A 288,358-nucleotide genomic window follows, 5' to 3' on the forward strand; every position below is an offset into this window, starting at 1 on the left:
ATCAGAAAGAGGGGCTTCCAGTGACCTCAGCAACCGTAGGATTTATGCATGTTAACTCTGCCAGACCCAGTGAGCATTGAATTTTTTTTTTTTTTTTTTTTGTCTTTTTGCTATTTCTTTGGGCCGCTCCTGCGGCATATGGGGAGGTTCCCGGGCTAGGGGTCGAATCGGAGCTGTAGCCACCGGCCTGCGCCAGAGCCACAGCAACTCGGGATCCGAGCCGCGTCTGCAACCTACACCACAGCTCACGGCAACGCCGCATCGTTAACCCACTGAGCAAGGGCAGGGACCGAACCCGCAACCTCATGGTTCCTAGTCGGATTCGTTAACCACTGTGCCACGACGGAAACTCCAGCATCGAATTTTTAAAAGTCAGTTCTGAGAAAATTGGAGAATTTAAAAAAAAAAATTAAGAACTATTTCTCATGGAGGCATTCCTATCTACATTCAGTACAACCAATTTAAAATTTATATTGGTTTTCCATCCATTGCTGAGGGCTTTCACACAGCGACCTGCCAGAGGCCATTAGCACACAGCCCTCACAAACGGAGAGGCAGCAGCATTTTGACTCCGTGGGAGCCAGACTGGCATTTGCACTCACTCAAATCACTTGGTGATTGACAAGCCTCTCTGCACTATGAATTGTGGTCACTTCTCCTCAAGATAGGATCTAGGGAACAATCTGAAGGGACATCTTTCTTCATGATATAAAGAAAGATTATGCTTTGATGTTGGGTGGGATTATGCAAATAAGAATGAGAATAGGGTGCTTTAGTGCTGTCAGAGTGTGCTGCGTTTTATTTGGGAAATGAGACAAAATCTTCCTATGATCAGCCACTCCATGTGACATCCCAACCCACACTCTGCTACTGACATTTCATCTCCCACTGAACAGCCCGGCTGTTGTAACATTTTCAGGATTCTTAATTTATGTCTTGCAGGATCTAAAATCAGATGGCAGGAACTTTAAGAAAATAACCAGTGTTGACAGGCACCTTTATACTTCAAGAAGCTGTTACACCTTAGTTCTGCTGAAAGTTAGGGAATGTTCTCTAATTTTTTCTTCCAAAATATGTCTAGAAAACAGTGGGGGTAGAGATAGGGAGCTGTCCTAAATCATTTAATTTCTCTTTTCAATCTAAACTCTGTGAAGGACCTTTTTCTACACAACATAAGCTCATTCTCCTTTCTTGGTGGGAATGATTCCAGCACTTAATTAATTAAATTTAGAGTAATCAAGAAAAGCTAACCAGGATTCTTACGTATAGCCAAGACTCATGGAAAAGCGAAATGACTGGAAGGTAAGATCAGCAACATACCATGTGTGTAAGCTTTATAACCTACTGAACTGTTGATTCTCATAACACTAGTGAGGGAAGATATGATGATGATTCCTGCCTGACAGAAGACGAATCGAGGCTCAGAAAAATGTAAATGACTAGCTGTAAATCACTCAGCCTTAAAGAAATTGCAACTCAAAACCAAATCACACATTCTTTCTATTATGTTGCAATGCTGCTTTGTAAAAGTAGTGACTTTGGATTGGTTGATCATATGAATAAAATGATCAAATATAAAATCTTTTCAGAGTCTTCTCAGTGCTGAACCCTTAGGGCTCTTGGGCTTATACCTGTCAAAGCTGGGATGTTGGTGTATACCCTTGCTCTGGAATACTCAGTCTTCATCGTCCTCAGAGTGGATTTATATCTACTTATCTATTATGTAGTGCTTAATTAAGAGTGCAGACCCTTGAGCCTGATGACTGCCTCTGCCACTAATATCTGACCTTTTCAAGTTACTTAGCTTTTCTGGGCCTCATTTTCCTGTACAGTAAGATGGAGATAACAGCACCTATCTCATATGATGGTTATAAAGATTGAATGTTTATTTGTGGAAAATGCTATATACAGATTAGTATCACCCATCGGTTTGCCACATGCTTTCATAAATGCACTATGCATGCACCTGTAATATGCTTGTGAAGACCTCTGGTTAGATGATAAATTCAAGAAAAGCTTTGCTCCATTCCTGGAGGGAGGAAACTAGTATACATACACCTTTTACACAGTGCCTTGTACAGACTGGAGGGTCTAAAAACAGTTTTAAATAAAACTTAAGTGGATATTACCAAAACTGAAACTGGTAGTCCTGATCTTTCAGGCTCAAGGTTCAGGTTTTTCCAGCTAATCCACCTTCCCTACACTCCCCACCTCATTTATCTGGAAGGGCAGAAGCCAGGAAAAGGATGATTTTTATGATTCCCAAAAAACTTAGATAAGACTAAAAATCAGTTTTGAGAACTGTGCAAAATTTATGTCCCTGTGCCTCAGGTTCATAGGTCACGATGTATTTCCTCTACACAAAGCCTAGGAGGCTATCTTTATATATTATTGGGGTGAAACCCCTAACAGCCCTTAGAACTAAACAGCTTGCAGCAAGTGTTTCCAAATTTTATTTTTATTTTATTTGCTCCCCCCATTCCTAGATTGCCAGAGAGGCCTAGCCAACCCGCTTCAAGAGGCGACCTAGGAAGGGGAACAGTTAAGTTGGTAAAGGAGGAGAAACCCTCAAACTGAGCACAGGCTCCCTCCCCGCAGGAAGTAAGAGTATTCACCCAACCTAGCCCAGCTCTAGGCCCCGCCCACCAAGGGCCCGCCCACCAAGGCCCCGCCCCGAGGCCGCTCCCTCGACTGCAGCAAGCCCCTAAGCCTACGGCTTGATCCGTGGGGCGCTTGCGCAATTCTTAAGGCGTCTTGGTACTGCCTGAATCTGAACGTGGGTGCGGAAGAGGAACTTTCATATTTCCTATACACCGCGCAACGGCTTCTTTCCGCGCTCTTCTAGAGTCGCTTTTGCCTTCTCTGTCCCTGAGAACCTGGCTTCTCGTTCCCTTAAGTGGCTTAAGAGGGCATGTTTTAAATTAGGCGATCTCTGGGCACCCCGGCTCTTGGCGCAGGGTCCTTTAGTCGAGCCTTGGGGCGACAGCGGGGAAGGCGGGGTCCTTTTCTAGGGCGGTCGCGCAGGCAGCGGCTGCGGGAAGTCGGACACTGGGCATCATGTATTACAAGTTTAGTGGCTTTACGCAGAAGTTGACGGGAGCATGGGCTTCCGACGCGTATAGCCCTCAGGTACGGGTGGCGAGAAGGGGAGAAGGGACGGCCCGAGTTTCTGCTCCTGGTAGTCTTGGCTCTGGAGCCAGGCGAGGCTTCTGCCTGCTGTTCGTTTAGTTCGCCCCGCGCCTCTTCTCACCCCCTTGCCGCGGCCGTGGAGGTGCCGAGTTCCGCAGGTGCTCCCCCGGCTACGCTGGCCGGGTGTGAAGCTGGGCCTGGTACTTAGTAGGGGTCAAGGTGACCCCCGGGTTGTTGGTTGTGGATCGTGGGGTGTCTCATGGGGTCTGCGGGGCACAGAATATGACCCGTCCTAGTCCGAAGTTTGGCCCCATCCTTTTTAGGGAGGTCCAACTTCCAGTCTCCTCAGTGCCTCATTGTCATACTACTGCCACGGCCCAAAAGACAGCCTCATTCAAACACCAGATTTGAGAGCTGGGATGATGGCACCGACGGAAGCCATTGGGACGGGAGCGGTTTTATGATCAAAATTAGGATATTTAGCTAATTCAAATATTTGGGTGAGCCTGTGCAGTTACGTGCAGAGAGCTGACGTTTTCGCCTACTGTAAAATGGTTGACAGTTGCTCTTATTCGAGTGGTCTGAAAAGTATTGCAGTTTCACTCAGATTTTGCCAATTGGAGTATCAGTTTCCGGCGTGTAGGTCAGAGATGAGGGACTGTAAAGTCCCACCCTCTTAATCTGGGCTTAGATCCTGGCTTAGCTGATTTAATTTTATGACCCTGACTAAGTCATTTAATTTATTGTGAACTCAATTTCCCCTAGGTCATCTGTAGTTTAGATTAAATGAGGTGTGTTAAGTGACTAGGTCAGGTGGCTGTTACTAGATAAGGGGTGGCTATTCTCTGGAAGCTAAGTCATAGATACCATGATATTCATTCCTTATCCTCAGAGTAATGTGGGAAGAGTTGATGAGTTTTGCAGTTGGAAAACTGGGATAGTAAGGCCCCAGGTGAGGCCTAAGGAATGCTCCTGCTTCATTGTTGTTACAGCCTTTTTTTTCCCTATGGAACTCTGTAACTTGCTCAAGGGGGAGGATGATTAAGAATGATTTCAATCTGGAATCCCCGCCGTGCTGCAGTGGGTTTAAGATCCAGCGTTGACACAGCTGCAGCTCGGATTTGATCCCCGGCTCGGGAACTTCCATATGCAGCAGCTGCCCCCCCATAAAAGAAAAAGAATGATTTCAATCTAAGATTGGATTTGTTGTTAAAACTAGGATAGGGAGGAGTTCCCATCGTGGCTCAGTGGTAAGGAACCTGCTAGTATGCATGAGGACTCGGGTTCCATCCCTGGTCTTGCTCAGTGGGTTAGGGATCCTGCGTTGCCGTGAGCTGTGAGCTGTGGTGTTTGTGCAGATGGGGCTCAGATATGGGTTGTTGTGGCTGTGGTCTAGGTCAGCAGCTGTAGCTCCTATTCAACCCCTAGCCTGGGAACTTCCATATGCCCTGAGCGCTCTTAAAAAGCAAAACAAAAACTAGGATAGGGAGGGCAAGAAAAAGGGCAGGTTTTTGGGAGGTGTGGGATTGGAGAGGAAGGGTCCAGGTTTATAAATATTGAGTTTGCGATATGTCATGTTTGGTTGCAGCTGGATTTATCAATATGGAGTTTAATAGTTCCAGGTGTCTTCAGCCCATTGGTGGTAGTAGAAATTGTGGTAGGGGGAATCATCCAGGGAGTGTATAGGGAAGAAAGGTGGAGTTATGATTACAGAGAAATGAAGAGAGAGTGGAGGGGGAAGATTTATTTAAAGAACAACCCAGGATTAGAAGGGAAAACAACGTGGTGTTACTGAAACAAAATTGGTAGTGAGCTCTAAAGAAGGAATTGATGACAGTGATTTGACAGATTATAAGAAATAAACATTTTTCGATCATATTTGCTTCTATAAAGAAAGTATATTTTTTAGCTCATGGATCTTACATGTTACAATTTGAGTTTTGACCAACACATATACTCTGTAACTCTTATATAGAAGAGTACATCACCCATAGGAAGTTCCTTCTTAATCTCACCTTGTCAGATCCCTGTCCACTTTCCTGTTCTGATTTTTATTGCTATAAATAGATAGTTTTGCCAATTTTTGAATTTAGTATAAGTGGAACCACACAGTGCTCTTTTGAAAAGGCTTCTATTTTCCATATTTTTGAGGTTCATTCATGTTACATGTATTAGTAGTTGGTTCCTTTTATTGCAGTAAAGGATATCATTTTTGAATATATCATAATTTAGCCCATTGGTATTTTTAGAATTTCTTTTGAGTTTTAACAATCTTTTTTTTCCATTAATTTATTAATTTTTATTGGGGTATAGTTGACTTACCAAGTTTCGTGTGTTTCAAGTGTACAACAAAGTAAATTGGTTATACATATTCCCATTCCTTTTCAGATTCTTTTCCCATGTAGGTTATCACATAGTGTTTATTTTCTTTTTTGCTTTTTAGGGCCGCACCCTCGGCATATGGAGGTTCCCAGGTTAGGTGTTGAATCAGAGCTACAGCTGCTGGCCTATGTGACAGCCATAGCAACACAGGATCCAAGCCATGTCTGCAACCTATACCACAGTTTACAGCAACGCTGGATGCTTAACCCAGTAATTGAGGCCAGGAATCAAACCTGAAACCTCATGGTTCCTAGTTGGATTTGTTTCCACTGTGCCATGATGGAACTCCATTACATAGTATTGAGTAGGTTACCCTGTGCTATACAGTAGGTCTTCGTTACCTATCCATTTTACATATAGTAGTGTGCATATGTCAATCCCAATGCTAATTTATCTCCTCCCTCCTGTGGTAACCATAAATTTGGTTTCAGAATCTTTGAGTCTTTTTCTGCTTTGCAAGTTCTTTTGTATCATTTTTCATTAGATTCCACAGATTACTGATCTCATATGATATTTGTCTTTCTGTGGCCTACTTCATCAAGTATGATAATTTCTAGGCCCATCCATGTTGTTGCAAATGGCATTTCAGTCTTTTTTATGGCCAAGTAATATTCCATTGTGTATATATATATATATATATATATATATATATATACCACATTTTCTCTATCCAATTCTTTTTTTTTTTTCTTTCAGTTTTTTAATTTTTTGTCTTTTTTAGGTCCACACCCTCGGCATATGGAAGTTCCCAGGCTAGGGGTCTAATCGGAGCTGTAGCCACCTCATGTCACAGGTGACATGAGGTGAGGGTGCAAGTCATGTAGATACCTGCATCCTAGGCAGAGGGAACATGACTAGTGCCTGGGAGGTGTAAGGGGCTAGTCTACAGGCTGGGAGAGAGAAAGAGGGGATGTAAAAGGGTGGAGTGAGGCATGCAACTCATATGGTTCTGAAAGCCATCGTAAGTACATTGAGTTTTGCTCGGTGGGATAGTAGGGCTTTGGGAAAGTTTGAGCTGAGTCATAACACCTGTTTTCACACTATTACTGGTTGCTGTATTAAGAGCAGACTGCAGGACAGCAAGAGTGGAGTGGAAGCAGGTTAGGAGGCTGTTGTAAAAATCCAAGAGTTTCCAGATATTATCACAACCTTGTAAATCAACTCTACTTCAGTAAAACTTAAAACCAGAGTGTGGATTGGTGAAGATAGGTGAGAAGTGGTCAGATTCTAAATATAATTTGAAGGTAGAGCCAAAAAGCGTTTTCAAATGTGTGAGAGGAATTAAGAACAGTTTCAAGGAGTTCCCGTCATGGCTCAGTGGAAACGAATCTGACTAGGAACCCTGATGTTGCCGGTTCTATCCCTGGCCTTGCTCAGTGGGCTAAGGATCTGGCGTTGCTGTGAGCTGTGGTGTAGGTGGCAGTTGCAGCTCCATCTGGTGTGTAGGCCAGCGTCTACTGCTCTGATTGGACCCCTAGCCTGGGAACCTCTATATGCCACAGGTGCTGCCCTAAAAAGGAAAAAAAAAAAGGTTTCAAGTTAAAAAAATTTTTTTTTTCTTTTACTGTGCCTGCGGCATGTGGAAGTTCTTGTGCCAGGGATCGAACCTGTGCCACAGCAGCAACCTGAGCTGCTGCAGTGACAATGCTGTATTCTTAACCTGCTGTGTCGCAGGGGAACTCCTAGTTTCAAGATTTTTGACCCAAGTACCTGGAAGAGTGGCATTGTCATTTATTGAGATAGGGAGAGGCATATTTGAGGCTCATAATTCTTCTAGGTCAGGGCAGCCACACTCCTGGAAGAGGTATAGGTGAAGGTATTTTTCTCTAGATCCCTTCTGTACACACAGGTTCCTGGTCTACCCTTAAAAACACTAGTGCTAGTGTTATCTAGCTGCCTTGAAACCCTGAAAACATTGACTGCTCTTAAATTGTTAGGGGGTTTAATGATGGGTGGGGTAAAGTACCCTTCCATCATTTTCATTCTTTTTACCTGTGGGGCCAGGAAAGCTGAATTATTGATAGTATGGTATAAAACATAGGAGGGTTTGAATCCCATCTTACTAATGGCACTTCTTTTTTTTTTTTTTTTTTTGGCTCTTTGTCTTTTTATTTTTTTTATTTTTTTTATTACTCAAATGAATTTATCACATCTGTAGTTGTATAATGATCATAACAATCCGATTTCACAGGATTTCCATCCCACAGCCCAAGCACATCCCCCCACCCCCCAAACTGTCTCCTTTGGAGACCATAAGTTTTTCAGTGTCTATGAGTCAGCATCTGTTCTGCAAAGAAGTTCCCTCTGTCCTTTTTTCAGATTCCACATGTCAGTGAAAGCATTTGATGTTGGTGTCTCATTGTATGGCTGACTTCACTTAGCATGATAGTTTCTAGGTCCATCCATGTTGCAAAAAATGCTGGTATTTGATTAGGTCCCATTTGTTTATTTTTGTTTTTGTTGTCAATACTCTGATAGGTGGATCTGAGAAGATGTTGCTGTCATTTATGTCAGAGAGCGTTTGGCCTATGTTTTCTTCTAGGAGTTTTATAGTGTCTGGTCTTATATCTAGGTCTTTAATCCATTTTGAGTTTATTTTTGTGTATGGTGTTAGGGAGTGTTCTAATTTCATTCTTTTCCATGTGGCTGTCCAGTTTTCCCAGCACCACTTATTGAACAAGCTGTCATTTCTCTATTGTATATTTTTGCCTCCTTTGTCATAGATTCATTGGCTGTAGGTGTGTGGGTTTAATTCTGGGCTTTCTATCCTGTTCCACGGATCTATATTTCTGTCTTTGTGCCAGTACCATGCGGTTTTGATAATTGTTGCTTTGTAGTATAGTCTGAAGTCTGGGAGCCTGATTCCTCCAGCTCCATTTTTCTTTTTCAGGAGGTCTTTGGCTATTCTGGGTCTTTTGTACTTCCAAACAAACTTTGAAATATTTTGTTCGAGTTCTGTGAAAAATGTCCTTGGTAATTTGATAGGGATTGCATTGAATCTGTAGATTGCCTTAGGTAGTATAGTCATTTCGATAATGTTAACTCTTCCAATCCATGAGCATGTGTCATCTCTTTGTGTCATCTTTGATTTCTTTCATCAGTGTCTTATAGTTTTCAGAGTACAGGTCTTTTGTTTCTTTAGGTAGGCTTACTCCTAGGTATTTTATTCTTTTGGGAATTGCTTCCCTAATTTCTTTCTATTCTTTCATTGTTACTGTATAGAAATGCTGTCAATTTCTGTGTATTGATTTTGTATCCTGTGACTTTGCCAAATTCGTGGATGAGCTCCAACAGTTTTCTGGTAGAGTCTTTAGGATTCTCTAGGTATAGTATCATGTCATCCGCAAATAGGGATAGTTTTACTTCTTCCTTTCCAATTTGGATTCCTTTTATTTCTTTTACTTCTCTGATTGCTGTGGCTAGGACTTCCAGAACTATGTTGAAGAGTAGTGGCGAGAGCAGACATCCTTGTCTTGTTCCTGATCTCAGTGGGAATTCTTTCAGCTTTTCACCATTGAGAATGATGTTTGCTGTGAGTTTGTCGTGTATGGCCTTTATCATGTTGAGGTAGGTTCCCATTATGCCCACTTTCTGAAGGGTTTTTTTTTTTTATCAGAAATGGGTGTTGGATTTTGTCAAAGGCCTTTTCCGCATCTATTGAGAGGATCATATGGTTTTTATTCTTCAGTTTGTTAATGTGGTGTATCACACTGATGGATTTGCGGATATTGAAGAACCCTTGCATCCCTGGGATGAATCCCACTTGATCATGGTGTACTATCCTTTTAATGTATTCTTGGATTCAGTTTGCTAGTATTTTGTTGAGGATTTTTGCATCGATGTTCATTAGTGAAATTGGCCTGTAGTTTTCTTTTTTTTTTTTGTGGAATCTTTGTCTGGTTTTGGTACCAGGGTGATGGTGGCCTCATAGAATGAGTTTGGGAGTATCCCTTCCTTTGCAATTTTTTGAAATAGTTTCAGAAGGAGAGGTGTTAGCTCTTCTCTAAATGTTTGATAGAATTCCCCTGTGAAGCCATCTGGTCCTGGACTTTTGTTTGTTGGAAGTTTTTTAATCACAGTTTCAATTTCAGTTCTTGTGATGGGTCCATTCATCTTTTCTATTTCATCTTGGTTTAGTCTTGGAAGATTGTACTTTTCTAAGAATTTGTCCATTTCATCTAGGTTTTCCATTTTATTGGCATATAGTTGCATATAGTAGTCTCTTGTGATCCTTTGTATTTCTGTGATGTCTGTTGTTACTTCTCCTTTTTCATTTCTAATTTTATTGATTTGAGTCCTCTCTCTTTTTTGCTTGATAAGTCTGGCTAGGGGTTTATCAATTTTGTTGATCTTTTCGAAGAGCCAGCTTTTCGTTTCATTGATCTTTTCTATGGATTTCTTTATTTCTATTGCATTGATTTCTGCTCTGATCTTTATGATTTCTTTCCTTCTACTAACTTTAGGTCTTGTCCTTCTCTCTTGAGCTGCTTTAGATGTAAAATTTGCTTGTTTATTTGGGCTTTTTCTTGTTTCCTGAGGTGGGCTTGTATTGCTATAAACTTTCCTCTCAGAACGGCTTTTGCTGCATCCCATAGGTTTTGGAGTGTCGTATCTTCGTTGTCATTTGCTGCCAGGTATTTTTTAATTTCCTCTTTGATTTCTTCAGTGATCCATTGGTTGTTTAGTACCATGTTTAGTCTCCATGTGTTTGTGTTTTTTGCAGTTTTTTTCTTGTTGATTTCCAGTCGTATAGCATTGTGGTCGGAAAAGATGCTTGATATGATTTCAAATTTCTTAAAGTTACTGAGGTTGGATTTGTAGCCCAGGATATGGTCAATCTTAGAGAATGTTCCATGTGCACTTGAGAAGAATGTGTATTCTGTTGCTTTTGGATGAAGTGTCCTATAAATATCTATTAAGTCCATCTGGTTTAATGCTTCATTCAGGGCCTGTGTTTTCTTATTGATTTTCTGTCTGGTTGATCTGTCCATTGCTGTAAGTGGGGTGTTAAAGTCCCCCACTATGATTGTGTTATTGTCGATTTGTCCTTTTAAGGTTGTTAGCAGTTGCCTTATATATTGTGGTGAACCTGTGTTGGGTGCGTAGATATTTAAAATTGTTATATCATCTTTTTGGATTGATCCTTTGATCATTATGTAATGTCTTTTTTTTTTTTTTTTTTTTGTCTTTTTGCTATTTCTTTGGGCCGCTCCCACGGCATATGGAGGTTCCCAGGCTAGGGGTCGAACCGGAGCTGTAGCCCCTGGCCTATGCCAGAGCCACAGCAAAGCGGGATCCAAGCCACATCTGCAACCTATACCACAGCTCACGGCAACGCCGGATCCTTAACCCACTAGCAAGGCCAGGGACCAAACCCACAATCTCATGGTTCCTAGTCAGATTCGTTAACCACTGCGCCACGACGGGAACTCCGTAATGTCCTTCTTTCTCCCTTAAAATATTCTTCTTCATTTCATTTTAAGGTCTATTTTGTCTGATATGAGTATTGCTACTCCAGCTTTCTTTTGATTCCCGTTTGCATGAAATATTTTCTTCCATCCTCTCACTTTCAATTTGTATGTGTCCCTAGAAGTGAAGTGGGTCTCTTGAAGACATATATATGGGTCTTGTTTTCGTATCCATTCAGCAAGTCTGTGTCTTTTGGGGCATTTAGTCCATGAACATTTAAGGTAATTATTGATATGTATGTTCTTATTGCCATTTTATTAATTACTTTGGATTTGTTTTTGCTGCTCTTTTTCCTTTCCTTCTTCTCTTGTTCTTTTCTGCCTAGAGAAGTTCCTTTAGTATTTGTTGTAAGGCTGGTTTAGTGTTGCTGAATTCTCTCAGCTTTAGCTTATCTGTGAAGGTTTTGATTTCTCCTTCAAATCTGAATGAGAGCCTTGCTGGGTAGAGTAATCTTGGTTGGAGGTTTTCTCCTTTCATCACATTAAGTATATCATGCCACTCCCTTCTGGCCTGCAGAGTTTCTCTTGAAAAATCTGCCGATAACCGTATTGGGGTTCCCTTGTATGTTATTTGTTTCTTTTCCCTAGCTGCTTTCAAGATTTTGTCTTTAATTTTGGTCAGTTTGATTACTATGTGTCTTGGGGTGTTCCTCCTTGGGTTTATTTTATATGGTACTCGTTGTGCTTCCTGGATTTGAGTGAGTGATTCCTTTCCCATGTTAGGGAAGTTTTTGGCTATTATCTCTTGGAGTATTTTTTCTGTCTCCTCTCTCTCTCTTCTCCTTCTGGCACCCCTATAATACGGATGTTGGTGCGTTTAACGTTGTCCCAGAGTTCTCTGAGACTCTCTTCATTTGTTTTCAGTCTTTTTTCTCTTTTCTGTTCTGCATCCGTAATTTCCACTAATCTGTCCTCCACCTCACTTATTCATTCTTCTGCCTCCTGTATTCTGCTGTTAGCTGCTTCTAGTGAATGTTTTATTTCAGTTATTGTATTTTGCATCTCTTCTTGTTTAAGTTTTATATCTTGTATCTCTTTGGTCAGTGTTTCCTGTAAGTTATCCATCTTTGCCTCCAGTTTATTTCCAGTGTCTTGCATCATCTTCAGCATCAACAGTCTAAAGTCTTTTTCCTGGAGGCTAAGAATCTCCTCCTTGCTTAGCTGTTTTTCTGGGTTTTTTCCTTTCTCCCTCATCTGAGTTATAGTTATCTGTCTTTTCATTTTTATAGGTTTTTGGTGTGATGACCTTCTTACAGATAAGAGTTGTAGGCTCTCTTACTTCTGATGTCTGCCCCCCTGTGGCTGAAGTCAGTGTGGGGGCTTGCTGTAGGTTTCCTGATGGGAGGGGCTGATGCCTGCTCCCTGGTAGGTGGAGCCGATTCTAATCCCTCTGGTGGGTGGGGCTTAGCCCCTGGATGGGATTAGAGGAGGCTGTGTGCCTGAGGGGGTCTTTAGGTAGCCTGTTTACTGAGGGGCGGGGCTGTGATCCCACCTGGGTTGTTGTTTGCCCTGGGGCTTCTCAGCAGCTGAATGATGGGTGGGGCCAGGTTTTCCCAAAATGGCCACCTCCAAAGAAAGGCATGGCTGCTGAATATTCCCTAGAGCTTTGCTTTCAATGTCCTTCCCTCACAACAAGCCACGTTCATCCCTGTTTTCCCAGGATGTCCTCCAAGAACTGCGGTCAGATTTGACCAGATTCCCACGGAGACTTTGCTTTGTCCTGGGACCCAGTGCACGTGAAAGTCTGTGTGTGCCTTTTAAGAATGGGGTCTCCGTTTCCCCCAGTCCCATGGAGCTCCTGCACACAAGCCCCACTGGCCTTCAATGCTAGGTGCTCCAGGGGCTCTTTCTCCCAGTGCCAGATCCCCACACGTGAGAGTTTGATGTGTGGTTCAGAACTCTCACTCCTGTAGGTGAGTCTCTGTGAACCAGTTAGTTTCCAGTCTGTGGAACTTCCCACCTGGAAGGTATGGGGTTGTTTATATCGCGAAACCACCCCTCCTACCTCTTGATGTGTTCTTCTCTTTTTCTTCTGGAGTAGGATATCTTTTTTAAGGTTTCCAGTCCATTTGGGTGAAGAGTGCTTAGTCTTTAGTTGTGAATTTTGTTGTTTTTAGGAGAGAAGTTGAGGTCCAGTCCTTCTATTCCGTCATCTTAATTCCCGGAACTTAATGGCACTTCTGAGCTTTGTTTTAAGCATCAGTAGCATGGGCTGATCATACTTAATTTGCAGGCTTGATGTGAAGAGTAGATTTAATTTTAAAGATTGTGTAGGAACCTGAAAAAAATTCCAATTATAAATGAAGAAAGCAGAATGTGGGGTTTTGTACTGTGACTGTAAAGATATTCAAGTATGCTTATGAAAAAAGATTGGAGGAGAATATACAATTCATAATAACTGATGGGATAAGATATTGGGATTGTGGGTAACTTTAAATTTCTGTGTCCTAAACTTTTTATAATATTATAAATGGAAATATGGAATTATTTAAAATGTTAAGTTGATTGATACTCCTGTTTTCAGATGATCTTGTTCAAAAACTTTGCTATAGTTTTGAATCACTTGACAGGTGAACAAACACAAAGCATTAGATATAATCCCATCTAAAAATGCTCTCACATTAGTCCTGTCAAAACATGAATTTAATTTCAAACCATTTTTAGAGTTGCTAGGTAGGAAGTGTTTTTAAAATTTTTGCATTCAAGGGGAAATGATCATTGGGAGAAAATACAAAATACAGAATGATAAGGGCATGTTTAAAATTCTCCAGTTTAAAGAAAGATCTTTTTTATAGCTTTGCTGTATCTCTGTAGTTAGAGCCCCTGTTCCTGTCTTTGACTTCTAAGTGTCTGAGTGTGTTATGTTCCAAATGTAGAATAACAGCTTACTAAGCAAACTTTCTCTTAGGTGGATTTGTTTGTTTGGCTTCACTTGTGGCATGCAGAAGTTCCTGGGCCAGGGATTGAACTCAAGTCATTGCAGTGACCGGACCCACAGCAGTGACGATGCTGAATCTCCAGCTGCTGGGCGACCAGGGAAGTCCCATATGGATTGTTGTTTTTGAGCAATAGTTGAGAGGAGGTAGCAGGGGCAAGTAGGTACTTAAATGCCAGGGCTCTGGACTTTTAGAGAATCTTGAGTTTCCACACTTGGCTCTGGTTTTTTTTTTTTTTAAAGTGATTGCAAGCAAGTTACCCTCTCTGCTCCAGTTTTCCCCTCTGTAAAAAGGGAGTAGTAACATCTCCCTAGGGAGAGCTGTCAAGATGAAATGTAGTGATGCACATGAAATGCTTATTAATATGATGTGGGCACATAACAATGGCTTAACTGCTATTATTCCATAATGATAATATCCATAAAGGCGGAGATTGTATAAGTCTTATTCATTATGTATTTTCAGTATAGAAAGTGCTCAGTAAGTATGTTGAATGAGTGAAAGGAGGACAGAAAAAAAGGCCATGATTCATTCTCTCTTATGGGTCTCTGTTGGAAGAAATAAAAGCCAAGTTTATTTATTGAGGTATAGTTGATTTACAGTGTTGTGTTAATTTCTGCTCTACAGCAAAGTGACTTGTTATAGATATATACATATCCATTCTTTTTAGGATTCTTTTCCCATACAGGTTTTCACAGAATATTGAAGAGTTCCCTCTGCAGGTCCTCATTGACCATCCATTCCATATATAATAGTGTGATTATGTCAGTCCCAAACTCCCAGTCTATCCCTTCCTCCAGCCTTTTCCTTTTGGTAACCACAGATTTGTTTTCAAAGTCAGTGAGTCTCTTTCTGTTTTGTAAATAAGTTCATTTGTCTCCTTTTTTTAGATTACACATGTAAGTGATATGATATGTCTTTCTCTGACTTACTTCACTTAGTGTGATAATCTCTGGTTGCATCCATGTTGCTGCAAATGGCATTATTTCATTCTTTTTTATGGCTGAGTAGTATACCACTGTGTATACGTAGCACATCTTTATTCATTCCTCTGTTGATGGACATTTAGGTTGCTTCCATGTCTTGGACATTGTAAATAGTGCTGCAACGAACATTGAGGTGCATGTATCTTTTTGAATTACGGTTTTCTCTGGATAGATGCCCAGAGTGGGAATGCTGGCTCATATGGTAGTTCTGTTTTTAGTTTTCTAAGGAACCATTCTCCATAGTGGCTGTACCAGTTTACATTCTTGTCAAAAGTGTAGGAGGGTTCCCTTTTGTCCACACACTGTCCAGCATTAATTGTTTGTATGTACATATTTTTTCTTTACGACCGCACCTGCGGCATATGGAAATTCCTAAGCTAGGGGTCAAATCAGAGCTGCACCTGAGCCCTGTACCACAGCCACGGCAACTACTGGATCCTAGCTGCATCTTTGACCCACATTGCAGCTTGTGGCAATGCTGGATCCTTAACCCACTGAACGAGTCCAGGAATTGAACACATGTCCTCACAGAGATAGCATCAGGTTCTTAATCCACTGAGCCACGATGGGAACTTGTATTTTTGTAGACTTTGTGATGATGGCCATTCCAACCAGTGTGAGATGATACCTTATTGTAGTTTTGATTTGCACTTCACTAAAAATAAGTGATATCGAGCCATATTTTCATGTGTTTTTTGGCTGGCTGTATGTCTTCTTTGAAAAATGTCTATTTAAATATGCCAGTTTTTTTGATTAGATTGTTTGTTTATGATACTGAGCTGCGTGAGCTGTTTGTATTTTATTTTATTTATTTTGCTTTTTGGGGCCGCAGCTGCGGCATATGGAGGTTCCCAGGCTAGGGGTCCCTTTGGAGCTGTAGCTGCCAGTCTATGCCAGAGCCATAGCAACGCCAGATCTACACCACAGCTCACAGCAATGCTGGATCTTTAACCCACTGAGTGAGGCCAGGGATCGAACCCACAACTTGGTGGTTCCTAGTCGGATTCGTTTCTGCTGTGCCACCACGGGAACTCCATGTTTATATATTTTGGAGGTTAATTGCCTTTTGGTTGCTCTGTTTGCAGATGTTTTCTCCTGTGGGTTGTGTTTTTGTTTTGTTTATGGTTTCCTTTGTTGTGCAAAAGCTTTTAATTAGGTCTCATTTATTTTTGTTCTAATTTTCATTACGTTAGGAGGTGTATCCAAAAATATATTGCTGTAATTTATGTCAAAGAGTGTTCTGCCTGTTTTCCTCTAAGAATTTTATAGTATATGGTCTTAAATTTAGGTCTTTAATCCATTTAGAGTTTATTTTTGTAAGAGAATCTCATTCTTTTACATGCAGCTGTCCAGTTTTCCCAGCACTTATTATTGAAGAGATTCTTTTCTCCATTATATGTCCTTGCCTCTTTAGTTATAGATTAATTGACCGCAGGTGCATGGGTGTATTTCTTTTATTTCTGGACTTTCTGTCCTGTTCCATTGAGCTGTACTTCTTTTTTTGTACCAGTACCATACTGTTTTGATGACCATAGCTTTGTAGTATAGTCTCAAGTCAGGGCGTCTGATTCCTCCAGCTCTGTTTTTCTTTCTCAGAATTGCTTTGGCTATTTGGAATCCTTTGTGTTTCCATACAAATTTGGAGTTCCCTTGTGGCATAGTGGGTTAAGGATCCAGTCTAGTTGCTGCAGTGGCATGGGTCACTTCTATGGTGTGGGTTTGATCCCTGACCTAGGAACTTTTGTATGCTGCTGGTACAGCCAAAAAAGGGTCACTTCTATGGTGTGGGTTTGATCCCTGACCTAGGAACTTTTGTATGCTGCTGGTACAGCCAAAAAAGAAAAAAAAAATTTTTTTTTTCTAGTTCTGAGAAAAATGTCATTGGTTTTTTTGATAGGCATTGCATTGAATCTATAGATTGCTTTGGGCAGTATAGTCATTTTGACAGTATTGTTTCCTCCAATCCAAGAACATGGTATATCTTTCTATCTCTTTGTGTCATCTTCATTTTCTTTTATCAACTTCTTACAGTCTTCACAGTACAGGTCTTTTGTCTCTTTAGGTAGGTTTATTCCTAGGTATTTTATTCTTTTGGTATCCCATGGTAAATGGAATTGTTTCCTTAATTTCTCTTTCTGTTCTTTCATTGTTAATGTATAGAAATGCCAGAGATTTCTGTGTATTTTGTGTCTTGCAGCTTTACTGAATTCATTGTTGAGCTCTAGTAGTTTTCTGGTAGCATCTTTAGGATTTTCTGTGTATAGTGTGTCATCTGCAAATAGCTATAGTTTTATTTCTTTTCTAATTTGGATTACTTTTATTTATTTTATTTTTATTATTCATATATTTATTTATTTTGCTGCACCTGCAGCATGCTGACATTCCTGGGCCAGGGATTGAATCCATGCCATAGTGGTTACCCACAGCAATGAAATGCCAGATCCTTAACCTGCTGATCCACCAGGGAACTCTTTTTTTAAATTATTATTTTTTTTGTTAGAGTATAGTTGATTTACAGTGTTGTGCCAATTTCTTCTCTACAGCGAGGTAACCCAGTCATACATGTATATACATTCCCTTTCTTATATTACTTTCCATTATGGTCTATTCCAAGAGACTAGATACAGTTCCCTGTGCTGTACAGTAGAATCTCATTGCTTATCCATTCTAAATCTAAGAGTTTGCATCTACTAACCCCAAACTCCCAGTCCATCCCACTCCCTCCCCTCTCTGCCTTGGCAGCTACAAGTCTGTTCTTTATGTCTGTGAGTCTGTTATCTGTTTTGTAGATAGGTTTATCTGTGCCATATTTTAGATTCCACATATAAGTGATATCATGTGGTATTTGTCTTTTTCTCACTTCACTTGGTATGATCTAGTTGCATCCATGTTGCTGCAAATGGCATTATTCATTCTTTTTTATGACTGCGTGGTATTTCATTGTGTATATGTATCTTATTTAACATCTTTGTTAAAAAATTTTTGTTAAAGTATAGTTGATTTACAGTGTTGTGTCAATTTCTGGTCAACAGCAAAGTGACCCAGTCGCACACACATACATGCATACACACATTCTTTTTTCTCATATTCCATCACATTTTTATCACAAGATATTGGATATAGTTTCCTGTGCTATAATAGTAGGAACTCACTGCTTCTCCATTCTAAATGTAATAGCTTGCATCTACTAACCACAAATACCCAGTTCATCCCACTCCCTCCCCCTCCCCCTTTGGCAACTTCAAGTCTTTTCTCCATGTCTGTGAATCTGTTTCTGTTCTCTTGATAGGTTCATTTGTACCACATTCATCTGTCAATGGACATTTAGGTTGTTTCCATGTCATGACTATTGTGAATATTGCTGTTGTGAACATCTGGGTGCATGTATCTTTTTAAATTATAGTTTTGTCTAGATATATGCCCAGGAATGGGATTGCTGGATCATATGGTATTTCTAGATTTAGTTTTTTTTTTTTTTTTTTTTTTTGTCTTTTTGTCTTTTTTAGGGCCACACCCACAGCATATGGAGGTCCCCAGGCTAGGGGTCTAATCTAAGCTGTAGCTGCTGTCCTACACCACAGCTCACAGCAATGCCAGATCCTTAACCCACTGAGGGAGGCCAGGGATCGAACCCGCAACCTCATGGTTCCTAGTCGGATTTGTTTCCTCTGTGCCATGACAGGAATTCCTCTAGATTTAGTTTTCTGAAGAACCTCCGTACTGCTTCCCAGAATTGTTGTATCACTTTACATTCCCACCAATAGTGTAGGAGGGTTCCCTTTTCTCCACACCCTCTCCATCATTTGTTATTTGTAGACTTATGAATGATGGGCATTCTGACCAGTGTGAGGTGGTACCTTGTTATAGTTTTGATTTGCATTTCTCTAATAATTAGTGATGTTGAGCATTTTTTCATGTGCCCCTTGGCCATCTGTATGTCTCTTGGAGAAAAGTCTATTTAGGTCTTCTGCTCATTTTTCAATCACATTGTTTGCTTTTTTGTTGTTGAGTTGTATGTGTTATTTGCATATTTTGGAGATTAAGCCTTTTTTGGTTGTGTCATTTGCAACTATTTTCTCCCCTTCTGTAGATTGTTTGTTCTTTTTCTTTTCTTTTTTAATGGTTTCCTTTGCTCTGCAAAACTTGTGAGTTTAAGTCCCATTTGTTTATTTTTGTTTTTTATTTCAGTTGTTTTGGGAGAGTGACCTAAGGAAACATTTGTGTGGTTTATGTCAAAGCACCACTTGCTGAAGAGACTGTCTTTTCCCCATTTTATATTCTTGCCTCCCTTGTTGGTGATTAATTGATCATAGGTTATCTGGGTTTATTTCTGGACTCTATTCCATTGATCCATAAATGGCTTTTCTTATGTTGAGATCTGTTACCTCTGTCCAGTTTGGTAAGAGTTTTTATCATGGATGGTTGTTGGATTTTGTCAGATGCTTTTTCTAGATCTATTTAAATGGTCATGTGGTTTTTGACTTTTGTTAATGTGATGTATTACATTGATTTTTGTATGTTGAACCATCCTTGTGAACTTGGGCTGAATCCCACTCAGTTGTGGTGTATGATCTTTTTTATGTGCTGTTAGATTTGGTTGGCTAAAATTTTGTTGAGAATTTTTGCATCAGTATTCATCAAATATATTGGCATATATATGCATATATTTGGCATATATATGTACATATATATATATATGTTTGGTAGTATTTTTGTCTGGTTTTGGTATTAGGGTGATGGCGGCTTCATAGAATGTCTTTAGGTATTCCCCTTCTTCCTCAGTCTTTTGGAAAAATTTAAGAAGGATGGGTATAAGTTCTTCATTGTATGTTTGTTAGAATTCACCCGTGAAGCCATCAGGTCCTGGACTTTTGTTTGTAGGGAGTGTTTTTATTACATACTCCATTTCGTTTCTAGGGTTTGAACTGTTCAATTGATCTGTTTTTCTTGATACAGTTTTGGTGGGCTGTATATCTCTAGAAAGTTGTCCATTTCTTCTAGTTTGTCAGATTTGTTGGTATATAATTGTTCATAGTATTCTCTTGTGGTTTTTTGTGTTTCTGCAGTATCTGTTGAGATTTCTCCTTTTTCATTTCTTATTTTATTTAAGTTTTCTCTCAGAGTTTTGTCAGTTTGTTTTTACCCTTTCAAAGTATGAACTCTTGGTTTTGGTGATTTTTTTTTCCTGTTTTTTTTTTTTTTTTTTTTTTTTTTTTTTTTTTTTTTTGCTTTTTAAGGCCATACTCATGGCATATGGAGGTTTTCAGGCTAGGGGTCAAATCAGAGCTACAGCCCCAGCCTGGGCCACAGTCACAGCAATGCCAGATCTGAGCTGTGTCTGCAGCCTACACCACAGCTCACGGCAACACTGGATCCCCAGCCCACTGAGTGAGCCCAGGGATCAAACCCACAACCTCATGGTTTTCAGTTGGATTCGTTTCCACTGAGCCATGATAGGAACTCCTTTTTTCTGTTAAAATGTCTTATTTATTGATATCTTTTTTGATCCTTTGATTTCCTTCTTTCTGCTAACTTTAGGTTTTGTTTGTTCTTTTTCTGATTCTTTTAGGTGGTAGGTTAGGTTGTTGATTTGAGGTTTTTCTTGTTCTTTGAGGGAGGTCTTATATCCCTCTAAACTTCTCTGTAAGAACTGCTTTTGAGGCATCCCACAGATTTTATATGGTTGTGTTTTCAATGTCATTTGCTTCAAGGTATTTTTTAATTTCCTTGTTGATCCATTGTTTTTTTAGTAGCATGTTATTCAGTCTCCATATAGTCAGTTTTTTCTCATTTTTTTTTCCTGTGGTTGATTTCTTGTTTCATGTCATTTGTGGTCAGAGAGATGCTTGAAGTAATTTCTGTACTCTTAGATTTGTTGAGATTAGTTTTGTGCCCCAGTTATGTAGTCAGTTTTAGAGAAAGTTCCATGTGTACTTGAAAAGAATGTATATTGTTTTTTTTTGGATGTAATGTCCTGAAAACATCAGTTAAAGTCTAATTGTTCTGTTGTATCATTTAGGATTTTTGTTGCCTTATAGATTTTTTTATCTAGAAGATCTGTCCATTGATGTGAGTGGGGTGTTTAATTCTCCTACTTTTATTGTATTCCCATGAATTTCTCCTGTTATGTCTGTTAGAATTTGTTTTATGTATACGGGTGCTCCTATAGTAGGGGCATATGTGTTATTGAGTGTAATGTCCTCTTCTTGAATTGATTCTTTTATTGTTAAGTAGTGTCCTTCTTTAACTTTTTTTATGGCCTTTGTTTTAAAGTCTATTTTGTCTGATATGAGTATTCCAACTACTGCTTTCCTGTCATTTCCATTCGCATGACACATCGTTTTCTGTTGCCTCACTTTCAGTTTATGTGTATCTTTTGCCCTAAGGTTGGGTCTCTTGTAGGCAGCATATTGTAGGCTTTTTTTTTTTTTTTTTTTGTCTTTTTGCCATTTATTGGGCTGCTCTCGTGGCATATGGAGTTCCCAAGCTAGGCGTCTAATTGGAACTGTAGCTGCCGGCCTACGCCAGAGCCACAGCAACGCAGGATCCGAGCCGCGTCTGCCACCTACACCACAGCTCAGAGCAACGCCGGATCCTCAACCCACTGAGCAAGGCCAGGGATCGAACCTGCAACTCCATGGTTCCTAGTCGAATTCGTTAACCACTGTGCCACGACGGGAACTCCTAGGCTTTTGTTTTTTTATTTCAGCCTGCCACTGTATGTCTTTTGATTCTAGCATTCAGTCCATTGACATTTAAAGTAATTACTGATGAATATTATGTATTACCATTTTAAACCTTGTTTTCCACTTGATTCTCTGTTCCTCCTTTGTTCTTTTTCTTTTTTTTGATTGGATGATTTCCTATTTTATGCTGTGTCTTTTTTTTTTTTTTTTTTTTTTTTTTTGTGAATGTATTGTTTGTTTTTCATTTGTGGTTGCCCTGTTTTTCAAGTGTGTTAACCTGTTCCTACATCTGCTTGCTTTAGATCAATGATCATATAGGCTCAAACACATTCTAAAAAAAGTTTAACTTTTCTTACTTTCTTTCCCCACATTTTATGATTTTGATGTCTTGTTTACATCTTTATGTTTATCCTTTTGCTGTTATTTGTGTTTTTCATTACTCTCACAAGTAGGTTTTTTTTTTCCTTTATTGATCTGTACACTGGCATATTTAAGTATTTACTTTCCCATTGTGATGTCTTCCATCCTATATTTTCTTCTTTTCTATTTGGAGGAGACTGTTCAATATTTCTTTTAGAATGGGTTTAGTATTGCTGTATTCTTTTAGTTTTTGTTTGAAAAATTCTTTATTTCTCCTTCTGTTTTATTTATTTATTTATTTATTTATTTATTTATTTTTGTCTTTTTAGCTATTTTTTGGGCCGCTCCCGTGGCATATGGAGGTTCCCAGGCTAGAGATCGAATTGGAGCTGTAGCCACCGGCCTATGCCAGAGCCACAGCAACATGGGATCCAAGCCGTGTCCACAACCTACACCACAGCTCACGGCAACGCCGGATCATTAACCCACTGAGCAAGGGCAGGGACCGAACCTGCAACCTTATGGTTCCTAGTCAGATTTGTTAACCACTGCGCCACTACGGGAACTCCTCTCCTTCTATTTTAAATGATGATCTTGTTGGGTATTCTAGTTTGCAGATTTTTCCCTTTTAGAACTTTGAATATATCTTGCCACCTCTTCTGGCTATAGTGTTTCTGTAGGGAAATCACCTGATAGTCTTATGGGGGTTTCCTTATAATTAGTACTTTGTTTTTCTCTTGCTGCCTTTGGAATCCTTCCCTTGTCTTTAACTTTTGTCATTTTTATTATAGTATGTCTTGCTGTAGGTCTGTTTGGGTTCATCTTGTTTGGGGCCTTCTGTGCTTCCTGTGTCTCCATATCTGTTTCCTTCTTTAGATTTGGAAAGTTTTCAACCATAATTTCTTCAAATATATTTTCAATCTCCTTTTCTTTTTCTTCTCCTTCTGGAATCCTTATTATGCACAGATTGGCATGCTTTGTATTACCCCATGGATCTCTTATACTGCTTACATTTTTTTTTTTTTTATTTTGCTCTCTCTTTGCTGTCCCTATTGGGTGAATTTCATTATTTTATCTTCCAAGTCACTTACTCGTTTCTCTGCATCATTCACTCTGCTGTTCAATACCTTTAACTCAGCTTTTGTCTCTGCAAATGATTTTCTAATTTTTCTTGACCCCACCTTGTAGTTCCTAGTTTCTTTTTAAAGTAATCAGCATTATTGTCAATATCTAGTCTTAATTCCTTCAGTCTTTTCATTACTTCCTTTTTGAATTTAGCATCTGTTAGATTGCAGAGGTCTTTTTCATTGTTTACTCTTTCAGGGGAATTCTCCTGTTCTTTTAAATGGGAATAGTTCCTGTGCTTCTTTATTTTTGTTATACCTCTCTTACTCTGAGAACTTAGGGGAAACAATTATCTACTATAGTCTTGGAGGGCTATTTATATGTGGGAATGGCCCTGGGTAGTTGTGAGGGCTTACAGTTGTTTTTGTTTGTTTTTTGCTTTTGGCATGAGGGTTGCTTTTGGTTTGGATGCTTGCTGTCTGTTAATCCCCTTGATAGGGAGGGTGAAGGTGTATGGCCTGCCCGTGCTTCCAGGGAGGTGGGTGCAATGGGCAGTGCCTTCAGGTGGCACCTGGTTGCAGGGCCCTCGGCATGGGCAGTGACCCTCAGGGAAGCCCTTGGCAGCGGCAACAGCAGGGCATGTACATTCCCTGGGAGGTGAGGGAAATATATGGTAGACTGTTGCAGGGCCCTCCCTGGCAGTGACCCCTGAGGTGATTAGGACCACTGGTAGTACCTCTTCACAGGACCCTGAGTGGTGGTGAGCTGTACCCACCTCTGGAATCTGAGATGGCTCAGTGGTTTACACCTGACCTGTAGCTCGTGCAGAAGGTGCCCTGCCACCTGAGAGCCTATGCATGTGCAGAGAAAGAAGTTCCTGTGGTGGCCTCACCCCTCCTCCTCTTGCCCTCCCCACCAATGGCACCTTGCTTTTCTTGCAGGCCCAGGCCTTCCCCTGTTCACCTGAGCCCACGGCTCACCACCCAGGCTGCTGCTTCTCCCTGGAACTGACCTCCATAGCTTGAGTCTTGGCACCCAGGCCCTGCCTGAATGTCTCGGGCCATCGCGTGCCAAGTGGTGGTACCAATCGTCTGCGTGGCTCTCTGATTTGCCCTCCCCTGACTGGCTGCTGTGTTTTTCTTTGAGGCTCCTCTTCTGTCTTAGCTGATCTCCCCTTCAGTTAGGTGGGCTCCCAAGGAGTGGATTCCTTTCTCTCTCACAACTCCCTTTTAGGAGTGCTGTTCCTGTCCTGATTTCTTTATTTTTCTCTTTTTCCCTTTTGTTTTGTCCAGTTATGTGGAGGGTTTTTTGCTTCTTTCGGAAATCTGAGGTCTTCTGCCAACATTCGGTAGATGTTCTTTGTGAGTCGTTCTTCATGTAGATGTGTTTTTTTGACATGTTTGTGGGAGAAACTGAGTGCCACATCTTAGTCCTCTGCCATCTTGATCCTGCTCTCTCTCTCTCTTTTTTTTAATTTTTATTTTGGCAGTGCCTGCAGCATGCAAATGTCCCTAGGCTAGGAATGTTCCATAGCAGCAACCCAAGCTACAGCACTAACAGTGCTGGATCCTTAACCTGCTGAGCTACCAGGGAACTCATGGCTTCCGTTTATTGCTTTTTCTTCCCTGATTGCTGTAACTAGGATTTTCGAAATTATGTTGAATGGAAGTGGCAATAGTGGATATCCTTGTCTTGTTCCTTATCTTAGAAGAAATGCTTTCAGCTTTTCACCATTGAATATGATGTTAGCTATGGGTTTGTCATATGTGGCCTTCATTATGTTGAGGTAGGTTTCTTCTATGCCTACTTTCTGGAGGGTTTTTATTATAAGTGGGTGTTGAATTTTGTGAAAAGCTTTTTCTTCATCTATTGAGAGAATCATGTGGTTTTTTTTTTTTTTTTTTTTTTTTGTCTTTTGTCTTTTTGTTGTTGTTGTTGTTGCTGTTGCTATTGCTATTTCTTGGGCCGCTCCCGCGGCATATGGAGGTTCCCAGGCTAGGGGTCGAATCGGAGCTGTAGCCACCGGCCTACGCCAGAGCCACAGCATCGCGGGATCCAAGCCGAGTCTGCAACCTACACCACAGCTCACGGCAACGCCAGATCGTTAACCCACTGAGCAAGGGCAGGGACCGAACCCCCAACCTCATGGTTCCCAGTCGGATTCGTTAACCACTGCGCCACGACGGGAACTCCAATCATGTGGTTTTTATTCTTCAGTTTGTTAATTTGGTGTATCACACTGATTGATTTGTAGGTATTGAAAAGTCCTTGCATCCCTGGGGTAAATCCCACCTCATCATGGTGTATGATCCTTTTAATGTATTGTTGGATTCATTTTGCTAGTATTTTGTTGAGGATTTTAGCATCTATGTTCATGAGTAATATTGGCCTGTAATTTTCTTTTCTTTTTTGTGGTATTTTTGTCTGGTTTTGATATCAGGGTAATGGTGGCCTAATAGATGATGCAGTTTCTTCCTCTGTAGTTTTTTTTTTTTTTTTAATAACTTCAGAAGGATAGATGTTAACTGTTTTCTAAATGTTAAGATACAATTTGCCTGTGAAGCCATCCAGTCTTGGACTTTTTTTGTTGGCTGCTGCTGCTGCTGCTTTTTTTTTTTTGTATGCAGAAGTTCCAGGCTAGGGATCAAACTAGATGCTGGATCCTTAACCTGCTGAGCCAACAGGGGACTCCTTTTGGAAGTTTTAAAGTCACAGTTTCAGTATCAGTACTTGCAGTTGCTCTAGTCATATTTTCTATCTCTTCCTGGTTTTGTCTTGGAAGTTGTACCTTTCTGGGAATTTGTCCATTTCTTTTAGGTTGTACATTTTATTGGCATGTAGTTGCTTGTAGTAGTCTCTTAAAATCCTTTGTATTTTTGCGGCGTTGGTTGTACCTTCTTTTTCACTTCTAATTTTATTGATCTGAGTCCCTCTTCCTTTTTTTCTTGATGAATCTGTCTAAGGGTTTATCAATTTTGTTTACTTTTTCAAAGAACCAGGTTTTAGTTTTATTGATTTTTTTTTTTTTTTTGGTCTTTTTGCCTTTTCTTTTTTTTTTTTTTTTTTGTCTTTTTTGTTGTTGTTGTTGTTGTTGTTGCTATTTCTTGGGCCGCTTCTGCAGCATATGGAGGTTCCCAGGCTAGGGGTCGAATTGGAGCTGTAGCCACCAGCCTACGCCAGAGCCACAGCAACGCGGGATCCGAGCCGCATCTGCAACCTACACCACAGCTCACAGCAACGCTGGATCGTTAACCCACTGAGCAAGGGCAGGGATTGAACCCGCAACCTCATGGTTCCTAGTCGGATTCATTAACCACTGCGCCACGACAGGAACTCCTGTCTTTTTGCCTTTTCTAGGGCCGCTCTCGTGGCATATGGAGATTCCCAGGCTAGGGATCCAGTCGGAGCTGTAGCTGCCAACCTACCCCAGAGCCACAGCAACACAGGTGGGATCTGAGCCACAGCTCCGCTCATGGCAACACGGGATCCTTGACCATCTGAGTGTGGCCAGGGATCGAACCTGCAACCTCATGGTTCCTAATAGGATTTATTAACCACTGAGCCATGAGGGGAACTCCCTGGTTTTCTTGTTGATTTCTTCAGTGATCCACTGGTTATTTAGTAACATTGTTTAGCCTCCATGTATTTGTGTATTTTACATTTTTTTATTCCTTTGAGTTGATTTCTGATCTTGTAGAGCTGTGGCTGGAAAAAAAATGCTTGATATGACTTCAGTTTTCTTAAATTTACCAAGGGTTGCTTTGTGGCCCAGCTTGTGATCTGCCCTGGTGAATGTTCCATGTGCATTTCAGAAGAATGTATATTCAGCTGCTTTTGGATGGAATGTTCTATAAATATCAGTTAAGTCCATCTGATCTAGTCTGTCATTTAAAGTCCATGTTTACTTGTTGATTTTCTGTCTGAATGATCTGTCCATTTTTGTAAGTGGGATGTTAAAAGTTGTCTTGCTGTTGATTTCTCTGTTTATGGCTGTTAGCTTTTGCTATATATATATCAAGGTGCTCCTTTGTTGGGCACGTAGATATTTACAATTGTCATATCTTCTTAGATTGATCTGTTCATAATTATGTCTTTTGTAACAATCTTTCATTGTCTCTTGTAACAGTCTTTATTTTAAAGTGTATTTTGTCTGATATGAGTATTGCTCCTCCAGCTTTCTTTTGATTTCCATTTGTATAGAATACCTTTTTCCATCCTGTCACTTTCAGTCTATATGTGTCCCTAGATCTGAAGTGGTTCTCTTTGTAGACAGCATATATATGGGTCTTATTTTTGTATCCATTCAGCCAGTCTATGTCTTTTGTTTGGAGCATTTAATCCATTTACATTATCGATATGTATTTTCTTACCGCCATTTTGTTGGTTGTTTTAGATTGTTTTTGTTGGTCATTTTTCTTTTTCTTTTTTTGCTTTTTAGGGCTGTCCCTGCAGCATATGGAAGTTCCCAGGCTAGGGGTCGAATCAGAGCTACAGCTGCCGGCCTATAACACAGGCACAGCAACATGGGACCCGAGCTGTGTCTGTGACCTACACCACAGCTCATGGCAATGCTGGATCCCTGATCCACTGAGCAAGGCCAAAGATCAAAGCTATATCCTCGTGGATACTAGACAGATTTGTTTCCACTGCACCACTATGGGAGCTTGGTCTTTTTTCTTTCTTCTTTTGTTCCCTTGTGATTTGATGTCATCTTCTTTTTTTCCCTGTCTTTTTAGGGCCACACCCATGGCATATGGAAGTTCCCAGGCCAGTGGTCGAATTGGAGCTGTAGCTGCTGGCCTACACCACAGCCACAGCAACACCAGATCTGAGGCATATCTGTGACTTAGACCATAGCTCATAGCAATGCCAGACCCTTAACCCACAGAGTGAGGCCAGAGTTTGAACTTGTGTCCTCATGGGTACTAGTTGGGTTTGTTACCACTGAGCCACAATGAAACTCCCTTGATGTCTTTTTAGTGTTGTGTTTGGCTTTTTTTTTTTTTTTTTTTTTAACTGTATGTGTATTTATTGTAGATTTTTGGTTTGATTTCCATGGGATTTTGATATAGGAGTCTATGTACACACACAAATACACACATACAAAATTGTTTTAAGTTGCTGGTCTCTTAATTCCAAGTGCATCTCCAATATCCTGCATTTGCAGTCTCCTCTTTCCACTGTTGCTGGTTTTGATACCATATTTGTAGATGTGTAGATGTTTTTGTAAACACACGTAGAATGTTTTTCTACAAATAGAGATGTTTTTACTGTATGTTTGCCCTTACCAGTGAGCTTTCCCATTCATAATTTTCTTGCTTCTAGTTGTGTCCTTTTCTTTTTCATTTAAGAGAAGATCCTTTAGCTGTTTTGGTGATGCCAAATACTTTTATTTTTTGCTTGTCTGTAAAGCTTTTGCTTTCTCTGTTAAATCTGAATGAGAGCTTTGCTGGGTAGACTATTCTTGATTGTAGGTTTTTTTCCCCCCTTTGATCACTAAATATATTGTGCCATTCCCTTCTGGCACAGTTTTTCTCCTTTAAAATCAGTTGATAACCTTATGGAGGTTCTCTTGTATGTTATTTGTTGCCTTTCCCTTGTTGCTTTTAATATTTTCTCTGTCTTTAATTTTTGTCAATTCGATTAATATATGCCTTGGTGTGTTCTTCCTTGAATTTATCTGGTTAGGAGTCTCTGCACTTCCTGAACTTGAGTGTTTCCTTTCCTTTTCCATGTTAAAGATCTTTTCAACTATTATCTCTTCAAATATTTGCTCAGGCCCATTCTCTCTCCCTCCGTATCCTGGGACCCTTATAATACAAATGTTGGTGTGTTAAATGTTGTCCAAGAGGCCTCTTAGACTGTCCTCATGTCTTCTCATCTTCTTGTTTTGTGCCAGTGATTTCCACCAGTCTGTCTTCCAGCTGCCTTATTTGTTCTTTTGTCTCATTTATTTTGCTATTGATTCCTTACAGTGTATTTTATATTTCAGTTATTACATTGTTCATCTCCATTTGTTCTTTAAATCTTTCAGCTCTCTGTTAAACATTTCTTGTATCTTTTCAGTTCATGCCTCTATCCTTTTTTTGAGACCTTGGATCATATTTACTATCTTGATCTGAATTCTTTTTTAGATAGGTGGCCTATCTCCACTTCACTTAGTTGTTCTTCAGCTTTTTTTTTTTCCCCTTGTTCTTTCATCTAGTACATATTTTGCTGTCATCTCATTTTCTCTAACTTCCTGTTTCTGTGTTCTCTATTCCTCAGGCTGCAGTATCATGCTTCCACTTGCTTCTGGTGTGTGCTCCCTGGTGGGTGAGGTTAATCTTTGATCTTGTGCAGGCTTCCTGGTGGGAGGGACTGGTGCCTGCCCACTGGTGGGTGGAGCTGAGTCTTTTCTCTCTTGTGGCAATGCTGTGTCAAGTGGTGTGTTTAGAGGCAGCTGTGAGCTCAGGAGGACTTTACACAGCTTGTCTGCTGATGGGTGGAGCTGCGTTCCTACTCTATTGGTCATTTGGAATGAGGCATCCCAGCACTGGAGCCTGCAGGCTGTTGGGGAGCTCGTTCTGAGGATTTGTCACTACGGCTTTGCCACGTGTGTCCTTGCTGCCACAGTCAGCTACTGCTGATCCCTACCTTTCTAGGAGACCCTCAAAGGCCCACAGGCAGGTCTGACCCAGGCTCCTGTGGAGTCAAAAACTGCTTTGCCTTGGGTCCCAGTGCACATGGGATCTTATATATTCCCTCTGAGAATGGAGTCTCTGTTTCCCTCAGTCCTGTGGAGCTCTTTCACTTGAGCCCCCTTCAAAGCCAGGTGCTCTGGGGGCTCCTTGAGGCCAGAACCCTAGGCTGGGGAACTTGATGTGGGGCTCAGAACTTTCACTCCTGTAGGAAGACCTCTGTGATATAATTATTTTCCAGTTTGTGGGTTGCCCACCCCATGAGTATGGAATTTGATTGTATCATGAAAGAGTCCCTCCTGTCATTTCATTGTGGTTGCTTCTTTGTTTTTGAGCGTACAATATTCCTTTTGTTAGGTTTTGGTCTTTTTTGTTGATGGTTGTTTAGCGGTTATTTGTGACTTTGTGTTTTCGTGAAAGGAGGTGAACTCAAGTCCTTCTGCTCTGCCATCTTGTTGTCTTCCTCCTCTCATTTTCCCATATAGTTAAAAGTTATCCTTATATACCTTCTTTTTAGATAGGAAAGTAATCATTTAAGAGTAATGGGTTTTCTAAAGAACTTTGGTAATCTGAACTGTAGTACAGTAGTATCTACATGAACAAAATATTTTTAAGATTTCTACTTGCTTCAGTATGATGTCGATGGGATCAGCCTCAGGCAAGACTGACTCAGTTCATTTTTACATGTGGAAACCATACAAAGATAAATGTTTAATAAAGGTGTTAAAATCTGCTTCATATCACTGAGAAGCCACTCTAAGCTCTACTTTTCTGTTGCAGCATCCTATTGTTTTGTGTCCTTGCACTGCCCACAAAAATTGGTTGGGGGGAGAAAAATCATCAAAGCTGTGGTGTGTCCAATGAAATCCTTAAACTTTGATATGTTGAAAGCTTGGGACTACTTGAAAACAGCAGGTAAACATGGAACATCTTCCTAGAATACCAACTTTAAACATGTAACATTAAAACAAAAAGCAAATGAATGCATAATTTATATTCATTTTTAATAGATGAGATGTTCCTCCAGTTCCTGCAGCCATTTAATGGTTTCATTGGACTTTGAAAAGCTCTACATTAGAACGTGTTACTTTTGTCATAAAAGCAACTCTGATTTTTTTTTTAAACGACCACCTCTCACAGAGTCAGTGTTGGGTCCTTAACCTGTTGAGCCACCAGGGAAACTCCTAATTCTTTCTTTTTTTTTTTTTTTTTTTTTGGCTGTGCTTGCAGCATGTAGAAGTTCCTGGGGGCAGTGACAATACCAGATCCTTAACCTGCTGTGCCACCAGGCAACTCCTGGAATGCCTAATTCTTAAGAAACGTATTTGAAATATCTAAACCACATACCACTTATATTCTGACAGGTCATATAAATCTCAAACAGGCTCTTCCCTTGGTGACACTACCTATGCCAAAAGGCAGGTGTGGGGTAGGTATTATTTTAGCACTTACAATACTCTTGACCTGTCATTTTGTTTGTCCAAAATCATCCAAATGTACAGAAAATTAGAATTTAACCTAATAGACTTCAAATTTAGTGGTAATAGCAAAGGCAATTCAAATAGTAACACGGCACAATTTTCCCTGCTAGTAGTTTGGGTTTTTTGTTTGTTTGTTTGTTTAGCTTCGCCTGTGGTATGTGGAAATTTCCAGGTCAAGGATTAAATCTGTGTCACAGCAGCAACCCAAGCCACTGCAGTGACCACACCACATCCTTAACCTGCTGCGCTGCAGGGGAATCCCTCCCTGTTAATGGTTTTAAAGTGCTCATTTAAACAAGGAATGGAACAAGGAATTTGTTTACCTGCTTACATATTTGAAATACAGCTTTATTTGGATTCTAAGTAAAAAGAATGGGAATGACAGTAACAAACAAGATTTTTAGCACTGAATATTGTGATGTGACTATAATGTTCTTACATTTGAAACTCAAGAAGGAAAAGAATCTGTGTTCCTAAACAGCTAAATATGCAGCCAAAAAATGAAAGTTTTTTTCTTTTCTTTTCTTTTTTTTTTTAACACATTCACTTTGAAGGCCATTCATCTCCTTCAGCATCCCAAAGATTAAGCACATGTTCTGCTTAGCTATAATAATACCACTGACATCACAGGACAGTTGCCTATAAGATTAGACTTCTGATGCTGGTCTCCCGCTTCATTTTCTCATGGTCATCATCTTTATCTGGAAAAGCAGGTGTCTAAGTTACCTCTAGATTTTGCTCATATTGCCCTGCCAAGTCTAGATCCATGACCACCTCTGGCAGCGGGGAAGCAGGTAGGGCGATAAACTCCAGGTTAGGGTCTCTGATCAGTTTTCTAGTAAGCCAGGGGAAGGGCTTTTCACAGTTGTACTTGCTTTTGGCAGAAATAGTACTGAAGGTTCTTTTGGTAGAAGACGATTGACTTTGCCTTAACCTTTCTGTCCTTAATATCTGTACACTTTGTTGCCACACAACAGGATGGGGATGTTTTCACATACTTGTACAAATCACTGTGCCAGTCAGGCATATTCTTGTAAGTAACACTCAACGTTAGATGTTACATCAAACATTATAATGGCACATTGAGCTTGGATATAATAGCCATCTCTCAGGACACCAGAGTCCTCCTGACCAGCTGTATCCCATACACTGAACTGAATAGATCCTCTTTTGGTATGCAGCACAAGGGGATGGACCTCAACACCCAAGGTAGCTGTGTACTTGTCAGATTCACCAGTCAGATAACATTTCATGAATGTGGTTTTTCCTGTACCACCATCACCAGCCAATACAAATTTGAACTGGATTGGTTCTCCTTGGGCAGCCATTGTGATGTGACTTCCAGAAATATCTCTGTACCCATATGACTGAGCAGCAGGAGAGCTCTTGACTGGGTTTGCTCTGGGAATGTGGGCTAGGGTGTTTGGTTGAACATTTAAGGACTTTAAACTTAAATGTTTGGTAATGCAGAGTTGGAGAAACTTTCCTTTTTGTGTGTGTTGGAATGATTACCTCCATTATTCCAGACTACTTGCTCCTGGAAAGGTTTGTTTAGATGCCCAGACATACTTTCAACTTGACCTTTTCCTTTTTTCTTCAGGGATTAAGGCCTCTGGTTTCCACAGAAGCACCACCTATCATATTTGCCACACCAACTAAACTGAGTTCCAGTTCTACTGCATATGATTATGCCGGGAAAAACAAAGTTCCAGAGCTGCAAAAGTTTTTCCAGGTGAGAGAAGAAACTCTAGAATAGTGAAGGCTGTGAAGTAAATAGGCTTGAAAAAACCCTATGGGAGTACCCTGGTGGCCTGGTGGTCAAGGACTTGGCGTTGTCACTGCTATGGCAGGTGCAGCCAAAAACAAACAAACAAAACCAGCAACAAAACAATAGGAACAACAACAACCAAAACTATGAAACTGTGTCTTAATCTAGTTTGTCACCCACTTCCCTCTTTCTCTTTAAAAAGAATTCTTCTGATTTTAGTTTGAGCCATGCACTTGTAGAACTTAATGTAGGCAGAAACTGATGAAGAAGGTAGAGTGATTAACTTCCTCATCAGTGTTTAAGGATATGCAGGTTTTCAAATTGCATATGTAGTTGTTGATCATCCATTGGGTGGCGGAAGCAGTAGCATGTATAATGTATACTAACACTTACAGTCCAGTATATATTTGGCTTTGGGACACAAGCAGTAACTTTGGGCAATGAGTTTTCTTGTAATTGTTTTTTGTTTGCTTGATATTAAAATTCATGTTACTAGAAGTGGAGGAGGCTTTCTTGGGTTTGCTGATCAGCAGAGAGAAACCAGAATTGGACTTTAAAATATTATTAATGTTAATCTGCATACAGATAATTGAGAGGTCAGTGATCCGACTACATCTCAGGCGTCGTGGGAGTAGCAATAGCTCGTACTGCTGTTGCTGGAAGGTAGCTTCCCCCTCTTCAGAAATATGTCCAGATTCAGGACCGGCTTGAGGACTTTTGATCAATTTAATCTCTTTTTGTCTGATAAGTAAGACTTGAGTGGGCATTTGGGGTTTTGAGTTGCAGTGGGGAGGGATTTTGGAGACTGCAAAATAATGGATTAAAAATTTTATGGAGTCTCATTATTAATAGGGGTTTAGCAGCTTAACAGAAAGAAGGTAGTTGTATATAAAATGGACTTAAAACCTATTAATTGACCTGGTGTGCTCAGACTTCATCCACTGATGATCAGAAGTTGGACTAACTGTAGAGCATTTCTTGTGCCTACAGGTCTTTGATTAGCTTCTGATTACCTTTAAAGAAAATTCACCAATGCTCCTTTTGTAATTAAGCAATATATGATGAATTCCTTAGAATTTTGGAATTTGTTGTGTGCATGTCCTGAGGCTGCATTTTGGAGAATGACTTTGGACTTAGAGACTGTAGCTACATTTGTAAGAAAATATACCAGTATTTCAGTTAGCATTCTAGTGGATTAGGGCTTTTTCCATTGTGGTGGGTTGATGGATTAGTTGTAAAGTAGAGGCATTTGTTCTACATTAGCCTAAATTGTGAAATCTTTTTCTTATCCACCATGTCCTTGATAATTCTTTCTTTCAAGAGAACCGACGGTGTGCCCATCCACCTGAAACGAGGCCTGCCTGACCAAATGCTTTACCGGACCACCATGGCGCTGACAGTGGGAGGGACCATCTACTGCCTGATTGCCCTCTACATGGCATCACAGCCCAGAAACAAATGAGTTAGCCTGCAGAGGACTCGTTTGCTTTTTGGCAGTAAATCCTTTGAATTTTTATTTTTCATTATTTCTGTACAATTGTTTCCTTGTTTTTTTTTTTTTTTACATGAATGGCCTATTTAACATCTTTAAAAAAAAACAAAGATATTAAGACAATATTTTGGTTTGTTTATTAAATGCACTTAGCCTATGAGAGCTCATTCAAAAGTTAAAAAACTGTTGTTTAAAGAAATGCTGCTGCTCTCCGATTTTGGGCTTCTGATTTCCCTGGAGGTTCTGAATGAAGGTTGCACACAGGCTCATTAACAGCAGTCTGTGCTAAGGTCCTTAGGGACTTATGGTGGAGTTTTGAGCGTGGGGTGCAGAAGCCTTTCTGGATTTGGATGTGACTGAGGAAGGAAGACAGAAGCCAAGGCCAGGCTCATGAAATGAGAATTAGTGGTCACCTTAGGGATTTTTCCATCTTGCTGTAAAATGTTAATAGAAATTATTTGCAGCCCGCCTCTGTTCATTGGGCAGTTCGTTTAAAAGGGTTATTTGCACCATCTCAGATCTTTAGTGAAATTTTATGTGTGATTTTTATGTATTTATTCCGCCATGGGAACAGAGAACACCTGTTTAGTGTTGCGCTTTAGACCAGTGTCTGTCCTATTAATTCAGCTCCGACACAGATTCTCCTTTACCTTTTAAAAATGTTATGGCTTTAAATTATGATTTATTTTAATTGTGGAATAAATACATGAATGAAAAAAAAATCTCAAGTTTGAAGTCTTTTTGAACAAGCTTTCAAAATAATTTTAGAACACAACAGAGGAATCTTAAACGTGAATCTAATTTCTTTCTTTTTAATTAGACAAGAGATAATCTTTATAAACTGTTTTCTTAGAGTCAAGTAGTAGGAAGCGAATGGCATCTTCATGATTACCATATAGTTCCTTATAAGAAACTGGCTTGCCCCTCAGTGAAATGTGCCTGTAACACACAGTTCATTTAGACAGTAATTTCCTGAGTTGTCACAATTGGTAGACGTCACATACCCCATGTTAATGCTGAAAAAAGGTAGAATTTTATTACATAATTGGTGGTTTGTATCTTGCCATAGCAATTAACAGAAGCCTCTTATCCTTAAGAGGATAAAATGTGGTGTGTTTTTTAAAATACTCAGTAGCATTCTCACAGGCTAGGAAGCCCTTACTTGTCTGTACAGTTCTAAACTTTATTCTTTCCTGTTATTTCCCCCAAGTTTTTATTTTGAGAAATTTTAGACTACAGAAAGATTGTAAAAATTTTCCAATATGTACCTGTATGTTCTTCACTTAGATTACCAGTTTTCAGTATTTTTGCTCCTCTTTGCTTTTTCTTGCTCTCTCCCAAACACAGGCACACAGTGAATGTGTATACACACACATGCCTGGTTTCTCCTGGATTGTTTAAGATTAAGCTATGGAATTATGGTAATTCAACCATAAATACACTAGCCACTATCTCCTAAGAACAGGGACGTTTTCCTTCATAGTCATGATACAGTTATTGTGCTCAATTTAATACTGATAACAATACTGCTCTCTAATAAATAGTCTATCACAATAATTATATCCCAGGTATCCCAGTATGTCCTTTATAGTTGGGTTTTTGAAAATAACTGGCACCTGCAGCATGTGGAAATTCCTGGGCCAGGAATAAACCCGTGCTGCAGTTGCAGCCTGTGCCACAGCTGAGGCGACACTGAATACTTAACCTGCTGTAGCACAAGGGAACATCCTAAAAATAACAGCTTTATTGGGATATAATCCACATACCAACATTCAGCTACTTATTTTTTATTTTTCTTTTTACAGCCACAAGAGTGGCACATGGACATTCCCATGCTAGAAGTCAGTTTGGAGGTGCAGGTGCAGTCCTGTGTCACAGCCACAGCAACACTGGATCCAAACCAGATCCTTAACCCACCAAGTGAGGTCAGGGATTGAACCTGCATCCTCACAGAGGCAGTGTTGGGTTCTTAACCTGCTGAGCCACAATGGGAACTCCAATTCACTTATGCAAAGTGTACAAGTCAGTGATTTTTTTTTTTTTAACCATTGAAAGAAGTTGTGCAGCCATTGCCACACTCAGTTTAAAACATTTTCATGGGGAGTTCCCGTCGTGGCGCAGTGGTTAACGAATCCGACTAGGAACCATGAGGTTGCGGGTTCTATCCCTGCCCTTGCTCAGTGGGTTAACGATCCGGCGTTGCCGTGAGCTGTGGTGTAGGTCGCAGACGCGGCTCGGATCCCGCGTTGCTGTGGCTCTGGCGTAGGCTGGTGGCTACAGCTCCGATTCAACCCCTAGCCTGGGAACCTCCATATGCCGCGGGAGCGGCCCAAGAAATAGCAACAACAGCAACAACAACAACAGACAAAAAGACAAAAGACAAAAAAAAAAAATTTTTTTTCATGACCCTAAAAGGAAACTCTGCCCATTAGCAGTCATCTTCCTTCTCTCCCCCCACTACCTAGCCCTAGGTAACCACTAATCTGTTTTCTTTTTTGGACATTTTGTATAAATACAGTCATATCATATGTGATCTTCTGTGTTGAACTTCTCTCAGTGTGATGACTTCCAGGTTCATCCATTTGTAGTATATATTAATACTTCTTTCCTTTTTATGGCTAAATAATATTCCATTGTGTAGATATACTACATTTTGTTTGTCCATTCATCAGTTAATGGATATTTGGGGTATTCCCAACTTTTGACTTAAACGCTATTATGCTTCTTTCACATTGGTGTACAAGTTTTTGTATGGACATATGTTTCCATTTCTCTTGGATATATACCTAGGATTGAAATTGCTGGGTCATATGGTAACTCCATGCCAGACTTTTTGAGGAACTGGCAAACTGTTTGCAGATCGTCTCTTCCAGTTTTTACATTCCCACCAGAAATTACAGGTGGTTTTTGCTTTTGTTTTGGGTGCATGATCCACTCAGGGGTCACACACTGCATTAATTCGTCACATCCCTTTAGTCTCCTTCTATCCAGAACCGTCTGCAGTGTTCTTTGTGACACTGCCCTATTTGCCACGCAGGGCAGGGTGTTGTAAAATGTTCTTCACCTTGGAACTATCTCCTCATGGCAGGATTCAGGTTAAGCATTTTTGTCAGGAATTCTTCAACATAGTATGTTGTATCCTTATTTTGTCAGGCAGCTCTTGATACCAGTTTGTCCCGTTATTAGAGGTTTGAAGTTGGTTAATTAATGTTGTCTACCAGGTTTCTCCCTTAGAAAGATACCCTTTCCCCTTTGTAATTAGTAAGCAGTCTGTGGGGTCATGTTTAGATTGGGACTGTTGTGTCCTCAGTAGTTTGGCAGTCAGTGAAGTGTTCATTGGTGATTCTTGACTGAAGCATTTATTACTACAGTGGTTGTAAAAAAGTGATTGTCTCTCATTCCTCCTACATTGTTGACATATTTCAGTAAAGGGTACTCCCCTTTTAAGGGGTTTTAGTGTAATTTTCTCATTCAGTGTAATGAACAGCTGTGTCATTATTCATGCTGATTCTCAAATTCGGCTGAAATTTGGCTTCTGTGTCTTGCTGATGTGCCCCTATCAGTCTTTGAGCATTACTTTTATTTTAGAGCCTTACCCTCAGCATATGGAGGTTCCCAGGCTAGGGGTTGAATTGGAGCTGCAGCCGCTGGCCTACACCACAGCCACAGCCACGTCAGATCCAAACTGCACTGGCAACCTACACCACAGCTCACAGCAATTCTGGATCCTTAACCCACTGAGCGAGGCCAGGGATTGAACCTACATTCTTATGGATATTAGTTAGATTCGTCTTTGCTGAGCCATGATGGGAATTCCTGGGCATTACTTTCTGACATAGGATGATTTCCATGTTTACCTTGTATTTTCTCCATTCCAGTTTCTTCTGCTGACTTTCAGGTATGTTCCATTCGTTTATATATAGATGCATTTTCCTTCTCTGAACATTTTATTTTTGCCTAGCTGGTACTATACATTCCTACTTCTCAAATAGTTGGGAGATTATTCTCGATCTCATTTTTCTGAATTGTGTTTCATTTTATGAATACATTATAGTTTCTTTAGTCTCCTTTTGGTGATTTAAATTTTTTGCTTCTGTAAACATTGCCTTAAATGTATAACCTTCTTTATACATCATGTTACATATTGCTCAGTATTTGTAGAATAATTTCTAGAGGTGAGACTTTTAAAGCAAAGAGAATGTGCATCTCCAACTTTGATAGCTGTTCCTCATTACAAGAGATGATGCTGACGTAAGTTGTGTTTAGCCATGATGAGGGTGCCCGTTCGTCCTCTGCCGAGACCAGCTCAGCAGGATGGGGCTGAAGAATGGGTGCTGTGGAACTTAAGGAAAAAAAAGGTAACATAAAACAAGACACAGAGACATTTATCTTAAGTAAAGGTGGGCACCTTTGGGGGACTCAAGGTCTCAGGGACCAAAGAGCCCTGCCTCAAGAAACCACACTGCTTTTATTGTGCTCTTTAGATGAGATCAAGTGAGGAGTGGCCATGGGTGGATGATACAGGGTTTATTTATTATATAAGTTCTTTTACTATTTAAAAAGCCACTTAGGTGGTAAAAGGTTAAGCTCTTACTCTGACCTCTAGGCACATAACAGTTCTTAAGCTTAAGTCACTTATGCCTTTAGATCTTTGTTCTTAAGCTTAAGTCATTTACCAGCACAGTGATTGTTTTTCCAAGCAGGAAGATGGGATAAAGTAGGACAAGAAGATGGGATAAAGTAAAGAAGGACTAGACGGAGTTTTCAAAGAAACATGTCTTGCAACAGTCCTCCCTTTTGTCAGTCTGTTAAGTGATAAGATTTCTTTGGTTTAAATTGCTTTTCCAATGTACTTAGTGATGTTGAATATCTTTCTTTAATTTAAAATTTATATTTAAAATATTTTAAATCTTTTCATTTTTAAAGGTAAGTTATATTTCCTTTTTGTGAACTATCTAATCATATTCTTGCCCTATTTAAACCCAGGTGCTTTTTGATAATGCTGTAAATGTTATTCGTCCATCAGGCTGACTTCCTCAGAAACAGGTTCTACTGATTCCTGTTTGAGCCCAACATCTTCTGATTGCAAATCTCTAGAAATTTATTAAAACCAGCCAGTGAAGAAAGGGGGCCTTTCTGGAATCTTAATAGAGCTGGGCCTCACAAGGCCTATCTTTGGGACCAAGGTGACTGTCCTTTCTGTCCTTCTCTTGGCTGTGCAGCTGTTGAAGCTGGTCCACAGAAACAGAGTTAATCTCTGGAAATGGTTGTCTAGCCACCAAAACCAGGAGAGAGACTATCATTGGCCCCTTTTGGGTCAGGTGTCCCCCACTGGGCCAATCGCCTGTTTGGTGCCAGCCTGTGTGGGGAGATGCAGTGAAGGAGAGCAAACCCTCACCCATTCAGGTCATATGGAGGTGGCATATGGAGGTTCCCAGGCTAGGGATCGAATCGGAGCTGTAGCCACCAGCCTATGCCAGAGCCACAGCAACGCGGGATCCGAGCCTTGTCTGCAACCTATACCACAGCTCATGGCAACACCGGATCCTTAACCCACTGAGCAAGGCCAGGGATCAAACCGGCAACCTCATGGTTCCAAGTCGGATTCATTAACCACTGAGCCACGACGGGAACTCCTGCTTTATTTTTAAAAATTTTTTGGTCTTTTTGCCTTTTTTAGGGCTGCTCCTGCAGCATATGGAGGTTCCCAGGCTAGGGGTCTAATCGGAGCTGTAACCACTGGCCTATGCCACAGCCACAGCAACATGGGATTCAAGCTGCATTTGCAACCTACACCACAGCTCACGGCAACACCAGGTCCTTAACCCACAGAGCAGGGCAGGGATCGAACCTACAACCTCATGGTTCCTAGTCTGATTCGTTAACCACTGCACCACAATGGGAATGCCTCCTGCTTAGTTTTTGTTTCTCAGGATTACTTTGACAATTCTAGATCTTTTACGGTTCCATATAAATTTTTGTTTGTTTGTTCTAGTTCTGTGAAAAATGTGGTAATTTGATAAGGGTAATTTGATAGGGATTGCATTGAATCTGTTGATTGTTTTGGGCAATGTGGCCATTTTAACAATGTTAATTCTTCCAATCCAGGAGCATGGACTATTTTTCCATTTCTTTGAATCCTCTTTAATTTCCTTAATTAATGTTTTATAATTCTCAGCATATAAGTCACCTCCTTGGTCAGGTTTATTCCTAGGTATTTAATTTTTGGGGCTGTGATTTTAAAAGGTATTGTATTTTTATATTCCTTTTCTAATATTTCATTGTTAGTATACAGAAATGCAACCAATTTCTGAATGTTAATCTTGTATCCTGCTACTTTTCTGAATTCATTGATCAGTTCAAGTAGTTTTTGTGTGGAGTCCTTAGGGTTTTCTGTATGTAGTATCATGTCATCAGCATAGAATGACAGTTTCACCTCTTCTCTTCCAATTTGGATACTTTTTATTTCTTTTGTTTGTCTGATTGCTGTGGCTAGGACTTCCAAAACTATGTTGAATAAAAGTGGTGAGAGTGGGCATCCTTGTCTTGTTCCAGATTTTAGTGGGAAGGCTTTCAGCTTTTCTCTATTGAGTATTATATTGGCTGTGGGTTTCTCATAAATGGCTTTTATTACATTAAGATATGTTCCCTCTATACCCACTTTGGTGAGAGTTTTATCATGAATGGATGTTGGATTTTGTCAGATGATTTTTCTGCATCTATTGAGATCATGTGGTTTTCGACTTTTTTTTTTGTATGACTTTGATTTGCATTTGTTGAACTAAACTTATGAACCTGGGATGAATCCCACTTGGTCATGGTGTACGATCTTTTTTATGTGTTGTTGGATTCAGTTGGCTGAATTTTTTTTGAGAATTTCTGTGTCTGTAGTCATCAAAGATATTGGCCTATAATTTTCTTTTTTGGTAGTATCCTTGTCTGGTTTTGGTATTACGGTGATGGTGGCTTCATGGAAAGTCTTTGGGAGTGTTCCTTTTTCTTCAACCATTTGAAGAAGTTTAAGAAGGATGGGTATGAGTTCTTTGTATGTTTTTTAGAATTCACCTGTGAAGCAGTCTGGTCCTGGACTTTTGTTTGTAGGGAGTGATTCTATTACATATTTAATTTTGTTTCTAGTGATCAGTCTGTTTATTTGATCTATCTCTTCTTGGTTCAGTTTTGGTGGGCTGTATGTCTCTAGAAAGTTTTCCATTTCTTCTAGGTTGTCAGGTTTATTGGTATGTAATTGTTCATGGTATCCTCTTATGGTTTTTTTGTATTTCTGAGTTATCTGTTGAGATTTTTCCATTTTCATTTCTTATTTTGTTTGCATTCTTTCTCTCTTCTTGATGAGTCTGGCCAAAGTTTTGTCAATTTTGTTTACCCTTTCGAAGAACCATCTCTTGGTTTCATTGAATTTTTTTTCTTTTCTTTTCTGAATCTCTATTTTAATGATTTGCTCTCTGATCTTTATGATTTTCTTGCTTCTGACTTCAGGTTTTGTTTGCTCTTCTTTTTCTGATTCTTTTAGGTGGTGGGTTAAGTTTTTGATTTGAGATTTTTCTTCTTTTTTTGAGAAAGAGCCTGTATTGCTATGAACTTCCCTCTAAAAGCAGTGCTTTTGTGGCATCCCATAGATTTTGAATGGTTGTGTTTTCATTATCATTTGTCTTGAGGTATTTTTTAATTTCCTTTTGATTTCCTTCTTGACCCATTGGTTTTTTTTAATAGCATGTTTAGTCTCCATGTAGTCAGTTTTTTCTCATTTCTTGCCCTATGGTTGATTTCTAGTTTCATGCCATTGTGGTCAGAGAAGATACTTGAAATAATTTCTATACTCTTAAATTTGTTGAGCTTAGTTTTGTGCCCCAGTATGTTGTCAGTCGTTGAGAATGTTCACGTGCACTTGAAAAGAATGTATGTTCTGAATTTTTTGGGATATAATTCTTGAAAATATCAGTTAAGCTTAATTTTTCTTCCTATTATGTCATTTAGGATTTCTGTTGCCTTTTTGGGTTTCTTTCTAGAGGATCTGTCCAAATATGTGAGTGGGGTGTTAAAGTCTCCTACTATTTTTGTATTCCCATCAATTTCTCCTTTTATGTCTGTTAGTATTTTTTTTTTAATGTATTTGTGTGCTTTTATATTGGGGCATCTATATTGATGAGTGTAATATCCTCTTCTTGAATGGATCTTTTATCATTAAACAATGGATCCTTTTTGTCTTTTTGGCCTTTGTTTTAAAGCCTGAGATGAGTATTGCAACTCCTGCTTTCCTGTCTTTTCCATTTGCAGGAAATATCTTTTTCCATCCCATCACTTTCAGTTTATATGTGTTCTTTGCCTCTTGTAGGCAGCATATGTAGGCTCCTGTTTTTTTTTAATCTACTCTGCCAGTCTATTTTTTTTTTTTTTTTTGGCCACTCAGTCCATTGACGTTTAAGGTAATTATTTATTTATTTATTTATTTTTTTGGTCTTCTTGCCATTTCTTGGGGCGCTCCTGCAGCATATGGAGGTTCCCAGGCTAGGGGTCTAATCGGAGCTGTAGCCGCCAGCCTATGTCAGGGCCATAGCAACGCGGGATCTGAGCCGCATCTGCAACCTATACCACAGCTTATGGCATCGCTGGATCCTTAACCCACTGAGCAAGTCCAGGGATCGAATCTGCAACCTCATGGTTCCTAGTCAGATTCGTTAACCATTGAGCCACGACAGAAACTCCCATTTAAGGTAATTATTGATAAATATATATTAAACCTTGTTTTCCAGTTATTTTATGTTTTTCCTTTCTCTTTTTTTGGTTGGATGATTTCCTTTTATTTTATGCTTGTGTCTTTGTCTTTATAATTTTTGTGACTGTATTGTTTGGTTTTGATTTGTGGTAGTTTTGTTTTTCAAGTATGTTAACCTGTTTCTGCTTGCTTTAGCCTGATAATCGTATACACTCAAACATGTCCTCTTTTTTTTTTTTTCCTTCATAGGGCCACATTTGTGGCATATGGAGGTTCCCAGGTAAGGGGTCCAGTTGGAGCTACAGTTGCTGGCCGCAGTCACAGCCACAGCCACGCAGGATCTGAGCTGCATCTGCAACCTATACTACAGCTCATGGCAACACCAGATCCTTAACCCACTGAGTAAGGCCAGGGATTGAACCTGCAACCTCATGGTTCCTAGTCGGATTCATTTCCACTGCATCATGACAGGAACTCCAACTCAAACATATTCTTAAAAAAAAAAAAAAAAGATTTTCTTACTTTCCTTTCCCATACTTTTTGATCTTAATGTACTTTTTAGACATTTTTATATTTATCTTTTTGCTGTTCCTTTTGTTTTTCATTGCTTTTGAAATAGGTTTTTTCCCCCCTTTTAAATCTGTATCCTAGCTTATAGTGATTACTTTCCAATTGTGATTTTCTCCATCCTATTTCTTCTTACTTCTTTTTTTATTTAGAGGAGTCCTTTTAGTATTTCTTTTAGAATGGGCTTGATATTGCTGTACTCTTTTGGTTTTTGTTTCTTGGAGAAATTCCTTATTTCTCCTTCTATTTTAAATGATATTCTTGCTGGATAGAGTCTTCTAGGCTGTAAAATTTTCCCTTTTAGAACTTTGAATATATCATGCCACTCTCTTCTGGCCTGTAGTGTTTCCGTAGAAAAATCAGTTGAAAGCCTTATGGGGGTTCCCTTATAATTAACTGTTTGTTTTTCTATTGCTGCCTTTAGAATCCTCTTTGTTTTTAACTTCTGCCATTTTTATTATGTTTTTGTGTGGGCTTATTTGGGTTCAACTTGTTTGGGGCCCTCTATTCTTCCTGTATCTTGATATCTGTTTCCTTTAGATTTGGGAAGTTTTCAGTCATAATTTTTTCAAATATATTTTTCAATCCCCTTTTCTTTTTCTTCTCCCTTTGGAATCCCTATTATGTGTAGATTGGCCCAATTTATGTTACTCCATAGATGTCTTACATGGCTTTCATATTTTTTCAGTTGTTTTTCTGTCTGCTCTCCTCAATGGGTGATTTCCGTTATCCTCTCTTCTGAGCATCTCAGGCTGTGGTGTCCTGGGAGGTGGTACCAGAGGTCTGTGTGGCTCTCTGCTTTGCCCTCCTCATTCCAGCTGCTGCACTGTTCTCTGAAGCTTTTTTTTTTTTTTTTTTTTTTTTTTTTTTTTTTTTTTTTTGTTGTTGTTGTCTTTTTAGGGCTGCACCCGTGGCACAAGGAGGTTCCCAGGCCAGGGGTCTAATCGGAGCTACAGCTGCTGGCCTACGCCAGAGCCACAGCAACGCTAGATCCGAGCTGCGTCTGACCTACACCACAGCTCAAGGCAATGCTGGATCCTTAACCCACTGAGCGAGGTCAGGGATCAAACCTGCAATCCTGTGGTTCCTGGTCAGATTTTTTTTTCTGTTGTGCCGTGATGGGAACTCCTCTCTGAAGCTTTGAGGTCCCTCTGTCTCGGCTGATCTCCCTATCAGTTGGGTGGCTTCCCAGGGGGTGGGTTCCTTTCCTCTTTCACAGCTCCCTCTCAGGAGTGCTAGTCACGTCCTGATTCCTTTCTCTTTCTCTCTTTTTTTTCCTTTTGTTCTACCCAGTTATGTGGAGAGGTTTCTTGCCCTTTGTGGAGGTTTAGGGTCTCTGCCAGTGTTCTTTAGATGTTCTGTGTGAATCGTTCTATATGTAGGTGGTTTTTCAGGATGTGTATGTGGGATAAGGTGAGCACCTCATCTTACTCCTCTGCCGTCTTGATCCTACCCTTGTTTAACCTTTAAATCTTTGTTTCTTTGTTGAAACATTTCTTGTAGTTTGTAGATCTTCGCCTCCAGTTTTTTCTGAGATCTTGGATCATCTTTACTGTCATTACTCTAACGTCTCTTTCATAGAAGTTGCTTATCTCCAGTTCACTTAGTGTTTTTCTAGGGTTTTGATTTATTCCCTTATCTGAGTCATGTTTCTCTGCCTTTTCTTTCTTTTTTTTTAATTTTTATTTTTTTCCATTATAGCTGGTTTACAGTGTTCTCTCAATTTTCTACTGTACAGCAAGGTGACCCAGTTACACATACAGGTATACATTCTTTCTCTTCCTTTTTGTTTTGTATAGTTTTTTTTGTGTGGTCTCTTTTTTGTAGGCTGCAGGGTTGTAGCCTGTCTTGCTTCTGGTGTCTGCCTCCTTGGGGGTCACGTTGATAAAGGGGCTCGTGGCAGGCTTCCTGATGGGAGGGACTGGTGCCTGCCCACTGCTAGATGGAGCCGAGTCTTCTCTTCTGGTGGGTGGGGCTCTGTCTCTGGGTGTGATTAGAGGTGGATCTGTGCCTGGGAGGACCTTAGGCAGCCTGTTTGAGAGGTGGAGCTTTGTTCCCACCCTTTTTGTTTGGCCTGTGCTTCTCAGCCCTGATGGGTGGGGCTAGATTTTTCCAAAATGACAGCTTCCAGGGGAGCTCATGCCAGTGGTTATTCCCAGGACCTCCACTCCCACTGTCCTTTCTCTACAGTGAGCAGCAGCCACCCTCTGCTTTTCCAGGATACCCTTTAAGACCTGCAGGTAGGGTCTGACCCAGATTCTTATGGCGTTCCCTCTTTGCCCCGGGACCTAGTGCACATGAAACGCTGCGTGCATGCTCCAAGAATGAAGGCTCTCTTTCCCCCAGTCCTGTGGAGCTCCTGCACACAAGCCCCCCTGCCTTCAATGCCAAATGCTGTAGGGGCTCCTCCTTCTCCTCCCCCTCCTCCCAATGCCAGATCCCCATGGCTGGGGAACCTGATGTGGGATTCAGAACTTTCACTCCTATTACAGAGACTCTGGGATATAGTCATTGGCCAGGCTGTGGGTCACTCCTGACAGGTATGGGATTGCTTGTATTGCAAGAGTGCCCCTCCTACCATCTCGATGTGGCTTCTTTGTCTGTGGTTGTAGGATATCTTTTTTGGTAGCTTCTGGTCTGTTTTACTGGTGGTTTTTCAGCCGTTCGTTGTAATTTTGCTGTTTTCATGAGAAGTGAGTTTGAGTCCTCCTATTCTGTCGTCTTGCCTTTCTTACCCTTATAATGAAAAACTTTAGATGTTAAGCTTACATAATAAAAAGGGGTACACATCGCTTTTAAAAATTCTTTTAGGGTGAACAAGAGCAAGAAAGGTCGAAATGACTGCTTGATACTTTTCCTTTCAAAGAAGTGCCTGTTCACTCTTTTGTTTTCTGTCAGCCAAATTCCCTCTCCAGGTCTGATAAGCTTTCCTTTCCCTTTCTGGTCCTTCATCCACTGTAACTCCAGTGTGAAGCTGTCAGTGGCCTGGTGGAGGTGGGAGTGGCTTTTATAACATTGGCAGGATTTCTTTGATTTATACACTGTTTCTCCCCTTTTTGTGTGTGTAGCCCTGGGCAGGCTTCTCAAGCTTGTCCCATGTTGAGGGTCCTAATCTCCAAGTCTTCCTTTGGCCTTTTCCTATTTCTGGAAGCTGTGTACGCCTTTCACTCTCTGGCCTTTGATATTCAGTAACGAAAGGTTATTCAGTGTCAATAATGATTGACTGCTTAGAAATGCTCATAGTATTTGGTCCCAGTGGTGTCATCCATTTATTTGACATTTTGACCACACGTATCCTGGGTTGGAGCACTCTTTAATCTAGCACCAAAGATTGCCCATGTCAGGGTTGAGAAGTGGGGCCCTGTCCTTAGTGCTCCTCTTGTCAGGTTCAGTGGCCGTCATCCTTGGTCATCCGGGGCACCTCTAACCCTTGGTCAATCATTAGGGACTTCCACCAGTCCTCTGCTTCTTCCAGTTATGTAATTGGTGTGCAGAAGCACGCACTGCTAGGCACCAGGGAACCCCAGATGATTCAGATACCTTTGCCTGTGTAAGCGAGGCATCGTGATTATATTTAGGGAAACTCCTTTAAGAATTATTTTTAGGTCCTTCTTTTCAGGTTGTCTCTTGGTCTCTTCGGGTTGGTAAACCATATGGTCCAGAAACTGTCTTGTTAGGGAGGAATGATGTGGTTATCCCTCACCTGTCCTATCTGCGAGCTCCGTGGCACTGGTGGGTTTGGTTGCTTGAGGATAGGTTGCCCCTGGCTGGGTACGGGTGGGGGAAGCCGGGCTGTGGCTTCTGTTCTGGGCCCCATGTTGCTTTGGCTGTAGCAAGGTGCGCTCTGCATTTGTGAGGGATCATCAGCTGACCCTGGCTCTCCTTATACCAACAGAGCACCTGGGGTGGCTCAGCCACCTCCCGGCTGAGGATTGGAGGGGATGGTCATTTGCAGCTGTCACTTGCATAGGCTCGAGTCAGGAATCCTGGCCTTTGTGGGGCTCTGGGGTATGTGGGGTGCTGTGTTGATGCAGGATGTGTTGGGCTGAGTAGATTGAGAGCAGATGCTCCTTGCTCAGGGTCCAGAGTCTGTTAGAGCTGATATCTAAGGAAGCTGCTGCAAAATGCTAATGGAAACGGGGCAAGCAAAGTGGCTGGGAGTATCATTCTCTAGAAAAATAATTGGGGGTGGGGGGGACTGTACCCGTGGCATGCAAAAGTTCTCAGGCCAGGGACTGAACGAACCTGAGCCACAGCAGTTCAACGCCAGATCCCTAACTGCTAGGCCACCAGGGAACTAGATTATTTTTTTTTCCCTTCAAGTTCTGACACAACCCTCCTGGACATCATGCCATCCCTTGCCCTGACCTTGTCCCTGACACTGAGCGTTGGCATGGTCATATGGCTCTACCTCAGGGCCGACATGCAGGTCCTTCACACTGTCCGGCAAGTTCAGTCCAGCTTGCCTACTTGCTTGCCACTACTCGCCCACTCCAAATGCCATTCTGAGGGAAGCCGTCCGACCTGGCTCAAGCTATGAGTAAGAAGTGGTGGGATTGCCTCCTGGTCAGCAGGAGAACAGTTTTAGAAAGAAGCAGAAGCTCATTGCAGGAGTTCCCATTGTAGTGCAGCAGAAACGAATCTGTCTAGTAACCACGAGGTTGCAGGTTCGATCCCTGGCCTCACTCAGTGGGTTAAGGATCCGGCATTGCTGTGAGCTGTGATGTAGGTCGCAGACACGGCTCAAATACTGCGTTGCTGTGGCTGTGGTGTAGGCCGGCGGCTACAGCTCCGACTAGACCCCTAGTAGCCTGGGAACCTCCATATGCCGCAGGTGTGGCCCTAAAAAGCAAAAAAATTTAAAAATAATAATAAAAAAAAAGCTCATTGCAAAAGGGACATGATATGCCTACAAAGAACAACTGACAAAATTAGGGGCATGTGTTTTCAAAGGCAGAAAAAAAGAGGCCAGTACCTGGAGCCTGGGTGGAGTGCCAGAAGGGAGGTTGGGGAATGGGGGAAAAATAGGGGAGTTACCTGAGGGCCCCTAGCCAGGCAGTGAAGGTGTCTCCATGGCTCTTCACACATTTCTGCCCCAGGGAGGAGAGGGAGAGATGCAGGGGCAGGTAGGAGAGTGGAGTGGAGGTGGTTGGGCTGGGGCTGCTGGCTGGAGCTCCCCCCTTCAGGGTGTGGCTATACCAGGCTTATACTCAAGTTGTTAAGAGAGTGGAGCCAAGGAAGGAGGCAGCTTGGTTGCCCAGCTCAGCCTGGGCCCCTCTCCTTAGGGAGCTCCTGGCACAGGGCATGGAAGTGCTTTGCCACTGGAGGGGTGGGGGAAAGATGCAAGATGTTCCAGAGCTGGTTCATACCTGTCAGGCTCTAAGCCTGTCTTCCGCTCCCCGTCTCCCCTGCTTAGGCCACAAAACCTCTCTGTTAGACACCAGATTAATTTGAAAATTGAGTTGCAGCTAGATGAGCTGATGTCAGCTTCAAAGTTCAGTGGTGTTTAATTAAAGCCATCCAGAGACTAAACCTGCTCCCAGGAAATTATTCTGACCGAATAATTAAAGAGAATAAAGGTTAGATTTGTGTTTCTGGCTAAGTCTGTGTTGCAGTCAGTATCTCCAAAACATGAATTCCATTAACCTTTCATGAACCAACATTAAATTGCTTTCAATTAGTTGTCATTCTAATGAAAGTAGAGTCACACAGAAGAGCCTTTGTTTATGCTTGGTGTCTGCTCCCTTTTCTTCTCTGGAATCATGTCCTTAAAGAAATGGTCACTTGGGAAATCAGTTCATAACTTTATGTGTCTGCCCACCCCTCCCTTAGTCAGGTCCTGTTCACTGAGCATCAGGAAGAATTGCGCCAGGAAAAGTAGGCACAGCCATAGCTGCAGCAGGGGGCCTGGGGTGGGTAATTCCTGCTGGGGCTGGGGCTGAGGTGTGTGATTGGCAGGAAATGCGTCCTGTGGCCTCAGGAGATCCAGTGAGGGACTGGTTAAGGTCGCATGCCCAGCCCTGGTGTACTTGGCCTGTGGAGGTGAGGCCTGGTCTTCCTGGGAGGGGGCCGTGCTTTGGAGAGGGTGTGCTGCTGTCACCATACTATGACCTAACTCTCCCTGAGCCTTTACGGTTTGGGTTTGGGTGGCCTCGTTCCTGCTGAGTGAGAGGTTGGGTTTCTTCCTGGACCTGTGTCCTGAGGGAACCACCACTGCCAGGCTCCAGTCTGGCCTCAGCAGGAGAGGGGAGGAGGTGGAACTTACCTGTACCTCGTCATCCAGCATATTTTTTCTTTTTGTTTTCCTGCATGGTTATGGACATGAGGTATTGGAACCAAGAATCTCTAGGCCATTCCAGGATTCCTCAGAGTGGATCTTTCCAGGCTCCCAGAGTGCAAGATGCAGGGAAGGGGGATCTTTCTTCAGTTCCAAGTCTGGGCAGAGGTCTAAGGTGTGGACCGTCCCTGTATTTTTGTGTCTTGGGAATAAGAATTGTGGCAGGGCGTGGGGAGGGCTTGCTGGTCTTTGCCCACCTCGTGCTGTGATCTGGCCTAGAAGCAGCTCACTGTGGTCTAGGAAATGGGCCAGATGCTGTTAGAAACAGAAGGGGCCGCCTGTGTAGATGGGCGTGCCTCAGGCTTCGGACCCAAGAGCAGCTCAGGTCCTGGGTTCCTAGTGCTGCCAGGCGACCTGGCCACTTCTGGGCTGGAGCAGGAAGTCTTGCGGGCTCTTCTTCTCTGATGCCCCAGCTTCCTGGGCTGTCTCTGGCTCCCCACAAATTTTCTGTTCTTCCTTGTGGGCTGCCGGCTGCCCTGTTGTCTTTTCCGCAGGGCTTCTCCGTGAACAGATCTGGGGTTACCTGAGGAGTGGCACACCGTCTCCTTATCAGACTAGGGACTTGTCCCACCTTCACCGAGAGGAACCCTTACAGCCCACACCATCCATTCTGTAATCACCATTTTGTCAGACTCTGTGCTGGGCAGCAGAGACCAGAGAGAGGTGACGCTGTCACTGGCCCCCAGAGCTCAGAGAATGATGGGCACAACCAAAGTGCAGCAGCGCCGTCCAGAGGCAGGGCCGGGGCCCTTGAAGGCAGGTGCGTTCTCAGAGGGGCGCTGTGTACATTGCACAGTGATGTGGAGGTGGCTTCCTGCTCAGTCCAGTGGGGAAAGGCAGTTGGCCGAGGGAAGAGCACGTGCTGATGTGTGTGTGAGCATCTTGGATGTGTGGTGAGGAGGTGGGAAGAGGAGAGTGTCAGGAGCCAAAACAGGAGAGGGAGGCTTGGGCCAGGGGCCGGGCAGAGAGGGCGGACTCTGGTTGGTGAGCAATAGTGTGTGTTTTGAGTGGATGGCTACAGAATCCGGTATCCTTTTGCTTCTTTTGAATCCATGGTGTTGCTATGGAGACAGATCGGAGAGGGAAGACATGAGGCAGTGGACTCTTAAGAGTTACTACGAGGAGCTCCCTGGTGGCCTAGCAGTTGAAGATTTGGCATTGTCACTTCTGTGGCTTGGGTTCGATCCCTGACTCAGGAGTTTCTGCATGCTGTGGGTGTGGCCAAAAAGAAAAAAGTTACTATGAGAGTTCAATTGAGAGATGAGGGCCTGGGCAGGGGCTGGGGAGAGAAGCATGGATCCCAGGGATGGTAGGAAGCACAGTGGATGCAAGCCGACGATTAGTTGGGCTTTGGAAGTAAAGGTGAGGTAGGCTTCTGGGTGCTTCTGGGGTGGCCTAGCCTGGCCCCTGGTGAATGGACATGCAAGATGGGAGGTGAACAGGGCAGGGCATGTTTTGTTGGAAAAAATGGATTCCCTGTAAGCTCTCTAGGTGAAGAATTCAGTAGGCATTTGGGTCTGGAGATGAGGTCAGGGGTCTGGACTGGAGGGAACTGGAGAGGTGGTGGGATGCAGGGCGGTGGGAACCTGGTGCTGCGTGCTGTCAGGGGGTGTGTGGGCTGAGGAAGTAGAGGGGCAGATACAGGTATTTCAGGAGCAGGTGGGGGACAAGAGGTGGCTCATAGGATCTGAGGACAGAAGGAAAACATCCATCATGTTTTGTGGAAGAAGCAGACACAAAAGAGCCTACCTTGTGGTTGCATTTATGTAAACGTCAAAACCGGGCCGAACCAGTTGATGGTGATAGAGGACAGGACAGAGCTTACTCCAGCCTCTCCACCGGGAGGGCCACAGGCAGCCTCGGGCGCTAGAGGCACGCAGCTGTCATCTGGGGGGTGCGTGCACGTGGAGGCACATCACAGATGCCCTGAGATCTCTGCACTTGACTCTAAGTTGTATCTAAAAAAGTCATTAAAAAGTTAAGAAAGGAGTTCCTGTCGTGGCGCAGCGGTTAACAAATCCGACTAGGAACCATGAGGTTGCAGATTCAATCCCTGGCCTTGCTCAGTGGGTTAAGGATCTGGTGTTGCCGTGAGCTGTGATGTAGGTTGCAGATGCAGTTCGGACCCCGTGTTGCTGTGGCTCTGGTGCAGGCTGGCGCCTACAGCTCCGATGCAACCCCTAGCCTAGGAGCCTCCATATGCTGCAGGAAGCGGCCCTAGAAAAGGCAAAAAGACCAAAAAAAAAAAAAAAAAAAAAAAAAAAAGTTAGATGGAAGCATAGGGGAGGAAAAGCGATTCTCCCACCCTTCTGAGTTCTTGGCCAAGACCCCTGTAGTAAAAGACATGAACAGAGAAAAGCAGACAAATTTATGAACGTGTGTACCTCGTGTACAGGGGAGACACCCCGGGAAGATGTGCTGCTCCCCGAGGGGGCTTCGAATTCCGGCTTAAACCCTGGGTTAGTGGGAAAGGGGCAGGGAGGGAGGCCTGCTGGGGGAGAGAACCTGAGTATTAGGGCAGATGAGGGGCCCTTTGAAGAGCGGGTAGGAGGTGTGGTGGCTGCGACAGGCGTAGCTGGTGTGGAGTGGACTCCGGTCTCCTCTCCTGTGAGGAGGGTCCATCTCCCCTGGGGGATGAGACTCCAGGGAGAGGATCTGTGAGGATCAAGTTCCTTTGGGAGCGTCTGTCTCCACAGATGGGGGAGGGGGAGGGGCTCAGAGAAAGCCTCGTTGTATCGGCTGCTTTTCTGGTGCCTCCAGCTCAAGAAACCCAACATACCAAAGTGGCATCTTTGGGGCTGGCATCTTCTGCTCTCCCTCAGAAGGAAAACGGAAGGAAGGGAAAAAGGGGAAAAGGGGAAGGAGGGAGGATGGAGGGAGGGAGGAAAGGACCTCAGAGCTGCATGTACCTGGCAGGAGAGGATAGGCTGTTCAAGAAGGAGGACGAGGACCAGTGTCTCTCATGTGCCCTGAGTTCAAGCCCAGGCTGGGCTGGATCCCAGAGTGAGCGGCCTGGGGGCTGCCCTCCCAAGGTCACTAGTGTGTCTTCAGCCCTGTTGAATGAGCAGCAAAACACAGACCCCAACCCTGCATCCAAACAGGGCAGAGCGAAGATCCTCAGGTCAAGGGCATACCTGAGAACTCTCCTGTGCTTGGGCCGCAGCTCCCCGCAGTGCAGGTGGCCGCTCTTTGGTTGTCCTCCCAGCCAAATCCCGGTGTTTAAATTTGATAAGGTTTAATTAAAAATGTTATTAACTACTATAATTTAATTTAAAATAACTTCCTTCTATTTTAATGTGAGGGTTTCCCATAGAAACCACTTCAGCCTCAGTGGCCATGAATGGCAGCTTTATTAATGGAACCATCTGCAGGCTCTCCTAACAGTCTGTCGCCCTGCTCGTCATACTTCAGTGCAAACATGGTTTATCATGATAGAGGCCCAGCCCGTCACCCGGAGGGGACAGCCTTCCCTGCACCCCGAGGTTGGAACAGCCCACCTGCTTCTTACAGCCCTCAGATGCCGGATTCCAGGGACTTCGAAGGCAGGTGGGGTCAGAGCCGTGCGCGCGCCACAATGTTTCTCTCCCGTGAATCAGATGCTCCTGGTGGGCAAACCCTTGCTCTCTCTCTCAGACGGAGACCAAGGAGATGGGGCCAAAACCTCGCTCAGCCCGCAGTGAGAAATGCCTTGTTGATCACAGCCTATGTCACATTCTTCACTTGGCCCCGCAGAAGGGCTGACCCACCCTCGAGTGGGACTGGGGTGAGATCTCACTGGTGCTCCAGGGCCCTGTGAGGCTTTGAACCCTAACACATTCTTCCAAGACAGAAGGGGCTCTTGGCTCAGCTCAGAATGAATTCATCTTCTAAGTGGAGATGTCAAGGCCTGGCAAACACTCCTGCTAATGATTCGGTGCTGAGATATTCATGGGCAGCAAACAGTGAGCCCCATGGAAATGGGTCTGCCGGTGAAACCAGGGGGCCGTCACTCTCACAGGAGAAGGCCTGATACCTCCTCTCGTTCTGCAGCAGTTTCACCAGGGTCTGCTAAAGAGTGGAATGCTTTTTCTTGTCACTTTATTAATTCTGAGTAAGGGGAGGTGATGCAGCCCGAACACCTGAGGGAAGGCAGCCATGGCGCAGCTTCAGAGGACATTTCCAAAAAAGGGCGTGAGCACCAGTGACCCTCCAGTCAGCAGAAGGGAAGCCAGTGGGGACCCCGGAGGAGGGAGAGGGGGTGCAGAGCTCCCAGACCCAGTGAAGCGTAGGACCCCTCCCTGGGCAGAGCTAGGCATCGGCTGCCTCTCTGGGAAGCTTCTGTGCTCCCAGAGCCCAGCTTTACAGCCACACCTCTGACCAGCAGTGTCCCGGCCTCGCCTGGGGCTCCTCCAGGCCCACACTCTGCTAGGAATTCTCCTGCAGGCACTGTGGGGCCGGATGGCACCGTTTCACGTCAGCAGTGTTCTATTTGATCGTAGATGGAGGACCTCAAGTGCACAAGGACAGAACTTTTATTAAAAACTTTTGTTTATTCCCTTTAAAAGCATAAAGAGGGAGTTTCTACATCTTTTTTTTTTTTTTTTTTGCTGTTTTAGGGCCACACTCATGGCACATGAGGTTCCCAGACTAGGGGTCAAACCCGAGCTGCATCTGCGACCTACACCACAGCTCACAGCAACAGTGGATCCTTAAGCCACTCAGCGAGGCCAGGAATTGAACCTGTATCCTCATGGATACTAGTTGGGTTTGTTTCCACTGAGCCACAATGGAAACTCCTATTTTTTTGGTCATGCCCAAGGCATGTGGAAGTTCCCGGGCCAGGGACTAAGCCTGCGCAGTAGCAGTGATGGCGAGCCACTGCAGTGACAAGGGCGGGTCCTTAACTCCCTGTGCCACAAGGGAAACCTGAGGGCTTCACTTATTAAGAAGTTATTTTTCCTTGCTAGGGCCCTTTCTTCCAGCACTCACGTTGTTTCTCGCTCCTTTAGTGCGATCCTGCAAAAGTGAAGTTTGCCAGGAGTTGAAATCAGTGGGTGTAATCCCACTGATATGTGGAGTCCTCAGTGCCAGCAGTTATGCACATTCATCTCTGTTTCTGGGCGGCTCCCTAGGAAAATCTATTTTCAGGACTGATGTTTACATTGCTGAGGGAGAGGAGAGGCAAGATCAAAGCCCCGTGGCCGCACCAGGCCGGAGGACTAAGGGGGAAGCAGCACTTGACCAGCGCAGTGCAAAGTTGCTACACTGCTTTTTCAGTGAAATGGAAATTGCTCAAAGGTTGGAAAACAAGGGAGCAGTGTCTCCACACTCCATAGGTTTAAACTGAACATCAGGAACTGAGGGCATAGGAGCCAAGAAAGGCAGCAAGGGCAGAGGGCAGGTGTCCCAGCACAGCCTGGAAACTCTGCCCCGTGCTCCAGCTGTTGGGGGATGAGAAGAGTCCCTCAGAGCCCAGAGGCGCCTTTTGCAAAGCCTACGACTTTCTGTCGTTCTTCTATATACCAGTCTCAGATCCTTCCTACCACTTTAACCTGTTTCTTTCTTGTTAGTAATAATCACTCAATTATTGTTGTGCAGCAAGCACCTCCAGTAAAGCACAGGGCTGGCCCCAGGGCGGAAGGACTTGCTGCTTGGCTTCTCATCTGTAGGTTTCCTTATCTGTAAAATGGAGATAAATTTAGGACTGTTGAAAGAATTGAACGAGTTAGTACATGGAAAGCACTTCAGTGTTACATTAAGTGTTAGCTCTTGCCATTATATAGCATTTAATTCTATGGATGTGCCATATTTTATTTTTGGCCATGCCCACAGCATGTGGATGTTCCCGGGCCAGGGATCAAACTCATGCCTCAGCAACAATCTGAGCCACAGTAGTGACTCGGGATCCTTTTAACCTGCTGAGCCACACAGAAACTCCTGGATGTGTCGTATTTTAATCATTGAACCACTCGGGTTATTTGTCATCCATTTCTTGTTTTTGTCCTTTGAGATAGAGAAGTGGTCCTCTCAAGCTTGTCTGCCAGATCTCTGAATTGGTAACATTAAAACAAAACCCACAAATGTGTTCAGTTCAGCAAGCTATGGTCTCCTGAGGATGTCGCCCGTGGATACAGAAATGAAACACACTGACGTCTCTAGAGGAGACACTGAAACTTTCTTTTGGGATTATTTCTCTTTTAGTTCTTTCGCTGTCTTTTAGATCAGAGGTTATTTTTGTAGGGATCTACTAATGAGGGTGAAGTAGAAATGCAGGTTTCCTTTGGAGAAGGTGAACTGATTAGCACAAAAGGTGTAGCATTACCTGAGTCCCTGAGGAGAGCAGGAGCTGTCCCTTACAAAGGGTTGCACCCAGTTTTTGGGAAAAATGCCTGACTTCTTCTGTGGTCCTTGACACCAGTCCTTGGCATCCTAGGCATTGGTGTCATGTGTAGGGCCTGTTTCTGTGATGGTGACAGGAGGGCAGCGCAAGGACTGAGATGACGTAGGCCCTCTGCTGTGTCCCATCTCCTTTCCACAGTGTCTGCACATCTTCGTTCTCATCCTTTCCTTCTGTTTCTTAAGAGCTTCAGCTTCGAAGTCACATCACACAAAGTCCTGGGGTGGCGGTCATCCCAGTAAGCGAATGCGGGCCTGTTCCTGAACCTCCCCTCCCACTCCTCGCCCACAGGCTCTGCACCACGGGCTCAGGGTGTCTGGGACGCTGGCCACACAGGGAGGCCTCCAGCGGCAGTTCTGCTCCACCCAAGGCCTGCGTGTCTGGTCTCCTTTGTCCTAAAACCCTGTTCTTGTCCTTAACAACACTCTTCACTCAATCCCAGATTTAAGCAGGAAACCCAGTTCCTTGTGGAAGTTACACTACCACTTCAGTGTGTTCAAGATCTAACTCACTGTTATTTCCCCACGAACAAATTCCTTTTTTGGCTGTTCTTTAAAAAAATCACTTTAGTGGGTTTGTATTGCTGCCTGTCAGCCATTTTTGTTTGCGAATTGGTGAAAGAGGAATTCCTGCCCCAAGACAGCCTCTCAGGGATCAGTACATGTGAGTGGCTCTGAACATATATTCTAGTCACTAGAGTGAATAAGGTGACAGTGAAAACCCTACATTTCCATGTAGAAACTGTAAAACCGGGGAGTCGATTGAAAAAAATACTCAGTGTGATTCTTCATAAAGAAAAATTTGTAGCAGCTAAGTTATGGTTGTGGTATACAGGGGATGAAGCACCCAGCAACTCAGGGAGATGGAGAAAGCAGGGAAGCGGCGTCCTACTGAGGTCAAGGACTTCCCGCAGGCTGACACGGGGAGGCGGGCAGTGGAAGGGGTCAGGCAGGTAACCAGGATCACCAGGTTAAACATTAGAGAGAGAGCGCAGACATGACACAAATTAAAACAAAGCTGGGCCCTATTAGATGGAAGCATAAATCAGAAGTAATTTCCTCTAACATTATGCGATGGAGTCCATTACCAGAGCGCTGTATCCATGGCAGTGGTCAACTGATAAATGTGCCCTTCTGAACCGTGTCTTCTGATAACTGGGTAGTCATGGGAACTAGCAGCATCAATGAAAAAAGACTCAAGACACACGTTTAGAGAGACAAATGAAACATTATTTTTTAATCTTCAAAATTTTCTGCCATGAGACAGGAATGCATGATAGAAATGGCTCAACATCTTCACATGAAACACTTGGATTCATTTTCATTCACAAGTTTTTCTAAAAACGTCTACAATTTCATAATCCCACCCACTTCCAACCATTATCACAGATTTCATTGACTGTTAAACAGTAGTTGCCAGCAATTGAGAGCTGGAGCTCCTTCTGCGTATTAGTAGTGTCTTGAAACTACCAGCCAAGAGTATCACGATTATAAATCTCATTGTACACAGCAACCCCAAAGGTGACGCATGTCCCCAGATAAACTCCCTGCTTATCATGGAGAGCGGTATCCCCCAGGTACTTAAGGAAATGCTTTTTCTTCTAGAATTACTTGTTCATCTCATAGTATTTTCCTTACAGGGAAGAGCACATGCTGACCTGATGACTTAATCACCACAGCTGATAGGCAAATATATGTGCCTGATACTGCTGCTGCTCTCTGATAATTATGTACAGACTGAAAAATGATGGGTTCCTTGGAATCTATCTCTTCTTTTGAAGAGAACTACTTTGAGGTTTTTTTTTTTTTTTTTTTTTTTTTTTTTTTGAACAGTTTGTAAACAAAAGGAAAGAGATATACATGGACACAAAGACACACAGAGATACACGGAGTATTTTCAATGTGGCGTCTGTCTTCCATAGAGATACACACACAGAGTAAGTGTATACACTCACCCCTCACACATACACACACCCTTACACACAGCATGTGAATACAAATGTTGTGAGTGTCCTGGGGAGTTCACTGGAGTTTGTATATTACCAAATGGTGATGAAATACCTGATTTGTATTACTCCTGAGAAGATTCTAGAAGGGAATGACAGTTTTGATGCACTTTGGAATGGCACAATCACGTAAACACTTGCATACTTAAGACTTTTTAACTCATCCAAAGTTTCTAAACATGATCTAACCAAAAAAAAAAAAAAAGATATCAAAACAATGCAGCAAGTTAAAAAATAAAACAAAGTTTTTTATAATCAAAGTATAAACAAATATATAGGAAATGCATATTTGTCAGTAATTATTTTGAAAATAGGAAACATACACTTAAGGAAAACATAATCATCTGACAAAACTTAAAAAAACTATCCAATGCATAATAATACATGCACTGCCCAAAACAGCAGAGGACAGCCACATCAGAGTTGCAGGGCTTATAGCAAAACTCCATCAAAGAAAAAAATCACCATACAGAGCAAGTCTGTTAAGTATGCAATTTATAAAAAAATTACTATTTTGAACACTCCTATAAAAAATTTGCAATTTGCTGAGTATTTTATCCCTCAATCTGTATAAAAATTATAACTAAACCAATGAATTTCAAGCACCAATTCAATCTTAAATTTACTGTATTAATATCTCTGTTACTGAGGGAACAAATTAGGATGAAGGCTAAGCTAAAATTAGCCAAATTTATTTAGCTTTATAGGCATGCGGTTTTTTCTCTTCTAGTCACTTGAATGCCAAACATTTGAAAATGTTTAGGCCGGTAAAGGAATCCTTGGAGGAATCCATTATTTCTGAGTATCAACAGTTTCATATACATTAAAAGCTCTTTAACAAACCACTGCTTTCTTAGCTCTAAGATAAAATATAGATATTTTGCACACAGGAAATAAAGGGACTATTCCTCACTCTGACTTAGAAAAGGCAGCACCTACGTAGTACACTATCAAGCACATCTGGACATCTACTGGCAGGCTAAGGAAATGGTGGTGTTATTCAAGAAGGCAACACCACTGCTCGTGGCAAAACTGAAGTTTTTCTTAACTAAAAGGTTTTTTTGGTTTTTCTTTTTTTTTCCTGACTTCTTTTTTCAGCGTTAGGAAAAAAAAACATAGCATAGTCTGAGCCAGCAGATGAGTAACAGTGTCTGTGATGCCTCTGGTTGTTCCTGAAGAAAACCTGTTCTGATAGCAAGGGGTTTATATCTATACAACTGATGTTTTTGTTTCCAGTATTTACATCACAGCACTCACACAGTAATTTCTGAGACATAATTAATGTTTCAGTCTTTTCCTATTAAGTTTGGTTAATTTTTAACACACACCAAACTGAACCTTTAGATCGACTGCATTTAAGAGACGGAAGATAAGACTATTGAAAACAGATTACGTGGAAACCAGAATCTCCACCAATAGTGACTCTCCATCACTTCCTGGCCTGTTACCTGAACTGTCACCAGACCACATGCAGTTGAAGGAAGAAAGTGAACCGCACTGAAGCCCTGGTGTTAGGACAGGGGTGAGGGGTCTTGCTGGTCCTCGGGAAGAGCGGCTTCGCCGTGCTCCTCGCTTATCTCACTGGCTGGCTCTTCACAGACAGGCTCGCCCAGCTCTTCACTGCCCCCCTCGCTCTGCTCCTCGCTGCGGCCTTCGCTGGGCTCCACAGTCTGTTCCAGGCTGTTCTCCAGAAGTGTGGGAGAACTGCTTACCCTACTTTCTTCTTCAGCTGTCTCATTTGAGGGCTGGGAAGGAGGTGGCGTGGGAGTATCGGACTGCATGATGCTCTCAATGGAAGAGATGGGGGCTTTGGTTAGCGTAGTATCCGCTACAATCTCATTTTGAGGCAGAGGTAACTTTTCCACAAGTTTCCACTGAATGATGCTCATGTCTTTTCCACCAGTTGAAATCAGGTGACTGTCATTGTGAGTAAAACTGACATTGGTGACATGGCTGCTGTGGGCACTGTACTTGTGACTGGGAGCCTACAGGAAGCAAATCAGGAAAATTAAACTCACTCTTTACGTGCCTGCTGACAGCAGTGGAGGTGACTGAGTTAGGGAGGGTCATTCAGCTTGTGAAACAGGTAATGCTGATCAAAAGGACAAGTCACTAACTCTGAGGAATAAAGTCAGCAGTAATTTCCTTTTAATATCTATTCATATGGGAGAAAATGTCACTGGACAGCTATACTTTTAGACTTTGGGAAAAAAAAAAGTCTCTTTTGGATGTCAAGTTGGTATACTTTGTTAGAGTTTAGTTAACTCTCCTACTGAGATGATTGAGGGAGAATTCACTAGGTTATACATGATTACAGATGATTTAGGAGTTTTATATCGCTGATCATGTGTCACAAATACTTTAAAATGAACAAATTTGGATAATAAACAAAAATGAATAAAACATCACTAGCTGCCTTCTCTGTTGTCTCCTTTACCTCGAGGAAGGAAAAGACAAGTGCTGCCTGCTTGGATGCTCACAGATGGCCCCATTTTCTCCCCGTGTCTAGTATTAGACAGTCATCAGCAGCCCTACAGAACTCTTCTCACTACCGACACAAAATTACTTCCAAAGGCCCTATAACACTAGTCTTTATTAAACTGATTTTACCTTCGCTTTGGAGCAGGGATACTGAAACAGATGGACTTTGCAAAAGTCATCAGCCACAGCGATCACTCTTCTATTGTGGGAGCGCACGAGCGCATTGATATCTGTCCCATCGGATCCTTCTGGCCAGACACCTTTGATATGGGAACATGGGGGTGGGGGAGAAAAATTAGCCTGAAAAATACAACTGTCATGCTACATGTGTTTGTTTTAGAATCTTGCTAATTTTCATCTATATTCAAATTCTTAGCTGCTAAACTTCCTTATGGCTCCAAACTTCTTTCAGATGATGAGATTTTACCCCAAATCTAGTTAATAATAAACAAATAACCTCAAGATGGAAAATTTAAGACTTTACACTCATAAGTACTCACTGGTAACCAGCAGGTGGTGCTAATAAATAATTTTAGTTTTTAGCTTGTCTCCCCCGAGCATTAAGAGTTCCCTAAGTTTCTAGGTGGAGGGGAAATTCTCAGTTATTTCTGCAGCAAAGTGCAGAGACAATGCCACAGCCCTGATTGTGCAAAGTGGACTCTGGGTAATCTGTGTAGAACTTCTACACCTATTCATTTGTCCTTTTCAGGCAGGCTCTTTAAAAAACCTCAGAGAGATTCTGAGGCATAGGCCATCCATGTCTACCATGCTGTCCACGGAATTTTCCTGGAACTATTATTTATGTCCAAAGGTTGATATACCAAGTTTACCCTGAATCACTATGAGGCACTGGAGATTATGCTCAACACAATGAGCACAAACCTCTGCTAAACTAGATTTAAAATGTGTATCATCTGAGAGGCTGGCCTCCTGTATGTAGCTCAGTACTATTCTAGAGAACACTTTTTTTTTTTTTTGGTAAACTTACTAAAGACAAGTTGGAACACTTAACTAACATCTCTTAATAAGTAAATCAAATACTATTTCATTAACATAACTAGGTACTTTACCAGCTACTGGCCACTGCTTCAGCTTCACCCAAAATAATGAAATTGTTTATGGACAAGTCAAGGTTATTTTAATTTCTTTCTAGCCCAGTAGGCCTCTCCACCTCTACAGCAGCTGTGTTCAGAACAAGTACCTATTATTTTTCTAATGCACCATAGCATAAAGAAATGTTCAGATATACCGTCGGGATGGAGGGGAGTCCGCCTTCAGAGGGCAGAGACACACTGTTAAAGGGAAAAGCCCTAGTATTTTCGGCACTGCTTTAGGTATTGGTGCCACATCCATGTCCAGTACTCTAATAACTGAGCATAACATCTTTCCTTTTTTTTTTTTTTTTCCCCCTGGCATGTGGAAGCTCCTGGGCCAGGGATCAAACAAACCCAGGCCACTGCCAGATCCTTAACCCTCTGAGCCATAAGGGAACTCCTAACATATCCTTTTAATTCTATGTAAACAGGCTTGATTATTTTAACTTTTCCATTTATCTTCTAACTTTCTCAGAAGGATTTTTACAAATTGGTTAAAAACAGAAAACTGTCAAAGGGCAGATTTCTGGAAATGTCCAAAACATCAGATTAGGAATCATCTCCAAATTTTAGCTTTAATAGCTACTAAAATGTCTTAAATGTAAACAAATGGTACTGGGACAAGTGGACACCCACACACAAAAGATTAACGACTGCTGACAGGCATGTGGAGCAGAGAACCTTCATACGCTGCTGGTGGGACGTAAATGGTGTAGCTGCTCTGGAAAACAGTCTGGCAGTTCCTCAAAAGTGAGACACAGAGTTAGTTACCATTTGATTCTGCAATCCCACTCCTAGGTATATACCCAGGAGAATGAAAGCACGTCTACACGAAAACTTGCACATGACTGTTCACAGCAGCATTATTCACAATGGCTGAAAAGTGGAAACAACCAAAGTGTCCATCAACTGATGATAAAATGTGGAACAGCCATACAAGGGGATATCATCCCACCATGAAATGAAGCAGTGCTCCATGCTCCAACATGATGGCCCTTGAACGCTTTGTGCTAATGGCAAGAAGCCAGTCTCAGTGGGTAATATATTGTATGACTCCATTTATATGAACTGTCCTGAACAAGCAAATCCTTAAAAGAAAGTAGATCAGTGGTTGCTGGGGGGTTGTAGAGGGGGAGGTGGGGAGTCACTGCTAATGGGCAGAGAGTTTCTTTTTGGGGCAATGAAAATGTTCTGAAATTACAGTGATGATGGCTGTACAATTCTGAGAATATGCCAAAACCACCTAATTGTACACTTTAAATAGGGAAATTATATAGTATGAATGATATCTCAATGAAACTTATTTTGAAAATGTTTTTACAAACTTGAAAGCTTCGATTTTTCAACTGAAGGAAAAAAAACATAAGGCAATCTATACTATTATGTAAAAGCTTTTCCCTTTCAATTATCTTTCATATTTATTGGGGACCAAAAGTCTGCTAGATTCTGTAGAGAATAAACCTTGTATTGGTTCAATCCTAATACATTTAACTTCTCTGAATTGGCCATTAAAAGTGATAACACTGGCAGTTCCCGTCGTGGCTCAGCGGGTTATGAACCCGACTAGTATCCATGAGGATTCGGGTTTGATCCCTGGCCCTGTTCAGCGGGTTAAGGATCTGGCGTTGCTGTGAACTGTGGTGTAGGTCGCAGATGTGGCTTGGATCCTGAATTGCTGTGGCTGTGGCAGAGGCTGGCAGCTGCAGCTCTGATTAGATCCCTAGCCTGGGAATTTCCATATGCCCTAAGTGGGGCCCTTAAAAATAAAAAAAAAAGTGAACACTAAAGAACCCAGGTAGCCGATTTTCCATTTAGAAAGTTAAGCAAGCATTATATGTAAAGCCCCCACAAACCGCCTTTCCCCATCAAGGGTCGTCGTGTCCTTACCGAAGACTTGAAAGCCTAGCACACAGGTATATGTTGTCCAATCGATGTCCTTACAGTGTGATCGATTCCTGATTAGTTTGCAGTTCTCTTTAATGTCCCCTTTAAATTTAGAAACAGGAAGTATAATCATCGTGCCGTGTACAAATATATTGGAAAATGCATTTTGATTCAAACGAGCCATGTTTACTTGTATTTATAATCCATACACCAAAAAACATTAAGGCATACTTGAAAAGGAAAAGAAAGTTATTTAATAGGGTTTATAGAACTACAAACCATTTCCCACCAAAGTTCCTTTTTCTTTAAAAAGCATAAATTCCCATCCATTACACTCCTTCCTCCCACCAGGAAAGGCTGTTAAGTACAGAGCCATTCACAGCAGGATCAGTCTCCCTGAATAATTTATGACATTTAAGTGAACTCATTACTTTCTTTGAGACTCTCATTCCTTAGCCAGCTCCAAGTAGCGCACCTGCTTCGTCAGGTTGGAGGGCCCAGTGTGCAGTGGCTGCACAATAGATTCCATGCAGCCTGCTCATTACCGCCCCAACAGACACATTTCTACAGTACGTGACCATTCATACTTACAGTACAGTATCTCATAGTCTCCCGAGTTAGACATTATATACTTGTTTTCTGGGGACCAGTCAAGGTGTGTGATATAGCTGGAATGTCCCTAGGAAGTAACACACCGACTATTAGAAAGCATTTCAAGTTCTGAACAATACAGTTTCACAGTAGTCAATACCATCTTCTGAGTAGCCATTCACCGGGAATCTTTCAAGTACAGAGAACAGTATCACAGCCTCTGGAACTGAACAGGGCTCACAGCAAGTCTTTAGTTCTTCACCCTATGTTCTTGGGAGCCAAGGAACTAAAGAGCTCTGACCACAGTGGAAGCATTAAGCACCTGGAACCTGGGGGCATCTTGCTAGTCTTTCCACCCAGATACCAGCATCAGGTACCACCTGGCCCAGGACAGACAGTCTCTCAAACTTATGCCTTAGAAGACACTGCAACCTCAGGCATTACTGCAAGTTACTAGTGTTTCTAATTAAAGTGACTTCATTTTTGAGAACAAAGTACTGGTTCTAGGTTGTGTATAGACTATTTTTCTTGGGCTGCTTCCTTGGCACCCGTGGCACAGCCACAGTCACATGGAGATCGAGGGAAAGCTCCTATCTCCAAAGACTACTTTTGGGGAAAAGTTAACCAACATGGCACTCCCTCTGAACAGCTGGATGCAGTAATCATCTGACTCCTTAAATAAGACAGTGATCTTTTTCTTTCTTTCTTTTTTTTTTAAATGAGAGTTGCAATGTTTATTTCAGGTTCTCTCTTGGTTTTTTTTTTTTTTTTTTTTTTATTTTTTTTTTTTTTGCCACACAGGCAGTATGTGGGAATTCCTGGGCCAGGGACTGAACCTACGCCGCACAGCGGCAACCAGAGCCACAGCGGTGAGAACGCAGGAGCCTCAACCCGCTAGGCCATCAGAGAGCTCCCAACCCGCTAGGCCATCAGAGAGCTTCTGCCTAGGTTTTACTAACACTGGAAATTCAAACAAAACATTACTAAATGACATTTTGTTGGCTCCACATGTAAGCACTTGATGATATCCAATGAACTACTGCAGATAAATCACACAGGTCTAATAGTTTATACCAAAGTCAATGGAGACTCAAAATCTTATCTCCTATAGTCTGTACTAAAACATATTTAATTTCTGTTGTACTTTTTGAATTACTTTCTGCTCACATAGTTTTTAAAGTTAATAAATTTAAAATACCTTGGGGTAGTTTTTTTTTTTTTAATGATTTACACAAAGTATTTTAATTATTCCAGTAGTCTGTCGAAGTCTAATGACATGTCCTAAAACCTCTTCAGATCCATAATCTCCACCAGAGTGCTGCATGCTAAATACCCATATTTATACACTTAAATTATGTGATTTTGAGAACTGTGAAGCTTCCTGAAATCACTGGCGATTAGGTGGTATGTTAGAAAACGGGTTGTTGGGAATCACTTGCTGGGCACGTGGGAAACCTCCCAACCTAACGCGAAACCAATTTCAATGCCAGAAAGACGCATATGTTTCTTGGATATTTCCTGAATATGGCAGGAAGATGGGGATCACACAGTTTGTTTTCATAGTGTTCCCATGAGTCTGATGCCTGGCTCTGGCACCCAGAGAAGCCAGGCTTCTAAGATAAGAACACCACTGTTACATGAATGAAGGATTTGACTTACTAATCATGGTAAATACTGACCTCCAAGAAGTATTCATCCTAACACAGAAGCATTGTTTGCATCTTTGCGAAAAGACCTTAATAGCATTGTGAGGATTTATCACATGTAATTCACATCAGTGTTGGACACAGAACGTATTTAGATGGTAAATCTATATAAAGTATTGTCAAAAGCAACTCTTGAGTAGGAAAGTCCCTAAATTTAGAAAAGATCTTGGTGAAGTTATCAATTCATATTAGAAAACAGAGTGAATATGTTTTCACTGGTAAGGAGTCCAATAAATAAGCAAAGAATAGATGCAGCCGCTTCTTGGGAGTCTATAATGTTGCCTTTCCAGACACTACCTCAGAGTGTCCTCGCCCCACCCAATGCACAGGCCATGAAAGCACATGCGCAACTTGGGGCCTAAACCCTTAAACATCACCCCAAAGGCACAGACATGGTTGGGGGCAAAAAGTATGTCTCCCTGAAGAGAAACAGGAGAGTATTCTAAGCTGGCATTTCATCACTGTCCTTAAGCAGCTGAACGGTGTAACCATAATAACAGTCCCAAGTGATAGCGCCTGAGAGTACATCCTGGAAAATCAAGAAATATTTCAGCTAAATCTTTGTCAATTGCATAGAAAGTCATCCTCTAAAGGGAGGTTTGTAACCCAGGCTGTGTATTAATGTTACCTGAGGAATTAAGTCCAGAGGCGCTGAGTCAGGGCATTTTTTCCTAAGTATGTTATGTAGCCAGGTGTCCCCTCAACCACCTAGGGTGGTGCTAGCCAATGGAATTTTCTGCAGTGATGAAATGCTGTGTATCTGCACATTCCAGTGCAGCGGCAACCAGTCACCTGTGGCTTCTGAGTACTCAAAATGTGCCCAGTGCTCCTAGGGAACTGAACTGTATTTAATCTCATAAACAAAGCTGTGGTTAGTAGCTGTGATGCTGGACAACGAAGGTTGAGAAGAGTCCATTGTTCCTCTATTGATTTGAAATACCTCTTTTATTATCTAGTAAATTTCCATATAAACCAAGGTCTGTTTTTGGATTCTCTTTTCTGTTCCATTAGTCTATCTGCCTATTCCCAGCCAACTCTGATAGTTTTGTGGTATGTGGAAAATTTCAGATGAACTTTAGAACCATTTTATCAAGCTCATAAATATCATGTTGAAAATTTAAAGAATACATCACATTTAGAGAATACTTGTAGAGAACAGTTTTTTTTTTTTTTTTTTTTCCCTCCATGCCTATGGCATGTGGAAGTTCCAGGACAGGGATCAAACCTACACCACAGCAGCAACCAGCGCCACAGCAATGACAATGCTGGATCCTTAACTGCTAGATTGCCAGGAAACTACTTCCACCACATTTTTGATGTGCTTTGCTGGTTTGAGGGAAAGCTGATCTTTCAAGAAGACTCCAGAGTGTAACCTATAACCTATCCAATCCAACCTTTACAGTGTAGACCTGCAGAGCATAGTTTATCTATTACACATTTTCTCCTTTTAGGTTCCCAGAGAGAACACTATATCCTAAACTCTGTTGCAACTACGGATGGCAGAAGTCACGGAGTGGAGCTTATAGGAAAACTTTAAGAGAACTAACTTAGGAGGAGGAGTGTCGTTTTCCCCCCTTGCTCTGATCCTTTCTTCCTGGAACCAGGATGTGATGACTGGAGTTCCAGCAGCACCTTATTGAGGATGATGGAGTACAAAGAAAGATGGATCCTGAGTTCTTGATGACTTCTTTTATTCTTTTATTTACTTATTTATTTATTTAGTCTTTTTAGGGCCTCACCCGCAGCATATGGAGGTTCCCAGGCCAGGGGTCCAATCGGAGCTGTAGCCGCCGGCCTATGCCACAGCCACAGCAACTCAGGATCTGAGCTGCGTCTGCGACCTGCACCACAGCTAATGGCAACGTTGGATCCTTAACCCACTAAGCAATGCCAGGGATGGAACCTGCGCCCTCATGGATGCTAGTCAGGTTCGTTAACTGCTGAGCCACAACGGGAATTTCTGATGGCTTCTTTTAAATGAGAGCATATCCCTCATTTGCAATATAATTCCTTACTGTTTATAGTAATGTTGAAATACATACTGCATTCATTATATGCGTTACTTTCTTGGAGATTTCTAGCAGAGTTTAAAAGTCTTTTCTCACTTTTTTTTAAAAAATTTATTTTGATTTACCAAAATCCTGACAAAAAGAACACTTAATTTACCAGCACCTCTTGGTTTTTCTAATAGACTTTGTAATGCTTATTAGTATCTCACTGCAATGTTAATACAGTGTATCTCCTGGGCCCAGATATTTGAGTAGCAGGGTTAAAGGGTATGCAGGAGTCTGAATCAAACAGAAAGCTATTATGTTGACATTCAGGGATAAGTTTCAACCGCTTGGTTACAACTTATTTAGAGGGACACTTCCTAAATTTCTAAGCCCAGTAGTATGCTTTTGAAGCTATGGGGTAACTTAAATGTTAACTAGTAACAAGAGATATTGGAAACAAAACAGAAAAAGGCATGTTTTTAGAACTCTAAGAGCAGTTCCAATTGCCACATTTTAATCTTTACAACAATCCTCTAAAAGTAGGATCTATTATAATCTCCAATTTTAAGATAGTAAAATCAAGACTCAGATAAGTTAATTAACTTGCCTAAAGCTGCAAACTAGTAAGCGGCAGAGCCAGCATTAGCCCAGTTTTCTGTGTCTTATGTCATAGCAGACAACAGATAAAAGTAGTTAATATGAGACTATAAGACAGCTGGTGGAAGCAGACAGCAAGGAGAAGTGAGAGCTGGAAGCAAAGCACAGAACAGAAGATAATTAGAAAAGTAGAGTGGTTGAGCCTTTCATTACAGCCTCAAAGTACTATAAACTTTAACAGTTCCTAAAGATATCTCAAAATACTTTCATATGCTCAGAAGATAAAAGCTGCCTAACTAGAGAAGGCCAGATCTCATGCAGCTGGATAAACTGCCATTTTTCAACATTGCCAAGGTCACTCTCATCCAGTGTCACACATTGCTCTTTCCTTTCTGCAGCAGTGGCTGTGCTGTAAGAGCACAGTACAAAAACATTTGTATTGAAAAAATTTTCCTACCTTGGGAAGTTTGCTTTACTAAGAGTTAGGGAGAACAGGGTGCAGGTCCCAGATCTGCCACCATGTCAAGATGTGACCAAGGACCAAGTCATTTATCTTCTCTGAAACTCAGTCTCTTCAGCCGTAAAGTGAGGGCTGAGCTAAGTAAGTGTTACAGTGCTACCTGTAAAACTTTATGATTCCACAAGATTATATTTGATATATATTCTGTTTACTAAGATGTGAACTTTTTAAAAAGGTTGAGGTAAAAAATAATTAAGAAAATTTGGTGCCTGGTAGGGTAAATGTTTAAATAATTTGAAAACTCCTTTCAGTGGAACATTTCATTTGATCATGTACAGTGAGGCACTATTATACTCCTATTCCATATCCCAAATATTAAGATAATAAATTGGTTAAAAGATAGATTTAAATAAATTAATGGATACTGATGCATAATTTTTGTCAAAAATTATTTTGGATAAAAATACAATATTTTGGATAAATTCTGAAACAATAAGATGCTTACAGATCAGTTTATCAGCTAGTTTTAGCACAAAGTACAAAATATGCCAAGAAAAAAAACCAAAAGTCTTTTCTATGAATAGTAAATGGCCTGGGTTTTATTTATAAAAACATTTCTAAAAACTCAATTGGAGTATAGTTGACTTACAGGGTTGTGTTAGCTTCAGGTGGAGAACAGAGCAAATCAGTTATACATATACATATATCCACATATATTCATTCTTTTTCAGATTCTTTTCGCATAAAGATCATCACAGACTACTGTGACTATAACTATTGATTCTGTGTACAGTAGTGTGTATATGCCACTCCCAACCTCCAATTTATCCCTCCACCTGCCCAAGGTTTCCCCTTTGGTAACTGTTTTGGGTGGTTTTTTTTTTTCCTTCTTTTGTCTTTTTAGGGCCACACCCATGGCATATTGAGGTTCCCAGGCTAGGGGTTCAATCAGAGTTATAGCTGGTGCCCTACACCACAGCCACAGCAACGCAGGGTCCGAGCCTCGTCTGCAACCTACACCACAGCTCATGGCAATGCCATATCCTTAACCCACTGAGGGAGGCCAGAGATTGAACCTGCATGCTCATGGATACTAGATGGGTTTGTTAACCAATGAGCCACGAAAGGAACTCCCTGTTTAGTTTTAAAATCTTTGCATCATTCTTTCTTTCATTCCCCTAAAGCTATTTTGTGATAAAGACTGTTAAAGGATCTGTGCCACTAATTCATCAAGAGTTAATCCTAAACTGATTGCTAACATAGATAACAACTGCCTCATGTTTTATAAAAATCATAGTTAATGTACACTGAATAATTCCTATTTGCCAAGCACTATTCTAAGTGTTTTATATGCCTTAGCTTATTTTAATCCAGGGAAGTAGAAAGTACTATGATTCTCACTTTACAGATGAGAACACTGAAATAGGTTTAAATAACTTGCCCAAGGTCACACTTATGGGTGGTCAAACAAGAGTTAAAATCCAGATAGTCTGATCCCAAGTTTGTGCCCTTAACTACCGTGCTATATACTGCCTGCCTTTCTCGTTCTGTCCTCAGCTTGAATGTGTACTTTTCTGAGGACAAGGAATAAATCTTATGTATATTCCCAGTACTTAGAACATTTCGCTATTTGGCAGACTGCCTGACATAAAGTAACTCAGTATGTCTACTGAATTGAATCTAATCTGCACCTTACAATGATAATCAATTATAAATGCAACAAATTAAAGGAAATATGCTTCTATTAATTCTCTTAATGTAGAAAAATATCCATATAAATTGTGTTATTTTTTTGGAGTTCCCCATTGTGGCTCAGGGGTAATGAACCATGAGGATATGGGTTCAATTCCTGGCCTTGCTGTGAGCTGTGGTGTAGATCAAAGAAGTGGCTCCAATCCTGAATTGCTCTGGCTGTGGCGTAGGCCAGCAGCTACAGCTCCAACTGGACCCCTAGCATTGGAATTTCCATATGCTGCAGGTATGGCCCTAAAAGGAACAAAAAAACAAAAAGTTATTTGTAGTAGTAGAAAGGTCACATAGGAAATTGCAGTATTGAGGGTGGGCAGGATTTGGGACATTGAGATGAAAATGTGAGAGATAGCCTTCCATTTCTGACCCACTCCATTTAAAGAAAGTGCTATTTTCTAAGGATCCTAAGGAAATAGCTTTGACTTATGAAACTGCCTTAAAACTAGCAGTCAGAGGTAAGTATTAAACTCTCATCAAAGGAGACATCTTTTTAGAGCATAGAGGGCACTGCAATATTCTGCTGCCAGGTAATCTCAGTTTTCAAAGATAGAAATTAAAGTTTAAACCTGCTAAGTTTAAAGCTGATACTTCAATGTAAACATTTAACTCTCTTTTTAACAGAAGTGAAATTTCCTAACAAGTTTATAGATTTATTTCACTTCATTACTTACAGTGCACTTTCCATGCCTGCTATATTTTCTTCCATTTTCAGAGACCACATAGAGGTAAATAAAGTTGTCGTGAGATCCTACGGCCAGGAGGGTGCCATCTAGAATGAAACAGGAAAAATGTTGTAGATAAATACACTGTTATGTTTATTTATTGTCACTTTACTGGGCCTATGCTAAATGATATTTTACAAACATTGTTAAGTATCATCGACTTAACTATTGTTTGGCATTTAATGAATGAATCCTTCCATCATTAAGCATCCTTGAACACCAAATGGTCATCCGGTCCAGTACATAATCCCTTCTTGGAAATGCTCATGGCCCAGGACTCTTCCCCTAGCCTCACCTCCTTCTATTTAGCTATGAACCGGCACCAAGGGGGTTAACCTGCTTCTATGTGTCTAAGTGTACAGTGTTCATACAGCAAGGTGAGTGTACAATTGCTCACTGCAGCCAAGAACCAGGAGGCAGCTCTCCTGGGAAGGGAAGATGTTCTCTTTTAAGGTCTCCACCATGGTTCTTACAATGCAACAGATGGTCAATAAAGTCCATTTGATCTTTGAGTTTTAACTGCTACATCTGCAGTAGTTATTTGCTATTACAGCGCTAATAAAAGCCAAACCCAAACAGAAAACCTTTTCTGCTGCAAAATAACTCCTGCTAAGCTTATAGCTTGAAGCAAATAGTTTTCCTTCCTTGTTTAACACAGAGAATAGCATTCCGGACTTCCTTTGAAATGACTTAGAAATTATCAAAAAGAAAAAAAAAAAAAAGAAATTATCAACTACTTTGATTCAACAACTACTGGAATATATTTTCAAATATAAGAAAATGTCACTCAGATTAACTCCGGGGAGAACTATATGGATCAAAATCATATTAATAATGGGGGAAAGGGAATTGGACTATCATGGAAGCTTAATTAACATAAAAAGATACTGCTTTCTTTTATTTTTTCGCCTCGCCTGCAGCATGTGGAGGTTCTTGGGCTCGGGACTAGACCTCACCCACTGCAGTGACCACATCAGATCCTTAAAACCCACTGTGCCATAAGGGAAATCCTTAATTAAAATTTTGAATAGGAGTTCCTGTCATGGCGCAGTGGAAACGAATCCAACTAGGAGCCATGAAGTTGCGGATTCCATCCCTGGCCTCGCTCAGTGGGTTAAGGATCCAGCATTACCGTGAGCTGTGGTGTAGGTTGCAGATGCGGCTCGGATCTCGTGTTACTCAAGCAGCAACAACTCCGATTAGACCTCTAGCCTGGGAACCTCCATATGCCGCTGGTGTGGCCCTAAAAAGACAGAAAAAAGAAAAAAAAATTTTGAATGAAGTTCAAAATGAATTCAAAATTGCTAAATTAACTGATCTAATTCTTATAATGAGTTTCTAGGTATTTTACCTAATTGATAAACCAATGATTACTATGTAACCAGTAAAAACAAAAAAAAAATTTAAAGAACTTGAAGGGCCTATAAAATTTATATATTTTGAATATTACTATAATTTATTTTATAGTATCTTATATGCAAAGAAAAGGTTGCTAAACAGATTAACATTCAACCTAATACCTATTCAAAATTCTAATTATGTGTAGTTACCCCCCAAAATAGGATTTGAATGCACGGTTTTCTGCTTTCAATTGGAAATGCAGTTGTAACAGTTCTAAATTTGTTTGCTTGATGATTTAGATGTTTAACTTTAGCAGACCTTCTGCAGTTTCCTGCAGCAGAATTTAATCTGAATATGTTGGGGGAAACATATTCAATACTTAACAGTAGAGGAAAAAGTAGTCAGCTTTATTGGAAATGAAAATACGCAATTACAGAGAAATGGTGTGACTACCAGGAGTGGGAGTAAATCTGCCTACCTACTGAGTAGCGCATCACAGAGAGCTGTTCATTCCCATCTGTGTGGATAGAAACTAGATCTCTGGTTTCTGCATCCAGAACAAACCACCTGTGAAGAAGTAAAAAAATCAAAATTTCCGTCAGATATTAGCATTTATAGGGAAAAAAAAAAAAAGTGGTTGCTGACTTTTTCTCTCCTGCCCCTCTCTTTCAGCCACCCTGTGGTATATGGAGTTCCAGGCCAGGGATCAGATCTGAGCTGCAGTTGTGACCTACACCACAGCTGCAGCAATGCTGGATCCTTAATTAACTGTGCTGGGCTGGGAACTGAATCTGTGTCCCAGCGCTCCTGAGATGCTGCCTATCCCTATGTGCCACAGCGGGAACTCCTCCCCCCCCCGCCAAAAAAATAAATTTTAATAATTAATGCCCTTAAGCTGGACATGTTTCCTTCTTCTACTAAAAGATAAATTCATTTTGCAAAATGTTGCTAGATACCATATAAATATATGGGCCTAGGCATGTCCTCACTTCTACTATTTAGGTATCCTGAATGTCAATGGTGTCTCTTTGCAAGGCACTGTCCAAATAGAAAATGATACGATGATTAGTGATCTTGAAAACTACACCAGAGCCAGGGAAAAGGAAATTAGCCAATTAAAACAAAGAACAGTTAAGTGCCAATCTCACCGATGGTGACTACATATAGTAGAGAAACTCACAGAAGGAAAATGAATAGCAGACACAGAAAAACCTTTAGGGAGGATGTAGCCTATGTGAGGCAGTTCAGGCAGGAGTGACAGCTGCACTGCTATGTGGAAGGAGCTTAAGCAGTATGATAGTGGGAGGGAAAGGCAGAGGGCCATTCATTTGGTGTGATTTCAAAGGAACCAGCAGGGAGCACGCTGCCTCTCCAATACCTCCAATTCCTGCACAGGCAAGTTCTAAGTTCTTTGAAAGACAGTTTTTCATTCACACTTATAGGAAAAGTCAAATGTAAAAATCCTCTTGATAGGTAAAAAACAATGACTTAAATCCAACTACTAATGAGTGACTCTAATTAGCCCCTTTTATAAGAGCACTTGAAGGATGAGATGGTGCTTCAGAAGAGCATGGTGCAATATGGGGTACAAAGCAAAGACTGGGAACTAAGGGAGGGCAACTAAAGGATAAAGGAGAAGGGAGCAGGTTACAGATAGCGTGCTAGTTGAAAGAGTTCAGAGTTTAGCACTCCCTGGCTCAGATCAGGCACTAAATAAATAGTTGTACAATAAACAAATGAACAAATAGAAAATAAATCTTTTAAGCAAGAATTATTTAATAGTAATGCAACATGCAGGAAGAAATGGTTGGGTAAAAAGAATGGGACAAGAATAGAAAAATAAAATCACTACCTTAATCTCATGGGACAAAAGCAGCAAATTTTGTTTTTAATTATTTAGATGGGAAAAAATCTACCACTAAAATAAGTCAATAACAGGAATGACAGTGACAGTTACTTTTAATTTTGAAGCATTATAACTAATATCTGGAAAGAGACCACTATCCCTTCAGATAAAAGGAAATATTACTTATGAAAGTGCTTAAATGAATTTTTAAAAAGGCATGTTGCTTAACATTCCTTAGTGTATTCAAAGTAGAAGATAGAAGACTCTCTTTACCACTGAAATCCCTTTCTAATTAAACACATTCATGAGTGAATTAGTAACTTGTGACCTACGGGTTGAAACTTCTAGGTAGCTAACCTATTTCACAAGTTTTGTCTTTTACTCAGGTCAGGGAAAATGCTTCTATTTGTGAATATCTGAGTTTATTAAAAGCCAATCAGCAGGAAACTGGCACTTTGAACCTCTGGGCTGAATGTTTGATTATTTCCATTTCAAAAGGTACACAAGAAACATACTTTATTGCAAATGGACAGTACCCACTGACTATAGGTTTCTTCTGAGAATGTAATTCATTAATCAATTTTTATGGCTGCCACCATGATACTCCTCTGAGCCAAGGAATGCCAAAGCTGATGTCAAGTGGACCACCTGATTTTCAGAGTAAGGGAGCAAAATATTCCAACTCGGACTGAACAGACATACCTAAAGAATAATGAGACACAACACTGCTATGTATATATCAGGTTTCAAGTTTTTAATGAGTTTATGGAAACTTTACTTTCGAAGGCATTTAAAATTATCAATTTTTATTTGGAGAAGCTCCAATTGATACTGTCTTAAGACTATTTCTAAGTCTGTTTAATCGTCATAAGAAAACTGCAATTTTATCTCTTTGGAAACTCCCTTGAAAAATAGTAATAGTAAAAAAAACCCCAGAATGTCTGTCAGTATAATATGTAGAAATGCAAAATTGAGTCATACTGGTTAGAGATGGCAGCTCTCAAAAAAGAAAAAAGCAAACAAAAAACCCTGCCTACTTTTTCTATTTTTAGTATTACATAGCAGAGAATAATTCTTCCACTTTTGGCAAGTAATTTTTAGTAATAATTATCCCTAGCAATAATTTGAAAGCTCCCACTCTTCTCATTTCATAAATTATGCTCAGAAAAGACTTTTGGGCTCAGGATCTCTATCCTTAACAAAAGTACAGAGAGGACCACAAACCCTCTAGCAAAGGGACTTTTCTAGGAATAAATATTTAAGTTTTTACTGTGTTGAACTGCACTCTCATTCTAGTCTAGAGTATATACATTGGAACCAGGCTTCTGCGTTAAGGTAATTTGGAAACATTATGGGATGCTATATGGCCCAAAGGACTTAACGGATCTTTACTTTTACCTTCTTTTTTTTTTTTTTTTTCTTTTTAGGGCAGCACCCGTGGCTTATAGAGGTTCCTAGGCTAGGGGGTCCAACTGGAGCTACAGCTGCTGGCCTACGCCACAGCCACAACAACAACAGATCCGAGGTGTGTTTGTGACCTACACCACAGCTCATGGCAACGCTGGATCCTTAACCCACTAAGTGTGGCCAGGGATTGAATCGGTAACCTCATGGTTCCCAGTTGGATTCATTTCTGCTGCATCACAACAGGAACTCCCCAATGAATCTTTCTAAATGAAATGAGTGAAATAATGCCATTTGCAACAACATGAATAATCCCAGAGATAATCATACTAAGTGAAGTAAGCCAGACAGAGGAAGACAAATATCACATATCACTTCATATGGAATCTTTAAAAAAAAAAAAAAAAAAAAAAAAAAGAGATACAAATGGGCTTATTTACATAACAGAAATAGACCCGCAGTTACAGAAAACGAATTTATGGTTACCAGAGGGGAAGGGGGGATAAATCAGGAGGCTGGGGTTAACACATACACACTATTATACATAAAACAGACAACCAACAAAGACCGAGAACAAGGAACTGCACTCAATATTTTGTAATAACCTACAATGAAAAAGAATCGGAAAAAGAATATATTTATATATATAAAGCTGAATCACTGTGGTGTACACCTGAAACTAACATTACATTGTAAATCAACTATGTGCCAAAAAATTTTTTCTAAAAAGACTTAAAAATGTAATTTCCCATCAGAGATGGGAAATCTTTGGCTGTAAACTAATCTGACTTGAGTCAGGTACTCACACACAGTACCACCACTAGCTTGATGACTTTATAAAAAAGGTATTTCTGTATTTAGTGGCAAAAAAAAGAATCCTAAGATTTTAGAGCTGGAAGTATCATAAAGTCCCTATATGAATATATATCCGTCCATAATATGAGTTTAAAAAGTATTCATCATAATATCATGTGTCCTCCGGGTGGCAGGTTTGTTAACTTTTTCTCATCTGCTTTTATGAAGCTTCTACTTATAAGAATTGGAGTGTAGCTTTTATAACCAGAAAACCAAAAAATCAAAAACAGGGGGAAGAAAAGCCCAATCCAACCCTTTTACTTTACAAACAACACTGAAATCCTATGATGTCAAAACAGTTGGCCAATCATCAAAAGACTAGTTAGTGGCAGAACCAGGACAGAGCTTCTGGCCCTTATGCTTTTCACTATATCACACCAGGGAAGGATGTGATCCTATGGAAAAATGTGTCTCTGAGATACACTAACATTTAGGATCCAGTTAGAAGTCAGCAAAGGAGGCAGAATAGGAATTTATCACCCAAATGGGGAGACGAGTAAGTTCATGAAGTGGTTAACAGTTTAAAGTAAAATGAGTTACACAAGTAAGGATTATGAAGTCTCAGAACAGGGAGTAATTACTGAGGATGTGGGTGGTCTAGGATTTCATCACATCAAATGTGGCAAGGACAGGTATGACATAGGTGGCGAGGAATTGGCAAGAAAGTACAGAAAGGGCTGCAGTGTATCTAAAGGACATCGATATAACCATTCTGAGTGGAATGGTGAAGGAAAGACTTTTAATGGGCTTTAAAGGCCAGGCTAACAAGTTTGGATTCCACTGTTTACGTATCAAGCAGCCTTTAAGAACGTTCTAGTTCAGTTAGCTCATAGTTTCTTGCATTTGCGCCATCTATTCCTTCTGCTTGATATGAGCTCCTACCTCTTCCCTACCTCTTCAAAATCTCAGAACTTCTTCAAGGTAGGACCAATCCCAACTCTTCTGTAAAGCATTCTCTGACTCAGGCTCATGGTAGTTTCTCTGTTGATCTTCAAGCATTAATATCTGTTATTCAAGTGATAGGAAACTACTAACAGGATATACTCTCCATCTTATGTAGTATCTGATTAGGTTATAAACTACTTGGGGTAGCATCCATGTTTCATATTTCTTTGTGCCAGTCACTGTACCTAGGGCTTTGTAATTTGTAGGAGCTCAGAGTGACTGAGAATTAGAGTTATGACAAGGCAGAACTCAGGAAGATTGATGCTGATGGAATTCAAAAACACTGTATACCCTGGGAAGTGAACTCAGGAGTACTGATGGGCCAGAGGGAAAAAGCTATTCTAATTAGAAGTTTTCTCTCTTAATTACGTCAAAGAATAAAGTCTTAACTAGTGTGAATATGTCTTTGACATATACCTTTGAGCAGAAGGAGCGTTTCTTATGTTCTGAACCTTTCTAGTCTATCAGGTTAGAATCTAATAACAGTACCTTTAGCTACATTGCTGGTTTGCCAAGGTTGCAGTCATCATCAAAGTTAAAGTAACCTTTAAAAATTGCATAAAAATTTAAAAGAAAAAAAACCCAAAACATGTGTTAAAGCTGGATCACTTAAGTCTCTCCAGCTCTAAGGTATTGTGATTCCAAGTCGAAAGCTAAATCAAATTCTTTACCTACCCACTTACCTAAAGGCACATTTTCCCACCATACTTCCTTGTCAAAGCTATCACTATCCCTATAGACTAGAAACTTTGGGGTTCTCTTTGAAGTCACCTCAGTCTGCCCACTCCCCTTTCCATTCCTGTATGATTATATGTAGTATGTTCTAAATAGTGATTCAATTCCATGGATTTTTTCCTTTGAAACAATTTCTACCTTTAGCCTTTGTTTTTTTATTTTACCTATCATCACTTCAAGTCTATTGATCTAAGGTATCTCACCTCTATTTACCAGCCTATAAAATGACAATGCCAAATCTTTCCTTAAATACTGGTTTGGAAATAAAACTGTGTCCAACCAGAACAGAGTAAAAAGCTCTGTGCAAACTGCTTAGGGAATTCTGTCTGAGCCGATACACACCTGACAACCTAATGGGATGTCAAATATGCCTGTGTTTCTCTGAGGCCTGGCAGTAGTATAAAGATTAAGTGCCTTTTGAGAAACTAGTTTTGAAAAAAAGGAAGGGAAGGGATGATTAACAGGGGTCTTGGAAACATTAAGCAGAATGTATTTTACCAATAATTCAGAGATTATACTTTTAAATTCACAATGGTTCAAGTTCACATGTATTATAAGCTTTATGAAGAACTTTAAATTCCACAAATTTAAAAAACACAAATTTAAAAAAATTAGAGGGAGTTCCCTTATGGTGCTGTGGGTTAAGGATCCAGCATTGTCGCTGTAGCAGCTTGGGTCACTGCTATGGCACAGGTTTGATGCCTGGCAGGCATGGCCGAAAAACAAAAACAAAACAAAACAAAAAAAAAGAAAAGATGAGAGAATATTATATTTGAAAATGTGTGATATGCCTGAATGTAGTTTTAATTAAATGGTTTACAGTTAATGGTTCAATACCCTCTAAAATTTTGTTAACTAATGACTAACAATTAATAGTATGTACTATGTACTAATTTTTCACCACTTGTATACTTTAAGTTTTTGTTTTGGTTTAGGAGATATTAGTTTTATTTAAAGATTTAGTGAAGTGTCAGTATTATCCTGATACCAAAACCAGACAGAGACAAAACAAGAAAACTACAGACCAACTTCCCTTATCAATATAGATGAAAAGAATCTTCAACAAAATCCTAACAAACTGAATCGAGTAACATATAAAATAGAGAACAAGATCAGGATGACCACTCTTGCCACATCTATTCAAAACTGTACAAGAGATTCTAGTCAAAACAATCAGTCAAGAAAATGAAAAACAATTCAGATTAGAAAGAAAGAAGAGTTTTACAGGGTGCATAGTCTTATATGTAGAAAATCCTGAGGAATCCATTAAAAACTATTAAAACTAAGAAATGAGTTCAGAGGTGCAGGATCCAAGAGCAATGTATTTATATATACTAGCAATGAATATTCTGAAAATGAAATTGAGAAAACAATTTCATTTAAAATGGCATCAGAGATACTTAGGTACAAACTTAACAAGGCGCAAATTTGTACCCTAAAAACTAAAAAACATCTTTGAAAAAATTCTAGATTTAAATAAATAAAGAGCTGTTCATAAATTAGAAGACCATATTAAAATAGTGACGTTCCCCAAACTGATCCATAAAGGAAAAAACAAAACAAAACAAAACAATTCTTATCAAAATGCCAGCTGGCTTCTCTGCAGAAACTGACAAGCTGATCTTAAAACTCATGTGGAAAATCAATGGATCCTGAATAGCTAAACTACCTTGAAAAAGAAAAAAGTTGTAGGACTCATACTTCCCAATTTCAAAACTTACTGCAAAACTACAATAATGAAGATTGTGGTACTGGCACAGGATAGACATATACATCAATGGGCTATAACTGAGAGTCCAGATAGAAACCCATACGTTTATGGTCAACAGATTTTCAACAAGGGTGTCAATATCCTGCACTGGGGAATAACATTCTTTTCAATGACTGGATATTCACACCCAAGAGAATGAAGTTGGATATCTACCTCACATCATATACAAAGATTAATAATGCAAGATGAATCACAGACCTAAAGATAAGAGCTAAAACTATAAAATTCTTAGAAGAAAATACAGAGGTAAATCTTTATGACCAAGAGACAAGAGAAAGAATAGATAAATGGGACTATATAAAATTTTGAAGCTTTTGTGAAATAAATGTAAACATAAAGGGAAAAGACAACCATTGGAATGAGAGAACATACTTGCAACTCATATATCTGATAAGGTACTATATCCAGAATATATAAAGAACGCTTATAACTCAACAATAAAAACACAAATCAATTCAAAGACAGGCACAGGATATGAGTAGACACTTCTCTAAAGAGGTTACACAAGTGGTTGGTAAACACATGGAAAAGACATTCAACATCATTAGCCATCAAAGAAATACGTATCAAAACCACAAAGGAGTTCCTGCTGTAGTGCAATGGGTTAAGAATCCGACTGCAGTGGCTGGAGTTGCTGTGGGGGCGCAGGTTGAATCCATGGCCCGGCACAGTCACTTAAGGATTCAGTGTTGCCACAGCTGTGCCATAGGTTGTAGCTATAGATCCAATCCCTGGCCTGAAAACTTCCATATGCTGAGGGGGAAGCTGGAAAACACACACACACACACACACAATGAAAAAGCACTTCACTAGGTTGGCTAAAATGAAAACAAAGTCAATGACAAGTGTTGACAAGGATGTGGAGAAATTGGAACCTCCATACTTTACTAGTGGAATTGTAAAATGGTGTAGCTATTGTGGGAAACAACCTGGAAGCTCTTCAAAATGTTAAACACAGAGTTATCAGCAACTTTACTCCTTGGTATATACCTAAGAGAGTGGAAAACATATGTCTACACAAAAACGTATGTATGACTGCTCACAGCAGCATTACTCCCAGTGGTCAAAAAGTGGAAATAACTCAAATGGTCACCAAGTGATGAAGGAGGTATATTCATATAATGGAATATTTGCTGACAATAGGGATGAAATACTTATATATTCTGTACAACAGGGATGAACCTTTGAAAGATTAAGTGAAAGAAATTAGAAACAAATGACAATGTATAATATGACTCTATATGAAATGTCTGGAATTGGCAAACCCATAGAAACAGAAAAGTAGATCTGGAAGTAGGTGGGGGTGAGGAGGAGTGAAGGCTAATGGGTATAGGATTTCTTTTTTGGGTTAATGAAAATGTTCTGAAATTAGCTTGTGATGAAAGTTGCACAATCCTGTGACCTTCCTAAAACCTAATGAAGAGTGTGTGTGTGTGTGTGTGTGTGTGTGTGTGTGTGTGTATTTTGGCTGCGCCTGCCTGCGGCACACAGAAATTCCAGAGCCAGGGATTGAACTGGTGCCACAGAGGCGAACTGAGCCACAGCAGTGACAACACTGGATTCCATAATGTGCTGAGTCACTAAGGAGCTCCTGAATAATATACATTAAATGGGTGAATTTTATGGTTATATGAATGATATCTCAATAATGCTGCTAAAAAGAATCCTTACTATGAGGATTAGCAATGTCAAGGAAGTACCATGTCCTCTTAGGTCCATGCATTTAATTTTTTCCCTCAGAAGTTACAGTAGTAATATATTCTTTTTTTGTGTGTGTGTTTTTGTCTTTTTTTTTAGGGCCACACCTGAGGCATATGGAGGTTCCCAGGCTAGGGGTCCAGTCAGAGCTGTAGCCATCACCCTACGCCAGAGCCACAGCAACGCAGGATCTGAGCTGCGCCTGTGACCTACACCACTGCTCATGGCAATGCCAGATCCCTAACCCTACTGAGTAAGGCCAGGGATTGAGCCCATGTCCTCATGGATGCTAGTCGGGTTTGCTAACTGCTGAGCCATGAAGGGAACTCCGTAATATACTCTTCTAAAACGATTTTATCACTGTGATAATTTACTCACACTTATGCTTACTTCTTAATTACAAGACATAGAAGATTTCTAGATATAGACATGAAGACATCTTTAAACATTTTGCTAGTCACCTTTTCTGCTTCATGCACAACTGGGACATATGCTGCATTAAGCTAAAAAAAATTCCTTGCCCTATGTGTGAGTTTTCAGGGTTAGGGTCAGTGATAATAATCCAAATGGCTACGGTGAGGGATTTTTTAATTTTAAGCTTGCTAATGATAGCTTCATTAAATGTTAGAAGGTAATTTCAGTGAATTTAATCAGATCAGTTTTTCCTTAAAAACTGGCACTCTGCATGTATGTATACATTGTAGAGCCATCCAATGAAGTGGTGACTCTTAATGATTCAAGTCCTTCTAGCCCTTACTACTCTACTTGGTGTTTTAACTCCTTCTTATACACAGTAAATTCTTTTTAAATACTATATCAGCAGTGATTTAACCTTCAAATATAAATTTTCCTTGTAGTATTTCCAAGTAATACTATAAACACCATTAAGTGCATCTTAAAGAATACTGGTGGACTCATGAAAAAGAGACAAGCTTTGGAATCATACAGAACCTGAGTTCAAATCCCAGCTCAATCGCAAGCAACTCTATGGGCCTTGGTTTCCTATCTGTGCAAAAGAGATATTTGTTGCATTTTTGTGAAGATTTAAAGTAATACATAAAAATAATTTGGTACAAGGTCTGTCATCAGATATTGAATAAATGGTAGCTTTTACTCTTACATTATTTATTTTTTTAGGGCCGTACCTGCAGCATATGGAAGTTCTTGGGCTAGGGGTTGAATCAGAGCTATAGCTGCCAGCCTACACCATAGCCACAGCCACGGCAATAACAGATCCAAGCCAAGTCTGCGACCTATACCACAGGTCACGGCAATGCCGGATCCTTAACCGACTGAGCGAGGCCAGGGATCGAACCTACATCCTCATGGGTACTAGTCAGGCTGTTTCTACTATACCACAACAGGAAATCCTCTATTTCACTGATTTTAGCATTTGTGGTATCTGTTCAGCTGTCCCCAAAATAGACCTGAAGTAAACTCCTTTGTGGTTTTCTTTCTTTCTTTTTTACTGGCTGTACCTGCTGCATATGGAAGTTCCTAGGCTAAGGGTCGAATTGGAGCTACAGCTGCCAGCCTACACCACAGCCACAGCCAAGGCAATACCACATTTTAAAGCTTATCTTTACCTTAGAAAACTATTTTTTCATGATTCTGAGCACTATATATGAGAAAGATTTTGAATGTTTTGATTTCCCAGAGGTGTTAATTTGCATCCAACAGCCAAAGGGGAAAACTTGCTACAAAAAAACTCTCCATGATTTAATTTAGTTAGAATTAAATGAAATGGCTGATTTGAAGTATTTGTTACATAAAAATATTTAAACGTGTTCACAATAATTTCAGCTCAACAGAAATCAGCATTCCACATTTTTCAATGGGTTTAACTTTTGAAAACTGACTTTATATTTTTCCTCTGCCTCTTTAAAAAGGAAATTAAGTTATTTGTGATGAGGGCTATTTACTAGCAGAGGCAATAAAAAGGACTCAATTAAAAAATACAGATAATAAATACATATTATTTAATAATCATGGAAAGGTAGTATATAGAAGGTCTGCAAAAACAAGTAATTAATAACAATTTCAGGAAACATACTTTTATTATCGACCTATGCAGCATTCAACAAAGAAAAAAGCTATGGCACAAACAGAAGGTCAACTTGGTTATTTCAGCTTCAATTTCCTTCCCTAACAGGTAATGACAGAAAATTTCACAAAGGAGGCTCAAGTCTACTGAACTGTTACCTTCCTCAATGAAGCTTATCCTGACCTCCCAACTTGTCATTTTGCAACTGCATCCTCTCCAGATCCCTCTTCCTATGTTCAACTCTCCCCCACAATAACTCTTCGTTAATCTTAGTTACAACGCTTACGTTTTATTCTGCCTCCATCCCTGACACACACTAAAATGTGGGCTCCACAAGAGCAGGGATCTTTGCTTCACACTCTGATGTAGCCGGAATGCCTACAATAGTGTCTAATAAGTGGTAAGTGCTCAAATAATTACTGAATAACTGAAGGAGTATGCATAACAGAAAAGAGCAACAAGCATATAACTGTGCCACTTAAAAGATTAATTCTCCAGATCAGATTGAGAACATTCCTGAATAATGGTTAAACATCCCACCACTTAGATTACTCGGCTCACATTTCCCTTAAAGACCCTACCTGCCTGAGTGCGTTCCTATGGCCACCACTGTGCCACTTGGATGAAAATCTGCACAGTGTCCTGGTTCCTAGAAGAGAGACAGACAGCTGTTGGGGAGTACATGAGAAAGTCTCCCTAGACCTATGGGAATAGCGGCAAAACATAGTTGAAAATAACGTGTTTCACATAAACATGGAATCTCAATCAACTTTACTGTAGCCAATGGGAATACCACATGGATATGAGAGAAGGAAGAATTTCAGAGCAGGAAAAGGGAAAGGACAACCAGCTTGTGGCCAAGCAGTAGAGTAATAGGGATAATAACAAACATCTGTACAGTTCTTTAAAGTCTGCAAAGGACACGTATACACCTTTTAGGCTAGAAAAGGTGGATATCTGGGTGGGGTAGGGAGAAAATACAATGAGAGACCAACTCAAAAAGAAGATAGTAGAGTCTGTTAGTGAGCAGTATTACTGAACCACCACCAGAGGCCCAAACATTTCCAAAACAATTAATGCTCCATAAAGACATAAAATATTTTTTATTTTTACTGCTGATCAGTGACAGAAAAACTGAGCTTCTGTCCTATTGATTTGCTTCTCTGGAGTGGGTTCATGTTGTACTTTGTGACTAAACACTCTCCCCCCACTTACCCCTTCCCCTTTACTGAACTGTATAAATACACTTGGTTTTAACCAATGCTGAGTCCTTTTTGCTTTGTTGCTACCAACTGCCAGTTTAGGGAGTTTCTTGTGAGGAATTTACAATCACATTTTGCTTTACTTACATCTACGAGCCTGGTCCATTCCAGCTTGTGTTCTGCCGAGTTCCACATGCACACCTGTCTATCCTGAGCACAAGTCAAGAGCAAATCTTTGAAGGGATGTGTGGCAAGACCCCAAAGCTCATCTGTGTGACCCTGAAAGTGAAATGAACCTATTATTATAAGAAACAAAGGCTACCATCAAAAACATTCAGTTAATGGTTAAAATCATACAGCTTACCTGTACTTCTATTTGGAAGCCATCGTTGAATGTTCCCCGTAAAATAAAGTTTCGTGATGTGCCGACTAAGAATTGATCTGCTTTTCCTTCCGCTACAGCTCTGATTGTTCCATACTGATCAGGAACCTACAAAAAAAATTTTGTAAAGTTACCATACATATACTAACATACATTAATTACTACCTGAAGACCGCAGTTATAACTGAAAGCAATTATGGGGTAATAAATGACCCAATTCCAAATTTGAAAGTAATAATCTTATGCTAATAAATTATTTGTTCAATTACATTTTATTACACAGAAGTTATAATGCATTATCAACATTCTTTGCTTCAGTCAATTTTAATTCATATTTTCTACAATTTTCAGAGTTAATGATTAGGAGTGGGGGTAAAGGAATAAGTTCTGGTAAATCACATGAAGACTGTGGTATGGTTTTGCTACTTCCTGGTTATATTATTTTGGGTAAGTCATTTGGTGTGAGACAAATTTATCTATGAGGATTTATCTTCTTGGAAATAAAACCCCAAAGCAGTACTATCAAAATACTCTTTTTATTTTTATTTTTTGTCTTTTTGCCATTTCTTGGGCTGCTCCAGCGGCATATGGAGGTTCCCAGGCTACGGGTCTAATTGGAGCCATAGCTGCCAGCCTACGCCAGAGCCACAGCAACGCAGGATCCGAGCCGCGTCTGCAACCTACACCACAGCTCACGGCAACGCCGGATCGTTAACCCACTGAGCAAGGGCAGGAATTGAACCCGCAACCTCATGGTTCCTAGTCGGATTCGTTAACCACTGAGCCACGACGGGAACTGAAAATACTCTTTTTAAAAGAAGATTCTGTCTGCAAAGCATGAGTAGAAAGGACTGAGCATAAACTCAAAGCTAAAGTCACGAACAAATAAAAGTAATATTAAAATGAGATTTGCCATTGTTCTGACAATTACTGATCTAAAATACTCTTCTTATCCATTTCACTTCTTGAGATCTCAATTCAATTAACAAACTTTCACTGAGCAGATAATACCTGTTGGGTTTTATGGATACACTGGTTCATGCCATGAAGCAGACACATAACATAGATAATTAGATAAACATTAAGCCCATTGTTTAAAAAATTATTTTCAAGTTTAAAAATTAAACTGGTCATTTTGAATACCTTGGAGTAGGATACAGTATTTGATGAATGTTTGTTAAATTTTGTTTGTATGGTTATATTTTTGGATCACTAAAAGGTAATCTCAGAAGTCAATAACAAGCAACTTAATTATTGTGCCCATTTTTCTGATTCTTTCAGATTATTTTGTTTAGTGAATGGTCCTTTTTTTGTTTATTTTGAGGCAATGAAATGACAAGAATGTGCACCAAACTGCCCAGAAAAGTGTAAGTTATCTTAATGTGGGACAAAAGACCCAAGTTTAGAAGGTTCAATATTTAAACATTTTTATGTTGCATTTTCATCCTTACCTCTATTTCTCTTTCAGGATTCAGATCATGATCCCATAGAATTATTTTTCTATCTTTCCCGCCTCCAGTTAATAACATCCCATTTCTCATGTGACAGAATGTGAACACACTGCCATCATGAGCTTTAATCTGTTTGCTGATCTGATAAACACCTAATATGAGGAGAGAAAGATAAAAATGTTAGTGATAACAGTTTTCACCAGATTTTGGTGTCTTTTTGGAAGAAAACATTAGCAGAACCACAGAGTGAGTAATCAAATAATCAAAAGTTCCTATGATTCAACATTCAAACCATGTTTTCAGCAAGGCTTCCGAAAGGCAGGTAGTAAAACTTAATACAATTTATGCCTTTACGTGCATATTTAGTTACTTTGAAAATATTCTCACAAAAAGCTAAGCTAAGGTAGTGATATTGCAGAGTTCCTGTTCCGGCTCATCAGGTAATGAATTTGACTAACATCCAGGAGGATATGGGTTCGATCCCTGGCCTTGCTCAGTGGGTTAAGTATAATATGTTGCCGTGAGCTGTGGTGTAGGTCGCAGACACAGCATGGATCTGGCTTTGCTTTGGCTGTGGCCAGCAGCTACAGCTCGGATTTGACCGCTAGCCTGGGAACTTCCATATGCCACAGGTGCAGCCCTAAAAAGAAAAAAAAAAAAAAAAATTAGTGATAATTCCATAGACAATGAAGGATATATCAATCTTAGGACTTTACTATCTTTTATAATAATCTTTTATGCTAATTAGTATAGGTATGAGTCTTCTGATTTTAGCACTAAGGATACATAGGTATAGAATTAGCTTAACCAACACCACACAGTTAGCTAGTGACAAAGCTGTGACTAGAATTCAAATTTTTTTACTCAATGTTCCTTTAAGTTAACAAAAAAGCCCTTATTTCTTATTGAAGCAACATTCATAATTTTTAATATTTAACCACTGTTGACCTGGAGACCTTTTGCTCTGTCAAGGATAACCCCTTTTATTTGCTGAGATACAGGGGGCTGGGGAAGGGATGGGGCAGTAGAGGCACTGGAGGCATGGAACAATGGCTTTAGACCAACCAGAGAAGTATTTTAAGAACTGATTCAGCTCTACGAATGAGATAACCCAGCTTCCTTGTATGCTCTGGCACTTCACAAGTATTCAGGAAGAGACAAGGCAGGTATAAACATATAATCAGAGCCTCTTTCTTAAGAGTGAAGATTAAGGTTTTAGTACTCACAACTTTTTCTTTGGCATTCATGATGCCTTACTCAGCGAAGCTCTTTATCCAGCTAGTGAAGCTGCTTGAGCAGGAGTAAGGCTATTTAGAAGATTATTATCCTACAGAATTAGTTACCAGGTTCAAAATGGCAAGGTAGAGCCTACATTTAAATGCAACCAAAATAAGTCAATAAATGCAACTTAGATCCCTTGGAATCATGAAAAAAAAATCACAAGCATAAAAATTCTTCAGTGGGGGAAATAGGTAAAGGTGGTCAAAGGTACAAACTTCCAGTTACAAGATAAATAAGTTCTGGGAACTTAATGCACAGGGTGGTAACTAGGGTTAACAATATTGTATAGTATATTTTAAAGTTGCTAAGAGAGCACATCTTAAAAGTTTCTTGTGGAGTTCCCATCATGGCTCAGTGGTTAACGAATCCGACTAGGAACCATGAGGTTGCGGGTTCGATCCCTGCCCTTGCTCAGTGGGTTAAGGATCTATCATTGCCATGAGCTATGGTATAGGTTGCAGATGCGGCTCGGATCCCGCGTTGCTGTGGCTCTGGCGTAGGCCAGTGGCTATGGCTTCGATTCGACCCCTAGCCTGGGAACCTCCATATGCCATGGGAGTGGCCCAAGAAATGGCAAAAAGACAAAAAGCCAAAAAAAAAAGTTTCTTGTACGAGAAGAATTTATAATTACATGAGGTGATGGATGTTAACTAAATTTACTGTGGCAATCATTTTGTAATATGTACATACATAAAATGATAAGACCTTATACAATTTTATATGTCAATTATATCTCAGAAAAACTTCATTTTCTAATAAAATTGTTTATTAGGTGATAAATGGATAAAAAATGTGGTATGTCCACACCATGGAATATTATTCAGCCACAAAAAGGAATAAGGTATCAATACATGATAAGGTATCACATAGTTGAACCTTGAAAACATTAAGGTTTGGGAGTTCCCGTTGTGGTGCAGCAGAAACTAATCTGACTAGTATCCATGAGGATGCTGGTTTGATCCCCGGTCTCGCTCTATGGGTTGGGAATCTTGCATTCCCGTGAGCTATGGCATAGGTCGCAGATGTGGCTCGGATCCCACATGCAGTGGCTGTGGCACAGGTCAGCAGCTATTTTCTGACTTGACCCCTAACCTGGGAACTTCCATATGCCATGGGTGCCACCCTAAAAAGCAAAAACAAACAAAAGACATTAAGGTTCAACTGAAAAAAGCTGGTCACAAAAGACTACATATTGAATGGTTCCATTTATATGAACTGTTCAACAAAGGCAAATTCAGAGACCAAAAGTAGACAAACGGTTGCTAAGGAGGACTGAGGGAGGGAGGAATGGGAAGCGACTGCTAATAGGCACAGTGTTTCTTTTGGGGGGTGAGGTAATAAAAGTATTCTGAAGTTAGACAGTGGTAATAGTTGTACAACTCTATGAGTATATTACAAGTTTCCTGAACTGTACATTTTAAAAGGGTGAATTTTTAGGAGTACCCTGGTAGCCTAGTGGTTAAGAATCCAGCATTGTCACTGCTATGGCTCAGGTGCGATCCCTGGCCCAGGAACTTCCACATGTCATGAGTGCAGCCAAAAAAAGTAAAAGAAAATAAAAAGGGTGAATTTCATGGTATTTGAAGTGTATCTCAATAAAGCTGTTATGGAGATTGTTCATTTCCACTCATCTATTTGAGCTACCATTATATTGCTAAAATAAACCAAAATCTATAGGGTTGTAGTTATTTAAAAAAAAAAATTATGCTACAGCTGACTCTCAAAATTATTTAACGTAAGGTTGCTAGTGGTAAAAATACTTAATAAATGGGTATATGTGTCAGGGAGAAAGGAAAGGACTTGCCCGCTTTGGAGTAGAGCTTGCCTGATTCAGCAGAGCTGGGAACAGAATTCCAGCAAACTTGCTATTCAGGTCAAATGCCTCAGCTCACATCAACATTCATCACCTAAAAATACTTTAAGCACTGAACAACACAACTGTGTCCAGTAGGACAACCAGCCAATTATCTATCATAGCTCTGATGTGACCAAGAGAGAAAAAACATCTGAGAGATGTGACTTTTTTCTGAAAGTATTGCTGGCTTTATTTGGGCATTAAAAAAGTAAGGAGGGTGGGGAGGGCAAAGGGCTTCTTCTCATGCGTGGTCAAATTAACAGGAGTAGTCTAAAAGTACCATGGAACCAAGTTAAAAGATTACAAAACAGAGGTGTGGCATTTCATAGCTCTCCATCAGAATGTAGGAAAGTGAAATATAATTTTTCTATTTTTAATTCAGTTTTCTATACTTCTAAACATGACAAATACCTTGTTAAATATTTAAGATCTTCCTAAAAAGATGGAATCTTAGAAAATAAAACTGAAAAATAAATGCTTCATCAGGAATAAAAATACTCTATATAAGTGATCAACACCATTGAGACTCCCCCTTTCTACCTCCTACCCCAGGACAGTTATTTCCTGACAAGGACCTATATTAATTTAGCTAAAAATATATCTGTGCTTCAAATTCAAAACAAATTATCAAAGCTTCCTTTAGTAATTTATCATAGTATTTACCTATAAAACAAATTTATAGTCTAAGATTCCTTCTCATGGGCTTCTATTTCTGACATTTTAATTTAAGTCAAATAATGTTTGAAATACTTGCCAAGAAAAATAATTATTCTTGTATTTAAAAACCTATCGTACCTCCAGGTACAATGATGGCCAAGTCTAATCAAGCCAAGTCTATTCAAGCAAATTCTCCCTTTCTTCTCAATGCTAACAGAAACAAAGTTTCTGTAAAAAAGCAAGTTTACCTTAACTTCTAAAAAAAGATAGTTTGGAGGGCTTTCTGTGTTTAACTACAGAATCAAAGGTCAGGGAGAGCTTTGAAATTTATGCTATAGTCTTAGCAACCTGCAAATGGGCCCATGCTGATTATCTGGAGAGCAGATAAAATGGTGGTATTTTTCAGTTCTTTAAAGGCAAAGATTTAAGAATAATGAACATTTTAATGGTGGTGTCCATAGTCTCTCCACGTCCCTTCCTCCACTTAAAAGTTAGGAATTATTTCATATTAAGAAAAAGAAAATTCTGAACTATGTATGTAGGAGATAATGAAGATCTTGTACCCACATAAGAAATAGAAAATATTGAAACAACCTGAGTGTCCATTAATGGATAAATGTATAAAGAAAATGTGGTGTACACACACACACACACACACACACACACACTGGAATAAAAAAGGAGAAAATCCTGCCATACGCAACATGAAACATGAATGGACCCTGAGGACATTGTGAAGTGTAGTACGTCAGAGAGAGACAAATATTGTATGATCTCCCTTATATATAGAATCTGACAAAAATGAATTCAAAGGAGTTCCCTCATGGCTTAGTGGGCTAAGGATCCAGCATTGTCACTGACGGGGTTCTGGTTCAATCTCTGGCCTGGAAACTTTCACCTGCAGTGGGTGCAGCCCGCCCCCCACCCCGGAAAAAAAAAAGCTCAATACAAACAGAACGGACTGGTGGGAATATGCAAACTGGATCAATCTACCAAAATTCTGGGTGACAAATTAAAAATGGAAACTCTCAACATCTGTTCTGATCTGGGCTTATACATTTATTTCACTCAACTCACCAAATCCTTTTTAGTCATGCTTACATAACTGAAAACCCCAAATATAAAGGAAGAAAAAAAACTCTTAGTAAGTTTGCCCATAACAGAGTCAGCTATGAGTCAATTTCATGTGTCCAGCAGTTTACAAGATTAGATTCTCTGTTTTCTGTTTGTGCACAAGTATATTTTCTCTGCACAAAGGCTAAGCTGCAAGTTTTCCAGACAAAAACCAAATAAAAACAACCTCAAAACTTCTCCCTGCCTCTCACCTCACATATTACAGCTGACGAGCAAGTACATTTATACCCAGACTCTGCTCAGAGTGGTGTGTCAACAATTTAAGTTACTGTTCTGATATACAGTATACAGTATATATGCTCTTCTTGGCATTTCTGATACCAAACAAATGTGCCCAGGAAAAAGAAAAGACAAGTAAATGGGGAAGGTAACTATTCTTATATATATATATATATATATATACTATACATCTACTATTCTTTTTTCTTAAGCATCCTTGACTGCTGGGAGTTCCCATTGTGGCTCAGCAGGTAACAAACGTGACTAGTATCCAACAAACCTGAGTAGTATCCATGAGGATGCCAATTCAATTCCTGGTCTCGGTCATTGGGTTAAGGATCTGGCGTTGCCTTGAGCTGTGATGTAAGCTCCAGACGTGGCTCCGAACCTGAGTTGCTGTGGCTGTGGTGTAGGCCGGCAACTGCAGCCCCGATTTGACCCCTAGCCTGGGAACTTCCATATGCCATGGTTGCAGCCCTAAAAAGGAAGGAAAAAAAAAAAAAAAACCAAAAAACAAAAAAAATCCCTTAGTTGGGAGCTCCTTGGTTGGCAAACATGTGGAGATTCAGGGAGAAGGATATCCCTGGAGAGGGCATGCGGGCTCTGGCGGCCCCCTTCCCATGCTTTCCCTGTGCATCTTTTCCATCTGGCTGTTTCTGAGTTATCCTCTTTTATCATAAACTGGTGATCTTCTTTACATCACCCACAATGCTCAGGCCAGGTGTCAGTACTAGAAGGAATTTGGTGTCCATCTGCCACAATACCTCAAAGTGCATGTATGGTCACTTGCTTTGAAGTAAAGGTGACAGTCAAATACCTGGAAGATCTTCAAAAATCAAATCTGAGAACTCATTTTAACTATTAGTTTGAGCTAATTAATAAATGTCTTTAATTCTTAGTTTTCGTGTATGGAAAAGGGGTACAAAAGGAATAAAGTATATAAATATACATAAACGTCACAAATATAAAAAATCTGGAATAGGTGCATGTTCAATACTGAACTTGCTCCCTCAGCTACTCCAACATAACATTAGTAAGTTTTTGTTGTTTTATTTCCACAAAAAGAAAGATCATTTAAATGATATTTTATTCCCTCCTCAGCATTTAAGTTTTTAAGTGAGGTAAGGAAGAAACAGAAAGCTGTATTGGGAAATCATTTTAAACTAAATTGTCAAGGCCCTAAGTTTTATCAGAAATGAGCAAGTAACTCAGTTTTCAGTATAAAAAATATACAGATATTCATGCTGAACTTTTAGGAGTTCTGGGCTTTTTTTTTTTTTTTTTGCTTTTTAGGCCCATACCTGTAGCATATGGAGGTTCTCAGGCTAGGGGTCTAATTCGAGCTACAGCTGCCAGGCTACACCACAGCCACAGCAACATGAGATCTGAGCCACGTCTGCCACCTACACCGCAGCTCACAGTAATGCCAGCTCCTTAATCCAATGAGGGAGGCCAGGGATCAACCCAAAACCTAGTGGTTCTTAGTTGGATTCATTACTGCTGCGCCATGATAGGAACTCCAATCATGCTGAATTTTTGATTTTATGTAAAAATACATATGATTTCTATCCACTAGTTTTTTTTCTTTTAAATCATGTGACTTTCCTTTGAGAGAACTGTTTTACTCCCAGCATCAACGAACTTGAAAGTGGCTATTTTTGTTTGGTGTTTGAATAAATGTTTCTGAGCACAATGTGAAACAGCTCAAAAATGGTATCCTTAACTATTAAATTTCTAGGCATGATATACTGCACAAATTAAATCTCCATAAATATTTGTTGATCAATGATGAATATATCTTACAAAAACTGTCTAGTAATTTTTTTTTTTTTTTTTTTTTTGCTTTTTAGGCCCACACCTGCAGCATATGGAGGTTCCCAGGCTAGGAATTGAATCAGAGATGTAGCTGCTGGCCTACACCACAGGCACAGCAACACAGGATCTGAGCTGTGTTTGCAACCTACACCACAGCTCATAGCAATACTGGATCCTTAACCCACTGAGCAAGGTCAGGGATCAAACCTGAGTCCTCATGGATGCTAGTCAGATTCGTTAACCGCTGAGCCACGACAGGAACTCCCAGTAATTTTAATTTCTGAATACTAAATAATATTCTACACTTAAAAAATCCTCAACCCACTGCCATTCTTCTTCTACGAGATTTTTTAAAGCTAAACTGAAACAGAGGCTAAGAATGCATGGCCATGATTGAGATCAGGGTCACTGATAATACAACATAAAAGATTTTAAAAAAATTTTCTCAACACATCTAATTGAACTGCCAAGCTTGGAAATTCAGGTGAATGGATATGGAAAACAGTAATCTATCATATCTCCTAAAAAATACAGTGTAAAACTTCACAATGATAATAAGACATGCACAACGAGATGTTCAAATTCCACATTTCAGTAAAAATAGCGCTTTAATCAGAACCACTCAGCTTACTGACACCCAAAGCTGAGATTAAAATAGCTTTCCTTAACAAATAATTTTCAAAACAGCAAATCACAAATGTCAGACACTGTGTTGTCCTGGGAAAGTCTATTAGGGAAAACACACATGTCAGCTGGGTCTTTCCTTCTAAGCAGGGGAGCAAGGATTCCCTTATTGCTAAATCACCTGTGATTTCCTGGTCTGATGCAGAGACCCCAGAAAGACAAAGAGGAGTTATTTCAGTGTTTAAGGGGAGGCAGATAAATAGGAGAAACCAGGTCATGCTGCTCTTCCAAGCCCCAGGGGAAAGTCTCAGGAACCCCAGGTTGGTTCCCCATCACCTCCTCCCTTTTTTGGTGGAACTCAGAGACTGATTGGCTTTACCAATTTTCTTTCTACTGCTACCACTAATAAAGAATCTGTCTCGGAGTTCCCGTCGTGGCGCAGTGGTTAACGAATCCGACTAGGAACCATGAGGTTGCGGGTTCGGTCCCTGCCCTTGCTCAGTGGGTTAACGATCTGGTGTTGCCGTGAGCTGTGGTGTAGGTTGCAGACGCGGCTCGGATCCCGAGTTGCTGTGGCTCTGGCGTAGGCCGGTGGCTACAGCTCCGATTCAACCCCTAGCCTGGGAACCTCCATATGCCGCGGGAGCGGCCCAAGAAATAGCAACAACAACAACAACAAACAACAACAATAACAAAAAAAAAAAAAAAAAAAAAAAAAAAAGAATCTGTCTCTGCTCCCAGCCTACTGATTTTAGAACAAGGTCTCCAATTTTTCTTGTATAACCTCTGCTCAGAAGGAAGTATACAGTTCTCTGCATATCTTTTCAGTTTTATTGTCCTTAAGCAGTAATGAAACAATGGGGTGGAAAAGGGCTATTTTCAGTGCTTTTCCTCTAATTTTCTCATCTACAATAGAAAAGGGCAAAGTGGACCTGTGTATTTGGGTGCAAATGGGACTTAAATATAAAATATATTTGTGTTTTTGAGAAAAACCAATTTGAGTTCAAGATGAATGAATGCCAAGGCCCATTACTGGGGCTGGGAAGAGGGGCTGTAGTGACAAAAAGAAAAAGAAGAAAGGGGACTGTGAGTTTATTCTTTTTTTCTCCTCTCTCCCATTTCACCACATGGCTATGTACACTGCTCTCACAGGTACCTCCAGCCCAGGGAAGAGAGAATCCTGTAGTCTCTTGCTATAATAGGAAAAGGAGAGGAGAAAGGTAAGCAAATGTACACAAATAAAAAATTGGGACTATCTTTCTAAGTTACACCTGTTAACAAAAAGTTCTTGGAACCACCCTTTCGTGAGTTGATAAGGATAGTGTGTTATATTTGTTGTTGCTGCTTTTTAGGGCCATACCTACGGCATATGAAGTTCCCAGGCTAGGGGTTAAATCAGAGCTGAAGCTGCCGGCCTACAACACAGCTATAGCAACGCAGGATCCAAGGCACGTCTCCAACCTACACCACAGCTCACAGCAACACGGGATCTGTAACCCACTAAGTGGGGCCAGGTATCGAACCCACATCCTCATGGATACTAGTTGGGTTCATTACCACTGAGCCATGATGAGAACTCCTATATTACTATTCATATATTGTCCATTAAAAATTAAAACTTTCAGGTTTTTTACCTAGAGCAATTTTGTCCACCATTTAGCCACATAAGATATCTGTCTTCCAAAGCTGTAGTCTCAGAATAAGATGTACGCTGCTGCTCTTTTTCAAGGATAATCTTTCTTCTTGTCACCATTCCAACTTTTTTTTTTTTTTTTTTTTGGTCCTTTAGGAATGCACCTGCAGCATACGGAGGTGCCTGGGCTAGGGGTTGAATTGGAGCTGCACTACAGCCACAGCAACTCGGGATCTGATAAGTGTCTATGACCCACACCACAGCTCACAAGCAACGCCAGATCCTTACCCCACTGGGCGAGGCCAGGGATCAAACCCACATCCTCATGGATACTAGTCAGGTTCGTTAACCACTGAGCCATGACAGGAACTCCCAATCCAGCTATTGTTATCTAAGATTTTTCATCTTTCTTCCTTCATAATTCCCATTTTACTTTCAGGTTTTAGGCAACAGTAAGAAGACTACTGAGTGATTCTAGTAACTTTAATTTCCATTCCATTTTCAAATGGGATTCTCAAAATTCTCCATTTTAAAACTGGCTATTCTAAAGACATGGAAACAAACTAAATGTCCATCAAGAGAGGAATTGATAAAGAAGATATGGTACATTTATACAATGAATATGACTCAGCCATAAAGAAGAATGAAACAATCCCATTTGCAGGAACATGAATGGACCTAGAGATTATTATACTAAGTGAAGTCAGTCAGAAAGAGAAAGACAAACACCATATGATATCACTTATATTTGGAATCTAAAATACAACACGAATCTATTTACAGAACAGAAACAGACTCATAGATAGAAGAGAGTTGTGGTTGCCAAGGGGGAAGGGGTTGGGAGAGGAATGGAGCGTGAGGCTGGGATTAGTGGCTGGAAGCTGTTATGCATGGAGGGGCTAAGCAACAAGGTCCCACTGCAGAGCACGGAGAACTATATTCAATGTCCTATGATAAACTGTAATAGAAAAGAATATTTTTTCAAAAGTGTGTGTATATACATGTATGTACAACTGAACCACTTTGCTGTATGAAATTAACAATAAAATTTTTAAAAAAGAATATAAAACTGGCTATTCTACACTTAGCGTTCCATGGCCTTAAAGTTATACTGTAATAGCAAACTCCTAATGGTCTTTCCTTGTTCTTATTCTTCCTGACCTCCCTATAGCACTGATGCTCCTGGGAACTCTCACCTTCCTTGCTCAGGGACATTAAATAAAAAGTTCTTTCTTACTTTTTTTTTTTGGTCTTTTTTTTTAGTGTTGCACCTGTGGCATATGGAAGTTCCTAGGCTAGGATCGAATTGGAGCTGTAGCCACTGGCCTACACCACAGTCACCATGGAATCTAAGCCATGTCTGCAGCCTACACCACAGCTCACAGCAATGCTGGATCCCTAACCCACTTAGCAAGGCCAGGCATCGAAACTGCATCCTCATGGATACTAGTCAGATTCATTCCTGCTGAGCCACGATGGGAATTCCAATTTTTTTTTTTTTTTTAAATCTCACTGCTGTAATCCTTGTAGGCTCTTTTTTGGTCATCTAACTGTGGGACAAAGGATCCCTGGCCTCATAGCTCTTCTCTCTTCCACAGTGAACTCAACCAGTTTTAAGGATTCTTGTAGATAACTCAGAAAATCTATATCTTTAATTCCTGTTTGAATTTTCAATGGTTTGGTATGTATTAGTTTAACTTGATAAGGGGAACTGCAAAACATTACTATTTTTTAAAAATCATACTTCCTTCATGCTAGCTAGCTCCTGTTTCTCTTAACACATAACGAATTTATTCACACTGTCCGATGTCTCACATTCGTAACTATCTTTCTCCCTTTACTTACACTCTTTCCCTACCTGGGATCAAGGATCCATATCTTTTGTAGTGTTGTACATTCATTATGGCTTAGCTTAAATACCATTACTTCTGTGAAGGCTTCACAAAACACTGAAGATTTGGATGATTTCTTTTAAATCTTTACAGTGTTTAAATTAGCATGTATCTGTATCACCTAATTATTTTGTATTACCACCTGTAAGGAAAGGTGTAGTGTAGTCAAAAGCAGGTTATATATGCTTCATAAATAAGTAAATAATCTGATTAAAAAAAACTATCTGGAGTTCCTGTTGTGGCTTGGTGGTAACATATCTGACTAGGAAGCGTGAGGTTGCAGGTTCAATCCCTGGCCTCGCTCGGTGGGTTAAGGATCCATCGTTGCTGTGAGCTGTGGTGTGGGTTGCAGACGCAGCTTGGATCCTGCATTGTGGTGGCTCTGGTGTAGGCCAGCGGCTGCAGCTCCAACTAGACCCATAGCCTGGGAACCTTCATATGCTGTGGGTGCGGCCCTAGAAAAGACAAAAAAAATAAAAATAAAAAAAAATAAAATTTAAAAAACTATCATCAAGATCCTTAAAAAGAGGAGTTCCTTAGTGGTCTAGAGTTAAGGATTAGGTACTATCACTGCTGTGGCTTGGGTTCGACCCCTAGCCTGAGAACTGCATGCTGCAAGTGCAGCCAAACAAACCTTAAAAACAAAACCTGTGTTAGTGACTCATACCATTTCCCTGCAGTTTGCTCTCCCTGGTCTGGGTGAGAGATGGGACTAAAACAGCAGCATGTGCAAATTAAAAATAAGGATTTTAATATGAGAATACTGTACCTTTTGGCCCTTTCCCAGGTGTGGGTTCTACAGTAGTTTTGTTCCATATAAGTATGATTCCACCTGAGTCTCCAGTAAGCACATCTCCATTCCCCAAGAATGCTAAACACTGCACAAATTTTGGTTTTTCATATTTCTACAATGAAACAATGAGAATTTTCAATTCTCCCTTTGGCATGATGACTTTGTGCTTACCCAACAATTAAAAAACTAAAGTTTTATAATGAAGTTATAACATTCTGATCCTTACCCCAAAAACTCCCTGTTTTCTTGTTAGTGAATTGCCACTCCAGGTCCAGAAAAAAATATGAGATTTACCACATGTTATTATGGTATTTGCATCTGTTGGATGGAATTCCACAGCCAAAACGACTTCATTTGTTGTCTGCAGAAAGAGAAAGAAAGCATTAGATGAATGTTATGTCCTTATCTCCATTAAGTGCAATTATAGGTACTGATAATCAAAGATGGGGAAAAATTTTAAGGAAATGCCTTTTTTCCCCCAAGATCTCTTCCCCTAAAAATTTTTTATACACACACACACATATACATACAATGGAATACTACTCAGCCATAAAAAAGCACGACATAATGCCATCTGTAGGAAAATGTATGGACCTAGAGATTATCATATTAAGTGAAATTAGTGAAAGACAAACATCATATGCTACCACTTACCTGTGGAATCTAAAAAAAAGGATACAAATGAACTTATCTGCAGAACAGAAACAGACTCACAGACTTTGAAAACAAACTTAGGGCTACCAAAGGGGACAGGTGGTGGTGGGAGGGATGGACTAGGGGTTTGTGATTGGCATATGCACACTACGGTATATGGAATGACTGACCAACAGGTATCTGCTGTATAGTACAGGGAAATCTACCCAATATTCTGTTAGGATATATATGGGAGAAGAATCTGAAACAGAATGGATGTGTGTACATATACGACTAAATCACTTTGTTGCACAGCAGAAAATATCACAACATTGTAAATTAACTATACTTCAACAAAAAACTTAAAAAATGAAAAAATAAATTTTAGTAACAAATTTTTAGAATAATGATTTAAATTTGATGTCTTTATTCTACTATCTTTCATGCTATCTATATATAGTAACTCTTCACTAGGAAGACATTTATAAGAATTTCAGTTTTAGATTGTTTTAACTTCTTGCACATTCAAGGAAAAGGACACCAAACTATCAAATGAAGGATTTCCCTGGTGATCTAGTGGTTAGGACATGGTGCTTTCATCACCACAGCCTGGGTTTAATCTCCGGTCTGGGAACTGAGATTCCCCAGTGGGCGGTGGCCAAAACAAAAACAAAAACAAAAACTAGGAAATGAAATAGCAATGTACATTCTGTCTTAAGGACACTGCCAGTTTGGTCTTCAAAAACCCACCAATTTTATCTTTCTTTATACTATTATTATTAACCATTCATTCAAGAAAATATTACTGATTTAGAGATTCATCCTCAGGCTGAAGGCTTAAAAAGAAGATACAAAATGATCACCAATGAATCCTACAGAATGAAAAACCAAAAAACCAAGAGCTTTTATGCCCTTTCCTCAAAAAAACCTAGGAAATCTTCGTCTGGTTTTGGAATTAGGGTAATGGCGGAGTCACAGAATGTCTTTGGGAGTGTTCCTTTTTCTTCAACCTTTTGAAAAAGTTTAAGGAAAATGGGTATAAGTTCCTCTTTGTATGTTACAGGCCAATATCTTTGATGAATATAAACGCAAAAATTCTCAACAAAATTTTAGCCATTCGAATCCAACAGCATATAAAAAAATCATATACCACGACCAGGTGGGATTCATCCCAGGTGCATAAGGATGGTTCAACATATGCAAATCAATCAACCTCATACACCACGTTAACAAAAGTCAAAAATCACATGATCATCTCAATAGATGCAGAAAAAGCATTTGACAAAGTCCAACATTCCATTCATGACAAAAACTCTTACCAAAGTGGGTACAGAGGGAACATACCTTAACATAATCAAAGCCATTTATGACAAACCCACAGCAAATGTAATACTCAATGGAGAAAAGCTGAAAGCCTTTCCACTAAAATCTGGAACAAGACAAGGATGTCCACTATCACCACTGTTATTCAACATAGTACTGGAAGTCCTAGCCACAGCAATTAGACAAACAAAATTAATAAAAGGCATCCAAATAGGAAGAGAAGAGGGAAAACTGCCACTGTATACAGAGGACAAGATACTATATATAGAAAACCCTAAGAACTCAACCCCAAAACTACTCAAACTGATCAACAAATTCAGCAAAGTAGCAGGATATAAAATTAACATCCAGAAATCAGTCACATTTCTGTATACTAACAATGAAATATTAGAAAAGGAATACAGAAATATAATACCTACTAAAATTGCACCCCAAAAAATCAAATATCTGGGAATACACCTGACCAAGGAGGCAAAGGACTTATATGCTGAGAACTATAAAACACTAATCAAGAAAATTAAAGAAGATGTAAAGAAATGGAAAGATATTCCATGCTCCTGGGTTGGAAAAATTAATACTGTAAAAATGGCCATACTACCCAAAGCAGTCTACAGATTCAATGCAATGCCTATCAAATTACCCATGACATTTTTCACAGAACCAGAACAAACAATCCAAAAATTTATATGGAACCACAAAAGACCCAGAATTGCCAAAGCAATTCTGAAGAACAAAAACTAAGCAGGAGGCATAACTCTCCCTGACTTCAGGCAATATTACACAGCCACAGTCATCAAGACAGTGTGGTACTGGTACCAAAACAGACAGACAGACCAATGGAACAGAATAGAGAACCCAGAAATAAACCCTGACACCAATGGTCAATTAATCTTTGACAAAGGCGGCAAGAACATTAAATGGGAAAGAAACACTTTATTCAGCAAGCATTTCTGGGAAACCTGGACAGCTGCATGCAAAGCAATGAAACTAGAACACACCCTCACACCATGCACCAAAATAAACTCAAAATGGCTTAGACTTAAATATAAGACAAGACACCATCAAACTCCTGGAAGAGAACATAGGTAAAACATTCTCTGACATCAACCTTATGAATATTTTCTCATGTTAGTCTCCCAAAGCAATAGAAATAAGAGCAAAAATAAACCCATGGGACCTCATCAAACTGACAAGCTTTTGCACAGCAAAGGAAACCAAAAAGAAAACAAAAAGACAACTTACAGAATGGGAGAAAATAGTTTCAAACGATGCAATGGACAAGGACTTAATCTCTAGAATATACAAGCAATTTGTACAACTCAAGAGCAAAAAAGCCAAAAACCCAATTGAAAAAGACTTGAACAGACATTTTTCCAAGGAAGATGTACAGATGGCCAACAAGCACATGAAAAAATGCTCAACATCCCTGATTATTAGAGAAATGCAAATCAAAATGACAAGACACCACCTCATACCAGTCAGAATGGCCATCATTAATAAGTCCACAAATAAATGTTGGAGGGGGTATGGAGGAAAAGGGAACCCTCCTGCACTGTTGGTGGGAATGTAAGCTGGTACAGCCACTATGGAGAACAGTATGGAGATACCTTAGAAATGTATACATAGAACTACCATACGACCCAGCAATCCCACTCTTGGGCATATATGCGGACAAAGCTTTCCTTAAAAAAAGACATATGCACCCACATGTTCATTGCAGCTCTATTCACAATAGCCAAGACATGGAAACAACCCATATGTCCATCAACAGATGGTTGGATTAGGAAAATGTGGTATGTATACACAAAGGAATACTACTCGGCCATAATAAAGAATGAAATAATGGCATTTGTAGCAACATGGATGGAACTAGAGACTCTCATACTGAGTGAAGTAAGTCAGAAAGAGAAAGACAAATACCATATGACAGCACTTATATCTGGAATCTAATATAAGGCACAAATGAACCTTTCGCAGGAAGGAAAATCATGGACTTGCAGAATAGACTTGTGGTTGCCAGGGGGAGGGGGAGGGAGTGGGATGAATGCGGTGTTTGGGGTTAATAGATACAAACCATTGCCTTTGGAGTGGATTAGCAATGAGATCCTGCTGTGCAGCACTGAAAACTATGTTTAGTCATTTATAATGGAACATGATAATGTGTGAAAATAGAATGTGTACATGTATGTGTAACTGGGTCACCATGCTGTACAATAGAAAAAAAAACTGTATTGGGGAAATAACTATTAAAATATAATAAAATCATAATAAAAAATTAAAAAAATCCTAGGAAAGACAGGAGTTTAAAAGAACTAAAATGAGAAAGGAAGCAATCAATCAGGAAAGTCACAAAGGAATTACAAATACAGTTTTTTCACTGACATAACTGAACTGAAGATATTTTAAAAATAGTATGTGTGTGTATATATATATATATACACACACATATATATATTTTTGTCTTTTTGCCTTTTCTCGGGCCACTCCCATGGCATATGGAGGTTCCCAGGCTAGGGGTCTAATTGGAGCTATAGCCGCTGGCCTACGCCAAAGCCACAGCAACACCAGATCCAAGCCACGTCTGCAACCTACACCACAGTTCACGGCAACGCCGGATCCTTAATCCACTGAGCGAGGCCAGGGATGGAACCCGCAACCTCACGGTTCCCAGTTGGATTTGTTAACCACTGAGCCACGATGGGAACTCCTAAAAATAGTATATATTTCTAAATGTTTCCTCCTTAGTTAGAATTCAGGTTATAAGATGAAGGAAAAGGACAGTATCTTTTCTTGTGTAATTGTACACAATAATTAGTATAGAATTTTATCCACCTAACAGATCAAAGTAAACTTCAAAAATAATGTGCTACTTTGAAAAGACATATGCATCCCTATGTTCACTGCAGCATTACCTTCCAATAGTCAAGATATAGAAGCAACCTAAGTGCACATCGATAGATGAATGGATAAAGAAGATGGATAAAGTTAACAATGGAATGTTACTAAGATAGTAAAAAAAAAGAAAAGAAAAAGAATGCAATCTTGCCATTTGTACAACATGAATAAATCTGGAGGGTATTATTCTAAGCGAAATAAGTCAAAAAAAGATCAGTACTTTGTGCTTTCACTTATATGTGGAATTTAAAAAAACAAAACAAATGAACAAACCTAACAAAACAGAAGCAGAGTCACAGATACAGAGAATAAATAGGTGGTTGCCAGAGGAGAGAGGAGTCGGGGAAGAGATAAATAGGTGACAGAGAGTAAGAAGCACAAACTTCTAGTTACAAAATAAATGAGTCATGGGTATGAAATCTAAGTGTGGTGAATATAGTCAATACTTATATACTGTCTTTGTATGGTGGCAGATCTTAACTAGACATTGCAGAGATCATTTTGAAATGTATAGATATACTGAATCACTCTGTTGTGTAAAAGGAACTAACGGAGAACTGTAGGTCAATTTTACTTCAAAAACAAACTCAGAAAAAGAGACCAGATTTGTGGTTACCAGAGGCGGAGGTTGGGGAGAAGAGGGTTAGGATAAAGGCAATCAAAAGGTACAAACTTCTAGTTATAAGATAAATAAGTACTAGGGATATAATAAATATTATTACACTGCTGTATTTATGTATGAAGCTTGTTAAGAGAATAAATCCTAAGAGTTCTCATCACAAGGAAAAAGACATTTTTTTCTATTTAATTTTCTATCTGTATAAAAAGATGGATGTTCACAAAACTTCCTGTGATAATCATTTCATGATGTGTGCACAACAAATAATTATGCTGTACACTTTAAACCTATACAGGGCTGTTATGCCAATTATCTTTCAATCAAACTCGAAGAAAAAAGAGAAAAGATAATGTGTAACAATATATATAACATAAATAACAAAGCAAAATCAGTTCTCTCTCTTCCAGAATGATGTTGTCTTTAAAAACTGATTTTTTTTTTTTTTTTTTTTTGGTCTCTTTGGGGCTGCACCCATGGCATATGGGAGTTCCCAGGCTAGGGATCAAACTGGAGGTGTAGCTGCCGGCTTACACCACAGCCACAGCAATACCAGACCTATACCGTCTGTGACCTACACTGCAGCTCACACAACACTGGATACTTAACCCACTGAGCGGGGCCAGGGATCGAACCCGTGTTCTCATGGATACTATGGGGTCTGTTACCATTGACTCACAACAGGAATGCCTAAAAACTGATTTAACAGTCCTTAGTTTTTACACAGACAAAAGGGAAACCACTAAATAGCTGGACCTTATGCTAAATTGATCAAGGATTATAACTAACTATAAATATTCTCAAGTATATAAATTCATGGTTCTAGTGGTAAGGTATTCAGTTTGTATCTCAAACTGAAGTAATCTATGAATATAAGTCACTTTGGGTATGAGTGTAGCCTTACAGGATATTTTAACTTTTTTTTTGGTCTTTTTTTTTTTTGCTATTTCTTTGGGCCGTTCCTGCGGCATATGGAGGTTCCCAAGCTAGGGGTTGAATCGGAGCTGCAGCCACTGGCCTACGCCAGAGCCACAGCAACGCTGGATCCGAGCTGCGTCTGCAACCTACACCACAGCTCACGGCAATGCTGGATCCTTAACCCACTGAGCGAGGGCAGGGACCGAACCTGCAACCTCATGGTTCCTAGTCGGATTCGTTAACCACTGCGCCATGACGGGAACTCCGGATATTTTAACTTTTTACTGATGTATATACTATATTATCAGAAGTTCACAAATCCTAAGTACATAGCTTGATAAATTTTCACAAATTGAACACACCTCTGTACAGCATTCGAGAGAACATTACTAACACCCCAGAAACACCCAGAACCCCTTTCTACTCACTATTCCCTTCCCCTGCTGAACTAGGCATGATCCTCATTTGCATCAGCAAAGATTAGCTTTTTCTGTTTTGTTTAAATGGAATCATCCATACTGTACGCCTTTGTGACTGGTTTATTTTACCAACACTAGATTTGTGAGACTCACTTCATGTTGGTACATATACTGTCATTTGATTGTTCTAATTGCTGTATAGTATTCCTTTATGCGGAAAGACCACGTTATTGATTTATCCTTTTTCTTATTGATGGGCATTTCAGTAATTTTCCTTTTTTTTTGCTTCCATTATTTTTGATTTCTTGCCCTTTTGGTCAACATATATGTATACATACTTCTTTTGTGTTTATACCTGAGAGTGGAACAGGATGGGTCAGAGAGGATGCGTGTGCATGTGTTCAACTTTACTAGGTACTATCAAACCGTTTTCCAAAAGAGCTATACCAATTCACAGGAGCAGAAGTAGTAAATGAGAGTTATAGTTACTTTACATCATCACCAACCTTAGAGATTTTGTGTACTCTTACCCAGTCATATCTCCAAATATATTCAGCTTGTCAACTTCTGTAAGTACCATGCTGGGATTTTGACCATGTTGAATGCACAGAGCAATACGCAGAGAAGGAACATCTTTACGATACTGTCTTCTATTCATTATTATTGTATAATACTTCTTTAATTTCTGTCCACAAGGTTTTGAAGTTGCCTTACTGAATTTTAAATTTACATAAATTAACATGTAATGTATTAACTCCTCAAATTTTTGTGACTTAAGCAAGGCTAGAGTGCATCTGTACAAGTATAGAATAAGGTCAACACATAGGGAGATGCTAAGAGGAGAGAGAATCAGTGATCCAGTCCCTAAATAAGTCATTCCTGAGGCAAAATCCCTCTCTGACCTTTACTAGAGGTTTTCTTTTCCTTCCTATTATGAGTCAATAAATTACCTTTAAGTCTGCTTTCACTGTTTTGAAGTTATTTGCAATGAAAGAGTTCTAATAAAGACATTTGGGATACAGAGTTGTAAGAACTTACTGACTGAATGGATGTGAAAAGTGAGCAAAAAGGAGTCATAAATGATGCCCAAATTTCTAGCGTGGGCAGCTAAGTGGAATCTGACGTCAGTCACTGAGAGGCATAAATGGTTGAGGGTTAAGGAATATGTTCAACATATGTTGCTTATGACTGCAGATTGGGGCACTCAAGATACCCAGCAGCAACAAGAAATACAGGTTGAAATCAGTGAGAGCGATCTGGGCGGGAGGTAGCTGATGTGGGACAAGCAGGCAGTAACTAAGACCATGGGAGCAATGGGAGCAGCATATGGTATCAGTGGAAGACATGGGATGTAACTCTGGGGAACACCAACAATGGAGGTTCTGGAAAGGAGACCAAGGAGTGGCTAGGAGGAGGAAAATCCTAAGACTTCATCTGGCAGCTTACATTACAAAGGCCCAAAATCCACATACTTCACTTTGGTGTAATGTCCCTATGTTTCAATGTTAAATTACTGTAAATGACGGCCGAAAGACAGTCTACCTTCATTTATACTTTGTAAAGTGTGAGGTGTCCTGACACCTTATGTTCAAGTACAATCAAATCTACTCTACTTCTTTCAAAAGATTAATTTACACTACTTAAAAGAAACAACCTCTTTTTATACAATGGCCGAAAGCTTGAAGCTTATACAAATAAAACTAAAAGAGAGAACAACTGAAGAGGAATATGATGTTATTTAAGAATGCAGCAAATATGTTATAGGCTTTTTTAAGTCATCCTGTCACACTGAATCCATCTGAAAGCCTGTCAGAAGGAGGCCATTTCTGACCCACATGGATGAAGTAGCAATGCTAACCTCAATCCTCTCTTACAAGTTATAGCCTGATCCACAGAAAAGGATTAACAACATTCTATGACAACTATAAAGGCGGTTGCATTTTATGTAATAATCCTACAGACATAAATAAGAGCAAAAAACTCATATACGCTTTTCATTTAAGTCAGCCATATCCCTGAGGTTGACTTTTTCCTTTAGATTTTTTAAGCTTTTTTGGGGGGGGAGGATTGTTGGGAGGGGCTGTGCCCCAGCAAAGACAATGTTGGATCCTTAACCCACTACTGAGCCACTAGGGAACTGATTTTTTAAGCTTTCAAGATCGAATAAAATAACACATTTTGTTAATGAAGAAGCCAAGTAAAATATTCAGTCTTAATTTTGAGATCAGACATCCATTCGCTTGGCACTTCAGTAGTACAATGTATTTGAAATATTACTAAAACTGGGTGAAGCTGCTAGACTTTTATCCTAAGACTACCATAAAAATGATGACAAATCAATAAATCTGATAAATTTGGCCAGTTGGTGCATTCTTGCACCCTAAGGATATACAATATATTTCCAAGGATCTGCCAAAAAAAAGTATTCTATAATTCCCAATTAAGATCTTTTTTTACCTTTATTTCTGCTCCTTTTGATTTTTTCTGCCAATCCCATACAGTAAGCATGTGCTCATTGGAGTCATCGATAACACATAAATGAACACCTGAATCCTAAAGAAAAGTCAGTTTAAATAAGGCATTAAAAAATTTTTAGGTAATGCTAAGAAGAAATACCATATTATTAAAATTGCCACCATTAAGATAATCTGAAATCCTTTAAACTCACAGTTCCTTAAGTTTAATAAATACATTAAGACTGTATTTTTAGAAATATAATATTCTTAAAAATTTCTATTTAAATTTTTCCCCTTAGGTTGATCTTCATTTGCAAATAATGAATTCTGAGGATACTCTAGTCCCTTCTGCACCTTATGCTTCCTTCATGCTTCCTATATTTAATGTATTTTCCTTAAAGTTGATGTGAAATGTATATAATTTCATAACTTTGCTTCTAAATTTTGCTAATTTGATGGAACAAGCTAAAATTAATGGCTATTTTAAAGTATGCCAATTTCAATTTTCCATAATATGCTTGATTTAATTAACATGAATAAACAAGATAAACAAAAACATAACTAAGTTCCTATCTATATTCCTGAAACTATTTTTCATTCACATAATTTATGCTTCCTAGTTTAGGAAAAAAGAACTGTGGATGATACTAAAAGATTAATTTTTTTAGCAGAATTTGTGGTATATGCCTTATGATGTCCATGGAACCAAGAAATATTGTGGTGATGAGTGTGAGGTACTGAGGAAGGGCAGAGCTTACTCTTTATTTTTCTTTCATTCAATATTGGAATGAGTACCTAAACTAGAAAAAATTAAGAGTATGAGACAATCCAAGGCAGTCTTAATACTGTAACAATGGCATCAACAAAATCACAGCAGTTCTTGCTACAGACATACTAGGGGGTTAAAAGAAAAGGCAGTAAATGTATTTCCCTTCTGTCCTCTTATCTAAATGCCTTTCTCCCAATTCATGACTCATTAGACCCCTTGACATTCAGTGCCTTCAAGCTAGTAAAGTTCCTATATCCATTCAAATTTATCTGTCTGCTCTAAAATTGTCCCTTCCTCCTCCATGTCCCACAAAACACCCATAATCCACAATATAGCTGCTGATAGCTAGGAACTGAAGAGATAACGCAAATACATAAATACATTCTAAAGCATGAACAAGGCCCAATACAATCTGGAGGGATATTTGTAGTTGAAACTAAAAATTATGGATCTGAAAATATAGAAGTTCTCCTGTATGCTCTATAATAATTACATATAATTCAAGAATAAATAAAATGCTTAAAGGAGTAACATCTTATTTCCCCCAGAATAAAGCCTTAAGGCTTAGGTAAGATGTCTATACACAGAATTTTAAACTTAAATTTAAAATCATGTTATCATAAATTCAGAACCAAAATAATTCATGATTTCAGTGAATACAAAGGTCTTTTTTTTTGCTCCAACATGACTTTAGGAAAAGGTGATTAATTGTGCAGAATTGGCCAAGTTCTATGCTCATGAATTTTTAAAATGAAACAGATTTCAAGTATAAGCAAAAGCACATCTCTTTGCTTGTTTCAACTGAACTATGCTATACGTATGTATTCCTCTATTTCCTGCTCTTACACTGGAATCCTATTTCAGGACAGAACAAAATAAGTATAATTAAGTGTAATATCCTGGATCCTATCTAAACCAAAAAGTACTTCAGTACTTAGGTTAAAATGCTGCCCTCTGATAAGCAACAGCTAACAACTCGTTTTCCAATTCAGAGCTATCACTTTCTATGAACACGCACACATATACACACACAAATGAGCTTAACTTCTTTTTTGGCATCTTTGTGCAGTTGGCTTACCACTTTAAAAACTGTTACTTACTGCTTTTGAAAAATCCAGGCATCCAACTCCACGCTCAAAAGTTCCAAGTCCAATAATCTGCAGTGTAGATAGACTAACTGAATCCCACACTCTAACATGGGGTTGCAAAGGCTGAAAAAACAAGGGGGAAAACACAAGATAGTAGGACTTCACTAGTATTTAGGAAGATGAAAATAAATATCACTACCACAAGAACTGCTCGTCGTCTTAAACACCTAATAAAAGATAGCTATTACATTTACACACAGCCCTCAAAGAATCCTGAGCAGGTATTTTCTTCTTATACTATGAAAATAAGGAAATAACAAAAAAGATATGTATATTATTTGAGTATTTACTATGTGCTATATACTATTTTAAGTACATCACATGTATTAATTTATTTAACTCTCATAGACCTATGGGTTATATGCTATTATAACCACCATTTAACAGACAAGGAAATTGAAAGAGATTTAAATAACTCGCCCATAGACATCCAGCTATTAAAAGGTGGAGTCAGGATTCTAACTCCAGCAAATTTGCTCTGGAAATTCTGCTTTTAGCATTACTTTCATTCCTGAGAAAATCAGACTTTTAAAAAAATCACTGTCCAATAAACTGCTAAGGAAATGGTCCTTAAATAGACTTTAGAACAGGAAGGGTCTTAAAAGTCATCCAATATAACACCTTCAACTCCTTTTCTTTAAAGAAACAGAAGCCACAGAATGTCATGAGTACAGTCATATATAAGCTAATCAGTTATTAATATTCACTGTTGAACCTTACAAATAGGGGATTTTTAAAATGTAAGCCAATTTAATAGTATTTAATAATAACTGAAAAAATTTAAGGGTAATCAATTCTGGTCACATATAAAATCAAGGGGTCTATCAATTCAGGGAAATTATAGTTACCTCCTAGGAAAACACTGATAACTTATTCTATGGTTAACAAAAACTTTAACAAGCTCAGTTCTCTCATTTTTATAAGTAAATAGTGTCTTTAGGGAGAACACATTCCTTTTCCCCTGCTTACACTAGAAATCTCTTAACAGTTTTAAAAGAATTTTTAAAAAAGAGCTGTGCTTAAAATTATAATAAATTCTATTCTAATGCAGTATCACTAGGTACAGAATGCATAAAATTGTGCCACTCACCCTTCCATCCTTATCCACTCCAGCTATCTGTCCAGTTGCAATCCTAATTTTGTCAGGATGTATAGCAAGGCTAGAAAGTGGTATTAACAACAATTTTAAATATAAGAAAGATGTAAAACTGCAGATCTATGCCTCAGTGTATTTTTCAAGTCATTTTTAATCATTAAAAAAAAATCTCACCGTGACTAATTTTTTAAAATTTTCTTCAGCAAATCAAATAGCCATCAATTACCTAAAGGATTTCTTTTCTAAGTTTTTTTTTTTTTTTTTTTTTTTTTTCTTTTTAGGGCCGCTCCCACGGCACATGGAGGTTCCCAGGCTAGGGGTCGAATCGGAGCTGTAGCTGCCGGCCTACGCCACAGCCACAGCAACGCCAGATCCAAGTCTCATCTGTGACCTACACCACAGCTCACGGCAACTACGGATCCTTAACCCACTGAGCAAGGCCAGGGATGGAACCTGCAACCTCATGGTTCCTAGTCAGATTTGTTAACCACTGTCCACAACGGGAACTTCTTTTCTAAGTTTTGAGCTGTACCTCTTCTTCCTTTGTTAAACTGAATAAATGACTGGAACACTAAATTTGAAGAAAATATTTACTCAAATATTATTGTGGTATGATAAACTGTTTTCATTTGTTCAAGTTCCTTTCTAGTCCTGCACCTAGGAATAAATATTCACACAGTTCTACTACAGTAAAGGTGCAATAGTGCATCATGTAATTTTACTTTATTAAAACATAAGCACTTTCCCATTTTGCTACATAATCTTTACACATATTATTGACTTAAAAGCTCTTCTGCCATTTCTATTTTTCTACAAAGGAACACATCAAATCCTTAATTGCTAGGCCACCAGGGAATGCCTTTAATTAGTTCTTAATGCTAATCTCTTCTAAGTCAAACTCTGGCAAGGAACTTTTAAGTACAAATTGAAAATGGCACAACATTTATGTTCACATTTCTCGTGACAAACATACCAGTGATAACCAAGATTTTTAAGAAGACGTCTTCCTGTCCATATCTAGAATCCTTCTACATCTTGCAACCAAGGGGTAAGCTCAAAGTGAGAACATAGGGGAGTTCTCATTGTGGCTCAGTGGCAACAAACCCAACTAGTATTCATGAGGATGCAGGTTCAATCCCTGGGCTTGCTCAGTGAATTAAGGATCCGGCACTGCTGTGAGCTGCGGTGTCGATTGCAGACATTGTTTGGATCCTGTGTTGCTGTGGCTGTGGCATAGGTCAGGAGCTGCAGCTCCGATGTGATTTCTAGCCTGGGTATTTCCATATGCCGCAGGTACAGCCCTAAAGAGAGCCACCCCCCAAAAAAGTGAGAATATAAATTTTTTGTTCTTGGTATGTATTGCTCATTACTCTCCAGAAAAGTGGTTATCATTTTAACTGCTATAAATAAATAAAAGTGTTTTAAAAGTTTCACTACAATTTCCCTATATCTTTTAGAATGCCTTGATAATTTAATTGGTATAAATGGTATCATTTTAATTTCTCTGACTGCTAGGGAGGCTAGAATTTGTCAGTATATTTCTTTAATCCTATTTTCTCTTAAATAGTTTAAGTCCTCTATTGAGGTCCATTATATTAAAAATCTAATATTAACATTTTGCCATATTTAATGCAAATCTTTTAAAACACATTTTAAAAAGTAAAATTGCTATATTAGGAAATATATGTGCATGGTTCAAATGTCAAAAGCTATAAAAAGACATATTGAAAATGTGTCTTTCTTACCCTGCCCCATCTGCTAAAATCTCATCTACTTCACTACCTGCAACCCTGATTAATCACTGTGATCAGTTTCTTTTTATTAATAATTCTGGAAAATTTTTACATAAGTGGAAGCCCAGATAAACATTTATTTTCTACCTCCTTTTACACAAATGGTAGTATACCACACATTTTCCCCTTTCTTTAAATTCTGTACCTAGGAGTGTATCTCAGGGATCTTTCCATAGCAATACACAAAGACCTTCCTCATTCTTGCTTTATAGCTGCATGGTAACCTATAGGTGCACCACAGTGTCACTAGTCCCAGCTACAAGATATTTAGGTTACTTCCAATCTTTACTATCACGAATGATCTCGTCAATAACTGTACATATATTATTGTTCTGGTAAAACACTCGGTATTTTAGTCAACTCTAAAAGTTTAATATCTATAATATTTTAATGGTCTAACATATATTAGAGTAATTTTTTCTAGATAAAGATACAGCTGCCAGAATAGGACAGAGAAGATAAGCTTTTAAATACTGGAAAATAATGAATTTAAGCAACAAATAATTGAAGCTAAGAAGGAGTAAAATTAATTGAGTAATTTATAAACATGCCTAAGCATATAAAAAGAGTTCTCACATTTTTTACAGTTTGACACCCTATGGGATACTTTGATCCTATTCAGCCATGATTTCTTCCTCCACTGCCCAAAATCCTCACTTCCAAAATTTATCTAATAAAGTAAACCCTCATTAAATATTTAGAAACCAATAATCACTGACTAGTCTGGCCCACATGTATTTGGTGTTATAGGCCAGAGGAAAAGACTATAAAAGATCACAGAAAACAGAAGAAGTCCCAACTGAGATTTATAGGTGCTATGTTTTACTGCTGCAAATACCACATCAACCATTTTGGAGACCTTTAAGTCTTTTCTTTCTTTTAAAACATATTCTTAACAATGCCCATAATATCCTTATGTTCTGAGTTTTCCTTAAGAAACCATTTTTAATAAAAACCCATATTTAAAAAAATACACAAGTAAGAACATGAAATTAAAAAATGAACAAATGTTAAGAGGATACCAACCATTTCACACAGTCTGTATGACCCAGGTAGTGTCGTTGAGTTCTCTCCTCATAATTAAATAGTACTACTACTGATGCTATGAAATAAACAATTTCCCCAGTAGGAAGAAGGTAAACATTAGCCCGACAGTCCTTTCCACGATAACCATATCTTAAAAGAAAGAGTCAAGGTTTTTAATCAACATACTTTTCAAAGTGATAAATGAACAAATTTTTCATGGATACTGAGGGAAAATAGGAAGGTATAAGGAAAAGGACCAGACTGGAACTAGAAAACTCATGTCCTGCCACTAGCCCTTGTGTAAACTTGAGACTTTTAATATGCTTCAATCTTAGTTTCTGCATTCAACAAATAAACATATCTTGAGCTCCTAATGTGTGTCAGGCACAGAAATGAACACAGAGTTCTGAACAAAACAAATGTAGGGTCCATGTCCCTGGAGTTAAAGCTTTTGCAAAGGTGACAAAAATTAACCCAAATATATCATTAGAAATTATTGGAAGAAAAACAACAGGATGCTAGGAGAAAGCATAAAAGGAGGATATAATTTAAATGGAGGGAGAAGGAGTTCCCTGATGGCCTAACAGGTTAAGGACCTGGCTTTGTCACTGTTGTGGCACAGGTTCGATATCTGGCCCAGGAACTTCTGCATGCCTCAGGCACGGCCCAAAACCACCCCCCCAAAACAAACAACAAAACAAAAACAAAAACACCCCCAAAACTAATTTTTAAAACAAAAAAATGGAAACAAAGATATCAAAAGAGCTATCTGAGGAAAGAAAAATGAAGAGATAGAGATCAAAAGAGCAATCTGAAAAAGTGACATTTATTCTTGCCCTAAATGATGAATAAGAGACAGCCAGGCATTGTCTCATCCTGGCAGTGTCCGCTAAAAAGTTGTGCAAAAAGAATCACAGGATTGGTGAGTTTTCTTAAGCTAATTTCTGTCAAAAGGAGGGAATGATTCAAAGGGTAGGGGAAGTAGATTTAAGAGATTGGAGGCAAAGAGCAGAGTTCAAACTATTAGCTTCCTTCTACTTAACTGAGTTTCTCAGAGGTTCTAAGAAAAGTAAGACTTTCTAAGTGAAATTAAGAGAGCTCTGTTTTATATACTGTTTTATATACTCATTTTTTTTTTTTAAAGTTTGGTGGTAAGGAAGTTAATTCTGGAATTAGAATCCACTTGCTAATCTGAACTCTTAATAAAACAATTCACATTACTTTCTAGGTTACAAGATGCTTAACTGACGTTTTCTTACTCAATTCTTATAATGGACTTGTGAGGTAGGGTTATTAACCTCTTTTTTAAGTGAAGGAAGCAGGGCTAAGTGGGAGAGCCAAGACTCGAACACCAGTCTTTCTAGTCTGATGCCTTTTCTACCACACTGAAAGTACCTGCCTCCATGTTCACAGAACAGTGTTTACCCTATCTGATATTAATTTTGGTAGTTCTGAATTGCTAATAGCAAAATATATTTAATATATGAAAGAGTTACAGATGACATCTCTTTACTTTCTTAAGTATCTTGCTATGTTTATTACATTTACTTTTTTGGGTATAGAGACAATTTTGATAGAAGTTAGGTAAACAAATATTTCTTAAACTAAAGACGAAGCAAACAGATTTGCTGTCATGACAGGAAAGGATACACCCACTCCAGTTTGAGCTTCTCAGGAGGCAGTTCTGTTCTGATGTCGTCATAGTTGTCAACATCAGAAGGAATGAACATTGTGATTGGCCGACCTCGCATAAACATTTTAATATATTCTCCTTCTGTTGAAACACAAGGAAAAAAAATGATATGTATTTGCTGAACGTCATAGAAAAGTGGATTATTAAAGTGATACAATAAAACAAGATAAAAAATAGCTATAGTTCTATTCTCATTACATATACTTACTTTTGTCTAATGAACTAACCAAAATACTGGAGGAAAAACCATTGGTCACTTTCCTGAGAATAACTATTTTCATAATTAAAATATAAATTATCTCTAAGTTTCATAATTAAAATATAAATTATCTGTATTTCATAATTAAAATATCAATTATCTGTAAATATTTCAACAAGAAGGCCAGGAAAGCTGAGGTGGAAAAATGCAAATGAAAATCATTTTGTGATGGAACTTTCCATGACAGATGAAAAGAAGATTATCAGGATAGACAACAACCATGTCCACCAGGCTACCTGATCAACCTACTGACATTTAATGACACAAAACACATGGCCTCAGAATATACCACGAAGAGGGGTCAGACATCTTCATAAATCAGGACGGGGATAAAGACTAAGAGCTCTTTTGCACAGGTCAGTAAACAGAGCTGGGAGGAAAAGAGGACCAACTTCTCTCACTTCACAACTGTGCCTACCATCAGTCTTGAGTCTAAGCAACTAAATTCAATTATGATAGACGAACATTTTATTTTTTATTTTTTTTGTCTTTTTGCCTCTTCTAGGGCCGGTTCCCGTGGCATATGAAGGTTCCCAGGCTAGGGGTCTAATTGGAGCCGTAGCCACCAGCCTACACCACAGCCACAGCAATGCAGGATCTGAGCCGCATCTGCAACCTACATCCACAGCTCACGGCAATGCTGGATCCTCAACCCACTGAGCGAGGCCAGGGATGGAACCCACAACCTCATGGTTCCTAGTTGGATTTGTTAACCACTGAGCCACAACGGGAACTCCAACAACTACTGATTTATATAAATAAAAGATGTTTATGCTTCTGTGTTTATAGCTATGTTTCTAACTGGAAAAGTGTTTCCTAGCACTGTCTTTAAAATGTTAGTCTAGGAGTTCCCGTCATGGCTCAGTGGTTAACGAATCCGACTAGGAACCATGAGGTTGCGGGTTTGAGCCCTGGCCTCGCTCAGTGGGTTGAGGATCCGGCGTTGCTGTGAGCTGTGGTGTAGGTTGCAGACGCGGCTCGGATCCCGAGTTGCTGTGGCTTTGGTGTAGGCTGGTGGCTACAGCTCCGATTCGACCCCTAGCCTGGGAATCTCCATATGCCGGGGGAGCGGCTCTAGAAGAGGCAAAAAGACAAAACAAACAAACAAAAATGCAACAGTCTAAAACTAAATATGTTAAAAAGATAACTCCAGAATCAAATCACTATTCATTTTATACTTTTTACAAATGAAAACAATACTTCACTTAAGTGAGATTGTTTCTTATGTCTTAAAAAGCAATCCATCCCTGGCCCCAGCATCACGACCTATATATAGACAGGTTTAATGAATGTTGATAGTGGTTGTGAAATGTTTACAAAAGAACTTTTCTAAAAGGGAAGGAGAAAAGGGACTAAAACCTAAAAGAAAAGCACCTAAAAGGGACTGAGTACAAAAGCACAGGTAGTGTCTAGAACTAGCTAACTTGTCTAGCATGATATGAAAAATAGGATCAGAAAGAGACGGAAAAAGTGATCATCAACCAGAGGCTTCTACAACCTTAGGACCTCTAAAAATGACCTAAGGAGAAGAGTACGTAATAATTCAATAGTTTATGTAATGCAAACCATGAAAGAAAGAGGAAAGAGAAATTATTTGCTGAATGTCTCCAAGTGTTTCTTCAGAGTTAGATTTTTAAAACTGTGCTTGTTATGGGTGAGAAGTTCAAGTTATTTTTATTACTACTCACAATGTGCTCGGGCTCAGGGTTTGATCTAAGAACAGGCTAAGACCTCCCACGCCATGGTTTTAACATCACATGATGTTATGTCTTTATTTCTTCTGAATCTAAGAGTGGGCTCTGCTTCCTGATGAGTTTTAGCATAGCTGGACTTTGATGATAACTAAATGACTGTCATCTGTAGCTATTTCCCTTTGGCAATCATCTTTATCCATATCTCCTTGTCATTTTTTTGCATAGCTTACTTTCTTATAGGTGTCAATTTGTTACGTAGCTTTCCTCCTCCTCCTTTTTTTTTTTTTTTAAGAATAAAAATTCTTAAAAGGAGATATCCTGTGCTTTGGAATTTTTTTCCAAGATCAATAAGTGGTCTATAGCATAAATGCTTTCTGAATGAAAAAATAAAACATTTAATAGATGTTTCTATTACCAGTTAAAAGAGACTATATGTCCAGCAAAAGGAATGGGTTAGGGATAGTATCAAAGGAAAAAAAGTACTCTCCTTTACTAGGACAGTTCAGAATACTGCAGTGACCCTTTACCAACATAGTATAGACAGAGGAACTGGTGTTCCCATTACAGCTCAGTGGGTTAAGAACACAACAGTGTCCACGAGGATGCGGGCTTGATCCCTGGTCTTGCTCAGGGGGTTAAGTATCCGGTGTTGCTGCAAGCTGTGGAATAGGTCACAGATGCAGCTTAGATCTGGTGTGGCTGTGGTGTAGGCCTGCAGCTGCAGCTTTGATTTGATTCCCTGGCACGGAAACTTCCATATGCCGCAGGAGCAGCCATTAAAAAAAAGAAAAAAGAAAAAAAAATCCAGTGAGAAGATTATTGGAGTAAGTTTAATAAAGCGACCATATGAAAAGGGAGTTGAAATTTTAAAAAAATAATAAAAGAGGAACTATGTATCTAGTGCCCATAAACTTTTCTATAAAATAGAAATGGCAATGCATGTTAGGATGAAAATGCCTTTCCTGCCTGTAAACTGGCAGTATATTTGTTAGAGGCCAAGTATATAATCTAGGCACTGCAAAAAATTTCCGAGACTAAGAGGGAGGCAATACACTACAATGGAAAGAGCATGAGCTTTGGAAAAAGACTGATTGGGATCTGAACCACAGCCTTACTCCTTCCTAGCTATGTGACTTTGGCCTCATTTTCCGAAGGGATCCGAGCCTCGTCTGCAACCTACACCACAGCTCACAGCAACCCGCCGGATCGTCAGCCCACTGAGCAAGGCCAGGGATCGAACCCGCAACCTCATGGTTCCTAGTCATATTCGTTAACCACTGCACCATGACAGGAACTCCTAAATTCTGGAATTGCAAAGTTTCGGATACCATCTCAGAAACAACAAAGAAACATTCTACCTGTAGCTCAATTAAGGGCTTTGGCTTTTTTGGTTTGTTTCCAAATGCACACCCTCTCAGCAGGCGATAAAATATGCCTTCTCTCAGTAGGTAACAAAATAAAGAGACAGGGTCAGTAGGAACTGCTATCCTGTATTATTACAGGTAAATTTTACCCATTCTTTCAAACACAATGCTCAGTTTACACAGGTGTGATCAGGTTTTAAGACAGAACATGCCTTGAGCCAACAGGTCAGAAAACACAAGGCCCTGAACGAAAGAACCTGCATTGGAATTCTTTAAATGTAGATTAAACACGAGTTAGTGAAGGTATGGGGGGCTGTCCTCCAGTTTCTGTCTGTTACAAGAAAAAGCTTCTAGAAAGCACTTAGTGATGTCTAGTTTAAGTATTAAGTATATGTGAAGAAAATGAGATCTAAGGTCTCAAGAGTCATAGGGAAATTTTTATTATCAGATAAAGAATGTTTCTTCATAATTTACTTTGGCAAATGAAATTTGTAGTTTCTATCCAACCAACACTCATAATTTTGGTCCTTGTAGGATTCTGATTTTTTTTTTTTTTTCAGTATGAACAGTATTTTCTCTCTGGAGGAAGCTAAAATATACAGAAAATCTGCCCAGTAAGCTACAAGCACCATGCTGTAAATTCTAACTGTGAATAAAAATGCAGGAAAATTTATTTATTGTTTTTTGTTTACATAAATAAATAAATAAATACATTGAGAACTATGTCTAGATACTCATGTCGCAACAGAAGAAAGGGTGGGGGAAAAAACTGTAACTGCAATGTATACATCTAAGGATAACCTGACCCCCTGCTGTACAGTGGGAAAATTAAAAAAAAAAATAATAATAATAATAAATAAATAAATAAAGGAGTTCCCACTGTGGCTCAGCGGAAACAAATCTGACTAGTGTACCTGAGGATGCAGGGTCAATCCCTGACCTTGCTCAGTGGGTTAAGGATCTGGTGTTAACATGAGCTGTGGTGTAGGTCACAGACAGCTTGGATCTGGCATTGCTGTGACTGTGGCATAGGCCAGCAGATACAGCTCAGATTCGACCCCTGGCTCAGAAACCTCCGTATGCTGCAGGAACAGCCCTAAAAAGACAGAAAAAAACAAGTCAAAAACAAAAAAAACCTTATCAAATGAATAATATTGTACTAGGACCTAAGTACTACATCTAATAATAAAGAGTCTTACAGGAAAAATTATTCATAGTTTTAATTTTGATGTGCTAAGTCTATTTATCTTGTGATGGGAAAGAATCCAACAGACCTAGGGAAAAGAGTAATGAAAGGGGCTTAAGCTTCAAGGATATGAGTATAGACAAGGATCTGAGTTAGTAAGAGCCTCTTCTTAGTGGTAAAACATGTCCTTTCCCCACACCGAGCCTCATGTATATCTCATTCCACCTCCTACTGCTTTCAACCACGGTTTCCTTCCGTCTAAGTGCTAATCACGGTGTGCAATGTACTGCTCTTCTCTGCTGTACCTGCAGGACACAGACCTCTCAGGTAATTTTCTCTGCTTCCACTCATCTATATGTACCAAATGTAAATAGGCTTGTTTTCTATTCAAAACAGATGATTTAGAGCAAGTCACACATCTGTCAAAAAAGAGCTAAAGAAATTAATAAATCATATTTTTAAAAGACTGTCCAAAAATGACAGCTATTTTAGATTAGTAGTTCAAGTATAAGAAAATGTACTGTGAAATGTATTTTTAATGGTCATCTTTTCATCTTAACTCCACATATTTGAGTGTGAAGTTTTACTGTCATATATATTAGTAACTAAAATTTACTTCGTTCTATATGCCAAGTACTATGTTTAAACACTTTATTATCTATAATTTTGTAATAATCCTTTGAGGGTTTATTACTATCTCAATTATAGATGAGAAAACAAAGACTTAAAGAAAGTGAACTAATCAGATTAAGGTCAATGGTGAAATCAGTCTCGATTCCAAAACTCATGTGTTTAAATATCTACACTATGTTGCCTATTTATACAACTCTACAAGTAGATTAAGCTGTATAGACAACTCAAGTGTAACTGTCCAAAACCAAACTCTTTTCTACACATCTACTCCTCTTTGAATGTTCCTTTTTTTTTTTTTTTTTTTTGTCTTTTTGCCTTTTCTAGGACCGATCCTGCAGCATATGGCGATTCCCAGACTAGGGTCTAATCGGAGCTGTAGCCACTGGCCTACACCAGAGCCACAGCAACGTGGGATCCGAGCCGTGTCTGCCACCTACACCACAGCTCACGGCAAAGCTGGATCCTTAACCCACTGAGTTGAGAATGTTTCTTCATAATTTACTTTGGCAAATGAAATTTGTAGTTTCTATCCAACCAACACTCATAATTTTTTGATATATATAATAGGAATTGCTTTTGTAAATAAAATTTCATTTTTTTCTTTAAGGTATTTCAACCATCACTTAATCTATATTTAATTCTAAAGGAGAGAGAAAGTAATATATAATAAAAAGAGAATGGCGAAAATCAACTTTAGAATTTTCATATAAAAACAAACGATCCAAAGAAGATTGAACATGTTTTTCTTACTAGAATCAAAGAAAGTAAAAATCTAGAAACATCGAGTTAAATCTCTAACAAAAATTTTAACCACACTGTATATGGTTACCATAATAACTAGCGCAGAAAACAAAGATAACTATGATGCATAGAAATGAGCTGTAAAAAGCATGCACTGAAAGAACATGCTTTTACTTAGAACAGCATGCTTCAATTAGATTTGCAGGCAATCAAAGGAGATGTAAAACTGATGTGTAAGTCTTATCTACTTGGCAATTAAATTAAATACACATTTACAGAAAGTCTGCTCTCCTTTTTTGGATCAGAACAAGCCAACAACAGCAAGTAGCCAGAAATTACAAATAATACAAAAGAAAAATTTTAAGAGGAAATGGATTTGCTAGACTCATATTTTAAGTCTTAGCTTTAAGAAATGGGTGATTATTTGCAATGAAGTTGGCAAGACAGGAAAATAAATTAAAACTTATAAATCTTTTAAATGGCTTTTCTTTTTTCCTTTCTTTTAGGGCCACACCTGAGGCACAAAGAGCTTCCCAGGCTAGGGGTCTAATCAGAGCTACAGCTCTGGCCTACACCACAGCCACAACAACGCAGAATCCAAGCCACATCTGTGACCTACACCACAGCCCACAGCAACGCTGGATCCTTAACCCACTGAGTGAGGCCAGGGATCGAACCCACAACCTCATGGTTCCTAGTCGGATTCGTTTCCAATGCACCACCATGGGAACTCCTTAAATGGCTTTTTCTTAGTATACCTTTTTTTTTTTTTTTCTTTTTAAGGGTGAAATTCTCCTTAGTATTTCATACCTCTTTGTAATAATATACTTATTTCTACTGTTGACCTTGAATCTTCAGAGCTCATAGAAGATTTTTAGAGAAGTGGTTGGATTCACTAGTTCAAATTACCATATTTTCTTTATTAAGAGGACAGGAAGTATAAACAATGAAAAGCCAAATAAGAGATCCAAGAAGAAATTAACTTAGAAGGCGACCAACTGTGTAGCTTATTCTTACCTTGACTGTTTTTTTCACGGGTTGACATTTTTGCTGGTTGAGACAAAAATGACATATCTTACAATAAAAATTGGGTATTTTTTTTAAAGACTATAATAAGTACTTTTTTTTTTTTAAAGCTGTGAGCTAATAAAGTACACTGAATGAAAATGTCAATATTATAAAAAATTTCACTGATGTAGAAAAGACAAATATTTTTTAAAAAGGACTTTCAGTTTACCTTGGTTGATGATGACATCTTTATGCCTACAAAAGGAATTCAAAGACATTTATTTTATAATTTTATTTGGCTGACCATTATAATCATCTGAAGAAACTGAAAAAGCTTCAATGCCTAGGCTACACCCCAGACAAATCTCTAGACATGAAATTCGGGCATCAGTATTTTTTAAGTTTCTCTCTGGTTTCAACTACTAATATATACTATTTCATAACACATGAATATTCCATAAGCTCACCTAGACAGTGAAAGCATAGAATTTATGAAAAATACTCAAATTTTTATGGGATTATTGAGATTTTTTATTTGAGTTGAGAGGTATTAACAAGAAGATATAGCTTTTCTTTCTTTCTTTTTTTTTTTTTTTTTTTGCTTTTTAGTGGCATATGGAAGTTCCCAGACTAGGAGTCAAATTAGAGTTGCAGCTGCCAGCCTATACCACAACCACAGCAACATAGGATCAGAGCTGCATCTCTGACGTACACCACAGCTCACTGCAACACCAGATCCTTAACCCAGTGAGCATGGCCAGGGACCGAACTTGCATCCTCGTGGATACCAGCTGGGTTTGTTACTGCTGAGCCACAACAGAAACTTCCAAGCCTTTTTTTTTTTTTAAGAAAAATACACTTAGAAGAGACAAAGAATAAATTACAATATAAATTTTAAGAAATGATTGAAACCAGGCATATAATTGTACATGCAAACGTGACAGTGAAAGAATAAATAACTTTCAGATATAACTGAGATATAATCTGAGAATTTTCAGATATAATACTTACTTGTCTGTATTTTTTATAACTTTGGATATTAATTTTGATGTTGAAACTGCCTTGAATAATTTGTTACGGCTATCATCTGAATTTTCCCATGAATTATGTGACTTTTCAGCTGTTGCTGGTCGTTTTATGCTGCAAGAAACATATTAATTTCTTAGAGAAAGATTTTATATATAGCAATGACATGTAGTTGACAGTTAAAATAGAACATAAAAGCAGCAATTAACATTTTCTTAAAGCTAATCCAGAAAAGAGAAGGAAGGATTAGTTGAAAGTTCTGTGCCTGGATGAGTGTAGGAGTTAAACAAGGCAATTATCAAATCTGTTTTTTAATTTTCACTATTACTCAGAAGATTCACTAGAACAAATATTATTTAAAAAAACTTGCTTAAAATCAGAGTAATTATCTCATAACTTGTGAAATTGTGTGGATTTGTGAAAAAAAAAATCTACACTTTTTCAAAGTTATTACAAGGCTCCTATTTTCATTTTTATGTTCTCATGTAAATTATACATGGTACAAATGCCAATTTCTAAATAAATTGTGGGACTAAAAGTAAACTCTTATTTATAACTTTTAGAGGCAATTTTACCCATGATCAGAAATAAACACAATTTAACATAAGGATGTTGTATTATCAGCACTGATTCCATATATTTACAACTGAAATATTTTGATTTATAAATGATTTTTTTTTGGCTGCACTGCTAACTGTCCTACAACTCATCCAGTCTTCAATATTTCTTGTAACAGTATATCCAAAATTTAGAATGGCAAGCACATTTCCAGGAGACCTTAAGAAGCTGAAAAAAAGATCTGGGACAAAGAAGATGCCAAGTCAAATCAGAACCTTAAAGAGACTGATTATCAAAAAGCCACCTTTAACCACACACAATCCAAAGTTGCATAACATTAACAAGCTATATCCAAGGAAAACTCCCATGAGACCAGGCAGAAGAATTACAAACCATTTAGATAGCATAAGAATCTGCGTGAGAGAGACACACAAGCATTTTAAAAATGTTAAACATGCATCAATCAAATGAAGGGTGTTGTGTTTTCCCAAATTTCCATTAGAGTTGAGGCAAAATATTAAACTAATCAAATAAAAATATATTAAAATGTTTTAGGAATGGATGTCATTTATTTTTACTAAGATCCTAGCCAGTTCTAGAAATGATTTAATATTTCCCTAATATTTCCAAGCAGAAGTATCATGATAAAATATATCTATACCTAATCATAAAACTTGAATCAACATCCCTAAAGCAGGCACATTTCATAAAGATAGTCTAAATATTTGATTACAAGGCAGCTGTAGTTTGAACTCCCAGCATGCAATTTAGATCCCCAATTTAGGCTCACACACATCGTTAGAATGTTTTTCCCTTCTCCCCCCTCTCATAACTTTAAAATATTAATTATTACAGACATAGAGAGAAGCTCTCGAGCAAGCCTTTAGCACTGAAAAGATCAGGTGAAACGGATTCTTACTCAAGCAAGAACTTATCCTCCCAAAACCCAAAACTGAAAGAGATGCAGTAGCAATGAGGAGCCATTTGTTGCGAAGGGCCCTTGCAAGTTGAAGGTTGTAATGATGCCAAAATAGCGTGAGGATAATTACATACGGCAATTTTCTATCCATGGCTATGAATTTATGCATAGTTATATATAAATGTTTTAAAATTCTGTAATTTTGTTTATAAAAATGTTTTGGTTTTAGAGTAGGTTACTTTTGCCTTCCTTTCATCAAATTGTTTATAACTTAGTTTTTCCCTCTGGTTTTATCTGATAAATTTGGACCTTAAATTTCCATTCCCCACTGTGTTAAAATACAGACTACAGCAACGAAGAAGTGGGGAAAGAAAAGGCAACCAGGCTTTTCTCTTGGCATCCACAGATAGCCAACTTTTCCTCAAGTCACAGAATTTAGGTATCGTTACAACCATTCCCTAGCTCTGTACTTTGGGTCAGTTAAAACCTTTTGGTGGGAGTAGAATTCTTGCTTTCTTGAGTTTGTCTGTGTATTTGGAGAGGCTGTGAAGAGGGTTGGGGAGAAGGTGATGCTCGAATTTGTGGACTTTGATCATTAGAGTGAGATTCCTCTTTTTTTTCTCTCTGTCCTTGTGGTTTTTCTTTCTTTTTTTCTGTACCACTGTAAAATAAAGTATAACATGGAACAACACATATTTAAACAAATAAAAAAAGATATCAAACGATGGAAAAAGTTGAATTAATATTCAAAATCCTAAATCATACAGCTAATACAATTTATGCTGCTTTCATTGAATAATGAAGATATTTTTTAAAAAACTCTGGAAGCTATTAAAATCTTCAGTGAAGAACTTACTATAATTCTAAGGCAACAGATCCTATGAAGATAGCCTCTTTGCACCAAAACAGCCTCTAATGAATTTTGCCATCTTGGCAGACTTGAGGGGGACAACAGAAGCCCTAATTGACTTCAATTTACTTAAATCAGAGCCTTAGTGATACTTTACATTACTTCTGTAAAACATAACTGACACCCAAGGTACACTATTCATAGATTATTCTCTAATTCCCGTTTCTTCTGTATACTTCTGCCCCTGCCAGTTGAATTTTAAACTTACCAAGAGTCCATTGTGTTTTTTCCCTGAACCTGCTTGTGTCAGTGTATTTTAATTATGTAAGTTAATAAAATACAAAGCAAATTAACAAAATGTACATAGAATTATAATTTCTATGTAAACTAAGTTGAATGCTTTGGAAAGACTCCATAAAAATGAATTACTAAAAAAACTGCTCTTAAATCTTGTGTAGATGAAACAATTATAAAAGGTTGAGGAAAAAAAATCAGAAAAAGAAACGGGTTCTAATTCATATTATTTTACAAGTTTGAAATTTCTTACTGTCTTAAAAAAATGAAACTAAAAATTATAAAAAATGATTTATAAGTGTATTTTATGCAAGACAGTCAATAAAGAATCTAATCAGAGATGCACACTTAGAAAGGGGTGACTCATCCTTTCATTAAAAAGTTGACAAATGAACATTGTGAACATATTTTAAGTTAAAATATTTAAGATATTTATGTATAAATTCTTACTATTCTACACTTTGATTCTTGAGTAATGAAGTATCTGCTACTCCTGATCACAATGGCTAAGAGTCCTTATATTGTGTAAACACTTTTAGCAGTATTACAAAACAGACGGAATCAATGATTCCAGGGCTGAAAGGTACAAAACTACCAACTACTTAATCAAATGACATTTTTAAATTTGACAATAAGGTGCATAATCTACAAAGTATGTTTAAGAACATTCTAAACTAATATATGTAGGTACGTAAAACTTAATCACATAATAATAGTAATGTTAAAATATAATTTTGACAGTGACATTTTTTAATGCGATTCATTCTGATAACTTCTGACTTGAAAAAGGCCTTTGTGTTGTTCATATTCAACTTTTTAAAGTATGTGCTTGAGAAATACAATTCTATCTCAAAAATATCAGATTAATTTTGAAATTTCTCCTTGGTCTACAAACAATCCTGAATGCATATAGCACTAGGCCACTGGTCTTAGGCGAGCCCAGTAGAATCTAAAAGAGATTTTCCTTCTGAGTTATTTAAAAGCAAAACACAAAGTAACATAAAGTAACATACTCATCTGGTTTTAGACTGCTGCCTCACTACTGTACACAGTACTGATCACTGCACAGAACTATAGCTATGTAAGAAAATGAGCTGGGAAAAAACAATGGAATTCCCTGGTGGCTTAGTGGGTTAAGGATCCAGAGTTGTCACTGCTGTGGCATGGGCTTGATCCTTAGTCCAGAGACTTGTGCAAGCCACAGGTGCAGCTAAAAAGAAAAGAAAAGAGAAGAAAAGGAAAGAAAGAAAATGGGTTGAATCCAAACTACTACTGGACACAAAAAGGATGTATTATTACTAAAAACTGTATTAAAAATTTCCACTAAATGTTTTCCTAATTTGTATTTTTCTCTTGAAACTGGAGCACAGGTAATGAATTACAGCATGCTCTGGAAGAGAAAGTCTAGTTTCTGTAATAAAAATGACTTTAATGACTGAACCCTAGAACGGGCTTTTAAAAGGCCTTAAGATCTTGTCATCTCTTCACCATTCCTACAGTCAAACGTCTGGTTAAAACCTGTAAACTCACAATGATGAATAATTTAGCCACTGGTATTAGTTTATTGAGGCAGCCATTTTCTTTTTTCTTTCTTTTTTTTTTTCCCCCATTTTAGGGCCACACCCAGGGCACGTGGAAGTTCCCAGGCTAGAGGGCTATGCCACAGCCACAGCCACCTGGGATCCGAGCCACGTCTGTGAGCTATATCACAGCTCATGGCAACGCCAGATCCCTGACCCACTGAGCGAGGCCAGGAATCAAACCTGCATCCTCATGGATACTAGTTGGATTCATTTCCACTGTGCCACAATGGGAGCTCTGAGGCAATCATTTTCCATCAGCACATTTTAAATATTATTCTATTAAAGTGTTTCCTTTTCTTTTTTTTTGCTTTTTAGGGCCGTACTCGTGGCATATGGAGGTTCCCAGGCTAGGGGTTGAATTGGAGCTACAGCTGCTGGCCTACGCCACAGCCACAGCAATGCAGGATCCAAGGCACGTCTGCAACCCACACCACAGCTCACGGCAACGCTGGATCCCCAACCCACTGAGCGAGATTAGGGATCGAACCTGCAACCTCACAGTTCCCAGTCAGACTCATCTCTGCTGCACCATGACAGGAACTCTCTAAAGTTTTTCCTTAATCATTCTTTAATCAATCTCATATCTGAAGAAAACAGATATAAGATTATGTGGTTAATCTTTTATGGTCTTTCCAAACTATATGGAATAATCTGTTAGAAATTACACAAAAGCAGAAAAATCGTGAAGCAATTTTATTGAGTAGATTGAATCAATTAACTGATGAAAAGAACATTGGGAATGTTAATCTGTAATCCACTGAAACTTTTACAATTACAGTATTTCCAATGCCCTCCTGCCCACCATCCCTTAACATACAAGGACACAACATAGTATTATAATATTTTAAATTAAGCCTCAATTTTATAGTCCTGGTTAAAGAATAAAAGTTATAATGGCATTTACTCTTCCATTAATGTAGATATATATAAAAGATTCTATTTCCTCTTTAAATATGTGATGATAAATTTATCACTTATAAAATTACATTAAATACAGTGATGCTTATCTCATCAACAAACGCTTATTTAAAAGAAACAATTAAAAAAAAACAAACAAACCCACAAACCAGGAAACGGAACTGCTTGCTTTAGTAAGAAGTAAAAGCTTCCTCGTACAACTCCATAGGTATGATGAACATAAACTCAGTGAGTATAGGCTGGCTATCTCCACATTTAGAGGCAAAGAATTCAAAAGACATGCTCACCTGAATTCCATACAGCTCTATTTCATATTCTTTTCAAAAGTAGACTGAGTTATCATAGTCAGACAATTTTGCAATGTTAGCTTTTTTACAAATGGATACCTTTTAGCAGCAGATGAAAGAGTTTCTTTTCTTGCGATTGAGACAGAGCTGGTGTGACTTGGTTTTCTGTTTGAACCACTCCCATTGGTTATACAGGACATGGAAATAGCTTCTCGAAGGCCTGGCTGGCCTAGAGATAGATGGTTAAGAAAAAATTATTTACACCAAATTTCAAAATATTCCCCAAAGATTAGAACTTAAAAAAAAAAAAGTAAGGCCATTAGTGTTTAGACCTAGCAAGCAGATTGTTTCCCCCTGTATGCACATGCAATGTTATTGTCCGAAGATTTCATCTCATCAAAACAGACTTATAGAAAAGCCATGATAAGTTCCTGAATTGTGGCTAGACTCATTCTCTAGCTAAATGATTTGCTCTTGACACAGCAGCTTTAAAGTACATGATTCAAAGGTGTGCCCCAAGTACACCACAAATCCCTTAAACATCAATTTTCAGAAATAGGAACTCCCATTGTGGCTCAGTGGTAATGAACTCAACAAGTATCCATAAGGATGCAGGTTTGACCCCTGGCTCTGCTCAGTGGATTAAGGATCCGGCCTTGCCATGAGCTGTGGTCTAGGTCACGGATGTGGCTTGGATCCAGCATTGTTGTGGCTGTGGCACAGGCTGCCAGCTGCAGCTCTGATTCCACTCCAAGCCTGGGAACTTCCATACGCTGCAGGTGCAGCCCTAAAAAGCAAGGGGCGGGGGTGGGGGGGCTAAATCTTAGAATATTGTCCCATATAAATAAACTATAAGTATATAAAATACCTTGTTATCTTAATTTACACCGTAGAAGGATTGGAAAAAATGTGTAGTGGGTATGCTGGGAGGGTCAGGAAGACTCAAACTCACAAAAGAGCCACATTTACTAAGAGGAGTATTTTTAAAAAATTTGGGACTAGAGAATAATTTTGAATTTCTGGGCTTAGTTTTCTCACATGCAGACAAGAAAATCTAACTTTTATAATCGGCCAATTTCATGTTTCTTTTTTTTTTTCTTTTTGTCTTTTTAGGGCTGCATGCACAGCATATGGGGGTTCCCAGGCTAGGGGTGCAATCGGAGCTACAGCTGCCAGCCTATGCCACAGCCACAGCAATGCCAGATCCAAGCCACATCTTTGACCTACAGCACAGCTCATGGCAACATTGGATCCTTAACCCACTGAGCAAGGCCAGGGATGGAACTTGCATCCTCATGCATGCTAGTCAGATTCATTTCCGCTGAGCCACAACAGGAACTCATGTTTCTTTGTTTGCTTCTCTTTATAAAAACACAGAGAGCAAAACCCATTATATAGAGAGCCTAAAATATTTGGCATCCTACAGTGTTATGCACACAATGTATGTATAGCACTGCATTTTTGACAATAATAAGCTGTCGGGGACCACGTGGAATCATCTAAAGTGCTTACTTAATATAGAAACTTCTAGCCCCTACCTCAGATGGAATGAATCAGAAGAATAGAAGGAAAATTTTCACATAGTAAGGTACAATAACCTCCAAATTATGCTAGTATCACTGGTCACTAGATTTAGTGCTAAACTGCCAAACACGTGACTTCTTGTTATAGGGACTTTTTATTTTTATTGTGGTAAAATATGTACAAAATTTATGATTTTAACTATTTGAAAATGTGCAATTCAGTGGCATTTATTATATTCACAATATTGAGCAACCATTCCCACTACTCAGTTCAGAACATTTTATTACCCCTTCCTCCCCCTGTCCTTGTCAACCATTAATCTGCATTGTCTCTATAGTTCTGCCTATTCTGAATATTCATATACATGGAATCATATAATATGTGTTTTTGTGTCCAGCTTCTTTCACTTAGCACAAAGTTTTTAAGGTTCATCCATGTGGCAGCAAGGTAATAGCACTTTATTCTTTTTTATGGCTGAATAATATTCCATTGTAGGACTATGCCACATTTTATGTATCCATTCATCTGTTCATGGACATGTGGGTTATTTCCACCTTTTGGCTACTGTTAATAGTGCTGCATCTGCACCCAAATTTCTATTTGAACATGTTTTCAATTACATTTGGGGGTATATAACTAGGAATAGGATTTTTGGGTCACAGGGTTATTTTATGTTTAACTTATGAGGAACTCCAAATCTAGCACCAGCACCATGTTACAATGCTACAAGCAACACATGAAGCTTCCAATTCCACCACATCCTTGCCAACACTTGTTATTTTTCATTTTTGTTTGTTTTTAAAATTATAGCCATCTCAGTGGCTATGCAGTACTATCTCATCATGGTTTCGATTTACATTTTCCTAATAATGAGAATCTTTTTTTTTTTTTTTTTTTTTTTGTCTTTTTAGGGCTACACCCTCGGCATATGAAAGTCTCCAGACTAGGGGTCAAATTTGAGCTATAGCTGCCAGCCTACGCCACAGCCACGCATCTGCGACCTACCCCACAGCTCCGGGCAATGCTGGATCTTTAATCCACTGAGTGAGGCAAGGGATCAAACACACATCCTCATAGATACTAGTGGAGTTTGTTACCGCTGAGCCATGACAGGAACTCCTAATAATGAGAATCTTTTACTGGGCTTGCTGGCCATTTGTATATCTTCTTTGGAGAAATAGCTATTCAAGATTTTTGCCTATTTTTCAATAGGATTATATGATGCAAATTGTTTAGAGTGCTCTCTTAAAATCCTTTTATTTCTAAAAGGTCTGTATTAATATCTCCCATTTTCACTTCTGATTTCAACAGTTTAAGTCTTCCTTCTTATTTTCTTATTCATTCTAGTTTGTCGTTTATCTTTTTAATTTTTTTTTAAATCAACTTTTGGCTTCACTAATTCTATTGTTTTTCTGTTCCCTGTTTCATTTACCTCTAATCTTTACTACTTCCTTCCTTCTGCAAGCTTTGGTTTTCATTTTTTTTCCTTTCTTTTCTCTTCCCTTAAGATTAAAGTTAGGTTATTGATTGAGATCTTTTTTCTTTTTTTTTGGCGAAGGAGAAAAAAACAGTTTTATTGCTTTGCCATGCAAAGAAGGCCATAGTATGCTAATGTCCTGAAGTGTGCCCTCCTTTTCTCTTTTATAATACGGGTATATACAGCTATAAATTTTCCTCTGAGCACTGCTTCTGCTAATCACTAGCTGATTTTTGAAATAAATATTTTTAAACTTGTTATGCAAAAAACCCACTAGCCACTATATTAAAAATGCATATAGTCTACAATCACTTCTTATGCTCTCTTTCAACGTTCTAAACTTCATCTCAGAAAACATACAGATGGCCAAAAAACACATGGAAAGATGTTCAACATCACTCATTATTAGAGAAATGCAAATCAAAACCACTATGAGGTACCACCTTACACCAGCCAGAATGGCCATCATCAAAAAGTCTACAAACAATAAGTGCTGGAGAGGGTGTGGAGAAAAAGGAACCCTAGTACACTGTTGGTGGGATTGTAAATTGGTGCAACCACTGTGGAAAACAGGATGGAGATTCCTCAGAAAACTAAAAATAGAACTACCATTTGACCCAGCAATCCCACTCCTGAGCATCTATCCAGAGACAACCGTGACTCACAAAGACACATGTACTCCGACGTTCACTGCAGCACTACTTGCAATAGCCAAGACATGGAAACACCCTAAATGTCCATCAACAGAGGAGCGGATCAAGAAGATGTGGTACATGTACACAATGGAATAGTACTCAGCCATTAAAAGGAACGAAAGACCGGCATTTTTAGCAACATGGATGGACCTAGAAATTATCATGCTAAATGAGGTCAGCCATACAATGAGACACCAACATCAAATGCTTTCACTGACATGTGGAATCTGAAAAAAGGACAGACTGAACTTTGCAGAACAGATACTGACTCACAGACTTTGAAAAACTTATGGTCTCCAAAGGAGACAGTTTGGGGGGTGGGGGGATGCTCTGGGGTTGTGGGATGGAAATCCTGTAAAATTGGATTGTGATGATCATTGTACAACTACAAATGTAATAAATTCATTGAGTAATAAAAAAATTAACTAAAAAAAATAAATAAATAAACTTTGTCTCAAGTAAAAAGAGATCAATCACACCCATTAGGATGGCTGTTATTTAAAAAACAAAACAGGAATTTCCATCATGGCACAGCAGAAACGAATCCAACTAGGAACCATGAGGTTGCAGGTTCAGTCCCCGGCCTCTCTCAGTGGGTTAAGGATCCAGCGTTGCTGTGAGCTATGGTGTAGGTTGCAGATGCAGCTCAGATCTGGTGTTGCTGTGGCTGTGGTGTAGGCTGGCAGCTGTAGCTCCGACTGGACCCCTAGCCTGGGAACCTCCGTATGCCGTGGGTGTGGCCCTAAAAAGCGAAATTAATTAATTAATTAAAAAACAAAACTAAACTAAACAAGCAAACAAAAATAACAAGTGTTAACAAGGATGTGAAGAAACCTGAATCCTTGTGTATTTCTGAGAGGACTGTAAAATGGTACACCTGCTGTAGAAAACAGTATTGGCTATTCCTCAAAAAGTTAAACATGGAAGTACCATATAACCTGGCAATTCCAATTCTAGGTATATACACCTAAAAGAATTGAAAGCGGGGAGTGAAGAAAATATCTGTAGAGCAATATTCATAGCAGCATTATTTACAACAGCCAAAAAGATGGAAACCTCCCAAATGTCTACTGACAGATGAATGGTACATACATATAATGGAATACTATTCAGTCTAAAAAAGGAATAAAATTGTGAAACATACTATAACATGGATCAACCCTGAAGACACTATTCTAAGTGAAATAAGCCAGACAGAAAAGGACATATATTTTATGATTTCAATTATACAAGGCACCTGGAGTAGTCAAATTCATAGAAACAGAAAACAAAATTGCAGCTGCTAGGGTCAGGGGTGTGGGGGGTGAGGAGTGAATGGATACAGAGTTTCAGTTTGGGAAGATGAAAGAGTTCTAGAAATGGATGGTGGTGCTGGTACACAACAACGTGAATAAATTTAATGCCACCAAACTGTACCCCTAAAAATGGTTAAAGAGGTAAATTTTATGTTATGTATATTTTACCGCAGTAAAAAATGTTTTTTTAAAAAAGAAATCAATACATGATCAATGTTTCTAGGTCCTACAGCTGACTGTTCAGCTCCTCATATGCTTTCAAGGTATCCTGTGGAATTATCATTCATCTTCATATGATTAGATGGTAGTGCATGACTCACAGTTTTGAACAGTCTTAGGAAGCTCTATTCACATCCTAGATACTTACTCTAGAAAGACTAGATATCTTTTGATGTGTCTTGGCCATTTCAGGGCCTATATATAATGGCTTCCTTTTTATTATTTAACATACAGGCTTCCAACTATTGAGCCAGTTATAAAGTTTACTCCATAGAGTAGCAACAATTTAAAAAAAACTGAAAATTTTGCGCAATTATCTAGTCATTTTATTATCTTTATTATGCAAAATAAATGGAAAAGTAGAAAAATGAAGATGCTGATGTGAGTAAAAGGAAGGTCTCAAAGACATACTATATGGTGGAAAATTATTAAGTACTGTATGTTGAAAATGACAAATCTTTAACCTAAACTGACCTCTCACTGAATGTGGCTGAATGTATAGGCCCTAGTGAAAGAAAAATAAAAATTAGAAACACTGGAGAAATTTTGGAGCCACACCGAAGATGGATGGAAGTACAAATAATTTTATTATATTTTAAAATTTCTTTATCAAAGCCCCTTCAACATATACATATGATGTATGTCTTTCAGGAATGAATTATGTGTAAATCTTGTGATAAACTGGAATGCAGCAGTGACACAGGTCATGGACCAATAGTCATTTTTGAATTTTCTGTTTTAAATTAGTTTAGATCCTTACACACAAATATGCAAAGAGAGAAAAGTTACTTCATGTTGTTTTACTTCAAGGAGAAAAGAAGAGCTTGTATTTCACACACACCAAGCTAGCAATTGTCTCCAACAGAAAAACAAACACATTCTCCCAGTTAGTATAAATGGGATACTCTCTTTTGCTTCTAAATATTCTGATTAGGATCACAATTTGCATGAGTAGTAAGTCCTCTGTAACTCATTTAGAATTTAATAAACTGTAGATATTCCACTTGCTAAACACCAAGTTACTGCTATTCGAAAAATAAATACATAATTCTGTATATAATTCATAAACACATACAGCTGTCCCTTGGCATCCATAGGGGATTAGTTCCAGCACACCCCGAAACCCCCACAAACTCCAAAGATGCTCAAGTCTGCAGGACAATTGTACTATGCCATTTTACATCAGGGACTTGAGCATCCTTGAATTGTGGTGTCTTCAAGGGTCCTGGAATCAACTGGATACTAAGGGATGGCTATATACTCAAAGCAACTCCTTGATCCTGTATTCCCATGACCCCACCCTCCACCCCCTTGACATAGGCACTCACTCACCTCTATTACAAGTCTAACATTTGGAAAAGAGCCACCTGTCTTTACTTTCTATTTGCACCTCAACCTTCCGCAATCTGGCTGTCATCTAACCATTTCATAGAAACTTTCTTGCCAAGATCACCAATGACTTCTTTTTCACTAAATTCAATGGATATTTTTCAGTCCTCATCTTGCTCACATTTTCTTCAACATCTAAAATTGCTGATCACTCAGATAAGGATAATGTCTTTGGTTTCTAGAACACTGACCTTGTCTGAATTTCTACTTAGTTCTCACCATTTCTTCTCACTTTCATTTGCTGGATATTCTTTTTTTGCTCAGATTTTATTGGCAAGATAAATATCTTCGCTATTCAGACAGCCATCATACCCTTCTCATAATTTTTTATATATAACTTCTATTGAACATCTTCCCACAAACTTGTTTCCCTCCTCCCACCAAAGAAAACAATTAAAACCTGGTACTCTGTGATTCATGGTGAAGGACACACCACCCATTTACTGTACAAACCAGAAAACAGAAAATCAGCTTTGATTCCTCCATTTCCTTACTGCCAACATTCAATGGGTGATTAATTCCTCTGTTGCTTCTATAACTCTGAAAAATCCCACCCCCCAGATTTGTTGAAACTAATGTACAAGTTACACATATATAAAGTATAAAATTTACTAAGTTTTGACATACATATGTGCCTGTGAAAGAATCACCACAATCAAGATAATGAACATGGCCATGATTATCTAAAGTTTCCTTGCATTCCTCTGTAATCCATCTCTCTTTCCTCACTCTTGCCCCCAGGAAACCACTGACCTACTTCCAATCAGTATAAATTAGTTTGCATTTCCTAGAATTTTATATAAATGGAATAATATAGTAAATATCTTCTCTGCCTGCATTTTAAAATTCAGTATAATTATCTTGAGATTCATCTGAGATGACATATATATCAACAGATTATTCCTTTTTATAGCCCAATGCCATCCCATTATATGGACATATATATAACAATGTTTTAATTCATTTAGTTACCTGTTTACACTGGATAGTTTCCAGTTTTCTACTATTACAAATAAAGCTACAATAAATATAAGTGTACAAATCTTTGGGTGGACATTTCTCAAAGGTAAATGCCTAAACTAGGTGACATATGAATGCATAACTTTTAAAGAAACTGCTAGGCTCTTTTTCAAAGCGGATGTACCATTTTATACTCCTGCTAACACTGTCAAGTTCCAGTTGCTTCACATTGTTGCAAACGCTTAGAATGAACAAACTTTTAAATTTTAGCCATCCTAGAAAGCATGTAGCGGCAATTCACCATAGTTTCAATTTGCATTTCCTTAATTCTAAAGGTGTTAAATATATTTTCATGTACTTATTTGACATGAACATATATCTTTTTTGGTGAAGTGTCTATTCAAATTTTTACCTACTTTTTTTTCTTTTTTTTTAGGGCCACACCCAAGGCGTATCTAAGTTCCCAGGCTAGGGGTTAAATTGGAGCTGCAGCTGGTAGCCTATGCCATAGCCACAGCAACACAGGATCCGAGCTGTGTCTGCAACCTACACCACAGCTCACAACAATGCCAGATCCTTAATCCACTGAATGAGGCCAGGGATCAAATCCGTGTACCCATGGATAGTGGTTTGTAACCACTAAGCCACAATGGGAACTCCCTTTTATCTACTTTTAAAATAAGCTCTTCCTAATAATTGAGTTGTAAGAGTTTTTAAAAATATATTCCAGTTAAAGTCCTTTGACAAATACATGTCTTGCAAATATTGTCTACTGTTACGTAGTTTGCCCTTTTATTTTTCAAGACAGTCTTTGGAATAACATATTTAAAAACTTGGGGAGTTTTCGTCATGGCGCAGCAGAAACAAATTCAATTAGGAACTGTGAGGTCGTGGGTTCGATCCCTGGCCTCACTCAGTGGGTTAAGGATCCGGCGTTGCTGTGAGCTATGGTACAGGTCACAGATACAGCTTGGATCTGGTGTTGCTGTGGCTGTGGTGTAGCCCAGCAGCTATAGCTCTGATTAGACCCCTAGCCTGGGAACCACCATATGCCCTAAAAAGACAAAATACCAAAAAAAGAGGAGTTGCTGTGGTATAGGCTGGCAGTAAAAGCAGCTGCAGCCTTAAAAAGAAGAAAAAAAAAAAGATGAAGTTCAATTAATTGATTTTTCTCTTATTATTTGTACCTGTGTCTGATTTAAGACATTTTGCCAAACCCAAGCTCACTAAGATTTTCTCCTATATATATTTTCTTATAGAAGTTTTATGGTTTTAACCCTTACTTTGAGGTTTATAATCCATTTTGACTTAAACCATTTTTAAATATCTGTAATTCTATCTGGAAACCTTGTTTCATGACTCTTTTATGTATCCCTGTGTTTAGCACTGTGCTTGAATAACGGAAAGCAGTTAATATCTGAATAATTATTTGAACTCATCTTTGCCATTACTGCCTCAAATTTCTCTTCTGGATTATGATCAGTTTATCTCTATTCTTCCTTCTTGTAGTATTACTCTGCTCTTAAAGCATTCTACACACTATGTCCAAACAGCTTTCTAAAACATGCTGTCTTTGAATTTAATTTGCCATCAATGGTATTATGTACTATTATCTTGAATACCACTAGAAAGAAGTGTTGCTTACGAGAACTGTAAAACACAATCAATTATAAGATGCATTGCAATTCCAGAAATGTTAAAATGTAAGAAATATAGGCATCTTAGAATTAATGGATTAGTGTAAATCTACTTGTCATTCTTCAATTCAAAACTCTTTGATGGCTCTCCATTGCCCTCAGGATAAAAATTAAATTCTTTAGCAAGACATAAGAAAACTTTTCACTATGGGCCCTACCAGTTGAGGCTCATTTTTTGACACTCCCAACCTCATACCTCATGTTTCTGTTTATTTTGAATGCCTAAACTAGTTTTACTCCTTCCACACTCAGCAGTGGATAGTCCTTCTCTCTGCATGCGCCTGTCACCCCAACTTGTCTAAATTACCATATAACAACCAACTATGTACCCATCAAATATTTACGCAGGGCCTATTATGATTGTAGCCTTATGTTTACAAGAGAGTACAAGGCAGCCACAGGCATCAATGAATTAAAATCCTGCAAGGGAATCAGGCTAGCAATGAAAATATGTGGTAAGTACAACAGAGGGATCTGAACAGAGTATCATAAAAGTACACAGAAAAGACACATAATTCTATAAGGACGATTAAAGGCACAGAGTTCAAGAAAGGCTTCCTAGGAAAAACACAGAACAAAGTCTTAAAGAATAAGTAGGAGACAGCCAGGTAAGGAAGGTGATTAAGATACTGGGATCTTATGCCAGTGTGTGTAAAGAAACAGAAAGAAGATAACGGCAAAGTGGGGTGTGTAAGTGTATATGGCACTGGGGTGAGTTAGACAAAAGGTCTTTATGTGGTGAGAATGTAGAACAAGAAAGGGCAGAGTCCAGATGGCAGAGGAAAGTCTAGATGGGAGAGGTAAGCAGAAGTTGATCCTGGAGACTTTGTCTGTAGGGAATAGAGACTACCAAAAGGTTTTAAGCTGAGAAGATTTAGTTCAATTTATATTTAGAGAACCACTTAGTGGCTATGTGACAAGCAGATTTCAGGGGACTGTCTAAGCATAGCATGATGGGGACCTGAAATAAGAGATGGGTAGCATAAATGGAAAGGAAGAGGTAGTTTTAAGAAACACTTAAGTCTTCAAAAGATGATGATATCAGTTTGGGGACATTTTACATTTATTCATTCTGAGGGATGTATAAGCAGAACAGTTAGTAATTAGACAGTTAATTCTTAAGTGCTCAAGTCTAGAATACAGGTAAGCAATTTGGGAACTGGCACCAATAAGTGGATGTTAAGACAGACAAACGTTGCTGTCACCTCCTACAAGGAAACTCCAACTTCAGTTCCAGTTAGGTGCTTCTACATCACCCTAAACTTACCTTTTTAATATAATTATCATGCAGTTTTATGATTATCGACTTATTTGTCTTCTCACTTTACCTAAAGACCTATGGAGGCAAAATCAGTGTATTCTATTTCTTTAATCTCCAGCACCTAAAACTCTGCCTAGTACATTAAAAAGATGAAGGAAAGAGACAACTGTGAAAATATTAGGTGGTATGGAGTAATATTAATGATCAAGCACTTGCTGTGTGCTAAGCATTGTTATCCTAAGTACTTAGTAATTATTATATCCTTTAATCTTCACTATAATCCTTGAAAGGATTTACTATTACCACCCCATTTCTGCTGATAAAAAACTGAAGCCTAGAGAGATTATTAACATGCTCCAGGTTATATTGTAGTAGGGAGTGAAATCAAGATTTGAGTCCAGGCAGAAGAAATGGTAAGTAGAAAAAAATAATTGTCTTGTGGAGAGTGACATTTTGAGCCATGCCAGGATAACAGATAGGAATTCATCAGATGGAAGAGGGGAAAGGAAATTCTAACAGAGAATACTATTAAATCATCAAAATAACAGATAGGAATTCATCAGACGGAGGAGGGGGAAAGGAAATTCTAACAGAGAATACTATTAAATCATCAAAATAACAGATAGGAATTCATCAGATGGAGGAGGGGGAAAGGAAATTCTAACAGAGAATACTATTAAATCATCAAAATACCCAGATACTTATGTAAATAGGAAGACAAGACTAAAAGGAGTTTCAGATAACTCTCAGTACTGGGAATCCTTAGTATTTAGATAAAGAGTGGATGGCCTCCCAAGGTACAGGCAATGCGTTAAGTAAAGCAGATGCAGAAAACAAAAAGGAATTGCGAGCAAATGCTTATTTTTCAGCTGAAAAGTCAGGAGTGTATGTTTTGAAATTTAGAATATTAGGAGCAAAAAAAATGAATATTAACGGTTACTGAAATTTATAACTAGGATGCATCACTAACTACACACACGCGTTTGTATATATACATCCCTTTCCCTCAGGGCTCGTACATTAAAAAGATGGATCCACAACCCTCTCAAAGATTAGCCTGCAAGACTGGAAGACTGAAAGCAATGTGACCTGTAGTAACTAAAGGTACAAAAGCAGTTCTATTTCTGATTAAGCAACCAAGCTGAAATAAGATTGTATTTTATTTTTAAGTTTTGTTTTATATTATTTATTTCTTATTTAGGCTAAGAGTCTATAAACTAGGAAGGTACTAAGTTAGTTTTCATCACAGTTTTAGTTTTATCCATCACAATGCCAAGGCCAATGATAAATTTCATACTTCATCTTACCTTATTGTGACATAAGAATATGAACCATTATGATTTATATATCTTGATGATAGACCCAAACAGATGACCTTTCTGACATCTTAGCCTGACAGTTCCTAAATACTAATGAATTTCACTGTACTCTAGATTCATACAATAGGTTAGGACAAGATGTTGGAGTAGGACTTAAGCTCAGCTTCTCGCATGAAAATACCAAAATTACAACTGCTGAACAATCACCACCAAAACAGGTCACACAATAAAGTTATCACTAAGAACTGTTACATGCGTTGCAAATCTGAAATCCATCTTGCTACTCTTACCTGTAATATCTTCTTATTCTTGCATCTGTCCCAATCCCTCCATCCAAAGAGCAATTTAAAAAATAACTTTGTTTCTATAAGTTTCTTCTTTCCACATTTAATTTTAAATTTAATTTAAATTTACTGAGTCATCCCAAGGCTAGTTATGTTAGTAAGAAATTGTTTATAGATAGTTTATAATCCAGCAGAAGCAAAATTACATACACATACATACACCAAAAGAGACCCGTAATGAAATTTTAAAACAGCTTCAAGAAGAGACAAAACATAGATCAATTTCAGGAATTAATTTGAGACCTTAAAGGATGAAAAACTTTTGATCAGAAGGATAAAAACGATCCATGAAGGAAGAACTTTACTCAAAATCTTTTTCTTTATCTCAGATTCCCTATCATATGCCCCACAGCTCCAACTGTATATCTCTTCCACTCTCTCCGCATTTTCAAGCTCCCTGCTACCTTTTGCAATGTCAGTTACTTTGCTTCATTCTTTGAAAAAAAATGGAGCACTACATGTACTTCATCAAATTTTATCTTTTCCATTTGGAATTTCATCTGTACTTTTCTCCTTTCCTTTTGTCTCACAGGAATGTGTACTTTAGTTCCCTTAACCGCTCATTCTTTTAAAGTATCTTTTGAGCAGAAATGACCAAAGAGCATTTGACTCTCATAGAGGAATGGAGCTCTGTGCTGCCTGGTCTGAGGCAATGTCTGCCCAGTTATTTTCATATACAAAGAGCAGCTCAGAAGTCTTTGATATGCTGTCAAAATAATAAGACACTATCCTATCCCCTACCACAATTATGAATCATTTTAGCCCAAGGCCCCACCAAGGAAATTCACACCTTCTAACTGATTAATGTAATTTACTTATCAACAACGTTTACAGCAAACTCATGAGAATCCCTCTCTTGTCATAAATGTTATCTGGAGCAAGAGCCAAATGATGCAGATCTGTGCCTGCACACTATCCCAGAGTCTACATAATTAGCAATGTGTTTTTTGGGAGAAATGATATCCTTTAAATTTCAATTTTGCCTCTGGGTCCTCTCATTTCTCAAGTGGCAGTTACAATGCTTGATATTTCTGGTTTACCAGCAGTTTCCTGGTTTAAAAAAATGACTGTTTCCCACCTTCAGATAATTTGACTCCTGTGCTTTTATACCATTGTGTACTAACAGCTTGTCTTCACATATTGCCAGTAGGCTGTATTCTCAAATTACATTCATTTGGTCACCCCAAGAGGTCTTAATGGGTTTCCCAGGCACCAGCTGTGACATAATTTGTCTTCCTGGCAGTTAAAACTGCCAGAGTGTTCCCTGGACCTTCCCTTCTGCTCCAAAGTACAGGTAATTTTTTTTTTTCCTTTTGGCAGGGATTCAGCTGTAACTGGTGTATATATTATGAACATATGCCGTCAAAAGGAAAGAATTCTCCAACAGAAGAGAAGGTATATGAGAAATTTAAATGACTGGCCACCTCTAAAACTACTGGGAAAACTTTCTACCTTGTGTCTGATATAATATATTCAAGAAAAAAAATGGAGATTAGCTTTTAATACTGCTGGCACACTGGAAAGGATAAACTAAAAGAACAGAACTAAAAATACTGAAATGACTAGTTAGGTGTGTTTTTGATTTTGGCATTTACTGAATGGCAATACTACCATGAAATGACATAGACTGTCATTAAACCATTAGCAAACACATTTAGTTTTAGTGATACCTGAAGTCAAGTCATGTTTCCATATCACCACTATCTAGCACAACCATGTAATAGATGTCTTCATCAATGAGGAAGCTGACCTATACTTTTAACTACAGCTTTATAAAAGGGTTCCACCTACTTATCCATGGTTTATAGTCTTGCCTCTAAAGAAAAATCCTCTAAAAATGCTAAATATTTTATGAAGATGGTAGTGATTATTGTCCTGTCAGTAATTTATGCGAGACTGAATACTACAAATTCTAATTTCACAGGGGACTAAGAAATTCACATACAAAACTTTCTTATAGTATCAGAAATGACTTAATTCTTTTAACTGAGGTATAACTGACATAACGTTAATTTCAGATTCTTTACTTATTAAGTGAAAGAAAAATACAAAATCCCTACAAAATAATTTCTTTTTAAAAAAGTTTTCCTTGGTTAGAAAGTACTTTGCTTAAAATGTTTATTCCAAATATTTATATCATTAATATATTACTCCTATTTAATGTCAAAACTGATATTTGATCTTTTTTTAGGTTATATAAAAATGACAATAGTGAAGTTTCACTTATTTCTTTTCCAGTTACTTTCTGTAGTAAACCATATATAAACTTCAAGATAAAGCTGTTTAGAATTACCAATAATAAAATTAATGAAACTTTTAAAATGTACTTCTCAATGTTTTAATATCAAGAATAGAAAACAGGGAAATTTTTTCACTAATGATAGAGTAATTCTTAATGAGTTATGCTCATTTCTCAAATAATATTTCTCCGAAGTATTATATAATCAATCCTTCCATCATCGATCCATTTTATAGCCAGTAGTTCAAAGCTGGTGTCTACTGTAAAAGAGTAACTTAAAGAATAATCACTAGTAGAGTTCATTTCAAAATGTGAACCACATCAGCATATTATAAGAACACCAGTCAAAGCAAACTTAGGATGTAGAATTAATGGAAAGGAACTTAGTATCTCCCTAACTAATAAAGTTGTTACTAAGGATTAAGAGTTGGTACTATGTGGAAAGAAAAGGTTTCAATGTAGTAGTTGCAGGTGGCTCTAGAACTGAAGAAATCTTCACTAAAGAGCCTGTAACAAAACTAATCCTAAACTCACTTTAGAGACAAAGGAATTATGAATGACAACTAGAAAAGCACGACTTACAAAAAGTATGTTTCTGGAGGATAGGTATTATAGCTATTTAACTATTTGTATTTTATGATACTCAAACAGATAGGTGCTAAGTAACTGATGTGTCATACAAAATACTATCTATGTGCCAAATTTTAAAAAGAACAGTCTTTAAGTTTCTCTATAAATATTTATTTACTAAAATACCTTAGTAAATAAGAAAACACTAATTTTTCCCCAACACAAAATGACAATTTACTATTGTTTTAGCATAACAAAATTTTTTTAAAAAACTACAGATTAATACAAATTATTTAAAATAAGCTTTAAAAAATATTGTGGGAGTTCCCATTTTGGCTCAGCAGTAACAAACCCCACTAGTAACCATGAGGATGCCGGGTTCGATGGGCCTTGCTCAGTGGGTTAAGGATCTGGTGTTGCTGTGAGCTCTGGTGTAGATCGCAGACATGGATGGGATCCCGAATTACTGCGGCTGTGGCATACGCTGGCAGCTGTAGCTCTGATTCGACCCATAGCCTGGGAACTTCCATATGCTGCAGGTCCCGCCCCCAAAAAGCAAAACGAACAAGCAAAAAATATCGTGGATAATAACCAAATACTACGTGATTTTTTCTTACAGTATTTAAAATACTTATAGAGCCAGAAGCCGAGGGTACATACACCAATAATAGAAGAGGATCTGGTTCTTCTCTTTATGCAGTTTACTTCCCCAGTAAAGTCCATACATATTAACTTATCTGGTCCCCCATTCTATTCTAATAACTCTAGAATCCTCTTATAAAAGTCAATCGAAAACCAATTAAAAAAATTTTTTCAGGCCACACTAGAGGCATATGGAAGTTCCCAGGCTAGGGGTCGAATCAGAGCTACAGCCTCCGGCCTACACCACAGCCATAGCAGCTCAGGATCCAAGCCACCACGTGCAACTTACACCAGAGCTCACAGCAACACCAGATCCTTAACCCACTGAGAGAGGCCAGGGCTCGAGCCTGCATTCTCGTGGACACTAGTCAGATTTGTTTCCACGGCGCCACAACGGGAACGCCCAAATAATCCCCCCCGCCCCCGGCTTGATCTTGGCAGTCCTCAAAACTGGTTCTCAAAAAATTAAAAACTCACATTATAACATTATTAACCAAAGCAGTTTCAATCAAGTCTTTTGCCAAATTCTCAGATTCCTTGTCGCATGTCACTGACACATTTATCTAACTAACCACTAATGGAAAAGACCCATCCTGCCATCTAACTCTCCACTATTAACACCCAGGCCCAGAGAGCTGGAGGGTCGGAAGTATAAGAACAGTTATTACAAAATCAGGCAGAATGAATGCCCCCCACACTTCAGTACCCTCGGAGTCCTTGAGCATTTCTTTCATGTCTGTGGTCTTCCATTCCCCACTTTAACCATTCCAAACGGTGACTTCCTTTTTTTCCCCACTACCCAGGAACTGTCTTACTTTCTTAAAGGGCATCAATGTCACCAGAGGAGAAAGTGATAAGGAATGAAACTTTCAGCCCTAACAACTGTGAATATATATCAACCTTCTCTTAGTTTTATCTTATCCATTATATCTCAGAAGTAGCCTTTTTTTCTTTTTCTTTTTTTCTCCTCCTCTAAGACTAACAGTTTTTCACCCGTTCTAACATGCTTTCTCAATCTCTCAGGAAACCTGCCTCAATCACCACCACTTCTCCCCCACCAATATCATTTCTGCTGCCTTTTTGTCCTCAACCTATTTTTCTTCTCAAGTCTATAAAATCTTAAAAAGTAAACATAATTAAAGCTAGGACTTCAATTTAGCATCCTCTTCTAGCTACTACCCTTTTCCTTCTAAGGCAAATTTCTTGAAAAGACTGGCTGTAGTTGCTGCTCTTGATTCCACAATTCTCAATTGCTGCTTCTGAGGCACAGCAAGTTAAGGATCCTGAATTGTCACTGCTGTGGTGCAGGTTCAACCCCTGTCCTAGGAACTTCCACATGCTGTGGGCAAGGCAAAACAAAACAAAATTACAAATAACAAAACAAACAAACAAAAAGACAAAACTGCAGTAAGTTTGTAATCTTATCATCCACTAAAATTCCTTTTGAAGAGGTTTCTAATATTCTCATAAGTGTCAAATCAAATGGTCACCTCTCAGTCTTTGTGTTACTTAACCTCTTTGTAGCAGCTGGCAACACGAATCACTCTGCTCTTCACTATGCCAAAACCCTGGAGCTCCCGACAGGACTATCCTGAACTGCCTTCTCACTTTACATCCTCCTCCTATGGCTTCAGCTATCACCCACAAGCTGAACATTCCCAAATTCTTATTGCTAGCCATAACTAGCATGAGCACTAGACCTATAATTCAGTCATTAATATGTATCTACACAGCATATATGCCTCAAACTCAACATTCAAAAACTGAATTTATAATCTTTCTTTCAAATCTGCTCCACATATCCTGGTTAACTCTAATCTCTAGCTAAAATCTAGGAGTTGTATAAGACTCCTCCCTAAGTTAATCACTGGTACTGACATATTACAGCAGAGAGGTAAGCTAATGAACCCATTCCTTTTCCCATTGCCGAATGGGGATAATCATACCAATGTCCATCTGCTTTACCATGAAATCAGTAAGCTGTATAAAATGGCATGTTTGATTGCTTAACTGTGAAAGAATTTTTAATTCCTTCTTGGTGATCAGAGGAAGATAAGAGCCTAACAACCTCAGACAAAGGGGCCTAATAACTGTTTATTTCAATCTGTAAAAATCCCCAATGTCTAGAAGTTAAAATTTTCATTGAACTGATGAGTTGGCAGTAAGTTTCAAAGTTTAAATTAAATTTCAAAGTTTAAATTAAATTCTTCAGGATTCTGCTGACTAATGGCAACAGAAGGCATAGAATGAAGCTATATGAACTATAGTCATTTCTTTAAAAGTATGAGTGCCTACCTGCTGTGTTCAAAGATACAATGCTAAGGTTATGGGAGACACCAAAAATGATTCAGTTCCTGCCCTCAGTAAATTTATTACCTAGCTGGAAGATACTAAATTAATATAAACAATATGACATAAAAGCCTGTAAGTATAATCAGTGGCATTACACAAAAACTTCCCAATTTAAAATAGTAAATAATAAACTTTAAGAATTCCTTGGGAATATAGAAAAAGGAAATGTAAAACCAACTATAATCACAAGTAATCCAAAAGAGAAACTACAGTTTTATATTCCCAGTCTCAATGTCACTGATAAAATACACAAATTTAATACATTATTTCAAAGAAAATGTTACAAAAGGGCAAAACTCTTTCTACTTTATAACACACTTAATTACCTTTACTTGGGACTGATTTCTTCACTGAGGCTACATGATCTTCAGAGATTGCAAGACGCCTTAAAACATCAGCCAAAGCTGCCTTTAGCACAGTGATTTCATCTTCTTGTTGTTGAACTCTTAACTCAAGAGCTGAGAGGCGATCTTGAACATCAGAAGTACTTGCAGCAGAAATACTATCATCTATAAAGTAAAGAAAATACGGAATATTTTAAAGCAAACTGCCTGAATCTAATGACATTTAAGAAAAACTATACCAGAAAAGTCTTTTAAAAGATGAGAAAAATTGAAAAAAAAATTTACAGATTAACATCTATTAAGATTTTCTTGCTGCATGAACTAATATAAAATAGAAAAAGTTAATACAGCTGGCATATAATTAAAATTATGAAAATTTTCCCATGGTAAAATTCTCTCTATATTATACTATCGCCTTAATTGTTTTTTCACCAAAATGTTCCCTGAATATATCACTTTGTAGAAAAATAGAAATCTGCAAGAGAGAAAACTATTCAAAGCATCCTTCTTATTGTGTATTTGTTTATGAAAATAAACAATGAGTCAGATCACTTCAGTATTGCTTTATGTATCAGCCTGGGAACCCCTCACCTTCATCATCAATGATCAGGGAGAATTCTCTACTTCTGTTTTTATCATTATACTCCCAACCTCCTCCCCCAGAAACGGCTACATAATTAGTAAAAGCCCTTTCTCTGCTCTTTTTCGCTTCCCAATGCCTCAACCTCTCTGTAAAAAAGGCCTGGTTTCTTAAAGCAGGGAGCTATTATTTGCCTTAGGTATGTAACAAGAACAATAACAAAAAGTAAAAGTTTAGTTATAACGTAGCAATTACAAACTATTTCCAAAGCTATGTAACTTTAGAGTACACTGCTTTGCTGGGTTAACTATGTCTAAATGCATGAAAGATCAATTGTAATTGGCTAATTTACTACAAGCAGAAAAACTCAGGGGGGAAATGAGATTCTCACATTAATAGTTTGATCTGAAGAATATAAACTGGGTCAGTCATTCACACAAAAAGGTATAGTGTGCCATTTTTCTCAGACTGAGAAAATGTGCCAGATTATCTTAAGTAGACAATTTTTTTTCTGAGAAAGTGTGTGCTTTTTATATAATCATTTTAATTTTTTTCCATTATACTTGGTTTACAGTGTTCTATCAATTTTCCACTGTACAGCAAAGTGACTCAGTTACACATACATGTATATTCTTTTTTCTCACATTATCGTGCTCCATCATAAGTGACCAGACATAGTTCCCAGTGATACACAGCAGGATCTCATTGCTAATCTATCCCAAAGGCAATAGTCTGCATCTATTAACCTCAAGCACCCCATCCATTCCACTCCCTTCCCCTCCCCCTTGGCAACCACAAGTCTATTCTCCAAGTCCATGATTTTCTTGTCTGTGAAAAGGTTCATGTGTGCTGTATATTAGATTCCAGGTATAAGTGATATCATATGGTATTTGTCTTTCTCTTCCTGACTTACTTCTTAAGTAGACAATTTAACTCAAAGTTTGAGTTAAAAGCAACAACAAAACCCTCAACATTTAAAAACCAAAGTTATCAGAGTTCCCGCTATGGTTCAGCAGTAACAAACCCGACTAGTATCCATGAGGATGTGGATTCAATCCCTGGTCTTGCTAAGTGGGTGAAGGATCCAGCATTGCCACGAGTTGTGGTGTATGTTGCAGATGTGGCTGGGATCCTGAGTTGCTGTGGCTGCGGCATTGGCTGGTGTCTGCAGCTCCAACTGGATCCCTAACCTAGGAACTTCCACATGCTGCAGATATGGCCCTAAAAAGCAAAAAAAAAAAAAAAAAAAGTTATAATTTATCATGGAGCAGTAAACATATTCATATTTAAGATCTTACATGCCTACAGATATCTCAGGCATACATATGTACTCTCTTCTGTCTTTAGAGGTATTTAAATGACAATCTTTGAGAAAGGAATAGAAGGAAGAGTTGGGTTTATTTTCAATTTAGACTTCAACTTCTAGTTTGATAATTAGTTGTATAATCTTAGGCAAGTTATTTTACCTCTTAGAACCTCAATTTATCTGTCTTTAAGTATGATCCTTATGAGCAACATACCAGAATACGTACCCAGAACATGTCTGACACTCAATAAATGTCTAACATACAACAGTAAAGTACAAAAGGTATAATTTGAGGGCATATTTATTACATAAAAGGCAGATATGCCAAACTACAAGACTTGTAAGAACGATTCAGCTTCTCATTTGAAAAATTTTTATATTTGAGGCCTTTTTCATTTCCACAGTGGCCTAGCTGAATTCTAGCTGATCCATACTCTTCAAGTGTGTTACACAGTGGTTACTGTTATTTTTGTCTGTCCAGAATACTTTTCTGTTTTCCTTCCTGTGACAGGGGAACAGCAGCGCCTCCATGAACTCCACTAGTTTTTGAAGTTCCATTATGGCTGTCAATCTATGATGCCTCATTCTCCTAACACCCTGCACTATTAATACGTTGAATCATATGAAATGGATTTTTCAGTTGGTAAAAATATGATTGACTACTGGTAATTTCATATGGTTCAATCTAATACCACAGAAGTGGCTATAAGATACGGGTTAGGCCAAATGGAGTCCTCCCAAATTTCAGAAGTTGGGGTGGGGAGAGAGATGGAGAGAGGTGTAGCCCATCCTTCTTGGTTTGTCAGCTATATGGACACACAGGGCTGTCAGTGATAGAGTTCTGAGTTCCATTTCTAGTCTCTGAACCTCTGGCCCTTTGATTCTGAGCTATTCTAATATTCCTTTTAGCTAATCATGTAACCTAATAAACTCCCTTTCTATAAGCCATCATGTATAAGTCAAAGGTCTTAAGTTAGTAAATTATATGGATATGACTTACTAAATTGTTCTCAATTTATGGAAGATAAGTTCTATATCTAAATTACAATCACAGGTAAAATATTTATGTGATTTTTATAAACACATAATCTTCTTAATTCTTCTGGGAAGACAGCAAAGCCTAGTGGAAAGATGATCAGATTCTAATGCTAAGGGTATAGTCCTGGGTTTTAGTACCAACACAGTGACTAACTTTTATTTTGGTAAGCCACTTTGATTTTTTAAAAATGACTAAGGTTTTTGTGAAACTTGGAGAGTCACATGAAAGGAGGTTCAGCTTGTAAAAATCCTACCACAACCTGCTAGATAACTTTGATAACACACAAGGACAGTATTTCAAAGCACACATCAAGCAAAAAGTTAATTATTAACCATGCCCTGTGTTTATACAGTAACTTTCATATTTATTACCTCATCCCCCTCCTTGCTCTATCTATATTTTATATTTGAGGGAACAGCTCAAGAAGCCAGCTTGAGAAGGTTGGCTTTCCCAAAGTCACCGAACTAGTCTTGATATCTGAGACTCAGAGGACTTCTGACTCACAGTTTAAGTGCCTTTTATTTCATGCTGCATCTTAACAATAATCACAGGAGGACCGGATAAATACATTCTTTCATAAAGCTAGACAGGGTTTAAACTATAAAGTGATATAATCAGATTACAATTTTAAAGAGGTTATTTTGGCTGCTGTGTGAGAATGGATTAGAACAGGATGAGAGGAAATGCAAGGAGACCAGGCTGGAGGTTAAAGCAGTAACCTGTGTGAAAGATAAAGGTGGCCTAGGCCTTAGGTTAGGGCTAAGACATTCATGTGTCTCAATTTGTCCAGAACAAACATTTCCACTATTGTGTAAAAATATTATCACAATGCTCCTTTCTTTCACTCTAAACTTTCCCACTTTGAATTATCAATTACAGGGTCACTCAAACTAAGGCAGGAGTGGCAAGAGAGACGCAAAGCTGCACAGTTACTTGATCTCTACAGTTCCCTACAGCCCTAAAATCCTAGTATCTTCCTAATATCTTGGCCCATCTCCTTTGCAGGGGCAATAAAAGCTATGCTAGAACTGTGCATAAATTCTGGTGTTACACTGCCTGTATATATATGTTTGCTACTTACTAGCTCTGTGACTGGTTTCCTCATGTTATTTCTTCATGCTGATTAGTATTTATCTCAGGTTTGAGATATCAGATGAAATAATGTATAGATAGCACTGCCATAAAGTGAGGGGTCAGTAAGTTACTGTTCTGTGTAGTGGTGTTCTTCACTACACTGTTTATTATTGCCACAAAACTGGAAATGATCTAAAGTCCCTAGATGGGGTTACTAAGCCATGATATGTTCACACCACAGAATACCATGCAATGAAAAATAATAAGGTATAAAAAATAAAGGTATTATATAAGGTAATATAAAATAATAAGGTATAAAATATTATAAAGGTATTATTATAAGGTATAAAAATATTATAAAAATAAGGTTTACATATGTAAACCAGAAAGGTGAAAGATCCATAAGACAACTCAAGTGGAATAAACAAACTAAGGAACAACATGAAACCAAATAATTTACTGAAACATATACACAGGCACCAAAACATACTTCTAAAAAAATAAACAAAAAACTTCACATTTATGTATGTATATAAAGTACACACTGAAGTCTAGAACCATACACATTAAACTAGTAATTGGGTTATTTCTGACTAGGAGAATGAGATTGGAAGGATAAGCGTAAAAGGAAATTTTTGCTTTTCAGTATAAGTATTTCTATATTTTTCAAATTTCACAATAAAAACATCATATCCTACTTTTCATATATTATTTAAACTTATATTTAAGCTAAAACACTGTGATCCTGAAGCTTAATTTCTTAAAACAAATTTCCTCCAGACATAATATTCCAACTTTACAAAGGAACACATGAGAGATTAAGGAATTAACTTAAATTCACATTCACCAATTACAAAAGCTAAAACAAACTATTTTAAACATCAACAACCCCTCCTGCCGCTTTATAGATAAATAAACTAAGTCTGAAAAATCAGAGTTACTGAGTTACTCGTGCACACACAGCAAACTGAGGTTAGAACTCCTTCCTCAGATGACTCCACAGAACCCGCTCTTACCATTTTCAAAACTTTGTTCTTATTTCTCTCCCAGTCTCTAATGTACCACATGCGCATTCACAATAAACTTTTTAAGAATACATCTGTTCGGCAGACAGAATATACCTATTTTCTGGTGGCTTTTTCTACTCCCCTTTCTTAATTCAAAGTACACTGATTCCTTTTCCTTATACCATGGTAATCTCTTTGCTCCCCTCTCAAAAAAACTTTCTAGCCTTGAGGGTTAAAATGTGAACTACAGACAAACTCCCAAGGATTCTTAAGTTCATTGGGGGGAGGGGGTAAAGAAAGAAGGTCCATAATGGTCTTTTCCATCAGTCTAATCTATTTACTGGCATAAGTAAGTCTCTTTTATTAGAGGTCCAAGTTAATCTACATGTAACTGGTAAATTTTAATATCCAATATTACAGTTTTAAAACTGCAATGGTAGCCACTCATTATGCTTTTAGTACAGTGAATCATAGTTAATTTGTCTCTGAATTGTCAGGAAATATGTTTTAACTCTGCAGAGATAAATACACTGTGTTCTAAACATTTAAAAGCTGGCAACCCAGCATCCTATCAGAATGAAGCCCGCCTGTAAATTCTAGAACCTTTTGAATGTCAATGATTTTATGTAAATCTTTCTAAAATGGAACATTACTTTCCTGTCATCCTAACAAGGGCATGTAATTATAACATAGCCCCTTCTAGATGACTCAGTCTTCACCGAAAATACTACTTTGCACTACAAGCACTGTGATAAAATGATGCCCCGGAGGCTTTTTCTAATTAAATAATTTAAGGTACTCTGTTTTCAAACTTACAATCTTTTTTCATATCTTTTCTGCTTCTTTCTTTGCAGTATATATTAACTATGCCAGTCTATAGCAACATTCTTTTCCAATCTAATTTCCCACATTATGGGATACTGGGTAACCAAGCTTTTTGCACTATTTATAAGAAAAAAAAAAATCTCTGAGGTGGGAAGGGATGGGCTCAGAGTTTGGGATGGAAATGTTGTAAAATTAGGTGGTGATGATGGTTGTACAACTATAAATATAATAAAACTCATTGAAAAAAATCTCTGAAATTAGGATCTCTTTTTAAAAAGATTATATATGTACATTATACGCATATACATTATGCATTTTATGAATACAATTTAAACATAGAGGGGAAAAAAATGGACACAACCTAAGGTCCAATATTTATGTCCCTGGAGTCCCAGAGGAAGAGGAGAAGATTCTAACTCAAAAAAATGTGAAGAAACAATGATTCAACTTCCCAGGTTAAAATAAAATTTAACAATTCATTAAAATTCATTAAATTGAAGTCCCTATCTTCAGCACACCTGAAAATCAAATCCAAGTAGATTAAAGAATTAAAGGCAAAATTATAAGAACTTTGGAAAAATAGAGACTATCTTTAATTTCTACAAGTAAAGAGAATTATCTCTAAACAAGATACAGAAAGCACTATCCATAAGAGCAAATACTGATACATAACTGCATTAGAATTTAGAACATATGTTCCTAAAAGACACAGTAAAAGGAAAAAGCAGTTCACAAACTAGGAAAAGATAGTTCTCACACCTGTAAGTGATAAAAGATTAGAAACTTGAATAAAGAATTTCCACAAATCAGTAAGAAAGACAAAAAATCCTAAAGAAAAACTGGCAAAAGCCATGGCTAAACACTTCATTGGAGAAAAAACCATAAATGGCCAATGAACATATATGAAATGAGGCTCAAGCACCTCATTAATAATCTTGAAAGGGAGAAATTAAAACCATATGAAATACTATTTTAAGCTCACCAAACTGGTAAAAAATTGAAAGTGTGACAATATCAAGTATTCCCAAGGTTAAAGAATACAGTGAATTCTCCTTCGTTACTGATAGACCATAAACTGTTTCAACAATTTTGAGGTTAAAAAAAAAAAAAAAAAATCCCAACTTTGGCATCATCTGGTAAAAGATGCACATATGACCAGCACATACGACCAGCAATTCCACCCCCAGGTGTACATACCCTGACTACAGCAGGACTGCCAATCTTTCTCTTTGAGGGCCAGACAATAAATATTTTAGGCTTCACAGACCACATAATCTCTGCAGCAACTATCCAAATCTGCCTTTGCAACACAAAACATGTAATATGTAAATTATGTGTGTATCTAACACATATGTATGTAAATGACTAGGTACGGAAATGTTCCAATAAAACTTTTTTGCGGACTGCCAGGCACAGGTTCCCAATCTCTGCTCTTACATACATACATCAAGAGAAATGTTCAGTAGCATTCACAACAGCAAATTCACAAATGAAATGATCTGGAAATCTAAATGTCCACTGATGGTAAAATGTGTAAATTGCAATATAAACTTTCAACAGAATATTACAGAATGGTAAAAAAGAACTATGGCTACATGCAACATGATGTATAAATAAATCTCAGCAATATAGTAAGGAGTGTAAAAAGCAAGTCAGTCTTCACATGAAGTTCAAAAAATACAAAAATAAGTAACTGATTAGAATAAAAGCATAAAACAAGGAAATGATATACAGAAAATTTATGACAATAGTTACTTCTGATGATGTAGGGCAGGGATCGTGGTAGGGAGGTGTCCACAGATAAAAGAATATCTACATCATAAAGACAACTAAAACATTGTATTATACTCTTTTTCTGAAGTAGAAGTTAGTGATTTTTCTCTTCTGAGAGGGGATGGGGAATGAAGATGACTACAGTGCATAATGAATTTACTCACTTTTTTTTTCAAGAATAGTGAAACTGTTTTTGCAAATTAAATCCCAAAATAGACAAAAATGGAGTTGTACTTCCAAAGAATCCTGAGGTTTTGTGTCATTAAAAACAACTAAAGTAGATGGCTTTTATGACTGTTTTTAGGGCTAATGCTATGACCCTAAGATTGTTACCTATGAACTTTTGGAAAAAAAAAACAACAGTCCATTTCAAAAAGGTGAGACATAATATCATCCAAAGAACAAATTTAAAAAAATTTCTTTTAAGTCTCTGATCTCACTTTCCTAAAGCACTTACATTAAAATACTGGGCAGGTCTTGTAGAATGGTCCTGGCAAATATCCGAAGAGCTAATATGAGTGAAGAACCATGAGGAGGCAGTAACAGTACCATGAAGTGTTTATAGTTAGAAAAAAGTGAAGGTACTAGTCTAAAGAACTATCAATGGAGGAACTGGTTAAATAAATGGCTGTATTACTGTATACCATGTAGCTCTTAAAAAGGATGATATATAGGGTTAGGGTTTATATAAAATCATAAACAAGTAAGTTAAATAGGAGTAACAACATACTATGGAGAGGAAAAAAACTGCAGGCAACATTTATAGTGTAGTTGTGTCAGTGTAGAACTGTCTATCCACAGGCATACATACACATACAGATGTATAGAGAGAATGGAGGTGTGTCTCTGTGAAATGGGGTTTCAGAGGATTTTGCTTATTTTAGATAAATTTGCCACAGAAAAAAAATTCTCTGTAAAGAAAAACAAATGATTTTCTCAGTAAAGGAAAGCTAATTTAGACTGTGATATAAACTTAACTTAGTAATGTACCCAAATTTTCTATATGTCTCACGATGTTCAAAAGAAAATATTCTCAGTCTAACAAGAGACACAAAAATCAATACAATACATCCAAAGGAAAACTGGGTCTTTAAACAGCATTTCCTTAAAAAACAAAACAAAATCACAATTGATTTGTCGCATTAGTAAATTCCCATCAGAAGGCACTTGGCAACAAACATCTTGTTTTTTTTTTGTTTTAAAATGGAATTGATTGTCTTCAAATATCACCACATAAAGACAAAAGTATTTAAGTATTACATCAAAAATGTACTATGCATTCTACAACAGCTAAATTTACTTTTGGAAATCAACCACAAGAAAATATACTCATAAAAACACAGTTCCTATGAAGAAATATTTATGAAAGAATTGAAGTTTCCTATTTATCTTAATATTCTACTTCCAAAAGACAAATTTTTATCTCAAAGAAGTTTTAAGTAAATAAGGCATTTTAACTGTTAAAGCTTGGATATTTTATTTTTTGGTAAATGATAATATTAATTACCTCCAGCTATCAATCTCACATAAAAATAAGACTAATTTCTCTCTTAAACTAATGAACCCAAATATTGATGTTGACTTATATTGTCTATTTTTAAAAACTAAAGTTTGTTTTTTTTTGTAAGCTATTCTTACTAAAAATCCAGCTACTAGCAAAAATTGTAAGAGAAATCATGTAAATAAAAGAAAACGTAAAACCATTTTTGCTCCAGTACTACTAAGCATGAAGAATTTTACTTCCATCTATCACTAGGATTCATTCACAATTAAGACTTTTTTCAAAGTCTTACTTAATTTAGTACAGAATTAAAAAACAGATAATCAGATAATTCTTTTGATATTTTTAAATCAGACTTTTTGCTTCATAGAAGCAAAAAACTAAGCTTAACTATACAATTCTCATTTCCTATTATATGGGAGAGGTGGGTTTTTTTTCCCCCCTACTATTTCCCACTAAAAGCTGCCGTTTTTATTTTTTCCCTCACAAATAATAAAATGACCATCTTTAGAGGGGTGGGCAGGAAAAGAACAAGCTGGACAAAACCCATTCTGCCCTCAGAACAGGAATTTATCTGTTTATAAAGTGGGTACAGTCTTAAGTACGTTATAAAAATATGTAGGCAAATATTTATGCCATTGACACATATATTTAAAGGAAGGTTGGGGGGGTAGAGGGAAGGGATCCAGATTCATTCCCATGTCCTTGGACTTTTTTTGTCACAAGTAGCAAAGTTTGTGATACGGGTCTGAATTCCCAGGAAAGAAAAGATACGTTACCAGTGCAGAAGTTCGTAAGTGCAGAGGCAGCACACACTGAAGCGAGACCAGGCAAGCTGTCTTCCATTCTTGCCACTTACGTTAAAGCAATATAAACCAGTTCTGTCCACGTTTCCTGCTGCCTTCCCAGATAGTTCCAGAGCAAATCCCAGCTCTCTAAATCTCACGACATACTTTACATTCTGAGGAAATCCTCCCAGTCCAGATGGCCTACCACAAAGCACTTCTATGTTGGCACAAATAAAAACTTCTTAAGGGCTCTTCTCTGGCCCCTTTGCTCTCTGATCTAAAGAAAAGTTTTCTACTTATTTATAAAGAGAGACAAAGAAACTGAAGGAGAAAGAGCAAACAGAGCACGCAGGCAAAAGGAGGGTAAGGATACAGACAAAAAACTTGGGCTGCTTTTGGGAGTGGCTAAATTCCAGGCGCAGGCAGAAACACATGAATTAATGTACCACATGAATATTCACTACAATTATTTGTCCTCAGGCACTACTTTTTTGATCCTCTTTTAATTGGTTAAGAGTAAGGTACAACCGCTTCAAATACAAAACCCAGTTTTTGCCTTCTGAAACTGAAGCATAAAAGATACTAGTTTCTATAAATAACAGAGTTAAAGCCCCCCCAGATGAGCATTTTTCTACTAGGAAATGAACAATGTGTGTGCAAAGTGGCAAGTTGCATTTCCTTTTTCCTTTTGCTTTTGTTTAAAATTAAATGAAATCCACATGAACTGTAAAGAAACTAAAAGAATGACCAGTTTTCATCAATTTAAATAACCTAAGTGTTAAAGACTAATATGGCTGATTTATTACAGACAGTTCAGTATTACAGACAGTTCAGTAAGATAACAAATTTAATCAATAATGAGAATAGTCATTTTTCTTAATTCACTTATTTTCCAAATTATTTTAAAATAATACAACTGTACTACTAAGTAACCTATAATAATTTACATCTGGTCAGATATTCTGATTTTAAGCCACATACGCTTACAATAATAATGTAAAAGTATAAGGGAATTCAAATTATAAATATCTTTAGTCTCTTTTACAAAATCATGTAAAAGCAGATGAAAGTTAATGTATATGGCATTTATTCTTTTGATAACTACTTCTAAAGCTAATTAAAGAACAAATTAATAGAGATAAGTGTCAAAACAAAGCTACTGACAGATTATCTCTTCAACTTGTTGCTTTTAAGCTTTATAATTGAGAAGAGTAAATTTAAACCAACTTAAGGTAAAATAGAAACAACAGAACTACTATAAACATACACAGACTCCAAAAAAATACTGTGAAACAGATAAAACCTAAACCAAATTGAACATTGAGGGCTATGCTACAAAGACTGAGATAAGGATAAGCAAAGCTGATAAAAGAGGAAAGAAACAAATTGATCTAGATTATATTTACAAAAGCCTAATTTACAGAACAAAGCGGGAACCATCAAAAGTGTTTCCTAAAGTGAAACTTGGGAAAGTACTTCTCTATAGATTAAAAGGGATCGGGAGCTTGGGCTTATCAGACACAACCTAGAATAGATTTACAAGGAGATCCTGCTGAATAGCATTGAGAACTATGTCTAGATACTCATGTTGCAACAGAAGAAAGGGTGGGGGAAAAACTGTAATTGCAATGTATACATGTAAGGATAACCTGACCCCCTTGCTGTACAGTGGGGGGGAAAAAAAACAAAACAACAACAAAAAAAAACCCTGGTACAGATTCATCAAAACACAGACGCTACTTGGAAGATTAACTGGAGTTAAGTGGGCTGGGGAATGTGCAGTGTGTCTGAAACAAACGACATTTAAGGGCGACCATGTAGGATGAATAAAAGCAGACAGAATGGGAAATAAAACAACACAAAAGAAACTTAATGCCAGGCACAGACTAGGATGGAGTTCAAGTTCCTGCTATAGATAGCTGAGGGGCTCTTAGGTAGACTATAAGTTATTACATTTCTCTTTGATCACCAGACAAAACTCTTCTTTACAATAATGTAGCCCAATTAAATGGCTGACAGACTCCTAAGGTGAGGACCGTCAAGAGGTTCTGCAACCTAGTGCTTTCTCACCAGTATATAACAAAAGGTTCCCCTTACACACTGTATGTATGTGGGCTTCTTTTCATCACCTCCCATTTGCAGACTGCTACTAATCTGTATGTCTTATACCTTGAACATTTCTTTCTTTTCAAATCAAAATCTGATTTCAGGCCAGACAGCACGTGGTTCCTAATCTCAGTTTAGTTTCTTGGCTTAAGAATCATCTCTCTTTACTATAGTCAAATAACTTCTCCAAAAGGCCTATTCATTCATTCAAGTATTTGAGTACTATTATGTACAGAAATTCCTCAGGATGCTGAGGGAAATTTATTTTTTATTTAAAAAAATTTTTTTGTTTTGTCTTTTCAGAGCCGCACACGTGGCATACACAAGTTCCCAAGCTAGGGGATGAATCAGAGCTATAGCTGCTGGCCTAAACCACAGCCACAGCAATGCCAGATCCGAGGCAAGTCTGTGACCTACACCACAGCTCATGGAAACGCTGGATCCTTAACCCACTGAGCGAGGCCAGGGATCAAACCTGCATTCTCATGGATACTAGTCAGATTCATTTCTGCTGAGCCACGACAGGAACTCCTGAGGCAAATTTAAAAGCAATTTTACTAAATAATTTTATAACTAGCAATTATAAATAAAAGGACACACTTAAGAGATGCTACTGATGATGTGGAATTGATGGGATATGGTTGCTGGTCAGATAAGGAAATGAAAAGTAGGAGAGGGTCTCCATGTTCTACTTGGAAAACCAAGAAAATGGTTAGATAAGGTTCACTGAAATAGGAGTAAAGGAAAAGAAATAAGGTGGGGATGAGGGAGCATAATGATGAGTGGTTTGGGACCTGCTGAGTTTAAGGTCACTGCAACAAAAATATAACTAGGTCATGGGCTTACGATAAAGGCCTAAACTAGAGATGTATATTTGGAAACTATATTAGGATATAAGTGATAGCTGGAATCATGAGAACTGATGACTGGGAGTGAGAGGAGAATAGGACCAAGGTTGTTTTCAGGGTAGCCAGAAGGAAAGGAAAGTGCAGCAAACACAGAATAAAACTGTCAGAAAGGTAGTCATAGATTAAGAATTTCAAGGACTAAAAAGACATCAAAAGAAAAGTATTGAAAATGGTCCATGGTATTTGGCAATTATTAGGGAACCTTTATCAGAGAAGTTTCAGTGGAGTGATGGGGACAGAAGCATGGCTGCAATGTACTGAACTGTGACTGGAGCTAAAAAAGTCCTTTTAAGGAATTTGGTTGAAGAAGGAAAGGGGGAAAATGGAATGAGAGGTAGGGAATGAGTTGTGAGTTATACAAGGCAGCTGATGGGGTTCTTGTTCAAGATGGAAGAGCAGTACATGTAACAGGATTTGGGGAAGGAATCAATGACAAAGTGAATTACACTAACATGATAGGTCATACAGAAAAGCTCTAGTGTTACAGATGTAAAAATTGGGACCTGCTGTATAGCACAGAGAACTCTAGCCGATATTCTATGATAATCTATGTGGGAAAGGAATTTGAAAGAGAATGGATGTGTGTGTACACAAATAACTGAATCACTTTGCTGTACAGCAGAAATTATCACGTTATAAATCAACTATACTTCAATAAAAATTTAAAAATGAAAAATAAAAGTTTGCCTAGGATTATACATTTAGTAAATGGTTAAACCAGTTTTTTAATTCACATATTTTGAACCCAGCATTATATTCTTAATTAGTATGTGCAAATTAAATACGCTTTCAATTATACATGAACTTTGTGTTCCAGGAACAATTTTTTTTTCTTTAAAGAAAACTTATATGGTAGAATATTTTTCTTAAAAGACATGCTATATTTTCTACCAAAGACCAGTGATTAACCAGTAGTGTGTGTGTGTGTGTGTGTGTGTGTGTGTGTGTGTATGAGAGAAGGAGAGAGAGAGATTGTAAGTTTAGGACCAAATACCTGTAGAAAGCTATGAGTTTGTCAGAGGAATCAGAGAAAGGAGTAAAACGGATTTTTTAAAGAGAAATATAAGATTTTTAGTTCACTTACTTATGAAAATAATAAAAATCTAGTGAAATGGGTTGAGGCCCAGTAGCGCAAAAATATCTTTTTAGTTAGGCTAAAACTCTAAAACTGTGACAGCAATAACAAAAATGTACTTCATTTCAGAATACTGTGGCAGAGAGGAGGTGGGGGAGGAAAAGCAAGGGTGATATGTAGGTAGGTAGATTGATAGGACAGACAGATGACAGATATATAGGTACAAAGAAGGAAAGGGGGATACTCAGAAAAAGAAGCCCCAAAATGAAGAAATATCTAAGGTTGTAAGGAAAGCAGGAGATATCTGTCTTTTTTACCATGCAGTCATTGGCTAAAATTGTTTCTCCCAGATCCTAAATCCACCTTCCTTGCCCAGGATCAAACCTGCACCCTTGCAAGGACCTGAGCCATCGCAGAGACAACACCGATCCCTGCTGTGCCACAGCAGAAACTCTACAATGAGAATTAAACAAACAAACAAACAATACAATTGGGAGTTCCTGTCATGGCACAGTGCCTAAAAAATCCAACTGCCGTGGCTTGGGTCGCTGTGGAGGTATGGGCTCAATCCCTGGCCCAGCACAGTGTGTTAAAGGATCTGTGTTGCCTCGGCTACCGTGTAGGTTGCAGCTGTGGCTGGGATTCAATCCTTTGACGAGGAACTTTCATATGCCGTGGTACGGCCATAAAATAAAAAAAAATTTTTTTAATTAAAAAAATTTTTAAAAAGCAAGGTCTATATTCCCTCCTCTTGTATCTGGGTAAGGGCTTGTGACTGCTCAGAGCATGGCAGAAGTGATACTTATGACTTCTGAGAGTGGGTTGTAAAAAGGATACAGCATTCTTTCTCTGGGAATGCTTGCTTGAGGAGAAATAAGTCACCATGCTGGGAAGAAGCTCACACTAGCCCTCTGGGAGAGACCACATGGAAGAACTCAGGTGGAAATGAGGCTCCTTGCTAAAAGACAGCATCAACAACCAGACAGAGAAGTAAATTAGCTTTCAGACGATTCCTTCCTTCTACTTTGCATCCTGTAGGCAAGGCATGACACAACATGAGACAGAGCAGAGACAAGCCTTCTGTGGTGTGCTCTATCTAAAAATCCCTATTCCACAAGATCCATATTTGAAATAAATGGTTGCTTTCATTCAGTTAAAAGCCGTATTAATTGGCTATGCAGCCACAGTAACTAGAACAGGCATATAACAAAACTCCAAAACTACATCGTATGTAATGTTGAAATACTGAAAACTTTCCTTTTGAGACAGAAACAATAACAACAACAAAAAAACCAATGTTACCTACTTTTACCACTTCTACTATGTACTAAAATCCTACTCAGTTCAATAACACAAGGGAAATAAAGATTAGAAAAGAAATAAAACTATTATTCACAGATAATACAATTAGATACATAAAAATTCTAAAAACACAGATAGTTTATGAGAATTAACAGCAAATTTAGCAACATTGATGGACACAGCTCATCACCCAAACCAACTGTATTAGTGTGTCATAGAAGCAAAGAGAAAAAGAAAAAAAACTTAAGATACATTATTTCTTAAGGTACAATGATGTACATACATATCATTTAGAATAGTACTTAAAAAATACACAGAAATAAAAATAATAAATTATGTTCAAGACCTCTGCATAAAAAACTAGTAAATACTATTGAGAGAAATTAAAGACCAAAGTAATTAAATAAATACATGTTCATGGATTGAAGACTCAATGAAAATAAGCTACTTTTACTCAAACTCATCTGGAAATTTAATGAAATATGGAAAAAATCCAATAATCTCTGTATGTGCTCATGTATATGAAATTTTATAAACATATTCTAAAGTTTATATAGAAAAGCAAAGGGTTGAGAATAACTAAAACCCTCTTAAATAAAAGGGAGGAGTTCCTGTTGTGGCTCAATAGTTAATGAGCCCAACCAGAATCCATGAGGACTTGGGTTCGATCCCTAGCCTCATTCAGTGGGTTAAGGATCTGGTGTTGCTGTGAGCTGTGGTGTAGGTCGCAGACACAGTTCAGATCTCATGCTGCTGTGGCTGTGGGGTAAGCCAGCAGCTACAGCTCTTATTCAGCCCCTAGCCTGGGAACCTCCATATGCTGTGGGTGCAACCCTAAAAGGACAAAAAAAAAGAAAAAAAGAAAAAGAAAAAGGAAAAGGTAGGAGTACTTGTTCTATTAGGTATCAAGACTTATTGTAGGAATTCCCGTCATGGCTCAGTGGTTAATGAACCTGACCAGTAATGGGTTAAGGATCCGGCATTGCAGTGAGCTATGATGTAGGTCACAGACAGGGCTTGTATTCCGCATTACTGTGGCTGTGACGTGGGCCAGCAGCTGTAGCTCTGATTCGACCCCCAGCCTGGGAACCTCCATATGCTGCAAGTGCAGCCTTAAAAAAACGACAAAAAAAAAAAAAAAAAAAAAAAAAAAAAAAAAGACTTATTGCGAAACTATAGTAATTAAGACAAAGATACACAAATGGATGCATGGAACTGAAAAGAAAATCCAAAAATAAACACACTCATATATGGATCAAAGGCAGTATTTCAGGGATCTGGAGAAACAAGAATTATGCCAATAAATAATGCTGGGTCACATGGAAAATTCCACACAAGGGAAAATTGAAACTTGATCTTTATCTCAAAACATATCCAAAATATCACTTCAGGTGGACTGTAGCTCTAAATGTGAAAGACAAAACAATAAAGCTTTTTAGAAGATATTTAAATAAGATACAGACACCACTATTAATAAATGAAAAGACTGATAGCAGGAGCACCTAAAACTGAGAATATCTATTCATAAAAGATAACATTAAGAGTGAAAAGGCAAGTCAGAATAGGAGAAAGTAGTTTAATATAACTAACAAAGGGCTCATATACCAAATATACAAATACCTACAAATCAATTAGAAAAAGGCAGTCTATAGAAAACTATGCAAATCACTTGACTAGGAACTTTTATTTATAAGAGAGGGCAGCCAAATGGCTAATAATAAATATCTAAAAAGGTACTCAGCCTTATTAGTAATCAAGAAAATACAATTTGAAACCACATTAAAATACCACTGCACACTCACTGGATGACTTAAATTAAAAAGACTAACAATATCTAGTATTGGTGAAGATGTGGTACAACAGGAACTCTTGGAATAGCTGGTAGGACTATGTACCGGTAAAACCACAATGGAAAACTATTTAGCATTATCTACTATACTGAAATAAAAACATTTCCCACAACTCAACAATTCCAGTTCTGTACTTATACCCAACAGAAATGTGTACCAGGAGACATGTACAGGAATCAGAGTAGCATTATTCAAAATGGTCAGACTAGAAACAAACCAGCCATCAATATTAGTAGAGACAATTAAACTGTGGCATATCCATATAGCCAAATATTATCCAGCCATGTTACTGAATGAACTACAGCTACATACAACAACATGGATGAATCTCACAATAATATTGAGCAAAGGAAACGAACCATAAAAGGACATATGCTTTATGATTCCATTTATATATAAAGTACAAAACCAGGCAAAACTATACTACATTGTCAGAAATGGAGACAGAAGATATTGTTGGGTATGTGAGAAGGGGTAGTAACTAGTAGAAACAAAAGAAGAGGGGTTGTTCTGAGGTTTGGGTATGTTCTCTCTCTCTCTCTTTTTTTTTTTTTTTTTTTGGCTGCACCTGTGTCATGTAGAAGTTCCCAGGCCAGGGACTGAACCTGAGCCACAGTTCTAACCCGAGCCCTTAACTGATAGGCCAGCAGGGAACTCCCGAAGAAATCTTTTAAAGTCACTTGTTCATTTTGTGAGAATCAGGTAATATGACAAGTAAAAGTACTTACAGAGTACAGGTAAATGGTAATATACTGAAACACATGCAGAGTGTATGAAAGAGAGCTCTAGTGTCAATCCCTGTTTAGTGTGGAACTCCTTCTGTGATGGATGTCTGATAGACTAAATGAGGAAGCATGTTAATTGTTCTATTCAATATTGGTAAGGCATAATTTCTTCCTATTTTGAATCTAAAAGGCAAATTTAAATTCTAATATTTTTCCTGTACCACCAAGAATCACCTTACAGACATTCTGAAAACCATTATCTTACAGGACAGCAGAAGAACAGCCAAACTGAAATTGCAATTTAAGTAGCTCATCCCTCTGGCTGCTTAATAGAAGATGAATTTAAGGCAAATGATAGGTTTGAGAGAGATGAGATCAGAATCCAGGCAATAGATAAAAGGCTGCTAGAACCATGAAGGTTAGAGGTAATGGTGGTCTAAATAAGTTAGTGGAAACAAATAAAGGGGCAAAAGAGATTACTGTCAGTGGTGGAGCTAATGGGTAGCTTTACCCTCCCTCTTCCCTTTATCCCTACCAACCTCCATATCAAAGATACCCAAAGAGTAACTTTCTTCAAATGACAAAGTATGTATCTGACGTGGACAACTGGCATTTTAAAATATATGCTACATATGCATTATATGTAAAAAAGATCATTTTTAGAGAAATTTGCTGCTTTAAATGATCTAAAACATACAGTGTGAGAGAAAATAATGTACTTATTGGAGTTCCCATTGTGGTGCAGTGGAAACAAATCTGACTAGTATCTGTGAGGATGTGGGTTCAATCCCTTGCTCAGTGGGTCGGGGATCCTGCGTTGCTGTGAGCTGTGATGCAGGTCGCAGATGTGGCTCAGATCACAAGTTGCTGTGGCTGTGGTATAGGCTGGTAGCTTCAGCTCTGATCTGATCCCTAGGCCTGGGAACTTCCATATGCCATGGGTGCGGCCCTAAAAAGCAAAGAAAAAAAGAAAATAATGTACTTATTATGCAAAAACACCTTAAAAACAAATCTTCATGAAATTATATAAAGTGTAGAAATTTTAAAGAAGCTACTCTTAACTATTTTAAGTTTCAAATGCTCCTGCACCAAAACAAAACAAACCCCCAAACTTTAATTTTTAAAAGCTCATGTTAAATGCAATCTGTCATTTTTTAATTTCTGGAAAAAAATCAAATGTAAAAGCTAAAAATTAGCAAAACTTGGAAATTTATAAGGTAGACCTTATAGTCTTATAAATATTCAAAGACATCTAATATTTCCTCTTCTTCAACTGATGCTGTTTCTCTGACAATTAAGCAATTAAAGGTCTACAACTAAGTTACTCTTGGCTTCAGAATTCACTTGTTTCTGTGTTCACTGTTGAGTTCCTCATTGCCAAGAGTACTAATTGCTTACATGATGTCAATGATGAACAAGGAAAAGAGCCTCAGTTAAATTTTTAGGAAAATATATGAATAAACATTACTGTGTTATACCTATAATAAAAGTTTCCAATGACTTTGGAAAAAAAAAAAAAAAAAAGAAGAAGAAGCTGCTACCATTCTACTAGCTGAAATTCAAAGCCCAAATATCCTTATTGTCAAAGTAAAGCACACTCAAAATGGAAAGGAGTACTTATATACTTTTAGTATGTAATTTTATTATGCTATCCAGATAGGAACCAAGTATGAAAGGCTGACATCAAATAAGTACAATGAACAAATTTATTTCTCCTTTCCTGCACCCTTCTATTCTCTTCACATTGATCCACATCAATGACAGATCCAAGCAGTAATTCTCGAGTGTAGAATACATGATGCCCTAGAACCCACTTTGTAGAGGATGATACAATCTTCTGGGATCACCCCCAGATCTGACTCAGACTCATAAATTAAACTCAGGATCAATTCTACATTCTAGGAATTTTCCAAAAGTGAGATGATCAGAGCCCAGATCAAACTCTCTATGTCATCCCCAAAGTAAATCTACATATTCAAAAGTCAGATCAAATCCAGGCCATTTTCTCTAGTGAGGCAATTCGTGTAATGTTTGATAGATCTGACACTTGGATGTATGTTCTAAAAGCCTCAGCAATCAAGCAATGTAGTTCAAATTACCTAACTACTCATTAGGACAATGAATATATATACACACACAAACATGACCAAATGTAGTCCAAAAGCATATTTGAGGAATCCCCAGAGAGCATCTTTTTCATGGGAGAAAGCTTTGCTTGGGTCTGTATTATGTAAATAACTTAATTCAAGCACAGTGAAGCCTAAAAGATAAATGTTAGATTTCTCAGATACTATATGAAAAACAGTAACCACCAGGTTTCAGAGAGTGCCAAACAAGATGAAATATACTCAATATACAACATGAAGAACATAGGTCTTAAAAAGAGGTTCTTTTTTAAAATTGGTAAAAGTTAGTTCTAGGAAAAATAACTCTTGACAACAAGAACTGCTTTCTCTGAAAAAATTTTAATATAACAAGATTCAACTGCTTTGAGGGGTTAGGTATAAGACTCTATTACTGTAGAAGAATTCATAAAATACCTTATATAAGACTCTTGTTATCCCTAAGATTTCTGGTTCAATTGTTTGAATATCTAATTGGCTCATTACGTTCAAGCTAGGAGAAAATTTTGAAACTACTACTTATGAAAGTGTACATTAGCAAGTAGCAGTGAACTCCTTACTGTTTTTTGTAATTCAGAGGAGTTCCGTAACAAGTAGGATAAAATTCACTGAAAATATACATATCCAGTCCTTCTTTTTTTTTTTTTTTTTTTTTTTTTTTTTTTTGTCTTTTTGCCTTTTCTAGGGCCGCTCCTGTGACATATGGAGGTTCCTAGGCTAGGGGTTGAATCGGAGCTGCAGCCCTTGGCCTATGCCAGACCCACAGCAAAACAGGATCCGAGCCGCGTCTGCAACCTACACCAGAGCTCACGGCAACGCCGGATTGTTAATCCACTGAGCAAGGCCAGGGACCGAAGCTGCAACCTCATGGTTCCTAGTCGGATTCATTAACCACTGTGCCACGACGGGAACTCCTAGTCCTTCTATTTTGATACCAAACGTTTCTAATATGCTTAAACTTACAAGTAGACTTTAATTAGGAAATTCACTCAGCCCAACTATGAGAATAATGGCAAAAATGAAAATTTACTTAATTGACAAAAATGTTCCATCAAAGGTGGAAATATTTTTTTTAACTTCCTTATTTGTTCCTGATTCAGTTGCAAAGTCAATCACACCTAAAGTTCATCTTTACTCCTTCTAACTTCGTTTCTCTGCCATTTTATCAGTTTCAACTCTTAAGTCTTGAGTCAGAGGGATGGGATAAATTTTGCATACAACCAATTTCACACAATAAGCAATACTATTTCATTGGGTTCACATAGCTTTTCTCAATTGGAAAGCAACTTATAATTGCCCCAAAGTGGCATGATTAAAAATGGTGACCCATCCATTAATGAAACAGCAAACACTCATGAATTATCAGGCTATATAACACAAAAATCTAAAAACTTTCCATATTTTAAAAAGAAGATTTAAAAATCATATACAACTGACCTTTGAACAGCACAGGTCCACTTAAACGTGATTTTTTCCCCCCAATAATTACCTACTACAGTACTACACAGTCCAGGGTTGGTTGAATTCATGGATGCAGAAACTGGATACAGCGGAACCAGGGATACAGAGGGCTGACTTTAAAGTTATACACAGATTTTTAACCCTGCAAAGGTCAGTGCCCTTAACTCCCATGTTATTTGAGGGTCTGCTTTTCAATACACCAGCAAAGTTTGGCCGGATATGTGAAGGCGGGGTGAAAAGTTGCCAATAGATTAAGTTCTCAGAGAGAGAGAATATATAGCAATAGAGAATCTTTATACTCCTTTTGTGGCTATCTTCAAAGGTAAAAAGGTCAGAAGGAAAAATTGACTTATATCTACATCTGCATACCAGTGCCTCTTAAATTCATCAGAAAGTAAGACAGACTGACGATGCAGTAACCCAAGTATAGCCAAATGTTAATTCTAGAATCTAAATGGTGGCTATACAGGTGTTTACTGTAAATTATTTCATCTTTTTTGTATATTAAACATTTTTCATAATAAAACAGAAGAATTATATCTGAGGTACATATATTTCTAGGGGAAAATAAAAATAAATTTCAGAGTACTCAAAGATTTTATAGGGAAATAAAATAAAAATATTAAGATAGCTGAATTTTATGAAAATTAGTTTAGGTTATAGGATTTGAATACCATTCTGTTTAAAAAGATAAGTTTTCTATATACTGTGTACAATTATAGATTCTTAGATTCTATAGTTTAGTCTCCAAAAGCGATGCCTTCAGTAACCACACCTCCCAGTATCTACACCCTTGTATAGTCTTTGAATCTGGGCTGGCCCTGTGACTTGCTTTTTGACCAACATAAGTTGCATAACTTTGAAGACTAGATGTTAATAAGCACGGCATATTCTAAGACTCTGGTTTCTTTCTTTAGGAGTACTGAACTGCCATTTAAGAAGTCAGACTAGTCTGAGACACCATGCCAGAAAAGCCTCAAATACGTGCTCAGTTTGACAGTCTCAGCTAGGGCCCAGCATGCCAGCCATTCAGACATGTACCAGACATGTAAATGAAACTGTCTAACCTTCTAGTCGAATATCACTGAGTGACCTTAATGTAGAAATACTGCCTAATTAAGTTCTGCCCAAATTTGTGATCCACAATAATGTAATATATAACAACGTGACTGCTGTTTTAAGGTGCTAAGTTTTGAGGGGTGCTTTTTAAAAGCCAGAATATATAATAAGGTACCTTAAAGAGTAAATATTTAGACCAAACCCTTCATTTTTATAAAACAACCCTTTCTCAATGTACTGAAAAAATAAAACTCTAGGGTAAGCAGGTGAGAATAAAAAGGTAAAGGGTGAAATATTGCTGACAAACAATATTCTCAATCTACTATACTTTAATTTTAAAAAAAGAAAAAAAGAGAAATATCACTGCCTAGCCTATTCTTATATACAAACCCCATTCACTGTATAATAAAAGCTCAGCTAAGCAACAAATAGCAGGCCATTTATAAACCATTACATTTTTACATATTGAGTGATAGTTAGAGAATAGCAAATGTTTTAGGTAAAATTTTTGCTATTTGGAGTTTCCGTTGTGGCTCAGTGGTTAACAAATCTGACTAGCATCCATGAGGACGCAGGTATGATCCATAAACTATTCCTTTCTTCCTGTTAAGGCAGCAGAGCAAGATTCAAATGGCTGCTGTGAAAAAGCAAAAAAGGAGACATTAAACTACTTTTTAACTAGAAGCACTCATTTGTAACTTAAAGGCTCATTTATTTTTTTTATTTTTTAATTTTTTTTGTCTTTTTGTCTTTTGTTGTTGTTGTTGCTATTTCTTGGGCCGCTCCCGCGGCATATGGAGGTTCCCAGGGCAGGGGTTGAATCGGAGCTGTAGCCACCAGCCTACGCCAGAGCCACAGCAACGCAGGATCCGAGCCGCGTCTGCAACCTACACCACAGCTCACGGCAACGCCGGATCGTTAACCCACTGAGCAAGGGCAGGGACCGAACCGGCAACCTCATGGTTCCTAGTCAGATTCGTTAACCACTGCGCCACGACGGGAACTCCTTGAAGGCTCATTTAAACAGAACATGAAAGTATAAATTGTAAAGATTAAAGATTGAAAAAACAATCAGTTCTTAACTGTTTTTGTGCTTTGTTTTATTTTTTGCCTCACTCACAGCATATGGAAGTTCCTGGGCCAAGGAGTGAATCTAAGCCGCAGCTGCAACTTACACCACAGCTGTGGCAATGTCAAATCCTTAACCTACTGCGCCAGACTGGGGATCAAACTCGTACCTCAGCAGCAATCCAAGCCACCAGAGACAATGTGGGATCCTTAACCCACTGTGCCACAGCAGGAACTCCAGAAGTTCTTAACCTTAATGTAGTTCATTTTTGTAAGATTAGTCCAACAGAAGATTTGATAAATCAGCTGTATGTTTAAACAAAGAACTCCACACAACAATGAAAATGAACTACTATGTTATGATACACCTGAAAATTACTTAGTATGGTGAATCAACTATACCGCTATTAAAAAAAATCTTTTTTTTTTTTTTTAAGGAAAATGGATTAAACTACAACTCTTCTTATCTTGCAAATGTAATGCTGAGGAAAAGAAGCCAGACACAGGAAGCCATACTGAATAATTTTAAGAATAGCCAAAATTAGTCTATGGTGTCAGAAGTCAAGATAGCAGTTATTCTTAGACAGGGGAGGAAGAAGAGGGACTGGGGGTCGCCAAAGGGCTTCTGGGATTCTGGTAATGTTCTGTGTTGTTATGATCCGTGTGCTTTTTCTGTATATATGCTATATTTCAATTAAAACCTTATGTTAAGGGGAGGGGACAAAGCTATAAAAACTTAACTTTGTTACACCTGAAGCAGAGGTATTCCAACACTTTATTCTTAATACTTTGCACTACTATGCTCATTCATTTACAGAACCATGGTACAAAATGATATAATTATAGAAGGTGGCTTAGAGATCACATAAACCACTGAGAAGGCAGAAACTGATTTCCAATGTTACATAACATAGGACAGAACCCACACTAGAACACAGGCCTCCAAACTCCTATTCCTGTGCTTTACTACTAAACAATACTGTCAAAGCCTCTTTCTTTATTAGCTAGTTTTAAAATATCTGCAGATGTGCTTTCTTATTCCCAAGCCCTGATCATTCTACAATGTGGCCCTAGAAGAAACAATGGAAAATGTTATGAAGATACAGAAATGCATGAAAGGAATCATATTCTGCCTTCCTATGGGGCCAAATAATATACATACAGTAAATGTATCTATCAATGTCATGTTGATATATCTGTAAAATGGATAGAAAAAATTGCTAATGAGAGGAAAATTAAGATAGAATTTTAGCAGTGACCTGTTGCGGAAGAGAAGCTTTCTAAAAATGACTGCCCAAAAGAGTCTCAAACATTTATAAAACATTCTGATTTCTTGTGATAAAACTTACATAGCTAAAAACACCTACTGCACAGTCTATATTTTTGATATATTTCCCTTCTCTTTATTTATTTATTTATTTTTGTCTTTCTGTCTTTTTCCAGGGCCACAGCCATGGCATATGGAGGTTCCCAGGCTAGGGGTCTAATTGGAACTGTAGCCGCCAGCCTATGCTAGAGCCACAGCAACGCCAGATCCAAGACACCTCTGTGACCTATACCACAGCTCACAGCAACGCTGGAGCCTTAAGCCACTGAGCGAAGCCAGGGATCGAATCCACAACCTCATGGTTCCTAGTCGGATTCGTTAACTACTGAGCCACAACAGGAACTCCCCTCCCTTCCTTCTCTTTAAAATGCTGAAGAAGTTAAATAAAATTTTTAAATGGATATTGAAAGGTAAACTTAGAAGACTAATATTTAATTTATTAAAGGTGACTTTAAATATATACTAGTTGAAATCTCAAACACTATATTTTACTCTAAGTACAAAATGCAATAAATTAGAAATTTTCATTAAGAAATTAAAATCAACAAAACCACTACAATCCCTGTAAATCAACTGTCATAAAAAATTAAAAAACAAAAACAAAAAACCCCCATGGGGTTCCCATTGTGGCTCAGTGGTTAACGAATCTGACTAGGAACCATGAGGTTGTGGGTTCGACCCCTGGCCTTGCTCAGTGGGTTAAGGATCCGGTGTTGCCATGAGCTGTGGTGTAGGCTGCAGATGCAGCTCAGATCCCGCGTTGCTGTGGCTCTGGCATAGGCTGGAGGCTACAGCTCCGATTTGACCCCTAGCCTGGGAACCTCCATGTGCCACGGGTGTGGCCCTAAAAAGACAAACAAACAAATCCAGAACTATTAGATAGAATAATATGAAACAATACGCGACCATTTTTGATCTACAAAAAAATCTGAACTCAAGCTTTTTTTTTAATTCCCGGAAATATAGCCTATAGTCCTTTTCTCTTTTTTTTGGTCCTCTTAATGATTCTGTAAGCCATTTAATACCATTTAATAAATTCCTTTCTGCTCAAACTAATGAGAGAAGATTCTGGGTTTTTGCAACTGAATGTGACAGAAAAATAACAGTTTTAACTATTTTTCCCAAATATATTTCATTAACAAATCCATCCTCTTCCTTACTAAAGTGAAGTGTCACCTTCATTGTAAGTCAAATACTTTATATATTTGAGTCTGTTTTTAAAAATATTTTTTCCTGTTATTCTACTACCAATACCACACTTTTTTTGGCCGCCCCTGTGACACACAAAAGTTCCGGGGCCAGGAACTGAACCTATCCCACAGCAGTGACAATGCTGAATTCTTAATAGCTACACCACCAGGGAACTCCAAAGACACAATTTTTTTAATGATAGCTTTATAGTAATCTTTACTATGTGTTTGGATAAATCAGGTCTGTCTTGATCACTGTGCTATTTGAATTCACCAGCAACTATTACAATTCACTGTGATGACTGAAATTTTATTATTCATCAAGTTAAACAGAAATTGACACTTTTCAAGTTAATGCAGGTAATGCCCTCAACTATTTCTTATATTAACTAGCTCCACTATAGGAGAGCACTTAGGCTCTATTAAGAAGAATAAGAACCACTTTAACTAAGTATTCAAAGACAACATCACAAGTAACAGAACAAACATCTACCATATGCCTCCTTATATGAGGCACTTTAAGGACACGACATCACTTATAGAGTACACATGTGCCAAAAATGCATATCCTAAATCATATCATGATGAATCATCAGACAAACGCCAAATGAGAGACATACGACAACATAAATGGCTGGTGATTTTCAAAAATGTTAATGTCATTAAAAAAAAAAAAAAGGACTCCAAAATGTCCAGTCTCAGATTAAAGAAAGAAAGAAGATTAAAGAAATAGAAAAATTTAATGCAATGCATGATCCTGGACGAGAACGGGGGAGGGGAAATGCTACATGGAACAAATCTATGAAATATAAATAATGGCTACAGATTTAAAGCTAGTATTGTGTAAACATTTCCTGATTTTGGTCATTATACTCTGGCTGTATAAGTAATGCCTTTATTCTTAGGAAATGTACATTGTGGTATTTAGGGATAAAGGTGCATAATATTTTCAACTTTCAAATGGCTCGGCAGGAAAAAAATGTATGTAGAGAAAGAGTGATAAAGCATACATGGCAAAATGTTAACAATTGTGGATCTAAGAACATTTTTTTTGTACTATTGTTATAACTTTTCCATATATTTGGAAAAAGTTAAAGAAAAAGAAAGGAGAAATAATGCATTTTAGAGGATTTTTTTTTTGGCTGCACCCATGGCAAGCAGAAGTTCCTGGGCCAGGGATCCAACCCACGCCACAGCAGTGACAACACTGGATCCTTAACAGCCACACCACCAGGGAACTCCTTATAATGCATTAAAAATAATTCATACTCGGAGTTCCCGTCATGGCTCAGTGGTTAACGAATCCGACTAGGAACCATGAGGTTGCGGGTTCAATCTCTGGCCTTGCTCAGTGGGTTGAGGATCCAGTGTTGCCGTGAGCTGTGGTGTAGGCTGCAGACACAGCTCAGATCCTGCGTTGCTGTGGCTCTGGCATAGGCCAGCGACTACAGCTCCGATTCGACCCCTAGCCTGGGAACCTCCATATGCTGTGGGATCGGCCCTAGAAAAGGCAAAAAGACCAAAAAAATAAAAAAAATAAAAAAAAATAAAAAATTCATACTCAAAAACATGGAATTCATGAAGTTTTTACCTTTCTCCCAAGTTCTAAAATCCATAGAAAAACATACGAGATATCTCTATCCTCAAGGAGTTTTCCATCTGGCTGAGATGACAAAGTAAACACATAATTATTTTATAAGAAATTTCACAAAGCAGTAACTGTCAATTTCTGACAGAGGCAGTAAGTGCTGAAATTTAGAGGGAAAAAAGATCATGATGAACAAAGTGGTCCTACTGAAAAAAAAGAGATTCAATTCAGGTCTTGAGGTCTAAACAAAGCCTGGTGAGGCAAAAAAAAAAAAGAAAATTCCAAAGTGAGAGAATATCTGTGGACAAGTGAGTAACAAATTGACTACACAGTCTCTTAATACTGCAGAATGCCAATCAAGGCTGGAAAGAAAGGTTACAGGAGTTCCCGTCGTGGCGCAGTGGTTAAAGAATCCGACTAGGAACCATGAGGTTGCGGGTTCAATCCCTGCCCTTGCTCAGTGGGTTAAGGATCCGGCATTGCCGTGAGCTGTGGTGTAGGTCACAGATGCAGCTCAGATTTCGCGTTGCTGTGGCTCTGGCGTAGGCCAGTGGTTACAGCTCCAGTTTGACCCCTAGCCTGGGAACCACGATATGCCACAGGAGTGGCCCAAGAAATAGCAAAAAGACAAAAAAAAAAAAAAATTACAGCCAAATTATGGAGTGCTTTGAATCCTATCCCAAAGAAAACTGGATGTTATACTACAGGCAATAGCCAACCACTGAATGATTCTGACACAGTATTATTAATACAAATAATTTCTCCATTTCTGTCTAGAATTTGACTGATTCACTCAACTTGACAATTCCTAAAAACAACCTGTCCTTTTGTGTGAACAGATCTTTTGATTCCTCCATTTGAATGCCTGCTGACACAGAATTTAGTATCACACAGGTACTGAATGTTTATTGCAGAATTTAGTATCACACAGGTACTGAATGTTTATTCCAGGGAAGCTTACTCAGCACCAACCATATAGTCCCTATAAACGGCCACTTAACACCAGTGAACCTATAACTGTTATTGGTCAAACAGTAATTAATTTAGTTTTAGTGTATCTTTTTTCCTTACCAAATACAAAAATGTAAATTTTTGCTGATAAACTTCATTATGTGAAGGAGTGGATTTTTATTTTATCAGTGTTGATGTGTCAACACTGAAAGTTTTCATTAAGCATTTTAATTCAGAATCATTTATCAGTGATAACATCTGGAAGTTATTTTTTTTGAACATAAGCCAAACCTATACTAAATTCACTCTGCAAGGTCAAGTTTATGACAAACTGTAATCTAAAACACCAATTGTGTAAGTTCTGCATGAATCATCTATTTTGACAACCCTTCATTACATTTCCAACACCCCTTTTGCTTAACAGAAGAATCAAATTACCTTAGCACCTAATACACAAAATGAAAAGGCCTAGAACTAAAGTTTTTTGAAGGTTATAGAATGAAATGGCAATTTAATAGGAATGACTAAGAGTTGAATATTTATGATTTCTAAAAGCATATGGTATGGTAACAGAAGAATTATAATATTAAAGAGTCTCATTATTGTAGCGTTTCATCAATACCTGCACAAAAGAACATTTACCTAGATTCATTTCTAAATTGTAACTATACCTAACGATACTAGTTTATTCTAAAGAATTGTTAAGAAGACCTGTCCACGGAGTTCCCGTCATGGCACAGTGGTTAACGAATCTGACTAGGAACCATGAGGTTGCGGGTTCGGTCCCTGCCCTTGCTCAGTGGGTTAACGATCCGGCGTTGCCGTGAGCTGTGGTGTAGGTTGCAGACGCGGCTCGGATCCTGCGTTGCCATGGCTCTGGCGTAGGCCGGTGGCTACAGCTCCGATGCAACCCCTAGCCTGGGAACCTCCATATGCCGCGGGAGCGGCCCAAGAAATAGCAACAACAACGACAAAAGACAAAAAAAAAAAAAAAAAGAGGAAGAACTTAAGAAGACTTGTCCTGTTCTCTTTGGTGGGGAAAAGAACAATTACAGCAAGCTATTCTGCAGGGGTTGGCAAACTACTGCCCATAAGCCGCATCTGGTCCCATCACCTGCTTTTGTAGGGCCAGCTTACTAAGGATGATTTTTCACATTTTTAAATACCTGAAAAATGACCTCAAAGAACAGTATTTAAGGACCCATGAAAATTATATGAAATGGAGTGACTATAAGTAAAGTGTTATCACAATCCCACCCCTTAAGTACCATCTCTGGTTGACTTAAAAAACAGCAGAGTTGAGTAATTCTGCCAGAGAACATGTGTCCCACAAAGCCTAAAATATTTACCATATAACCACTTACAGAAAATTTGCCAACTCCCGCTGCAGGGCAGAATAGACAAGAAATTAAGCTTCCAGCACTGAAATCAGACCAACCTGGATTCAAAATCTGTCTATCCCACTAGTTATGTAGCTTGTTTCTTCATTTAATACTCAAAAACTCAGAATTATAAAATTTTTAAAAGACAGACAATAGCATCTATAAGACTACTGTGAAGATTAAAAAGGATAAACACATATAAAGTACTTAGCACTATACTAAAACACAGTAAGCACTATATACACATTAGATGATGTTATATTTTTATTATTACCATCATCATATGGTTACAGAGGAATCTTTATCAAACTGTTCGGAGTCCAGGCCTTCTTCTTACTATACATATGACACAAAAGTGCAGTAATTATCTCTGTTCTGATTTTTTTCCTGCTTTATTTCCAGGCAACTAAAACTCACACCAAAACACATAGAAAGGCCTTTATAAAATACAGGGTAGTTATAAACTTTGGAAACATAGATAAATATACCTAAAAAGGGTTTACAACATTAATCAGTGATATCAGACATCACAGTCACCCTGAACAACTGCTTCCATAGGCAATGCTATCATCCATTGTACTATGAAAACAATATAATATTAAAAAGAACTTTGTTATATTAACTTTAATTACAGCTATGTCAATACATTTGGTTTGCTTAATAATAACAAACCAAATTCATTCAAGTTCAGAAAACTATGCTATAGTTTTTATATAGTTAATCTATATATAATTTAGACTTAAAATATTTTTATTTCAGATCCTGTAACAAACAAAAATGGACTAACATAGATGAAAAGATAAACTACGTTCATTGAACAATGAAGAAAAAAAGAACTTATACCTTTATATGATGTTTCTGGAAAGTGTCACATCATACTTACAACTTGTATTTCAAGTTTTTAAAGGTTTAATAGTCTTAAGATCAACTTTATAAACCAAAATAAAAACTGACATATACTGAGACTAGCTGTGTGACCCTGGGCAAGTTACTCAGCCCAAGCCTTAGTTTTCTCATCTATAAAATAAGAGATAATAACACTAACTCTTTCTTAAGATTATGAAGATTAAAAGAATCAATATATGTACAGAATTTGGAACAGAATTTGCTATAAAGTGGTGCTCAATAAAAGTTATTATAATCACATATTCATTTAATTAGATAAGCTAGGTTTTGATGGGAAGGCTTTCGCAGTTTTAATTCCTACTTGGCATGAAGCCAAGAAAAACATTCTAAAAATCAGCACAGGTCACAGAATCTTTAGAGATTCAATTCTACTGATGGGAATCAGTACAGGTATCTTTCGCTTAAAAGTAGTTTATTTATATGGACTTCAAACTTTAAGTGTCATCCTCCACCTTGGTTGGAACTTTGGGGAAAAACAATACCACTGCCAAGTTGCTGTTACAGTCAACAATTAGTGTATGCACATCACTTCATTTACCTGGGTCATCCCTAGGAGAATAATAGCACAGGCAATCCACGAAGATGGGAGGTGGCAAAGACCTGTAGTAAACTATGCTGTGGTAGTTTGTGGGTGGGCCCTCATTTCCTGCCCATTTCCTCATCTCTTCCTTGCACAGCACTGTAAATTTCTGTGCTTTGCCTTAGGTATTATTTTCTCCTATCGAAAATTCAATAAAAGCCATGACTATATTATCATACGAATGTCTGCAAAAACTCTAAAAATGCCCCCCAAAAGTTAAAACATTCCTTTATGCATGAATTTAGAACAGGTATGATGTTTAGAGCCAAACTGCTGAATTTGAGGATTACTGTCTCTACAAAAATAGTTTATGAATCGGAATTAGTGCCACAATTTCTGAAACTATCTTTTCAACTAGAAAGAATTCAAGCAAAAAACATAGCTTTTGATCCTCTCAATGACCAGGGAATAAGAATTAAATATATATGTTAAACGAAAGAATTAATTTGCTTGACAACCATAAATTAACATTTATCCATATAAACATTTACATTAAATTCACAAAAGAATGCTGTCTGTAGCCACTTGTATAGCAAAGGCCGTAAGTAATTACCACTGAAATTCTTACTTTCCCTGCTCGTGTCTGCACAGCAGTGGTGTTTTTTTTATATTATCCTCTTTTTCAAAAAATTTCATTATAGTTGATTTACAATGTTCTGTCAATTACAGTGACCCAGTTTTTACAACACACACACACACACACATTCTTTTTCTTATATTATCTTCCACAATGACTGGATATAGTCCCCTGTCCTATACAGCAGGAGTACTGGTATTTCTATTCTCAACCTTAGCAATCTTATTTACTCAACCATTGTTCATCTCATTAAGGAATGATACCATACAAAATTGTTTTTTGAGACTGGCATAAGTGATGTACCATGTATTAATTACCACCTCACAGCAAATAGTCTCCACAATAACACACAGATCAGTTTGGTTTCCCTAACACATTCACCATCTTACTGGTAAATGACAGACCTCAGATTTCTGTAAGGCCTGGTTCCTTCCTTCTCATTCCTACTCATCCTCTCTCCTGACAGGATGCCCTCCTTTCCAAAAGCTTTTCACCACTATGCCCTGTGCAATGCTGCTGCTTTTATGAATAAACTTCCCCAGACTCTGTACACAGGACCTCATTCCACCTACCTTTCTTTGCAATATTAGCATTTTCTTATCTTCTTCCTATTGTGGCACACATGATTACTCCAAAAGTCTCCTGTAACAACCTTTCTCCCTTATTTGTAATTACGATCTACCTTAATCATTATCATCAACCAACTCTCACTTCCCAGTCACTCTCCAACTTAACAGAGAGGTTTTAAAGCCTGTCTCCCTACTTCACTTTCCTTTATAGGCATCATCATCCTAGTACTTTCAGGTCCATGTGAATGTCCCAGCTGCTCTCCTCTAAGGAGTGAGGAGATAACCAACTACAGAGGTCTTTACCTCAGCACTCACCTAAACAATCGACCTCTACGACTACTCTCCATTTTATCACCCAGAACAGTTACTCATCTGAAATCTTGAAATTCTTGACTTGACCTGTAACCACCAGTTCCTATCCTTCAGCTCTTTCACAATTGTCCCCACCCCCAACACATTTTGCTCTTCAGCCTCATGGAAACTTCTGGTGATATGCTCCCCCATTTTCTCCCTATCAGCCCTATCCAGCCTAGACCCCGAAGATATACCCTTTCAACCATTCTCACTATAACACCTTTAATTTTTGGTCCCTGTTTCTTCTTACACCATTCTCCTTCTTTCTCAACTCTTGCCCCCACATTTACCAGCATGCTGTGGGGGAGGGGGGGATGATACACACCACAGAGGCCACTATGAAATCCATGGCCATTAAACTCATCTGAGTCTGTACACATTTCTCAAGTAAACTCCCATTCCCATTAGCCTCTATAACTATTGCAAACTTTCACAACTCTCTTTCAGCTTTCAACTCTACCACTTCTACCGTCATACTTACTCTCTGAAGGTGTCCTTATTTCCCTTAAAGAGAAAATAGTATTCTTCAGGTGGCATCCTTACCTCCTTTTCTCTCAACTCAGTTAAACAGCTGTCTCTATAGTACACCCCCTACTACTATCTACAGAAAACTTATGTCCATCAGACATGGCCCCCTTCCTTCACATCTGACCTATCTACTGGTCATTTGCCCTCAACGATAAATATATTCACCATCTTTATTAACTCAAATCTCAATGATTCCAAAATTCTCAATTATAACACTCAACTTAATAAAAATAAAATATTCCATCTAAAAGTAGTCAAAAGTACGATATGAGGTATGATCAATATTTAAACTATTATTAAAGATACATCTGTCTGCCATGAAAAAGGAATAACTGATCCTATAACATTTGGTTAATGAAATACTAGTCTCTAGAATTCAGTATTGCAAAATAATTAACTTTAGTAATACTTGGGACAATAAAGATGAAAGGAAAAAAAAAAATCTCTAATGACCTGATGCTTCATTTCTGTCCAGGCTTCCTGTTATAAATATGTAATGTTGCAATAAAGCGCCTTGAAAAATGAGTCATCTTGGACCAAACATAATCAACAAGATAATGATTAACCAAAGGCTGGCACAAATCCTACCAGAGTAATATAATTCAAACTCAGTCTCTTAAAAGATAACTAATGTTTTTAACGCTGCTATCTCAGAAATGTAAGCCAATGACTGGGAAAAACTATACCACTATATATTGACACAAGTATATATAGAACTGCATTTAAAATTTTCCTGTCTTGGAGTTCCTGTTGTGGCGCAGTGGTTAATGAATCTGACTAGGAACCATGAGGTTGCGGGTTCGATCTCTGGCCTTCCTCAGTGGGTTAAGGATCCAGCGTTACTGTAAGCTGTGGTGTAGGTCACAGATGGGGCTCGGATCCCGAGTTGCTGCGGCTCTGGCGTAGGCCAGTGGCTACAGCTCCGATTAGACCCCTAGCGTGGGGACTCCACATGCCGCGAGAGTGGCCCTAGAAAAGAAAAAAAAAATTTCCTGTCTTAAATTTTTTTTCTTTTCTTTTTTTTTGCTTTTTTAAAGGCCGCACCCACGGCATGTGGAGGTTCCCAGGCTAGGGGTCTATTTGGAGTTGTAGCCACTGGCCTACACCAGAGCAACAGCAACTCGGGATCCGAGCCGCATCTGCGACCTACACCACAGCTCACACACAGCGACGCCGGATCCTTAACCCACTGAGGAAGGCCAGGGATTTATTCTGCAACCTCATGGTTCCTAGTTGGATTCGTTTCTGCCGAGCCATGACGGGAACTCCAAATTTTTATAATTATCATAATTTACCCATAAAACCTAACAAATGGACGTTACAGTGTCACATCTCCATTTCCCACTCTGCACAACTCTGGAAAACTATTTCCTAATGTTTACTAGAATTAATGTATTTCTGCTTATTTCAGTAAGGCACAAGAACTGACCATGCCACATTAGGCACTACATTACTATGAATACTGCAGTTTTAAAAAGTGTAATAGTGTACTTACTGTCTTTCACACAAAATTAAGTTAGTGAATTATCATGTAAGCCATATGCTCTAATGCTTTATCTGGTAGCACAATGGAGTTAGCCTATACCCTCTTATTCAGAACAATATAAATCTACCAAATGGTTAAAGCAGGTTGGAAATACATCTATGATCACAAAACAAGGCCAAGTTAACTGGGTCCTAAAGGAATAAATAAACCTTTAATACTAAACTCAGAAGCACAGTTTTCTATAATCAATGATCTAACTAACCATGAAACTATTGAAGAATTATTTTATTATGTAATATGCAAACCTACTAGCAAAATAAAGCAAGGTCCAAGGTCTTTATTACTATTCATAAAAAATAATCTTTATCCATTATCTCACACCACATATAGAAATTTGAAGTATAATTCATTCATCATTGACTTAAAAGTAAAAGCACTAACCTTAGGGAACAAATGACAAACCAGACTTCACCAAAAATTTAAAAATTCCTACTCATCACAAGACACCATTAAGAAAACAACTATGCAAGCTACAACGTGGAGAGAAATATTAACAGCACATATAGCTGACAAAGGATTTATAATCAGAGTAAATAAGTACAACAAATCTAAAATAAAAATATAATCTAATAGAAAAAATGTTAACTGAAAAATATAAAAATATATTTTGTACAATTTTATTTTAAAGGACTTGATTTCCTTCACCAAATATTGAGGGTATTCCAATTTTAAGTCATTAACATTAGGAATGAAAGGATTATGATAACTGTTTTTGTATATGTCTTTATGTACAGGTTATAAAAAAAATACATTACAAATATGATTTAAAGTAAGACACGAATTGCCCTAAAAATGGTAAAAGGGAAATCTTACAACCATCTGACAATAAAGATCAAGACATTTAAAAACACAAATGTATTTAATAACTTTGTACAACAAAAATGAAAAAATGAAACAAAGTATATAAAAATACCCCTTTAAGAAATCTGAGATGAATAAAGGCCAAAAACTAAAAAGAATTTAAATCGTTTTAGTCTTCATTATAGCATTAGATTGGGTTTGGCCCTAAGAAATAAAATTTCAACAGTAATTTCTTTGCTAAGAAATTTTTCCACTGTCAGTTCAAACAATTACACAACAGACAGACCTCTAAATACTTTCCCTCTTTTTTAATCCCCAAACCACCTTTCATTTATTTTTCCTTCAGTAGAATAAACTATCTGCACATTCTATAGTATTTACCATGAAGCGTGCTGTGATGTAGCTAAAGACCAAAGTTTAGCTAATGGTTCCAACCAGCTAAAACATGTCAATTTCCACAGCCTCCCAGACATACTCAGAGCTCTTTTACTACTACTGCTGGGTTTCACCTATCATTACTCTATTAGCAAAACCCCGAAGCTTTGTAAGATTCTCAGGTTCTCTAGATAAGGACTGGAGAAAACTGAAAATGATAGTGGAATCAATTATTCTGAAAACTCTCAGAGAGCAGCAACTGCTTTCTGGGCTTTTGAATTCCAGTGGAAGACTACTATGATAGTAAAATACACTCATATTTTAATGTAAGTTTCTAAAGGATCCTCACTTATTTCTCACCTAACCCTGCATGTTGTTATAAAATCAACAGGAGAGGACCAAGGTCTTTGCCATAAAAGCATACTGAAATTTGAGGGATTGGAGTGGTTAGGAAAAAAACGGCAAGAGTATAAAGACTTTTTAAAAGAAAAGAGTAACTTTCGCTGAGGTAAAAGACCTAGACTCTTTTTTTTTTTTTAATTTTTTTATTGTTCAAATGAATTTATCACATCTGTAGTTGTATAATGATCATAACAATCTGATTTCACAGGATTTCCATCCCACAGCCCAAGCACATCCCCCCACCCCCCAAACTGTAAAGACCTAGACTCTTAAGAGACAATCAAAACTAGGGATTTTTAAAATTCATTTTGAGGAGTTCCCGTCATGGCGCAGTGGTTAACGAATCCGATTAGGAACCATGAGGTTGCAGGTTCGATTCCTGGCCTTGCTCAGTGGGTTAAGGATCCGGCGTTGCCCTGAGCTGTGGTGTAGGTTGCAGACACGGCTCGGATCCCGAGTTGCTGTGGCTCTGACGTAGGCCAGTGGCTACAGCTCCGATTAGACAGACCCCCTAGCCTGGAAACCTCCATATGCCGCGAGAGCAGCCCAATAAAATGGCAAAAAGACCAAAAAAAAAAAAAAAATTTCAATTTGAGATAGTAATAAAACAAACAATTAAGTGGCAGTGAATACTAGAGTGAAGAGAAGTGAGTGTGACACAGACAAGTAAATGAAAAGAACATAAAATTAAATCCATAAATTAAACAATGATTGTAATAGACCTGATTTGGAATGGCTGTCCAGCTCATAGTTCCCCCACGTGGCCTTGTGTGTGCTCTAACCTTTCTCTTCATTGAGAAACTACTCAAACCCCTTCTATTATTCTAGACACCTGTTCCAAAGGAGAACTGTAACCTTCTATACACAATGAAGGACCTTGCCCTTCCTACATACAATGATCAGCAGTGGGATGAAAAACGGAGGTAAGCAAGACAGACCAAAGTCCCGTCCTTTGATTTTTCAAACTAGCGCTAAGGGAACAAAACTTTGAGAATGCAGTTCCAGAGCTACTAGGGTGACCCCTGCAGCTGAAAGAAAGCTCATTTCTAAGGAAAGAACCAATATAAACAAGTGGAGGTAAGAGACAGAGAATTCCAACGGTAATGTACATCTCACCCTCAAATACATACGTAACGTGTATATTTTATTTTACGTTTAGCACAGTAAATATTTCCCAGTGATTTTAAGAATTGAAAGAATAAAAAAGCACTTTGTAAACTTTACATTTATCAGGGCTTACTGAGATTATTCAGCACATTTGATCATTTGGGTTTTCAATAAAACTTAAATTGTATACATTTACACATCTATAGAAAGCAGATAAAGAGCTATGAACAATTTCCACATTTTTAAATGTTCTGGGGGGAAATCAATACAAGAATATTTTGCAGTATGTGAAAATTTATTGAAATCCATGTTTCAGTGTCCATAAATAAAATTTTATTGGAATACAAGCACACCCAACTATCACATATTGTCTGTAGCTGCTTTCATTCTATGACAGAGTTGAGTAGTTGCCTTTATAGAAAGTTTGCCAACTTCTACACAAGACTGTAAACACACACCAAAACACTAAATGACTGTTAGGGAGATAAGACCATAAGTAATTTCATCTTGTCTCTATCTTCCCAGTCTGAGATGTGATACTACTTTCTATAAAAACTAAACTTCAAGCTAAAAAAAATATTTTTAAGGGCTTAAATAGCTTCTTTCTGATTTCTGTTCTTCCACTAACTCTTCCGATTCATCTAAGTTTTCCCACACCAAGCAAACAGCATCACCCAGTTGATCAGGCTAAAAAACTAGGAGTGGGTAATCAAAGAATAATTATTCACTCCTTTTCTTTCTTTCTTTCCTCTTTTTAGGGCTGCACCCAAGGCATATGGAGGTTCCCAGGCTAGGGGTCATTATCGGAGCTACAGCTGCCAGTCTATGCCACGGCCACTGCAACACTGCAACACGGGATCCGAGCTGCTTCTGTGACCTACACCACAGCTCACCGAAATGCCAGATCCTTAACCCACTGAGCAAGGTCAGGGATTGAACCTGAATCCTCACAGGTACTATCCAGGTTTGTAAACTGCTGAGCCACGATGGGAACTCCCATTCCTTTTCTTCATCCCTAACATCCATCCATCAGCACATCGACAGGCTCTCCAAAATACATGCCAAATGCTACCACTTCTTTTACTACCTAGGTCCCAATTGTTATCTTTTACCAGTACTCTTGCAAGGATTTCCTAACTATGATCTGAGGTTGTGGGGCTTATGGAGGAAAAGGACTTAAGGTAACAAGCTTTGGCAACATAAGAGAATACTAGAGATACCTCACATGCTCACATAGTCTAAAATTTAAGTTTTCGTGTTCTCACTTTGGCAAGAATATCAATTCTTTAAACCGTTCTTTGGAAGGAATTTTTCAGCTTTAATTTAACAAATCTTGTTGCTTTTTTCCTGCATTTCTAAATTTAAGATGAAACTATAAATACCTATTCTGGTTGTAAAACACATCACTGGAAAAAAAAAAAAAATGAAGCCCAATTTTGACTTTTTAATGTGTCTTGTGACGTTGGTGACCAAGAAAATGGATTAACTATTTATAGGATTCTCCTATAGTTCTATACTTTAATTAAATAAAAATTGAGTGACTGAATTTTCCATAAAACACATTCTTCGATATTCAACCTAAGAGAACATTAGCAAATGAAAGCAGTGTAGGAAAGCATACTAGATTTTTGAAGGCATAACATTTGGGCTTTAGTTCCTGCTTCATCACACTAACTGTACGATCTCAAACTAGCCCTCTTAAATATTATAGCTTGTTATAGGATATTAATGCTTGCTCTAACTCCTAAGATTGTTAGTGAATCAAGAGAGATCATGTTCTTGGGAGTTCCTGTTGTGGCGCAGTGGAAGCGAATCTGACTAGGAACCATGAGGTAGTGGATTCCATCCCTGGGCTCGCTCAGTGGGTTAAGGATCCAGCGTTACCATGAGCTGTGGTGTAGGTCGAAGACGTGGCTCGGATCCTGCATTGCTGTGGTATAGGACGGCAGTTACAGCTCCAATTCGACCCCTATCCTGGGAACCTCTATATGCTGCAGGTGCGGCCCTAAAAAAGACAAAAAACAAAAAACAAACCAAAAAAAGAGATGTTTTTGAAAGCAATTTTTAAAAATAAACTCTAAAATGCGAATATGAAATGTTAACAACGATCATTGAAATACATGATTTTCTGTCAGTCTACAAAGTTTTAAAGTTAAATTTATTTCCTCTCAATTATTTTTCAAGTATAGTAAACAAGACAATGTGGCATTTACTTAATGCTAAACATAGCAATCTATGGAACAGAATAGAGTCCAGAAATAGCCTGACACATATGTGGTCAACTGATTTTCAGCAAGGGTGCCAAGGTAATTCAATGGAAATGGGCTAATCTTTTCAACAAATGTTGCTGGAACAAAGATTATCAATGTGTAAATAAATGAACCCTGATTCCTAACTCATTCTAAATGTAAAAATCAATTCTAAGAAGAGCACAGTTCTAAAAATAAAAGCAAAAACTATAAACTTCTGGGAGAAAATAATAGGAGAGAAATTGCGACATAAGAAATATATATTTGGTTTCTGCCCCAAGTTCCTGGCATGGAACTCCTAAAACTCGTAGAATTTTCTAAGTAATAGGAGTAAAAGCCCTTCTAAACCATACCTGAGTTTACGTTCAAGAGGTACCTTTTGGAGGATGGGAGCTAGTTGCCAGAGGAACCAACCACCTGAAAGGAAGGGCAGAGGGACTGGAGATTGAGTTCAACCACCATTTAATCGGTCATGCCTGTGTAATGGAACCCTCATGAGAACCCTAAATGATGAGGTTCAGAGAGCTTATGGGTTGATGAATGCATCAAGGCACTGGAAGGGGTGACATGCCCAGAGAGAGCATGGAAGCTCCAAACCCCCCTTCCTAAGTACCTTGTCCAATGCATCTCTTCCATTTGGGAATTTCTGAGCTGTGTCCATAATAAACCAGTACTAGTAAGCAAAGTGTTTTCCTGAGTTCTGTGAGCTACTCTAGCAAATTATCAACCAAGGAAGGGACCTGGGAATGACCCATTTATAAGTGGTCAGTCGAAGAACCTGAGGTCTGAACTTGTAACTAGTATCTGAAGTGGGGAGATGTTTTGTGGGACTGAACCTTAATGTGTAGAATCTGCACGAACTACAGGTAGTTAGAGTGGCAGAATGGCCTGGTGTGGAAAATTCACACATTTGGCGTCAGAAGAGTTGTGAGTAAAGAAAGGTTTGGTTTGTTTTTGTTTTGTCTTTTTTTGTCCTTTTAGGGCCGCACCTGCAGCATACGGAGGTTCCCAGGCTAGGGGTTGAATCGGAGCTGTTGCTGCCAGCCACAGCCATAGCAACACCAGATCCGAGCCAAATCTGAGACCTACACCACAGCTCACGGCAACGCCGGATCCTTAACCCACTGAGCGAGGCCAGGGATTGAACCCACAACCTCATGGTTCCTAGTCAGATTCATTTCTGCTGCACTGCGATGGGAACTCCAAGACAGGTTTCTTTTTTAAGAATATTTGTGACCTTAGATTAGGCAAAAACTTTCTAAATGGGACACATAATATATTATAAAAGAAAAAAAAATTGAACTTCATCCTAATAAATTGATAAACTGGACTTCATCAAAATAAACTTTCACTCTTCAAAAGAAACTATTAAATAAGTGAAAAATTAAGTCACAAATTTGAAGAAAATATTTGCAAAGCACATAACTGATAAAGGACTTGCACCTACGGTATACAAAGAACTCTTAAAATTTAATAATAAGACAAACAACTCACTTCTTAAAAAACGAGCACATAGGAAAATTCATAGAGTCCGAAAGTCGATTAGTGGTTGCAGGGCTGTTTTCCAAAACTGACAACAGCTGTATTCATAATAGTAAAAAACTGTTAACAACTGAAATGCCCATCATCTGGTGAATGGTTAAAACTAACAGTGGTATATTCATATGATGTTATTCAGCAATAAAAAGATGAACACATTTATACTGTTCACATAAAATTACTGAAACCCATAACATGGATGCAACTTAAAAGCATTATTACACTAAGTGAAAAGCACAAAAGACCATACATTGTAAGATTCTAGCTATACAAAATATTAGAAAAGATAAAATATAGGGATAGAAGGCAGATCGGTGGTTGTCAATCACTGCAGGTAGAGGGAAAGGACTGACTGCAAAGAAGTAGCAAGGAACTTTAGGGGTAACATATGTTCTATATCTTGATTGTGGTAGTGAATACACAACTATATAAATGATATAAATATTTCAATTACACTTGAAATTGGCATAATTATTGCAGATAAAGAAGAGCTCAATAAAGCTGACTTGAAAAATTTTAAATCTCAAAACTATTCTCTAGTTCTGCTCTTTTTCACTAAAATCAAGATATGATAATGGAGGCATTCCTATTGTGACACAGTCAAAACAAAACCAGCTAGTGTCCATGAGGATGCAGGTTTGAGCCCTGGCCTCACTCAGTGTTTTGGAAATCTGGCATTGTGAGCTGTGGTGTAGGTCGCAGGTGAGGCTCAGATCCTGCGTTGCTGTGGCTGTGGTGCAGGCCAGCAGCTGCAGCTCCAATTTGAACCCTAGCCTGGGAAATTCCATATGCTGCAGGTACGGCCCTAAAAAAAGCAAAAAAGATATGATAATGGAGTGCTCAATAATGTTTTAAAAACAAACGTGAGAATTTGCTATCAAGAATGCATTTAAGGAGTTCCCATTGCAGCTGAGCAGTTAACAAACCCGACTAGTATCCATGAGGACTTGGGTTCTATCCCTGGCCTTGCTCAGTGGGTTAAGGATCTGGCATTGCTGTGAGCAGTGGTGTAGGCTCGGATCCTGAGTTGCTGTGGCTGTGGTGTAGGTCAGCAGCTGCAGCTCTGATTCAACCCCTAGTCTGGGAACCCCTAAAAAGACCCTCCCCAAAAAAGGATGCATTTAAAACAATCTTTTAATGAAAGTATAGTTGATTTAACAAAAACAACAAAAAAGAAAGCATTTTAGGTGTTCCCTGCTGGCTCAGCAGGTTAAGGATCAATCCAGTGTTGTCACTGCTGTAGTTCAGGTCACTGCTGTGTGTTGGGCTTGATCCCTGGCCCCAGAACTCCCGCATGCAGAAAAAAATCCCAAACCAAAACCAAACAAAAGAACACATTTTACTTGATAACAAAAACGCCAAATTCCCAAAGAAGATTTGGCAAAATAGCAGATTGGCTTATCCATGTTACACTAAATATCAGTGATGAGAGAGGCAGGAACAGATTAATAAGCAGGAAAAGAAAGTGATTTTCAAAACCTTGCTCTAAAGACACTTTCTCATACAACTTTTAGGAATGTCTTTATCTTATCTGTTGATTTTCAAATTCCCTAATTTTCCCTAGGGTATACGGCACTCTATATCTTATTTATGTAATCTATAATATAATAAATAATAGCATAAGAAGAAACAAGGTAGCAAGAAATGAGGCAAGGAAAGACTCTTAATCCACATTAGATTCCTTAAAAGGGATGAGACTGTTAAGCTAGTAAGTTGGACCCCGTAGCCCATGCTAAGAGTTTAACACACAGAAATTGAAAACAACAAAAAGTTTTTAAGCTGGGGAGTGACAACAAAAATACTGTATTGAAAGAATAATCCGGTGGTCATATGCATAATAAATGAGAGTAGGAAAGATCAAATGCTAAGACATGGAGTTCCTGTCGTGGCTCAGTGGTTAACAAATCCAACTAGGAACCATGAGGTTGTGGGTTCCATCCCTGGCCTTGCTCAGTGGGTTAAGGATTGGGCCTTGCCAAGCTGTGGTGTAGGTCGAAGACGCAGCTCAGATTCTGTGTTGCCGTGAGCTATGGTGAGGGTTGCAGATGCAGCTCGGATCCTGCGTTGCTGTGGCTCTGGCGTAGGCCAGTGGGTGGCTACAGCTCCAATTAGACCCCTAGCCTGGGAACCTCCATGTGCCTCGGGTGCGGCCCTAGAAAAGGAAAAAAGACAAAAAAAAAAAAAAAAAAAAAAAAAAAAAAAAAAAAAAAAGCTAAGACATTAATTTCTAGACATTAAAAGAATTTCCTACAGTGGGTCAGAACACTTAAAACTACACCAATGGTTTTCAAACTACTGAAACAACTTTTTTGTTTGTTGTGACAGAGTTACACTCCGGTGAGTCCCACCCCAAAATCATCTAACATCATCTTATAGGTGCTACCACTAAACAACTGCTCAGAACACACCAAAAGAGCCCAAACCTCTTTAAGCACCAAAGTAGGTGTTAAAGTCCGGAAAGAAAGAAGGCCAGAAGGTAAAAGAGGTGACCTCATATTGGTCACACAACCCACTGTTTGCCTATACCATTACCACCACCCACAAACAGCTGTCTGGAGAGCTCCACAGCATCCTGGGAATTCTCCATAGTAACTCAATAGGGGTCTTGAATCCAGGTTAATAAACGCTGACATATAGTAACTAACATGGAGGGGGGGGGAGATTTTATAAAAACACAATTTTTTCCATAAGGAAAAAATATTACAACTGAAAGATACACATCCAAACATAAAAGTACTATAGTAAACAACAAAACCTTAAATATGAAACAAAAAGACAAATTAAGAATCTGAGACTGGATATCTAAGAAGTGTATATATACTATTCCAAAACTATCACATGATCAGATACAGTGACTAAGATTTATGATAACAAAGCAGCCTTAGCACAATTGTCAATGCTATACCTACCTGTTTATGCATCCCCAAAACTACTTTTCTCTAAGCTTATCTGACACAACCAAAATCCACACAGGCTACATTACCATCTATTCTATGAAAAAAAGATAGTATGTTTGTAAGTAACAATGCAGACTCACTGTTTATGCAGGAGTCAATAAGATCCTAAAAGTGAATAATGTCATGAAAATTGTTTACTATCTATCTCTCTTCCCTATAAGTTTCAGTAGGAATTTTTGTTTCTTTTGTTCACTGATATATTCCCAGTATGAAAGAAATTCCTTGCATCCAGCACTTGCTGAATATATACTTGCTGCATTATTAGATTTTCGTACTGGGAGTAACAGTTCATTTCAGCCACCAAAAGGCTGTCAGGAAAATTACTGTAATCACCATCCTCATACAAAGAGTTGTAATAACAGGTTCAGTTTTATTCAATCTACTTAAAAGTTACTCTTGAGGGTATTTTTTAAAACGGAAACTAACATTTTTTTTTTTTTGCCATTTAGTTATCACAGTTAATTTATATAAAGTATATAACACAGTTCCTGAAATCATAACTGAATAAATGTTAGTGCCTTTGCTTTGTCACTCTTTCAGAAAGTTATCCATGGGAACCTATTTCTTGAAATGTAGTCTATAAACTACTACATCCATGATTATTTCCTAAAGCAAGAATATTGAAGACCATAGACCAAATTACAGGACTCATACTCCAACAAAGGTACAGAAAAAGCAAGTATCTTAGAAAAGTACCACTTACACAGGTAACAGAGAGAGGACAGAAGTTAAAATGAATTCACTGATTTAAATTAGGATGACACCAGGAGGGCAAAGCTGACAATATTCTCTGAAGGCTTCAACTGCAACCAAAGTGAGCTTTATTGGTAGTTTTCTCAGGTGTATGAGAATAGGGGAAAAAAAAAGTAAATGTCATTTCTTTAAGCCATTTCCAAGAACTGGAGGATTACTGTGACCTGACCTCTATTTTTCTGCTTATACCTTGAAATAACATAAAAGGCTGGATAGTGGACTTTAAGATAGCCTTTTCCTTTGTTTCCAAAGCTTTCTATACTTTAACATCACAATTCTTATTACTCTGTATTTTAAAGGCCAACATCATAAGCTCCATAAGGACTATGTTTATAGCTGGAAGAATGCTGAGCCCATACCAAGCATTCAATAAATATTTCCTGAATAAATACTGCCTGAATACCCCACAGAATTATAAGCTTCATGAAAGTAGGGATTTTGAGTGTCTCATTCACCAATTTCCACTGCACTTAGCACAAATCGTGATTCAAGGAAGCTAATCAAAACCTATTAAATTAATGAATGTGTTTTCTGAAAAGGAAAACAGGAAAAAACAAGTGGACCATATGGGACTCAAACCTATAACCTGAGCCCCAGGATAGTATGCACTAAAAAACCAAGGAGTTTTACAGTGCTAAAGTTTCAGTGTGCATATAATCATTAAATTCCACTCACGAGCCTTCACAAAAATTTCAAGAAAAGAAGTCAAATATTGATACTTTCTCTGTCATTCTCTTTACTCTAAACTTTGTTTCCCAATACCCTATCTCAAATGATCCAAGGTAACAGATCCTAAAAATCAAGAAAATGTTGTTTGTGCCAAACACACATCCACACTAATTATAATTGGAGAGGATTAGACATAAGATGAATGCCAAGAGGTACTCAAAGCAGTCAAAGAAAATCAAAGGCTATGCCCTATCTAATCTCAAAACAGGATATCCTTCAAAGTTTTTTTAAAAAACAAACAAAAAACCCCTCCCACTCACTCAAAAACAGAAGTCAGTTATGACATTTTTCTGGAACAAATGGCTCAAAGAAAAACAAATTTTTTCATTTGCTCTGATGTGTCACTTAAAGATCAGCATTCTACTGTCACTTAATGATCAGTGTAAGCAGTTGTTCAAGACCAATATGCGAGAGTAAAAAAATGATTTAAAGAAAAATGTCAGCTATCAAAACTAAATAGAGTTTTATTTGAAAACAGAAAGTCATCTCAAATTTAGGAAGACGTCAACTTTGCAAAGTTAGAAAAAGTACATTATCTGGAAAAAATTTTAAAAAGAAAAGCGTGCGTTATTATGGAATATGACAATAACATAGCATAATTTGACTCTAACATACTAACACATCACTGATCCTGAGATTTATCCTAAAAGATAAAAACAAAAGAAACAAAAAAAGATAATCTTTTTATTTATTTATTTTATTTTGTCTTTTTAGGGCCGCACCCACAGCATATGGAGGTTCCCAGGCCAGGGGTTGAATCGGAGCTACAGCTGCCGGCACACACCACAGCCACAGCAACCTACCCCACAGCCACAGCAATTCAGGATCTGAGCCGCCTCTGCAACATACACCACAGCTCACGCAACGCTGGATCCTTAACCCACTAAACGGTGCCAGGGATCAAACCTGCATCCTCATGGATACTAGTCGGGTTCATTAACCACTAAGCCATGACGGGAACTCCGAAAAAAGATAATCTTAACAAAAGAAAATACAGGGAGCATAAAAGGTTTATAATTTAAATTATATACAAATCATCAGGCTGTGAACTAAAAGCTCAGGTATTTTATTAAGAGACATTCAGAAGTCTATTACTTTATTTTGAGGAACATCTGGTATTACGTTACTCATATATTACCAACATTAGCAATACTTACTGCGTATGATCCTATCCCTGTTAGGTACTACATTATACAATTTAAATTGGCATAGGCCTTGATCTCTGGGTTCTTTTTTGAGATCCAAAACAATTCTTATATAAGTCAAACCAGCTTTGTTATCGGGTTTCCTAGCCTACAGCCAATTTAAAATGGGAAATCAAAAGAAAGGCTAGACTAGAAACAATAACCAATCCAGTAACAATGAGCATCTCCAGAGCTTAGAGTACCATTTCCTGCCAAAAGGAACCACAACTTCTTAGACAAATAGCTGATTGCAGAATTGGAGCTGGAAGTGTAAAAGAAAAGTTTGAACACCTCATCACATCAAAAAGCAAGGAAGATGGATTTCCTATCATGGCTCAGCAGAAACCAATCTAACTAGCATCCATGAGGATGCAGGTTCAATCTCTAGCCTCACTCAGTAGGTTAAAGAGCCGGCTTTGCAGTGAGCTGTGGTGTAGGTGGCAGATGAGCCTTGAATTTGATATTGCTATGGCTGTGCCATAGGCCCGTGGCTACAGCTCCAATTCAACCCCTAGCCTGGGAACCTCCATATGCTGTGGGTGTCGCCCTAAAAAGAAATAAAAACAAACAAACAAAAAAACAAGGAAGCTAACAGAGCACTAGGACTAGGTCAAAGATGGGAAAATCTAAGCATCAAAATTTAGAAGAATAAAGGTAGCAGATCAAAATACATCAAAAATATAAAAATCTGTAAGTTTCAATTTAAAGGATAAACAAGAAACATGTTTAAAAAACATCAAAGGATGCAGTCAGTACTTGTGTTAAATGTTACAGGACAAAACTTTAACAAATTGCAAAAGAACAAAGGGAAGGGAAATGTAGAGATTAGAAGCCTTAAGAGACAGCAACCAAGTGCAATGTATATGGAGTTCCCGTGGTGGCGCAGTGGTTAACGAATCCGACTAGGAACCATGAGGTTGCGGGTTCGGTCCCTGCCCTTGCTCAGTGGGTTAATGATCCGACGTTGCCGTGAGCTGTGGTGTAGGTCACAGATGTGGCTCGGATCCTGCGTTGCTGTGGCTCTGGCGTAGGCCGGTGGCTAAAGCCCCGACTCGACCCCTAGCCTGGGAACCTCCATATGCCGCGGGAGCGGCCCAAGAAATAGCAACAACAACAAAAAAGACAAGTGCAATGTATGAATCTTGTTTAAACCTTAAACAAATCACTGTAAAATGACACTTAGATCAGGGATATTTGACTGGATATTTGCTATTAAGAAATTACTGTCCAATTTTAAGTCTAATTAATAATAATTAGAGTCCTTTCAAGAGATATAAACTCAAATATTATGGGTGAGATTTTTGAAAATAATAAAATGAGAAGGAAGGGTAGAGTACACTGACACTAGGTGACAAACGATAGCAAGGAAGACAGTTATAACTGTCTAGAGTCATTCAGTGTATGGAGCACACAGCCCTACACAAATTGCTCTAGGAGGCACCACTGCTATTACAGCGCAGAACAATGTCTAATGCTCATAATAAGCACCATCAGTCATCAATTTAACGTTAAGTTAAATTATGTTCTATATACACAGCTAAAGCAGATGTCCAAATAATGGAATACTATAAAGTTTATATATATACTTGCTGAGAAAGAAAGTTGGTCACAATATTATAAGGGGAAAAAAAAGTTGATTTTGCTGCTTAAATATATTTTCTCTAACCCAACCCCTCCAACACACACACCACCTAAGAGTATGTTGCTCTAAGATAACTGTTGATTGTTTAAATATAGTAACAGAATAAGAACAAACATAATCCTGAATGTCTTCCCACTCAGCAAATACCTTCAAGCTAATTTATGTTAATGGTCTAGTTCTTGTGTTTAACATAATGTTTAAGCATGAGATAAACTATTATGCAGCTACAAAATTATAAGAACTGTAAAGAATGTTCACTAACTTACAGTGACTTAATTCAAAATCTCACCTGAACCTTACTTTAAAAAAAAAAGGCTAGTTATTAGAAGCTGAATTGTACACCTGAATCACCTCATTGTGTCAAAAAGCAAGAGAGTCTTCAAAGAGTGATGGGAATATGTCAAAAGAATACAGAAGCCGGCATGAATGGTACTTACTAGCCAAAATGGGGCCAATTTGACCATCAAAATAAACAGTAATGGATTATAACCCACAGGAAAAAAATAAGGTATCTGAGGCCACACAGATATAAAGAAACCAATAAACTGAAGGTGTGATGAAGAACAGAATATTTACAAAGTTTCGAAGCACCACCTATAAAATACAAAGTTTTTTTAAAAAAGTAATTCTACAGTGGAAAGGTCTGCTAGACAGCACCTCAATTGAATGGTCAAAATGATCATTACTGGCAATGGGACAAATCAAAATTGTGTGCTACCTGTTAGGATGCAATAAGACAAAACCTTCACCTCTGTGGCTCTTGTGCCAAAAATATATAACTTGAATCTAATCAGTAGGCAACATCAAATTTAGGGACATTGTACAAAATAACTGGCCTGTAATCTTGCAAAGCATAAAGTCATGAAACCCAAGAAAAGATTAAGGAACTCTGCTAGACTGAAAGAGACTAAAGAGACATGACAACTAAATGCAATACTTGATTCTGAACTGGATCCTTTTTTCTAAAAGACATTATTTAAACAATTAGCAGAACTTGAGTGAATCTGAGGGTTAGTAATGTATCCACATTAATTCCCTAATTCTCTTCTTTATGTGGTATGGTTACACAGAAGAATGTTCTTGTTTATAGGGTATACACACTTAAATGATAGCAGGCGATGGGTATCAATTCCACAACTTAATTCTCAAATGGTTTTGAGCACAAAGAAGAACCCCACCACCTCCGAGGGAAAATAAAGGCAGGAAATGTATGCCTATAGAGACCAGGAAATAAAGTAAATACCTGAAACAAGCTAGGTGAAAAGGAGAGACCGAGGCTGTTTACTCGACACACCACTTAGTATATAGATCATCTGGAATCCAAGTCCACAGAGGCAAGATTATTCCACTTTTCAAGAGAAACCAAAGATGCAGATTTTTATGTGAAATTTCCCAATTTTTAAACATTCAAAAGGGCCAAACAAAACATGTCTGTCGACTAAATTTGAACCACAGCTGCCTCTGGCCCAAAGGCATGTTTCTCAAACTGAGGCCTAGGGATAAAAGGAAACCACATGATATACATGGAACATATTTTGGAGCCGCAGTTTTATCCCAAGAGTTTGCCTGGAATTTTCTGGGAGAGGAGCTATTTCTCTATTTTTAAAATGCTATATTATGGAGTTTAATGCAAAGTTCATATGATTTTTTAAAACTTTTCATTTAAAAATAATTTAAAGCTTACAGAAAACCTGTAAGAACAAGGACAGTCCAAAAAATACCTGTACAACTTTTACCAAATTCACCAATTAACATTTTATTCATCTGCATTATCTGCACATGAGCATCCTTCCACCCTCCCTCTTTATACATACATACAAATATACACTAACGTGTAGCTATATATAATACATATATGTGTATGTATATGTAAAAAATACATATACATTTAACATACCTTTTTCTGAACCACTTGAGAATAGCATATATATCAGGGCACTTAATTCCTAAAAACTTGAGTGTGTATTTCCTACAGGATAAAATATTCTTTCATATAACCTTAGGACAGTTACCAACTTCCATAAATTTTACACTGATGCCCATACTTTAATCTACCATCCATATACCAATTTTGCCAAATGATCCAGTAATATCCTTTATAGCATTTTCCTCTCGTGTAATACAAGATCCATTCTAGGATCAGGTATTCCAAGTAGCTGCCATGTCTCTTTAGCCTCCTTTAATCTGGAACACTTCCACAGCCTTTCATTCTCTTTAAAAAATTAACATTAAAAAATGTACGGAATTCCCTTGTGGCACAGCAGGTTAAGGATCCAGTATTATCACGGCAGTGGCTCAGGTGCTGCTATGGCATGGGTTCAATCCCTGGCCCAGGAACTTCCCCATGCAGCCAAATAAAAAAAAAAAAGTAAGTGTCCCACTCTTCTAAAAAATAGGTTGTTCCCCATTTGGAGTTCAATGTTTTTTCATAATTATATTCAGGTTATGCATTCCTGGCTGGAGAACTATGTAAGTGATGTGTTCTTCACAGGGCATCACACTCAGAGGCACTCAATGTCTACTGGTGCTCTTTATTTCGATCATGCACTCAAGGTGCTGTCCAGTTTCATCACTGTATAGAGTTACTATTATTTTTCTCCTTGCAACTAATAAGCAATATATGGGGAGATATTAAAAGCCATGTAAACAATCTGCTCCTCATCAAAATCTCCCCCTAGACTGATCTATCAGTAATACCATCTAGACCAATCTTTATTAAAATGGTTGCAAATAATCATATAATTTTTTTTTTTTTTTTTGTCGTTTTAGGGCTACACCCATGGCACATGGAGGTTCTCATGCTAGAGGTCCAATCAGAACTGTAGCTGCAGGCCAACACCACAGCCAGGGCAACACCAGATCCAAGCCATGTCTGCGACCTACAGCTCACAGCAACGCTGGATCCTTAACCCACTAATGGAGGCCAGGGATCAAACCTACGTCCTCATGGATACTAGTCAGATTCGTTTCCGCTAAGCCACCATGGGAACTCCAGTCATATAAATTTTTAAGTAGACTTAACTTCTGGCTACACTCCCAGACCCCTTAGGTATAAACACTCAGTCTCCCCCACTTTAGGAGCACTACGGGACAAGGGTTTTGAGTACACGACTAGAATAACCAGTTGCAGTTTCCAGAAAATCAAGTGTGCTTGAGCCATGCCTTAGAGACTGGATAGATTTTTAAAAGCTAACGAGGTGAAGAACTAGTCAAGACACAGACAACTGCATCAGGAAAGCTGAAAAAAAGACAAACAATATGGCAAATCCTTTTGCAAAGTACATAGCAAACTCCAGCCTATTGGTTTAATAAAACTACATTTCTACATACTGTTTGTCTGAATTACAGTGATTCTAGAACTACAGATATATTTTGCTATTAACTATATTCTAATCATTATATTCATATTCTAAAAACTTTACAGAAACAGAGCATGATTCATTATAATTACTTCTGATTGTTCATCCACTTTTTTATGTGTATGTCAGTCCTTCCACTTAGTCTCTCAAGACAGGGAATAGTCACTAAGAGTGTGTCTTTCTTCTGATTATGACCCCTGGTAAGAAATAAATTTTATACTGCCATCTAATGCAAACATATAAAGCTGCTATTAAACGATTCTTGAAGCAATATCATGTGAAGAACCAATATTTTATAATCTTTTTTCTTCTTTCCCTCCTCCTCCTTATTCTTTTTAATATTTTTCCTGACCCCAAAGAGATTTCTAAAATCTTAATAGGTCATACACAAGACCTGCATCTAAAAAACACTACCCTAGAACCTGGCACACAGTTCTTTATCAGAGTCCCAACAAAGTCTAGAAGAAAATTTTTACTCATTTAAAGTGAAATAAGAACTTAATAAGAACAAAACAAGTTACTTAATTTTTTAAAGGATTCTATTCTGAGATTGTATATGATAACTTTTTGGTCTTCAAGTGTTGTTTATTTTTTGGCCACACCCATGGTGTAAGTTCCTGGGCCAGAGATCGAAGACTCACCACAGCAGCGACCTGAGCCACAGCAGAGACAATGCCAGCTCCTTTACCCACTGCGCTGCGCGCACCAAGGAATTCCAGATTTTTTTGTTTTTAATGAAATGATGGTAAAAGTGAAGGTTTTAAGTTGCCAATTGTATACTGGTTCCCTAATAACCTTCCCTAAATTTTACTGGATTGTGAAACCTCCAATACTCTGCTATGAGATTTCAAAGACACATGAGAGCATCAGCCTTCAACAGGTTTATAAGTTGGCTGGGGAAATAAGACTTAATTTTACAACTTGTAATAATTACTTCTACCTCATAGGAGAGATATTCTGTGACAACTGTCCTAAGAATGCTCCAGTGTTAAAAGTTGAGAGTGAATACTTTGAGCTGGGAATGAAAGAGGACAAACAAGGAAGGGTGTTCATGAAGGGAAACAATATTTGAGTTGGGCCTTGAAGGGTACTTCAGGAGAGAATAGTCAAAGGGATGAAAAAGTGCCAACCAAATATGAGGGAAAGAAATAGGTCATTTAAACCAGACATGTTACGACAGTAGAAAAAGATAACGGAGGGCCTTTAGAACAATGCTATGGTGCTTGAATTTATTCATTAAGGCAATGAAGTGAACTGAAAGAGCAAATGGGACAATCAAAGCACTGCTTATGAAATCTGAAGGCCCCCCTTTTTCCCCAGCACAAAATAAATTATACAGAGGTAGAGCTTCTTGAGGCTAAGCAATAATCCAAACACAGAAACCTAAGTCCTTCAACTGTGGTGGTGGAAAAGGAAAGTAAGGAAAAGGTGACAAGAATTGACAAGTCTTAGAAGAGATTTCAATGTGGTATGCAAAAATGGCAAGGAATCAACAATGGTTCTAAGATTTCAAGGCTGGGTGACAGTGGGAAATAAGAAAAAGAAGCTGATTTAGAGGAAGCGTTCAGATTCAGGTATGTTAGATTTGATATACAAGTGAGTTATGAAGAGGCAGTAATACGGTAGGAAAAAAACATTGGACCCCATCAGAAAAATCTGAGTTCAAGTGAAAAAAATGGTTAGGATATAATGAGAAAACCAGAATGCAAAATTTTATCTACAGTATGATTTCAACCACGTAAAAAATTAAGCATAGGAAAAAATAAAAAACAACACTAACATGTTAACATCGGCTGCATTCAGATAAGCTAGAAAAAAGATAATTTCTTTTTCTTTCTTCTTTTGGTTTTTTTTTTTTTTTTTTTTTTTTGTCTTTTTGCTATTTCTTGGGCCGCTCCCGTGGCATATGGAGGTTCCCAGGCTAGAGGTCGAATCAGAGCTGTAGCCGCCGGCCTACGCCAGAGCCACAGCAACGCGGGATCCGAGCCACGTCTGCAGCCTACACCACAGCTCACGGCAACGCTGGATCGTTAACCCACTGAGCAAGGACAGGGACCGAACCCGCAACCTCATGGTTCCTAGTCGGATACGTTAACCACTGCGCCACGACGGGAACTCCATCTTTCTTCTTTTGGATTATGTTTTCATTAGATACAAACCTGAAAAATTAGGCTCCCCATCAAATAAAGGGAAGAATGAAAGAAAGAAAAGGAAAAAAATCCAGATTTGAATAGTCTTTTAAAAAAATTGCCAAATCTCTCAACCTTAGTTTCCCTGTGTATGAAAGGGGAACAATTTCTTCTCTCCCAAGGTTAATGTGCAGATTAAATGAGATAAAGCTTTCTGTAAACCATAAAACAATATGCAAACTTAAGGCATTGTAACAGTCTGAAACAACTAAAACACACAGATGCAGACATAAGACTATAGATCTGGGAATCTTCTACAGAGGTAATAATTGACAAAGTAGATTATTTCCTTAGACTTTTAAAAAGTTTTAGAATCCATCTATTTTAAAATCAAAACGTTCTTCTCATATTTTTAACGTGTAATAGAAATAAATGTTCTCACATATATAAACATAGTACTCGTCCTACATGCTAGTCAAACTTAAACATAAAACAGGAAAACACCTAGTAATATCATTCGCTAATATTTGGACAGCTAAATAAATTATTTCCTAGTTTCAAAAAGCCAGGCTTTACAGAAATAAATTTAGAAAGCTCCAAATGTTGTCTCTCAGAAGTTACATGCCTGATACATGCATTCTAAATGGTGCCTCCCCTTCGATTCCCATTTCTGGTACTTTACTTATGATTGAACTACTCCAGATATCTATCTAAAACCAGATAGTAAGTTCCTAAAGGGCAAGAAGCACATAACAAAATATGTATTAATCCATATGCGTGTTAAGAAATACTCTAGCTAACTCATGTTTTAGATGCTGTAGTAATCACTTAAGAGTTACTACTCATGTCAGATTGTAAGCCTATCTTAAGCCCTCCAAGAGACAATCAGTAAGATAAAAACTCCCCAAATAAAGCTATTACATGAGAAACATTTTATGTGAATAAATATAAAGAATGCTTTAGACTAGATTAATATTTTAAAATCATAAACTGGAGATCCCATTGTGGCTCAGCAGGTTAAGAACCCAACACAGTGTCCATGAGGATGCAGGTTTGATCCCCGGCCTCACTCAGTGGGTTAAGGATACAGCGTTGCCGTTGCCAGGAGCTGTGGCAAAGGTCACAGATGCGGCTTGTATCTGGTGTTGCTATGGAGTAAGCCGGCAGCTGCAGCTTGAATTCGACCCCTAGCCCAGGAACTTCCATATGCTTCAGGTGTGGCTGTAAAAAGATGAAAAGAAAAATAGTTAAATTAATAAATCATAGACTACATTGTTCCTTTAAGAAAGCAAGATTATATGAGATGAGAAATTACAGTCCTAACATTGTGATGTTAAAAAGACTGTTTTCTTAAAATATTGCATAAACTGAGGCACCCTACTATTGCATTGAGAATGTTATATTTCTTATACTAACCCTATAATTTCATTCATTACAATTTTTCTTTAAAAAGAAGTTTTTTGGGGTTTTATTTTTAACTCACGAAGCAGAAAAAGTTAAAACTGACAAGGTTAACTATATCCTTTCTTTAAAGCATAAGCACTGACTACACTTGTAGGCTAATTCTAAGCTAAGTCTTAAAATTAACCTTATTATGGGATTCCCGTTGTGACGCAGCAGAAACGAATCCAACTAGGAACCATGAGGTTGCGGGTTCAATCCTGAACTTGCTCAGTGGGTTAAGGATCTGGCATTGCCATGAGCTGTGGTGTAGGCCGGCAGCTGTAGCTCCGATTCAACCCCTAGCCTGGGAACCTCCATATGCTGAAGTGCGGCACCAAAAAAAAAATAAATAAAAATAACAACTTTATTATGAAAAAGAGATATTGAGGGGGGAGCATGAAATGCCCCTAACCCCTACCTTATGAAAAGCAACAAGAAAAGCTGTCATAGTTTCCCGCTTTTGCACATACACCTGAGATTTAAAATATATATTGTGGAGTTCCCGTCGTGGCGCAGTGGTTAACGAATCTGACTAGGAAACATGAGGCTGCAGGTTCGATCCCTGGCCTTGCTCAGTGGGTTAAAGGATCCGGCGTTGCCCTGAGCTGTGGTGTAGGTTGTAGACATGGCTCGGATCCTACGTTGCTGTGGCTCTGGCATAGGCCAGTGGCTACAGCTCCGATTCTACCCCTAGCCTGGGAACCTCCACATGCCGTGGGAGTGGCCCTAGATAAAGCAAAACAAAACAAAACAAACAAAAAATAAAGTCTCTATTTATAAAAATAAATAAATAAAATATATATTGTATATATATTCAGTATGTGCATTTGTACATACTGATTTGGAGGCAGGACATCAAGATAGATTGCTTGGGGTCCTTCACTACGTTAAAAAAAAAAAAAATGTTCCTAAAGTGCAGCCTTTTAAAATTACTATAATTCGTGAACTAAAAGAATCTGTGCCTAAAGTAAATTCCACAGTACAAGCACCTGCCAGTCAAACTGCCTGAAACTCATCAACTGCAGAAATTAAAAGCATCCTTTAATTGTTTTCTATGGAAAATAAACACAAAAGGTATATAATTTCAGTGTGGCACATATAACATAGCCAATTACCTAATATTATTCTCAATAATTTCAAAACCACTACACAGTTTTGGACATCTTATTTAATGCACATAATATTGTTTTTCCTTATCTAAATACTCAACAGTTTGATTTTTAAGTCTTTTCATTTTACAAAATGATGCACCATAAGATTCCTTTAAATAATCAGCTTTTCCGAAATCATTGTTTATAAAACACTCAGGTTTTCTGCTTATAAAAATGTAGTTTTCTCACCTTTTTTTTTCAAGAACCCATCTAGTATATAAAAGGAGATACGTACACTTCCTTGAGAATAAATGCTCTCAATACTTTGTGACCCCAGAAGAACTTCACATGTTTTGAATTCTTGTTTGGTTAAAAAAAAATTTTTTTTAAACATCTACTAGAATATAAGAGCTTGCCTTTACATTCATGGCTCTCTTGATGATAAAATAAAGATCAACGTAACTCTAAGCTCTGGACTAATGAACTGCAGGGAACAGAAACAGGCAATTTGGCAAGAGCTGAGTAAAGCTGTTTAAAGACTACCAGTAAAATGTACTAGCATTACCCTTCCCCCACCTTCAACCCTTTAAGGTTTCAATTAAGATGGGGCCTAGTTTTACTCTTTCAAGGGGGACAGAAAGAGAAAGCAGAGCTCCTGCTGAGAAGTATCTTCATAGGAGCAGCTCCAGAAATACTGCCAGGAACCATTTCTTTACCTCCCTGCTGACACAGGTTCCTCTCTTTTGAGACAGGCATTTCCCCTGCTCCTGATCAACACCATATATTTATAGCAAGGGAAAGTCTCATCAAGGTACCACCCAAGGTTGGCATCAAATGAAAAAAAAAGAATTCAAATTAGGGTCAGCTGTAAGGCTTTTTATGAAAGTGGGAGCCCCAACTAAAATTCATCTTCATCTTTCAGCCTTTCCTATAGTTGCCTCCTTAATTGGATGAGGGATAAAGCTGTTTAACAAGGCATATCCACTGCTGCAAACTAAAGTGCCCCCCAATCAGTGAAAAAGACTCCCATAAAACACAGAAGATGAAGCCTCAACAAGCCTTCAAAGTCCTCAGAACCAAGAGGAAAGTAAAAGCTGATTCTAGTTTGAGTAGTGATCCCACCATTTTTAGAGGCTAAGAAGCCAACAATGCAGATACCTCAGTCCCACAATATCCCCTAAGAGTTTTTTGCCCTAGCACACGATTACCTCTTTGTGAATATAAAGGACAAGCCCTTCAGTCCAATATGATTAGGGGATAAATCCAGATATCAGAGGGGAAAAAAAGGCAATGAAAAGTTGATGCCTCTTTAAAAGGAGCCCAAGAATGAAACAACTTCACTATGTAAGGAATTATAAGACATCAAAGGTTAGATAATGGACAACAGGTGCCTTTGGGGAGGAAAGAGTAGCACTCAGTTGCCTATTTTAGGATTTCCACTCTCAAAGAGTGTGAGTGTGTGTGTGTGTGTGTGTTTTCTTCCAAAAGAAAATCAGAGCCAAAATTATGGTTTTTATCCTTAATACCTATAATGGATCCATTGCTCTTCAACTTACTTTTTTATTAAAAAAAAAAAGCCATCTGATCTCAACATGTCTAAATAAAGTATGGCCTATTGCGATATCATGCACTGATCCATGAACATTAACCAACTAGGAATTTACTATCAAGAAATACAAAAGAAAGCCCTCTGAGTACAAACTACTTCACATAAAATACTCAAAGTACAAATCCAGCAGCAGGTATCACATAACTGCAGTATCAGCCAAGGCAGAAACTGTTTCTCTCACCATCATAACAGTTGAACTCAATCTTTACAGTAACCAGATTCCAATGGCCTCAAAGCATAGTAATTCCAGACACAGATTATAGGGCACTGAGTACCAGCCTCGAGTTCTGATTCCTTCAGCCAGTTACGAAATTTACTACCTTTATTCGGGTGAAAGGAACACTGAAACGATACTTCGGTCCACTTAATAACCTCTTCCCTTTCTCCATTCCACAAAGACAACATATTCCAAAAATGGAGAATCCTTTCTTTCCCTGACAGAGGCCCCCTTTCCTATGGATTCACTGGGCAGGATTACTTCTTCCCAGCACGCTTGCAGAGCGAGAAAGTACTTCTGCTTTCACTCCTCTTTTAAAGAGGGTCCCCCAACAAAGACGCACCTCTTCCTTTCCTGTATTAGGCAAATGATGCTTCAGTGCTTCTGGTTCTCTCCACCACTGCAAAACGCTCAGAGAAGTGGAGGGAGTGAGGGGAAGTTGTCAGTTACTCTGAGGGATACTTAAAAGAAGACTCCAAATTTAAAGCGAAGACTGGAGTGGGGCGGGGGGGTGCCCCCTTCCTAAAGAGGGAATGGGGTCCCTACCCTAAAAGGGAGCCTCTGCGGGGTAAGAGGTGCCCCAACCCTGACAGAGAGCTCGGTATGCGGGAAGGGGGAGGAATGTTGTACCCAGATGAGGGGTCAGGACTGGAGAAAGGGGTGACCTAACCCTGAAGGTGGAGAGAGCCATGAGTGTATGGGGAGGAGTGTTCCAGCTCTGGGAGACCTCTTCGAGAGAAGTTCCCACCTTGGGGAAGAAGGGCCCCGCACAGAAGGGGACGCTGGGAGGGAAGGAGGGTCTTGCTGAGGAGGGCTGGCATGGGGGAGGGGTTCGGAGTCCACCCGAGCCAGGAGAGGGGCGGCAAGCTCGAGGGGAACATGTGCAGTGGAACTGCTGCCATCCCGAGGGGCAGGGTGGAGAGCAGGCCTGGGCTGCGTGGGGAAGGAACAAGGTTCCCACCCTGCGCAGGAGACGGAGGACTCCCAGCCGTACTCACCGAGGCTGCCGGCGAAACCGTCCATCTTGCGGGGAAAAGCGCCGGGCTCCGGGCTCAGCGGGGCGGGCACTTCATTCAGCGGACCGACGAGGGTGGCCGACGCTGAGCCTGACCCACTTGCTCTCTAGGTCGCCCGGCTCGGCTCCCACCTCCCGCCTCCGTCGTCCGACCGTCCGCCCCGGGGCAATCAGCCGCGGCCGCCCGGGCCACTTCCCCGTCAGGTTGAGAGCCGCGCCGCTCCACAGCCTGCCCGGCCTCCCTCCCAGACAGCAGCCGCGAGCGCCGCACCGCGCCCCGCCCCCGCGCCCGCGCGCAGCGGTAGCTCCGCCCCGCGCACGCCGTCACGCTTCCGACTCCGCCTCCCACGTGATGTCCCGGAGGCGGGGTCTTGCCGACCCTTCCCTCTCACCTTGCCCGGGCCTCGGGTTCTGCCCGCCTAGCGCTAGACTGGGGGCTGCGCTTGCGCGGTGGGCCTGCGGAGGGCCTGGGACTTGGGTCTTGAAACTGGTTCCAAGTAGGTGGGAAACAGAGGGGAACCACAGGCCCGGGCTCCTCAGGAGCGTCTAGGATTACTCTCTCTAAGCAGCCCCTGGGAATACGCGGAGGCCTATCAGAGCTTAAGTCTGGAGACCCCCTGACATGAGATAGTCACCCCGTGTGTTCTACAAGGACACTAAAGGGGCAACCACTTGCAGGGAAGGATCCATTCTTCCCAGTTCTCCCTTTGCCCTACTGGACAAGTGAAAGTGAGTCTTCATCTTCGTCACTAGCTCAAGGTCATCACTGCCACAGCCGCAGGACTCAAGTCAGACCAGAAGAAAGGTATATTAATACTGGACAGAGTTTATCTTGTGTCCCCCTCAGGGAGAACACTGAGCCTTAGAAAAGACATGATCAGCGTAAGGACATGGAACGTGATGGAAGCAGAGCTAGAACCTGGCTTTCTTACTCCTCCTGGAGTTCTTTCCGCCAGGGATGCAAAGCAACCCCTTGTAGGGCAGGTGGGGAAATTGCTTATCAGGGAACCATAGCAAAGTGTTGAAATGAGGTAAGCCTGTGTTCAGGCCCACCTACATGTGACTCAATAGGTGAGTGTCAAGTCACTAAACTTTTTTGGGCCTCACTTTTATCAATTTGCAAATAGGAGGACAGGACTTGTAACCAATTCTTATACACAGCCTTCCTCTTCCTCCTCTCTCCCCAACCCACCTCTATTCTCCATCCTTCTAAAGACCTTCTAGTGGTTTCCTAAATCCCTTTTGGGACTAGGTTGTGTGGATCAGAGCAATAGTTACATGGGAGAAATATGAAGTGCCCAGGAACTAAATTGATTTATACAATACTAAAGAGCTGATTTAGAGGAGAGCAAGAGTCATTCTAGACAGAGATACAGGAAAGAGGGAGAGACTGAAGAAGGGAGATGAGAAAAATAAAGTAACAACTGTCATAATGAGAGGGACTTGAAGGAATTAGATAGTTGAAGGGGTTGTTAAACATTTTGTTGCTATCTTGCAATATACTTATTCCCTTTGGTGCCTCTAAAAATCTTCCCTAAAAATCTGAATTACTTTGGATTTCTGTTTTACATATCAGATCTGTGTGCCTTCTGAATACCAGGCTATGTGGTGATTGGCCATAAAGCAGCCAAGGTAAATTCAGGTTATAGACAAAGTGGTATCTAAAGTTTGCTCCTTCAAAATTATTTACAGTGTTTCTTTTGCTATGGGCATTTTCCTATCTATACATTTCTATCAAGTCTAATCACTTAATATTTGATACATCCTCAGTTCTGATAGCTGCTCTTCTGTGTCTGCAGGCAAAACTTTCTGCCTTAGGGCAATTAAAAGAACTTGCCCTGATATATAGGTATACAGAGAGTTCCCATGGTGGCACAGTGGTAACAAACCTGGCTAGTATCCATGAGGATGCAGGTTCGATCCCTAGCCCGGTTCAGTGGGTTAAGGATCCAGTGTTGCTGTGAGCTGCAGGGTAGGTCGTAGTCTTAGCTAGGATCATGCCTTGCTGCGGCTATGGCGTAGGCCAGCAGCTGCAGCTCCAATTCGACCCCTAGCCTGCAGCTGTGGTCCTCAAAGATATATGAGTATACACACATATATATACATGTGAAGTTTTTTTTAAACTTTTTATTTTGAAATAATGGTAGATTCACATGTATTTGTTAGAATACCCTTAAATCATTTCCTCCCCAAAAGTAATATCTTACAAAACTGTCACAACCAGGATATTGATACTGGTACAGTCACAGTACATAACATTTCCATTATTTCTGTGAGCACAAGAATCCCTCGAGTTGTCTTTTATAGACATACCCATTTTCCTCCTGATACCACCCCCTCCTTCACTCCTGACCACCACTACTCTGTAATACATTTCATATTTCTATAAATATGTCATTTCAATGGATTCGCATAATTGGATTGGCTTTTCTCACTCACCATAATTTGCTGGAGATTCATCCAGGTCTTTGTGAGTATTAACAGTTGGTTCTGGAGTTCCCGTTGTGGCACAGTGGTTAACAAATCCGACTAGGAACCATGAGGTTGCGGGTTCTATCCCTGCCCTTGCTCAGTGGGTTAACGATCCGGCATTGCTGTGAGCTGTGGTGTAGGTTGCAGATGCAGCTCGGGTCCCATGTTGCTGTGGCTCTGGCATAGGCCAGCCGCTACAGCTCTGATTGGACCCCTAGCCTGGGAACCTCCATATGCCATGGGAGCGGCCCCAAAGAAATAGCAAAAAAAAAAGAAAAAAACAAAAAAAAACCAGTTGGTTCTTTTTATTGCTGAGAGGAAATCCATGGTATGGATTATCACTGTTAGACCATTTGCCTGTTGAAGGACATTTGGGTTGTTTCCAGTCTGGGACTTTTATGTATAAGATGGCTATAAATGTTCATGCACAAGCGTTTTTTGTGTACATGCTTTTCATTTCTCTGGGATAAATACCTAGGAATTAGATTATTCGGTTGTATGGTAGCTATTTTAGTTTTAAAAAGAAACTGCCAATTTTTTAAAAAGAAGAATATGATCCTTATTCATTTTTTCTTCCAGTTTTATTGAGATATAATTGACATGCAGCATATATATGTATGTTCTTAATTCAGAGAAGGATCCACATTTTGTGGGTCCTGAAGCACTTACTATTTGTGGGGCCCTTTTAAGAAACACCAATACAAAAATTACAAATTCAAAATTAGGTTAAATGGAGTATTTACTCAGACTAAGAAAAGAAATCACAATAGATCACACATTTTATGATGACTGCAAATGTATAAACATTACAAAATTGAGAAATGTGACATTTAATTAAATGCCTAACATACCTCCAATACTTTCTTACTAAATTTCTTGGCTGCATATTCTTTGATTACTTCATCATATGACAATGATTCTTTAAAAATTTTTTATTAAAGTATAGTTGATTTACAATGTTTCCAGTGGTTTGGTTTTGTTTGTTTGTTTTTGTTTTGTTTTGTTGCTGTTTTTTTTTTTAGGGCCATACCCATGGCATATGGACATTCCCAGGCTGGGGCTCCAATAGGAGCTACAGCTGCCGGCCTACATCACAGCCACAGCAATATCATATCCGAGCCACATCTATGACCTACACCACAGCTCGCAGCCATGCCAGATCCTTAATCCAACTGAACGAGGCCAGGGACTGAACCCCTCACCTCTTCGTTCCTAGTTAGATTCGTTTCCGCTGTGCCATGACGGGAACGCTTACAATGCCTTGTAAATTTCTACTCAAAAGCAAATTAACCCAGTCATATATATATATTCATTCTCTTTTACATCTTTTTTTTTTCCCTTAATAGAGTTATTTACTGGGATCCTGCTATATGAGAGGTTTTGTACCCAGACACTTATACACCTGACCCCATATCAATGTCACAGCAAACCTATGAGATCAGTATTATAAATATTACAGTGATTTTTGAAATAAAGTTTTAATAGAGAGGACGAAAAATAATTTAGTTTTCCTCTAGCATGGGGTTGATCACATTTGCTTTTATTATTGAGAATAGGGATGCATAAAAAACCCACTTCACACATATTGTATAGGCTGTTTGTAACATTGCTGCAGGAAGTCTGATTAAACCCATTTCATGTGATTCTCATTTTAAAAAAGAAAGTAAATAAAATGTATGGGGCATTTAAAATTATACACACTGTATAACTGAGTATATTCTTGAGAGGAAAGATCTTCCATTTTGGTTTGACATCAACAAGAAGCAAAATCTCCACTGACAATTGTACATGTCTGATGATTGGAAGAATTTTTCTGTTTCAAACTTTGTTTCTTCCACACTACCCACATGCTTCCACTTCCAGCATGTGTTCATATCACATTATGACCTCTAGCCCTGTAACCCCCATGACGGGATGCCACAGGAGACAGTGCAGAGGCCCATAAGAATATTCTTGGATTCTGTTGCTAAACAAGGACAGCCAGCTGAAACTTAATTAAACGTTACTATAACCCATGTAAGTTGTGTTTCATTAAACCTGAAATTATACACCCAACTCACCTTTCCCTTAACCAGTTGCCCAAAATATCCAGAGTCACTCCAACACCACCTGAAATAAAGGGAAAGGTGATAAAGGGGAGATAAAGTGGAAAGACACTTTTCTAGACCCTGGAAGAGACCTCCTAGAGCTTAAGTTTCATTAACTTCACGATAACTTTATTAACTTCATCTGCCTCTGTTTTAGTTTTATTTTTGCAGAAGCAATCCATGCTCATCCTAACTAGTAAAGTCAGCCAACATTTATTAAAAACAAACAAAAAGGACAGGGAAAATGAAATAAATGCTCCTTCAGAAAAGGGACAAATAGGAGGAGAAATAAAAAGTCACTTATCCACAGCAATTCCAGAATTCTGCTGGGATAGATATTATGTGGGATAAAGAAAGTTCTTTGTTTAAATCTTACTCTTCTTTCCAAGGAATTCCCTTCCTTATCCACTGTCTTCCACGGCCTCTGGCTTTGTTATTCTACAAGAAAAGGGTGTTGGGGAATATGCCTTCGTTATAAGCTGCTCAGCTCACTTCTTGCTGGTGCAAATACCAGATCCAAAGATTACTTTCAACTCATACAATCGAAGAATTTCTTTGAGAACATGATTCCCTCAAGTACTTGGTAGACTTTTAATCTCTTTGCTTCCAGCCAGCAACATGTACCAATAGCCACACCCAAAGTTCTTTCCTATACATAATTTTCAAGCATAATTTATGTCTTTGCTTCCTTTCCCCAGTTCCTCTCTCTCTGTTTAATAGGGGCTATCTTCATAATATCAGATTTGGATGAGAAGACCATACTCTTTTTTTTTTTTTGTCTTTTTTTGTCTTTTCTAGGGCTGCACCCGTGGCACATGGAGGTTCTCAGGCTAGGGGTCTAATCGGAGCTGTAGCTGCTGGCCTAAACCACACCCCATAGCAACACCGAATCCTTAACCCACTGAGTGAGGCCAGGGATCGAACCCACAACCTCTTGGTTCCTAGAACGATTCATTAACCACTGAGCCACGACAGGAACTCCCTTTTTTTTTTTTTTTTTGAGAAGACCATACTCTTAATCAGATCTTTACTATGAGCCCCAGTCTAACTGGACCTTTATTACTCAAAGGTTTTTTAATACTTTGTTTCCTATCCGCGTGTCTAGAAATAGTCAGCATATGGAGGTTCCCAGGCTAGGGGTTCAATCTTTCTAATAAAAGATTAGAATCTTTTATCCCTCAAATTTCTGGATTTCTAATTTTTTACTCCTGCTTACAAACCAGCCAATTCTTGTTTGAACTTTTCTCTTTCTTGTAATGCTTTACTAAAATTAGCATTTAGCAGCCAACACACCCTATCACCCTCTTTCCAAAAACTTCCTCTAGAACTATGGGCTTACTACGCAAGTAGTGTGCCACCTTCTAAGTTGTCACAAGCAACAGTCACAGCAAATCTTTTGCCATGACATAACAGAGCTCTCAAGTATTCCACCTTCTACTATCTGTTTCCACACTATCCCTGACCCAACTGTAAATTCAAAGTCATATGTCTTAGGGTTTTTGTTTTTTTTTCCCTACAGTAGCATTTAACTTTAAGGTTTCTTTTTCTGTGTTAGTCAAAATACGCTGATTGCTATTAAAAGCAATCCCCAAACTTCAGTTGGCTTAATATTTTTTTTTTACTCTTATTATTATCCAATGCAGATCATTAGGGACTTGCTCCATGAAGTCATTCAAGCCTCCAGGTTTAGTCTATCTTGGAGTCCACTTTTTTTTTTTTGTCTTTTTAGGGCTGAACCCATGGCATATGGAGGTTCCCAGGCTAGGGGTCCAATTGGAACTGTAGCTGCCAGCCTATGGCGGAGACAGATACAGCAACATGGGATTTGAGCCTCGCTTCGACATATGCCACAGCTCACAGCAATGCCAGGTCCTTAACCCACTGAGCGAGGCCAGGGATAGAACCTGAGTCCTCATGGATGCTAGGTGGATTTGTTAACCGCTGAGCCATGATGGGAACTCCCAAGGAGTCCACACTTTTTAGTCAGCAAATGGGGTGGTGGTGGAAGAAGAGGCAGAATCAATCAGGAAGCTTTTATGGTCCAGACATAGATGTGTGTACCTCACTTTATTCATATTCCATGGTCCAGATTTAGTCGCATACCACATTTAGCTGCAAGGGAGGCAAGGAAATATAGCCTGTGTAATCAGAAGGAAAAGAGAAACATTTTGGTGACAATGAGTCAAATAGTTTCTCCCACAGTACTTTGCACAGCACTTATCAGAGTTATAATTTTTCACTTGCTTAAATGATTATTCAATTACTGTATCACTATTAGGTTGTATACTACAAGAAGAGCTTTTAGAAAATAGGAGAGGTGGTACATCCCAGTGCTTATGAGTACAGACTCTCGGGTCATTCTGCCTAGACTCAAATCTCAGTTCTACCACTTACTAGCTCTGTACCATTAGACAAATGACCTAATCTCTCTGTGCCTCAGTTTTCTCTTCTGTAAAATGAGGATACTACTATTTCTACTCCCAGAGTTGCTGAGGGGATGCAATGAGATAATACATGAAAAGACCTTAGAACAGGGCCCAGTATACGGTAAATACTGGACAAGTATTAGCTATTATTATTAAAAGTAGGCTTGCATTGTATCTGTTTTTATTCACTATTATATACTGGATGCCTATTATAGAGTAGCCATTCAATAAATACTTACTGAATATTGAACAAAGAAGAGCTCTGAAAAGTAGTTAATCTGCATGCATTATTTCAACAACCAATACCCAGTTGTTTTAAAGCAGCCAGTATTACCTTTTCTGTTTTACATTTATCAGATTAGATCTTGCATACTGTCTAATTCTACTGTAATAAAATGGAAGATTTAACATAAATCCCTGAAAATGAAAGTATATCTGCACATTACCATCAAACACACACAAAAATCCAAATATACTAAACAGTTACCAATTATTGGGTGATTATTTGACTCCTTCACTCTAACAGAGGATTTTTCTTTAGATTATTTTCAATACCGGGTTCCACTTACCCCTCATTTTGAGCCCTTTAAAATTCAGTTTAATTCACTGCAAATGTAAAAATATGCAGCATTTTCAGAAGCTCAATTATTGTGAAAGGCTAAATACAGCTATCAAATAATAAAAATTAAAAACATTCTCTTCGTACACAGAATCTTGACTCTGTGTTTAGCTACTTTCCCCTCTGTGTCGGAAGGTTACTGTGGGAAGAGTTTCAGAATACTTGTGAAGACACACAACACCTTTGTCAAAGCCTTGACCTAAGAGTTGAAGAAAAATAAAAGATTGCTACAATGATGTCTTTGTTTTGTTCTCATTAGCTAGATGACCTTGAAAGGTAACTGGACACTCTTTTTGGTTTCTTGACATTCTCTCCCTCAGACATTTTTAAAATGAGGTCAAGAGCAATTAAGTTTGTTTTTTTAAGTATGCCAGGCTTCCGGCTCTTGCTCTTTTTATTTCATTGTCTTAATTTAATGTGTGTTGTGTGGTGGTTTTTTTTTTTTTTTTTTTTTTTTGGCTGTGCCTGTGGCATACAGATATTCCCAGGCCTGGGATCAAACCAGAGCCACAGCAGTGGCAATGCCACATTCTTAACTGCTAGGCCACCAGGGAGTTCCTTAATGTTATTTTTAAAACTAAACCCTATGGTCATGGAATTGTGTAGATTACATAAACCTATGCTCCACATAAGTATGATAGAGAAAAAGAAAAAACTTAAGTGTTTTTCTTTAGCCTTCAAAATCAGAAATTAATCGATACCTGTGGGGGGGAAGCATTCTTTCAGTTCTTTGTTTTTATAATACACTTAACATAAGCAGTGTATGAAAGAGTTCCAAGATCTGTAAGAGGCTAAATGGCAATGTTGTTCTAGCTTCTAACCATCAAGAAGGCCTAGAGGTAACTAAAATTATTTCAAAAAAAAAAAAAAAGTGTGAGAGGATGTATCTCAAAAAGTTAAAAAGCACTTGCCTCTGGGAAGTGAAGTTGAGTGGGAGAAGGGGAATATATAGAGAGATACAGGGGAATTCACTTTTACATATATTATTTTAATCATATCATTAACATGTGTTAATTTTAAAAACCATTAGAGAGGCAAAAAAAAAAATGTGTTGCAATGCATATTAATTAAATGCTCACCCACAAACTGTATCTGCAGACACTGGTATAAAAGATCATGCTTATTAAATAACTTTTACCAATCTTGGCACGATTGTTATCCTTCACCTAAAGTCTTACTGACCAGGGGTGGGCGGGAACCCAAGCAATTAGCAGTTCTGTAAATTCTTGGCAAGAGCTTGAGACTGAAATCTATACTGTAGAGTTCACCAAACATGCCTCACTGAGTGGTGGGGAGGGGAGGATTTGCTGCGTGGACGCAGAAGTGAGGGAATGAATGCCGACTGAAGTTAATTTTGGTAGCTCTGATGGTACCATTCCTGACTAGGAGAGAGATGAGACCCAGCCTAGGCTCCAGAGCTGAGTTTTCCCGGTGCTGACCCAGAATTTATGCCATGAAGTGGGGCTTAAGCTTGCTGAGATTGTGGAACAAACTTTAAAGTTTCTATGTGCTAGAGCTTCACCACATTTACAGGATGCTGGGTAAGCCTCGGAAATAATAGTTAATAATTTTCATCTGTCCACCATAACTATATACTTTTCCCCCATAAGGAATTCATAGCAGCCTCTTACAAAATTGAAATTCTGCAGGGAAATACTTTAAAATAGCAATGTTATAGTGGAAAGCAGCCAATCAGGGAAATTCAACTCTCAAAATTAATAACACAGGAAGTTCTCTACTTGCAAATAAAATATTTCCAAAAGGTCATCTGCAAGTCATCTGTTTGAAATTAGGAATGATGCTATAAATGGTGGTTAGATTTCCACGTAGCCCCCAAAACATGTAGCATACTGATCCCAACCTGTCTTCCTTAAAACCACACTGATGACAGCCTTACTTAAAGTTTGAACCAGACAGGTCTGTAATTGAATATTGTTCATTATAAGTATCTGTGAGCTGATGTTGTAACCTAAGTATAACTCATAACACCATTCCAACCTTCAAAGAGCAGACTTACAAATCCCCTACGAGATAGGTTTTATTATCCCCATTTTTCAGATCAGGAAAATGAGCCTCAAGAGTATACAACTAAAAATTGGGAAAATCAGGGTTTGAACCCCTATCAATCTGCATCTGAAGATCAAGCTGTTTTCACTGTGCCAGTTTGCCTCTTAGTCTCAGTGGAATTCTGTTGTGGAGATACTTGAATGCCAGGCTGAGACACCTACAGTGTAGTTTTAGCAGCAGATGATAAGATCAAAGTGTTGCTACAGAAAAATTAACCTGTGGGTGGATAAATTGGAGGAGGCTCTGGAAGCAGAGAATGCAAATTCAGAGGCTGTAACAGTGGAGGAGTGGCTGTAGAGAAGTCCAAGAAGAAAATGGTGTGAGGGAAAACAACAAAGGAATGAACAACAAACAAATTCTTGCAAACCTGGATCACTGACTGCCTCAGAAGCTGAGCAAGAGGAAGGAGTAAAAGAAGTCATCTAGGAGTTCCCGTCGTGGCACAGTGGTTAATGAATGTGACTAGGAACCATGAGGTTGCAGGTTTGATTCCTAGCCTTGTTCAGTGGGTTAAGGATCTGGTGTGGCCGTGAGCTGTGGTGTAGGTTGCAGATGCGGCTCGAATCCCGCGTGGCTGTGGCTGTGGTGTAGGCCGGCAGCTACAGCTCCAATTAGACCCCTAGCCTGGGAACCTCCATATGCTGTGAGTGCGGCCCTAGAAAAGGCAAAACGACAAAAAAAAAAAAAAGAAAAAAAAAAAAAAGTCATCTAGATTCAGCTCCCAGTAATGAAGAGAAAGACGGTGGCACTAAGTGCAAATGGCAACTTCAAAAAATGAGGTGATTAGGGAAAGGAAACTATGGTGGTTAATTGCCATTTTTTTCTTGGCCTGTGTCGGATCCCCTTTTGTTGTGTGGGAAGCTGGAGAGAATCAGGAGTTATCTTTGGCAGCTGGGGCCCAGGCACATGACCTAGACCAGTTGGAAGCCCCAGTCCAGGTCTTTCAACCTTGGGGTGGGGTGGGGTGGGGTGGGAATTGCACAAAAACTTGCAGTTAGGAACCACGCTGGAAAGTAGTTGAGAAATTGAAGATCAACTTTGATCCCGTGTGGGGAAAGCCAGCTCCAGGGCAGTGTCCACAAGAGACTCCTCCTACGGAGTGAACTTGGCTGTGCTATCTGCGCCCTAGACTGCCTGGGTTCCTGCCCATTTTCCGTGCTTGGTCCTCTGGCTTCCCTGTCCACCCAATGAGCCACCTGATACCCTCCCAGTGAATTCATTTTCTGCTTGAATTAGCCAGAGTGGGTTTCTGTTGTTTGCAGTTGAGAACCCTGTGTGGTAAAAACACTGCCTTTAGTTTTACACACATTGCACTGGCATCATGAGCACATGCCCAGATGGAAGACCCCAGCACACAGTTTGAAGTGTGAGATTCAAGTTTAGGAGAGGGTTGGATCTGGGAATACAGATTTAAGATACTTCTAAATAGAGCCAATGAGTTAAGTCACAAGAAATAATCAAGGGAAAAGACATGAGAGAGAGAAAATGGAAGTGAGCAATGTGTAGAAGTGGAAGGACCACCAAAATTTAGGAAGCAAAAGATCGAGCCAGGGAAAAAGCAGTAACAGTCACAGAAGGTCAATCATGTTAGTGTCATATCCCAGAACCCAAAGGAGCCAAGAATTAAAAATGATGGAAATCGGATGCTATTAAATGCTACAGATGAAGGCTGGGAAAAGGGCCTTACATATAGAGATTAGGAAGGCACTGATCTTTAGAGAGCTGTTTTATCATGATGGTGGGAAAACAGGTTGCAGAGGGTAGAGAGAAGGTGTGTGGAGACTGAGAGGCTAGTATTAAAGTGGAAGAAGAAAATATAGGCTAGAGTTTAAACAAGTTGGGCAGGACTTTGTCATGTTCACTGCTGTATTCCCAGCTCCTAGACAAGCAGCTAGTATGTGGCAAGTGCTCAACAAATACATGCTTAATGAATCAATAGAGAAGAGCAAAAGCAGAAAATTAATTTGAGCTGAAGTATGATAAAGGCACAAATTTTTAGGATTGGGGGTACATGAGTATGCTTGCAAGCCAGAGTTACCAAGTCCTCTCTCTCACTTCCTCCCTATGCGGGAGAACCTGATTTCCCAGACTCTCACTAGTTACCTACTAGATCCCGTTTCCCCACTCCATGCTACTATTCCCATTACTCCACTATTCAGTTCCTTTGTACAATAAGCTAATATAACAGCCATTCCCTAGGTCACAATTTCTTGTCCTTATTAACTTCTTCTCTTTTTTTAATTATTTTTTTTAATTTGTTTTGTCTTTTTTTGCTATTTCTTGGGCCGCTCCCACGGCATATGGAGGTACCCAGGCTAGGGGTTGCATCGGAGCTGTAGCCACCGGCCTACGCCAGAGCCACAGCAACTCGGGATCTGAGCCGCGTCTGCAACCTACACCACAGCTCACGGCAACGCAGGATCCTTAACCCACTGAGCAAGGGCAGGGACCAAACCTGCAACCTCATGGTTCCTAGTCGGATTCGTTAACCACTGCGCCACGACGGGAACTCCCTTATTAACTTATTTTCTTCAGAAATTTCTTGTACTAACTCATCCCATATAGAGAACTCGAAACATTTTTCACCCATATTTATTTTGTCCCAAACCACAGCAGAACCTCAGTAAGCTATTGTGGATGACCTGGTAAAAACTAAGTCTAATTAACTAGAAACTTAATTTCAGGCATACCATTAGGTGATATTCCAGTTGCACATTTCTAGAAATTCATTACTCTATGGTCCTTTAAAATACCAAATTTTAAATCCAATCACAAAATGACCAAATACAGGATCAAAAGCTTGTAAGGAAATCTTATAAAAGCATAAAGTTAAAATGGCCTCTGATTTAAGTAAGAAACATAAAATGTAAGATTTATTTTATTTTATTATTTTTTCCTCTTTTCAGGTCTTTATCCATGGCATATGGAAGTTCCCCAGCTAGGGGTCAAATCAGAGCTGAAGCTGCTGGCCTATGCCACAACCACAGCAATGCCAGATCCAGGCTAGTTCTGTGACCTACACCACAGCTTGTGGCAATGCCAGATCCTTATCCCAACTGAGCCAGGCCAGGAATCAAACCCTCATCTTCATGGATACTTCTGAGCCACAATAGGAATTCCAATTAATTTTATTTTCAATCTTTTTCCAAATGTCAAAAGTCTATGACTAAATAACAGGCATGTAAAAGATAAATTGTGACTAGAAATGCAATGTCATAAGCGGTTCTTAGGTGCCATGAAACACTTAGATTATAATAAAAAGATTAAAGACCTGGAAATTTCCCACCCCTGGTTTATGGTTCTTCATGGACATAATTAAAGCACAGAAAGCTTTTCCAATGAATCTAAGAAGCAGTTTCCTTTCGGTGTACACACTTTAGGGAGGTAGTCTTTGAGTGCCTATCATAGGTTCAGCAGAGCAGTAAGCTGTATGGGTGTTACTGTTTTAATTTGACAATCTGAAATTATTTTTGGAAAAAAGTTAGCGAGAAATACAAAATGAATAATTTACTTTCGATCATGTCATCCCCTTTAGTTTCTTTTCATAGTAATTTTATGTACACATGCATGCAAACAGAATGCATTTGTGTCTCCAGATAGGTGGTCCAGAAGTTTTTGTATAACTCCTCACCCTCCTCCTAAACTTGGTTTTGCCCACACTGAGCGCTTGATCAAGGTCTGTACTGCAGAACATTTCCAGCTGCATAGGCCACTGATGCTCATCATCAGAGTCCCTCCAGGCACATTAAGGGTGTTTCATTCTTGGGTACCGGGGACTGGCACTCACCTGACTGCTCATTTCCAGAGAAGGCCTCCTTGGCCACTTTTCTTCCATTGAAACTGTGACAGTTGAAGTTTTGGGACTCTTGTTAGTCTATGAACTAGAACAAGTATGAGATTACCTCAGACCTGAAACCTTCTTTCCAACATGGTAGCTTTTTTTTTTTTTTTTTTGCACCTAGCCGTGCAGTGAGATATAACCTAGGTACAGACAGTCCGTGGTGTGAGGTGGACCGTTCTTGCCCCCAAGAGTGAGAAGCCATTCCTGTGGAAGAGCCTCAGGTGCCTCCCGGGCACAAAGGTGTGGGAAAGGATCCTCGCATCAGTGCCAATCTCAGTCATTCAGGATTCTGCACCAAACCAGGCTCTCCCAGCTGGCCTGATGGCAGGTCAAGAAATGTGGCATGGCAAAGGACACGGGCAAAGGACAAAGGAAGAAATACAGATTACATATTTTGTACGATTATAATAATTTTTTTTGGTCTTTTTTTTAAGGGACACAGGTGCGGCAAATGGAATTTCCCAGGCTAGGGGTCAAATTGGAGCTGTTGCCACCAGCCTACACCACAGCCACAGCAATGCCAGATCTGAGCCACATCTGCAACCTACACCACAGCTCACAGCAACGCTGGATCCTTAACCCACTGAGTGAGGCCAGGGATCAAATCTGTGTCCTCATGGATACTAGTTGGGTTTGTTTCTGCTGCACCATAATGGGAACTCCCCAAGAAGAATATTTTAAAGGTAGTACACTCCTTTCAGCAACTGTGAATCTAGGAGATCCTGGCCGGGAGGAAGTTGGATCTCATTGTTCTCCCAATCTTTCGACCCTCCCCCAGAGCCCCTTGATAAAATGGATTGATCTCAAAAAAAAAAAGGTAGTACAAATTAAGATTTGGAGACACTATTTGCCAGAAATCAATTTGGAAAATTTCTTTTTAAAAAAAATCTATTTTGAGTAGATGAGGAGGCAGGTAAACAGGTGGTCTTACCTACTGCTAATAGGTATGGAAAATGGTCCACATTTCTCGGGCGCACATTAGTACTATTTATTAAAAGCCCTAAAATGTGACTATGTTTAACTAAGCAACTTCACTTTGAGAAATTAGCCCAAAGAAAATAAACAGAGCTATATATAAAGATTTATCTACCTAGCGGTTAAGGACCTGGCTTTGTCAAAGCTGTGGCTTGGGTCACTGCTGTAGCAAGGTTTGATCCCTGGCAGGGAACTTCTGCATGCTGTGGGCACGGTTTTATCTACCAAGAGGCTCTCCTCACAATCTTTCTTTCTTTCCTTCTTCCTTCCTTCCTTCCTTCCTTCTTTTGTCTTGTCTTGTCTTGTCTTGTCTTTCACAGCTGCCCCCATGGCCTATGGAAGTTCCCGGGTCAGGGACTGAATCCTAGCCTCAGCTGCCTAAGCAGCTGTGGCAATGCAAGATTCTTCAACCCACTGTGCTGGGCTGGGATCGAACCTGCACCTCCACAGTGACACAAACTACGCAGTCAGATTCTTAACCCACTGTGCCACAGTGGAAACTTTATCACGACATTACCTTTAATGGTGTAAAATCAGAAACAACTTACAACAAGAAAAAAGGAGATTACAGAATAATACTGTATGATCTCAGGATTACAAAAGAGGTGACCATGTGTATTTAGATCTATGGATAAAAAAGTTTTTTTAAAAAACCTATCAAAATGCTAATAGTGGCAATGTGTGGGTTCTGGAATTACGAGTGACTTTTATTCTTTGTCTTTTTGTCTATCTCTCTTATGTATATACCTTACTTTGGTGGTCAGCAACAGTGTTGTTAAGAATGAATAAACAAATAAAATCTATAAAAGGAAAGGTACAGCATTAGTCCAGGTTCTTTCATGATTTAGTTGCAATTCAGGAGATACAACTAATCTTCTTGCTTAGTTTTCACATCTGCTCAAGGGAGGATTTGTGATGGCAAATGCTGAAAGTGCAGAACAGAGCTCTAGTGGGTTTCTAGAGAACTACTTCGCACGAATCAATGAAGTCAGAGAAATTGAACAGCTTGCTCCCATTTGGGAGCAGGGTCAACAACACAGTAGATGTTTCTGAGTGAACTATGCCCTACATGTTCCTACCTACTTGGGGTGCTGGGGCCTCAGAGCTGCCCATAGTTATCCTTGGACTGAGTGATAAACTTTAGGGAGACCCAGGACAGCTGGTGTGAGCACATCACTTGTAAGTTTCCTCTCATGGCTATGCCATCATCTCTGCCTGAAACTCGTCATGTTCTAGTGGACAACATTAGATAAGTCAGTCTGGCCCTGTAACTGGTCTCTACACCCTTATCACAATTTCCCATCAAGAGACCCCATAATAGGTAAAGTCGTGGTTACTATAAGTTATGTTATGTAAGACCTAGTAAGCATTTACCTAGAGTCAGGATACCTACTTGTGGGGGTAACCCTGAGAGAGCTTGAGACAAGGTGTTTTCTCAGTCATGCCACCAAAAGATGGATTATCTCATCTTGCTTTCAAAGCAGAGAGGGGAGAATTAGGAGTAAGTTCTGTTTAAGGGAAGCTAAACAGTTCTCCCTGTAAGTAATATCAGTGTTTCCTCACAGCCAAATCTGTTAAGAAAGACGATTGTGCTGAAAAAGAATGGATGTGTGTACATGTATAACTGAATCACTTTGTTGAACAGCAGAAATTATCACAACATTGTAAATCAACTACATATGTCAGTAACATGTTTAAAAATGAAAAAAAAGAGAGAGAAACTATTGTGGAGGTAAAGGCAATTTTTTTGACATGGAAATTGAGATATATTTTCTTGGTGAAATCTCTTGGTAACAAGCAAATGCCTTCCTGTATCTGTCACATTTAGTTTACTTATTTATTTATTTATTTATTTATGGCTGCACCCATGGCATATGGAAGTTCCAGGAGCAGGGATTGAAACTGAGCTGCAGCTGCAACCTACACCACAGCTGTGGCAGTGCTGGATCTTTTAACCCACTGTACCAGCCTGAAGAACAAACCCTTGCCTCTGCAATGACCTGAGTCACTGCAGTCAGATTCTTAAACCACTGCACCATAGCGGGAACGTCTAGCCTCTTTAAATGAGCACAGCTCATCACCCAAATGTGCAACTTACCCCATGAAGATGGGGCATGGTAGTTATGGAGTCCTTCTGGGTATGATTGTTCCGGTGGGCAATTTGTCAATCTATATCAAAAGCCTAAAACTCTTCATACTATTTGCCACAGAATATAGACTTCTGAGACCTTATCTTGAGAAATAGTTTTTAATACACAAAGAATAGGTAAGAATGTCCACTGTAGCATTATTTTAAAAAGTGAAAAACTGGGAAAAAAAAGTCCAAAAACTGGAATTAGTTAAATAAATCATAGCATGATCATATCATATGGTACGAAGAGATCATTATTCATTATATACTTGTCATGGGCTTGCATAATGTTTAAAGATACTAAAAAAAGCTCATGACATAAAGTCAAGGAAAAACATATGTCATAAATCCAATGTTGATATAAATTCTATACATGTAAGCACACACACAACACACATTATAATATATATATGTATGGAGAAAGGAGAGACAAAGAGATTATCCAGGTTTTCCAGCTTTATTGGATGATCTTCCTTTCCTTTTTCCAAGTATTTACATATTCCCCAATCCCCAGTGGTTTCCACTGGTCACCTTACACTCAGCAGCTCTGCTGTAGAATTTTTCCCCAGTCACCATGGCCAATTCATAACAGCTTTTCCAGCTGGCTGTCACTCTCTAATATCTACCTGGCTATGAAATGATGTGAAAACCTTTCTATTTCCCAAGCCGCTGCTAACACAGGCTACAATTTTAACAAACTTCATGAAGTCTTAAGGATTACAGAAGGGAAATACAGTGCAGAAAAAGAAAACTTAAAAGTGGATATCAGATAACACTGCTCCTAAAGTCCTCCTGGAAGGCTCTTTTCAGGCGCTCGGCCTGGCAGTCACCCTCCTTAGCTATTGGCGTGCCACTGTGGTGTGAGAGCTCCTCCTGGGGCCCCAACTTCTTATTTCAGACCATCAACAGAGGAAATGAGACATTACAATGATCTGGACAGAGGTATACCTGCTCCCAGTAAAAATAGGTCTTTGTGTTATGAAACAGAAAGGTCAGCATCTCCATCAGTAACATGTGCATTTGCACCACTCTACCGGTTCAGGGCATCTCTAAGAACAACTGATTGCTACGTCTTTGGGGTCCTCAAGAACATAAAAACAGTCATCACTAAAAACATAGTCCATCTTCCATCTTTAGAATATTCAAGAAAAAAATTTTTTTAACTGCAGTTTCAAATGGCTGATAACAACAAATGTAAATAAGTTCCACTATCTCAGTCCTAAACACTGAACATACATTAACTTGCTAATCTTCATGAGACTCCTCTATGGTAAGTGCTATCATTAATATCCCCATATGGATGGGAAATTAAGACAGAGAGCAGTTAAATAATTTGCCCAAAGTCTCAGAGCCAGAGAGTATCGAAGGCTATCACCAGGTGGTCTCATTCTAGAGACTTAACTACTCTTAGCTACCACATTATACTACCTTGCAGGATGGGAGAAGGGGAAGAAAAGGAAAGGAGAGAAGGAAGTATTATAAAACAGTGACTTGGAGTTCCTGTCGTGGCTCAGTGGTTAACGAATCCGACTAGGAACCATGAAGTTGCAGGTTCCATCCCTGGCCTCGCTCAGTGGGCTAAGGATCCAGCGTTTCCATGAGCTGTGGTGCAGGTCAAAGACACGGCTTGGATCCCGCGTTGCTGTGGCTCTGGTGTAGGCTGGCAGCTACAGCTCTGATTAGACCCCTAGCCTAGGAACCTCCATATGCCATGGATGCGGCCCTAGAAAAGGCAAAAAGACCAAAATAAATAAAAATAAAATGTTGATTTTTTTTTTTTGGCAGTTTTCAAATTGCCCACAAGGAATTTTACCTTTAGAATTAGGAACTAGAATGTATTATATCTATATCTGTAACATATCCATACCCTCTAAATCCATAGTCATATCTATATCTATGAAATATGTTGGGGGAGGAAACAAAGAGCTGCTCTGGGCACTGCACCTTCACCTCCCTAATTTGCAGTGACCCCTCTTACTTAAGCACAAGGGTGGACATCTTTTCTTTAAGAAATGCCGCTTGCTTACGTAAGTAGCCTGAAGGTAACTATGTTTATGCCCTGTGACCTCATGCCTTGGCTTCACTTGACTGAACTAGGTAGGAGACTACCTGACTCACTTAGGACCAATACAGTTTTCTTACATAAAGATTTTGAGTTGGAATTGAGAACTAGCCCGTCAGTCCAGGTTAGTCTCTTGGGCCAAGGGCATATATGGTCAGAGTAGGTTAACTGCTATAACAACCAATCCCCAAGTTTCAGTAGCTTAAGTTTATTTCTCAATCATGACACCATTTAAAGTAGGTCAATGGAGATGGGGAAATACTGTGCTCTGTAAATTTTATCAAGTACCCAGGTTCCCTTTTCTTCTAATGGCTCAACAATTTTCTATGGCCTTAGTCAAAACAAGAGGAAAATGATGAAAGGATGCAGAGCAAAAAAATTTTTTTAATTGGTCAGGTCTGGAAAGAGTCTGTATCACTTCTGCCCACATTTCACTGGCCATAACTCATCACATGATCCCACTTAACTGCAAAGGATGCTGGAAAATGCCATCTTGTTATATGCCCAGAAAAAAGAGAAAATGGATAGGTGACCATTTGGCTAGTCTCTGCCACAACATATAAGTTTTGAACTGTGGAGTTCATGGTCTGCAATGTGCATGAATAAGCTAAGAAAGTTGATTTGTAGAAAGACTAGAATGAAGCAGATGTCCACGGGGAAGCATAGATAAGAGCCCGAGAGAGAGAGAGAGAGAGAGAGAGAGAGAGAGAGAGAGAGAGAGAGAGAGAGACAATTGTTGTATGGTTTTTCTCTTCCTGGCTTTCTACTTTGGGACACAACCTTTTGTGTTTTGCTTTGTTCTATTTTTGCATATATATAATTTTTGTTATAACAGCTTGAGATATAATTCCCATGTGTTAAAGCTCAACCTTTTAAAATATACAATTGAGTTGTTTTTAGTATTATCAGAATAGTGCTCCAACCATTACTATCTAATTCCAGACCATTTTCATCTCCCCCAGAAGAAACTCCAGGCTCATTAGCAGCTCCATTCTCCACTCTGCGCAGCCCCAACCCAACAACCAACTGGGATCCTACAATATGTGACCTTTTGGGTCTAGTTTCTTTCACTTGCTCATGTTGCAGTGTGTATTAGGACTTCATTTCTTTAATATTCCATTGTACGGATATACTAATTTCTTTATTCATCAGCTGATGGACAGTGGAGTTGTTTCCATTCTTTATCCATTATGAACAATGTTGCTATGAATACTGATGCACAAGCTTTTATGTACACATATGTTTTCATAGGAGTAGAATCCCTGGGTCCTATGGCACAATGCCAGGATAACATTTTGAGGAACCGAAACCAATTTTTAAGAGTCTTGGCTGTCTGTGAGCTACTTTAGGATCTTTCACATGAAAATGTGAATTGTTTTTCATTTTTCTTCTTTAATCAACTTGAGTTAGTTTCAGTAGCATTATTTGCAACCTCACGAGCCTTAACAAAGCCACCTACGCCTACTGCTTCTGATTTAGACTTTCTTAATTTCTCAATCTGCTTTATTTTGGCTCTATTTTTGCCTGCCTCTTTGATAATGCTTTGGTTTAGTTTTTTTGGCTACAAGTATCAGGCACTCATTCCAGCTAGCTCAAGTATAAGAACGTTAAGAAAAATACATGATAAGATAATGGAAGCTTTCAGAAACCCAAGGACAGAAATCATAATGGGCTGGCCTCAGAGAAACTAGTGCTAAAAGCTAGCTCTCAATTTGAGGTGGCTGGAGAGACCCAACTGGAAGAAATTCATAGGTGTTTGTGGTATCTCATCATTATAAATATAGTTCAGCCTTTTTCCTTTCTGACCTGCTAATACTGGGACTGTCTGTCTTGGCTTTTATGCCACCTCTCTGAGAGAGAGACTCTGGCCCCGCATCTCTTTTCATACCTGGCTACAGGTCACAGGACTCTAGTCAGTCTATGGGTTGACTGCTCTTGAATCAGGTGCCCCCCCTTGTCCAAACAGCTGTGAGAACGGACAGCTGGATCACATGGTACCAAACATGGCCTTTCTTCAGCAGAGTCCAGGATCTTGAGCAGTTCCCAATAGATGATTACTGGGTGGAAGGGCATGATGATTAATTTTGTGTGTGTGCGTGTGTGTGTGTGTGTGTGTGGTTGATTTTTTTTAATGAAAACTGGATCACTTCTTTTTCAATCAATTTCATGTCTTTGGTCTGAGCAGTTCTGCCAGGATCTAGTTTCCTGTGTTCAATCTCCAGCGTTACACATTATAATTAAGGGTAAGACAAGCCCACGGTCCCATCCCGACGCAATCCCTTCTTGCTCAACTACCTCCCTGAGAGAACAGCTGGATGAGACATACAGGCATACCTCAGAGATATTGTGGGTTTGGTTCCAGACCACAGAAATAAAGTCAAGATTGCACTAAAGCAAGTCACATGAATTTTTTGGTTTCTTGGTGTGTATAAAAGTCATGTTTATACTATGCTCTAACCCAATAAGTGTGCAAAGGCGTTATGTCAAAAAATCAATGTACATACTAACCATCACCTGAGCTTTCAATGAGGAATAGTAGTACGTTAAATATTGCTTATCATGTCACCATAACAAATAAAATAATAGTGAAAAAGGATTAAATACTGCTAGAATTACCAAAATATGACACAGAGATATGAAACGAGCAAATGTTATTGCTAAAATGATGTTGACAGACTTCCTGAATGCAGGGTTGCCACAGTATGTAAAAAAGCACAATACGGTGAAGCTCAGTAAAACAAGGTGTGCCTGGACTGTAGAGGCAATTTGCCCCCCGGGATGATGCAAAGAGTCAAGGAGTAGAAAGAAGGTCCTGGGAAGACCTTGTGTCCTGTTCCCATCAGAGATTCCCCCCCTTTCTCTCCCTATCTTTCACCCTGTTTCCTAAGATATAAAGGGCTACAGCCACAGCAAAGGCTCAAAAAGATGTCTGCAATCTCCAGGTCTACTTTCAACATAACACAGCTGGAATAGGACAGGAAACGCCTTGAGCCAAAATTTCAGCTTCAGGATGGGTAGAAAACTGGCTTTAAGTACTTTCTTTCTAAAAGGACAGAACCCAGAGATAGAAGTCTACTTACGAAAAGGAAAAACACAGGTTTTTAGGATGTTAGAGTAAGCAATAACCTTTGAAATGAAAGCTTAAACTCTAATCATTAATAAGAAACTTTCTAGAATGTTAAATTATGTGTGTATACGCATTTTTTTCCCATTAACAAAGCAAAAAAAAAAAAAAAGTTTAAACCCATTAAGTTTGATCAAGTCTTCCATTTGGAAAGATATTCTGATTTCTAAAGAGGGTCTGCTTTAATTTTATTTTTCATTCCTCTGTTTTTTTTTTTTTTTTAATAAGTATTCTTCCCTGTGGCTAATGTCGAGTGTGGATTTGCCAGATTGTCTGGACATACTCCAAGAGAAATATCTCACTCATATCTTTAAAGAAAAAGGCATTTAGTATACACATGTCTAAAAGCTAAAGTAGCTTGAGGGTAGGGATGGGGGCAGTGATGGAGGGCAGAGGAGGCAGGGTTTCATATTTAACTAGCAAACTTTGACCAGACTTTCTGAATCTTAGTATTTTAGGAATTTGAGTTGGCGTAGTCAGTCAAAGGCTCATACAAGGCGGGAGTCGGAAAAAGAAAAGATTATTTGCATGGGGTTTGCACTACCTAATTGGATACGCGCTGTTCCACAACTGGGCACAATACAAACATGTTTGTTTATTTTAAGGCTGTCTGCTGACCTGCGTTGTGAGTTTGCTCAGCAGGCCAGCGTGGCACAGAGAGGCAGGGTTGAGAGCCCAGACCTGGGGCCTCTGAAGGCAAGTGCTGGTATCATGACTGGAAGGGCTTTCTCAATGCTGGCAGACTACTGTCAGGAAGAGTCCTTAGAAAAGCTGACTTTAGTAGTTTGAGGAGACAGGTTAATTTAGCAATCATGTTCTCTTTTAAGTTACTTGTGTATTCCCAAGTATGTTGCAAAAAGGCTGAATTCTCATACACAATATGGGGTTGAAATGTGACAAGATGAGGCTCAGGGTCTAACTGACATGATGCCACAGCTTTTAGAGCAAAGAGAGGTGCAGAGTGTGGCCAGGGAGGTCAAGAGTATGGACCTGGGAGCCAGACTCCCTGGATTGGAATCAGCCCTCCTTTATCCTAGATGTGACCTCGGGTTACTTAACCTCGCTGTGCCTCAGTTTCCCAATCTGTAATATGGGGATAAAATAGCTCCTACTTCGAAAGCGTCATTATGAGCATTAAATGAGTTAACATTTTCAAAAGGTGATTAGGACGTTGTGAGACAAGCAGTAAACAATATACATGTTTGTTAAATAGGTAAAGTGAAATATCCTTATGGCTGGGGAAGTTTATGTTGTTGGACTCCAGAACCCTGTCTCCTCCAATGAGAAAGGGCTGAATGCTAGAAATGACCCCAACTGGGGCACAGCCAAATAAACTACAGTATGGTTGTACTATGAAACACCATACTAGCCACTTTTAAAATGAGGTATGTCTACATATACTGCTGTGGAATAATCCCTAAGATAAATTGTTAAGGGAACTAGCAAGTCCCAGTAGGGCGTATGTAGGAATAATTACGGGAACTAGCACTTACTGAGTATTTTCTATGCATCAGGCACTGTTTTCAGAGCTTTACATATATTAACTTATCTGATCTCCATACAAGGAAGGTACTGGTTTTTTTCCCTATTGTGGAAATCACGAGAAAACCTGAGTCTCACAGAGGACAGAGTTGAACCCAGCATGCTTAGGTTAACTCTTCCAAACTTGTAAGTCAGATAAGTCACTCTGGACTCAGGGAGGAGATGAAGTAAAAGGACAGAAAGAGGCCTGGAATTATTTTAATTGAATGCCTTTCATTTGGAAGGCACATTCTCTTCCAACAAAGCCTACACAGACATTCGCAGTAGCAAGTATATCTGTTGTGGAAGGATCTCTAAGATGGCATTTTTGGTGAAAAAAGCAAAATGTTTAATAAGTAGAGTGAGGTCTTTTCCATGTAAAATTTTGTTAAAGGATAAACATAATTACGTAGTATCAAGGATACACAAGACAGTAATAGTGGTTCTATTTTGGGGAGGGACTCAGGGGCAGAAGAGAAAGCTTTTATTTTTCTTTTTATACCTTTAATTTTCTTTCCTGGCATATATTACTTTTATTTTTAAAAATACTGTGTGTGGGGGGGGGGGTTCACGTTGTGGCTCGGCAGTTAAGGAACTCAGCTAGCATCCATGAGGACACGGGTTCGATCCCTGGCCTCGCTCAGTGGGTTAAGGATCTGGCATTGCCATGAGCTGTGGTGTAGGTGGCAGACCTGGCTCAGAACCTGCATTGCTGTGGCTCTGGCGTGGGCCAGTGGCTACAGCTCCGATTTGGCCCCTAGCCTGGGAACCTCTATATGCATTAGGTGTGGCCCTAAAAGAGAAAAAGATAAAAAACAAAAACAACCCACTGTTAGGGGTTGTCTGGACTGTGGGATTAATGACCATTACTGTTTTCATCTTTATACTTCCCTGCAAAAAAAGTCACAATATATGTTATTTTAAAAAATAAAAACAAGGCAGCATAAAAAAAAGTGCCTTCTAGCTTCAGGAGTCCCAATGAGCTATAATCATAGTGACGCCAGACTAGTCAAAATTGGAAGAGCGAGCTATAATCACAGGAAAAGAACTCTCTCCACAACTTGAAGTATCCCAGAAAAAGCAGCAGTTGTGACAGCAGAGCTGACTTCAAGAAAAGCAGAGACAAGAGTCACCGTGGCAGGCCGTACAGTGGCTGGTGTGGGTGATAGCATGAAATGACATCAGAAAGCAAAAACTGCCATGCAGGACCCAAGGACTCCCCCCACCCCCACCCTAAAAGAGAGAAATTACAGGGCCCGAGGTGTAAAATCAAGAGAGAACTTAGGAGTAAATGTTAAAGTGATTATGACTCACGGTCTGATGGTCCTCAAGACTTGAGTGGCCTTGGAGAAACCGGATCAGAGTTGTGTAACCAAGGCGCTGGGCTGGAGAAACATGATGCATGGACGATTGAGTTTCTTCCTGCAGCCCCAGGTGATCAGAATGAGGTCAGTGTGACAGACCCTGCAGTGAGGCAAGATAGGGGCCTCAAACAAGCATTTCATCTCACCTCCTTCTGCCTGCCAAACCCCTCCAAGGAAGAGCATCATTACAGGAGAGACTGCATGCGGCCTAATTATTTGTCACACTGTCACTAGACCAGACCCTCTAAGAGCATTCCAAAGAATTGATTTTCGTGGGAACAAAACCCAGTAATTCATGTTGCAATCCTGCCCAAATGACTGAACAGATACTTTAAGAGTCAAATTCCTTAAAACCCGCTTTGATTGACCACATGCGACGCGTGCCAACGAGAGTTGAAGCGAGTGGGGCTGCCCACGTGAAACTATTTCTCATTGATCTCTGGCAGTGAAGTGCTCTAGGAGAAAGACGTTTCTTAAACTTCCTTTGGGTCTCACAAAACGAAAGCAGCCGTTACATAATAAAGCTTGTAAAAAGCTCCACGGGTTAAGAAGTCCCCGATGTTTTCCCTGCCTTCAGTCATTTTCTTTGTTTAAAGTATTCAGAAACAGTGAAAGTTCATGGAGAAAAAAACATCTTCGGCAGGGAAAGAAGTGTGAGAGTTAGTCAGCAGCTAGACTCACTCATAGGTCCATGAGGTTGTAACTTAATCTTGACAACATAGTCTTTCCTGGAAGAGCTTTGAGCAGCGATTTATCATTTTATAATTTGTGGTTAAAATGTGAGCCATAAACCAAGCAGCTGTATTGGTTCGAGGCACTTTTGAATCTTTTTAAAACCCCAGGAGGCAGGAAGACAGCTTCAGACGCGAGGCCCCAAACCCTTGGGGTTTGAGCACTAAGGACCAGGTTTCTGCCTTCGCTCTCTTTTCTTCGGAAATGTATGGAATGCATCCTTTGTTTGTTTTAGACTTGGGGGGAAAAGCATACTTGGATAGTTGGAGCCAGGAGCTGGCCCCCTAATGTCTCAGGATGTCGGGATTTCTCCTGTTGCAGGATCCCCTGGGAAATGAGAAGCTGGAAGCTGAGAGGGGGGAAATGGGTGGAGAAAGGGGAAGCAAGGGGGAAGGGAGGAGTGCGGAGATAACTCTGCTGACTTCACAGTTTTCCACCCCGGCCTGCCCTGCCTACCTCTGTTGACATCAAAGCTTGCGGAGTGAGTGCCTCTCCGCACGGGCTCGGTCTGCCCTGCAGGGGTGGGAGAAGGAATTGGCTCTTAGCCCGAGAACAACATCCAGAGCAACGTTTCTGAAATTTGCTTTGCCTTTAAAAAAAAAAGGCAACTCTGGGTTACCCTGTGCTGGAGTTCCAGCATCCACCAGGAGGAAAGGCAGCTTTTACAGAGATGCCTCCAGAAACTTGGGCAGCTTCCCAAGGTGTCTCACTGGTTCTGCAGCAGCGTTGGCTGTCTGTGGGCCGATGGGTGTGGCTTTTGCAATCATGTTGGGGCGCCTGGATTTGGGAAGACTTGCCTCCTTTCCTCCGAGCAATACAGGGCATCAGATGTTTGCTGGCAACTCCCACTCTTTGTCACCCTCCCCTCTCCTCTCTGCTCCCCCATGCTGGGATTGACTCGTTTTCCTTCCCATCTTTCTCTCTCTCTTTTTTAGCCTCCGGAGTCCCCCCGCCTCTCCCTCGAAAGGAAGCGAAGGAAATAAGAGGAGCATCCTGTCTGCTGTCACTCATGACCTTCAAATTTGCTTATCATCCTAAACCCAGGACGGAAAGAGTTGCAGCACCTTCTCAGAGCAAAAACAGTCACCATGGACTCCATGTATTAAAACCAAATTGCAGTAAATAATAATAAACAAAAATTAAGCAAAAAGGGAGCTCCCGTTGTGGCATAGCAGAAATGAACCCGACCAGGAACTATGAGGTTTGGAGTTCAATCCCTGGCCTCACTCAGTGGTTTGGGGATCTGGTGCTGCCGTGAGCTGTGGTGTAGGCCAGCAGCTGCAGCTCAGATTAGACCCCTAGACTGGGAACCTCCATATGCTGCTGGTTCGGCCCTGAAGAGAAAACACACACGCATGCACACACACACACACACACACACACACACACAACCAAGTTGCACAGCTACCAAGTCGCATAAAATGTATATGCATGTGTGTGATGTTTCACAATTCTCTCCTCAACTAGCCCCAAATAGTATTGGAAGCATGAGCTAAAAGTGGGTGCCTTGGAACTCCAGCTCCAGCAGCAAACCTAAGCACTACTACAAGCAGCTTAGAAGGTTCTACAACTGGTTACAGACCCTAGTTACAGATCAAAGGGTGCTAGCGTTCTCCCACTTCTAACTCTATCACTGCTAACCCTAGGTCTTGTCTCAAGAAAGTTCTTAGAGGAGTCTGGCCTAGGCTTTTCTGGAACGTGGCCACACTGTGGGCTGTCTGTGCCTGCTGTGTCCAGCCTTGCGCTTGAGTGGAAGGGCATTTGAAAAAGACTATATAATTCATGTCCTTGAGAAAATTAACAGAAACATCAAATTTTACCTAGGAAATTGGTGAGCAAGATAGCCCAAATCCTCTATAACCAGGGATTTTAAAATTAAGAAATGAAAACAGACAAGTTAGTTTAAGAGAACTGCCTAAGGGAAAGTTTCCATGGGTTAATCCCACAAACAAGAATTAGAAGCAGAGTCAGTTTGTAGCATCCTTGTGGACTCAAATGCAAATATGGGTGTTGCTCAAAAAACAAGCTATCACAAATGCACTGAGGTTCCTTTATGGTTTTCCATATTCAGATTAACTCCACCCACCCCAGTCACATTCTGGGGTTTCAACCAAGTACTGTCAACATATTTGAAACTGATTCAAAATGCTTTTTGGAGAGTCATTTCATTTGAACTTGCAGGCACTCTTGAGGTCCCCTTCCAAAAAGAAATGGCCTGGCATTCTGCATGGGCTAGACTCAAGTTAGGCTCCGGCTGATTTGGAGTGCGTTGTCTCTGTCTTTGAGAGTCTAATGGCTAAAACTCCAGGTTTTTGCTCTTCAATCAACACCACTGAATATCTTCAGTCGTGGCTCCACTTATCAGTCTTAATCTTCAGCTCCCACATAGTCCTTTTGTTAAAAGAGACATTATGGATATATGAAGCTTCTTTTTCCCGAATTCTCTTTCTCAAATTTCCTTTTTTTTCTTTCTTTCTTTTTTTTTGTCTTTTTGCCTTTTCTAGGGCCGCTCTTGCGGCATATGGAGGTTTCCAGGCTAGGAGTCTAATCAGAGCTGTAGCTGCCGGCCTACACCACAGTCACAGCAATACCAGATCCGAGCCACGTCTCCGACCTACACCACAGCTCATGGCAATGCCGGATCCTTAACCCACTGAGCAAGGCCAGGGATCGCACCAGCAACCTCATGGTTCCTATTGGGATTCGTTAACCACTGAGCCACGACGGGAATTCCTCTTTCTCAAATTTCTATCATCACTTTTTACTACTATTTACTGAATACCCAGTATGACCTGGGTACTGGGGAAAACAAGGCAGCTTGGTCCATGCCCTCCATGGGGTCTTTATGTGGTACGGGGAATCACTGTATAACCAAGTCGGAGATTAAAAAAACAGAATATGATGGACAATCCATAGTCTTCTGTCTCATTTATCCTGCATCCATCCCACCTAACCAAGTGAAGAATCTAATATTCAAGTTCTTTGGAGTTGTCTTGGCTCACTTCCCAGCTGTGGTCAAATTCTCTGCATTCTCATTCCTCCTTTTCTGGATTACTTGTGGAATTGCCAGGAGGACAGAGGCATGAAGAATGCAGCAGTGAAAAAAAAAGCATCTGCAAATGACTGACTGAAACCAGTTGTAGATGGACAGATCAGAGTTCTCAGTTGCAAGCAACAGAAATTAACTCTGACTGAATTAGGTAGAAAAGGCTATCTAGTAATTCATAATCACTGAGAAGCCTAGAAAACACAAGAACCAGGAACTAGGATCACATCCAAGGCCACAGCCTAGAAAGGGTGCAATGAGGGTACCCCTGCAGCCACTGCCTAGTACTGCACAGAGCTTGCACCACCCACTATCATCAGCCCTGGATACCAGATACCACCACGGGAGTGGGAGCCTGACTGTTTTTGTTGCCCTGCAGCCTCTCCCAGAGAGGATTCTCCACTGTCCCTCTTTGTTGGTGCCAGTAACTTCTGATCCCATCTGGAGCAGGTGCACCTGACTGGCCTGATTGTGTGTCTGTGTGTCTGTGTTGTGTGTCTGTGTCCCAGTTGTAAAGGTGACTGGACTCTTCTAGAGATTTCTAGACTAGAAGGCTCTTTCTTAGGGCATTGAGATTCATGAAGTGGTAAATGTCCCAAATGTAGGCAGGCAGTTCAGAGGCTGAGTAGCCAAAAATGAGCCTGACTAAGCCCCCTTCCTCTAATCCCATGTGAAGGGGAGAGCCTATGTCAACCCTGGCCTGCCAGAGAATTAGAAATTAGTTGACTATACACATTCCGGTGCTGAGGCCAGTATCCACTGACCTGGAAGCAAGCCCCCGAGGCAAGGAAGGCCGGCACAACCAGGTTGAAGTTCCCTAAGAGAAGGCGAGAAAGACTTTTCCCTGTTGTCCCCACCCTCCAGCCTCAGTAAAGAGAGAAGAGAGGAGAGGGAGCAGTGTAGGCATCCTGGGAGTGGAAGAACAGCCCCTCCTGCTCCAGCAGCCTCTTCACGTGCACCTGGATCAGCTCCTCCTGCTCCAGCCATCCTCTTCTCACTGACAGGAAGGAAGTCCAAGCTGCCACCATCTAAAAACAAAAGCCCAAAGCCTGTGTCAGAGATATTTACCTTTGGTCCTGATCGCTCATCCCAGACCTGCTGCTTAGACTTTTGACAATTTATGGATCCTGCCATATGGTGACTCATCTTGGTTTTGTCCCTGCTTGCCACTAGGCACAAGGGCTGGCATCCAAGATGGGGGCGGGTGGGTAGGGAGAGGGGACCAGTGTGCTCATCAGCAACCCCTCAAAGCCCCAGGCCACAGTTTCCTCTCAGGGATGTTGCCCAGCCCAGGGTGGGTGGGGGGTTAATCTGTGGCTTATTTTCCGTTTGTTTTAGTCCCCCACCCATTTTGTGAGTTGGTTTAAAAGCAAACAAAAAAAGCCCCAAATAAAACCAAAAAGGAAACTCTCTTTTTGAGTCATCTAATTATTTGTTCCCTGCTTTTAGAAGAGAGGCAGAGCAACCCCAAAGTGTAGCACTTATTCAAGCATGATACATGGGGTCCGGCCATCTCTCAGGCAATTCTCAGGATCCTACCCTGGGGTGGGACCTTGGTGACACACAGTTTTCCTTTATCCCTTTCCTGAGGATGTGGCTGGGAAGTGCTTTCTGGGTAGGGTGGGTTATTCTAACTGCTTCTAGCTTGTGAGGAGGAAGCTGGGGGGTGGGGAGGAATGTGACTGTTCCCAGCCATGCTCCCTCCACCCGTCAGCATGAACCTAGATCCTCACAGCATCTCCATCTTTTTCTTCAGGTTGTCAGAAGCCCCTGAGGGAGCCACACACGAAGGCTTCAGAAGCTCTGGGCTGCTGAAAACTTCTGAGTGCCCCCTTAATTAATTAGATCACGAGAAACAAACCAAAAAACTAGACTATATTAGCTTACTCCTTATAAGAACTCCTGCCCTGAACCAAGGTTCAAGACTATAGGTGCAAATTTCTTACAAAGTAAACATAAGAAATGGAAAAAAAAAAAAAAAACCCACATTTTTGATATCTTTTGAAAACTCAGTTGAAGACATTTTTCCATCATGTTTCTCAGCGTCCTGTCTTTTACGATCTATGTGATAAATTTCACTTAGAATTTATCACGAGGAAAAACACTGTTTCCTCATGAGCTAATATTATTTCCTTTTTTTTCAGACATAAGAGTGACATAACCAGTTGTGTTTCCCTTTTTGCTTTGTCTGTCAGGGAGCCCGGACTTTAACACCCGTTTACAAAATTATCTTATTTCTAGCTCCTGGTTTTCTCCTTCTTCTATGTGGTTCCTCAATGCCCCTTTCATCTTTACTTTAACTGCCTCGCTTTGGTACATTTAATTTCAGCTACAGCGGGGGTTTTAAAGAACAGTCAAAGTATAACAAACAGCAAAACCAACCAACAAATCAGTAACATGACCAAGGTCACCTTGAACTTGATCTTACTTCCCTGATGTCTCCAGGCTAGTTGGAGAGACTTGCAAGCTAGATAGACACATGTAGCTATTAGAATAATATGTGTTCAAGCATTAAATTAGAAGAACAAAGGTTTTAGGGATTGAGGAGACATATCAGTGAAGACTGGAGCAATCAAGGAAGGATTCCTGAAGGAGGCAGTGCTTATTATAAACTTTGAAAGCTTGGAATTAGTTTCAGGGGTTCATTTCTTTGGACCAGCGGTATGGTTTGGTTGGATTATGGGAGGCACTGGGGCAAGTACCTGGGAATTTGCCTGATTAGCTCCTTCCTAGAGACAGTTTCTGAACTTCTCTGAGTGGCCAGTCCATTTCTTTTTAGGGAGCAACTATGTGAAGGTGATCCTTCAGTCCTCAGTAAATGGTGAAGAAGCTCTGGGCCGCTAGTCCCTGGTAAATGGTGAAGAGGGTGGGGTGGTCCCTCTCTAGGCACTCTTGCATTTTATTTATTTTTTTATTTTTTTAATTTATTTATTTTTTTGTCTTTTGTCTTTTTTTTTGTTGTTGTTGTTGTTGCTATTTCTTGGGCCGCTCCCGAGGCATATGGAGGTTCCCAGGCCAGGGGTCGAATCGGAGCTGTAGCCACCGGCCTACGCCAGAGCCACAGCAACTCGGGATCCGAGCCGCGTCTGCAACCTACACCACAGCTCACGGCAACGCCGGATCGTCAACCCTCCGAGCGAGGGCAGGGACCAAACCCGCAACCTCATGGTTCCTAGTCGGATTTGTTAACCACTGCGCCACGACGGTAACTCCTGCATTTTATTTTTTAAATTTTTTTATTTTTGTCTTTTGTCTTTTTAGGGCCACACCAGCAGCATATGGAGGTTCCCAGGTTAGGGGTCAAATTGGAGTTGTAACTGCCAGCCTATGCCACAGCTCATGGCGACGCCAGATCCTTAACCCACTAAGCGAGGCCAGGGATTGAACCTGAGGCCTCATGGATACTAGCCCGGTTCATTAACCACTGAGTCACGACAGGAACTCCCCTCTTGGCATTTTAGATGGGACAGTTCTTCATTGGAACTATCCCACCCACTGCAGTATCTTTGGCATCCTGGTCTACACCCACCAATGCTCACAGCAATCCCTGGTCAGTGTGGCAGCCAAATTCCAATACATTTTCCCCAAAGCCCCTGGGGAAGACCATAACCACACAGGTGAAACCTACCACTACCTCAAATACCCAAGATTCTCCTCTCTGGACTGCCATCTACAACTAGGATTTCTAGATTTAGCAAACAAAATGTAGAACACTCAATTCCATTTGAATTGCAAATGAACAATGAACAATTTTTTTAATATAAGTAGGTCCCAAATATTGTACTACTTGAATTTGTTTGAAATTCAAAATTAACTAGTACTGAGTTCCTGTCGTGGCTCAGTGGTTAATGAATCCGACTAGGAACCATGAGGTTGCTGGTTTGATCCCTGGCCTCGCTCAGTGGGTTAAGGATCTAGCGTTTCCATGAGCTGTGGTGTAGGTCACAGAGGTGTCTCGGATCTGGCGTTGCTGTGGCTCTGGCATAGGCCGGTGGCTACAGCTCTGATTAGACCCCTAGCCTGGAAACCTTCATATGCTGTAGGTGCGGCCCTAGAAAAAAGACAAAATCAAACAAACAAACAAACAAAAAACCAAATTAACTAGTGTTCCTTATTTTACCTGGCAGCCCTATGCACAGCCCATCACCACCACATACAAACCTGCTTCCCAGACATTCCCTCTGGGTTGGTCACTGTCCTGTATGCTGGACCATCCCTTATGGCCTCCCTGCAAGACCCATCTATTCTGTATTTCAGTGCCTCATGTTCATTCTCTGCGCTAAGTCTCAGTGGGATGGTAAATACTTTAAGCAGATGGACAAATTCTTCTTAATAGGTAGGCTAGTTACCCTATCTAGATAACATTGTACCTTAACCTGCTAGAGTATATGCCGGCTTCCAGAAGGCTCTCACTGAATGGTGGTGGGGGAGACAGGGAGACTGGAAGCATCCCTAAGGCTAACAGCTTATGCCATGAGAGCCTACATGTCAGTGAGTCCCAACTTCGCCTGTACAAGGGGAGCTTAAAACATTCTTGATGTCTGGTCCTACCCTCAACGACTCTAAGTGAATTCTTCTGGGGTAGAGCCTGGCACTGGGGATATTTTAAGCCCCACACCCAGCCCAGGATCTCCCTAACTCTCAGCCAAGGTGGCTAATCACTCTCTACTTCCTGAGAAAAGAGAGAGAAAGGAGAGAGCAAGATAAAAATGAGAGGAGAAGAGAGAGAGAATGAAATTTTGTTTCAGGGGCTCTGCTTGGCATTGGTCATTGAGGGGATTTGGAATAAGCAAGAGGCAAACACATTCCACTCAAGTAGGGGAAAAAAGTTCAAGAAAGTAATATACTTCGTTCCATTTTGAGCAAAACAGATGTGAGACAGTACTTCTGAAGAGCCCAAAGAATGTTTCATTTTGTGCCAGACACTGTCCTTAAAGATGCCCCAGCTTACAAAAAAAAAAAAAAAGAAAAAAAAAGAAAAGAAAAAAGAAATAAGGAAAAAAAAAAACCGCCCTAGAGAGAGCCAATTTCTTTATTCCTCGGTGAGTCTAACCCAGGCCAGGATCAGGTTCAGAACTCAGGCTGCTCACACACATGGCCTTGCTGGTGTTGGCTGAGGAGTAAGCTTTTGATGTCACCGTGGGCACCTCCGCGAAAGAGGCTCCCCTCTTGCTCAGTGTGGGCTGTGAGCCCAGAGTGTCAGTCCCCGTGCCATTAGCACACGCCGGCCTCGACTCTGACAAGTAGGTCAGCAAAGACACGGCTCCAGCCTCCACGGAGAGGCGCTTGCCGCCGGCAGGAAGCTGCTTCTGCAGAATTAAAAACCATCAGAGTTGATCAAAGGAAGTGCAGGGTAGGCTGGCGGGCGGGCCAGATCCTAATCTCCGCTTGCCGGCCTCACACGTCACTGCACATGAGTCACCCCGCTGAGCTCAGCGGACATGCTGTTTGGATTAGGCTTTTACAGGCGACGTTTGCCAAGCTGCCTCTGCCGGCTCCGCTGCACAGAGCCGCTGAGAGGCGAGGAAGGACGGTGGGGATGGGGGAGAGATGTGGTTGCCCAGGCGCCAGGGAGGAGGGGGCCGTTGGCTCCCCAGGTACACAGGACAGGGACACTAGGGGGTGGCCGGAAGTCCTGCTGTCCCCAGCCTGTCTTCTCAGCTCAGCTCCACAAACCCCAACAGGAGCAACAGCACCCGCACCAGGCCTACACATCCTTCCTCTCTTGCCAGCTCTCCAATTAAGACATACTATTACAGGACTCACAGCTTGCCTTCACTCAACCATTTGCCTCTCAACGAGCAGGAATTCCTTTGCTCAAAAGCAGGCAACACTTCACCACTCAGGCATCTTGCTCCAAAGTCCAGCAGAAAAAAAAAAAGAGGAAAGTCAGAAAATAAAAATTCCTAAATTAAGAGCCAACCCATAAAAGCAGGGCTTCCCCTAGTGCCTGGCTGGTGTGACATCACCACGAGTTACTCAATGAAAATGGTGTCAGAGTAGCAGCTTGATTACATGTGGAAAATTTCTCCAAGAAACAGAACTCTGAGGAAAACGAATAGAGAGAGAAAAGACCTTGCACTTGGGTCCTTGGGGGGGGGGGGGGCTGCGTCCAGGGTGCTGATTCCCCGGGCAAAGAGCAAAGTGGGATTCTCTTCCAAACAGCAGCTCGCAGGGTCGTGGTTCTCAGGAGCGGCGGTAGAGGTAACCCAGCGGTTTGTTTTGCTTCCTTCTGTGGAAGCAATGGTAGGAACAAGATCAAAACCCTTTGTCTCTGATTCTGCCAAGTTTTGCTTCTGTGCATGGTAACTGGGAAGAAGCAGCCCCCATTATTTTGTAAGCCAAGGATTCTTGGCTGGTAGACTCTGTTGGGATTCTCTCTAGAGTATTTTAGACTCTCATTCATTAAAGGCATCTAAATGGAGGTGGCAGCCCTCAACACTTTCAAAATCAATGTTGCCAGCAGTCCCTATACCACTTTTGACTGGAAACCACAAATTTCCAAACTTACCGTTGCTCAGTTGGCTGAACTTTTAAAATTATTTCTTGTCTCTGGCTGAAACCTGAAAGGTTTCTTCTCACCTCTCTATAATTCTCAGGGTGGTCAAATTTGCTCATGAAATCTGTCTTTTCTTCCTTTCCTCTTTTATTATTTTCACTTAAAAACAGAAATAGAGATGGAAGTTACTATCCTGGATAGGCTGCCAGTCGCCAAAGCATAGCCTAGCAGTTGTTAGGTGAAATTGTTTAGCCTCAAATTCCTTATCTAGAAAATGCAGGTAAAAATCACCCTATCCTCACTGATGAAGCCCGAGCGAACTAACGCAAGAAAGACATTTAGTAAAGTTCCTGGTACCCAGTGAACACATAATCAATGCATTATTGTTTCTATTATGGTAATTACTCTGCAACCAGCATTATATAGCTAATAGTGGCAAGCTTCCTCAGGTTTTACTGCTAACATTTCTTCCTTCTGAAATTCCTCTGTGCCCAGAGAGCTAACATTTGCTTTAATTAAAAGTATTTGCTTGGAGTTCCCGCTGTGGTACAATGGGTTAAGGATCCAACATTGCTGCAGCTATGGCATACATAGGTTGAAGCTGTGGCTTAGATTCAGTCCCTGGCCCTGGGAACTCCACATGCTGTGGGTGCAGCTAAAAAAGAAAAGAAAAGTATGTGCCTGAATGGTGCCTGTGCATTCTTTGTTAGGAAAAGACTATAGGAGGGGAGCAGAAGAGGATCATTTATAAATGATGAAAAGGAGATATTTTCCCTTGGGGGGGAATCCTTTCTATAACTAGAGGAAGAAAAGTCCCATAACTCTTGAGCACGTGGGACTCTTAAGAGTTGGGATGGGGGACAGGGGGCACATATATTTGTCCTAGTGGAGTCTGTTAGTGGAGGAAGCCCTGGTTCAATGGATCAAACAGGCACACCTACCAAGCTTCTACCAGTTCTCTGGGTAGCAGGGGATGATGTAATGAGTGGAGGTCTTTTTGTTTAGAAAGGCATTGAGATGGGCGGCATTTCTGCTGTACTGGTGGTCCATGGGCATAGCCTACAGGTGGGAGCTGAGAAGGGGGGGAATTGGAGCAGCTTTCTATAGTAAAATAAAAGTAAGGCATGTCCCCATTTAGGTGGGCAGAATACGTTGGAAGCTTAGAACATGTGTAGGAAAATTCTGCCCTCTGTTCCTTAACATGAACTGAGACTATGGCTTGTCTTTGGTGTGCGTGCGTGTGTGTGTGTGTGTGTGATCTAAGAGTTACTCACAGGAGATCAAAAGACCATAGGAGGAATAAGGAGGGGTATCTTGACTACACACTGGCATGGAGACCCTGAAGAGAACAAGTACTGGCGAATGAAGCCTCCCATGGATTATTCTGGGAATCACCTAACTATGGGGTTCCTAGTAGAGTAACTCTGACTTTGAGAAGCATATGGCTGTGGAATACCCTTACCTTACAGACGACACTATCTGCGGTGGAGGGCAAGGATTGGGTGGATCTTGTTGAGTGGGAATATCATGGTGGGAGGGTTGTATTAAAACCTAAACAGAGTGGAGTTCCCGTTGTGGCGCAGTGGTTAACGAATCTGACTAGGAACCATGAGGTTGCGGGTTCGATCCCTGGCCTCGCTCAATGGGTTAAGGATCCGGCGTTGCCGTGAGCTGTGAGTCCCAGACACGGCTCAGATCCTGTGTTGCTGTGGCTGTGGTGTAGGCCGGTGGCTACAGCTCCGATTCTACCCCTAGCCTGGGAACCTCCATATGCCGCAGGAGCGGCCCTAGAAAAGGCAAAAAGACAAAACAAACAAACAAACAAACAAAAACCCCTAAACACTGTGATAGCCTGTGTTCTTTACCTTCTGTGTGCTCTAGTCCCAGCACCTACAATAGTGCCTGTGACATCACAGGTACCTAGTAAATATCTGTGGTTGTTGTTGTTTGGGGGGGTTGCACCTTGGGCAAGTGAACGCTTCCGGGCCAGGGATTAAACCCATGCTACAGCAGGGACCCACTGTTGGGTCTCCAAAACAGTTGTTGGGAACTCCAACAGTTGTTGAATGAATGAATTTTGCCATGGAAAAAAAAGTGGGGCTCATGGAGGAAAAGAATAAAAGGGGTTGGGCCTTGGGGCTGGTCAGGAAGGTTAGGAAATGGGGCATGCCTATGAAGAGACACTGCTGAGGGATCTTCCTTCTTCCCTTGGGCTCTGAGAATAATCACATTTTATATCCAGCTTTCTTCCCCTTCTATCTATTCCTAAACTTCCAATGAAGTGGCTTACACATATGTGTTAGAGGTGTAGACTTTTTTTTTCTTTTTAAGGTCTTACCCATGGCATATGGAAGTTCTCAGGCTGGGAGTTAAATCGGAGCCACAGCAGCCGGCCTACACCACGACCACAGCAACATGCGATCCGAGCTGTGTCTGCGACTTACACCACAGCTCACGGCAATGCCAGATCCTTAATTCACTGAGCGAGGCCACGGATTGCACCCACATCTTCATGGATCCTGGCTGGGTTCATTAACAGCTGAACCACGAAGAGAACTCCAGAGGTGTAGACTTAAGAAGCAAGACGACAAAGGGAACTGTGGCTCCTCCTCCTTGTATTGGTTTCCTATGGCTGCTGTAAATCACCACAAACACCACACATTTATTATCTTACTGGCCCACAGGTTAGAAGACTTAAAATCAGGAGTTCCCGTCGTGGCGCAGTGGTTAACGAATCTGACTAGGAACCATGAGGTTGCGGGTTCGATCCCTGCCCTTGCTCGGTGAGTTAACGATCCGGTGTTGCCGTGAGCTGTGGTGTAGGTTGCAGACGCGGCTCGGGTCCCTCGTTGCTGTGGCTCTGGCGTAGGCCGGTGGCTATGGCTCCGATTCGACCCCTAGCCTGGGAACCTCCATATGCCGCAGGGGTGGCCCAAGAAATAGCAAAAAGACAAAAAAAAAAAAAAAAAAAAAAAGACTTAAAATCAAGGCATCAGCAGGGCTGTGTTCCTTCTGAAGACACCACGGGAAAACCTGTTTTCTCGCTCTTTTCAGCTTCTAAAGACAGCCTGCATTCCTTGGCCTTTTCCTCATATCCCTCTGACCTCTGCTTCCATCTCACATCTCCCTCTCTGACTCTTACTCTCTTTCCCTTAAAAGGACCCTTGTGATTACATGGTGTTTGCCCAGATATTCTCAGACAAGCTCCCCAACTCAAGGTCTTTAACTTAATCACATCTGCAAAGTCCTTTTACCATGTTAGGTAACATACTCACGGGTTCCAGAATGTGGACATTCTTGGGGGCCATATTCTGCCTACTCCATCCCTGAGGCTATCTTCAGTGTTATGTTTGGGGAAGATGGCAGTCCCAGAATACAGACCAGGATCCACACACCAGCGAGCAGAGACCCTCGCTGAGTGTGCAGTTTAGGGGAAGGTAAAAGTAGAGGAACAGGCTGTAACCTGGACTGGCTTTGGAGATGAGAAATCCATCCTTAGCTGCAAATCCACTGGAGGAAATTGATTTTTTTTTTTAATGGCCATACTTGTGGCATATGGAAATTCTCAGGCTAGGGGTCAAATTGGAACTGCAGCTGAGGCCTATGCCAACACCACACCCAAGCCACATCTGCAACTAATGCCACAACTTGTGGCAACACCAAACCCTTAACCCCCTGAGGGGAGGCCAGAGATAGAGCCTGTATTCTCACGGATACTATGTCGGGTCTTTAACCCACTGAGCCACAGTGGGAACTCCAGGAAGGTAATTCTTAGTGACAGAGACAGAACCATAGAGTCTGCTATTATGGACAGAGGGGCTGTCCAGGCAGCTAACACTCAGGTTACAGCTCTTTTCCAGTTTGGGGGTTAAGAATTTGGAACAATTTAAAAAGTGCCCTGCTTAAATGGCAGGTGCACAATTCAATAAGGGCCATCTATTATTAATACCAGAGGGAGAGGGGACAGGGGGCTCCAGAGCTCCAGCTGCTGAGGGAAGCAGGTCACACACAGCTCTATATCCCTGATCCCAGCAAAACAGGAAGAAGACCTGTCATGAGGGAATAAGGTATGAGGCAGGTGTGCAGAGGTAGAGTTTCAAATGCTCTTTATCTTAACTTCTTTCCACACAAGCTAGGAGGAAGCATCTGGTTGGTTCTTTAATGAAACTTGGAACTCATTGCTGAAGTCAAGAAGAAAATATTTTTGTGGTTTTTCTGTGGGGGAAGAAAGTAATAAATCTTTCTGTTGTTGAAAAAAACATCTTTCAGTGGTGTAGCTCTGAGAGGGATATATTATTATTAAAGTGTACGTGCTTAAAAGTTTGTTAGTCAGTCCATTGGGACGCTTCACGCTGATCCTGAAGTGTAAGAGTAACAGATGATCCGGTGGTTCAAGCTCAAAGGTAGTTACAGAAGATATAGGTTTAAGAAAAACAGTTAGGTTTTAGGGGTGACTGTTGTCTCTGAAAAGCTCATCTGTATCTCCCCATGGATTTCCTACAAAGACCCTGATCAGCAAAGGAGTGTCTATAACCAGCGCCTACTCTGATCAGTCAGAGGTGGTAGAAGAAGAGGTCCAATTCTTGTTCTTGGAGTTCCTATTGTGGCTTAGCAGGTTACAAACCTGACTAGCATACATGAGGATTTGGGTGCAATCCCTGGCCTCACTTAGTGGGTTAAAGATCCAGCATTGCTGTGAGCTGTAGTATAGGCCAGCAGCTGCAGCTCTGATTCCACCCCTAGCCTGGGTACTTCCATGTGCCACAGGTGTGGCCCTAAAAAAGTCTTGGAGTTCTCATCGTGGCTCAGTGGTTAACACATCCGACTAGGAACCATGAGGTTGTGGAGTTGATCCCTGGCCTTGCTCAGTGGGTTAAGGATCCGGCATTGCCGTGAGCTGTGGTGTAGGTTGCAGATGCAGCTTGGATCCCGCGTTGCTGTGGCTCTGGTGTAGGCCGGTGGCTATGGCTCTGATTCGACTCCTAGCCTAGGAACCTCCATATGCCACAGGAGCGGCCCAAGAGATGTCAAAAAGACGGAAAAAAAAAAAAAAAGATCTTTCATTCTGTACAAATGTATTGATCCATTGCTAGGTGTTCTAGGCAGTGATCTAGGTTTAAGGGATACTTCAGTAACCAAAGCAGACAACAAGTAATAGCTATGTGTCAGGTTGTGATAGAGACAGACAAGGCAGAGAAAAGGACTGGAGAGTGTCATCTGATGGAGGTGGTGGAGCAAGGCCTCCCTGATTATGGGGTACTTTGGCAGAGACTTGAAAGAAGTAAAGGTGGCAAAGGGGAAGTCACACAGACATCTGAAGGATATGGTGGAGGGAACATTTATGGAAGCCTATGAAAGTAGCTAAGTTTTCAGTGGGTGCTATGTACAGTACTGAACTGGGTAACAGTATCAGCTCTCGCCTCATGTGTTGTCCTCACCTGCAAAGGTAGGTGCAACTCCTTTGTGTAACATATCCCAATCCCCAGCCAGGTTGACTGGACCTGAGGAGGGCATCCATGCACATTGGACAAGCTTGCATAAAGTAAGAGCGTTAATAAGAGAAAAATCAGAGGTATGCTGTGACTCTCTCTTGGGGCTCACCTGGGGTTTTGAGTATAGGAGACTGGAGTTAGAAGGCCCAGAGCCTGTGTGACTGGGAGTGAGTTTATCAGCCTGTTCTTAAGGCAGAGACTCGCCCCAAGCTTATGCTTGTGTAGTCCGAACCTTTTCTTGGGTAAGTCGATTCACCCTAGGGTAAATTGCTACTCTGCCTACATCTCCTGAGTGAGGGTATATAGATTAGGTACAGAGATTGCAAAGGAAGAGCACATGACAAAGAGAAAAACTTACACTGATGTAGCTTAGGTTTAAAGTAATATTCCTCCACTGCTCCCTATGCATACACACCTGCTGAGTAGAATTGTAAGTTGGATTTTTCAAAACTCTTTTTACGAATGGTGTCTTTTTAAAGGCTCCACCTTTTTAAGAAGCTTGGATGTTTCTATCTTGATAATGTAACTTCAAGTGGTAGGTGTAAGGAAAGTTTTTGGTTTTGCTTTGTTTTTTTTTAAAAAAGGGAAGTTTTCAGATGAGGAAGCTTTGCCCTTTTAATACCCTGAATATCCAGGGGGAATGGAGCAAGTCAGGCTCTGACTCGCCTCTTGTTCCAGTCTCTTGGACTGCAGCCTCTCCATAGCTTACCCTGAGCTGGCTGAGCAGTTTTCTTCATGAGTAAAATGCAAACAGCAATGTTCTCAAGGCCAGGACACTTCTTTCTCATGGAGAGGCTGTGAATATCCAATGTGCTTCTCTGCTGGGCTGAGATTTCATGAAATAAGTTGTGTAAAGTGTCTTACTGTAATACCTTGCACTAAATACCCAATGCCAAACAAATACCAGTAGATGCTAAATACCACTGCCTATAGGTTATGTCAAAAAAAGAAAGTCCTTTTTAGACAGAGAGGCATGCTTAAGTATCTATGAGTGAGAGGACACTGTGTCTGGGACTTGCTTTGAAAAATTCCACTAAAAAAAAATATGCATATTTGTTGGAGGGAGGGGGCTGGAGGTGGGGGAAGGATGATAGTTCAAACAAGATCCGCACCTGCAGAGACTGTTCAAACCGGGTGGTAGGGACATGGGGGTTTGCTATTCCATTCTGTCTTTGCGTGCGTTTGAAAAAACGTCATGATAAAAAATTAAATCGCGTACCGAGAAGGGGAAAAAAATGTCAGTCTGACCTGCTCTTTTCGCTCTTGACTCTGTTACATAACATCAGCAGGGATCCGAACGTGGGGAATTTGATTATGGGAGTTTTCGCAGTGTGACTTCAACAAAGGGAAAAATTTGATGGATTATTTCTGGAGAGTGGAGCAGTCAGGGTTTCCAAGAAGAGTGATGTTGAAATGAATAATGAAGATTCCTTACTCAGTGATGCAGCTCTTGTTAAAGGTTCCGGGAAATGCGGAAGGGGCTGGTGTTGCCCCTTCAGCGCTTCCTTGAGCAGAGCAGGAAAGACTGGCACGCTCCCTGTGGTTTCCGTCCGTCCCTCGAGGATGGTGGTGGGATTTACTTGTACTCTATACCCAGGACCATGGCCAGGACAGGGCAGCCGTCGCAGGTCAGTCGCACATTCTGGCTCCCTGGACGTTCTCGGAAGTCTCTGTGTCCTCCAGGGACACACAGTGGAGGGAGTGTGTGCCGGGCAATCAGGCTCGGCAGCTAGTCCCAGGCATTCTCGCAGAATCCTATAAGCCCAGAAAGGAGCCTTGGAATGCAATACAGGAAGTTCCCTCTTCTCAACCCCTGTCACTGGGCTTGTAGGGTGGGGTGGAAATTGGCCTATGGGTGACCACACCCAGCTCCCTATCCACTCCGGCCAGAAACTTTACATCCTCAACAGCTGCTGTCTGTGTTTGGCTTTCAATTCGACTGCCCTGACCCGGATCCCAGAGACCAGTGTGGAGGGGACAACTGTGCCACCAGCGTTCCGATCATAACTGACCTGCACCCTCTCCCCACCATCCCCCCTGCCATGTGCATTGTGTGCCCTCATTTCTTTCTAAGTCAGGATTTATCTGGGGAGGTGTGTCATTGATTTGCCCCATGGGCTTTTTTCTGGAGTTTCTTAAGACTTATTCCAAAAGTTCACTCCTTAAAATGTGTGAGGTATTGGTTCATTTTTTAAAGTGAGTTTCAGTGGAATAAAGAATAAAGTGATGCAGATACCTTCATCTTGTATTGCGTGAACCACTTTGTGGGATAAGATGAGACAGTGAGTGATGCTTTAGGAAATATCTTGGTTCTTCCATGTCATAATTAATTTTACAAATCAAGATACGACATGGACTATGAACTCTGTGGTACTGCCTTTTAAAGAGTTCATAATTCCTTAAAATCATTCAAATCCTTCAATATGGTACTCTTGGGAATTTCAATAAAGGAAATAATTCAAAAGGAGAGGGGGGAGGAAATCTTGATATGTACATAGATATTTATGGGAGAACCATTTATAATAGAGAAAACTGTAAACAACTTGATATACACTAGCAGAGGAATGGTTAAACAAATTGTGTTATATTTGTGGAAAACAATGTAGCCTGAAAAAATTATAATTAGAAAGATTATACAAGGAAAATGAAAAGTGTTTATTAAGTGATGTTTTAAAAATAGAACACAGGAGTTCCCATCGTGGCTCAGCAGAAATGAATCTGAGTAGTATCCATGAGACACAGGTTTGATCCCCGGCCTCGCTCAATGGGTTAAAGATCCAGCTTTGCCATGAGCGCTGGTGTAGGTCGCAGATGAGGCTCAGATCTGGTGTTGCTGTGGCTGTGGTATAGGCCATCAGCTGCATCTTGGCTTCGACCCCTAGTCTGGGAACCTCCATATGCTGCAGGTGCAGCCCTAAAAAAAAACAAAAACAAAAACAAACAAACAAACAAAAAGTAGAACACAAAAATTATGTGAGCATTATAGTTATGTGATTATATTAAATAATATAATTTCTATATCAGACTGAAAGAAATTTGAGAGAAAGTGGTTAAGTATAGAAAAAAATGAGTGATGTTTTTCTTTTTAAATACCATTGGTGGTGTTGTAGACTTATTTTAGTAATAAATAATTCTTAAAAAAAAAGAATACTCAAGTTCCTTAATTTGTTGTGATTGTTTTAACTTTGGGTGGTAAGTGAGAAAATATTCAAAACCTAGAGGAAGTCACATCAATAACTATCAAGTCTTGAGCTCCGAATGTGGCTTATTGGTAATAGCAGGAGATAGGTGAGAGGATCTAAAGATAACAGATATAGACTAATCTATCTAAAGGTAACAGATATAGAATATAGGTCCAAGAAGGCAGTTTGTAGGAAAGGATTTGCATAGTTGACTATTTAGGAAGAGGAACAAACTCATGTCCATTCATTAGTCTGTATTATAGCATCTGATGATACCTGTGCATGAAGAGAGAGCGTGAGAGAGTGAGCCAAAGAGGCATCTAAATTAGTCTTTCTCTTTGTCTCTTTGAAATGCACCTTGTACTAAAACATTAATGGTACATTTCTGGGGGCTGATTCTTTCCCTGGAGACAGCTGAACAACTCACCTGGAGGAATGATTCAAGTCATTCCTGATTTTAAAATATTAATCCTTGGCCAACTCAATTAATCATAGTGTAGCAGCACTTGGAAGCACTCAAACAAAACTGCCTTTACCCACAGGATATTCATCCAAGCTGCTCTTCCATCATAATCTTGCCCCAAATTTGCGTGGTAGTTCAGGGCAAATTCTGGTCCTACACTCTCAATGTCATGTATTGAGGGAGTGAAATGGGCTGACAGTCTGCAGGCTGACAGTCTGCAGTCTGAGAAGGTTTTTGAAAAAGAGCCTGTGTGCCAGGGTTAATTACAGCCTGATTTAAACCTTAGATTATGGATGGACCATGAAAAAGGCAGATTGATGACTGCAATGTGGTTAGATGAACCCAGATACTTACATCTTTCAAGAGGAAAAAGAAAACCTTAGAATCGTCTCCTGGGTACTGACGCTGTGGTAGGTCCAGTGAAAATTATAAGTTTGGGGTTAAACTTGACTCCTTCCCACAACCCCAACGACTGTGTTAGGGGGGTGGAATAGAAATGCAGATAGAATTCAAGTCAATAAACACACCTCACAAAACAAAATATAAGTACCTCAAAGCAGTAAACTTTGAGTTAGGTAACCTGGGTTTAAATCCCAGCCGGGCTCTCTGATCAACTGTGCGATCTTGGACAAGTGTCTAGGACTCAATTTCATTTCCTATAAGATAGGAGTGAATAATGCCTACCTTAAAGGCAGTATGAAGATCAAATAAGATATTGCGTTTGAGGATCTATTGAATCCTTAATGTGGATTGCATAAGGCAGTGGTTCTCAAACTTGGCACACTGGAATCGCTGGGGGAGTTTAAAAAAATACAGATGCCTGGGTCACACCCTCAGAGATTCTGAATTAATTGGTATCATATGTGGCTTTGGCAGTGGGATATTTACAATTGTAGAAAAGAAAGAAACAATCCCATGATTATTGTTGAAGATTTCAATACCCTTCTCTCAATAATTGATGGAACAAGTAAGATAGAAAATCAGTAAGGATATAGGATTTGAGCAATGCTAGCAATCAACTTGATTTAATTGACATTTTAAGGACATTCCATTTAACAATGTCAGAATACATATTCTTTTCAAGTGAACATAGGGAGTTCATGTCGTGGCTCAGTGGTTAACAAATCCAAGAACCATGAGGTTGTGGGTTCGATCCCTGGCCTTGCTCAGTGGCTTAAAGATCTGGCGTTGGCATGAGCTGTGGTGTAGGTCGAAGATGCGGCTTGGATCCTGCGTGGCTGTGGCGTAGGTCGGTGACTATAGCTCTGATTAGAACCCCTAGCCTGGGAACCTCCATGTGCTGTGGGTACAGCCCTAAAAAGCCAAAAAGAAAACAACAACAACAAAAAAGGAAGAGAACATAGAAAATTTTCCAAGATAGTCCATATTCCAGCTATAAAATAAGCCTTATGAAACTTAAAAATATCCAAAACAGGGTGTGTTCTTTGATCAGAGTGGAATTAAGTTAGATATTAATAATAGGAAGATATCTGGGAAAGAGACAATTATTTGGGAACTACTCTACACACATCTAAAAAACCAACAGGTCAAAGAATAAATCAAAAGAGAAATTAGGAAATATTTGGAAATAAATGAAAACACAACATATCAAAATTTGTTAAATTCAGCCAAACCCTATTTACAGGGAATTTTATACTACAAGACACTTGTAGTACAGAAGAAGAAAAGTCTCAAACCAATGACTTTATAGTCCACCTTAAACAACTAGAAAAAGAGCAAATTAAACCTAAATTAAGCAGAAAAATGTAAATTATAACAATCAGAGAAGAAATTAGTAAAACAGAAAACAAAAACAATAGAGAAAAATTAAACTAATAACTGAGTTTAGTGAGGCTGCAGGACACAAGATCAATACTAAAAATCAATTATATTTCTAAATAGTTCCAACGAACAGTTGGAAATTGAAGTTATATGAACATTAACATTTACAGGGGGTGGGGGGATGTGCTTGGGTTGTGGGATGGAAATCCTATGAAATTGGATTGTGATGATCATTATACAACTACAAATGTGATAAATCCATTGAATAAAAAAAAGTGAACAAACATTTACAATTGCATAAAAAATCAATTACTTAAACATCATAAAAGGAGCCTAACACCTGTACACTGAAAGACATTGCTGAGACAGATAAAAATGACATATATATGGAGAGATATACAGTGTTCATGGATTGGGAGATACAAAATTGTTAAGATGACAGTTCTCCGCAAATAGATCTACAGATTCAATATGTAATTCCATTCAAAATTCCACTAGACTTTTAAACCCCAGAAATTGATAAACATTGTAAAATTCTAAAATTTCTAAAATTCTTATTTTTCTTAGAAAAAGATTTATAAAACTAATAAAAATCCTATATTAATGAAGAAATATGATATTAGTATAAAGATAGATCAATGGAACAAAATGAAGAATTTAGAGTAGACCCACAAATATATGGTCAATTGATTTTGCAGAAACATGCAAAAGCAGTTCAGTAGTAAAAGGCCAGCCAGTTATTTCAATAAATGATGCTGGAATTATTGGATATCCATATGCAAAAAAGTAAACATTATTTCAATTTTTATATATGATATATGATTTAACTCAAAATGGATCAGAGAACTAAATATAAAACCTAAAATTATAAAACTTCTAGGAGAAAATCTTTGTGACCTTGGAACTTTCTCAGTTATTATACCAAAAGTGCAACCATTAAAAATTAATAAATTGGACTTCATCAAGATTAAGAACTTCTCTTTGAAAAGAAATAAAATGATTGGGAGAAATTATTTGTCAACCATATATCAGACAAAGGACTTGTATTCAGAATATATAAAGAACTCTCAACGATTAAGAAAACAAAACAAAACTCAAATTTTAAAAAATAAGCAAAAGATTTGAAAGACTCTCACCAAAGACGAGGATGCTAAGTATATATAAAAAAAGATTGTCTATATCAGCAGTCACTAGGGAAATGTAAATTAATACCATAATGGAGATATGATTACATATCTATTAGATAGGCTACAAATACTGACAATATCAGATCCTGGAGAGGATGTGGAGCAACTGGAACTCTTCCACATTTCTGGTGAGCAAGCAAAATGGTCTAGATACTCATATTGCAACAGAACAAAGGGTGGGGGAAAAATGTATACATGTAAGGATAACTTGATCCCCTTGCTGTACAGTGGGAAAAAAATAAATTAAAAAAATATATATATATACATGAAAAAAAAATGGTACAACTGCTTTGGGAAATCTTTTGGCAGTTCCTTTTAAAAGTAAATGTATGCTAACCATTCCCATCTTTAGGTATTTACGTGGGAAATGAAAACTTACATGCTCATACTTGTTCATGAAAATTTATAGCAGTGTTATTCATAATTGCTTAAAATTGGAAACAACCCAAACAACCCACCAGTGAAAGGTGAGAGTCCCTGCAATGAAATACTACTCAACAATAAAAAGGATAAACTATTAATACTGGCAACACTGTGGATGAATCTCAGAATAATTATGCTGAGTGACAGAAGTCAGACCAAAAAAAAAAAAAAGTGAGTATGTTTCCATTTATGAAAAATTCTAGAAGATGAAAACGAATCTACAGTGGCAGAAAACAGATAAACTGCTGCAGAATGAAGGGAGAGATTACCAAGGGTCATGAGGAAACTTTAGGGGTGATTAGCTTGATCATGGTGATAGTTTCACAGATATATAGCATATACGAACATTCATTCCACCATACACTTTAAATATGTGCAGCTTATTACAAGTCAATTATATCACAAGAAAACTAGGTGAAAAATGCTATCTAGGTGACTCAGTTTATCTAGGTGTAGCTAAATTTGAGGGCACTGAAACACATGTTACTATCCTATATCCTTCAGTCTTTGGCTTAGAAGTTTGCTGCCATTAACCTACAGAGTTTTCTATTGTCCAAAGTCCAGACCTGTTATAACTCTGAAACCTACAGGATAACTACAGGATGAGCATACAATCCACCAGATAAATTCATTTTAGCAGTTTCAAGGCCTTCATTTTTATGCTGCAGGGAAGTACTAGATAAAAATTACTAATCTGAAATGAAATACAGCAAGAGATTCAAGCCTTTAAGCTTCCAGGGCTATAAATCACGGACAGTGCAGAGACGATTTTGGAACTGGTAATTTGGTGAAATTGATCTTTGCATCCCTCACAGACTCAGCTTCTGTACTACCCTTACTTTATTAGAGTTTAGTATTTGAACCCACTCCATTTTCTGCTTCTCTTTCCTTTGACCTAATCTGCAGTGCTTCCAAGAATAGGTACTTGAACGTATTGAAGAAGTTGCTAACTTCGTTAGGCTACACAAGACTTCCTTAAATGAGTATATTTCCCCTTTTCTCTCAATGACTCAAATAGGACAAACTATAAAGGACTTGAAATTGGCTGAATGAGACTGGTCTATCCACTGTGCCAGTTTTGGTCAGAGGAAGGGTGGTGACTTAGAGTGGCATATTTTAACCCTTCCATCCATGTATTTATGAATCACTTGGGGATTCTCTGATGTCTGAGTCAGTAGATCTAGGGTGGACCCCAAGATTCTGCATTTCTAACCAGCCTCTCCTTGGTAATGCCAATGCTGCTAGTTGGGTTGCAAGGCAAAAGATCTTTCAAAGTCCTTTCATGCCAGGGACACTGTGAAGCAAAACCACCCTAATAGGGAAGAAGAGGGCATTCAAATCAAAGGGAGGAGTACTGTGTTAGCGCTGCCTTTAATGACATTCTCCGAGTTATGAAACCCTTGCATTATATAAATGCTTATATATCTGGTAAGGGTAAGGATCCATTTGTTGTGAATAGCTCAGTTTAAAAAAATATTGAATTTTCTTACCTTTTTTCTGAAAAGGATTTGTAGTAATGGTTTTTATAGGTTACGTGTAGTCAACCCAACTTAAGTAATTTTCACTGTTGCATCCAACCACATGCTGTGTGTACCCCCCTTAACAAAAGATATATAACAATGAAGTATGAAACTCTAATGTTCAGTATAATACATAGCTGATGTTTTCAGTTCTTATGATAGATGGGCTGGTTTCTCTCGTAGATAGTGAGAGGATTATACTGCATGTCCGGAATTTTCCTCTTTTTGAGGCAAAGATAGCTCTGGTAACAGCAACAGTTGCTTCTAATGATTTAGGGTTATAGTAAAATCCCTTGGAAAGAATTGCAGGACAGTACTGAAGCATGGTCATGAATCTTCCTGGGGAAGCTGGCTGCAGCCCTTGGGTGGGTCTTTCTCACCCACTTCTTACTTTCCTCCTCCTCTGCTTTGCACATCACGCTGCACGATTTTTTTCCAGAGCAAATTCTTGATTTTTGGAAAGGAACAGGGTAGTTTAGTTTTGCCTAAAACTGACACATTCAAACAAACACACTTCAAATCTATCCAAATCTGCAATTGAAACCAAGTGTCCCTGATGTGCTTAAAACCAGGCCAGTCTATATTTTCATCAAAATTCTTATTATGGGTAATTTTCCATCTCAGTTTACCTTGCTATTTAAATTAGTTCATCATGATTGTCAATGAAAATAACTGAGAAAAATGCATCCATAAAAGCTAGGAGTAAATCTATATTCACAGCGCCGTATTCCTTGTCCAGGATTCCTTATTAAGTGATTACAAGAGCAATTTTCTGTCTTTCAAGTCCATTTTTGCAGAAGAATTTGAATCACCACTGGAATGAATGTGGTAACGAGAGTAGTTCTGTCAACAATATGTGACACAAGGGAGGGGAGCATAGGAGCTGGGCTGTCTGGACGATGGTTTTGGATGGGGTTTGGGATTTTTGTTGTTGCCAGAAAACTCAAAGTTCAAAGAGAGTAGAAAAGCATATTGATTAGCTTTGGACTGGTCAAAGACTAGATTTATATCTGAATTTAACTAATGTTTTACACATGATCTCCTTTGTGTTTAAAAGATGTTGTACCCTGGGTTATTTAAAGATCAGGGCCAGCTGAAAGCAATTCCTCTGCTTGTCTTCTCTCCTCCAAATCATGACCGTTTAATAGGTTGGTAGATATTAAATCTCTGGGAACAAAAGGGAACGTGACTGGTCCAAATGACCTGTGATCTCGAAAGTCGCTGTTGGCGCCACAAGATCTTCCGTGGCTTACTTTTCTCCCCAGACCTCCTATTCCAGAGGCCACATTCATAGGGATATCTGGGGAACCAAGCTGACCACTTGACCATCTGCCAGTTTATCTTTCTCTTGTCCAGTTTATCAAAGATATTTGGATCTGCTGTTGTAAATTGCAGCTCCGTAAGTTAATTTTCATTTGAAAATTATGTTGCTAACATTATTGAGTGCATTGTACTAAGCACTTCACGCATATTATCTTAGTTAATCCTCATGATACCCATTTTATAGGTGAGAAACTTGAGGCCCAGACAGGTTCCATAACTTGCTCAAGTCCTCAAGGCCAGGATCCAAAGTATAAACGATTTAACTTCAGACACGTGGTTTTAACCACTGTGTATCCTGCTTCCTTTATCTGTAGATTTTTACAGGACTTGAGAACTAAAGGAGTTTGGGAAAGGGCTAAGGATATGGACTCTAATGAAGTTGCCTTAAAGCTTCCTGGTCATCAATTCATTCAACAATAGTGTACTTGACTCCTCTAGAAACATGCTTACAATTAAAGGTCAGAGGATCACCGTATAGCAGATACCTTCTCCTGGTAGTGGTTCCCACACTAATTCATAGGGTAAGTCCTCTGCAGCCATGTTTGTATTTTATTTTTATTCATTTTGTCTTTTTAGGGCCACACCCATGGCACATGGAGGTTCCCAGGCTAGGAACCTTGATATGGAGCTGTGGGCCACAGCCATGGCAAAGCCAGATATGGATGGACCCCAAAGCTAGGGATTGAACGCACGTCCATGGGATACTAGTCAGATTTGTTTCCACTGAGGCACGATGGGAACTCCCCATGTTTGTATTTTAAAACCTGTCCCAAGTCAGAGCAGAATGAGTCCCAAGCTGGTTCAACAAGAGTTTTTCTACTGGAAATCTGAAGATGGGAAGAAGAGGTGGAGAGTCAGCTTCTGAGATGGCCAGAAATGTGATATGCTAACTTAGTGTAAGATGCAAATTCAGGAACTGTGGGGAACCCATTTTCTTCTACAAATAACATCAGGGAGAAGGGAGCAGAGAAAGGGGGAAGGAGAGGGGAAAGGAAGGGAGGGGAGGGGATGTAAGTGGACAGGAGAGGAGATAGAGAGAGAATATGAAGAAGATGAGGCAGACACACTGAGTAGCTGAGAGCAGATAGACAGGAGACATTTGCTGAGTCTCTAGTACATGAATTCAGTTCTTCAGGAAGCATCCCTATTTCCTTGAAAATGCTCTGTTTCTTTAAGCTGCTCCAAATTGATTTCTGTCCCTTGCAATTAAAATCCTAATTAATTTTCACTCCAACTCCTGCAAGACCCAGAAGCTCTGACACTATATACCTCCCAAGAGCCCAAGAGCAGACTGTTCCATCAATGCTTTGCTCTGTAGCCTCTGCTCCACTGTGCTCCAACCCTCCCCACTTATCTTGAGTCTTTGATCTGTCATTAATTCAGGTTCTTTTCTCTCTTGTTCACCTTACATTCTCCCAGGAGATTAATCTTCCAAAACTTTGTTTTCCCTCACGTGTTACTTCCCGGCTCAAAAATCATCAGTGGCACGCAAGCCCCTAGTTGTGTCTCATGGGACACCTGGGAGATGGTCCACGATAAAGTGTTCTGTGGTCAAAGACCATTGAGAGATCTGATTTCCTCCTCTCCCCGCTTTGCCACATACATACACAATATTAAAGGTTTGAGAAGTTCTGTTTATAAACCACCACCCTCTGCCCCTGTCACACACACCCAAAAACAAGAAGAACTCAGCTTGAATATGACTTGACACTTCCTTCCTTGGTGTGACACCCCCAGTTCAAGGGGAAATATCTACCGAATTAGGACCAAACACCTTTTTTGGCCCTTGGCAAAAACAACATTGTAAAGGTAAACAAACATGTTAACATCGATTATCTGGGTAGTGGGATCACAGATTTTTTTTTAACCCCTTCTTTTCTATATTTACCTGAATATATATAACTTCTGCAATCGGAAAAAAAAATGCAAAACATAATTCCATGTTTTCTCTCTTCTCCCAGCTCCAGACTTCACATTGGATGCTTCATGTCAAGTTCAGAGGCCCAGAGAATCCTCTCTATTTTGACTTTGTGCCTTAACCTCTCATTGGCTGCAGTCAGGCTTTCTTTTCTGGCTAGGCTAACAAAGGACTGTCCCAGAATCCACTGATAACCTGAGCACTGTCCAGCGCAGGCATCTGAGCTGAGTAGAAGAAGAAGATCAAAACTCTGCCTTGGAGTTCCCATTGTGGCACAGCAGGAACAAATCCAACTAGGAACCAGGAGGTTGCAGGTTCAATCCCTGGCCTCGCTCAGTGGGTTAAGGATCCGGTGTTGCTGTGAGATGTGGTGTAGGTCGCAGATGTGGGTCGGATCCAGCATTGCTGTGGCTGTGGCGTAGGCCAGTAGCTGTAACTCCGATTTGACCCTTAGCCTGGGGAAATTTCCTATGCTGTAGGTGTGTCCCTAAAAAGAAAAAAAAAAAAAACAAAAAAACAAACAAAAAAAAAACCTCTGCCTCTTTCCTTCCCCAGACACGTTCTGACTTCTCTCTCACTCTGTTTTCCCTGTCTTGGTCTCTTTTCTTCTAGGAAAGAAATGCTGATGGATATGGATATTAAAATAACCTTCTAAACAGGGGCTAAAAAGAGACATGGAGGAAAGGCAAAGGATTACACAGTATTTCCCTCGAGTATGTCCAGCTTTTCCTGACCACTGCTGAAGAAAGATTTCAGTTCAGTCGGTTGGCTACTTTGCTCATCAGTGTGAGAACCAGGAAGAAGACTTGGAAGGTACCTGAGTAGCTATGTAGGAATCATTATGTTGGAAATGGAGAAAAGAAAAGGTCCAGAGAGGAGGGAGAGAGGAAAAACATCACGAACCTGTGTGTATGTGTGTGTGTGAGAGAGATGGAGGTACAGAGGGTGAGGGAGGATTGTGAACTGAGTTTGGGGTGAGTGAAGAAGAACAAACATGGGGCAATGATGCATAGAAGAAAGAGTGTGTGTTGAGAATATATTTAACTCCTTTGACTTTTTCTCATGAGACTGAGTCAATATTTTAACTGATTTAAGTTATATTTTTATACAGGCATGCTGTTTCTTCTGCTGTGGTTTGTGCTTTTTTGTGCTTAGTCTGAACCACATAGGGCATCCTATTCAAGTCAAAGATGAACGTCTTCCTTATGAATGGACGTTTCCTATGGAGAAAATGACACAGGCTTACCCGATTTCAATGTCTTCTCCACTGTCTTGGCACGAGGCGACCTCCATCAATGCACATATTCCTTATGATGAAAGGTCCAGCAGAATATGCCCCTATTTTGAAAAAACCCACTGCTGTTTGGTTCGAGCCTCTCCTGTGAACCGGGGTCTTTGTCTTCAAGTCTGGTCATGGATCTTCTGAAGCTTCTGCTCAGAACCCTTTGGAAGCTTTGCCTGCTATTGTTTAGGCATATTGTAAACTGAATCTTCAAGACTGCGAAGGTTTTGGAGTTCCCATTGTGGCACAGTGGTTAACGAATCCAACTAGGAACCATGAGGTTGTGGGTTCGATCCCTGGCCTTGCTGTGAGCTGTGGTGTAGGTTGTAGATGCGGCTTGGATCCCGCGTTGCTGTGGCTCTGGTGTAGGCCAGTGGCTACAGCTCCGATTGGAACCTCCATATGCTGTGGGAAGCGTCCCTAGAAAAGGCAAAAAGACAAAAAAAAAAAAAGTGCAAAGGTTTTGAGATTCTATTTCTATTTCTCCTCAGGACAGGTAAAGCCTCCTGCCCCAGACCCTACTCTGGCCTCCAGCCCCTGGCACAGCCACATGGCTGATACCCCAGGGTCTCTAACTAAAATGTCTGGAAGCCTTGGGAGCCTCATTTAACTGGTTTATCCTTAGTGCAGAGGCTCCTTGCATAACATTGGCATCTTTCGAGAAGGAATATGTTGGCAGTCAGCCTGGAGGCTGCAATCCCTATGGGAAAGGAAGGCATGGCCTCCAGAAGGCTTCCGTTAACAGTGGACATGGTGGAGGCCCGGACAAGCAGAACTATTAACCATCTGCCTCCAGTGATTGCAGAATTCTGGTAAAATGGCCTGGGAACTGCCCTAAACATCTGGTACTGCAATCTCCTTGATTAAGAAGGCATTTAGGGGAATAGGTGAAGAGAGAGGCGTTTCTTTTTCAAAGTCCTCCCTTGTAGGATCCTGTTCTTTTGGCCTTTACTCTCGCTGACCTTTGTCAAACTGTACAGTCATTTCTCAGGATCCATGGAGCCCCTGCAAATGTCAAAATCTGTGGATGCTCAAGTCCTTTATACAAAATGGCACAGAACAGTGAATAAGTCGCCCCTTTATAGCCACAGATTCAACCAACCCCAGAAGGAAATTTAATCTTCAGGCCAAGCTTGGTTGAATCCCTAATGTAAAACCCACAAACAGGGAGTGCTGACTGTATATTTATCCAATAAAATCCATGTTGTCCTAGGCAGTTCAAACTCTGTGTTATTCAAGGGTCAAAAGTAATTGGCTCACCTAGGGCTGGAAGAACAGCTAAAAAGCAACTGTCAATGATGGGTAAGTCAGTGTCATTCGACCAGACCATAAAAATATCACTCTGTATGTGATAAAGTCACTTTATCACTTGCCATATGGGAGATTCTATCTATCTATCTGTCTGTCTATCTATCTATCTATCAATTATGAGCCCACAGTTTGTTCATTCCAACTTGACCTGACTTTTTCCATGAATCAGGTGTTTATGGTCAGCTCCAGTTGCTCTTTCTGGTTCCATTTTCCCCTTTGTTCTTGGCCCAGCCATTTCTGATGGGCAAGGAAGTAAGTCCCCCTCCATCTGGATTATTTTCATTCATTCCAAAAAATATATGTATTGTTTCCCTACCATGTGTCAGGCACTGTTCTGGGCATTTAGGATGTATTTGTGAACAACACAGAGAATGGCCCCTGTGAGGGAGTGGGGGAAGAAAGACAATAAGAAATAAACATAAATATGTACATTACAGAGTATATTAGGAGATAGCAAGTGCTATGGGGACAGAAAAGAATGAGATTGTGCAGGTTAAGGGTGATCAAGAGTGTCTGTGTGTTGGGAAAGGTCAAGTTTCAGTATTAAACAGGATGGTCAAATGGGTTTCATTGAAAAGGTGAGAATCTAAAGACTGGAGTGAGAAGGTTGGCAAGTAGATTTTTGGGGCAACAGTGTTCAGGTAGAGGGTAGAGCTAGGGGCAGAGACCTAGTATGTTTGAGGACCATCAAGGGGGCTGGATTCCCAGAATGAATGAGGAAGAGAGTGTCCAAAGAGGAAGACAGACATACAGGTGAGCGGTGGGAAGAGAGGGCAGATAATTTATATAGGATCTCTTTGGTGGTTGCAAAGGCTTTGGTTATGACATTGAAAGAAATGCAGTTATTAAAGAGTAACTCTAAAAGACAGACATGCAGATGGCCAATAGGTACATGAAAAAATGCTCAACATCACTGATTATCAGAGAAGTGCAAATCAAAACTACAAGGTACCACCTCATACCAATCAGAATGGCCATCATCAAAAAGTCTACAAATAATATATGCTAGAGAGGGTGCGGAGAAAAGGGAACCCTCCTACACTGTTGGTGGGAATGAAAATTGGTGCAGCCACTATGGAAAGCAGTACAGAGGTTCCTTAACTAAAAATAGAACTACCATATGTTCCCGCAAATCAACTCCTGGGCATATATCCAGAGAAAACTCTAATTCAAAAAAGACATACACCCCAATGCTCATTGCAGCACTACTTACAATAGCCAAGACATGGAAGCAACCTAAATGTCCACTGACAGAGGAATGGATAAAGAGTCATGATATCACACACACACACACACACACACACACACACACACACACACACATATGCATGCAATGGAATACTACTCAGCCATAAAAAAGAATGAAATAATGCCATTTGCAGTAACATGGATAGATCTAGAGATTATTATACTAAATGAAGTAAGCCAGACAAAGATGAATATCATATGATATCACTTGTCTGTGGAATCTAAAAAAAAACTGATACAAATGAACTTATTCACAAAATAGGAATAGACTCACAGACAGAAATAAGCTATGGTTACCCGATGAGAAAAGGTTGGGAGGAGGCATAAATTAGGAGTTTGGGATTAACATATACATACACACTGCTATATATAAAACAGATAACCAACAAGGACCATGGTGGCTTCGACTGGGATGGCAGCAATGAAGAAGTTAATTCCTGCCAGATCTGATGTGCATGTGAGAGGAAGACAGGGGTCAAGGATAACTTAGTTATTTGGCCTGAGCCACTGAAAGAATAGATTTGCCATCAACTGTGATGGGCAAGACTGTAGGTAGATCAAGTTTGGGGAGCATCCCAAAAGTTACATTTCGGACATCTTGAGTTTGAAGAGATGGAGCAGACAGTTGAATATATGAGTTTAGAGTTCAAGGAAGAGGTCTGGATTAGAGTATTTGACCAGCATCCATGAGGATGCAGGTTTGATCCCTGGCCTCACTCAGTGGGTTAAGGATCTAGCATTGCCGTGAGCTGTGGTGTAGGTCACAGACGCAGCTCAGATTCCATGTTGCTATGGCTGTGGTGTAGGCTAGCAGTTATAGCTCTGATTCGACCCCTAGCCTGGGAAGCTCCATATGCCTCGGTGTGGCCCTAAAAAGACAAAACAAAACAAAAAACCCCGACACATCTAGAGGAGGTCATCAAAAGAGGTGGATAAGGAGGAGCAGAGGACTGAGGTCTGAGCCCAGGGCACGTCAACATTTACAGGTCAGGGAAAAGAGACGGAGCCAGGAAAAGAGACCAAGAAGATGGCACAGAAGGAAAACCAAGAGAGTGAGGAAAGAAAGTGTCTCAAGATGGAGAACATGGTTGATTATATCAGATGCTATTAATCAACAAGACGAGAACTGAGAATTGACCACTGCATTTAGTAAGGCAAGGTTACTTTGACCAGAAGAATTCCTGTGGAGCACCGAGGGACATAAGCCTGACTTGAGGGTTGGTGTAAGAGAGCATTGGAGGAAAGGAATTAGAAACAGCATGTATGGATGATTCTTCTAAGGAATTTGCTCTAAAGGGGAGCAAACAAATGGAACAGAGGCTGCCAAGGGAAGTACAGTCATTAAAGGGCTTTGTTTTTCTAAGATGTGGGAAATAATAGCATGTTTGTGGGCTGATGGAAAGAGTCCAGCAGAGAGTAATAATTTGGTGTAGGACAGAGAAGGAAGAGTTGCTGCGTAATGTCCGTGAGTAGGTGAGAGAACATGGACTGCCTGTACAAGAAGAGGAATTTGCTTTTGATGGATAGGTCACCTCTGATAATAGGTGGAAAGGAAAATATGAAGACGCAAGTGCTGGACAGGGGATACATGTGATGGGGGCAGGGGAAATGGGGGTGGGGAAATCTGCAGATGTATCCCCTGGTTTGCTTCTATTTTCCCGTGAAAGAAGAATCCAATTAGATCCTTTTAGAATTCAGCTGAGAATGGGCATGGGAAGGAAATGTTTAGGGTTTGAGAAGAGAGAAGAAGGTACGAAACTGTCATCCAGGGACAGGAGAGTGAACAAAGCAGGGAAACATAAATATGACTGTTGGGCAGCATTAAGGGCTCACTTAAGTTTCAGCATCGTGAACTTCAAATGAGGTCAAGTGTAGCTGCGTGTATTTCTCTAGCTGGGTATGGCTGTGAAATTTACACTGTGTCAAGGGGGGAGTAAGAACATCAAGGGGGTGGGATCCATAGATTGGAGGTTCTGGTGGGATCACAGGATGATTAGGATGGAGCAAGGAGGTGAGCTGGAAAGATGAGAGGTGGGAGTCAGAGAGCAGGATGGATGAAGGTGAGATTATGGAGGGATTATGGGTTGAGTGGGGGGAAAAGCACTGGAGAGAGAAGTTCAAGAGACTGAGAGGCTCGTGTTGGAAGGGTTATCTCTGTGTATATTGAATCACGTTTATTAAGACAATATTGGAGGGAGTGACAGTGAACCAAGGTCTAGAATAACTGCAAAATAACCTGTGGGGTCAGGAGAAGACAGTAGTGGTTGGTATTAACTGATGACATGAAATTCAATGTGATGTGCAAGAGAATACGCCTAAAAGTGACAATGAGGAGTAAGGACACCTATCTCGCCTCTAGGCCTAGTGACGAGGCCCATGAGAGACAAATCAGGTCTTGCTGGAGAAAGCTGTAGGGACAGCAGGGAACTCAAGGGGGAGCTGGGAGTCCTGTTGGAAAAGAAGTGAAAAGGATGCTTGGAGAAGAGACGGAGGATAGAGAGTTTGCTAATCATGGACTATGAACTCTAGAGGTCACAGAGGAAGAGTTTCAGGAGTTGAGGCAGACGGCAGAGACCACAGAATAGGGGAAAGGTGGGGCCTCTTGGGGATGAAGTGACCTGGGAGCCAGGGAGATTTTAGGACTCACAACAACAGGGACAAGGACACAGTGATATTAGCCTCATCAGATACCAAGCGGATAAAGGCAGCAAGGCTGAGTGTTGGGATTCCTGGGGCTCCCCATCAGACCAGGAGGTAAGAGGGAGGCCCTCTGAATAGAGTGTGCCCCGACTCAATGTGGCAAATCCCTGAAGGGGGCCTCTCCTACTCCTTTCCTGCTCTGTAATTTTGTGCCTTTTCCAAAGGCTGTACCTAGCAATTGTGACAATTCTGACTGCCACGTTATCCACTGGTTTTGAAAGACGTTGGATAGATTTTCCTGTCTGATAAGTGAATTTCCTGTTTCTCCAAAAGCCCTAAAAGTACTTCATCACATGCACCCCATCCACACCCCAAGAGTACACATCCGTGGCTCTGTTGACACACTTGGCCCATGGATTCCTGCCAAAAAAGTCTGAGCTCAAATATTCACAGAGCTGAAACCCTTCCAGATAGGCATTTGGGGAAAGCTGAAGTGGCCCCGCAGTCCAGCAGATTGTCCGTCCGAGGCCATCCCATCCCTCGTCACGTCTCCATACAAAACCTTTTCCCCTCTCTGCCTGACCCAGAAATTGCTCTGGCAGGAAAGCTTCCAAGTTCAAGGACGATGGTTCTCCCTCATGTGGTCCACATTTCAGAGAACCAGCTGCTCACCATCTTGGTGAATGAGCTCGTGCTTCAGTTCCTGGCTGCTCAAACCCCAGTTAATCACTTGGTTCTTGTCTTCATTCAGCTCCTCTTCTGGGCTCAGCTCTGCTCTGGTTGAAAGCCAGACCCATTCCTTTGGGCTCGCTCATAGCCTGAGTCGGCAGCCTTCTAATCACCTCCAGGGTTTGCTTCTGGACATTCCCCAAGGCTCTGCCAGAAGGAGGTTTGAGGAAGGCAGCCCAGGATGCTAATAGAAGCGTGGTGTTTGCTAAGTTAAATAAGAGGATGAGCTCCTGGGAAACAGGTGATGTTCTGACGTCCATGTCAGCTGTTCAAACACCAGTTTCTCACCCTGTGGTCTTTGAGGACTTGAAAAATCCTCTCTGGTATGGCCTGATGCCTTGTCTGGGGGAGCCCCGCTTTCTCTCCTCACCTTACTTTAACTTACCTCAATTATTCTTCCTTAACTAGCTCTCAAGAAAAGATATCCAAACTGGAACGTAACTAGTTAGACTCCACAGTTACCTCTTCTAGTGAATAACTGCATTTTCGTGAGGGAGGTAGGGGTCAGTGAATTCAAATGCCAATGGGCCAAGCAGGAGGGTGGGTAGAGGACAAGATGGGAGGGCTGAGACTATGGTGACCCGTGCAGTGCGGCTCAGACCTTAAGACTGGGGAGGAGAAGCTAAGAAAAAAAAAAATCCAGGTATTTCTGTGCAATCTTCCAATTTTAAATGTTTGATAACTAACTCAGCTTGTAAAAAAAATGCTGGGAAAGCCAGACAAAATATATCTTTGGGTCACTTTGGCCCATGGCCCAAGGTGAGATACCAGAGACCTGTGTGAATTTAAGCACACATCTGGCTCTGTGTTAAGCACAGTGGTTCTTTTAGGCTTTTTTTTTTTTTTTTCCTTAATTTTTTTTTGCTTTTTAGGGTCGCACCGGTGGTATACGGAGGTTCCCAGGCTAGGGGTCAAATCTTAGCTGTAGGTGCCAGCCTATGCCAAAGCCACAGCAATGCCAGATCCGAGCTTCGTCTGCTACCAACACCACAGCCTATGGCAATGCTGGATCCTTAACCCACTGAGTGGGGCCAGGGATCGAACCTGCATCCTCACGGATACTATTCGGGTTCATTACTGCTGAGCCACAATGGGAATGCCTATGCTTGGTTTTTAATAAGGAGGCCACTTGGGTCTCCATGTGGTCCTGAAATCACACAGGAAGGGCTGACCTTGGTGACTACATCTAGTCTCTTTGGGGTCCTCCCCTATGGACAGCTTGTTCCTCTACACTCTGGGGTCCTGGAGTAGGTTGCCTGGCCCCTTAGGAAAGCCATCAAGTTCAATGATGTTCAACCACTCAGGTCTGTTAGAGAAAGGTGAGTGTTACAGCCACGTCTTCCTCACTGTGACAGGCGGCTGAAGGCTGAAATGGAGTCACTTCCATCTCTGGGCAGGGAGACCATTAGAGTTGATTACCTCACAGCAGAGATTCCACATGTGACCCCTGGGGTCAGATCCCTGGGTTCAAAACTCTCCTCTGCTAGTTAATTAGCCTCTCTGGCTCAGTTTCCCCATCAGAAAAATGGGAACTTAATAGTAGATTCTAAGTAGGATTCTGTGAGATGAACAGCCAAGTACTTCCTTAGCACAGTGACTGAAGAGTAAGCTCCCGCATTGGAAGAGAGATATGATTTCATTTTTAAAACAGGGATAGACTTAGCATTTAGGTTAAGCTTATTTTTACAGCCACGTTTGAAAACTGGTGGTTCGGATTGGTTTCACTCATTGCCTCCAAACCTGCCTTGCTCTTGCCACACTCTCCTGGAGGCATCAGATCTCTGAGTTTCCTGGGGACAATTTCCGTGTCTGAGTCCATTAGCCCTAGGCAATGGAACTTCATTAAGGGGAGTCTTTTTGTGTCCAAGGGGCTCCTTTTCCCAAGCTGTACCCTACCAAGTCCCCAGGCTCAGTAGACTGGCTCAGAAAGTCTCACTGAGCTCCTGGGAACCAGCCTGCTGGGAAAGCAACTCCCTTGTCTAGTGGGGCCATATGCCCTCTTCCCATGTGCATACGCCCAGCTTTTTCTCTCCCCTCTTTTATATTTGCTCTGCCTCCAGTCTGTTCCCCACCGCCCCACCCCCACAACGAAAAGTGCTATCAAAATTGTATTTATTTATTTATTTATTTATTGTCTTTTTGCCATTTCTTGGGCCGCTCCCACGGCATATGGAGGTTCCCAGGCCAGGGGTCGAATCGGAGCTGTAGCTGCCAGCCTGCGCCAGAGCCACAGCAACATGGGATCCGAGCCACATCTGCGACCTACACCACAGCTCATGGCAACGCCGGATCGTTAACCCACTGAGCAAGGGCAGGGATGGAACCCGCAACCTCGTGGTTCCTAGTCGGATTCATTAACCACTGCACCACGACGGGAACTCCATTATCAAAAATTTAGAATCAAGAGTTCCTGTCCTGGTGCAGCCGAAACGAATCCGACTACGAACCATGGGGTTATGGGTTCGATCCTTGGGCTTGCTCAGGGGGTTAAGGATCCGGCGTTGCCGTGAGCTGTGGGGTAGGTTGCAGAGGTGGCTGGGATCCCACGTTGCTGTGGCTGTGGCCTAGGCCAGCAGCTGTAGCTCAGATCGGACCCCTAGCTTGGGAACCTCCATATGCCACGGGTGTGGCCCTAAAAAGACAAAAGACCAAAAAAAAAAAAAAAGTGATTTAGTTTGTTGCCTTCCAACCAATGGCAGCATCCATCATCCATCTTGAGAGAGTCAGACAAAAGCCACAACGTGGGGTCCCGGAAAAAGCCTTTTAAAAGTACCAGGGGAGGGAGGGCACAGCCTGGCCTGCGATTGGGAGCTAGGGAGGTTTATCTCTAGTAGAGAGAAAACCCTCAGCCTAGGCACTCAGGGGGTCTTGGGAGAGGAAAGAGAAGCCAGGCCTCTGATACAGAAGAAGCCTACCCCTCCCACTTCGGGGAGAGCAGCCCGCAGCGCAGCGGTGGCCGGAAGTGCTGGGCTCTGGGGAGGCTGAGTGGGGAGGGGCTGCCTGAGAGCGGGGTCTCCCTGCTGGCCTGGGATATTTATAGCACCTGTGTTTCTAGACCTGTCTCCACCTGGATTTGTACGGTCTGCGGCTGCAGCGTGTGTGGGGAACGAGGCGGGCACATTTTGCTGCAAGGGCCAATTCTCGGCCTTGGGACTCTCTAGCTGGAAGGGAAGTTACAAAATCAAAACAAGGGGCCATCTGGGGGAACACCAAGGCAGAGCGGCGCTGCTGTGCTGCGTCTGCAAAGCAGTCGGCGGTGAAACCCGGGGCTTTCCAGCCCCACCTAGTGTTGCATTTACCGCAGCCGTGGGCGTGGGTGAGGCAGGTGTGGGCGGCGGGGGAAGTGGATCCCACCCTGCCAGTCTCCAGGCGGCTCTGGCTTTCCCTTTCCCGCTGTTCCTCCAAAGAGTTAAAGGCTGGAAGAATGTTCGCTCTCCTTGGGGAATCTCACTTTGAAAGAGGAGCCCAGAGAGCACGTGGTGGCCCATCCTCTGTTCAGACCAGCACGGAGAGTCCAAGTCTGCGGCCCCACCATCTAGGTCCGCACCCTCAACTTCTCCTAATCACTACATGCCTGGTTGCTCTCAGACTGCGATGACATCATCTAAAAAAATGAAATAACTGTCCTTTGGGCTTTTCAAGGACCTAGAGGGCAAAGAGTCCCGAGGAAGAGTCCAACGCCGGTCCTTGAGGCAGCCATCCACTGTGCCTACCCCTAAAGCTGCCCTGACGACTCCACCGCCACTTATACTGGTGTAGAGGCCCTGGGCAGGCTGGGCCGAAGATCCAGGAAAGTTAACGATGGCAGCCGCAGATACCCAGAGAATCGAAAACATCATTGACATTACTCTTCTCTTTTAACCTCAGGGCGGCACAAATGAGGCGGCATTATTGTTAGGGTGACCATTTCACAGGTGGAGAAACTGAGGCTTAGAAAGGCTAAGGGATGTGCCCCAAGGTGACGTAGCAAGGGCCACCGTCAGTTTCAAACTCTGATTCTGGGGACCCGCAGGGGGTCGCGGCGGCTGGGACCACGGAGAAGAGAGGGCGGGCGCGGGGCCGGAGCAGTTCCGGCGGTGGCGGCAGCCGAGCGAGGAGGAGCTGGGGCCCAGGGACACCGCGCAAGCCCGGGGCCGCTGCAAGCCAACGGCTGGTTTGGTGGCCCGGGACGAGAGGTGGCCGGCCGGGGATCCGGAGCAGGACGGCGAGGCTGAGGCAGCTGCCAGACACGGCTGGTGACTGGCCCGCGCCGCCGGCCCCCACCTCCGGGCCGCGCTGCGGTCGGGCAGCGAGCAGGCCACATACCGCGCGGCGCAGAGGAAATGGCTGGAATTCCTCCCGCGGCGCCTCGCTCGGGCCTCGGGGCGGGCGGGGCGCTGGCCAGGGCTGCCCGGGCTCCCAGCCTCGGGCACGGAGAGGGAGTCCTCCCTTGGGAGCGCCGCCGCCACTCACTGCCAGCATCGGAGCTCCCAGGGCACGTGAAAGGGCGTAGGCTCGTCCCCGGCAGAGACTCCCGCGTCCTGCCCAAGTCTCCTGCCCCCTTAACCTGTCTGTGGCTCAGGTTATCTGGGCTGCCCATCTGGGGGAGAGGTCCTGCCCCCTCCCCGCTGATCTGGCATCAGGCCGCAGGCTCTGGGGCTGCACTACACGCGCAGCACGCAGCACGCGAGCGGCGCCGCAGAGCGGGAGCCTGCTGCTCCAGGCAGTGAGGCCTCTGCAAGGTCCAGCCTACGCTTTTTGGAAAGCCCTGGCCACGGATATCTCCAAATGTTCTAGGCTATTTAAATGTTTGTTAAGTGAATGAATGAGAATTGGGCAGCACAGTACAAACAGAAGCAGAGACCAAAGGAAAAGCAGAGCAAATGGAGATCCTGCTAGAAAGCCTTTGCTTCCGGCAGACGCAGAGAACGCACTTGTCTACGCCTGTCCGGCCTTTCTCGCCTCCCACCCCAAGGCAAGTCCAGGCCAGAGCGCCCTGTACTATTACTTCCCCGAGACCGCTTTGACCGTCACACCTTGATCCTAACCTTAATCCCAGGGCCCATTCTCACGCTCTTTCCCTGGTTTTAGGCTCTGAGTTTGCTTGAGTGATAAACGCCCTTTTCCCGCTCCTACCTTCCCCCACCTCCACATACTTCCCACCCTGGCCCACCTCCTTTCTCCACAGAGGGCTCAGGAGGGTCTGATTCCAGAAGTGCGGCTGTCCACCCATTCCGAATGGGACTGGGTCACAGAGGGTGGTGCCCTGGGACCAGGATGGCGCTGGCTATGTCTGCTCCCCACCCTGCCCTCCCTTCTGTTTCAGGTTGGAACAGGGCAGCGTCATGGTTTCTCAAACTGATCCACATCTCTGAGTCCCAAGTTATCAGCTTAAACTTCCACCCTCTCTAGGGGCTTCTGAGTAGCCAGACCTAAACCTGGGGAGGGACTCTCCTGCAAGGCCCTGGCAGGTATTAGGAGGCCAGAGGCAGGCCTGTCTTAATGCACTTGCCTCTCCTCAGGCAGGCCTGGGGTGGGGGGCGGGGGAGCTGAGGGGAGGAGGGTGGAATTGGAGAGGGGCAGGGAAGGAGGTGTCATTTCCAAGCCTGCCCCTGGACACTTGCCCATGAGGAGCAGGCTCAGGAGGCCTTGGCAGTCCCTTCATACAGACACAGGCAGACAGAAACACAGACAGCTCACAGTGATAGTCTTGGTTCTGGGAATTTTGGAAATCAAAACCCCTACATTTTTCACAAGAAAAAGGAACAGATTTTGGCATCTTTGTTCCAGAAACAGGAACTGACCAAGACAGTGACCTCTGATGATCACTTCCTCATCTTGGTGTTCAGAAGCTGGCGGGTTCCCTCAGCCCTTCTATTTTCTTCTCTAGGCAGGAGCCCCAGTGTTTTAGGGGAGGGAACGGAAAGGAAAGGAGAAAAGCATAGCAGAGGGGAGGGAGGCAAGGAGGGGAGATATTTTATTTTCATTTTATTTATTTATACATTTATCTATCTTTTTAGGGCCACACCCTCAGCATATGGAGGTTCCCAGGCCAGGGGTCGAATCGGAGCTATAGCCGCCGCCTTACATCACAGCCATACCAATACCAGATCTGAGCCATGTCTGCGACCTACACCACAGCTCATGGCAACACCTGGATCCTTACTGCATTGAGTGAAGCCAGGGATCGAACCTGCGTCCTCATGGATCCTAATCAGATTCATTTCCGCTAAGCCAAGATGGGAACTCCTATTTTATTTTTTAATTAAAAATTTTTTTCCTGTTTCTTTTTACGGCTGCACCTGCGGCAAATTGGAGCTTTAGCTGTCGGCCTATGCCACAGCCACAGCAATGCCAGCTCTGAGGTACATCTGTGACCTGTGTGCCAGCTTGCGACAACGCCAGATCCTTAACTCACTGAGCAAGGCCAGGAATTGAACCTGTATCCTCATAGAGACAACGTCAGATTCTTAACCCACTGAACCACAACAGAAACTCCCAGGAGGGGAAATGTTTTTCAAGTGTGCCCTTGAGGATTGAGGAAGCCGGGAGCCTGATGAAGATGGGTTTGGGGTTAGGGCCAGAGGGCACTCATTGGGTGCCCAGTGTAGCTGTTATTTCCATCTCCTGGAAAGAAAACTCACATTGTCTGTCCCTAGACTCTCCCTGGTGGTCTAGTGGTTAGGATTCGGTTCTGTGGACCTGTGTCTCATAGCACTGAAGTACAGCAGACAACCTTAGCCGTATCACCTCCTCTGCATTTACTGAACCCTCACTGCATGTGAAACAAGTTGCTAGATACCAGATGAATAAGAGGGAGACTTTTCCCTTGCAGAGCTTAGAGTTGAATAGGAGGAACTGGCATTCAAAAAATAAAGCATTCAGGTAATGAAGCTGACAAAAGCAATGGCTAAGAGAGGCCACATCAGGTTGGGGTGGCATTTGAAACGTCTTAGGAAGAGGTAACATTTGAAGTGGGCCTTGAGAGGCAGATGGGCATTTGTCGGGTGGAGATGGGGAAGGAGGTCCTTTCCAGGGCAGAGGAAGCTCAGCAGTAAAGGTGCAGGGGAGGGAAAGTGCGAGCATATCCAGGACACTGAGGATGCAAAGCAAAGATGCATATAAAGGAGTAATGGGAGAAACAGCTGGAGCAGGAAGTGGGTCCACTTTGCAGCTGGCCCCGAGGGCCAGACGGAGGTATGTAGGATTCCTCAGAGGGCCATGAGGAAGCCTTGACTGGCAGTGGCCTTACAAACACAGCACCATGTGTGGCTGGCAGCTCAGAGAAAGGAGTGAAGCAATGGGGAGGACGGCAAAGAGATGAAAAAACAGCCAGACCCATCCATGATAGCTCCGCCAGACTGTTAAAGTGCTTTATAGTTCCGGCCCCTGATATGTGCAGCTGATCTGAAATTGGTCCCACTGAGTAGATCTTTGTTGGTTCAGGGTTTTTGCTGCAAAATTCAGCCTTGGTTGCCCCCTGGGAGCAAAGCGAGTCTTGAAGGTGGTACCTGTGTTCGTCTGTGAAATGACCAGAGCAGCAGTCCCTGTGGGCAGTCAGAGGCCTTCCTCTCCTCGGCAGGCTAACAGCGGTGCCCACACTGGCCTGGGGAGCATGAGTGGGTGAGGCTGTAGGTTTGGCCTCTGACCTTGGGTGTAGCATAAGACCGTGGGGGTACCTCAGATGGGGGCAGGGAGAGAGAGGCAGCCAGTCTCCTAAGCAGCCAGGGTGGGAAGGGGTTGGAGAGGAGGTTCCAGGGGCCGGAGGGGCACTGGGCAGAGGTCTCTGGATCAAAAGTTCCCTGAATAGACCCAGCCGAACCCTCTTCCAGCTCTGTGCCTTGGTCCCTCACAGAGCACTTCTCATGTAGGGCAGGAAGAAACTTTCTCAGCAGTAGCAGAGAGGGTTTATTTGTTGTGAAGACGACAACAGCAATGTTGATGAACAATAAAAATGTAACATATTCTGAAGTAAGTTCAAACTTACAGAAAAATTGCAAGAGTATAAGCAACTCTCTTAGTTCCTTAACTCAGATTCTACAATTAATAACATTTACTATTCCCTCCCCTTCCCCTCCGTTATCATCATTCCTTTTCTGATCTGAGAGCAAGTTGCAGACATAATGCCATTTCACCCCTAGATATTTCATTGTGTATTTCCTCAAAAACGAGTACACTGTTCTATAACCTTTGTGCAGCCTTCCCAATCATAAATGTACACTGATACAATACTACCATCCAATCAGCAGATCCCATTCAAATTTCGCCCACTGCCCAATATCTCTTTTTCCTTTCTAGGCCAGGATCCAAATCCAGGATCATGCATGGAATTTTTTTAAAAAATTAACTTAATTTCTCTTCCTAGATTGTATGCTCCTAGAGAGCAGAGGGGGTATTTCCCAAAGGTCCTAGTACTCAGGAGGCACTTAGTAAAAGGCTAAATAAAAGGGAGAGATCAGGGTTGGATGGCCACATTATAAGGAGGGGAAGTCTTATGGGTGACAGCAATGGTTGAATTTGTTTTGTCACACATCCGGCTCTGGATCCCTCTGTGACTTCTAGGAGTGTGGCTGAAATCCCACTTGTGGGGTCTTTACTGGTGGGTTACCTTCTCTGCACTTCTCTGGCTCTCCTTATCTCCCGCTTCTCCTACTGGGCATGTTAGCATTTCATCAGTTCATTCTATACACATTTATGGAGGATTTCAATTTGCCAGTTTTGGTGCTAGACATGGGAATGCAGTGGTGAATAAGGCTAATGATAGAAATAGATAAACAAATTCCCAGCCCCTACAAGGGCCTCGGGATCTCTCCATGGCCTCATAGGGTCGGGAATACTGCTTGGCTGGAAGAGGCAGACTTGTCCTTGCTAGTTATGATTTTGTGGCGCCACCTGCTGCCACATATAGACCCATGGAGACAGTTATGTCTAAGTACTCCCACAAAGAAATTGACTATTAAAACAGAGAGGCAACATGGGCCTACTATTTAGCACAGGGAACTCTACTCAATATTCTGTAATAACCTATATGGGAAAAGAATTTGAAAAAGAATGAATACATGTATATGTATAACTGAATCACTTTGCTGTACACCTGAAACTAATGCAACATTATAAAGCAACTATAAAAGAAAGAAAGAAAAAACTCAAGCAGAGAAGGAGATACAGCTGTGTATACATTGTGAAATATACACATGTTCACAAACAGGCATATATATGTATATATATACATATATATGTATACACACACACACACACACATATATGTATATGGAAACAGACATATAAGCACATATGGAAATTCAGGGTCTTGCACAGTACCATACCCTTGTAGGACTCCAATAAATATTTGCTGGTTTACAAAATAAAATCCAAAATTCTTTACATCAGTTTTCATTCAGGTTTATTTCTCATCACCCTTTCTAGCCAATTAGCTGAGAAGGCTCCAGTGTCATGTGCCCCTTGCCCACATTCCTTTCCCCCATCCTATTATTTTTAAAACCAAATTTTAAAAAAGTGCCATCTTGTAGAAAATTGACAGAACACTGTAAACTAGCTATAATGGAAAAAATAAAAATCTTTAAAAAAAAAGAAAAGAAAAAATTGCCATCTTCTTCCTTATCTCTCCAGCCAAAGTAATGACTTCCTCTTCTGAACTTTCCTAATTTTATGATACTTACCATTTTTTTAATTTGCATTTAAGCGATTAGGACATGTTTTCTCCCCTTCTAGTCTGTAAACATCTCAAGAGTAGGATTTGTGCTTGACTCATGTTCATGTTCCCCCAGAGTACCTGGCACATTGCCTGAGGCAAAGCTGGGGCTCAGTAAGTATTTGCCAAATGAATGAATAAATGATAGACTCACAGACACAGAGAAAACCCAGAACGTGCACAGAAATGTACATCTATAACATAAATTTCTCTATCCTTGACAAATGATACATATTTACATGAAAGCAAGGGAACACACGTCTGTGACTAAAACTGTATAGGTAGACATGTCCCTTAAGTTAAGCCTTTATTTCTGTCTTTATTCTAATCAAGATCTTCTTCCCACCGACTGACAACAATAGGCTCTTAACTCATCTGTGTTCGCAGTTTCTTCCTTTCCACTTTTCCACCAGCCTGTACCTTCCTAAAGCACCTCTCTGATGATATTCTTTAGCTCAAGAATTCCAGAAGTTCTTGCATGATAAAATCTGAAAAAGCTAAATCCTTTCTTTTCTAAATGGAAAGGAGTCACGATTATAGCAGTGAAAAATAAGTACAAGTGTTTTCTTTCTAGGAAAGTTGCCTGTTAAAAAAGACAATCTTGGCTGGTGCCACCTGTCTTCCTTCTTTACTGCTTTGAATGTGGCTACAAAGGAGCTGCAGCAGCCATTTTGCAACCATGAGGGAAAAACTAAGACGTTCTGACCTTCCTGAGCAGCCAAACAAATGCTACTGCTTCTAGATTTCTTGTTAAATGAGAGGAATTAACCTCTGTTTAAGTCACTGCAAGTCATGTTTTTTTTTTTTTAATTATATGCATCTGGACATAGTTCTATCTTAGGATTCTTAGATATCTCCCTTCCTCCAGTACCCACAGGATAAAGTCTAATTTCTATAATGTGGTATTTTAAAAACTGACCCTAAAGGATGAAAAAAAGGAGAGATAGGACAAGCAAAGGAAAGAGCTTTCCAGGTAGAAGGAGCAGCATCTACAAAGGTCCTGTGGCAGAGTATCCATGATCTGACCCCACTTGACTTATCCAGCCTTGGTTCCCAGTATTCCCAGTATTCTCTTCCTGGCCACACTCTAGGCCAAGCCTCCAACATTTTTCGCCTAGACAATTTCACTAACTTACCAGTTTATCTTCTTGCTCCCACTACTGACCTTCTCTAATCTAGTCTATGGTCCCTCTTGCCATTCTCTTGTAATTTCCTTATTTCTTTCTTAATAATCAATGCCATTTAAAAATTATGCGTTTGTCTTTTAAAATTTTTGTCTTCCGCACTAGGCTACAGATTGCAGAAAGGCAATGTATGTTCTTTTTGGTGTGGTTCACTTCCTATATTCAGAGCCTAGCATAGCGCCTGCTATGTAACAGGTGTGTCAAGAACTGTGAAGGAGTCTGAGGGTTTACCCTCTTTACAAGTTAACAGCTTAGCTTCATATTGATTCATAGATGCTGGCAGAAGACACAAGACTGCCACGTCAGAGACAAAGGATGTTATTACTCAAAGCAATGGCAGTGGCCAGAGTATCAGCAGTTACACTTGTTCCTCAAGTCCCAGTTCATGTGGGGCGATGTGAAGAGGTTCAGGTGACATGTGCACCTGTAGTAGGTTGCATTACGGGAGATGGACCCTGAGCTTAGGGAACGAGCAACATTTTCCATGGGGTGTAAGCCTTCCTGACCTTTGCCTTGCAAGGAGACTTTATCTCCATAACCCTGAACGGTACACAAACCTGCTCTTTGCTCCAGAGGGAAACACTGACTCTGTCTTTCAAGGCTGTTCACTATGCTAACATTCCCTGTAAAGACAGTCAGAAGCAAAGAGGGTTAGTGCCTTGTTTTGCAAGACTTGCAGAAATGGGAGAGATCCATGGAGAACCTTTTGATCACCCAGGCCTTCTGCCTAGAGGCACTTTGCAGACCGAGCTCAGGGAAAGGGTCACCAGAACAGAGATTGCCGGTCTCATTGAGTTGAAATGTCAGAGGTTAGAGGTCAGGAAGGCTCAGGCAACTGGAATTTGGTGGCACAGAGTACTGGAGAGGAGGCAGCTATGCAGAGAAATAGCTCCAGCAATTTACATGGGTTCCTTTGAGTTTCGGCTGAATATGAAGCTGTGCGTATGTGACTCCTAGCAGGCCCTTTCTATAATTACCAGGAAGCTGTAAGCTTAACAATTTCCAGAGCTCACATCAGGTTGGGAGATGTTAAGAGTTCCAGCTAGCCAGACTGGAGAGCAAAGGAACATTCTTGAATATCTGGGCATCAAATAGATATCTCAGTAGTGGGATAACATTGGCCCCAGGTTAGAAGCACTCTAGATTGGGTTTTTCAACCTTAGCACTATTGATATTTTGGGGGAAGGATAATTCTTTGTTTTGCAGGGCTTTCCTTTGCATTGTAGGATACTGAACAGCATTCTCGGTCTCTAAATCACTAGATGACAGAGGTGTCCTCCTGATTGTGGCAACCAAAAATGTTTTCAGACATGGTCAATATCCTGGGGGTGGGGGTTGGGGGAAAATAGTTTCTGATTTAGAACCACTGTTTTAGATCCACCGTAACAAAGCACACACACAAAGAGACTTGAAAGCACTTAGCATGTATCTATGTCACTCAGCTATCTGACCTTCCCAGCTCCCATCTCAACAGTCTTCAAAGAAGGACAACAAAATTCAGACACTTAACAATGTAACTTTTACACTGTCCAGCAGCATCCAATCCAAAATTATTAGGAATACGAAGAAGTAGGAAAATGTGACCCATAACCAGGAGAAAATCAATTGTAAGAATAAGAACCATACATGGCAGAGATGACTGAATTAGCATGCAAGGACTTTTTTTTCAATTTAAAATATTTTAATCACCCCAAAGAGAAGCTCTGTAGCCATTAACAATTATGGCTCATTCTTCCCTTCCCCCATCCCTGAAAACACAAATTTACTTTTTAGTGCTGTGAATTTGTCTATTCTGGACATTTCATATAAATGGAATCATACAGTATGATATGATATCATATCTTTTCACTTAGTATGTTTTCAAGATTCATCCATTTTTGGGGGGGAGGTCTTTTGTTTTTTTTTAAATGATTTTATTTTTTCTATTATAGTTGGTTTACAGTGTTATGTCAGCTTTCTACTGTGCAGCAAAGTGACCCAGTCACACACACACATACATATATTCTTTTTCTCACATTAAAAGAGCTATTATAAAGATGTTCAGGGATTGAAAGGAAACATGAATGTATGAGAAGAAAAATATAAAATCAAAAAAGAATCAAAGTATTATATTTTTTCTAGAGCTGAAAAGCACAATATCCAGAGTGAAAAATTCACCGAATGGGCTCAACAGCACATTGATTAGAAAATCAGTGAATATGGCTGAATTGGAAAAAATAATGTCTAAAAAAATTTCCATATTTGATAAAGTTATAAATTCAAATATCCAAGAATCTCAATGAATCCCAGGCTGGTTGCACACAGAGAATACCACACCAAGACACATCGTATCAAATTGTTAGACTCAAACAACGAAGAGAAAAATTGTAAAAGCAGCCAGAAGAAAAAAACACGTTACAAACAGGAAGCAAAGGTGGAAATGAACTCTGACTTCTCCTTCGAAACAACAAAACCCAGAAGACAGGAGAATGATATTTTCTAAGTTCTATGAGAAAAAAGATGTCAAACTTGAATTCTATATCCAGCAAAAGATATCCTTCAAAATGAAAGTGAAATAAAGGCATTTTCAAAATGAAAACAAAAACAAACACAAGCTGAGGGACCTTAACACTGGCAAAATGCTTTGCATGAAATGTTATTGGGAATCCTTCAAATGACAGCAGAAGGAACTATTGATTAACACAATGGGGTGAATTACCAAAGCTGATAAAAGAGGAGATTAAAAAAACTGAAGAGCTCTGTATCTATTTAAAAAATTGCATATATAATTTGAAAACTTTTCCCAAAGAAAACCACCAAACATCAGGCTTCTCTAGAGTGAACATTTAAAGAAACAAAACAAAACAAAACCTGTCACAAACTTTTTCAGAAAATAAAGGCAGAAACACTTCCCGACTCATTTTATTAAAGAAGGGCTTTGCAAGTATTTTAGGCTGTTTTAGGCAGCTGCTACAGTTCCTCTTCCTCTTTCTCCTCCTCTACCTTCTCTTAAATCTTCTCCTTCTTCACAACATTCACAAATGTAAAAGCCATTCTTAGGTTACAAGCCAGACGAAGACTGGCCAAGGGCCAGATTTGTCTCGTGTGCCCTCGTTTTCCACCTCCGGGCATTAGTAAGCCACACAGATTTACTAAGAATTTTTGTCAGGCTGTTGAGAGATGGGTGACTCTCATACCAAATAGCAACAGCCGAGTAATCCTATCAGACATTCAATTTCCAAATGTTTGGGCATTTTCCAGGTACCGTTTGGTTTTTAATTTCCAGTTTAACTCCATTTTGGTCAGAGAGCATTCTTTGTATAACTTCAAGTCTTTAAAAATTGTTGAGATTTGCTTTATGTCCCCGCAGGTGGTCTGACTTAGTAAATGTTTCCTTTGCACTTGAAAAAAAAATGTAAATTCTGCAGGTGTTGAGTGCAGTGTTCTATGTATTCCATTAGGTCAGGTTCATTGATGGTGATGTTTAGGTCTTTTACACTCATAATTTTCTGTCAGCTTATTGTGTAACTTAATTATAGCCTCCAAGGTAATTGTGGGTTTACACTTTCTTCTTTCAGTTCTATCAGTATTTTTAGCATGTATTTGGAAGCTCTTATGTATTTATGAGGAGCTTAAAAATTTAGGACTATTATGTCTTCTTGGTGAATTGATCCCTTTATCATTAAGTAACATCCTTCTTTATACTTGCTAATATTTATTTTATTGAAATTTACTTTGTCTAGGAGTTTCCATCATGGCACAGCAGAAATGAATCTGACTAGCATCCATGAGGATGTGTGTTGGATCCCTGGCCTCACTCAGTGGGTTAAGGATCCCAAGTTGCTGTGGCTGTGGTGTAGGCTGGAAGCTGTAGCTCTGATTTGACCCCCAGCCTGGGAACCTTCATGTGCCTTGGGTATGGCCCTAAAAAGGCAAAGAAAAGAAAAGAAATTTACTTTGTCTACTATTAATGCAATCACTACCTTTTTTTTTTTATTAGTGTTTGCATGTTATAGCTCTCACCATCTTTTTTCTTTAGACGTGTTTGTATCTTTTTATTTAAAGTGGACTTCTTGAGGACAGTATATAATTAGACCTCACTATTTTATCCAATGTGACAGACTCTGTTTTTCTTTCTCCTTTTTTTTTTTTTTTTTTTTTTTTTTTTGTCTTTTTGTCTTTTTGTTGTTGTTGTTGTTGCTATTTCTTGGGCCGCTCCTGCGGCATATGGAGGTTCCCAGGCCAGGGGTTGAATTGGAGCTGTAGCCACCGGCCTACGCCAGAGCCACAGCTACACCAGAGCCACAGCAACGCAGGATCCGAGCCGCGTCTGCAACCTACACCACAGCTCACGGCAACGCCAGATCGTTAACCCACTGAGCAAGGGCAGGGATCGAACCCGCAACCTCATGGTTCCTAGTCGGATTCGTTAACCACTGCGCCACGACGGGAACTCCTCTTTTTCCTTTTTTTTTTTTAGGGCCACACCTGCAGCACGTGGAGGTTGCCAGGCTAGGGGTTGAATCAGAGCTGTAGCCGCTGGCCTACGCCACAGCCACAGCAATGCAGGCCGATCTGTGACCTTCACCACAGCTCATGGCAACGCTGGATCCTTAACCCACTGAGCAAGGCCAGGATGGAACCTGCGTTCTCATGGATACTAGTTAGATTTGTTAGCGCTGAGCCAGAGTGGGAGCTCCCTATCTCTGTCTTTTAATCTGATTGTTTAGACCATTCACATGGATCAAAGTTTAACATCTTGCCAGTTGTTTTCTATTTATCTGTATTTGCTCAGTTTTTCCTTTTTTTCTGCCTGCTTTTGGATTGAGAATTTATCATTTGTTTTTTGTCTCTACTGTGGTATCATTATTTATGCCTTAAAAATGTTCATGATGCCCTTGAGTTTAAATTGTACATATTTAATTAACCATAGTTTTAGATTGCCCTAGGATTTAAAACATACATATGCAATTAATCAAAGCCTACCTCCGACACTTTTATCCAGAGTGTAAGAACCTTGCAATAATACAGAGCCAGTTCTTTCCTTACAACTTTTAGGCTATCATCATTTGTTTCACTTTATGCTGTAAACCCACAATACTTTACTACTATTTTTGATTTAGACAATCAGTTATTTTTAACAGAGATTAAAAATAAGAAAAAAACCTTTTGTATTTACTTTAATTTTTACTTTTTCTGAAGATAATTTTTTTGTGTGGATCCCAGTTTCTGAATGGTTCTCCTTGGAGAACTTGCTTTAACCTTTCTTGAAAGAGAGACTTACTAATACTTTAATCTTTCAGCTTTTGTCTGAAAAAATTTTATTTCTCCTTCATTTTAACTTTCTTCTTTCTTTCTTTCTTTCTTTCTTTCTTTCTTTCTTTCTTTCTTTCTTTCTTTCTTTCTTTCTTTCTTTCTCTTTGGCCGCAACTGCAACATGTGGAAATTCCTGGGCCAGGGATCTAACCCATGCTGCAGTCGTGCCAACACTGGCCCCTTAACCTGCTGTGCCACAAGGGAACTTCCTCTCCTTCATTAAAAAAAAAAATATATATATATATATTTATTTATTTTTTCTTCCCACTGTGTATAGATTAGTGGGATGACAGGGTTTTTTGGTTTGTTTGTTTTCCCTTTCAGCATTTAAAACATGTCACTCCTTTCTCTCTTGGCCTGCATGGTCTCTGATGAGCCGTCTGCTGTAGTTCTCACCATTGTTTCTCTGTTTATAAAGCTGCCTCTCATCAGTGGCTGCTCTCTGCTGTCTCAGCTTCCCCTCCACTGTCCTGAGCGAATGTGCACATCCCTTCAGTTAAACAAAAGCCTGTCTCCTTAGAGTATAGCTGAACCCCCTTCACTTGAGCATCCATTGTTGCCCTTTGTGGTCTGACTCCTGCCACCCCCTGCCCACACCACCATTCAAGCAGCGTCTAGCATGTTCCATTCTGTCACATACACACAGAGGATAATGCCTGTGCCCTTGGCCTGATGTGGACCCAGTGATGGGATCTGAAGTTTCCCTGCCTACTGAGCTCTAGCCAGGATTGTTCCAGGGGCTTCTTAACTTCTCTTTTAGTCTTTCACATGTATTCCCTGTCAAGGATCCTAAAGTTGTCACTTTGAACATACACAGGATGTTAACTTTTATATTTTTAGTTTTTTTTTTTTTGTCTTTTTTGCTATTTCTTGGGCCGCTCCCGTGGCATATGGAGGTTCCCAGGCTAGGGGTCGAATCGGAGCTGTAGCCACCGGCCTACGCCAGAGCCACAGCAACGCGGGATCCGAGCTGCGTCTGCAACCTACACCACAGCTCACGGCAACGCCGGATCGTTAACCCACTGAGCAAGGGCAGGGACTGAACCCGCAACCTCATGGTTCCTACTTGGATTCGTTAACCACTGCGCCACTACGGGAACTCCATAGTTTTTTTTTTTTTTTTAAATTGAAGAAAGGGCTTTATGTTTGTGTGTTCCTATCTGGCAGAGTTAGTTGTATTGATCCACCCATTTTTCTCTTACTCTGATTCATCTACTTCATTTATTTGTATTAATAATTTAAGATCCTTTCCATGTATCTAGCCTATCTTTTTCCAGTAAGTGGCCCCTGGGGAGGCTGACTCTGTACACCTGTGGTAAGAATTATAGGTCACGAGGATGGAACATCATGGGCCTTCTGGGAGGAATGGTGAAGAAAAATTGGAGAGCAATGGTTAGGACTAAGTTGGATGAAGAAGGTGGGGGTCAAGGCTGTGGCGGTCAGTCTCTTTTGGGATTGACTGCTCTTAGGATAGGGTAAGGGCTTACACTGAGGTTGTGATGGACTGAGATACAGGGTACCAATTCAGCTCCCCAAGGATGCTGTAAGGTGGCAATAGTGGATAGTCTTTCTATTTCCTTCAACTTTGCCCTGGGCGACCATTTAAAAAGTTATTAAAGAGAAGGGGCTGTAGTGAAATGGAAAGAATCAGGCCACTCTTTGGAAAATTAATGCAAAGAGCCATCCTTGTTGAGGGAGCATTGGAAGCAGTGCTGACTTGGGTATCTGGGCACCAGCAGAAATTGGTATTGTGGGGGCAGAGGAAATCTTTCATTGCTTGTGAGCTGCTCAGGATGCTGCCTGTTTGCAGGGAAGCAGCGTTCTGATGGAGGACACTCAAAGATGCTTCTGGGTCCTCAGGGGAACAGGACATGCTCCTGTTGGCCATGACAGCTTCAGAATTCCTGCATAGAATAGATTAGCAGCCTGAGCGGGGAGTGGTAAAGGGACATGTATCTGGGTGTGCTTTGTGAATGCACTCTTTGTGTTCAGGCAGCATGCTTATATGGGATGGTTTTGGGGTCACTCATCCAATTGTGATAATGGAAAATGAAAGTAAAACATGTTACGTGGACGTTTGAGAAGACAAGTACAAATCATATGCAAGTATTCTTGGCAACTCAATAATACTCAATATTCCTGTGACTCAATCCTTTTGGCATTTGATTCTCTTGTTACTATTTCATAGGTATTTTGCTCTGTGAGGTGGCAAAGAGGGTGTCATTATCCCAGTTTTATAGCTGAGGATGAGGACCTCCATGGGGAAAGCTGTGCAGTTAAGGATGCTCCACGAGGATGTAAACTCCCTAGGACAGGGGTTTTACCTCGTATTTTGCTCCAGACTTTGACTGTAACAGGCATAGAAATAGAATGGAAGGGAGCAATTTCAATCAGAACTCATCATTATATAGAGCAAAGATACTGCTCTGAGTGTGTGTGTGTGTGTGTGTGGAACTGGATTGACCCACTCTGGATAGCGAAACCTCAAATGATGAGAAATTTTCACATGGAAGCCTTTGCATCACAACTTCGTTTGCACCACCCCGTGCCACCCCACTGCCCTGGACTAGTTGCTTCCCAGGATAAAGGGTTGAGTTCAGCGTTAGGGAGGGAGTTCCCCTTGTGGCACAGGGGAAACGAATCTGACTGGTATCTGTGAGGATGCGGGTTTTATCCCTGGCCTTACTAATGGGTTAGGATCTGGCATTGCCATGGGGTGTGGTGTAGGCCGGCAGCTGGGGACTTCCATATGCCATGGATGTAGCCCAAAAAAGACAAAAAGTTAGGGAGAATGGGGCTGAGCCCAGCCTGACCCAGGGAAGGCAGATTGAAGAAAGGGCAGTCTAGCACAGGACCCACGTGGTCTCCATTTTCTTCCCTCTTCTTGCTCCACTCCTGAGGCGGTGGGAAAACCTGGGGCTGATTTCCATGCAGGAGTCTGGGCTGTAAGCTGATTTCCATGAGGCTGCTGGCCTCCTGAGGCCATGGAGTCTAGGACCAGGCCGGAATTGGAGCATCCTCTCAGTGTATTTCTTCTCTTTGGCCACCAGATGGCAATACCTTCCTTCAAACAGAACCGGAGCCGCCGGACTCTTGATACAAAATTGTTGGTTATTCTGAGAATATCCAGCGGCCCCGCAGGATTCGGGGAGGGTCTTGGCACTCCGACTATCGGGAAGCTATTTGTTCAATCATATTTTACTGAAACCTTACTGTGTTCCCGGTGCTGCTGGGGTGGAGTGGACAGTGGGGTGCCCCAGTGAACAGAGTCCGGTAGGATGCACCAAGGCTACCCTTTCACGACTCTTACAGCCCGGTAAGGGACACCGGAGTTCAGCAAACAATTATAAAACAATGAGCTCATTTCAGTTGTGGTAAGTGTTATAAACGATAGATTAAAAAGTACTATTAAGATCTTATTAAGAGAAAAGATTCGATTATCTCCTCTGGGCTGTCAGGAAAGACAGCTCTATTAATGAACCACCGTGTGTCCTAACGGCTCCCACCCCTTCACATACCCTGTTACACTAGCAGCACACACCCCATCACATTCTCATTTGTAGCTAAGGAATCTCCCCTCATCCCCTTCTTCTGTAAACCCATCCCAGTCTTCACTGCAGACCTTAATAACTGACCCTATTCTACCTGCTCCACCTCCCTCACAGAACCATTAACGAATCCCTTTACAATTCTTTCCCAGTCTCCTCCGCATCCTTGTAAAAGCCATTACTCACCCCTTGGGAAAATTCCAGCACTAACTCCTCAAGAACCCTGGGCTTATTCCTCCTTGCCTTCCCAAAGCCTCCCGCAGTACCAGACAGGTAATATGTTCTTGAAAACATTTGGCAAACCAACCACCGGATGGCTCCATAACCCATGTCACATACTCTATCACAGGCCTGTCATGGGTCCCATCACAGAGCCAGGGGTACAACCCCCCAACTGGAAAGACTCAGCCCTCTGTGGCCTTCTTCCTTTAGGAGAGGGCTGGGAAAGGAGTCCCTTCTATGGATGTTCCTTCTGCGGTGTTCCTTCCCCTCCCCCCACCACGCCCCCATCAGTCTGGACAAGCTCCCTTCTTCCCCCTCTCCCTCCACAAGCTGGTACTGCTGGGGCCCAGGCTCCGGTCAGTCCTGCAGTCCGACTTGGTCGGACACAACCATCAGCGATCACCTTCTTCCCTCCTCTCTGGAACACACTGGGCAGACCCAACACTGCCTGTGGTCCAAGGTTTCCTCTTCTCTCCTTCTCTGAAGGGCTGGGAGCCCAGAAGGGAGCGCCCTGGGGCTGGAAGTGACCTCAACGAATCATCATCATCTTCTCTTTCCCATCCCTCTCCTATCCCTGCCCCCCCACCCCCACCTCGGTTTCCTTTAGGAACGGAAACACAGGGCAGCCTTGCTTAGAAGGCCAGAGCTGGATGAGAACAGCAGGACCAAGTCTAACTCCCTTATGTCACAGAGAGGCTATTGAGGCCCGGAGAGAGGAAGTCACTTGCCCACGCTGCTCAGCGGCCGGGGCAGAGCCAGAGCTCCTGTGCTCCACGCCCGTGTCCTCCTGGAGACCACCCTCTCGGTGCGCATTAGCCACGAAATGCTACTTCCATTAGGAAGGCACGTCCAATGCAAACCACTCTAGAGATTGCATTTCAAAGATTGATAGACATGGCTTTTGCATTATCTGCTGTTTCAGATTAGCTATGCTGTGGCTTCATTCTTTAGTGCTGATATTGGGGGTGGGTGGGAGGGGGGTTGGGGGTGGGGAGCCAATTTGGAGTCCCTCTCACAGGCCCCAGGCTCCAGCCTGCATGACTAGGCCCGAGAAGGACAGGGTGATCCATCCTATATTTTCAGTCCGTCGGGAGATTTCATTGTTTAAACAAACATTTCAGCGAAGCCATCCAGCTGGGCAGTGATTTATGGCTCTGGCTGCAGTTTTTCCCCAACAAAGATAAACAATCCTACAACTCTTGGGACTGGGGCTGGGACTCCTGGTTCTAATAACTTGGAGCCGGCTGGACCGCGCCAGCCATCGCCTGGTCTGGGGTTTGGTTAGGATCTGTTCACACTGGTCCTGCGGCTCAGCCACAAACCTTGGGGGACCGTGTTGTGTTTGGAAGCTAGAACTGTTGCCTCCAGGGCAAGGGAGAGTGGCAGGCAGGAGAGAAATCGCACAAGATTGGGACTTCAGACCCATCCCCCTCTTCCAGGAGGGCAGCACTCTTCTGTATTCTGTGCAGTGATTATTTGGTGGTTTGGTCAGCAGCATCCATTCTTCCTTCTTTTGGTCACTGTATGTCAATTTCCATCTGTGG

At 40.0% G+C, this 288,358-nt stretch overlaps 2 protein-coding genes and 1 pseudogene across 12 annotated transcripts; 1 reads left to right on the top strand and 2 right to left on the bottom strand.

Annotated features, from left to right (window-relative positions):
- Positions 2,961-35,155, top strand: LOC100516606 (cytochrome c oxidase subunit 7A-related protein, mitochondrial). 5 transcript variants are annotated; one of them, XM_021087579.1, is made up of 5 exons: positions 13,070-14,015; positions 31,057-31,121; positions 32,774-32,905; positions 33,527-33,689; positions 34,263-34,362. In XM_021087579.1, exons 1-4 carry the CDS (start codon positions 13,919-13,921, stop codon positions 33,650-33,652), a joined length of 420 nt encoding a protein of 139 aa, XP_020943238.1. In that variant the 5' UTR covers positions 13,070-13,918; the 3' UTR covers positions 33,653-33,689; positions 34,263-34,362. The 5 variants fall into 5 exon arrangements, with proteins under 5 accessions (XP_020943239.1, XP_005662643.1, XP_003125251.2 ...); XM_021087580.1 differs by lacking the exons at positions 13,070-14,015; positions 31,057-31,121 and adding an exon at positions 2,961-3,129 and having other exon boundaries at positions 34,263-35,155; XM_005662586.3 differs by lacking the exons at positions 13,070-14,015; positions 31,057-31,121 and adding an exon at positions 2,961-3,129 and having other exon boundaries at positions 33,527-33,604; positions 34,263-35,155.
- Positions 31,128-32,767, bottom strand: LOC102165005 (annotated as a pseudogene).
- Positions 57,655-207,722, bottom strand: EML4 (echinoderm microtubule associated protein like 4). Of its 7 annotated transcripts, none has more exons than XM_003125196.6 (24): positions 207,392-207,721; positions 147,722-147,904; positions 129,512-129,641; positions 125,968-126,141; positions 123,989-124,117; positions 123,207-123,232; positions 122,987-123,019; positions 116,050-116,173; positions 114,400-114,549; positions 111,575-111,644; positions 110,437-110,547; positions 108,569-108,664; positions 99,534-99,668; positions 99,284-99,419; positions 87,405-87,556; positions 85,936-86,061; positions 85,719-85,850; positions 84,951-85,018; positions 73,550-73,638; positions 71,680-71,777; positions 64,503-64,590; positions 63,915-64,013; positions 61,063-61,193; positions 57,655-60,437 (listed from the first exon to the last, which is right to left on the bottom strand). In XM_003125196.6, exons 1-24 carry the CDS (start codon positions 207,414-207,416, stop codon positions 59,964-59,966), a joined length of 2,979 nt encoding a protein of 992 aa, XP_003125244.4. In that variant the 5' UTR covers positions 207,417-207,721; the 3' UTR covers positions 57,655-59,963. The 7 variants fall into 7 exon arrangements, with proteins under 7 accessions (XP_003125244.4, XP_005662644.1, XP_020943240.1 ...); XM_005662587.3 differs by lacking the exon at positions 207,392-207,721 and adding an exon at positions 157,624-158,556; XM_021087581.1 differs by lacking the exon at positions 122,987-123,019 and having other exon boundaries at positions 207,392-207,722.

Source organism: Sus scrofa, chromosome 3 (genome assembly GCF_000003025.6).
Source record: "Sus scrofa isolate TJ Tabasco breed Duroc chromosome 3, Sscrofa11.1, whole genome shotgun sequence".
Taxonomy (NCBI): Eukaryota; Metazoa; Chordata; class Mammalia; order Artiodactyla; family Suidae; genus Sus; species Sus scrofa.

What these genes read in the sequence shown, in the direction of transcription:
- LOC100516606 (XM_021087578.1), top strand. Translation starts at nt 13,919, where the DNA reads ATGCAGAAGTTCCTGGGCCAGGGATTGAACTCAAGTCATTGCAGTGAC. An exon ending in TCCAGCTGCTGGGCGACCAG is followed by an intron (nt 14,016 to 31,056) that starts GGAAGTCCCATA and finishes ATATTCTGACAG; the next exon opens with GTCATATAAATCTCAAACAG. An exon ending in AGCTGCAAAAGTTTTTCCAG is followed by an intron (nt 32,906 to 34,262) that starts GTGAGAGAAGAA and finishes CTTTCTTTCAAG; the next exon opens with AGAACCGACGGTGTGCCCAT.
- EML4 (XM_005662587.3), bottom strand. Translation starts at nt 157,690, where the DNA reads ATGGAAGACAGCTTGCCTGGTCTCGCTTCAGTGTGTGCTGCCTCTGCA. An exon ending in CCGTGAAAAAAACAGTCAAG is followed by an intron (nt 116,174 to 122,986) that starts GTAAGAATAAGC and finishes GTGTTTCAACAG; the next exon opens with AAGGAGAATATATTAAAATG. An exon ending in CATACAGACTGTGTGAAATG is followed by an intron (nt 111,645 to 114,399) that starts GTTGGTATCCTC and finishes ACCACTTTCTAG; the next exon opens with CCTTGCTATACATCCTGACA.